Source organism: Antennarius striatus, chromosome 4 (assembly GCF_040054535.1).
Source record: "Antennarius striatus isolate MH-2024 chromosome 4, ASM4005453v1, whole genome shotgun sequence".
NCBI lineage: Eukaryota > Metazoa > Chordata > Actinopteri > Lophiiformes > Antennariidae > Antennarius > Antennarius striatus.
This window is the reverse complement of record NC_090779.1, coordinates 22,332,232-22,541,681: the sequence shown is the minus strand read 5'-3', so window position 1 is coordinate 22,541,681 and position 209,450 is coordinate 22,332,232. Positions and strand designations below refer to the sequence as shown.

General features: G+C 44.6%; 3 protein-coding genes and 19 non-coding genes across 23 annotated transcripts; 20 read left to right on the top strand and 2 right to left on the bottom strand.

Moving 5' to 3' along the window:
- The first annotated feature begins 1,410 nt into the window (after positions 1 to 1,410).
- appl2 (adaptor protein, phosphotyrosine interaction, PH domain and leucine zipper containing 2) lies at positions 1,411 to 11,291 on the top strand. The gene is made up of 21 exons (XM_068312404.1): positions 1,411 to 1,520; positions 3,298 to 3,396; positions 3,544 to 3,603; positions 4,325 to 4,396; positions 4,849 to 4,936; positions 5,319 to 5,360; positions 5,436 to 5,494; positions 5,664 to 5,810; positions 5,936 to 6,018; positions 6,102 to 6,254; positions 7,125 to 7,313; positions 7,396 to 7,438; positions 7,511 to 7,567; positions 7,877 to 7,971; positions 8,172 to 8,327; positions 8,406 to 8,458; positions 8,537 to 8,708; positions 8,792 to 8,828; positions 8,919 to 9,074; positions 9,162 to 9,209; positions 9,584 to 11,291. The coding sequence occupies exons 1-21, from the start codon at positions 1,464 to 1,466 to the stop codon at positions 9,713 to 9,715; spliced, it is 1,998 nt and encodes a 665-aa protein (XP_068168505.1). The 5' UTR covers positions 1,411 to 1,463; the 3' UTR covers positions 9,716 to 11,291.
- Positions 11,292 to 11,358: 67 nt separating this feature from the next.
- Positions 11,359 to 29,719, bottom strand: tubgcp6 (tubulin gamma complex component 6). Of its 2 annotated transcripts, XM_068312401.1 has the most exons (25): positions 29,439 to 29,719; positions 28,434 to 29,228; positions 28,166 to 28,329; positions 27,664 to 27,877; positions 26,513 to 26,671; positions 25,896 to 26,017; positions 25,322 to 25,385; positions 25,129 to 25,238; positions 24,956 to 25,047; positions 23,467 to 23,606; positions 22,054 to 22,203; positions 21,256 to 21,337; positions 20,871 to 20,959; positions 20,316 to 20,431; positions 19,528 to 19,666; positions 18,841 to 18,915; positions 16,728 to 18,741; positions 16,300 to 16,461; positions 14,877 to 15,045; positions 13,867 to 14,008; positions 13,474 to 13,668; positions 13,064 to 13,196; positions 12,521 to 12,734; positions 11,851 to 12,044; positions 11,359 to 11,639 (listed from the first exon to the last, which is right to left on the bottom strand). In XM_068312401.1, the coding sequence occupies exons 1-25, from the start codon at positions 29,439 to 29,441 to the stop codon at positions 11,548 to 11,550; spliced, it is 5,829 nt and encodes a 1,942-aa protein (XP_068168502.1). In that variant the 5' UTR covers positions 29,442 to 29,719; the 3' UTR covers positions 11,359 to 11,547. The 2 variants fall into 2 exon arrangements, with proteins under 2 accessions (XP_068168502.1, XP_068168503.1); XM_068312402.1 differs by lacking the exons at positions 11,359 to 11,639; positions 11,851 to 12,044; positions 12,521 to 12,734 and adding an exon at positions 12,746 to 12,937.
- Positions 29,720 to 33,414: 3,695 nt separating this feature from the next.
- plxnb2b (plexin b2b) lies at positions 33,415 to 144,956 on the bottom strand. Its single transcript, XM_068312349.1, has 38 exons — positions 144,618 to 144,956; positions 117,123 to 117,298; positions 92,056 to 92,133; positions 68,780 to 69,909; positions 68,302 to 68,490; positions 68,071 to 68,196; positions 67,212 to 67,312; positions 66,407 to 66,533; positions 66,010 to 66,169; positions 65,284 to 65,395; positions 64,618 to 64,726; positions 64,044 to 64,151; positions 62,874 to 62,969; positions 62,235 to 62,322; positions 60,841 to 61,025; positions 59,721 to 59,869; positions 57,912 to 58,023; positions 57,212 to 57,348; positions 56,628 to 56,810; positions 55,226 to 55,319; positions 51,984 to 52,181; positions 50,582 to 50,761; positions 49,677 to 49,813; positions 48,116 to 48,216; positions 47,604 to 47,833; positions 46,586 to 46,767; positions 44,826 to 44,892; positions 44,534 to 44,680; positions 42,574 to 42,730; positions 41,825 to 41,925; positions 40,024 to 40,108; positions 39,651 to 39,802; positions 39,347 to 39,507; positions 37,661 to 37,808; positions 37,514 to 37,578; positions 37,358 to 37,433; positions 37,033 to 37,107; positions 33,415 to 36,630 (listed from the first exon to the last, which is right to left on the bottom strand). Exons 4-38 carry the CDS (start codon positions 69,905 to 69,907, stop codon positions 36,532 to 36,534), a joined length of 5,565 nt encoding a protein of 1,854 aa, XP_068168450.1. The 5' UTR covers positions 69,908 to 69,909; positions 92,056 to 92,133; positions 117,123 to 117,298; positions 144,618 to 144,956; the 3' UTR covers positions 33,415 to 36,531.
- Positions 144,957 to 155,495: 10,539 nt separating this feature from the next.
- LOC137594656 (U4 spliceosomal RNA) lies at positions 155,496 to 155,636 on the top strand. Its single transcript, XR_011035313.1, has one exon. It is a non-coding gene; the product is annotated as a U4 spliceosomal RNA (small nuclear RNA).
- A 2,105-nt stretch (positions 155,637 to 157,741) lies between these two features.
- LOC137594651 (U4 spliceosomal RNA) lies at positions 157,742 to 157,882 on the top strand. Its single transcript, XR_011035308.1, has one exon. It is a non-coding gene; the product is annotated as a U4 spliceosomal RNA (small nuclear RNA).
- Positions 157,883 to 158,605: 723 nt separating this feature from the next.
- Positions 158,606 to 158,746, top strand: LOC137594650 (U4 spliceosomal RNA). Its single transcript, XR_011035307.1, has one exon. It is a non-coding gene; the product is annotated as a U4 spliceosomal RNA (small nuclear RNA).
- A 568-nt stretch (positions 158,747 to 159,314) lies between these two features.
- Positions 159,315 to 159,455, top strand: LOC137594649 (U4 spliceosomal RNA). The gene has a single exon (XR_011035306.1). It is a non-coding gene; the product is annotated as a U4 spliceosomal RNA (small nuclear RNA).
- A 568-nt stretch (positions 159,456 to 160,023) lies between these two features.
- On the top strand, positions 160,024 to 160,164 carry LOC137594655 (U4 spliceosomal RNA). The gene has a single exon (XR_011035312.1). It is a non-coding gene; the product is annotated as a U4 spliceosomal RNA (small nuclear RNA).
- Positions 160,165 to 160,732: 568 nt separating this feature from the next.
- On the top strand, positions 160,733 to 160,873 carry LOC137594648 (U4 spliceosomal RNA). The gene has a single exon (XR_011035305.1). It is a non-coding gene; the product is annotated as a U4 spliceosomal RNA (small nuclear RNA).
- Positions 160,874 to 161,596: 723 nt separating this feature from the next.
- Positions 161,597 to 161,737, top strand: LOC137594640 (U4 spliceosomal RNA). The gene has a single exon (XR_011035297.1). It is a non-coding gene; the product is annotated as a U4 spliceosomal RNA (small nuclear RNA).
- A 568-nt stretch (positions 161,738 to 162,305) lies between these two features.
- On the top strand, positions 162,306 to 162,446 carry LOC137594628 (U4 spliceosomal RNA). The gene has a single exon (XR_011035287.1). It is a non-coding gene; the product is annotated as a U4 spliceosomal RNA (small nuclear RNA).
- Positions 162,447 to 163,014: 568 nt separating this feature from the next.
- Positions 163,015 to 163,155, top strand: LOC137594654 (U4 spliceosomal RNA). Its single transcript, XR_011035311.1, has one exon. It is a non-coding gene; the product is annotated as a U4 spliceosomal RNA (small nuclear RNA).
- Positions 163,156 to 163,723: 568 nt separating this feature from the next.
- Positions 163,724 to 163,864, top strand: LOC137594664 (U4 spliceosomal RNA). Its single transcript, XR_011035320.1, has one exon. It is a non-coding gene; the product is annotated as a U4 spliceosomal RNA (small nuclear RNA).
- Positions 163,865 to 164,587: 723 nt separating this feature from the next.
- LOC137594692 (U4 spliceosomal RNA) lies at positions 164,588 to 164,728 on the top strand. Its single transcript, XR_011035344.1, has one exon. It is a non-coding gene; the product is annotated as a U4 spliceosomal RNA (small nuclear RNA).
- Positions 164,729 to 165,296: 568 nt separating this feature from the next.
- LOC137594680 (U4 spliceosomal RNA) lies at positions 165,297 to 165,437 on the top strand. Its single transcript, XR_011035333.1, has one exon. It is a non-coding gene; the product is annotated as a U4 spliceosomal RNA (small nuclear RNA).
- Positions 165,438 to 166,160: 723 nt separating this feature from the next.
- LOC137594661 (U4 spliceosomal RNA) lies at positions 166,161 to 166,301 on the top strand. Its single transcript, XR_011035317.1, has one exon. It is a non-coding gene; the product is annotated as a U4 spliceosomal RNA (small nuclear RNA).
- A 723-nt stretch (positions 166,302 to 167,024) lies between these two features.
- LOC137594660 (U4 spliceosomal RNA) lies at positions 167,025 to 167,165 on the top strand. The gene has a single exon (XR_011035316.1). It is a non-coding gene; the product is annotated as a U4 spliceosomal RNA (small nuclear RNA).
- A 569-nt stretch (positions 167,166 to 167,734) lies between these two features.
- LOC137594653 (U4 spliceosomal RNA) lies at positions 167,735 to 167,875 on the top strand. Its single transcript, XR_011035310.1, has one exon. It is a non-coding gene; the product is annotated as a U4 spliceosomal RNA (small nuclear RNA).
- A 718-nt stretch (positions 167,876 to 168,593) lies between these two features.
- On the top strand, positions 168,594 to 168,734 carry LOC137594652 (U4 spliceosomal RNA). Its single transcript, XR_011035309.1, has one exon. It is a non-coding gene; the product is annotated as a U4 spliceosomal RNA (small nuclear RNA).
- Positions 168,735 to 169,452: 718 nt separating this feature from the next.
- LOC137594663 (U4 spliceosomal RNA) lies at positions 169,453 to 169,593 on the top strand. The gene has a single exon (XR_011035319.1). It is a non-coding gene; the product is annotated as a U4 spliceosomal RNA (small nuclear RNA).
- A 718-nt stretch (positions 169,594 to 170,311) lies between these two features.
- LOC137594662 (U4 spliceosomal RNA) lies at positions 170,312 to 170,452 on the top strand. Its single transcript, XR_011035318.1, has one exon. It is a non-coding gene; the product is annotated as a U4 spliceosomal RNA (small nuclear RNA).
- A 718-nt stretch (positions 170,453 to 171,170) lies between these two features.
- Positions 171,171 to 171,311, top strand: LOC137594659 (U4 spliceosomal RNA). Its single transcript, XR_011035315.1, has one exon. It is a non-coding gene; the product is annotated as a U4 spliceosomal RNA (small nuclear RNA).
- The last annotated feature ends 38,139 nt before the right edge of the window (positions 171,312 to 209,450 follow it).

The following is a 209,450-nucleotide window of genomic DNA, read 5'->3' as shown; positions in this document are numbered from 1 at the left end:
TTTTTTTGTATTTAGTGACAGCAAACAAACAGTAGGGGGAAGGTTTTGGGTTCTTTCCCACCTGACAGATACAGACCTGCCATTCAGGACATCTCCCGCCCAATGAGGAGCTGGGATCAGGACCTTTCAACAACAGGAACAGGAACATTAGTTTAGTTTTTATCTGTATTTGTGCCATTTATTCCATTTTCAGTCTTTTAATTGTTAGTTTTTTTCAGGCTTCCTTGTATTTTCCTTTACCATACATTCACTTGTTTTGTATTTTGTTATCTCATGAGTTAAGGGTTAAAATTTGGGTTTACTGATGGTCCACACATTTTTGTTGTATTTTTGCAAATACATGGAAAAACTGCATTACTGTATAATTTATTTCGAGTTTTTACTTACCGTAAGTATCTACACCATAGTTAAAAGTAAACATCTTGCAGTGAAAGCATAGCTGTGAAAACGTGTCTTATAATCACTCAGAATGGTAAGCATACTTTGTGGTAAGATTTGTTTACACTGGTTTTAATCCGGGATGTGCTGGCGACGTGTCTGGGGACTAGCCAGTCTCTCACCCATAGCCAGCTGGGATAGGCTTCAGCAACACCCGTGACCCGTGATGATTACAGTACTGCAGTCTTGTCTTCAAGAGAATGGATGGGTGGCTGGTTTTAATCTTGATTTATTTGAATATACCATTCGGAATGTAGTTACTCCATTGTACTCTGAGGCAGCAGTAGCTCTCCATTACTTGCTTGTGGCCCTGTGACTGTGTGTGTGTGTGTGTGCGTGCGTGCGTGTGTGTGTGTGTGTGCGTGTGTGCGTGCATGTGTATGTGCTCCAGCTTGTATATGTTTTATATATATGTATATATATAAGAAGATTTGTCATATTTTTTCATGAGCATTCCCCCAGATACTTAGCTCTGCTGCTCACAACATAAATGTATTTTCCCTACAAGTGTGGCATAATTTTAAATGGGACTAAACAGATTTTCCAACTATATAAAACTTATTTGCAAATACATTGTTACAAAAAAGAATTAATCTACCACAAAACACGTTTCCTTACTTTTTCTGTTATGTTTATATTGAGTGTAAAACGAATTTCCCCACGGGGATAGTTTTTTATGAACCATGTAATTCTTCCCATGACCACATGGAGTCACTGTTGGTACGACAATGATAATAATAAACCTACAGTACTGTAGTCCAAATGCTAACAGCCCGTCGAGATTTTTTCCATCCAACAAATAAATCTTATGAGAAAATAAAAATAAGCTGAATATAAAACAGGGTAAATAACCGGTTGGAACGTAAAACCGAGCTGTTTTTGCTGGTCAAAGCTGCTCTTGAGGCTGAGTTCAGACCTACGCCCGCCTCCAACTCTACACCCGCGCAAAGAATTCTGGGAAACAGAGTCCACGCTCTAAATAATTCAAGCCCCGTTCTGCCTCAGTCTCTTCCACCGCTAACAACATGCCGGCCGTTCATCACAAACTGCTCCTGGAGGACGCCCTACAGGACAGCCCTCAGGTAGGCCTGTGTAGGTTTTACCCCATTAAGGACACGTTTAAAAGCGCTACGAAACACATACGTTAGCATACTAGCTACGTGTTGGTGTTGTTTTTACGGAGCTCGTCATTCAGCTCATCTGTCAGAGGTGCTAGCCTGCTGCACAACCAGCCTCAAACCTGTGCGACCACCACAGCTCAACCCCAACACATCCAGCGGGCTGTCGGTGATTACAAATGTCGTGTGGAGGTAGATTTCGGAACCAAAATATAAACTGGAGCCGAACCGGGCCTGATTGGCTGCCAAAGGGAGGGTTTCCATTATCGGACGAGCTCCTGACTGAGTAGTGATCAAACCCCGGAGCGACCACCGGGGTGTGCTCCCTGCTAGTAATAACAAATAATAGTAATAACGGTGTTTGTTATTACTGAACCCGTTTGTTATTCACAAGTAATACATGTTCTGCTGTCTGTTGCATCACCCTGTTCTCACACAGGGTTCTGATTTATTCATGGTTCTGCTGAAGTTCCTCCCACCCGGAGGTTCGCCCCCCCCCCCCCAATGCAATATGCAAAGTGCACCTTATCCCAACCACAGAGAAGAATAGCGTCTTCATTCGGGAAGCTGGTTTATTATTATTAGAGTGGAAACAGACTTCAGCCAATGGGCGTGTTCCTCTAACGCCTCTGCATTGCTGCACCTGTGGACAGACGCGCCTCCGTCCAGTTTGCATAGCCAGCCCGCCACAGGTGAAGCTCAGGCTCTACCTGTGTGGGTTGTTTTTCATAGGTCACGATTCAGGCCGGTTGCTCTTCAAGGAATGGCTGATCAGGCCTCGGCTGTTCCTCCTCCTGTTGATGGAAAGTCTGAGACAGTTTCTTCATCCTTCAGACATTCATTGAGTTTCACAACAAAAGATCTAAACAGGAAGGGGACTTGTTTACATAAAAAAATACCACAAGAGCAGCTCATAAAGTGTCCACATCTCCAGAGGTGACAGAATTTGATGAAAATTTTTTTAATTCTTCTTGAAGATGGAGTCTGTAGCCGCCAAGTTATCAGTGATAACATTCCTGATAAAACTACCTAATAATTCATTTGAATGTTTACTGAGGTTCAGAGGTGGAGAGATAATTACTGATCATTATGACCTGTTTCCTTTATAGTAGGTACTACATGAATGTGTCCACATGTGGGGGCAAAAAATATTTTCTTCAATTTGTCTGGAATATTTATCACACTGTTTTCATCATCATGAATGTCTAAAGCTAAATTCTTGGTTAGGAGGTAGTACTGGCCCAATACGAATATTGTAATACAGTTATTGCCTCAACTACCTTTATATTCATCTTTTAATCAATGTAATTTCCCCACGTATAACGAAATGGTTTATTTCTTTCTGTCTCAGCTGACATTATGTCAGGAGAAGAGTTGACAGCCTGCCAGTAGAATACAACACTGCCTCCTAGCTGTGGGAGGTTAAACAACACTAAAGCAGTCAGCCACAGTTCTACATCAGAATACAGAACGGCTTTAAACACAAACATTTGGTTGTCTTCTATTAATAAAAAAACCCATTGATGTTACAAGTCATCACAACACCCTGTTATCTGGATTCTCTGTCTTATTTGCTCGTTGTGTATTAACACGTCACGTAGTCCTACAGTGTAAATAACGGGGGTTGAAACATATCCTTAAATAGTTAATCAACATTTGATTAAGCAATCCAGTGATTCTCTCATCTGTCCATCCTGTGGTGATTTTTACTGTGAGCTCACGGTGACGTTCTGTACCACAGACTCGCTCTCTGCTCAGCGTGTTTGAGGAAGATGCTGGGATGCTCACCAACTACACCAACCAGCTGCACCAGTCGCTGCAGCGAGTGTTTGGAGCGCAGGTACCAAAAGCATCAGCGACGGCGATCAGTTAGACTATTTGTACTGCGTGTTTTAAACTGTTTTCACTCTGACATCTGACCTTTGGTGTCCATCGACCAGTTAGCCCCAAACGAACCCTTTCATTCTTTGCCTTTATCTGCCCACAGAGTGAGATGGGATTGGCCACTGAGCAGCTCTCACAGCAGCTCCTGGAGTACGAGAAGAAGGTTAGTAAAACCATCACAGTCATGGAAGAGGATGGTGGGATCCAGAATCGGCTGAAGCTAGCCAGTTAGCATCTACATTAATAGATCTCTGCACAAAAACAGACATTTTTGACATTTTTGTCTTCAGTCTGTTAATGATGGTTTGATATTTAGAATATTTTAATGCATGAATATGAAAAACAAGGAAAGTGAAGCGCTGCTCTTTGCAGTAAGAAAGATGGAAGTTATTCTGACCTCTTGAGTGTTGCTGCAGGTAAACAATTCCTGTAACTCTGCTGAAGGCTCCGATAGCAACAGTAAACAGAAGATCGTCGGGTCACACCCAGCAGGATTGGCCTTTTCTGACTGACTGAGAATCTTTGAATCATAACTGTCATTGGCTTCAGGTTCACATAGCAAAGAACCGCTAAAGAGAACCGGTAACTTTATTCAAACAGCAGCGTAATTAAAGGAGCAGTCCTCTCAAAAATCAAAGCTAAAAATGGAAGTTTTCATTGCAAACTAGCATTACTTCCTGCTAAACACCTGAGGAAGAAAGAGACTGGTTTTAAAGAACACATTGAAAGACTTCACACAGTAAAACCTCCAGAAAGTGAAAATGATTGTAAAAGACTTTATTTGTACACTTCTCAAGCAGAAGTCCTCGCTGTCATCTCAAAGCTAAAGCTGTTAGCTGAATCTACGTCTTCATTTAACTTCAATCTGTTTCCCTTCTCTCTAGAACTTCGCCCTTGGAAAAGGTGATGAAGAGGTCATCTCCACGCTGCAGAACTTTGCCAAAACTGTAGGAGAGGTGAGGCCCGCCTGTTTGCTGGTAATGATGATGAAGCTGAGTGTTTGAGCCTTCATCCTGTCATAAACCTTTGCTCCTCTGTGCTCCTGCTGGAACCAGCTGATGGTGTTGTAGCTCAGAGGTTAGCAGTGAGGTGGATATGATGTCACATGGAAGGATGGATGGAGGAGGGATGTGGGTAAAACACACATTGGGCTGTGGGGGTCCTGAAGGCAGTCGGGACTCAAAGACAGGACACGTGTGACTTTCATCAGAGAGGACGTCGTCCCTTGTGTAGACGCTGGTTAGCAGGAAGTGGGATTAGCTTGTGGTTGTAACATGAACTCCTGTTTTAGCAGCTTTGTATTTTCATGCTGGAGGAATCAGAGTAACAGGAACTTCAGAGCTGCTCTGTTTGTTTTCCTGTCTGTGACATTTTAGTGTGGTATAATTTGTTTGTCTGTTGTGTGCAGCTGAACTCGCTCCACTCTGAGCTGGCCAATCAGATGGCTGATAGCATGGTGTTCCCACTAATCCAGTTCAGAGAGAAAGACCTCACAGGTACAAACAAACACACACACCTGCACTACATTGGATTAAGTATCGAGAATAATCACAAAACAAGATGAGCTAACGTTAGCCGCAGCTTCCCTCGCAGTTAGCGGACAATCAGTACTTGGTGACTCCTAAAGAAGCTAAGCTAATGTTAGCGTGAGCAACTATCGGACACTATAGAAGTTAACTCTGGGTCAGTGAACATGTATACAACAGAACGTGCTTCTACATGCTAGCTAGAAGCTAACTGTTCTGCAGAGATCAGATCTTTTTAAATCCCTCTGTAATAAATCATTTGTCTGCTGTGACTGTTTATCTGTTATTTAACATGTTCTTCATCTACCTCTAGATGTTTTAACTTTTCTTCCTGGTGAATTGCTTGTTTCAGAGATCAGCACGCTGAAGGAAATACATGGCATCGCCACTGACGGTGAGAACTAAAGCCGACGCTTCAGAAACGAATGACTTCCTGCAGTTTTTCTGATCCTCCTGTCGCCTCCTGCAGAACACGAGGCGTCGATGGTGAAATACAGCCGTCTGCCGAAGAAGAAGGAGAACGAGAAGGTAGAGGGATGAAGAGCTTTTAGCTGGGCCATCATGGCCCCAAACAGTTGCTGCTCCTTTTTGTTTGTCTTAGGTTTACATAGGTGGGGCAGGAGTGTGTGTGTGTACAGCTTGTGTAGGACGTGTGTGTCGATGTGTATTTGCATGCTAACCCCTCCTGTGTGGACAGCTGAAGTCAGATTTGGTGAAGGAGGTGGCCTACACCCGCAGGAAGCAGCACCAGGCCTCGCTGCAGTACTACTGCGCCCTCAACGCCCTGCAGTACCGCAAGAGGATAGCCATGCTGGAGCCCATGCTAGGCTACACCCAGGCACAGGTGGGGGGGGGGCAAAAGCAGTTATTATTGGTGGATAAGAAGGGGGATTAACTGATGCTAAGAGTCCTGGTTGGCTGCAGTCATAAAGGTGCGACTGTCACAATAAAGACTGTTTCTGATCTCAGATCAGCTTCTTCAAGAAAGGCATCGAGTTGGTGTCAAAGAAGATGGATAACTTCCTGTCCTCCGTGTCCAACATGACACAAAAGTAAAGCCTCATCATGTAATATAAAACGCAACAGCTTTTATTGTGTGATGAACATTTTACTGATGGTTTCTCCTCCTGTCCAGCATCCAGGCCCAGCTGGACGCCGAGGCGGAGAGCATGCGTGTGTCCCAGAGGGAGCTCCTGTCGGTGGAGGACGCCGTCTACATGCCAGATAAAGACACGGAGCCCGTCAACCGCACGTTGATCCAGAAGGCGGGTTACCTGAACATCAGGAAGTAAGATTGATCACACCGTCACCCGAGACTGAAGGGACGATTCCTCTTCCTGTCGGCCTGACGCTCCTCAAGGCGCCATAGTTTAAGTAGAAATAAATTCTACAAGCGTTTCATCCGTCCTCATTCTACATACACGCGTGACATTTTAATGTTTTGTAGGGAAGTGAAGTCAATCAATGTCCAGCCGTTGCATCAGGACCGCCTGTCACAAAAACCAAACGGCGGAGGGAAAGCTTTCTGCTTGTCTTGCTGAAGTTGCTCAAAATGCGTGAAGATGCAGTAAACAAACCGGCTGTCGCAGCAGACGGGTGGGGGTCAGGTGATCCGCTGACGGCGCACCCCAGTCAGCGGATCACAGAGTGATGTATGAGACAGGAAGCTGCTTAATGGGAGGGGGGCGGGAGGGGAGCAGGGTGGTGGAACTGCAGCGCAACCTGGATGTGATTTAGTGAAATGTCAGCGCTGTCAGAGTCTCTGCCTCGTCTTCGTCAGATTGACGGATGTCTGAAGCGAAGAAAAGGTTTCGCCCAACAGCAGCCGACAGACGTCCAGACGGTCTGATCAATATTCAGATGAAACAATCTGTTTGACACAAACTACACGAGTCGCCAGGTGATCGGTTACAGATCGGAGATCAGTGGTGTAGAAGTTTTAAGGGAATCCAGATGAAAGGACTGAGTTTGGACAAATTTTCTTGACATTTGTGATTAATTATTAATTGAACTTCAGCCCCAAAACTGAAAAAAACCTGTAAAGGCAGATTAATCCCAGATCAAGATGAATGGGGTTTTTTTTCCCCCCTTTTTTTGTCTGTATTTTAACTAAACGCGATCAGAGCAGACGAGCTGACTCTCATCCTCTGTGCTCCAGTAAAACAGGCCTGGTGACCACAGCCTGGGACCGGCTGTACTTCTTCACCCAGGGAGGGAACCTCATGTGTCAGCCCCGAGGGGCGGTGGCGGGGGGGATGGTGCTGGACTTGGACAACAGCTCCGTCATGGCTGTGGAGTGTGAAGACAGACGCTACTGTTTCCAGATCACCTCCCCTTCAGGCAAAAAGTACGTACATATAACAAACACAACAACAACAACAATAATAATAAAAAGCTTGGCTGAGACGTTTGTCTGCTGACGCCTGCAGGTCGATGATCCTACAGGCTGAGAGCAGGAGGGAATATGAGGAGGTAAGAATCTTCCTCGTTGATCGTTTAGTCATGTCTGATGAGTTTTAACGTCCGTCTGCGTTTGTTCCTCAGTGGATCTGCACAGTGAACAACATCTCCAGACAGATCTACCTGACAGACAACCCTGAGGTAACACTGCTCCACACACAAGTCAGACACCATCGTGACGTCCTGATTGAAGCGGGGGCTGCGATCGGCGATTGATGACTGGATTCATCAAACCCGCTTCAGCAGAAATGCTGAATAAAGCAGATTTAACTTTATCTGCTGACTAAGATATTTCATCTGGGGGAAATCCAGAATGTTCAGCCTCTTAGTAAACAATATGCAAACTATATTTTGTAGTCAATCTTTTAATGCATACTTTAAATGTATATTTACTTTATGAATTATATTTTAATTCTGGTTTTATATTCGACTCACCTGCTGATGTTTCAGGCTGTGGCCATCCGACTGAACCAAACCGCCATCCAGGCCGTCACCCCCATCACCAGCTTCGAGAAGAGACCTGAGGGCTCGCCGGACCCCGACAGGTGAGTCGACAAGCAGGAAACACCAGGAGCAGCAGGGAGAAACCCCTCCCTCCACCATACTCCTGTGTTCTTCTTCTGGTCCCATAGACCCCCCACCTCTTATGTTGCCATCCTGAATTAGAACATAACTCCTAACCAGCTAGCTAGCTGAAGACCTCTAGGGTTCCGCTTTAAGCTGACAACTCGTAGTCTCTTCCCAGAGCGAAGCCAGGAGGCGTCCTCGCTGCCAGTGGAGGTTCCCAGAAGACTGGGGCCCCCTCAGAACCAGAGGACCTGATCGCCCCCGGGACACCCATCCAGTTTGACATAATGCTTCCTGCATCAGAGTTCCAGGACCAGAACCGGGCCGGTGGGAGGTGAGTGTCTGTAAACCGTCTCCTTTCTGTTCTTGATGTCTCACCGCCGTCGCCTCATTGTTTCCTGCTTCCTGTCAGACGAACCAATCCCTTCGGAGAGACAGACGACGACTGTTCGACAGAAAGCGACGGTAATCACCACCTTCTTCTTCTAAACAATCTTCCTCCGTATGTCGTCTCGTGTGACGCCAACGCGTTTGTGTCCCTAGACTCCCTCCTGCAACAGGTGTTCGTCGTGCGTTTCCTGGGCTCCATGGCGGTGCGATGCAACAATCAGGAGGTGATCTACGAGGCCATGAGGCAGGTCCTCGCCGCGCGGGCCATCCACAACATCTTCAAGACCACAGAGTCGCACCTCATGGTGACCAGCAGCAGCCTCAGGTCAGGTTCAACACTGATCAAGGGAGTGGCGTCTGGCGCGTCGAAGCGGCGACATAACAATAGTCTATGTTCTGTCTCCACAGGTTGATTGACCCTCAGACTCAAGTCACCAGAATAAGTGTGAGTTTGATGAGTCTTTTTAATCCTCTCTCCCACCATGTTTTTAAAAGCTTCATCCTCTCCTGCTCTCCTCCCTCATCGCTCCTCTAGTTCCAGCTGGAGGAGGTGTGCCAGTTCGCCGCCCACCAGGAAAACGGGAGGCTGATGGGGCTCGTGGTGGAGGCCAGAGACTGGAGCGACGGTGATGAGGAGGGAGAGTCATCGTTCAGCGCCTTCGTCTTCGAGAGCAACACGGAGGGAGAAAAGGTTTTTAACGCCACATGTTTGTTCACAGAGGAGATGAACCGAAGAAAGAATGAAAAAACTAAAAAGTCTTTTCATTTTCACCCTCAGATCTGTTACACCGTCAGTTTGGCCAAAGACATCACAGAAGCTAAGAAGGTACAGCAGAAATAAAATCAGCTGTTTCTCCATGTAAATAAACGCTTTGGATGTTGTGTCAGCAGTAAATCATCAGAGTAATACTGCAAAGCTTTCGTTGTGGTTACTTCATTCAGTAACTGCAGGTGGACAGACCCTTCAGCTGGTGGAGGACATCCAATAATAAGAAAGTACAGTCTGTACTTCTCCTTGCTCCACTTCACCATTTCCCTCATTTATAGATCTGTCTGGTCCATTTCTGTCAATGCTGCCACCAGTTTGACATTAGTTAGGTGATGTTGGTGTCAGAAGATGATGGGAACTATATAAAGAAACAACTACCGATGTAAAATCAAACAAATGATTTCTAACTTGTCTGGACTCTCCTCCTTCAGGATCCAGAGGCTCTGGCCCAGCTGATGAAGAACATGCCTCTAACCAACGACGGGAAATTCCTGCTGCTGGAGCCCGAGACGGGCGACACGCCCGACGGGTCAGGACAAGAAGACCTGGAGTCTGAGGCCTAGTCGGGACGGACTCTGAAGGAGGAGCGGGGCCAGAGGCGAGGAGGCGTCCTAACACCCAACGTACCCCTGATGATGGTACCACATTAGCCAGTAGCTCACCTGTCTGCCTGCGTTACGTACAGGGTGTTAGCGGGTACGTTAGCATGGACCAAAAGGCTCATCTGGTTCCAGATCAGCTCTTCTGACTGGATCTGGTTTTACAGTAAAAGGGACTCCATGTGGGTCCCGACTCTGTTTGTCTTCTAATATCTCAGCTTGCTAACAGGAAGTGGGACCATTTATTCTTTTATGTCGTTTCACATGTTAACCTGTACGTGAGTTTCTAATGTGACTGGGTTGGCATGGCGACAACAGAAGTTATTGCACTATGAGGTCAGTGACCACTTGATGGCAACAGAAGCACTAACAGATTTTAAATTGGCTGTTTGGAGAGAAGTGACTTTTTGTTTGTTTGTTTGTGTTTCCACTGTGAGCTAAATCCTGACTAAATGCCCTCCTGAAACCATTTATGATCACATTAAATATTATTCTCCGATGCACAGTGAACGTCATGTTGCTGGGAGGTTTCAGAATCCACAAAACATTCCTGGAGCCTCAATCACATCGTTCCAGTTTAGATCTTTAGAAGATGGAGACTAGATTAAAAAATGTCAACGTTAAATGACTCCGTGTAGTGAAAAAAAACACGACAGACTTTTCAGAAGCTTCAGAATCTCACTAGACTTGAAAAGATGTTAATTACACATTTTATGAAACTGAACTCTGCAGCATCTAAACATGGGTACTTGTTTAGCAGAGCGCCCTCTGATGGTCGCCAGAGGAATAGCATGCAAACATGTTTTGAAAAGTTTATCATCATTTCTCATGAACAGCTTACAAGGAAAAAAAATCAAGCAGCGTTTTAACCCACCAAAAAACAAGAAATGAGCTGATCCAGACCTACTGCAAAAATACAGAGCTGCTTTATGGGTCAAAAAACCACTAAGAAAAATCTGCATTTTTAAAATTGGGAAAATGAAACCATCTTATAATATTGATTATTAGACGATGATAAGGCTTTGTGAAGCTCCAGGAGTGTTTGTCCTGAAAAGCTTTAGACCTCTTATGAGTTTGAGTAGATAAAAGAATCGACCTGCATTTCTGGGTGAACTGTTCCTTTAAGACGGTCCACACTGTCGGCTTTGAGGTGTTCAAATATCCTTAAGTTAAAAGTAAGCAGCCCTGTGTGTTGAAGCTTGTGTAAATAGTGATGTTAAAGGAGAGTCGGCGCATGATTTAATGTCCTGAAACCTTGAGCTGTAAAATATGAACTGATCAGACATCCTGGGTGTTTTATGTTCAAATCTGTTTGCTCAAACATGGAACTGATCGGAGTGATTGTCCGTCAGTCCTGATCTCAGCTGATCTGGACTAACCAAATAAGCCAAGATGACCTGTTGAGTTAAACCCACTGACCCAAACCAGGAGGAAGTTCTCCTCTCTGTAAAAATATGCTTGGATCAATTACCCATGAGGCGTTGCACTTCATTTGTCCTTTTCAAACCACTGTTAACATGTAAACTTTAATAAATAACTTTTTTTTGGTGAAATGAACATTTATCTTTCTTCAGAGGATCCAGAAGGTGAACATTAGAGAAAACGGATTTATTCAAGACTTTTTACATTTAAATATAACATGTAAAACTGAGGCACAAACAGAGGCGTTTCTTACATGATTTTGCATTTTGTCGTCTACATGATGCGACAGAACACAGGTTAGATGTGTTGGGACTGAAGCGATTAAATACACTTGTGTACTGGGTACTTCACCAGTACTCACACCAGTACTCGGATCAGGAGTCTTTGTAGTAGTTGTTGAAGTTGATGCGGAGGAGGAAGTCTTCCAGGTGAGGCTGGTAGCCTCTGTTCACCAGCTTGGTCACCACTGAGAACAGAGAAGAACTGACTATTAAAATCATGTCAACAGGTTTTTTATTAAATATTTACTTCATATACTTTCAGTATGTGAGCTGATTAAAATGGTAAATCCCATAATGCATCACAGCGCTGAAAACAGCAACTACACGAAGAAGACTGGAAAAAGCAGCTCTCAGTAGAAACTAAATAAACTTCATTTAAATGAACAGCGTCCTCACCTTTGAACAGGAAGTGAGAGTAATACTTGAAGGTGTTGTAGGACTGCTGCATGGCGATGAAACTGGGGTGCACTGCCTCCCCCTGCTGGCTGTCCCAGGGCTGTGCAGTCAGCTGAGCCCGAAACTTGAGGATGAGGCTGAAGATGCTGTGGATGATGTTCATGACCGGGGCCGCCTTCTCCGTCAGCAGACTCCTGAGGGGGCGAAAGAGCAGGGGTCAAGAGGTGACATGGTGGAGTTTAGGAGGTGACAGGACGGAGTTTAGCAGACGAACTCTTGGATGACTTTTCAGCTGGGATGAGTTCGACACAGGGAAGTCTAATTCCGACATCTTGCCCTGATTAAATCATTCAGCAGGTTCAGGAGTCGCCTCAGATCCAGCTGGAATATTAATCAGCTGGTCGAAAGGAGGTCGCATGAATTTATTATGAGGACAATCATTTTAACATCCTGAGCAGAATCTAAAGGAGTAAATTCTAATGGTGGTAACTGATGTACTCAGCGATTGTATTTGGTTAACTCCAGACTAAAAGCTGCTAAAACTGATTTTACTTGAAGACCTGAAGTTAAAATGCCAGAAAAATCTTCTGAAATGTTTCCCAAGGTAAGAAAAAAAAAATTTGAGTGTTGTTTATGGAACTATCTGCGCACTAGCAGTTCCCATCCCCACCTGAAGATGGCTCTGTTGAGGTAGTCTGCGTGGGTGCGGTGGATGGCGTCCAGATCGCTGGCGGTGGCCAGCTTGGTGGTGAACTCGCTCCAGGACACCTGCAGGATCTGGTTGGCGATGTAACCTTGGATCACCTTCACGAAATGCTGCATCTCGTGTCGGTAGAGCTGCAGCTGACGGAACTGCACCGAGCGTCCGGCACCCCTCACCAGTGCTGGAATGATTATATATTATAGATCAGGTCTAAACCGGTACCTCCAACAGACTTGGGGTTCATACCAGGAATGATCAGAAAATGTGGACATGTGATCAGGATCCGCATTGCTCCTCCGGTTCGTTAATTCTATCCCGGATAGATTACAGTGTGAACAGGATCGATACGCCCTAACCCAGCAGTGCTCAGAGTCTATAATAATCCTGTATAAATAAATCATAAAAGAATTTCAGCATTCTCCTCTGTCAATATTTCATAAGGCGCTGAAGCGGGAAAGAATGTGAATGTTCCTCCTCAGAGGGGGCGGAGTCCAGATCAGACGTTCTCACCTGTTCTCTTGAGGTGGAACCAGACCTCACGGAGGCTCCACACCATGTGTTTGAGCTGCAGCAGGAAGGAGAACAGACGGTTGTACTTGTTCATGCAGCTGTCTGTGATGATGATGTTCAGTGGCCAGTCCACCTGGGAGACGATGCGGAGGGAACAGAAAGCAGGCGCGTGAACCAGGGCGAGAAGGTGTGAGGGCGGGTGTGAAAGATAGAGAACAGGTAAAGGGTGAGAATGAGGGGAGGTGAGAATGATGGAGGAGGTGAGTGATCGATGCAGTTACGAGAAACGAGACACTTGCAGCATCACCGCACACGTCGTCCAATCAGCTACAAGCTTCAACTTCTCACGACCTGACGGGTTAAAATTGTCAAACACGACAGCTAATCCCGTTCACACTGCCGTGCCTCACCTTGTAGCGCAGCTCCAGACAGTTGAGGGAGTCGGGGGCGTGGGGGTGGAAGGTCTCCGGCAGGAAGCGCAGGGCGAAGGTGAAGTTGGCAGCGAGGGGCGTGTCCCCATGCAAACTGTACTGCAGGGCCTTCATGAGGATGGAGTTGAGGACCAGAGGGGTGAGCAGCTCACCGGGGGTCTGGCCACTCACCATCTGGGGGTGGGGTGGGGGGTGGGGGGTAAAAAAAAGCATGACCTAATGAATCAGATTAGAGTTTCCATTAATTGATTATCAGTGTGACTCTGAAGGAAGAAAGGGATGTCATCATGAGAAATAAACACAAGCTATTATCTCAGCCACCAATAGGGGGCAGTGTCCTGACTCCACCTATCCAATTTGAAGGCGTTTCACCTTCTCAAACAGCAGGTCGCTGAGCGACTGAGCGAACTCGCCGTCCTCCATCAGCAGGAAGTGACGAAGCGCCTCGAAGTGCCCCTCCACCCCCAGCTCCACGAAGAAGTAGTCCACCACCGCCTTGTTCACCAGAGACACGCTGAGGAGAGAAGGTGGAGGACAAGATGATGGGTTGGAAATGTTGCTGACTTTTGGAGACGACCGACGGCTCAGGGAATCTACCGGCACTTCATCGACAATGACTAAATCCTATTACTTTAAATTACTCCTCAGCAAATCACATTTAAGTAAGGGTGGGATTTAGGGAATGTTTTCTTCAGCTGGGAGGAGATAAAAATAGAGTAAAAAACCTCTAGAAAACTCTACAGCATCGCCTGAGTAGTGGATGAAAATGTGTTGATACAATTTAGAGCTAAGCCAGCGTTAAAAATACAAAAGTGTGTGCAGAGAAACACTCTTCACACAAAGAGCTGCAGGAACACTGGAGGGGAAGAACAACACGGAAAGAAGGAGGAAGATGAAGATGACGGTAAGAAAAGTGACGTCAGGGAGAAGTTTGTCATTAGAAATTAATGGAGATGTCAGACATGTGACCTGCACACAAAATGACACCTAAGAGTTTTCATCATTAGCATCAGATTAGCTTCAGATTAGCATCAGTTCAGATAAAAATGTATTGATGATTGTCTGATTGTTTGTTTTGCTAGTTTGGGAATTTCAAATTAGTGGTAATGTATTCTGTGTTAGCAGCCCCTTAAAGAAAGTGGTCATGTGACCAAGGCAAGCATCTCGACAAGCATCAGGAGTGACTCAGACAGATGTGGAGGAGAGAATACACTCATTTAAAACAAAACATTGTTCAGAATCAGATCATTATTGAACGGAAATATTATAAGTTCTATATTCTTTCTGTGTGGCCTGGTACCGGTCCACTGCCTGGGGGTTGGGGACCACTTCTGTAAACAACAACAAAGTTGGTGTGTTGACTCCCCCGAACAGACACTCACTGGGTGATGATGGGGGTTGTGACGGAGTGTTTGATCAGGACCGGCAGGGAGACCATCTCGCTGAGCTGGACGGCGGTGGTGTCCGTGGCCCTGCGGAGCGTGGGCTCCGTCGGGGGGCCCCAGGGGCCCCGCGTCACCGGCTTCAGCAGCTGGCACTCCGGGGACGCATCTGTGAGATGAAAGGAAATGTTTTTACGGAGGTTAGAGGATGTGAAATTTTTAATGATTTCTTTAGGTGGGGCTGATAGTCAGCTGTTTTGGTTTTAGTTAAAAAGGCTAAAACTTTAAACTTCACTGCTTTTCTTCATCTTTCTGATGCCATTGACATTCAGAAAACACAGAAGATTTGATTTATTTCTTCACCTCCCATGAAGAATGACTGATGGACAGTATTTAAAGATCACTTCACTGATATTGATCGTTTGGCCAATGGGAACAGAAATATTTTCTGTGTGGAACACCAAGTTGTGAGCTGTTGCAGTATTTTGTCCTTTCTCTACGCTCCATAAATAAAGATAAAGCTCCGGACTGATCAGTATGTGGTAAAGACATTCACCTACTCCTGATTGATTTCATGGAGGAGCCCTCATGAATACCAGGAGCATGACTGAACACACAAAGATGATGCTTTCCACCCAAATACAAAGACTTATGAAATATCACCACGTTCCACTCAACCCTCGCCGGCTGCTGACGGAGGAAATTTTTAACATACTCTGGAAATCAATCACTCCTGAACGTGTTTTAATCTACATGAAATCAGCATTTGGTTGCGTTTTTACATTGTCGGCGTGTGACAGGATGTTGTTGTGTTTATTTTGTCGGGCTAAACCAAATCCTCCCCATTGATAAGTAAAACCAGAGGAGGGATACAGATCCTTTGGTGTAAATTCAGCATAAAAGGCAAAATAGTCTACTTTTATTGATTTAATTTGTGAATGAAAGAGTTTGAAAGATGATGAATGATGATTTAGATAAAGTTTAAACTTCATGAAGGGAAATCAAGTTTGATTTTTCTGGCTTCGGGAAATAAACACTGAAATGAGTGAAATAAACCAAATGACTGAATTTATGAAAAATGACTGAAACGATTACTCAATGATTATTAACGAACTAGTTTTTTCACGTCTTACATGAAAACTTTTTTTCTTTTAGTCACTGAATTGAAAGGGAAGTACAGTATATTAGAAAACATCTCCATGAAGGTTTTCATGTTCAGATTGGTGTTGGTTCAGGTTTGCAAGCATTAATTCATGGCGCTGTTGAATTCTATTATTTACCAAACTAATAGACAAAATTTAAAAAAATGAGTGGACAAATACTAGAAACACCGAAATAAATTTAAATCAGTTCATTTTGGAGAATGAATGAACCACCATTGTGTTTGAAATCAAAATGCACTTGGTAAATGTGTCCTACTGACCCATCAGGGTGTAGCAGTCCTCGTAGTGCTCCACCTGGTACTGGGCTGACAAAGACAACAGATACTCCCGCTCACATTTCTCTGTGGGGGACAAACTGAAATTCTCAGTCCAGGACGTGGCAATCTCCACCAGCTGCTCAGCAGAGGCGTGCGGCTGGAAGCCTGCAGAGAGACGGAAATACATTACATCCATCAGTAGGTTCACTGACGTCTTCATCCGTTTGGACCAATGATCGCCATCAACAGCAGAAACTAAACAGCTCTTAATATGGCAAACAGACCTTCAATGGAGTAACTGTAATGAAGGGAAGAAGAGAACAAACACAGCTCTCTTCTCTCCTCACATTTTAATAAAATATAAAAGATTTCTCTCTACAACAACTCATTTTATTAGATCATCTCCTGCAGGGAATGCTCTCCTACATTACCTTCAGTCGCCTGTTGATTTCCATCCACTATGCCCTTCACCACACACCCCACTCCAAGTGAAGAGTCTGACGAGTGGCCATGAGCGCTGCCTGGTAGGGTGGAGGCTGGTGGCTCCGCCCCTAGCACCACACAACCCACCCCCAGCGTGGAGTCTGAGGAGTGACCGTGGGCGCTGCCGGGTAAAGGAGGGTGTTGGGGTTCATTTCCTGAAACTACACAACCCACGCCCAACGTGGAGTCGGAGGAGTGACCGTAGGCGCTGCCGGGTAAAGGAGGGTGTTGGGGTTCATTTCCTGAAACTACACAACCCACCCCCAGTGTGGAGTCTGAGGAGTGACCGTGGGCGCTGCCGGGTAAAGGAGGGTGTTGGGGTTCATTTCCTGAAACTACACAACCCACGCCCAACGTGGAGTCGGAGGAGTGACCGTGGGCGCTGCCGGGTAAAGGAGGGTGTTGGGGTTCACTTCCTGAAACTACACAACCCACGCCCAACGTGGAGTCGGAGGAGTGACCGTAGGCGCTGCCGGGTAAAGGGGGGTGTTGGGGTTCATTTCCTGAAACTACACAACCCACCTCCAGTGTGGAGTCTGAGGAGTGACCGTGGGCGCTGCCGGGTAAAGGAGGGTGTTGGGGTTCATTTCCTGAAACTACACAACCCACGCCCAACGTGGAGTCGGAGGAGTGACCGTGAGCGCTGCCGGGTAAAGGAGGGTGTTGGGGTTCATTTCCTGAAACTACACAACCCACCTCCAGTGTGGAGTCAGAGGAGTGACCGTGGGCGCTGCCGGGTAAAGAAAGCAGTTTGGGTTCATCTCCTGAAACCACACAACCCACCCCCAGCGTGGAATCAGAGGAGTGACCGTGGGCGTTGCCAGGCAGCGCAGAGGAGGTGGGTTCAGTTCCAGACACGACACAGCCCGTCTGAAGGATGCAGTCGGAGGCGTGGCCGTGTTTACTCCAGCGAGGTTTCTCCTCAGGCGCGTCAGACACAAACTCGCCCACTTTAATGTTGGCGTCAGAAGAATGGCCGTGGAGTCCAGCAGGCGGAAGCGGCGCAACAACATTCCAGACATTCTCTCCGACTTTAATGTGGGCGTCTGAGGGGTGACCACAAACACTGGAGGAGGGCAGACGAGCAACACCGTCAGACACGTCCTCCCCAATCATGTGTGAATCCAAGGCGTGTGCGTGGAGGTTTGGGGCAGGAGAATCGTGAACGTGAGCACCAGAGGAGGGAAGAGGAGCCTCTGGGTTCTGGTCTCTGATCCCGACGGGTAAATCCAAGACATGACTCTGGACTTTAGGAGGCGTTTCCTCAGATTTAAACTGTCCCACATGTGAGTGGACATCAGAGGGATCTCCATGGATACCAGCTGAAGGTTTGACAGTCAGTGAAAATGAATCCCCGTCTTTCATTTCTGCACCAGAGACACACGACAAAGAAACACTTCCAACATGATTCTGATGATCTGAAGCCGATGGTTCAGTACCCCCCGATTCGTTTCCACCTGCATCCGACCGCTGTCCCCCCTCCTGCTTGTTGGTGATGAAGCTCCTCCCATCTGTGAGCTGCTCTGAACCAATCGGGCTTGATCTAAACATGTTCTGGGGTTCCTCTGAGGTGGACAGGCCCAGAGCAAAGCTGGAGTTGGAAGCTTGGCCGAAAGCGCTGGCTTTGGGAAGACTCCTCTGAACTTGAGGGACATTCTCTCCTATGGTGATGTGAGAGAAAGAGGGGTGGTCCTGGATCACATGTGGGCGGGCCTGGCCTGTGATACCCTCAAGTGGACTAAAGGGGGCACTGAAGTCATAGTCTACCGGTTGTACAGCAGAACGCCCTTCAGGTAGGTCAGACCCGGTCTCCTGCAGGGCCTCGTCCACCTGCTGGCTGTCAGGATTTGTGTTTTCAGGGAGAAAATCTTTGATGATGACATCCTGGGAGGTTAGAGGGTTGAGGGGGGGCGAGGATGCTCCAGGTTGTTGGGTCTCAGCCGGATGCTGAGTGGGAAACTCCTGTGAAGACAGGAAACTAATGAGGCAACACACACCTCATAACAGCCTGATTACTACAAAACAAACAGGAGTTTGTGTAGAAACAGCGTGTCGTCGTACCGGCGCTGGCGGGACGTAGGGCGGTCCTGCACGGGGGGGTCTCTGCTGGCCTAGAGGGTATTTCTCCATCATGTCCTGGAAAGGAGTCATGAGAACTGACATTAACTTCCCATGAGCGCCGTAATGACAGTTTTTCTTTCCCTCACTGGTTTCTGTAAATGCTTAAAATGAAAGGACAAATCACTAGATAAAGATGACTAGATAATAATAAAATCTCTTTAGTTCAACTTGAACCAGCCCCCTCCTCCAAGTTTCAAGAACACCACAATTGACAACGCTCTGGAAAGCTAAACAAGCTCAACAAAAATGAAAAGCTGGTTCCACCTGTTCTTTCTGGACGACTACCCACATTTAAGGAGTTCTTTCTGATCTGCGTCCCACCCCTCCACACAGGTTTTTTGTATTCATGGTCCATGTTCTATCCTGCCACCAAGTTTGACTGAAATCTGTCCAGCAGTTGTAGTAATAGGAAGGAAAGTCTGTTTGAAACGGTGTGAACAATACAAACCATATAAATATGACCCATTTCTTTCTGATGGAGCTGCTTTCACATCCTGAATCAGAAACGGATCTGACTGCAGCTGATGTCAACGGTCTGATCAGAATATTGCTGCTTCCTGTCTCTCACTGGTTTGTCACAGAATGACAGGATAAAATATAAAAGGATGGATGTTTAATTTGCTTCACCTCCGTCTGCTGTCGGTCACGCGTGAAGAATTCAGCCCTGGCTTCGTCGAGTCTCATTCGTTGCACCCGCCACATGGCCCGCCTCTCTCTGCGGGCCGCCTCCTCTGATAGGCGGCTGTACTGAGCAATCAGCTCCTTCCTATGAGTCACATGATTTAAAGTCATTCATGGAGGATTTTATGCTGGTAATTTTCAAAATAACTGATTATTAATGAGTCATCTGCTGTGAAAAATTGCAAATAGCAAAAAATGTCCTTTATTCTTCAAATACTTTGTTTTTCTCCAGTTATTTAGGGATGACATTAGACGGTAGTAAATATTAATCTGTTCTATTTCCTAAATAAAAATGATTAAAAACCACAAGTAAATTATCAAGATTGTGGCTGATTAATTTTGTGATCAATTCATTCGTAAATGTGTCGTTGCTAATTAATACGGTTCCATCAGGAAGCAGGAAAACAGAAATAATGACTATTCTTCCTGAATGATTTTAAAACAAAGGATTTTACAAATCCTTTGTTTTAAAATCATCTGCAATAAAACCAAACTAATCATTTCATTTTTATTGACTAATTATCTCATGTATTGATGATCAGTGTCTTTTGATCACTTGAGTTTCTTTCGTGGAAACTTTTTTGTGTTAACTGACTTTTTTAATCACCATTACAAATTTGAAACATTTTACTTCTGATCGGAGCTGAACGATATGGATGACAGAAACCGACATAGAGAAAACTTGGTTATTGATTTGGATCAGATACTACTGATTAATCAGAGATTGATCAGACCTCGCTCTCTGCTCCAGCTGCTCCTCCAGAGCCTGAAGCCTCTTTTCTCGGTCTCTCAGCTCCCGAGCGAAGCTGAAGTCATCATCCTCCAGCTGCTTCCTGGCCGCATTTCTCCACTGGAGCCGACCACACACACACACACACACGCGCACACGCGCGCGGGCACACACACACACACACACACACACACACACACACACACAGTAGGGTCAGTCTTTTCGAAGCTACAGAATATAAACATCTGTTCGATATCAACTCTAGAATCACTGAATCAAACACGATTCACAGCTTCATTCATTCATTCCATTCTCAGATACACAGATCTTGTTGCTCTAAAACACACATTTTTTTATTTAACTGATCATGTGCACAACTTACTACACATTTACCCCGGTTAAACGACGACGTGATGTTCGGTGACAAAAATCCTAAATCATCAGACATAAACATTTAATGACTTTCTCCTCCAAGCTGTGTGTGAATGGGTTTTATTGTTTTTGGCTGACCTTACTGAAGGCAAATCCCCCCGTTCACACACTCCTCCCTCCCTCCTACCTCTTGCTCCTGGTCCAGGTGGTGTTTCAGCTCCTCAAAGCGCTCCCTCTTCCTGGCCTCCTCGGCCAGACGCTGCGACACCTGACGCCCTGCAGGAGCCAGAGAGGAGACGGTGGGAGATTTCACCTCCATGTAAAAACAAGCACACAACTACATTTATACACACAGAGAGCATGAGGCCAGGTTTAGCACCGCCTTCCTGAAAGTGAACACACATGATCTGAAGTCAGATCAGATTCACAGGCTGTCCTACAGGAGGTGGTACACAGCGCTCCTCCTGAAGAGAGACAGTTTCTAACCCATTTCTTAAATGTGTGTGTATATGTGTGTGTGTGTGTGTGTGTGTGTGTGTGTGTGTGTGTGTGTGTGTGTGTAGGCCACGAACCACGGATGCTCTCCAGGGTTTTGGCAGCCGACTCTCGAACCTGATTGATCAACTCCTGGCGTGCTGCTTCCACTCTCTGAGCCTTACAATCCAAAAACAGGAAGCATCATTAACAGAGATGGTCCTGCCTCACACCCCCCGCCCCCATCCCCCACCAGTCAGCCAAATTAACCAGGTTAGCACTAAATCAAGTGAATCAAGCCTCACACTCAGGCAGCACCCTTTTTTTTACTGCTCATTGCTTAACTCCTCAGTCCTGGAGGGTCAGCACCTCCGTCATGACCCAAATTATGAACACAGAACGAGGAGAAGCCCCCCCCCCCCAGCTCCTTTGGCTACAGGTCAGATTCCCCTTAGAGACCCTGATGGATCTAAAGCTGCATCTTTATTGTTTCACAAGTCACTGTGTAATTGAGCAAACCTCTTCCACCTCATTAATTATGTCTAGTGAGGCGTGGGCACGTTTGACCTTGTGGACCACGTCAGACGGAGGCTTTTAGGTTGGAGGCTGTAATTAACATCTTTTCACTTAAGACTCAAATCACTCATGGTCTGGGGGCTTCTGGGGGGTTGGATCAGGTCAAACGGGACGCATGGAGTCATTAAATGGATCTAAAAACTGGTCTACATCTTTTCTTGTTTGGAGACATGTCTGGTGGGCTCAGAAACTTTCCACAGAGTGGGGGTTAAGTAAAAATGACTTCTCTTTTTGGGTGATCTGGTCCTTTATATTAGCCTCTAGAATGAAATGGGATAAAAAGAACTAAAGCACACATTCGGGAACTTGGGTGTCAGTACCTGCTGCTCCCTGCTGATGGCGCTGTGCTTAGCGACCCTCTCCAGGCGTCCGCGGTAAACGGCACAGTCTCTCTCGATCTCCTCCACCTCCTGCAGGGAGAAGGTCACGGCGATACGAGGCACCGGCAGCTCCGACCAGCAGATGTAGTGCTGAGGAGAGAAAAATCTTTCACTGAATCGGATTGAAATGGACATTTTCCTTTCTATTAATTGACTTGTTAACAGATTGCTTTGGTTCCAGTACCTAGATAGAAGTGAGCTAATATTTTCACAGTTCTACCTAAAAAAAGACTCAAGTGAAGCAGAATTTCCCCTCATAATACGCCACATTAAATAGAACATTAGCAACGATGCTTCACTTTAGCATCGTTCGATCCATAAAGTCACATATGTTCACGTCCCCTGCAGTTTGTCCAGGAATAACTGAGCACCAGATTAGCATGAGGAGAAACCCTAGCTGTCGGATTAGAGGCTCTGGCTGCAGGTTAGGCAGGTGGAGTCATAAAAATGCATTGTGTCTGGTGATGGGGGGGGGGTCACATAAGGGAGAGGACATTAATACTGTTAGATTACAAAGAAATGCTTCACTGGGACTTTCATTTGTCTGGAAAGCTAAGCTGACTGTCATCACTGCAAATGAGGCTCCATTCACAGAGATAAACGCAGTCAGAGCTGGGAAGCTAATTCATAATGAAGGAAAGGTTTAGTGCACAACATAAATGGCTTCAGCGTGAGGCCAGACCAGTCAAGAAAATGATTAAAAATTAACAGTTAAATGGTTGTAATTCCTAAAAATACAATTTCCGTTGATTGAATAATCCTTCAAGTCATTTTTAGGCACAAATGTCTCTTACAGGTCGTATTTCGCTGCAAAAATTCTCCACTTGTTTGATCTAAATTCAGCATTTTTTTCCCGAAAGACACCAGAGTTTCTATATGTATTATGATTTTGCGCTCAGGCGTTAACTTGAGTTTTGTGATGACCTCATCACCATTTGAAGGTGATGATTCATCGTTTCATTCTGTTGTCATCACGCTTGGGCCGTCACAACGGAGGAAAGAATTCTAAAATGGAAGCCTTTGTTTTCAAAGTGGGACTGAGATCTGAACTGCAGCACAGGAGAATTCATCACAATACTGAAGAATGGGTATTGATGACGGTTCCAGCCCCTATATGTCATAGTATTGATTATTTGTCCCATTCCCTTTGGCCAGTATAGATTTCCCAATGAATGGAATCACTGCTGTGGCAGGACGATCACTGTGGAGTGGATTTAGAGGCTGACCGGAGCATCTCTGAACGTGTTAACAAGACAAACAGATCAAAAGAGGAAAAGTAAGAACTCATCAGCATCTTCACAGAACCTTCAGAGACTTAAACCCCCACCCATAAGGACGTGTGAATGGAGGAACCTGAGGGCAGCAGATCTTCAGGAGGTTGATGGTCTTCCCACAGACATAGACGTCATTGGCGATGTGTCTCAGGAACAGCGGCACGCAGTCCTCCACGTCCTTAGAGATCAGAGTGTATCCTTGGACCCAGAAGTGTTTGTCTGCAAAACATTCATTCAGAATAGTTTTTTTTTTTTTTTACAAAACCAGTGAAACACTCTCAATTCAAGCCGTCCTGGAGGATCGCTCCGGCTGCACTCGGTCTTAAAACTTTTCCTTATTAGTATGACTTACGGGGCATGGCAGGAACCTGGCCGCTTGAATTAACACTTGGAAATTGTTAGCGCTTAGCTCAGTGATCCCGAGCAAAAAGCATAAGAGAACGGGAACGCTGTGAGCCTCCAGCCTGAGGCTTGGCAGGAGAGCTCCGCCGCTGATTGCCTCCCCGGCTGGAGGACTTCGAGGAGAACAATGACATTTGTGTGTCCTCCAAAAAGCAGGAGCGAGGAGGTTCACTGCAGGAGTTGATGAGGTGTAGCAGATGAACAAATGAACCTCTGAGCCAGACAGAGCCGAGGTGATGGGCTGACCTTGGGGTGTTGTATGACACACAACGTTTGGACAAGCTTTAGTGATTACTATATGACTGTATTTATAGAGGCCTGTCGTGAACACAGAGCTGGGTTCAACCATGGTTTTATTATCGCTCTTCATTCCAACGCTAACCTGAAATGTTCACATCATATCTGACAAAATCTAACTGAAATAGTCAAATCTCAAAGAGGCCAACTTCTACAAAGGAAGCTCAGCTTCCCTATGATGTCACCGCCCATGAAGCATCAATCCCCTGATAGGCTGACTTTCATCATGTGACTCCTGGACCATGAAATGGTGTGGCGGTTTCTTACAGAGTTATTCAGAAATGCAAGAGCTCAAAGTTTGCTTGGTCATGAATGTAAATAGTATCAGTGTTCATGACGTCATGGACTAATCTACATATCGGGAGATGATCAAGTAACCTCACTGATGGAGGAATCCTCTACTGGCACCGTCTGAGCTGCGACAGATGACAGCATCTTCAAATCAAACAGTAAATAATAAACTCTATTAAATCTGCGCTCCTTCAGGAGAACAGACGGGTCTATTTATCTGCTCTGAAATGGTCGTTTCCTGCCGAGTCAACTCCTCTCCTCTCCTTCAAGGGACACGTCTTTAATTGGACAATAAAAATTAACTTGGCTCGTCCGGGTTTGTCGAGGGCAATCACAGGAAGAGAGACTAATTAATTTCAGAAACAGTTTGGGCGACTGAGGAGAATAAAGTGAGGCTTTCTGTTTGTTTGTCCCTGTAGGTTACTGGGGTAGGCATCCAATAATTCCATGACACCAGTTATAGAAACAAGGACGTTTCCAACCAGGCATAAAAGGTTCTGCTCTGGGCCGGCGCTTCATCTTAAGAACCTGCTGACTGTAGCCAAATGTTTTATGTGATACCGTGCTGCTTCCCTCACCTCTGAATCCCAGATACTCCTCGTTGACCTGGATCATGAACTCTCCATAAACGTCTCGAAACACGCCGCTGTACACCCAGTCGGACACGAAGCTGAGAGGAGCAGGAACAGGTTAGTGAACGGAGGAAGAGCGAGTCCGGCATGTCGGTGAGGAGTTCAGGGGTTCAACTCACCGTGTGTACGGCTCACAGCTGCTCTTCAGCAGTGACAGCAGGACCGGATAATTCTCGTTGCTGCAGTTACTCTGGGCTTCGTTGTACAGGTAGGACAGCAGTTTAACGCCCTGAGGAGACACGCGGCATCCAGCTGACACGCCATCTGATAGGTAGAACACTGGATGACACGCTGGAGATAAAGAGAACTCACCACAGGGAAGGTCGCCTGGCCCGGACCTGAAGGCCCATCCACACAGCACAGCTCTGACAGGTACCTGAGACCAGGAGATAGGAGAGGCGAGGCAATCTGATGGATCTATTCAAAACGTGACGACTGGATGACGTTTGAACTCAAATGAAAGAATTTAAAGATGGTTTAACAACAAAACAACAATCACTCCGAACCTAAACGCTGCTCCTGGTTTGTCACACCTCTTCATCTTGCAGAACACTGCCATGCTATTTAGAACCACACACCGGAGCAGTATTCCGTCACGGGCGGTTCACTCCGTGAAAATGAACAACAGCAGGATGCTAATTTAGAATATCAGTGTGAAAAAGGACCAGTGTGCTAAAAAGCCTCTGCAGCTCAGACCAAACATGTGATTTACAAGCCGAATGGAAATCAGAGAGGTAGCCAGGGTACGTTAGCGTTCACGCTGAGTGGGCGGGGTCACATCTGAACAGAGATGTCCACTCTCAGACATTAAAACCAGGTTGAAGTAGAAACAGCACCAACAGACTCCCCCCATCACTGTTGTGACGATTAAAGGCTTTGACCTCACCTTAGCTGGCGGCCTACTTTACGAAAGAGGAAGCTGATGGTCAGCAGGCTGAGGTTGGGGGGAGTGGTGAGAACACAAGCTCTGTAGTAATGCAGGTACCTCCGGAGACCACCTGTAAACGCCTGCAAAAAATAAAAAGACACACAACAACTGATATCAACCTGGAACCATCCTCCAAACAACTTCATGACGTAATTTCAGTTTTCTGAGACAGTGTTCCTACAAAGATGCTGTTTGCAAACACACACTCCTAAAACAACGAACACACACTCCTGAAACACGAACACACACTCCTGAAACACAAACATATGTACAGTAGTACCTCAACATACGAGTCATTTCAGATACATCAGCTAAGACCAGATCTCATTCTTTGCCACGTGTTGGCGGATGGATACAACATCAGCTGAGACCGGATCTCGTTTTTCCCAAGTCTTGGCGGATGGATACAACAATACATCTTACATCTTCTAAACAACTTCATGACGTAATTTCAGTTTCCTGAGGAAGTGTTCCTTACAAGCTCAGTCACGGAGCAGATTAAACTCGTATCTCGAGGTTCTACTGTATCTGAAACCCGAACGAACACACGTACCAGGAATGACAAACACATGTACCTGAAACACGAGGCCTTTTTTGTTGGCGCTCTGCAGACTGAAGCGGCTCAGCCTTAGGTAGTGGGTTCCATACTGGGCCAGCTCCCCCAGGAGGCGGGACACACTCTCTGGAGATGCTCCTGACACACACACACCAGGCCTGACATCAAACTGAATGCTCTGAGGACACACACAGAAACAGATGGCAGAGAATATATACACAAAAGTACAAACTAATAACAGCCAATAAAACAGCCTGCAGCCAGGATCCTCTCTGTAAAGCTATGATATTGAATTTTTGTTGAGGTTTGGAGTCACCTCCACGGTGCTTCCTGAAGGGTGGGGGCGTTATTACATTAAAACCACAATATATTATTAGTTTTCCTTTATGTTGACCTTCCTGTTGTTGTTTTATGAGAACAGGATACAGAGCTCCAAACAGGACTCCCCTGGGGGCAGAAAACAGAGACTATTCTGCATCCAGCAGAGACAAACTCACTTTAATAAACACGTCAACCAGCTGCTGCAACATTTCAGCACTGGATTCATCTGATGCAGTAATAATGTATTAGATTACAATAAAGCAAGCAGGTTAGGAACTCCATCTATGTTGTGAATACTGATTTTCTTCTGGAAACAATAAAGCAACAGATGAAATATCCTAAGGGCTTATTTGCTGCAGTAAGTAGAGCATAAACTGACTGTGATTTATAACGTCTACTGTATATCATCTACAATTTGCCAAAACTCAGGATTCATTTTTATCCTCACAACCTGACTGCTCACATTTCTGTGTAAGACAGTCTCATCACTTCCTGTTGGCTAACTTGGCTATCAACAGTCAAGGGTCGGGTTCAGGTCAAGTAAGGGGGTTGGGTTTTTTTTTCTCTTGGCAGGAACCTCCTGTCTGGGTTATTAAAAAAGAGGTGTATAAACTCTCACAGGTTGGCAGGAAGACGAGGGACTAGTGGTTTATGGAGAATTGGAGCTAAGCTAGCAATGTTTCATAGTACAGATTGAACACTGTTGTCATGGCAATTTCAGAAGGTTTTCTCATGACTTCAGTTTGGGGAATAAATTCATAAGTATTGCCAAGTCGTGAGTCATGTCACGTCATTGGGACAGACCCACGAACAACACATCAGAACTCTACAGACTCTGCTGATGGGTACCTGGTTGAGAGGGAAGGTGGTGGACGCCACCCCAATCAGGACGTTCAGGAGGTCGGTCACCAGCTGAGTCTGGGAATCTTGGGGCAGCGGGAGGAGCGGGGAGGGGGTGCTGGTGCTGACAACCCTCAACTGACCCTCCCACAGACGATAGAGCTGGTCAAAAGCTTCCCGTCCCCCCTCCGTAAGATAGAGGGACTCCCTCTGTCCAGGTGGGCTAAGGAGAAAAAGTCATTTGTTGTTCAGAGTAAATAAATGACAACACAACAAACAGCAGACGTTTTTGAACACACCGATCTGGGTTAAATGATGTGAACTAGCAAACACAATCGCCTTTTCACTCGGAGAAACTTAACTTTGTGGTAAGCAGTTACAAAGTTCTTATTTATTTGGGCTTTCCTCTAAATCTGACTGATGTTCTACATGAAGTTATGTCTCAGTGTTTAAATACTCCTTTCAATACTTAAATCTTATTAAATCATTATCTGGAAAACAGTTTCCTTACCATCCAACAGACTCCCAGCAGCGTCGCCTCCCAGGTTCAAAGGTTTTGAGAGCCTCCCATATATCTACATCTGGAACGGGACTCGGCTCTGACTGAGAGTCTGGGGTTAAGTTGGAAGACGACTGGAAGCCTTCATCTTCTGACTGGTCTAAAAATGAAGGCACCTGCACAGACAACAGTCAAGCATTAAGATTCCTCTACATAACCAGGAAATAACTTAAACTGAACATACCTTAGATTAGATGCTAAACTAAGACTAGTTTCCTACCCTTAAAGCCAACCCGGTTACATCAATATTACTGGGAGCAGGCGGCATGTCCAGTCTTATGTCCATGTCTGAGGTCCGAGTGTGATGCAGCGCTCCAAACAGCGTCAGCCTGGTCTCTTTCTCAAATTTTTCTTTCAATTCCAGTTTAGCCCTCAGAGCCAGCATCCCTGTGCCTGGAGGGGCATCCATAAGCCTCCGAGTTCCACACAAGGTCTCAAAAGTCCCCCATTCTACTCCACACACCAGACCCCAGGCCCGGGCCTCAAGCCTCTGCAGCTCCTCGCTCTGGTAGCCCCAGGGTTGAGGCCGCCGCAGCACAGGCCTCTCCCGCCTCATGTAGTCCCCACTGAAGGATGTTACGGGAGGAGGTGCTGAGCCAGCCAGGTTCACCAGGAGCTCCAGTACAGCATCCAGCTCCTTCAGGCCCGAGGATGTTCCCTCCGGCAGCCTCCGCAATTGCTCCTCCAAATTCTCTGCTTCCTCTCTGCACCCTGCCACCCGCAAGTCAAAACATATCATCAGGACTTTGTTTCTGGGTGGGGTATTTGCTGTGGCGCTCGGTCCTGAAGCTGAACCTTTGGTGCCATCTTGAAACAGCTTTGACAGCAGGGCACCATAGGCACACTTCTTGAGAGCTTTGCGAAAGCCTTCCCTGGAGATTCCTCCTAGGGCACGACGCTTCCATGACACCCCGGACAGGCTGCAGTCACACAGGGCACCCAGTAGCTCAGGGATGCTGCTGCTGGTGCAGCTGGATTTCAGGGGCTTGTGAGGGTACATGACTGGAACTTCAGCCTGTATGAAAGGAACAAATTGGGATACATGTGATGCCGGAAGTGTGTAGCTACAGTTTTAGCCAATCAGACAGCATATAAAGGAAATCATAGGCAGCTAACGGTAACTAGCTAAACCAGCTTGTGGCTATGTCACCGTTACATGTATCACAACACAGATTGATTTAGCGCTAAATAGCGAACTAAAACCAACATTTTTAAAAAGACTAACCATGTCGTGGTGTGTTTTCTCTTGATTCAGTCGGTTTCAGCCCAAATGACTCCTGTCCGTGCATGCTAGCTAACGTTTGTTATTAGCAACTAGCCACCAAATACGGGCTTCCCCGGTTAGCTTCTATTCCAAAGCAGGCGTAACCCGACGGATGAGTCGTCTACACAGCCCCTAAAGGTGTCTGTTGTTCAGTAGGTTCCACTAGGTCCATTTTAGTTACAGAAAATAACCAGTGTTTTGGTTCCGGACAGCTAAAACCTTCAGTCATCTCCCGTCATCTGCCGCGGAGATACCAAAAAATTGGAACCTGCCCCCTTTGAATGTGATTGGAGGATAGTGAAGCCAGCCTGTGTTGATTGGATGAGACTGAAGCAAAGGCATTTCGCTGCATTCAGGAGCAATGGAAATTTAACGTTATGACCAATTGTGCTGTTTTTAACAGGGGTCATTGGAATAAACAATATTCATGTGCTTGAGACGAAAATATGTATTCATTTTAAAATCAAGTTAGAAACAATAATCAAAACAGTCACACCGATACTTAGTTTTGATTGACAAATGAATCATACGCAAATTTAGAGTGCAAAAATGAGCATATGACTCTCTAATTGTTGAACAATTTCGAAAATACAAAGTGTTATCATGTCGCGCATTCAACACGAACGCTATTTGGAGTGTATAATCCCATGACAGTGAATGCATCACATCAGGGCCGCATTGCGCACTCGCGGGCCAGACGAGTTATGAGACAGTCACGTGACGCACTCACCTGCCCACACAATATGCCCTGTGTCCTTCCGCTGATTGAATAAAACACCTGTCATTAGTCACAATGCAGACACAAAGAGAATTGAAGCAATCTAAGCATGTGTCAAAAAGTAATTTGTGTGATTTCACACTTCTTTGACTCATTCAATCAGAAGGGACAGGTATACAATTTCAAGTCTCTATGCTCATATGTGTCCAGATTCATTGGTAGCTGCTTCTCTGATGAGGCATTAAATCAGATTTGCATCGAATAAGTGAACATTTAAGATAAGATAATTCATGCAATATAAAGAGATTTATATTCCATGCTGCCTTTGGAAAATATTTCTAGACAAAAGGAATAATTGTTTTACTGTTTTTATGTTGACTTTTTGAATCATACAGTTTCGGCACTGTTTGGAGGAAGAGGCTTGGTGCTGGCCTTTAAAATCTTCATCTTCCTCAAGTGTTTGAAGAATATTGTTATGCTGTTTGCTACGAAAGTGTAAAACTGTTTTGTGGATTTAGAAACTTAAAAAACTTTCCAGAAGCGTGAACATGTTTCTAATAATAGAGTGCAGTGATTCTACATATTTAAATAAAATGTTAAATGGCAGCAGATTAATGGTAAAAAATTTTATTTTTTACTGCATTGATAGTAGTTTATCTTTAATCATAATGCCTGGATATCCATCCTTTTGACTACAATAATCTATACAGACTAATATTTAATGCTTTGTTTTGTTTTGGGGGCTTTTGGGGCTTCTTTGTCAGAAGACTTTTCCCCAGAAAAGTCAGAGTCCTCCAAGGCCAGCTGTTGAGAGACTGCAGCTGATCCAACCGCCTGACAGGATATTTTAATTTGTTCTCGGGTGATCACTGAGTTTAGCAGGCACTGGAATTTTTTTTAAATTATTCATTAGAACAACTGTTTGAAATAACATCATTGTTCTTATTTCACCAACTTCCCCTCCTTCATCTCCTTCTCCTCATCCTCCTCCTTTTCCCCGAGGGCAGCAGAAATCAAAGCCAAATCTCGTTAGAAGCCTTGAAACATGGAGGTGAAAAGCAACCTGCTGGTAAACATCTCCAGCTGAACACAGGCTGGCTGCTGCGAGAAGCATCTCAGACTCTACGGAAACCTACAGCATGCAGATTTTAACCCAGTTTCCTGTGAAGAAGAAAACTTCAAACATGTTTTAGTGTGTAGAATATTTCTGACACTGAAGGACATCAATATTTACCGATTCAACAGCCAAAGTATATTAGGTTTACTGGTAAACCTATTTATCAGTGGTAGTGAAATAAATCAAGACTTATTCTAACCCAAAAGGCTCAGAAAAGAGGCTCCAGCAGTTCAGAACCATATAAATCAGACCCAGAAGGTTTGAGAGGCTTTTCTGTGCAGCCACGAAAACAAAGTGGACCTATTGAGGCCTCTGGATCAGAGCTCTGCCTGGAGGAGGAAGAATGAGGCTGATGCTGAAGAGAACCCCTTCCTACAATGACGCATGGCCGGGGCTCATTATACCCTTTGCTTCCTGGTTCACTTGAAACCTGCAGCAGATGGATTCCATCAAGGATCAGGAGAAGAAAATGTCTCCATCTGTGAGGAAGATGAAGCTTCATTCCAAATGGACAACAATCCCAAAATGTCCACCAAGGCCTGGTTCCACATCGTGGATTATTTTAGAGGTCATCCCAGTCACCTGACTGGAATCCAAGGATAATTTCTGGTGGGAATTGAAGGAGGCGGCTGCAGAAGATAAACTTGGAATACTCCAAAACTGGATCCGTTATGTGTCTGGATCAGCAGCAGGTCAGCAGCGGGTCATAGCAGCTCCAGTGTTTCCACAAAGAACTGAAGACGCTGCTCATTAAGCGTTGGACCATTAGAGACTGCAGGCTGGGAAACACTTTGGTGTATTGATCTGCTTAAACTGCTTTTCCATAATGATGTGATGTTCTTGTCTTAATAGAGATGCTGTATAATCATCCCGTGCTGTTGCAGCATCACTACCTGCTGCCCGCTCAGACTTCTGTCTTTTAGATTTGCATCTCTGCTTCTGAGTTTGTGAAGCGTTATGAATCATTCTTAGCTGTCACCATTTAATTAATGTTTTCACAGCAATTTTTCAGCTTTCATTGCGGCTGACAGACACGCTCTGCAGCCATTTATATCATCAACCGCTTTCCTGACACCGGCCCGGCATCTCGTCTGGGTTCTGGGGGGTGGGGTGGGGGTGTGATGGGAAGCTGATGTGACATTTGGGAGAAAAGCATCAGTGAGTAGAGGTTTGCTTCACAAGAGCACTGATGCTACGGGGATGTGTCAAAGGTCAGAAAACTCTCATGGTGGATGATCTCGTCTTCAGCTCGGAGAAGCTCCCAGAACTCGGTATGTCTCCCCAGTTTATAGACATTTTTAGTTGATTTTATTCTTTCTGCTATCTGTTTTTTAAACCTTCTTTGGGGATCACACATAAATGACGTCAAAAACAAGGGTCCTCCTGGCACACATCTTCACATAGATGTCAAATCAGCTCAGTTATAACCTCTGACACCTTTCCTCCTTTGCTGCCGCCATTGGTTAAAAAACAAAACCATAAAAATATCTTGTTCTCTAGGGTGACTTTTCATTGTAAATAATGCAATAAAGTCCCTTTAAGATGAACAAAAGGTGGGAAACCAATCCAATAAGGTGCACTCAAAGGTGAAAATCTAATGCCATAAAGCTTAAGCACCACACTAGGAAGACTGAAATAATTAATAGTCTGTGTTTTTATTAGTGTAGCATTTAGGACATTTGACAATTATCAGGGAACAACTTATTTAATGAAGATTTAAATTTCTATGGCTCCATGATGTTGTAAAACAATTTTAAAAAAGTTTGTGATTTAAGACACTTTTTGAGGTTTGCCCCAGGGAATAAACTAACCCCAACCCTAAAACCTACACGGTAATCAGGTTCATGTCTACCCCGGCCTCTCAAACCGCCTGAGCCCACCACTGCTTTAAGGCTAATGTAATGAGTTGTATAAATATAAATGTAATGAGTTGTACAAACCCCCCCCAGCTTTACATCAACAAGAATTTGTCTACCCCCGGCAGGTTTTTAAGTCCAAGCCCCCTGGGCGATGCAAACTCATGCAAAATGCATGGGAGGTGAGTTGACTTGAAGCGAATCGATGCAGTAAAAGTGGAAGAAACACAGCAGATATGAAGGGCGTATTGGTCTCTGAGTTTATTCACGGAGGAGTGCATGATGAAACCTGTGGTAACCGCTCCGTCCACACACACACGCACGCACACACACACACGTACGCACGCACGCACGCATGGACGCACACACGCACACACACAACTTGGTAAAAGTCCATCCGGTAAAACCAGATCAGGTACAAGATGGAATCTTCTGAGCTGCCTCGGATGGGGAGGAAAACCTTCCTTTCATGGTTCCTGTACTGGAAACGCAGATTCTTTAACCATCACGGTACATTCACAAGTTTCAAAATGGAAAAAAATCTCGACAACTGCACACACAGTTTTTTTTCTCTTTTGCTTTTTTTTTTTTTGTCCCAGGACTCGATGCATAGGATTATACAATTAGAATACAGTATTTCAACATGTTTTACAAAGATTTATATGGTATAGGAAACAAGAAATAAAAATAACTGCACAGCAGTAAGAAAGATCATTTGTCGAGTATAGATTTATCGTACACAATGTGGAACAGCTTCGGGCAGGAAACAAAAAAAAACAACACACCAGTGGAACAATTTTGCTCTATATTCACTCTACATAAAGAACCCTTTGATTTATACTAATTCAGGAATGGTGATTATTTTCTTGGGAAATCCAAAAATCACATAGTTATACACATGTTACGCCTTTCATCTCAGCCACCGTTGTCCTACTAAGCACACGCCACAGACACCCAAAATGAAATGCACACGTCGAAAATGCAACCAGAAAGGAAATCATACTGAAATGTCTTCAGCCTATTGGCACGCGAACGGCTGCAGCGGGGCATCTATCATTTTAGACGACACACATAATATCACAAGTCCAAATACATTGCTGTGTCTATAGCACTAATCGTCATGGTGATCACCTAGCTCCATAATTTAGAAACCATATATATATATATATATATATATATATATATATATATATATATATATATCTCATCCTGTTCAATAAGGCACGTTTTCGGTTAAAGAAAGGCTCTGAAAGAAGCTTCTTGCATCGACTGTCAGCAAGGGAGGAGTAAACAGAGGAGAGGGATGGAGTCTGCAGTCGGTATGCAATTAAGATCAGAAGCCCCCCCCTGCTGTTTCCATTAAACGGAGAGCCAGTCTGAGCTGTGCCGGGTTGGGCGGTGCCAAGCGCCGTGGGTCGGGATGCCAGGGCGCCACGCTGGGATGGCAGGCAGGCTCTGAGCAAACATCCCTCCGGCTGCTCCGTCGGCAACACACACACCCGCCATCAGATACAGGACGCACAATTAAATCATCTGTCAGCGGCACCAGCTACACTTCAGAGACGGCAGCGCCTAATGGACCAATAAATATCAAACCCTCGTTCCCACCCTGTTGAAGCTTCAGCTCCTACGCCGCTCAGCTACTATAACAATTATGTACATGATTGATCCTGACCTCACTGACATCACACAAAAAGGCTAAAGCCACAGTTCAAACATACCATTTAACTGCATCTGGCAGGTAATTAACACCAGCAAAAAAAGGCTATTTCATAGCTTTATATAGGCAGGATGCTTGATGAGCGTTTGGGACATCACAAGGGGAACACTAAAAAATAAATGGCACTACAGATCCTGACCACGAACGATGCGTGAATCAATTTGGAAATATTGCTGAACTGCTACTGTATGCAAACACATTTAGAAGCTTACTGCAGTTTGTGGCTCGTGGTTTTATTGCAGGGCTAATATGAGGGACGCAGCTCGGTTAAAAAAAAAATCTGGACACATCCTTAAACTGGAGTGTCTTTAAAATTAACATCTGAAATGTCCTCCTGTGCTTTAGTTGGAGTGGAATGTATCATGGCACTGTACAATAAAGGGAGACAGACTGTGCTGTTATCAACGTCCACAAGCACAAATGGCGAAATTTAGCTTGAAGCTAATCTGAGTCGGAATTTTTTTTTTTTTTTTTAAGGAACAGTTTCGCCAGAAATAAAAAAATTCAGTAATGGTCTGCTCGGCCACATGTCGATGGAAAGTCAGACCGACTTTTCTGAGTCCTCAACACATTTCTGGATCTTCAGAGTCAAACGGCAGAGCAGCGAGGAGGACATGGGGACTACTTCTAAAATAACTTCTGGAGACTTGCGGACGAACTTGGTTTTCATCTGAAAAAAATTGTTTTAAAAAGCAAAATCAACTCAATCCGTTCGTCTCCAGAAGAGATCCAGAATGTTGATCCAGAATGACGTCAGAGCTGCATGGAAACAAGTGGCCATTTGCTTCCTGACTGTTTAACCGTGAAGCTCCAGAAACATTTCAGGCCTGAGAAGCGACACTTGACCTCCTATCGGCGCCAGGGTGAGGGGAGGGAGGGGTGGTCGGCAGATAATCCCTGAATGTTCCTGTTTGGGTGAACTACTCCTTTAACTCAAACCGAAGCCACACCAGCCTGTACCGTGCTAGGCTAACTAGCGTCCTTTGGTCTCTGTCAAAAAGCTCGACGAGAGCGCAGGCGGATTAAAATGACAGAAAGCAGGCGTCCCTTCGCCGCCACGCCTGACGATAGGCATCCTGTGTGTGCACACACACACTCACACACACACACACACACATACTCTTCACACAGGAATCTACGCACACACAGGCTAATAAAAACACAATCCGCACCACACGGTGATCCATTTAAAAAGATAGTTTCTCCTTATAAAGCTTTCCGCATAAAGACTGCACGATAAAAAAAATATATAATACAATTCTTAAAACCTTTTCTACACAGAAAGAAATTGAACATCTGATTATCTCCCGTGCCAGTGCGCTGCAGAGGGGCTTAATTCTCAGAGTCAGGTCTACCGCACTGCATTGTGGGAGCTATATTCAGTGAAGCATGAGTGAGAGAGCGCAGACCTTCGAGGTTTGGCAAGAGAGCTTTAAGGCGTACCTATGACAGGGTCATCTCCACCCCCCCACCCCCACCACTCACTCCTATCTTTCGTCCCTGTTACTCCACGGGACAGAAAATAGTCCCAGGGCTCAGACATCCCTTCTTGCCTTTCTCTAAAAGAAGAAAAAAGCCCCTGTAGTCACTGGCAGGATGCTACCGTTCCCCTCCATCCCTCCTTCCCGCCCTCCCTCGGTGGGTTAGAGATCAGTCACTTTGTTTTCCAGGGCGGCTGCTATCTGCTGGAGCCGCAGGGTCAGCTGTTTGCCAGATGAGTCCTCATCCAGGGATGCCATGATCTGAAAAGATGGGAGGAAGGTGAGAAAATGGAAAGGACGTAGGGAGGGAGGTAGGAGGGGGGGGGGATAGAGGGCGGCGTTATCTACAGTCTTGTCATAAAAGCTGTTATTGTTTGCGGGCCCCACTTAGGGGAGACTGACGGGCCCATTTGTTTATCCAACTTGTTCATTAGGTTTTGTTTATCCCCTTTTTGTGACCTCAAGTGGCGATGCACAATGGCCGCTTAAAAATCAATTCCCACAGCAATTTTCCAATTCACATCCCACAGAAATGCTTTCAATTAAAATTTCATACAATCACTCTTCTGGCATATCAAGAATGAAGAAAAAAAAAAAAAGCAATAATATAGAGGGCAGCGGTGCGTTCAGCAGAGGAGCCCCGATGGGAGGGAGGCCTCTTACCCCGTCGTAGTATTTGCTGGCGTACTGGTAGAGCTGATGCAGAGCCACCTGTGTGTTCAGCTTGTCTGTGTGAGACTGAGGAGCACACGACCATATAAGGTTAAACAGGAAGTACGCATCAGTGCTGACAATGTTGTTGATCTCATTAAAGTTAAACCTGGTATCATTTATTAATAAAACGGGTCAGAGCCCGACCCGCTGGTGCCTCTCTGATGACAGGGCTGCTCAAAGGAGTCTCTCGCCTAACTGGAGGTTGCCATGGTAACTGTTAGCATCACCAAAAATCCCTCATCCGTACAGATTTGAGCTTTAATGAGTTTCTCACCCGCGACACCTCGGCCAGGTGAGTGTTCATGTCCTGGTCGCTGACGGGAACCATCTGCCTGATGCCTTTATAGTAACTAAACACAGAGGAGACGACAAACTAAGTAACAATCCTTCAATGATGGAATAGATTACAGTAATAGATTACTAGACTCACTCGTCCACCATCTTCTTGTAAGTAGAGATCTCCTTTGCATAGAGTAGTTTGTTACTGGGAGAGTCCTGAGGACGAGAGCAGACACAGTGAAGACGGTGACCTTTAGTTTTGCTCTTCTTCATCACTTCCACGCCTCCGTCTGCTTACCCGGCTGAGTTTGTGCTCGCTCTTGGTGCAGGCGTCCATGAAGGTCTGGGCGATGACCGACAGCGAGGCGTCAACCACCTCGGACACGTGCACGTCGAAGATAAAGTGAGGATTCTTGAGGATGTTCACCCAGAAGCGAAGAGGAAGACTGCAAGAAAAAAAAAAGGCCATTTTTAATCCACTTTAGTACCTTAAAGTAGGAGCGACTCGACATACGAGTTATTTGAGATACGAGTCGTCGCTCTGTCCATTTCTGTTCAACATAAAAACGAATCTCCAAATTACGAGTTGTCCTTCATGACACCACCATTAGTTAGCAGATGGATACAACATCAGCTGAGACCGGATCTTGTTCTTGTGATTTTTGCGTTTCTTTTTACACTTATTCATTGTTTACGTAACTTATATATGACTAATTATACACAGGAAGAGCATGCATGTATATTGATTAACAAAAAAGTATTTTCTTTCATCATTTAGAGGGTTTTTGGATTTTTTTTTATTTACAAAGCTGGAATAGATTAAAATTATTTTAGTTATTTTCTTTGGGGAAAATTTACGTTGTTTGACTTACAAGCTCAGTCACGGAACGGATTAAACCCGTATCTCAAGGTGCTGCTGTCTTTGAGCTCCCAGGGCTCCTGGAGACTTGGGTACCGTCTCTTTAGTCAGTTCAGATTTATTTTTCAGCTGCTTGTAGCAGGTCATCTTTGACTTTAAGCCAACTCAAAGAACAAAACCAAAGTGGGGACTCGAGGTCTGGGACCCCCTTACCTACGAGCAGAAGTGAGATCTACACTAACATGTGAGCTACAAATCACTGAGCGGTGACGGTGAAGCCACTGCTGGTTTGTTTGGCACACAGAAACACAGACATCATGGATTTCTTTGTTAAAAGAATTTTAACAACCGAAGACACTCGATAAAATTTAATTCTTGGGTGCTTTCGTTAATTTCCCTTCTGAACCGGAGTGCCTGCTCTCTGAATACTTCTCATGCCGGCTCAGGAAGCCAAAAAGAAAAAAAACACAACTGTTTCCAAAAAAAAACAAAAAAACCCAAAGAACCCTCATCTGAGACACGAAATGCAGTTGGTGTAAAATTCACACTGGTTAGGCGACAGCTCCGGGGAACGCTGAAGCGCGAACACAATAGAGGCATAAAAATAGCGATGTAGCTGTAATCACAGTATTAAATTGACTTGGGACGTAATTACCATGTTTGTTTGTTGTGCCTCATGCACACATTCATATTTAATACATGGCCCTCAGTTGATTTGGTAAACAGAGCGGGTGGATGCAGGCCGGTGTGGAGTGAAGGAAGTAATTAAATCGCTCATCTCGTGTCCTTGTGTCGACGCTCTCTTGCCAGCCTCGTGTCAATCACTGGAATCTACATGCAACACAACGTCTAGAGCGCTCCAGCCTTCGCTGGTGTGACTTTAATTTATGCACTTAAATGTCACATGGGAGCGGAGGGATCCCGAATGTAAACGAAGCGAGCTGGAATCTGCATTTGCATTCCGCTGCATCTTGGATGAATGAGTTCGGTTTCTTGGAGAGCTCCTCTCTGTCAGGCGGCTGACCTTAGGAGGGCGACGGGGCAGCGAGCGGCGGGAAGGAAAGCACATTTGAGTGTCTGCACAGGCCCCCCCCCCACTTCTACTCAGGTGTTGGTTATGTTTACCTGTTAGTCTTCCAGATGTGGATGGTCTCCTCATCCACGTTGCTGTGTTTCAGCGCCTGCTCATCCAGGAAGTCAAAGAAATATTTGACGGCGGGCGGCACCACCGCCCCGGAGCACAAGACGCTTCGGAAGAAGTCGTCCACAAACTGCTGCAGAGTTCCCTGGAAAGAAGCCACAGATAAGGTGAAACACACGTCTGCAGGGCGTTCAGGCTCAATCAATCAAAGATCAATCAAACCGACCCCGAAAAGAAAAGTAAAGTAAACTAGCAAACAGGAGTCAGATTAAATAAGTGATTCGCTACCTTGACGGAGAGCAGACGCGTGAGATAGATCTCTGTGATTGCTTTGGTCATCGATTTGTCCTTTATGCTCCCCCGTTTGGACTTGATTTCGTCCAGCTCATCCGCCGGCCTCACCAGGTGGAACACCTTATCGTCCTCCAGCAGAGCGTTTCCTGTCAGGTGGGGGAAGATGGGGGCATTAAAGAGTTTCCTCTCACATCAGGCTGATCTAATAAAAGCTTCTTCAGATTTAGCATGTATTAGCATGTTAAATCAGAGCAGGGACGTTCACCAAATCCCTGTGGGAAACAAACAAACAATTGCTTTCGTGTGTGTGTGTGTGTGTGTGTGTGTGTGTGTGTGTGTGTGTGTGTGTGTGTGTGGAGACACGTACGTTCTTCATGGTTCTCCTGGTTCTGGTCATAGTTCTGCTGAGTGTGAAGAACTCTGGATAAGACTAACTTGGCATTATCTCGTACCTGGTTGAGAAACACCAACAAAAACCATAAATAATTACAATGACAACAACAATATAATCACTATTACTATTATCAATAACAATTTATTGATATTTAAAATATAAATTTTTTTTATTATTAATTATACATTGTATTAAACGATCAAGCTGCTAAATACAATAAAAGCAACAATAAAAGTTAGATTACACATATAAATTAAATTAGACTTGACTCAGGTCCACCTGATACACCTGAAACCATCAGCTTTCTGATGGTTCTGATGGCCAACCTTCATCATGTGACTCATGGATCATGATAATCTGCCCCTGGAATCTGGATCATGATGGCATCATTATTTGTCTGATAATTGTTCAATAAAAACTAGATTGCATTGATGGCTTTTTTCTTCAGGGTCCAGATCAGAACTTCAGAAGACAAACCCCTCTCTTCGACTGAGTCAGTTTCAGCTTCAATCTGATCTCAGGTCAGTCTGGATTGCTATTATTTGTCATCTCACAGCAGGGAATTCCACTGCAGATGTTATCCATGAAGTGAGAAGATAAAATCTAATTAAAAAGATTCTGGATCCAGATACGATCAGCTTACCACCAGCATCTAAGATGAAATAAAAATGCTGCTGTTTGAGTATTTTTATCATGATATTATTTTACTGTGATGCTCCAGCTCTTCCTGGCGCTGTCGTTGAACTCAGCTCTCCTCTCGTCTCCCACGTCTAACTGAGAGTGACTCTGGAGCAACAGCAGCTCTTTACTGGGGTATTTAAGGCGTTACATTTTCGCTGCCATCAAACCTTTAGTGATGCCACAAATACTGTGATTAGCACTTCTCTGACTCCACCGATCAATCCAATGAGGCCGTCCTCTGAGAACAACAGCAGGATAGCGGATGAAAGGTGCACCTTTGGAAGAGGGGGATTTAAGAGGCCAAAAAGAAGGACAAGAAGGGGATAGTGGCGAGTGACCTTTATTTGCAGAAAATCGATGCAATGCCAAGAAGATTTAGAGGCTTTCTGCCGCCATTGAGAGGCGACAGCAGCAAATCAAGATGGGGAACATGAGCTGCCTGGAAATGAGCAAAACTTCAAGAAAGCTGCAACTTCAAACCCAAAACGTTAGGATAAAATCTTAGAAATCAAGTCTACTTCGATTAACTGGAGTTAGAACGAATGTGTGAATGATTACTTGATATTTAACCCGTGTGTTTGAAGTTAAATGCAGGTTTTATTAGTGTTTCATAAACCTTTTCAATGTCAGGCTTTCATTGTATGATGCATCTGCTTTTTATTGTGCATATGGTAAATCTGCGTTCTCTTGTTTCCAGTCTTTGAGCAAAGATAATGAAGCTAACTCACTGTCATTTCATATTTAATCAACAAAAAATCTTATTTAAGGGCAGATTAGGAATTTCGGGCATCATCAGACGTATTTAAGGAACGTTAGAATGTTGCTATCTCCATAAAAATCAGTACTAGAGTTAGCCTGAAGCTCCTTTTTCATCCTGGGGAAACTTTTTCTTTCAATAAAGGTATAAAAATATGAATCAAAAGTCTAATGACATCTGTAGGAAACACACATTCCATTTTCCACATGACTGCAACTAGAATGTTGAGAAAATCGCCAACCTCATTCATAACCGGCCGCTCACATGCAGTGATTTACTTCCCCTTCACCTCCTCCATACCTGCTTTCACTCCTCATCTTATTCTCTGATACTCACATTGTAGTGCGCCAGAGTGTTGATGCGCTTCCACCTGCCCTCCTTCTGGGAAGTCAGGTCCAGATCTGACAGAATCTGCCCCGTTGATCCGGGACGCCACTCTGGGTTCAAAGCGGGATGAGAAGAGTCGATCAGAGGTGAACCTGATTTGATCGCAGCCACAGGAATTATCCCCCAGAGGTTATCGGGCTCATCCTGCCCGACACTCAAGGGCAACAGAAGATTTCAGAATAATTTCAAATCTAATTCTGAACTTCAAAATCTAACATTTTCAATTTATAAACATCCGACACCTCAGCAGAGTTGAGCTGCAACATTAACAAGCTCCGCCGAATGAGAAGTGGGTTATCTTCCCGATTCCAGTCAAAGGAGTCGGATCGGAGCTTATCTAAAATGTATAAGGGAATGAGACGGACGGCATGTGTGGGAATAAAAATGATCTGATGCTGGAAAACGTCTTTAGAGTTTCAGCCTTTCAAGTTATTCCCCGAGGCGCCTGTCAGCACCGGGGACCCAGAGACGAAGATGATGAGGGCTTTCGGTAACCATCTGACGCCGAGACTTTTAATTCCAAACAGATGAAATGACAAAAATCATTTTAAAATAATCTATTAAATGGAATAAATCATAAATTATTATTTCATTTGATTAAAAATGTTTCTCAGTGAAGGCAGGAGTAGCTCGACATCTCCGTCACTGGGAGCCTCTGCGTTCTGCTCGTCTTCCTCAGGCGACCTTTGTGGACTCACCCAGCGTGACGCTGTCCACCTTTGGCCTCTGGGAGTACGGCAGGTTTCGGTACACCTGCTCGATGATCTTCTCCTTCACCTGAGAGATGGTGTCGCAGTTCAGCACCTTGACGGATGTCTCGTCTGGACCTTCGTCCTGGACGAGAACCTGCAGTGTCTGAGGAACCAGAAACATTCAGTGTGTTGAAACCGGCGTTGTAGCATCCGAGCTACAAGCATTAGCATGTGCAAACTAAACCTATGGTGCTGGATGATTTGCAGAAAATTCAAGGTCAGGTTAAAAATCAGATCAGTTCTGGATCTCAGTGCTTCTGTAGGAGCTGCATGGAGCAACTTTGGGATGTTCTCGGTTGATTTAGTTCTATATTATCACAACTCTCATCTACAGCTGTCTAGGAACCAAACATGAAGGGTCTGCCTGATATCTTTAGTTTTATAATTTAAACATTCTTTTATATTTATTTATTATCCCATTGCACATACCTGTTTGTATTATACATATCTGTGTATTTCAGAGTTAGTATTTTCTGTCTGGTTTTCGCTCTTTGCACTCTCCATTTCCTTTCCGTGCACCAATTTTGCTGCTTTATGTGCCTTCAATTGCCTCCCGAGGACCAATAAAGTTTTTTGAATTGAACTGAATTGAAAACATAACTAATATAACTCACATTAACGTCTGTCCGTCAGTTCTATGTCTGTTTTTGTCTCCTACAGTCAGCCATCAAGAAACAATTTCACAACATAAAAGATTTTAAAATTAATTTCCGTTTATTTTTTCTTAAATAAGTGTTTTTTGGTCTGAAATAAAGTCTCCTCCTCACGGGTTGGATGATGCTGTGACTTGACTTGTGAATAAAACAATCATAATCAACATAATTAAATCCAGGAGATTGCATGCTATGAGCTAACACTTTTAGCTTCAAGGTCACGGTAAAGAATTCATTTTAATAACTGAGAAAATATCTTTTCACATAAATTTACTTAATGTCTCTGTATGATCTGAAAGTTAGTTTTTAAAAACTATTCCTCATCATCTCCAGTGTTTGTCAGAAACAAAAGCGAATCTCCAGAAATGTTTCGTAGACTCAGAAACTTCCCGTCGACGTGAGTCCGACTGGTTTTATGTTTTCATGTGAAGGTGGACCAGCGTGTGTGCTCACACACACACAAATGAGAAATATACAGTTATATCCAACCACGGGCCGGAGCCAGCCACCCGCACCCACACACACACACATGCTCTGTCCGGATGTTGTTGTCATGGCAACCAGACTACTGTAAGCACACACACACACACTTATGAAGGACTCCTCTCACCTTGACCAGCTAATGACGAAGACTCACCAGGAGCAAACCCTGACCCCCCTTCACCTCCCTCACTCTGTCAGAAATAACGAACCTGAAGGGGGGAAATCTGAAGGCGCTGGCGGCCCCCAGAAGCCCCGGCTGCGTTCAGACGAATGGCGGGAGCATGCTGTGAATTACAGCCAATCAGGAAACTCTACATCTGTCTGGTACATCTACCTCACCGCTCTTCCCTTCCGACTGTAATTCGATCGCAGACGGCGATCCATCGCGGTGGAGACGTGTAATTCAGGCTAATTTGATAATTGCCCTCGACGACGCCGTTAGCAACGGCTCCCTTAATTTGTGCCGACTAACAGAAAGCAGCTGCGAGCCTCCATTACCGAAACACGATAGCAGCAGAGGGGAGCGCCGGCTTCTCCCCTACCCCTGATGCAGGGCAGGTGGAAGCCTGGGGGGGGGGGGGTCTGCTTGCACTGTGTACTTGTACTGACTTGTCGTACTTCTTCTGAAGTAGAGCTGTGTTGGTACCAGACTCCTGGAATGAGAACACTGACACCGAGAATGGATGTCACGCAAAAGCGGACAGTCGCCGGTGGGGTTTTTGGTGGTTCCCATGGCAACTGCATCGTGTGTGTGTGTGTGAGTGACTCACCAGAACGGAGTACTCCACATCGTCACCCAGGAGGCCGGTGTCGTTGAGGGTGTACTTGGCTTTCTTCACTCTGGCGTCGACGGGACCTTTCTCGATCTGGTGCTTGATGGCCCGGAAGAGTTTATACAAAGGTTCACCAGCAGAGTCCTGGTACACACACACACACACACACACACACACACACACACACACACACACACACACATAATTGATGACGAACACTAATCACATCTTCTGAACAACAAACTTTAAAGACCATTAAATCCCCTCTAACATGAAAACAACACGTTACCTTCAGAAACTGGTAGAGGCAGATGGACATCCAGTTACACAGCATCCTCTCCACCACCGTCTCCGACCTGCAGGAACACATCACACCAGGTGAAACCCCTCACACCTAGAAGGATTTATACGTCGGCTGACTAAATATCAGCGACGTTCATCAACAGACGTTTGACCTCACAAAGTGTGATCATCAGTGCATGGGCATCGTAAAAAGAAGGCGTCATATCTAAGGAGTATAATGAGACTTAACACAGTCTGATTGTGGGATGCTAACCTAACATCCTAAAGTCTGAGGAGACTCTCAGTCATCCAAGTCATAATGGATCTTTGTTGAACCAAGTTGGCTGGACTTGCAGAAAAAGCTTGAAAACGTTTGCTTTTCATCCGACAGGATTCTTCAGTTCTAAAGTCAGCTTTAGCGTCGGTTTCTGCTGCTTGTCTAAATGTTGATAGTTGTGTGGTTGAAGCGATTCCTAAATCTGTTCAGCTAAATGTCTTTCTCCTTGTTTTAAATCACACAGGTCCATGTGGAAGGAAGAGGAGCAACGCAGAACCAAAGAGGTTCCTTCTGAGAATAAAGGAATAAAGTGACACTAACCTCACATCTGATGAGGAAAGACCGAAATTATGCTACATTAATATTTTCATGCCACTTAAAATTCAGAATTTTGACTCTTATGGAAAACAAATCAAAACACTGGGAAAAAAAAAGCATCTAAATCTCCAGCAGAGAAAAATCTCTTGAAGGCTTGGCAGCAGTGAATTTTTTAATTGTGAATGCTTGACGAGTCCCGATGTCAGATATCGACTGGTGGCTCCCGTTGTTAGCGGCAGCACGGCTAATTAGATATCTTGTATATAAGGGGCCGTGTTGTCGCAACGGCTAATCAGCATAATGAGCCTCTCCGCCGGGGGATAATTAAGATGTGTGCTTGCATAACAGCCAGTCACAGCGTGCACAGACAGATCACGTCATACTAGCCCCCCTCCCCAACAGTGATGAGCGACAGACCTGTCAAACACCCCAGTCCTGCTGAGGGTTTTAATGTAAAATTTTCATTTACAATTTTTGCAAAATTTGCCCCAAATGTTGAGCTGCTTCAGTGTTTCTGCTCATCTGTGACGTTCTAGCCGCTTTTTAATTACAATTTGTTTTTTAGTGCACAATAAATACTTTCAGGTTTTTCTTCTTTCACACCTTTACATGTTATAAAAACTCTTTTTGTACCTTTATCCAGATGCAAACTGAACTTTAACGGCTTTAATTCGCCAGGAAGGCTTTTTGTGATCCTGCAAACAACAAATAAACAAACCTTGTTGCCGGGGCAACAAGCACCAGTCAAGCAGGGAACGTCGGTAACCGGCACGGAGGGGGTGATAAAATGACTTTTGTGCTTTCATACAGGTAATTAGAAGCCTTTCTGATGATTATACAGATTAATGAGGACTTAATTAACACAATTGTGATCCGATGATGTAATAAAAGTGACTGATGACTCTGAAAGAGCAAATAAAAAAATAAACCCTGAACTTGTATTATCAATTCATGCAGCATAATAACTTGTTGTTTCACAAATTTAAAAAAAAGCAGCAAATAATTTTAACCAGGTTGATTAATCTCTAAAATTTTAATGCAAAGAACAATTTGCACAAGATAAACATTAACATTAATCACATGAAGAGAATAAAAAAACGGCGGTTGCTTCTCTGCAGCTGAGGGTGGGGAGACGAAGCTACTGGCGGATGAAACGTGCTGCCTAACCTCACCTGCGCAGCATCAGCTTGGGGTTCTTGCTGTGGACGTACTCCTCCATCAGCTCCAGCAGCAGCGTCCTCATGATGTCAGTGTAGTACTCCAGCTTCCCGTGCAGGGCCACCGTCAGCAGAGAGGCGAAGTACACTTTGGCCCGGGCGTTGAAGTCGTGACTGCGCTCCAGCGTTCGGATGAACTGCAGAGAAAGACAAATTAATTTATCCTCCACACTCCAGCCAGACGTGTTTTAGATTAACATAATAATAATTATTCAGGTAAAACACCGCGGCTTTACACGGACATCAATTAGAGGGAGGGGGATCTCACACTCGTTTACTGCCAACACCTCAGAGGTGCATCTGAGCCAGCGCGACGGGATTATTAGTGATCTTCACACGTTTGTGTTCACACTTCAAATACTCAAGTCAGCCTCACAGAGTCCTCCAATCAGAAACGGAGGTTAAAGCAGCTGTTGAAGCCAGCAGAGACCAAAGCGGGATGTGGCCCATCAGCGCCGCTGGAGGGCGGGAGTCTCTTAGAACCTAATATATTTGAACAGATCCTTTATGAGATCTGAGCCTCAGTCTTGGTATTTTAAAGCTAAACATGTGCCCTTCTATTCTGTTTATTTTTTTAAAACTGCGCATCAGGGTGAACTCGATGTGGAACGAGGGACGGGGTGGTGATGTTCAACAACGTAGATTGTGTTGACAGAACTGGAAAAACCAAAGGCAGCCAGTAGCAGTTAGTAACAAGTAGAAGTTATCAGCTAGTAGCTGAAACCTCCTAGTATTGTAGCTTTAGAAAACTCAAGGCCCGCGGGCCAAATGTGGCCCCCCATGTAATTTTATGTGGCCCGCGAGAGCACAATAGGTCAGAGTATTTGAAAATAAATATATTTTTTTGTGCAACTGTGATGTTAGGGACTTAGATTACATTGAGTTACATATAGTTGGTTTGTTTCAGTCGGGCAAACGTTTATAAAGGTCAGAAATGTCCCATCAGCCCTCAGATGAGAATTAAAATCATTACATTAATGAGGAAGGGCTTGGAGTTGAGCAGGTTGGAGAACTGGTTGAGAGCGTGGGTCACGATGGCTCGGCGAGCCAATGGGATGTCCAGCTTCCCGGTGATCATCACGTCATTGGCTCCGTCCTTGGAGGGCAGGAAGAAGACGCGGTCCGTGTAGGTTTTGTAGTCCAGGAAGGGGATTCGTCCTTCGCTCAAGTCGTTGGTGTGATCCTCCATCTCGATCATCAAGTCTGCAAGACGGAGACAAGAAAATAGTTCCTGTTGGAGAAACAGCTTTGTCTCCATGACTGAGCAGCGAACTCAGACGAGAGAACATTATGTCAGCTGTGAAATTTTTATTACTGTTATGACAAAATGGTTTCTTCTAATGATGATTACATGATGTTAAGCTGCAGAATTAGTTTAATTCTCTGCTGTGCAATTAAACAAATGTAATCAGAGCCATGAAACATTCTTCGGGAATATGGAGCCTTCGTGGGTTTTAATGATTTTAGTCTTTCTCGTTTCGGTACCTGTGAACTCCTTCTTGCAGCGGTCCCGAACGCTCTCCTCCAGATTCTCCAGCTGATGCTTCACCTTCTCGTACTCCCTCTCCGCCTGTTGACTCTTCCTCCTGCAGAGACGCCACAAACAACAGGTGATGAGGAAACAGGCTCCAGATCTAAGGCCAAAGGAGGTCCATAACTTTCACAGAAACTTCCCATTAGTGCTGAAATCGCTCCTCAGTGGGTTTTGCCCTTCCTGGATTTATAAATATTCATTCAACTAATTCATGATGCAACGCACAAATAAATCAGCAAATTACAGAAGCTTTAAGACGCCGGCTCTGAGCTGGTGAAAGTAAAACGAGGATGTTGAACTGCAAACATGAGTCTAGTGTAAGAGAAAAGCACAAACGTGATACTGCATACAGAATGAAGTCATTTATGTCATCATATTGGATCATTATAGATTATTACTAGACTAAAGTGGAGGGAGAAGCATTTGTTAGCGTGTGGCTATAGAAGCATAAAGCTCAACGTTAACGAGAAACACAGCAAAGTCCAATCTTTATTTATCAAGTGCAGGAGACTTTTACGATATTAGACCATTAAATCAGCTGCAAGCCGCTCTAATCAACAAAGCTCCGACAAATGGAAAACCTGAAGAAATATTATGTGGGGCAGGATCGTCATCGGGTTAACATCCTCCGAAGCTACACAGGAAGCCAGACGGGTCATTATGTTTCATCTGAAGACACGCGATTCTGCTGCTGTCCAACCAAAATACTGAGGAGAGGAGGAACATCTGAAACAAGTTTACCACTATCAACCCAAAAGCCATGGATGCTCTGGTGGATTCCAAGGAGAATAGGGGCCCACAGGGGCCCTCAAAGGGGCCTCATGGGGGCCTTAACACAAAGAGACCTCCAGTGTGTTCTTCTAGAAGATAAACATGATAAAATGACCTCTAGTGTGCCCCTGATGATAAACATGTTCAATCAACAACTGGCCACGCCCACCCCATGGAACGTTCTGATTGGTTTCTGTCATACAGTTTAACGCTGGTTTGTTCATTTAAGGTCAAACAGGAAGTGAGAGACATCTAATTAACTCAAATATCAGCCCCCATCATCTTAGGCGCACAATCAGGTTCTGGCACTTCAATAATCCAACATGTTTTAATAAGGTCAGAAGAAAAGGAGTCAAAGTGTTCCAGGAAACTTAAACTGATCTGAAATTCCTGTTATTTGTTCTTGAAACGAGGGAATGAAGTGAACCCTTTACCAGGTGATGTTGAACATCAGACTCTCTTGTAGGCAAAAACCTGTAGTAGAATATCTCTCGAATATTTGAGAGAATATTTAATAGAACTAGTCTCAATCAGTTTAAATCAGGTAAATATTCAGAGCTTACAGGTGCAGATCTTTCCGAGATTAAAATGTCATTGGATTTTTGAGCTGAGCGTCGCAGCCAAACAGCTGAAGATTCCTCTTGAATGACTGGTTGTAAGAAGCCCACAGGTTTGAAACTGATCTATAAAGTCCTGATTTAAATCGTTTTTCATATCCATGACCTTTAACCTTTGACCCACCTGTAGCAGTAGACTGAGATGGCGATGATGAGCAGCATCGGCACAATGACGGCAGGGATGATGATGTAGAGCGACAGGTCGTTCTTCTTCTCGTACTGCACCGAGCCGACCACCCACTCGCCTTTCCCAAACTTGATCTGCGGGTCAAAGGGCAGAGGGGGCGGGGCTTTAGAGACAGATGGACTCACATGGTAATGGTGAGATCATCTTCTGCTGAAGCAGCTGCAGGATTTCGAGCATCAACTGAACAAACATGAAGAGTTTAACGAACAAACAACACAGAAGGAGAGCTGGAAATTGACGAACGGCTACTTATATTTGTTATCATATGAATTTGGAATATTTAATGATTGAGTAAATCAAATAAAAACTATTCTTTTAAAACTTTTTTAAAAAAATATTTAAAAACATGACAGTAGGTCTTATTTAAATTTAATAAATGAAACATGATATAATTAGAGTTACAAACTTTGCTTAAAGGCACAGCGCACCTCAAAAGAAAACTCATTACGACGTGAATAATTTGCCTGATGTTGATGGAAAAATGTGACATTTCCTAGTCCTCAACAGCCAAAGCTGAGACACGACCTCATGTTTGCTGCTAACATGCTACATGTAGTTAACAGGTTATACTCAATTTATTTAGTCTGTAAGACATACGGATTTCATCTTGTAATTTATTTTGCTTTACATTAATTTGAAATCTCAAAATTAATGTTTATTTTGTTTAAAAAAAACTCATCATTTTCTTCAGTTTCTGAAACCTCCACTTGACAGTAAAGCATCAGAATCTCTCTCTGCCAAACAGAGGTTCTTGAGGTAATGACAGTAATTTTTATTTTTGGGTGAACTGCTCCTTTAAGGGCTCTTCATGCAGGACATGTATATGAAATGTCATATCTGACCATCAGATCCAGCAGCTCGGGCCGGGTGTCTCGGCGCTGGCGTCTGGAGCGGGCGCGGGGCGGTTTGGAGGGCGGGTCCAGGAACAGCTTGTCGTCCTGAAGCGTGTTGACCAGACAGGGAACGTCTCCCACGAAGGCTTGAGCCTCTTTAGCCGTCATGGCTTTGGAGAAGCCTCGACCCTGCAGGGGAAGATTGACGTTAGCGTTCCAAATGTCAGGACGAGGAAACAGGAAAAATAATTACTTGGTTTAAACACAATCTAGTCGACAAATCAGACGAGAATTAAAACATTTCTGGAGGCAGTTTCATTATTAATGGATGGAAAGTTTTACAGCTTTTGTCTAAGTGCCAGAATAATTAGAAAGATTAAGATTATATTCAGTGTAAGCGCAATAAGTCCTTCCTTAAGACACTGCAGGCACAGCTCCAGTCAAACCTACACTACTGGCAGAGCAACACACACTTTCACACACACTAATGTATCTGCAGACAGGCGCTCAATCATTCTAATGCAGTGTGGAGCAGAGGAAAGGTGAAAAGCAGAACATGCAATAAATGAAAAAGCCCTTTTCTCTCAGACGCCTTTCCTGACTAAATTAAAAGAATCCCAAAACCGACACAAAGATGAAAGACGACAAATCTGGAGACGAATCCCGAGATGAAAATCAACACCTCATTCTTTCTCCAGGTCCCTTCAGGAAATTTGATGGATTGTTTTGTCCCATTCTATAGATCAAAATAATAATAAATAGTGGAATAATGGTCGATGTATGGATAAAATAACAATTACTAAACCCATTTCCAGCAAACGTTATGAAAATGGCAGGAAAGATGACTTTAAATGTAGGTGCAGATCAGGAGGGAAGGAAAGGAGGATTGAGTGTTTAAATAAAGGTGCAGAAAAAGATGATCGTAATGTATTTATTTGGTTGTTTATATGATATGAGGAATGTATTCATAGGATTGTCCAGGATTGGTTCCACTGAATGAAAATCATAGTTATTATAGAGACGAAAGCCAAATACAAACTTTCTATTTTGAATGAAAATGAACTAAGACTTAAATTTACTGCTATTTCATATTTTCATCATTATACTGCAATTTTAACATACTGCAACTGACTCATTCAAAGTACTGAGAACCAAAACAAGGGATATGTATGAATAAATTTAAAACACCTTACAAGATACAACATTAGGAATTTCAACGGTCAATCAGAATTAAATGCTAAAAATTTAAAAGTGATGCTGTTAGTTTAACTTTAATTACACAAAGACATTATTTAAGATCAAAACTGCAGTCCAGCCTTTGTTTCTCAATTAAACCCCATCGATTTGAACTATTTCCCACATCTATGAAACGCTGAGTCTTCCAACCAGCATCCGAGGTGCTTGAACCCACCGTGACGATGATGATGCCAGCCTCAGTGATGACCTTGTTGAACAGCGTGTTGAAGATGGGGTCGGGGTGGTAGTCGAAAGGCTTCAGCTCCTTCTCCCAGTTGTCCAGTCGGATGAAGGTCTTTAGGTGCTGGTTCGGGGGGCCGGTGACCGTCGGGGACCGGAACTGGATGACGGTGTCGTTTTTCTCATGGGCTTCCTGAGCGAACCAGAAGAGAGTTTGAACGTCACTTAAATAGACATAAAAGAAACAAAAGGTGGACCTACATCAGCTTGAGACAAGTTTAAGAAACTATCTGAACATGTCACCATAGAAACGCAGCCTGAGGCCAATTACAGCAGGACGTTCCTCCTGCGGTTGTTTTTCTTTTGAATGACTAAGAGTTGTTCCTGCCACGCTGACTGCTGACAGGAAAACTTGAAGTCCAGCAGGGAAATATTTAAAAATTCTTTATCAGGGAAAAGGGACAAAGACGAAAGAAAATTCAACTGAATATGTTTTTGTCGTAAAAAGGAATAATTTAGCATTTAAAAGAGGAAGCACATAAAAACTGTGTTGGCTGTACCTGCTGGGCTATGACGTAATGACCGGTCTAAGTACTGGATCACATGATATCCAGTCCCCTTCGGACCCTTTGGGACGGGTTCACCCCCAGAACCAGAACCAAACAGGATGAAGCCGCATTTCATTTGAGGTCTGCTCTGACAGTCAGCTCATTTAAACCAGGTCTTAAAACGTCATCGTTTACTGAAGCCATCCCATAAATCCAAAATGCTGCTTATGCGCCTTTATTTATCTCTTCACTTAATGAGTTTATCTGCTCATCTTGGCATTTTGTGTTTATTTTCACTTTTATTGCATTCTAATGTCTCTCACGCTCTTTAATGTCTCCTTTTTAATTCCATCGACGCCTCTGTGAAGCACCTTGTGTTTAAATGATGCTATAAATTAAAGACGCCGTGCTTCATCACTCCGGTATTCATCAGCTAAGTACGCAGCATAGCAGAATGACTCAAAACAGCTAGGGAGCCACTCTGTAGCAAAATGGCTGCGAGCAGAAGGCGGGGTTTACCCTGGTCACGTGACCACTCAGGTCTCAGGTGGGTCTGAACCAGGACCTTCCTGCTGTGAGCCACGCTGCACCACCGTGCTCCATTCAGGAGCATTTAGAAACGGCTAATCTCTTCACAACGAGGCTTTTAGTCGCACAAACAGATGCAACCATCTCTTAAAGAGCTGCAGGGACTTCACATGAAAGAGGTAATTACCTGAGCCAAAATTAAATCAACATGTTTTTACCACAAGTAAGCACCAATATTGACTCTAAATATTTAGGTCTAGTTCAGTAGATAGACTGAGAGCGGCTTATGAAGCCGACCAGCCAGGCCTTTGAGATAACGCTTCATGTTTATAGCAGCAGGTCTTCAAATCTGCGTCCCTGGGTAGCAGGACCGGGGACCGGGCCAGGACTGATGGAGTGGCAAAGTCTCATAATCCTCTGCAACCTTAATGCTGGCATTAAATTTAGCCCTTTTAAATGAAATGAACAACATTCCCACTGCTTAACGCTGGCTGGTACACTGGAGGGCAGGCGACAGCAGGATAACTCAAGTCCACCCCACACACACACACACACACACACACACACACCCTCTAAAAATATTTTTTTAAAATCCAATCCGACTTGATAAATTCTGGAGAGGTGAAACAGAGGAGCTGTTATCTGTAATCCTGAAAGAGACGGGCCAAACAAGAGGAGAGGTGAAGTCACACCTGACTGGTGGACACATGGAGGATGAGAGGAGTGTGTTTGCTGCTCGGTCGGAATGAATCACCGCTGCGGACTAATGAGATGTGGAGATCAATAGACGGAGCTGCTCCTGTGAGGCAGGGAACAGATGGAAACTCTCCACAGCCAGGCTCAGACGGAGGGAGTCCTCAAATCCTGACTGATTTGAAAATCAGGCTGGAAATGCAGGTGAGGTATTCACAGTGTTTCTTCTCCACAGTCTCAAAGACACTCTCTCTACAAGAGGATAATGGTGCATCACAAACTACAGGATAATTAGGTGTGATGGAGGAAACGTCAGCTCACAGCAGAGACCGAACAACCAGCTCTGAAATGGAAAGGGATGAAAGCAAACTGGTTTAAAGAGCAAAGCTGAACCCTCTAAAGGGAATAAGTGCAGGTCCAACCCCCTATTAAGTTAACAGTGCTCCCCTTGGGGACACGGTTATAAACAGTGTCTAAATTATTAATGTTTGCCCAAACATTGACTGAACCATTAATTGCTGTTTGCTTTTCCCTTTACATCCAGTTGTGTCTCACCTGGAGCATTAATATTTCACCAGCATCACTGGTCTACCTGAGGAACGTGTATGTGGTCCCTGTTGGAACGCCTCCCAATCCTTTGTCCCAAAAACAGTCAGCGATTAACTGAAGAAGAGGAGGAGGAGGAAGAGGAAGAGGAGGAGAGCTGCCGCTCGTTCCTATTTGTGTAATAGATCTAGTAGTCGACTGATCCATCAGAAATTTCCTCATTCTGACTGAGCTAGGGAGGAAATAATCCATCATTAATGAGGAAAATATTGATGGCATCACCTGCAGGGAGTCCCCAGCAACAGAAACCAGAAGTACATCTCAGCTCTCTGACATTTACCCACAGTGCACAGCGGCTTAAATTCATCAATGATTTACATCTCAAACACGCCAACAAACACGGTTCTAATGTTAATGAAGGTTCTGTGTTCTTCTACACATGCAGAAGGTCCCGCAGTCAGTCCAGGTTCACGCGGTGAAACTGTCCAGGTTCACGCAGTGAAATTGTCCAGGTTCACGCAGTGAAATTGTCTAGGTTCACGCAGTGAAACGGTCCAGGTTCACAGAATGAAACGGTCCAGGTTCACAGAGTGAAAAAGTCCAGGTTCACAAAATGAAACAGTCCAGGTTCACAGAGTGAAATGGTCCAGGTTCACATAGTGAAACGGTCCAGGTTCACACAGTGAAACAATCCAGGTTCACAAAATGAAACAGTCCAGGTTCACAGAGTGAAATGGTCCAGGTTCACAGAATGAAACGGTCCAGGTTCACGCAGTGAAACGGTCCAGGTTCACACAGTGAAACGGTCCAGGTTCACACAGTGAAACAGTTTAGAGCAAAGCAGCCATCCTTCTGATAAACAAAGGATGACTGACACATGGAGAGGAATATAAATAAAGGGAATAAATATTGAACTACTCGCCTCAAAAGCTGTCTGGTTGTCTCTGTCGACCTTCATGATGGCTCTCTGGATCAGGTCGAAGCCCGAGCCGGTCACCACGATGTTCCTCCCTCCACTAAAACAGACAGTAAATCACACATAAGAGCATCTCTGGAAACACAAACAGCAAGCAGACAAACACAGCTCTAACATTACAAATCACTTTAGTCTGAAAGAGGCCTATCTGTTGTTCCAGCCTGTCCAATCACACCAGCACTATGCAGCCAACTGCACGGAAAAGAAAGATAACCGTCTGCAACCATTTTCAGCCATCAGCCACCAGCTTGGTGAAACATCAGAGGCGTTTGTATCCCTTCAGTCAGAATAAAACATTCTGCACCGAAGCACGGGAGCAGCTCTTCAAGGACAAATCATACTTTTAAAAACAGTCTTGGCATTAATAAGCTCTGCAAGACTACAGATAGCGACTAACAGGCCAGAGAACAGGATGTTCAGTTCTATGAGGTCCAACCTTCTAATCAATGCCAACTCAGCGCTTTATCTCTAAGTTGTTTATTTTAGTCTGAGGTAAACACTTCTTTTTTTTATACCTGTTCTATTCTTCTCCTTTCCCATGCTATCTGAGCACATGTCACCTATAAAGAGTCTGTTGAAGATGAGGAAGATTAAGAGATGATGCAGGAAAATTGTACAACAGAAGACAAGAGGAAAGAGACGATGGAAAGGCAAGACATAGAAGAAAGGACAGCAGCCAAAGAAGATGTAGAAGAAAAGGAGATGAAGATGACAATCAAAACCAAACTGCATGTAGAGAAAAGAAAAAGGTGAAAATGAAGACGAGAGTAATGATGAAGTCAAACCGGACAAAGAATATGTAGAAGAAGAAGAAAGACAAGACAAAGAATAAAAAGAGACAAAGGTGAGCAGAAGAAGAAAAGGCAATCAGAGAAAGAATTTTCAGGAAAGAAGAAAAACGTGAGGAGAGGAGATGAAGAGGATGAAGAAGAAATGAAACACGGAAGATGAACAAGAAAAAAAGAAGAAGAAAAAACAACAAGCAGACCAACAGAGCAGAAAACAAGATGACAAAGAAGACATAGAAGATCAGGATGAAGATTTAGGTTCTGATGCCAAGGGCTTCCTTTTGCTGCCCTTCTTCAGGCCTTCAGAAGCGTTCCACAGATTTCTTTTTCTGCCTGTTTTTCTGATTTCCTGCCTGTTTCCTGTTGTCAGATTCGTTTGGCTGCTGACCTCCTTTCCCGGTTTGGAAACAGGGCAGAAACAACCTACCTGTGGACCTCCTCATCAGCCTCCATCCATCAGCCTTTGGCTCCAGACCCCTCATGACATCATTGAACAAACTGATCAACAACCCGCCCCACACTTCACATTAAATACTAACTTGCCGCTAGCAGACACTAACCAGACGAAGCTTCCTTGGGGATAGTGATCCAGCACGATGGGGTTTTCCAGATACTGGAAGGCACTTGGGATGGTTGTTGTGGTCGTCTTCCCGTACTTGACAGTGACGGTGAGGGGGTCGGAGGGCACCTTATCAGCTCGGTATTCTCCCGTCCTGCAGGTGATCTCTGCTCCGAAGCGCTCCCTGCCAAAACAAGGACGTAACTCAACGCCAGAGGCCAGCATGGCAGCCGCCTGACAGCTTGTTAAATCCTGGCTCTGCTTGTTTCTGTACTTCATTATTTTCCCATCACCTGTGCCTTAAATGTCACCATTGGATGGGCTTTGACAGAAATCTCGCCAGTGAAGGCGAATGGTAATAGAAAAAAAAAAAAAAAAAGACAATCACGCTTGTGACACCAAAGTTAAGGTCGATTCCATTTTCATTGGCGACATAAGAAAAGAAAAAAAAATCAATTTATAGGCTTCAAAGTGTGGCTACTGTAGAATTAGCATAGGGGACAATGTCTGAATAACAAGTAGCTTATCAACGGAATTTAAATGGACTCTGTGAATAACAATGTGTGTGTGGGGGGGGTTCCTTACACGGAGCAGTCCACCCCTCCGATGGCGACCTGCACGTCTTCCTTGCTGCCGGTGTCCAGGAACAGTCCAGAAATGGTGATGAGGGTCCCGCCAGCTTTAGGGCCCCTGGAGGGTTTCACCGTCTCAGGGATTGGGTCCTAAAGAGGTGTGTGTGTGTGTGGGGGGGGGGGTGCAGGATGCAGCATGAATACACTCTCCTCCTCCCTTGTTGTGGATTTACATTCACTTCCACCCCCCCCTTCCCCGTCAGAAACCTTTACACACTCGTACAGTACGAGCGTTCACATCTGCTTCAATCTGCTGAGCAAACAGTTTGGCGGAGTGCTCCCCTGTGGGGGGGCTTTAGCAAAGCCTGAGATGAGAAGCCCGTTAAAAAGCTGCTGTTAGCGAGAAGCTGCATCTGTTTCCAGAGAGACGCAGTCGGCGCATCGTTCAGCGAGTTACCGACGGTATGACAGCATCTCAGCGCTTCATTTACCAACACATTAGGAGGCTGCATCTGTAAAACGACTGAAGCCACACGTCCTCGGTTTGAGCGGGAAAAAAAATCTGCAGCTAAGAAACAGAAACGTCTCACAGGAAGTAAAACAACTGCATCAGCTGGAGGTTTCAGGACATGGGTATTTACTGGGTCAAAAGGTGCACGCTTCAAAAGCTGGAAGGTGGAAGTGTGTGTGTGTGCGTGTGTGTGTGTGTTTACCCTGTAGGTGAAGTACATGGAGGAGGTTCCTCTCTTCCCTCCCTTCACCTCCACCTCCACCTGCCCCCAGTGTGGGGCTGAAAGGTCAATCGGGCTGATTTCACAAACCACACTGGATCGGATGAAGAAATAAAGACATGTTTTAGACGGGGGCAGAAACTAATAAATATTTCTATGTATTTTTTTTTACGCAAAAAGACACAAAAACAGGCAGGAAATCAGATTTAGACGGCTTCTATTGTCAAATCAGCAAATCTGGGTCAAAAAGACTGAATAAATGACTCAAACGTTCAATCTAAATACCAAAAACATTTAAAATCAAACATTACAACCTTTGTATAACAGCTGAAAACGGGGCCCCATGTGGAAGGAGATGCTAATCCTGTTTAAATAATGTTTTGATGAGCATCCAATGGTTTCTGATCATTCAAAATGTCTGGAGATACCTTCGAATTATGCAATAAACCAACCAGTGCTGAAGAGCCCACAGTCAAAACACAGCAGAAACATCACAATGAAGAACCTGTCTGGACTTGAACTAAGTCAATCAAGCATTCAGTGGAAAGTGAACGACAACCCACAGCGAGCTGACGGAGGCAGCAGGAGCGTTCGCATCAGAAGGGGGGATGATTTAGGGGTGAAAAACGTCCCATCTGCTCTCGTAAATCCCGTTTTATGCCTTGTGGTGCAGATGGCGGGGCAGGAATTATTCATAGAGGCGGATCAATCCTTCCAGGTGTCAGCAGTCGTGTCGTTGGGAAACTGGATGTTTTCCCTCTTAAAAGCTCTTTAGATGAAGGGAACACTTTAAACAGCTGTGGCATTTAGGAGGCGAAGTGCGACGAGGAAGAGGAGGATCTTTTAAAATATGATGGTTTCGGAGCAGAGGGATGAACTTACAGCTTTTTATTTGATGAGTCATAAAACACTGATAAACAGGATGTTTACAGGTCAGTAATTAGATCCCAGCAAAGCAGCGACATCATTAAAACGTACGTGAACAAAGAATATAGAAAAAAAAAAGAACATGGACGGAATCGTTGAAGAATGTTTTATTTTGAGTCATATATCAAACAAGTATTTAACTAATATTAATGTCAAAAAATGGCTAAATTAATTTCCTCTGGGAATGATGATGTCACAGCCCAGCTCGACATGTGCTAATTAGAGTTCTAAGCTAATTTACGAGTATGTACAGATGGAATGACGGAAAAAAGACAGGGAAGAAAAGGTGATTTTTAAATGTTATATCGCCACCTGCTGCGCTGGCATGTACACTGCATGTGAAAGGAGAAGGCTACCGTTTTAAAAAATGCTTTCAGCCTCATTCAGTCCAGCTCTTTGAACAGTTGAGGTGTTTTTCTGTGGTCCACCACAGACGTCCATTAGGTCACAACCCCGCAGAAGCACTCCTTCAGAGTAACACCACCGATATCAGTGTACATTTCCCTGATGATACATCTGTTCTTTGTCTGAAGAAAAATCAGATCTTGAATTTAAGGGCTTATTTTTACAGCTTGGTATTCACACTTGTTCTCAGCGACATTCACCTTTTAAAAGAGTGATACTCTTTCTAAATCAACCGACGTCTGGAGACCTTCAGATCGATACAGTGGAATAATGAGCTAAATAAATTATAGTAGCAGGTCACCTCCAGCAGAGCAGAGCAACCCTCAGCTGATTGCGTCCAAAAGTTTACAAAAAAAGTGTGTGTGTGTGTGTGGGTGTGTGTGTGTGTGTGTGTGTGTGTGTGTGTGTGTGTGTGTGTGTGTGTGTGTGTGTGTGTGTGTGTGTGTGTGTGTGTGTCACCTGGTGGAGACGGAGTACTTCTCAACTTGATGGATGCAGGGCTGCTTGACCACAGTGATGCTTTTGATGTCTTCTCCATGGATGCCAAGGTTGGAGCCGCGGATGGTGATGGAGATCCCTCCCTTCAGGGGTCCGAAACGAGGGATGATCTGCAGGGGGCGCCAGAGGGGTGAGGGTTTACAAACACTTTTTTTTTAGATTTGGCACTGATTTTCCAAAAACCCCGATATTCAATGTGTGGAAATTTGATTTTTTTCCATGAGAATGAAAGAAATAGTTGAAAGTCAGGAAAGAATTTCCAGGTTAATACTTTGAAGTCTGAGGAGATGCTATGCATTCTGGGAAATCTGAGTGCCGCTGAGGTTAGCACACTGCAGCAAAGTCGTTACAAGCAAAAAAAGTTTAGCATGAAGTTTAGCAACACCTCTGTGTGTTAGCAGGATTATAGAAAACTAAAAATGACGCATGGAACTTTATGGAAGCAGGAACATAAACTACTTGATTGATCACATTGAAACTGGATGGAAGAGTTGGACCTGCTTCTGGAACGGATCCAGATTAATGGACGGAGCCATAAAACTTTTCTCACTTCCTTTAAAGTCGCTGCTTCTTGGCAGCGGTTCGCCGTCTGCTGAGAGTCCTTTTAGTTAAATTAGCTTTAAGCTCAAAGTGCACCTGAGGTCAATGATGTCATCATTTTCAGGATGTGGTCATAAAACTACCCAACAGATTGAAATGACATCCTGTTGATGGTGCCGGATGAAAGTCATTCTGGGGCTATTTTATCATTGACAGAAAATCCAATAATGATCTATTAATAGTTATTGACCAATAACCATTAGACAAAACAGCGAACACACAGTTTATAATAATGTTTGCTCATGACCTCAGCAGACGTCAACACAACTCTTGATAGCCGTGTGTCGATGATAATGAGGCAGCGGCGATTAAGCCAGCAAAGACAGAATTGATCCATCTAGCGGCGCCTCAGATCAGCTGAAGTAGACTCCTCACAGGGCAGTCAGGTCTGATCAATAGTCCAATCAGCATCAGTGCCTCCTCACCGCTAAGCACAACACTTTAATGCACCTCTACGGTCGGCGGCGGTGGAAGTACTCACATCAGTGATCTGGGGGTCAGGGCACTCGATGCTGTAAGGATCCGCGGCCCCCAGCTGATCGACGTTACACAACTTCTCGTACACACACGCCTTCTGCTTGGGGCACCACACACACCTGTACTTGGTGTCAGCGTTTTTACAAAGGCTGCAGTCCTGCCTCCCCACAGAGCAGTTGTACAGGGTCACTGGAGGGACAAAAAGGTCACATCACTTCCCCTTATTTATCAAACATTGTCCTGATGAGTTAAAATCCACCTCATTTACAGGTAAATACTGGAGCAGGAAAAAATCAGTCTCCATGGCGACACGCTGACCTGCCCTACACTCTCTGATTACTTCAGCTATTGTGTTCTATTCACTGGTACGTCTGACCATTGTACAGTAGAACCTATTATTTCTGTCTGTTAGCAATCACATACATTAATGCATATGTTTGAAAGTACATTTAAATTCATATATGTAAATTCATTCAAAGCAATGTAAAATATTCTCTACTGTACACCAACTGGAGTGAGTTTTAAGACTTCAGAGATTCTTGGTACTTCAACATGTGCATTATTAGTATTACTGTCATTGCCAACATTATCATTATCAATATTATTATTCTACAGGAGTCTATTAACTTTCATCCAAAGTCATTTACAGAAAACAATTATTGAGCTGATCAATAATGAAAATGGGTTTTAACAGTCAAATAGTGCAACTCATACTCATAATAAATAACCAATACTTTAATTAGAACAAATGACTCAAATATTCTGCCTCAGCTAATTCCATTTATTCATCGTTTGACATTGAAGAAAGTTTTCATGTCAACATTTCTGAGCAAATCTAAACTCCACTTCCTGTAAACAAATAAACACGTAAAGAAGTTGTTAGAGGTACATGTTAATGGAAATACATGTTCATGCATTGCTCCCCTCTTGAACCGGCGCTGCCCTCTAGTCTTTAAATTGTGTGTGTGTGTATTTGTGTGGCCCGTTTTTATTGTTGTTTTATTAATGAGAACAGGTGAAAATAAGTAAAGGATTGAGTATCATGTCTGAAGTTAAACACAGTTTTAACTGAGATCGGTGTTTAATATAATATAATTAACAGTATTTGTATTTTTTGATTTATTTTCCTTAGTCTATTAAATACATCACAATACAGCAATTTTTATATTCGTGATGAATCTGCTTCTTGTGTGATTTAATTTGATTTGCATGATGAGATAAACATTATAATGAATCCTCCTCATTTGGTAAAAACGTGGCAGTATATTAATTTTCTGTTTATTTCCATTGGAGAGCAGCTGCCTCCCATGTGAAGGAGGCCCCCCCGCTGGGAGCTGTAGTGAACACATGGAGCATCACAAACAATCAAATCCCACAATAACAAGTGGGGGAGCGTACCATTCAGAGTACTGTCCATCTTCTTGCCTGAATCCTTGTGCTTCACGTAGAAAAGAACGTTGGTCTCTGGAGACTTGTCGTACGAAAACTAAAAAAAAACACAGGAGAAAATGAACGATTAATCCAGAATCCAGTGATTAATGGCTCTTAAGCTCCTCTCTGCTAACAGAGTGGGCTGCTGCCCCCCCCCCCCCCCCCCGCCAAGACAGGAGGAAAGGAGGGACTCCTTGTTTCCACTCATTCTGGAGGATACCCAGCTGAAGAACATCGCTGGAGGCGATGCACTGCTTGTCTCCTAATCTCTGAATCAGGTCCATTGAAGAGCATCTGTCCATTAGGGGGCACTAGACAACAAGGGGGGGGGGGTTCCACCGTTCTAATATAAATAATAGACCTGCATATTTCTAATATGTATTGTTTTCATGATTTTCTTTGAGGAAAAAACAAAAAGTCTTTTTGTTGACCTTAAAATAAACTTTAGGAGCTTTACGTCAGATTCCTCTCTGCTGTGCTGTGATTGGTTGAGCTTTCATCGCTAAGCACTAATTCTCAGTTGCTATGGGCAAAAGCTTCTCCTTAAATTACTGTAACGTTAAAGAAATATAACTTCTGGGGTGACAAATGCTGTGTGTGACTCACGTTGAAGCCGCTGAAGGTGTAAAAAGGCTCCTCCTCCAAGTTGACGTCTTCTTCCATGTTTCTCATCAGCTCGGTGCCGATGGTGAAACCTCGATTCTGGAGAGCAAACGAAAACCAGAAATGATGTTGGACAATCAGTCAGTAAATGTGAAGGAACAGCTCGTCTTAGCTTAGCATTAAGAGCTAAATCTCGAATTGGCATGTAGATCAGGAACCTAAGAGAAATCTGACTCCTGATTCAATCACTTTCAGCTTCAATCTAATCCCACGTCAGTCTGGATTTCTGTCCAGACCCTGTGAACATAGTCCAAGAAGTCAGATTACATTTTCTGGATCTTGATGAAGATTTGGATCTACACCTAAAACTTAAGTAAATCAAACTTTTAGGTAAATTAATTTAAATTTGATGCCCTCTGAGTATTTTAGATATCATATAATTCATTACTGGGATGCTCCGGCTCTACCTGGAGCTGTCGCTGAGCTCAGCTCTCTTGTCGTTTCCCAGATATAATTGATAAGCGATGTGAGCAGCAGCAGGTCTTTACTGGGGGGGGTTTAAGGCGTTACGTTACATAAAACCTTTAGCGATGCCACAAATACTGTGATTAGCACGTCTCTGACTCTTCCAATCACTCTACTGAGGTTGTCCTCTTGAGAACAGCATGATGACATGATGTCTGCAGAGTCAAGGTGTGACCCCCACCTCAAGGTCCTCCCTTGTCAGCTGTTAGCGCCGTTACCTGTAGCATCACCACCGAATGACTAGTTCAGCTGGAATGTAAATTGATTTTCTATACAGGGACAAAGCATCCGGAAGCCCTTAATGAGGACCGGCCCCCTAATGGCCCCCTGTTATCAGCCTGGTGATTAATGGGGGCCGGTCTGGCTGACTCACTCTTCCAGGTTTCGCTGTGAGTGTGGCGCAATGCAGGTCATGTGACCACCCACCTGCTCTCTCCTGATTGGAAGGCAGTTTGTGTTATTGCCTCTCGATGTGCGCCGGTCTGTAAATTATGCTGGACTTTTGTTAGCGTCGCTTTTTGTTAGCGTGTGAGCAATTTCTGTATGAGATGAGTATTGATTTCTGCTGTTGTTAAAATTGGAATCAATCCAGTTTACAGAGGTTTAAATAAATGAGCGAATCCCAGGAGCTCCGAGTCGCCTCCTCACCCGGTTTACGTTGATTCCCTCGAAGCTGATCCGAGTCTTGTAGCCCACCGGGATCAGCACAGGATCCGGATTCTCAAACCGAGGACACTTGGCTCCTTCGTTTGACCCCTGAGGAGACGCCACAATCCTTTGAATCACCTACAACACGACGACAAGAGAGCGGACACGCCGTCTCCCGAGACAGATAACAGTATCTCTGAAACATCTGCTGACTCGTCGAGTGACGTCCTCCACGCTGCTGTCTTTGTCTCACACGACTCGGCTGATTCTGGGATTTTAGTTTATTGTCAGGAGAGACTTTCATCTCTAAGGAATCTCAGACAGACGTTAAACACGTCGCTTCAAACTCCTGCAATATTTTCCAGGAACACTTTACATCCAAAAATAGCTACAGGGGTATTTAAAGCAGGATCATATGTATAATGATGGCTGCATGCATGCTAATATTAATGTAAGCTGCATCCTAATGCTAACCTTATAGGAGTGATGCCCAGATGCTGTCAGGCTACCAATCAGGATTCAAGATTTTTTTCCAGCTTTGACATGTGACCCAAAGGTTGCCCTGGAAACAAACCTGAACATGTTTGATGATGTCGGAGTCCTTCACCTCGTCGATGTCGCTGCAGGTGTGGTCTCTGGTGTTCCACTGGCAGCCCCATAGACTGGCCACACACGACATGCACCTGGAAACAGGAGAAACACACACACACACACACACACACACACACACACACACACACACACACACACACACACACACACACACACACACACACACACACACACACACACACACACAATGAGGCAGGAATGCATACACATACGAAAACATGCAAACTCATCAAAGATTGTCCGGCACGAAAATCCATGAAGCTGACAACAAAATGGATCTGAGCAAGTTCACATAAGCAAAGCTCGTTCATCACGCGTTCCTGAGTGTGAAAGGAATGAAGGAAAAAATAAGCAGGGTGGGAAAAACAAGTGAGATTGACTTTCATTTTTTGATTAATGAAAAGGAAACAGGCAATTTCCTTGGCTCGGTAATAAACGCTGGGGAGAAAATGCAAGAGGTGCATCTGAAACAGCCATGAATCACAATTTACAAACAGACTTGATCTCTCATCTGTTCTTGCAGGGTGATGCGTTCACATCAAGGCTGGCAGCTGATGCTGGGTTCAGTGTCGCTGTGTATTTTCGGTGGGCGGTAGAGCAGAACTGATGGATTAAGTGTCTGACTCACGGCGTGTTTTCTGATTTCCTCACGGTGGCGGCGCAGTTGTAGAACTTATAGTCCCGCGTGGCGAGCTCCACGGTCTCATTGACGAAGATTCTGACCGGCACGGCCACAAAGTCTGAGGACAGAGGAAGAGGAAGCCCGGTTATAATAATCAGAATGGCCTCTGACTACGCATCTTCTCAGTCAACCAGAGTTCTAATCTGTGTTGATTCAAGCTCAAAATGCCGATGCTAACATGCTGAAGGAGGAAAGGGAAATCGCTGGACGAATGCACAACTAAATAAATGGAGTCACAACTTGCTTGGAAAACTCCGAAGGTTGTAATTTATGATTGGTCAAGAAGAAAAGCCAAACAGATTCAGCATTCATTTTTAACATCATTAGAAATGATAGATTACATTTCAAAAACCAGACAAACACTCGGTAGAGCACAAACCTCCACCAGAGCCCAGCGGCCCCCCTTCAACTCCATCGAACCTCATCCACCCACTGCAAAGTCAGAAAACTCAGAGTTTCAACCCTCTAAATATGTTGGATTGCTTTTCATAAAAGATCCATTATTCCCTGAGAAATTAAAATGTCAAGAAATGACAGAGCAATGTTAAAAAATGCGGGAAAACAAATCCTGGCCCCTCTTCCACACCACACTTCATCATCATCATCATCATCATCACTCCTGGAGCTGGTCCAGACTGACATTCCAGAAACGTCCCTCCCCAGAGGCAGTACCTTGGTCCTCAGGTGTGGGTGGTATCTCTGAGGGGTTGGGCAGATGGCAGGTGATGTGACCCGGGTCAGACATGGCTCCCTCACTCTGGAAATCCCGGATAGCGCAGTGCAGACGGTCGGAAGGTCCGATGGCAGGAAGGGACGGGATGCCGATGGTCACCTGATCGGCAAACAAACAATCAAAGGAACAGTTTGAAGCTGAAAGGGTTAATAGTCGGAGCGACTGGAGTTTTCAGGATGGATCGATGAGGAGCGGGACGACCTCGAGTCCGGGGTCTCTGACTCGCAGGAATTGGTTATGACTCACATTCATGGATTTTAGCAGATGGAGCTCTGCAGGGTGAACAGAGGGATGGAATGAGTGAGGAGAGGAGGAAGAGGAGGAGCGGCGCTCTACCTTCTGGGTCTTTTTACAGGAGAGGTTGGAGGGGTGGAAGGAGCGGATGGTCACACACTCCTGCTTCGGGCTCCACACCCAGCCGTTCTTCTCCTCCGCCCGCCGGCACTCAGACCTCCTGGTGCACCTTGAGAGGAACACGAGCCGTTAGGTTTGGTGAGGCTTCATGTGATAAAAACATAACGCAGGCTGAGTAAATTAGTTTGAATCATTTTATTTTTACTCTTAACGGTCTTAATCCACCTCACAGCGGCTCTGCTGGGAGGAACAGCAGGGGACCAACAGGGAGGGGCCAAAAACACCTGTTTAATATTAATAGTATGCTAATATATTATTTACTGCAACCATAAGGTGTGACTGCGAGACAGCTGAAACCAGATCCTCCCACCTTTTAATACAGCACAGATTCTAAAAGTATGGTGAAACTTCCAAAAATTACGTATTAAATAAGACTTTTTAATTAAATTAGGTCTTTATTAATCAAATTTATCCCGACTGCTCTACGCTCTCCCTCGTAGGTACTAACATATATCTATAAATATTCCGTTTTCTGTTGATAAAAAGGAAAAAAAATCACTATGAAAAAACAAGTTGTGTATCCATGACTATAAAAATTTCATTAAGATATGCAGAAGTCACGTAATCTGTAGGAGCAAAGGATTCATAAATCACAAAAAAAATTTTCTTTAAACACCGAAACTCTTATTGAAATACAAAGCTGGAAGATCACCCAACAACCTGCTGTGTGTGTGTGCACACGCTTACAGGTGTGTGTGCACACGCTTACAGGTGTGTGCGTTCTCACCTGCCCTCCAGGACACACCAGCCGCAGTACGGGTCCCGCAGAGCCACGCATGATTGGCAGTCCGTCTTCTTGAGGCAAGTCTGAACCGGGACCTTGTGGATCTGCAGCGTGATGACATGAAACATCATCAACGGAGACCCGGTGAGCGGGGGGGGGGTCTGAAACCATGTGTGGATTATGGATTGGATTCGGACACCCAATGCTGATCTGATCTGCATTGTAGTCTGGATTGTAATCTGGATCCCATTCGGTAATCCAGACAGGTTATTGTATTTTCAGTGGTCCAGTTCTGTCACATATCTTTACGTCAGACCTTCAGTTTGGTCAACGGTTTTGCGAGCACCACTGTAAATCTCTCCCTGCTTGTTTTAGCGGCGACAGCGTCGGCGGGGGCGTTGTAGTCAAAACTGGGACTCTTTCTGCTCGTCATTCTCAGATCAAGATCCCTTTTCCTAATCAGATGAAAACTGCAGTTCACTGATAAAAAATAATGTCTCTGCCGGGTCACATAGCTAAAATCTTGTAACCCTACAAAACGACCCAACAAAAGGTGTTGCTAAGCAACCAGGGTACGAAAGTAGTGCAGAGTGGTTTCTATAATGAGCAAACAATTTCTAAGTATAAATATTCACATTTAGTATATTTATACATCTTGATTTATGATAAACTGACAGACGAGGGCTTTATTCATTATTTAAAAACAAGTCATTCTCAACCTGAGCCGATCCTGTGTACGCTCACAGAGCTCATGGGAACAAAAACCACTTGTGAGAACCTCGGTAGTTCCAGAGCAACAAAAGTGGTTTCTACGGAGTTGTTGGGTTCCTGTGGTCTGAAAACATTCTGCTGACACACCCACCTTCTTCTCTGTGGTGATGTAGATGTGGCTGCTGTTGAGGTCAAAGAAAAGGTTCTTGTTGATCTTCTCCCCAATTCCGTCCACCAGAGTCTTGCTGTAGATGTACGGCTCCTCATTCAGATGCACCTGAGCCCAAAAACACCGTCAAATACAATGTTTTTACTGTAAAACCCCCACCCTCTAATGCACCATGGGTAAAAACAAAACCAGTCAAGCACAGAAACCCCCCACCTTAAAGACTTCCCCCTGGTTGTTCCCCAAGAAAGCGATGGTGTGACCGTTCTCAACGGCCACGGCCACGGCGGTCAGGAGGTCCGACTGGGTCAGCACCGCATCCGCCTTCAGGGCGAATCTGGGCTTGCTGGCCAGAGGGGAAGGCAGGAAGTCGCCCCCACACTTAAAGTTCTCCAACGTGTCCTTCTGTTGAAGACAAAGGTAGAAGAAAGAGATTTCATTCAAAGGATGTGACAGAAGATATAGACAATCAACTTGAACCCTAACCCGCCAAACTCCCATCTTCAAGAACCTAATACAATGGGAACAGATGTGGAAGGAAGAGCAGCAGAATACAAAAGGATCTGCAGAAAGTAAACAGCAATGCGTCTATGCATTATTGATTTAGCAAAGGGAATCTGCAAAACACTTTGCACTCATTTATTTCACTCAGACTCCTTTAAAACTCCAAACAGCCAACAACAGAGGTACGTACTGCGATTCTCGATGTGCAGAATTCGTCAGTTTTGGACGAGTAGGGGATATCCACAGCGGGAAACCCGGATATCTTCCCTGAGTCGCTGTAGCAGGCGCTGATGATGTCCACCAGCCGCTCGTTGATGGCGTTGAGTGGATACATGCAGAGCGCCGAGTCGCTGTCGTCCTCGTCAGAACTCGCCACCGTGAACAGGACCTTCTGCCACGAGACCACCTTACCGAACATACCTGAATGGGTCATGATCTGTGCCAGCTCTTTCCCTGGCGCGGCCACGTACCCGGCTTGGACTTTGTTGTATCGGTTATTGGGGCCGCAGTTTAACTGGAGCTCCGTGTGGGAATAGTAGTGCTGGTCGTCTTCGCAAAGACGAGATATAAAGGTTAGGTTTTTATTATCCGAACCGTCAAGAGTCCGCGAGAAGAGGAAGTAAATAAAACCCTCCTCTTTGAAGGCAAGGCGGAAGTCGTGCAGGTACTTGGGAACGAAGGGCGTCGTCTGAACCGTCGACGCCTCGATGATGCTCTCGAACACCACCCAATCGCGGTAGTCCTGAAGGATTCGTGTGCTGATGAGTTTTGTGCTGTCCAGGCTTCCGTAGCCCTTCCCAACGAGAAAGACACTGAAGACGTTCCCATCTTTTGAGAAGGTGGACATGACGCCCACCACGTTCACGTTATCCTCTATGCTAGCCACGTAAGTCCTCTCTCCGTTGCTGTCGCTGTAGTAGAGCTGCTGCTCCACGTTGGTCAGGTTGAGGAGGGAGCAGATGCCCCGGTACCGGCTGCCGCACACTATGAGGCTCCCGTGGGACGGGTGGATCAACAGGAGTTTGTTGAGGTTGGGCATGAGCTTTGTGTCCTGGCACGCCGAAGCAGGAGGCGTACACATCCGAGCGTCCGCTTTGGGTCCCGTCTCGGCACGAGCCTGCAGGCGCAGCGACGGCCCCAGCTGATAGATGGCGTTGACGGCCCCCAGGTAGATGCGGCCCGTCTGGAGGTCCTGGACAACATTGTTAATGTAGGTCTCGGAGGTGAACTCCTGGATGGAATCGGCGCTGCTCTCCCGCTGGGCTCGTGAGACGGATTTACAGAGGAGGAAGAAGAGGAGGGAGATCCAGCTCGCCATATCTGGTGAGAACAAACAGAGAGTTTCATTATTAATGCACTTAAATGCAATTTGAAGTGTACATGAACCATTTGCATCACATGATGGCAGCCCGTTGGTCACATAGACGGCCAATCAGTTCAAAGAAACAGAACAGCTTTAACAGAAAGTCAATACTGATCTGAGATACAACGGAGATATCGATCCTCTCACCTTCATCTCTGCTCCTTTTTTAAAAGGCATTGTGTGTAGTCGGAGGAATGCAGGTAGCTTCTAGCCACTTCTAAAGCCACCACTTGAATTTCATTCATATTTATGTACAGATTTGAATAAAAGTTTGCAAGATGGACTAGATTGTCACAAAATAAAGGTGTCGTACAATTTTTTCCTGTCGTCTTGTTGGAGTCTGGGATGTTCTCAGATTAGCAGTACTGCTGCTTTTGCATCCACGCTACCAGTTTGTGCGAAAAACCTTCTGCTGCATGTTTTCCTGACTGGAAGCAATGTTCACATGAATTTCCTCAAAGCAGAATTAATTTCTTGTTGTTACAATTTTAAGATTGCTGAAACTTCATTTATGATTCCTGTTTCTAAATTGGACTAAATAATGAGCACTTAGTCCATTAACGTGATGCAAATAAACTGTAATTAACATTAACAAGGAAGCAAAATTTAGCATAGCAAGCGTGTGTCTCAGAAATCTTCACATTTCATTCCTTTTGTGATAAAAGCAGAGAAACATTTGAACATATCTGAACTTTTTATTTCTCACTTTCTAACATTGTCCAGGGTTGTGAAGAGACACATTTAAATTTAGTTTGATATGTGAAGTATTTTAGTTTCAAGGTTCATGCGTGGACTGTGACAGACACAGACAAACATCCCATAATAACACTCAACACAGTGATGCTCTCCCAACAAATGGGAGTCTATGCTGCGTTTTGACCTTGTTTTAATTATTTAAACTGCACAAATTCATTTCATTCACCCGACCAGATGAAACGATCCGGTGAGGAGACATTCATGTGGGTGACACTGATCCCACAGAGCGGCGCGTGAATCACATCGAGACGCAGATTCAGGTTATTGAGATTAAAATACGACTAAAAAAAAAAACGGCCTGGAGCTAACAAGCGGTTTGCGTGTGACTCAACTTGCTGCACCAGTTCCATAAAGGGTGACTTATTTTGGATTTAATTGACTTAATATCAGAAAAGATTAAGGCAGAGAGCTCGATGTCGAACCATAACACAATGAAATCCTCTTTAAAAGGTTTGGATCCGTTCCAGCTTCTTCTACTGATGCTCCCAGGAAGAACGACGTCTATGGAAAAATGATCCCACGGGATCCTGTGAAACACGTCCAGCCCGGCTGCTGTTTGAACCATCATTTTACGTGGCCCGCAACTGCATAAAAGGTCAGAGTGTCTAAAAATAAATACGTCCAGAGTGCGTTGACCAAAACTTAAATTTCCCACAATTTAATAATCAAGCCCATTTTTAATTTTGACAAAAACTTTTTGAAGAAAGTTAATGTTCTAACTTGTGTTTGATGTTATTTTTCTTTATTCTCTTGGATAGTTTGGTCCTTGATTGATGGAGTTTTGCTGGTTTCATAACCTGACAAATTAAAAGAAACAGACAGACATGTTTTTTTTCTGTGCAAATGTAATGTTTGTAACTTGAATAAGCAATAATTTAAGTTATTTAAAATTAAGGAATGATTACATTTATTTTACAGTACATTAAGTTGCATTTAGTTACATTTATTAGTTACATCTGGCCCTTCGATTACAGCCATTGTGCTGATGTGGCCCTCAGTGAAAACGAGTTGAACGCCCCTGTTCTATAGCGATTGTGTGACCATGATGTCATGTGGTTTCAGACCCCCCCCCTAGAAACACCCACGTGTGATAACCAGCTGCTGGATTTCTCAACCTGTTGTTCCTCACCGGACTAAACGGAGGGGGGATATTTATCCAGAAGGGGAACCTGTTCATTTTACCGGTGACTCCCATCTGATTTGAAGTGCCCACTACTCCCTTTTATTTTTATACGCATTAACCGCCTCGCCTCCACCCCCCCCACCCCCCACCCCAACCAATTTCACTGTGTAAATACTTTGTGCCCTTTTCCATCCCCAGCCTTAAATATTTCAATTAAATTTAAAACGATGCTATAAAATCTCTGCCTGTGCTTCTTCAGGACAGAAATATGAGCAGCTGGTTTTTATCGCTTAAATTCAGAGGAGGGGGCTGCCAGCGTTTAACTAACGGCTGGACGAAATACAACGGACGCCATGTGGATGAATAACTCAGCTTTTTAGCAACAAAACATCTAGAAATCTGTTTCCAAAAAAAAAAAAGTTAGGATGCTGGGTAAGATGTAAATAAAAACAGATTGTGGAAAACATTTCATCAACGATTACTAAAATGTTTAAAACAAGGATATTTATAATGTTTTGAAAATTAGACCCAGCTGAATTTGTGAGTTGTGATCGAGGCAACAAAAGAGCGTGATGATTGCTTCACGCTTAAAGTAAACCACCTGGTGGAACATCAGCGTTAACGACGTTACCTGGCAACAGGTAGGTCACGTGACTGGGTGTTAAAAGCATCCATCGGGGGTTCACAATAGACTCACTTTAAAGTTAGTGTGGTTTCACAGGAAGCATACTGTGTATCTGTATTGTACGGTGTCTCACTTTAATCTTTTATTATCCTCCATTTCCCCATTTCCTTCACTTTAATCCCTGATTTATGTTCCTGCAGGGCGATACAGTTCTACAAGCTCGTTTTATTCTAATTACGTCTCAATTTGTGTTCATCTAATTACATTTCAGGGACTAGACGTCAGCATATGGACGTTTTTCTCATGACCAGCTGCTGCTTGATGGGGGAAACGGTTTGGAGGTTGAGGTAGTTTGGCTCCTGACCCTTAATTTGAATCGTCTTCTGTTGGAAACACCTGGAGAATCAGGTGATTCTTTATCTTCATCAGTCTCTTCTATAAATGCGGGTAAACCCTTTGGCAAACTGTCACATCCACTCGCTCGACCCCACAGAGAGACGCTGGATTATGTCAACATCCTCTGTGACAGAAAATCACTCAATCCTTTGACTCCCAATCAAACGGCGTGACGAAGCAACTCTGCGTCTGCGGTGAACGACGTCTCAAGGCGCTCATTTAGGTTTCACAAACTCCCGTTCCACTTACATCCGTGACTTCAAAGAGGCCGTTTCCTATTCATGCAAATCCTATAGCTGCCCCCCCCCACCCCCGATCAGAGGAAACCAAGTTCCCCTCAGATGCTGCATAATGGGTCAGAGCAAACCGAAATTCTGAACACATTTCAAAGCAGCCTGTCCTCTCCCAGGATGTCTCCTCCTGTCGCTCCATCACTTTTCATCCTTTTTTCACAGGTTTAATCCTGAACGCTTGAATTAAAGAGGCTTCAAAGAGCCCGAAGAGAGGCAGACGTCTCCTGGGAGGGTTGTGGATGGGGATGGGGATGGGGTGGAGGGGGCACAGGTGGAAAATGAGCCCTGCTTCTCTACCTTCGTTTCTCCAACATGGTGACCGGGCTTTAGCGAATGCAACACGGCTAAATTTAGCATCTGCGTCAGCCTGAGGCTAATGAACCCCCCCCCCCGACAGCCAGGGATAAATTATAATGAGACGCATCATTTGCTAACGATGCCGAACACGCCAGCGAAGGAGTCGCAGAATTTAAAAGTTCCTGATTGGTGCAGTTTAAGCATCGACTAATGAGTTACAGGAAAAGTCAAACATGTTTTCACTTAGTCGAGTTTGTTAATGAGTTTTACCTCAGAGTCGAGACGGAACAAAAGCTTTTTGGATTGTAAACATCAACTACACCTTTAGATTAATATTTCACATTTATCTACAAAAACACATCCTTTTCTGAAGTGGGACGTTTGCAATGAATTATGGGAGAATTAAGGAAGAACCAGGGAACCAATGAGACACCTGAACTGTTTCCCATCTGCATTCAAGTGCAACTAAATGGAGGACCCAGAATCTCTTATGATGCATTCATAAACACTCATCATGCATTATAACAACAGTCCAGGAGCTTTAGAGACTTGACTTGTCAGGACTGCTTTTCTGGGATGTCTGAGGAACCGGTAATCTGATCCGATTCCACCAGGAGAGGAATGAACGATGACCTGATGATGTGTGATTATTACCAGAACAAAACCGATCCGACTGACGACGTGACGGGACGCGTACCCCATTCCGTGGATGGAGATTCTCAAACCGCCGCCCACTCGTGACTCAGAGCGCTGGAAGATGAGGTTGAAAAGAATTGGGACTGGGCCCTAATCTGCCTGACTTAAACCGATTTATCAGCTCACATCTTTAGCTTTCTGTTCCGATCAGATGGAGCTGCTGAGATGAAACACGCTTCAGCCTGCAAACTGAAAGGCGTATCCACACACACACACACACCCCCCCCACACACACACACACACTTCCCCTCCAAACGGGTCAGGATGTGTTTGGACAGGAGGAGAATCTCCTGGCGCGGGAGGAAGGAAGATAAACGCAGCGGTGAACAAACACACTCGGATGCAGCATCACAGCAGGAAGTGCTGACGGCGTAATACCCCCCCCATCACCAATCCCCTGAACCCCCACCACCACCACCAAAGGCTCCTCCAGGCCCCGCCATGTTGCTTTTTGACACCGGGCCACTAACGCCCGTGGTGGCGGTCCGAGCGCCGCGGCCACCTCCTCTAGGATGGCGCCACGCCGGGAGGAAGCGTGCCTCCACCGGGGGGAGCGGCGGATCAGGAAGGAGGAAATGATAACTGCTGACCCGGCGAGTTTAGGAGCGTCTCATTAAAACAAGAAACCGATATGATAAATAAAAAACAGACCCCCCCTCCACCCCCGCCACCGAACATAATAGGATCTCACCCCACGCCGCTATCACTCATATTCAGCAGTTTCTCTGCTCTGACACTGATGTGTGTGTGTGTGTGTGTGTGTGTTTGTGTGTGTGTGTTGGGTGGTGGTGGGGGGGTGGGGGTCCTCGATGCTGGGGCCCCTTCCTCTGCTACACCATGATAAAGGTAAATGGTTTTAAATGACCAGCGTCTCCCCAGAGGCCTGGGGGCTGGCGGGGAGGATGGCGAGGGGATGCATCTGCCGCGTCTAGGTGTGCTGTGTGGGCCCGATAGCGTCGGCGTGGGTCAGTCTGGACGAGGGGTGGATAATTTCCCAGCATCCATCAGGAGAAGGTGAACAGGAGACGGAATTGGAGGGAGGGTGGCGGGGTAGGAGGCACTCCAGTATCCACATGAACAATTACACCCAAGTCAAAGCTGGCAGTTCATTTATTTCAGTTTGACTGACGGGCAGAACCAGAGCAGTGGGTGCGGTCAGGTGGCGCCTGATTGGCCGGATGGGACCAATCAGACATGCTGAAGCCTTTAAATCTGGCCAACGACCCAATCGGTGAGAGAATCTCCCTCCCATGTGGAAATGTGTCCCGTGTCATGTGCGTTTGTCTTGATGTATGACCACGAGTCAAGGGGCGTGAGAGTAGCCCCGCCCCTTCCCCCCTGCCACAGCCCCCCCCCCTCATTAGGACGGGCGGGGCTGCGTTTGCCCGTCTGCAGCTCCATCGCCATTTTCAAGGTTCCTGTTATCTCCTCTCCGCCAGTTGGACACTTGAGCAGTGAAAAGCTCACAACCCAGATTTAACTGTGTGTGTGTGTGTGTGTGTGTGTGTGTGTGTGTGTGTGTGTGTGTGTGTGTGTGTGTAGGGATACACTTCTCCGTGTCTCTTGTAATCGCTCAATCTCTGTTTGTCTCAAACAAACACACAAATGTAACCTCTCTCTTTGGACGGCAGCCGCTTGGGCTGATCTCCCAGCGTTAACTGCCCCCCCCTCCTGCCCCCCCCCCAGCCCCCCTCCCACCTGGACGCTCTAGCCGACTGTTTGCAGTGTGGACACAGCTGGCGGATGAGGGGAACCTGATTAAACGACCCGGCCTGCAGGAGCCAGGAGCTCCTCCACTACCGACGCCACGTCCAGACGGTTTCTAATAGACTCAAACTGTAGCAGGCGACCAATCAGAGACGAGCTCGCCTAATCGACCCCAATCACTCACAGACCTGCAGCTGAGATCCAGAACCTGAGAGAAAGGCACCGCCACATCCAACGACTGCTTTCAGATCGATATAAATTACAAAAAATTGCACAAAAGGAGGTAATGTGTTTGTTTGTTTGTTTGTTTGTTTGTTTAAAACACACATCTTTGACACCTGAGAAGGCCGAAAAAGTTGTAATGCCTTCATGATGTCTTTAAATTAAATTTTGACCCGACCGGCTAGGTAAAAATTACATTTAGAAACTGAAAATCTTGACATTACAAACAGGAAGCATGATCGGCGATGTCCCCCGTCACTTCCTGTCCATCAACCAATCGCTTAACAGTTCAGGAAACCAACCTCTGGGCGACGCCTGGATGGATCTTGACCTCGGGGGTTGTTTCTCAGATCAGGTAACGATTCATCCTCTTGCTCAGGGGCACTTCAGCCCCGTCGGATCGCTCGCGGTTTTAAACTTCGACTTCCTGCGTATGGATGCGTATGGATGGAGGGCGGCGTCTCGCCTGAGCGCCGCCCCGGGGGCGCCGCTCGCTCCCGACTCTGCTTACATTCAGGAACCGCAATTAAGAAGTCAGGCAGACAGACTGACTGCTGGGAAAGAATCCATTACACACCTTATTGGCTGTAATGATTTCACTTCAGCAGAATAAATTCCAATGAGCCGCGAAGGCGTCTTTAATGTGGTTTAGTCTCAATGCCCAGTTTGAGTCTGGTTCCACTGGGAATTACGGTTTCATGCTTTCTATGAAGACCACATTCGTAATGCCTCCTAGAGACAATCACAGTGAGTTATTATGCATTCATAATGATCTATGAATACACTGCTTCTGAGGCACTACATAAACAGACATAAATCATTATAGATGTGGTCTATAATTAATTAGAAACGTCAGAGTCTTATAGAATCTGCTATTCATAGACTGGAGACTGGCTAACCCCCCCCTTAATACCGGACCTAAAACCTGGGCTTCCCCGGACCCCTGAAGGTCTGCTGGGGAATCTTCTTCAGATGGTAATCTGGTAGCAGGTTGGGTAATCCAGTTAGCTCACCTTTAACAGGTTAGAAATCAGATTACTTTCCCATTCCCAGCAGCTCTTCGGGTAATTCAGCCGCGGGTGGGAGAAGCTGACGTACGCCCAGCAGGGAAATGCCTTCACAAAGACTTCCTGTTAGTTCACAAACAGTAAAGCCCCGCCTCCGTGTCATGATGTCATTTCCTCCAGGATTTATTTTACTTCCTTTAACGTTGTAGGAGAATAGATAACAGCACAAACGTGCCAAGACTGAACGCCCACATGCTTTTGGAGGGGCGGGGCCAGACACAGGTAGGTCACACCTGTGCACTTAGATGATCAGATCAGGAGTCATCCTGCTGAAGCAGGAAATGACAACATCAGTCCAGAAAATAAATCTCCGGGGTGGAAGGAGGGACGAGAACGATGGGAGGCGCGCCTCAGGAGGTCTTTGTGATCGCTGACAGCCATCCGTCAGCTGACTCACAGTGTGGATGACTCAGTGTGTCACGGTGGAGATATTCAATCATTGCTAATGACGGATGGCAATCAAAAGATTATTCAGCTCCTCTCCGGCAGACGGAGGAAAGGTCAGCATCAGGTAACGGCTGAATTAGCAGCAGAACGACCTCATAAAATTAAATGGAGGTGAAGATCTCCCGCCGCTAGGCCGCTTTGGGATCGGCACGGCGGTGGCGACCAATCACAGGAAGGGAAACGTCTTCCTGTCTCCACACAAGACTAAATCTCCAAACGACTACCATGAATATTGGTTTGTACTTCCTCCTCCTCTTCCTCCTCCGTGTTTCGGCGCTCCTGCAGCCGGAGGGGGAGGAGCTGCTAAGCAAGGTCTGACTAATGGCTAAACAAACACCATTACGGGGCCTCAGCGGCCAAACGCTGAGCTCCAGGAGTGCCGGAGCAGCTGAGTCTCTTAAACACTTAATCCCTGCTGCCCGCTCCGCCAGCGGCTCCTCTAAACCCGGCTTGGAGCCCCGGCGCTGAATGCTCGCTAATGATGGAGCGGGAGTAGGAGGGAGGACGTGCAGACGGGTGGCGGGCGTGCGTCGGCACGCGTGCTAACATCACCGGCCGTAAAAAACGGCAACCGTAAAAAAGTCAGGAGCGAAGCCAAGCTTAACGGGTCCCTTGGAGGCCCCCTCCCCAAACATCATGAGGCCCCCGGTTCTCCACATGTTCACCAAGAGGATTGGGTACACGTCTGTGCATGTTTGTGTGTCGCCTGACCCAACCGGCTAATCGTTTGCTTAGGAATGGGCATTTATAGCTGCTTACGTCCAGCAGCTAAACCACACCCGTGATCACATTACACACACACACACACACACACACACACACACACACACACACACACACACACACACACACACACACACACACACACACACACACACACACACACACACTCACACAATCAACTAGGAATGAGTGGGCCAGCCACTCAATGAGAGTGGGTGATTAGGCCCCGTGAGAGCAGGCCTGACCTTTCCCTCCACCCAGTCCTCCATGTGTGTTTTTATGAGTCAGTGGCTCCGAGCTCTCGGCTCGCGCCACTTCACATCAAATGTCAGCGACCAGACGGACGGGAGGACAGACAGGCGGACGGGGAGGAGACGACGGGAGGAGAGTGGAGGCTGCGAGTAAGTACCAAAGGAAAAGAGAGAAGGATAAAGAAAGATTAAAAGACGGAGCGACTGGCTGTCAGAAATCAATCTCCCGCCTCGCTTCGCTCAGTTTCTGCAGAGAAAGGAAAAACCAAGGTGTTTCTGAAATCTTGGTCGATGGTGGGAATTGGGCACTGGCCCCCAGAGGGTTCAACCCCCCCCCCACCTCTCCCATCTCCTTAAAAAAATACATAAAACCCAACCACCCCATACACAGTAGAGATGGTTGAGTCAGCACTTCTTAGAGGGAGTCAGACAGTCTGAAACAAGACCCCCCCCCCCTACTAAACATTAACATATAACATATAAGATTGTTAAGTTATTTATTTACAACTGGGGTTGTTTGCCTCACAAAAGATCAGATTTTAATTTAAATTCAGTTGAGTCGGCGTTTGGAACATATGGACACAGGAAATTATTCTCACTGAGAATAAACTTTGACAGTTTAAATGTTAATACAAATAATAACGTACACAATTTGTTGAAAGCATGTGTTCCAGATAGTAGTAGTATTGTGTCTAATGTCTTTATAACTGTAGTATTGTTGGAGAGAACAACTCCAACAACAGTCCCTTTAAATGACATTAAGAACAAACTAAACACCATCCGACAAACTATAAAACTGAATGAAATTAAATCCATACAGTTCTATGAGTAGTTTATAAAAATTATGACAATATTTCTGTAAAAGTAAAATGAATGAGTGGCTCCACTGCTCCCATTATTCTTGTCTCCTCTCTGATAGCTAACTCAATACATCTGAATGTTTGTCATATTAAATCTGAAGATGTCATCATGGATTACGAAGATTCTTTTAGCAGGCAAATAATCGTGAATGATTAAATTTATCGAGGATAATGATGGAGGAAGTTCACTGTGGATAAAACAGGTTTCAGAAATCCAGCTAAGACGGCCCAGCTGTTAGAGTAAGAATCGAGGCCGGACATACTGGATTATCATCACTATAATTACCATCTAATGGCATGTCAAGGTGGGTGATGCCGGCGCTACGACTTCCCATCTGTCTCCTCTTCCTCCTCCCATCATCTCAGAGGAGATAGCGAATCGGCGCTCGCTGCTGACGGGACGGAGGACTCACGGCGTGACGGCCGGGTTAATTAAGTTTGAAATCACAGAGATGATCAGTGGCGCTGCCACTCAGGAGGCCACCCCCCACCCCCTCCATTCCCTGGTGGCGTCCGTGCTACGACCAAACACTGTCTGACAGGTGGAGGCGTTGGTGTCAGTCATGAGAGGAGCGATCACTTAGATAAAGATAGAGAAGAGAAAGAAAAGGATGCAAAGGGCGATTACAGAGGAGGAGTCGTTTATCAAAGAGACGGGAGGTGAAAGGTTCTCCTCCTGTCATGGGTTTTGTTATTGGGGGGACAGGAGGGTTCTTACCTCAAGAGAAGGGGTCACACGTGCTATATACAAGCCAACATTGGTTTTGGAACGCTTTAGACATCGAACAAATCGGAATTCGACCAAAAAATTCAGAAAACGCGTCGAAACGCGAAACAAACGCAGTAACATCCGTCCTCCTCCTCTTCCTCTCCAACGTTCAGGTACGCCAACTGCTCACCACCACAAAAGTATAAATTCTTAACTTTATTGTTCTGATGCTTTAACTGTAATCTGCTTTTTATTTTGGTTTATTCAATAATTTTTTCACTTAATTTGCGTTCCATTGCCTATGGTACCAGTTACCGTAAACTTCTGTCCAAAAGATGACGGTAACTCGTACCTCAGGCTAACCAGATTACGTCGATGGTTCTTTTTTCTTTCTTTCTTTCTTTCTTTCTTTCTTTCTTTCTTTCTAGTGTTTGCTTCTTTCTTTTACATTTCTTTGATATGTTCCATTACTATACAATTTGATATATAAATGACAACATTAAAGTAACATATTATTTTGAAAATAAAAGGTAGTTTTCTAGCATTTTGGAACGGATTAAGACAATTTACAGTATTTGTAATAGGAAAAATGTATTTGGAATTTGAACAAATCGCTATTCGAACGGCCTTCCGGAACGAATTGTGGTCGATAACCGAGGTTTGCCTGTCTGAGAACAGGAACTGACGTGTGGCTCAGACTCAGACAAAAGTCACTGCAGCTCATGTGTAAAGTCTGCAGGCAACGCAGTAGTTAATGTTAGCACATCTGCATGCAGCACCGTCGCTAACACACACACATACACACACACACACACACACACACACACACACACACACACACACACGTTATAATGCTATGTGCTGTACGATTGCTCTTGCTCTGTTTCCCAGGAGGTGGCTACAAGGAACTGGAGCAGCCCTGATTGTTGATGGACACCCGTTGGAATGAGAGGCACATAGCCCACGCTACCCCCACCCCCCCACCCTCAACCCCCATCTCTTCACCTGTAGTCCGTATTAGTGAGATGCGAAACCCATTTCACACCTTGACGCACACTAAAGCTAGCTGCGCTGCACTAAGAGGCAGAAGTAGATATGATTCCTGTGGCTCAGTAGCGACACAGCTGAGGTAACGAAATGACCAACGTCAACTCGAGTAAAGTTTTTAACCTTTTAAGGAGCAAAGCATTTTGGGTAGAACATGTTAGGATCATTGCACCTGTAGGAAAGCAGCCAAATATTATAAAAAAAATATCACTCCATACTTATTATAAATATAAAAGCATCGCATCAAAAGTTGTCCAAACCCTAAAGAAGATCTCTTTTATCCCTACAGGAGCAGGTTGTTGGTCTAAAGCGACTGGGCGGCGCAGGGATCAACCCGACCCCATCAGTCACACTCAAACACACAGTTTCTCACGGTGGATTAATCACCGCCGTCTTCACTTCACTGCAGGTTTGACTCCTGAAAATACGTGCATTTCTCCTCAACCGCTGCCGACACACACACACACACACACACACACACACACACACACGCACACACACACACACACACACACACATACAGTCACCTGAAGAACATCAAGATTACATGTGATTAATCTTTATTAACTGCTCAGTGATTCGGGCTTCCAATCAAAACGCAAAGGTCAGAGGGAATTAGCCCCCGCCACATAGGAATAAGCAGCTTATACCGGTTGCAGATGGCCTGATAAGCAGCGGGTCGCCCTGACGGGGGGCAGGGAGGGGGGGTTGGGGGTGCCGCTTGTTATAGCGATTGCATCTGTACCTCGTCTGTGTGTTTTCATGTCAGGTGAGTGCGCTGACATGGCGCCGCCTCCAGGCGTCAGATGTGGAGTCCGTGTTTACAGATCAGGAAGCGGACACGGGTCCACACACGAGCCAGCTACCAGTTCCGTTTGTGTGTGAGATTTGGCTCATGGTTTCCCGCTCTCTTTATCTCTGAGCCTTTGCTGATAATTACCGCCGTCCCTTCCCTTCCCTCGCACTCCCGCCAAAAAACTGCCCGTCTGCAGGAATTATCACCAGGGCCATCGCAAACTGGAGCGCGCCAAGGTCAGGCCCTGTGTTCAATTTCGCTTTTGACTCCGCCGCACCTTTCTTCTTCCTCGGCCACTTATCCACTTCACTCCCCACCACCACCCCACCGCCCCCCAACACGGCTGCTGCTGCAGGGCTAACCGCTGTTTCCAACAACCCGCAGCTTGACACTCATTCATTTCCAATCCTGCGGGCGGTCGCTTGAATGGCGGCGGACGATTCAATTTTTTGGAATGAAAGTCAAGAGTCCTTTCTGAAATTGACCCTCCCCCCTTCTTTTCCCGCTTGACAGCCCATTACTGCCGCCCCCCCCCCAACCCTTCACTGAGTGCAGCCGCCCTTAAAAGCGGGGCGAGGTGGCGGCCTCGCCGGTTCTCTCCGACGCTTTCACCTCTCGTCTCTAAACTGCCGGCGAGCACTTTAAACCGTCGGGTTTCCTCTCAGCGACGCTCCCAGCTGGATGCCGGGTGGCAATTTAAAAATGATCTATGCAAATGTAATTTCACTGCGTGTCATCCAACGCAGCCAATTAATGAGCGAGCTTCTCCAAAACCAACTATAAATTAACAAGGATAGATATAATAGCCAGATTAATGTGTTTTCCTGGCACTCGTCTAATTGCTAGAAGACTCCAGTGGGGGGCTGGAGCGAGCCGCCTCATTTCTACATGTGATGGAGCACGTTAAGACAGAGAAGAGGAGGGATAAACGCCGGCGTCAACACCATTCGTCATTTTTTTTAAATGAACTTTGTTGTCGCTCCTCGTGGTTTTTATTGAGGGGAATGCGATGGGGATGGGGAGATATCTCGCCCTCCGGGAACGTGTATCGACTTCTGCAGGAATTATTCCTATCAGCTGTCGAGTTCATTCAGACTTGAGAGGAGCAAATCCAGGAGTGGCGGACGGATGCACGGATGGTGGAGGGAGAAAGGAGGCAGAAAACAAGCTCCAGGTTCCCGACAAGGAGGTCTTTTGTTCCACACCTCTCCAGCGATTGTTCCCTCTGCCTGGGGTGGGAACCTTAATCCGCCTTGGAAAGAGGAGCTGGAAGGATTTACTCTAAGTATCCTTATTAGTGGGAATTCAGCGATACGAGTTGGGGAGGGAAAGGGGAGTAGGGGGCAAGGACAACGAGGAGGAGGAGGAGAGTTCTCTGTAGGTGGCGTTGGAATGAAAATACGGGGCTTAACGGGACGGGAGGAGAACGTCCATGAGGAAGACGCTCACCCAGGATCAAACCCGGGTTCAGTCCACCAGAGTCGGCGTCAAAAATAAACACCTGATGCTGGGAGGAGACCAGATAAAGGATCTTTCCAGGTGATAAATTTCTTAATGGCTTTTGTTAAACACACACCCTGCTGGAAGCTCGACCGCGGTACATCGTTTTAATTACACGCACAAGAGCCTAATTAGCTGGATCTGTTGTACCAGAGGCTAACGTGCACCCAATTAGACCCAAATCAAAAGGATGCTACGTTCATATAGGGGGGGGAGGCTCTTTGTTCTTCCACCGTATTCATCTAATAACAAAAGGCGAGTGAAGACGGCGCTTAACTTCCAGAGGTGCTGATGTCGTGAGCGCCATGCTATCTTTAAAACTAATTAAATACACTTTCTCCTGTGAGTGTCTGGGCGGCAGCTTCTTCGCTTGTCAGCGTCTCCATCTTTTTTGTCTCGGCTCGCTGATGATAATCGCTCAAGTGAGGAAGAAAAAAAAATAAAAATGGATGATGATGATAAAGGCGAAACAATGGAGCTCATTATTGTGGATTAACACATTCTTCAGAGTCAAATCCACCAGCTGCTTCCTCGCAGACGAATAAAAGAAAAGGTCGACTCCCTAAAAACGCACTAATGATACAACAAGCGCCGCTTCCGCGGCGACAACGGGATGCTCTTCAATGATATTTTTGCACTTTGATAACTGTTAAACAGGCCCTCAGAGGAGAACAGACGTAGCCTAGCGAGGAAGCTCAGAGCTAAATGTATTCATGAACATCTATAGATGATTTCCCTAATGATGCGACCAACAACAAAAACAGCAGCTCCACCACTTTGGAAAATACAAGCTCATCAAAGAGTTCTCGTCCCACCCCCCTGAAGAACGGCTGCTTCCCTCGGAGGGGCGGTACGATCCCGTGAGCCTTCGCATCAACCTCGCGAAAACTTTCACTTTCTGGCGCGGCACGCTTTTTTATCGCGTTTCGGGGGGGGGGGGGGGGGGGAGCACACAACGGCCTCCTGGGGTGGCGGCGTTTCAGAGCATGTAGCGTTTCATCTCGGTGTGTTCCCTTGTCAGCTGTTAACCGGCGTGGAAGCATGACTGTACGCCGCCTCGCGTTCCCGAGCGCGGGCAGAATTAGCTGTAGCTAAATGGAGTTCCTGTTGTGCTTCTCTGAAAACGAGCGTCGTGGCCCGAGGGCGAATCGTACCGGTGAGGTTACGTACATACAGACGCTGAATTATTCAACTCAAATGTAAGGTTCAGTGAAAACATCAAGAGCAAACAATATCGGCTTCAGTGGATCAACGCATTATTCCGACAAAAACAACGCCCGACGGCTTCACTTCCTGTTCCACCGAGAGCAGGGGTGTCAGTCATTTTCACCGGGGGCCACATCGGCATAACGGCTGTCCTCAAACGGCCAGACGTAACTAAATATAACTATGTAATGTGACTAAATGTAACCACTTCTTAATGTTAAGTACGTAATTGAATTTATTACTTATTCAGGTTAAAAATATTAGTCACACAGGAACAACATGTTTGTTTTTAATGTTAGAGCATAAATCCTTTATAATTTTTCAGGTTTTTAAACCCACAGAACTATCAGTCGAGGATCAAACTATCCAATGAATTATAACCCCCCTTCAAATTCAAGTTAGAACATTAACTTTGTTCAAACATTTCTGTCAGTTATGGGCTTAATTATTGCATTGTGGGAAATGTAGTTTTTGGCCAAAGCACCACTATTAAACTATCTATTTTTAGACACTGACTTTTTATGCTCTCGTGGGCCACGTCAAATGATGTGGCAGGCCACATTTGGCCCCCGGGCCATCTAGAAACAGGAAATCCTAGAACACACCTTCATCGGTGAGGAAGATGAAGCTTTGACATCACTGGATGTTTAAAGAAGGTGGCTGAAGAAGGAATATTCTACAACTGGAGGTATTTTTCTGTCAGGAACGGGTTGAGATTCCTCACGTGTCTGGACCTGCATCAGGTCAAAGCAGCTGAAGGGTCTCTAAGAAGAACCAGAGCCGCCGGTCCTTAAGAGTCGGCCTATTAGAGACACAAACATCCGTATTGATCTGTTTAAACTGATCTGATTCGTTGGTTTTAAACAGCTGATCCAGATTTTACCCAGAATCCCCAGAGAAGACGACGGCTGAGCTGATTTACTGTCTGCAGAAGAAACGCCTCTCCGACCCACTCGAGTGGAAATCTTAAGTCACATCTGAGCGTTGGAAGGGATGTGACAGCGGTGGTGGGATGCTGATTGTTACCATGACAACAATAGACCAAGGATCAGGAGGTGAAGTTGCCCCGCATGCAGCTCTTAACAGCAGTGTGACTCGTCACATGGAGATATTCCCATCGTTTATATACACCGGTGGGACACACACACACATGCCTACACAAGTGTGTGTGTGTGTGTGTGTGTGTGTGTGTGTGTGTTCCTCATCTGAGGCCTAAGCTTCCAACTGGCAGCAAAATCCTCAAATCCTACCTACCAGCTTTGTCATCAATGACAATCTTCTCTCACCGCTCCTCTGTGAGTTCCTGTGAATATTTATAAGTAGGAGCGATGTTGAAAGAGTGGAAACAGGTTGCTACGCTACGGCACAATAACCCAAAGCCACCAATGTTTTCCTTATCTCTGGATCAATAACTAGCATGTTACACAAGCATGCATCCCGGATCTAATCGATGCCAGTCTGTTTCAAAAAAATAAAAAATAAATAAATAAAAAATCCCCATCATCACTTTCACGGCGGCGTGCCACACCGAGTCATCAGCTCACACACTGAATTTTCATTAGCAGCCACTTAATAGAGACGGGGGCGTTTAGACTTCCTCTCTTGGGGGGGTGGGCTGTGTCGATTAGGCCTAGTTAATCTCCATCACAATAAATAATATTGATTACGAGCTCTGGAGTGTGAGGGGAGGGGCGGAGAAATCAAAGCACGGAAATAAATGTTGGAGAGAGGGCGTGGGAGCACGAGCCGCCGTTTCCCTCCGGGTGGAGGGGGTGGGGGGTCCTGATCCTGATTCCACTTCTTCCGATGGGACGTCCTCACCAAGCATTAACCTGACAAATCACGGCAAAACTGTAATGACAACCCCCCCTCCAGTGAAAATAATCTGAGCCGGATGAAGGAGCGTTTCCTCGGAGGAGGCGGTTCACCCACGGGTCACGGCGGCAGAGACGAATTGTTCTCGGCGAAATCCAATCCCGACTCATCGCCGTAACTTCCTGACAGCGAGGAAGGAAAGCGCCAGAATCGGGCTGTAGCTCTGGAAGACTGACGCGCCTGTCGTTGGTTTTGTTTAAAGCCGACTTCTGCGAGGGAGGCGGCGGGTGGTGGGGTGGTGGTGGGGGAGGACGTCTCTGTTCTTGAGGGTGATGACCTTGCAGGGCTTGATAGATCTTCGCCGCCTCGGTACGCCGCCCGGATTTGTTAACAACGTCGCATGCTCAACATCACAAATCAGGGATTGCGTGGCTGTTGTCGGGGGATTATCGGCCCGGTCGTCGAGTTTTTCATCAAACTGCTGCATCGCAAAAACAAATATAAAAAAAACTCCCATCAGCCTTTTGGCAGATGGGACCGTCCTGTTCACTCGTCGACGGGACGCGGTCCTATTTATGCTTTTTTAGAATTTTTATCTCAAATGCTGCACTTGCTCATGAATAAATAAACGGTCTGCTGGGCGACAGAGACACATTAGCTTTTGTGTTTGTCGGATGAGCGTCACTTTGATGGCGGAGGAGAGCATAAATCAAGAAGAAGAAAAAAATGCTTAGGAGAGCAGGCTGGACATCACGTCCAGCATCTGAAGCTGCAATGTGTTTAATATCTAAGCTCTTTATCCTATATGGGGCTGCAGCGCGACGCTGTCTGACACTGTCAGAGCGGAATCCTCTTACTTTCATCTTTATGAGGTCAGCGCTGGAAATGGACAGAGTTCAGACAGATGGGCCCCAGGGAACGAAGCAGGGAAGAGGGATGAAACAGGAAGAGACACTTGGTTCAGATGCTCTGCCGGCCAATCAGGTCGCTGCGAGAGTCTGTCTAGACTCAAATAATAAATGTAGTAAAGACTTAGTGACATACTTTCATGTAAAGTGTCAGCGCTGGCTCCTGGATAACTTATTAACGTTACGTGTTCGTGAATCGAGGATCTGTTCACAACACCGAGCTGAACGTCTCTGGACTCCATGCGACACAGATCAGTTGTTGTTGTTTTAGGGTGGTACAAACACAAAAATCACACCTCAGCCTGAGGGGGACAATGGAAATGACAAAGAGGAAAACACATTTGTGATTCCTGATAGGTAGCCGTGTTTCATCTTTTTTTTTTAATTTAAGTCAAATGTTTTCAATTTGGCAATTTTATTTGGCCTTCAGGGCTGCCGTACACCTGAGACACGTGAGACTCATCGATGGGTCACGATCACAATGAGCTTGATTATCAGCTGATGACATCACAGACGTAACAGGAACAGTCAACCGCTGACTCGTAGCAGGTAGCGTTAGCCGTTAACTCAAAGAAAACCAACATGATTAATGCAAAAGAGGCAAAAAAAACAAAACAAAAAACTGATGTAAATCTCACACTAACAGCAAAGTTTCAAGGTGGAAAATGAAGATCAGCGTCTGCCTGGTGGTGAAATATGTTCCCGGTCTCCTCCCCCCCTCCTGAGTGATGGTGGGCAATAACGGCCTGAAGAGCGTTTTTATGAAGTCACATCGACCTTTTCTGTTTTGGATAGAAAATGTCATCCTTTCATTTTATTCTCGAAAATATTTGTGAAATCCCTCACATTGAACATCAATTCTCCGGGTTTACGACCTAAATCGTGTCGTGTGAGGTCACAGCGACCTTTGACCTCCACATTCTCATCCGCTTGGGTGTGAGCGGATGCTTGTGCATGTGTAATAAATTCCCTCCCACGCTGAGGTACATCACGGCGTCCTTGACCTTTATATTAGGAATCAAAATCCAATCAGCTCCTCCTCCGGTTCGATTTGAATGATGCTAAATTCTGACTGATGAATGCCAACGACGGCGAACCAAATGAGACGAGCGCAAAAAGGAAATCAACGTCTGCCGGGAACGGATGGAGCGATGCTGCCACCCTGCTGAAGTGCAGTCGGCGTTTAATTAGCAGAGAAGAAGAACGTTCTGCTCGGCGGTCCTGATGCTGCCGTTCCTCTTCTGCATCACACACAGATTTCCCATCAGTCACAGCAGAACGGGAGTCCCACTCAACTGCACCGGACAACCAACAAATCTCCTCCAGTGCTGATTGACTGCACACCCCCCCCCCCTCCTGTTCCACTCGCCTGGCCCATTGACCCCCCCACCACCCATCCGCCGTGGGGTCGTCCATAAAAATGACCAGTCACCATCATCTGAAGAGGAGCTTAGATAAAAAGAGCTATTTTTCCCACTTCACCCCTGCTCCAAAAGCTGCACCTCCACCCCCCCCACACCCGCACCCTCCCCGCCCTCCCCCAGCTCCTCCAGAAATGAAGAAGCCTCCATCCTCGGGGCACAAACACAGCCTGACAACCATCTCCTCCCCGCGACAAGCAATCCTTCTCCGCCGCGCCGCCCAAAGAAAAGTGTTGATTCTAACAAAATGCATGACAGCCACTCGCTTATGTTAACAGGCCTCAACCCCCCCCCAATCCCTCTGTTTGAGTTTGGGTTTTTTTTCAACACCCCCCCCCCCCCTCTAACATCTGAACTCTGCAGCCTCAGGGGGGGAGGAGGATGGCTGACACAGAGCCAGACAGCTCCTCTCTGCCTGGAGTTTGAACTCTTTGTCCTGGATGAATCCAGGACGGGGCTGGAGGCGGGGGGGGGGGGGGTAGATGGTATGGGTTGGGGGGGGGGGAAGCAGAGGAGACTGGAGGAAAGGGCCCATCAATATCCTGTCATGACTGCCTGGGAGAGCTGCTGCTGGAGAAATGCTGAGATAACACAAGATGGACAAGTTTACTCCCAGTTTTTCCATTCCTGCTCAAAAACAACCGGAAAGTTTCCTCCGATTACGTTTGGAGACAGCAGAGGCTAAAACAAATGTTAGTGGGTTCAGACGCTCCGGTCCATCCCATCGGCATCAGGGTGAGGAGGAGACGACTGAATTCACCTGTGGGTGAAGCGCCATCTTTATTCATTTCCTCTGCAGACGGCAGCGAAGGAAACTCCCTTCCAGGGGCAAATAAATTCCCCCCGGCGGGCAGAAATGCACCGTCATGGAGCCTTCCACTTCAGCGCCGATGAAAGGAACGCACCGCAAATGAAAATCCATATTAATTACGCCCCCGTCTCCCGCGGCTCGTAAAGGGGAGGGGAGTTTTAAGGTAAAATGTCAGCTTTTAAGCCGATATAGTCAGATTTTTAACGCGTTACGAGCAGTTCCATGGTAACTTGGGACGCTTCGGAGGCGAGGGAGATTCATCCGCTGTCGTTTCTAAAGGCGATGACAAAAACATCTTTTATTTACTTCATTCAGCTTCTCGCTGAAAATTAAAAACAGCCGTTTTTGTCCTCCCTAATCTCTCCAACCAAACGCTACATCGACTCGTCTTCTCTTCCTGGAGAGCCTCCACCCCAGACTCCGCCAGCCGTGTCCTGCATCGCTATCTCGGAGACGGAGCATCACCACCAGGCGGCCGCGTGGGGCCTCTCCGCCATCCTCCAATCACACGCCTGCTGTTGTTTGTCCTCTCCGACGTGCCAAAAAAAAAACAAAAAAACAACAACTTCCCGCTTCGGATCGAACGCGTCGGAGCTTTTTTGAGAATGTCGATGGCGTCGCTTCCTGCTTCCTCGGAGACCGAGGCCTCTGACTAAAACATCACAGCACAAGCACACATGTCAATTGTGTTTTGATCAGCTCAAGCAGATGGCGGGCCGGCGCGCACGACGACGCATCACAAACCACACGGCCGCGTTTGTTTGATTTTTCTTGGACTCAGTTGTTTGCCTTTCGGAAAATGAAATCAAACATGGACGTCCTCCGTGTAGCGGCTAATTAAGCTCCACCGGCAGGGAGAGAAGACGTCAGATGCTGAAGAGGATGAACAACACAAGAAATACTGGAGGGTAAGCGAAAGGTTCGGCTTTTAAAAATCATACGGAGGAAAAAGAACATTATAACGTATGAAAAAAGCACTGATTCTGCAGATCTGATGGGAGAATCTTTAGCTTCAGAAAGACTTTAATTTACTGCTTTGAGGCGTTTTTTCACGGCTCTATCTGCAGTTTGGGTTCCTCTTTGCTTATTTCATGAATTATTGGATCTTTTTTTTTTTTTTTAAATCTCTTTAAGCGTCAAACTGTTAGCGAGGTTTTAACGAGTCATCACCATCTGAACTGATGAGGTTGTCGATATTCTCACCTCCGTCCCAACCCATACCTGAAACAAGACTCCACGGTGTGTGTACTCCACTAATGAGTGTTCTTATGTACAGTTAGTGTTTTTTTTCTCCTCCCCATGTTAAAGAACTTGTTAATTAAAAGTGGATTAAATGCGCAGAAGCTCAGACTGACACACATTACCCACCAGGAGAGCAAGATTAGCCAGAATAAATGGTAATTCTTAGAAATTATAGCAATTTGGGTGCCTGTGTTTAATGAGGAGACGGGAACAATAGTTGTGGGTAATTTTAGGAAATGGAATCACAGCGAGGGTACAGACGCGGTGAAGTCTGGGAAATACAGTTGACCTGCAGATTTCTAACCCTCGCACATGAATGGTCTTTTCAATCCATTCCAACCAATTACACTTAAAGGCAAAAGTGACAATCGCACAAAAGATAAAAACACAAAAGATGTTCCAGGGTCTGGTTTGGCTCTCTCAGAACGAAACGTCAGCGCCAGAAGGAGGATATTAAAATACACAAAGGAAGATGGAGTCGTGCTGGATGAGGAGGTCTCCCTTCAATCAGAGGCAGGTTTTAGACGCTAAGTGAACCTGACGATGACAGCGGACGAGACGGGACGGGGTTGAGAAGACGGTAGCTTTCAGCCGCTAACGGCAAAAGAAGATGATCAAGCGTCTCCCCATCATCGGTCTCTGAATTGACGTCAAAGGTTTCAGCGAAGACAAACAGGAGGTATGATGTCACTATTTAAAACAAAGCATCTCACGATGTCGTCAGCTTCAGTGTGTGACGTCATCGGGTACATCGAAACATGAGGGCGGAGAGGTTTTCCTCTTCTTCACTTCACTTTTGTCTCGTTGTGTCCGGACACGTTTGAGGCGCCTCGCTTGAGTCACAGCTGAATCACATTTCATTATTTCATCGGCATCATAAGTTCTCGCAAAACATTTGCAGAATTCATAGTTTCCATTTTCTTGTTTTGCTGCTTGACGCGTCGGTGAAACGTCACACAATCCGCTTCTTTGCCCATATTTGGCATCAACAACTCCTTCCAATCACTCAGACAAAACGAACCAGCGCTGACAAAAACACAACCTCCTTATTGAAGCTAACGGGTCTATCTCGCTCAGATCGGGCTGCATGCCCTTTTTTTTTTTTTTTTTTTATTGTCAGAATTGGGTCCAGGACCGATCCTGGTGCGGCGCTCACTTCACACAAATGGAGGAAAAAAAACAAACCATTTATCTTTGGCTGCGGTCCTTCTCCAGTGATGGATGCCGCTGAACCGAGCAGGTCGACTCCTCCGCTGAGGGTTCCTAAGAGAGAACCAGACACAAAGTGATTTCACCGGGGGTGTTAACGACGGACCTCTGACCCCCCCCACACCCCCATCTCTCTGAACTTTAACCAGGAACAATTTCAGATCATTGGGAATGTGTTCGCGTCTCTCCCCCCCGCCGTCTGAGGGAGAGTATTACATGTGTGTGTGTGTGTGTGTGTGTGTGTGTGTGTGTGTGTGTGTGTGTGTGTGGGTGGGGGGGATGACGAGATGGGCAGGCTCGCTCTGTTTTGGTCTCGTCAATCACCTTGGTGTACAGTAAATGATTTTTCAACAAGCTCCGGGGTGATGGATAATCAGGAGGGGAGGGTGGGCCGAGAGGCCCTCGAATCACCGCGCCCCTTGTTGTGCTGCGCACGTTTTTCCATTTGGGCACCAACGGTAACCGTGGCGCCCGGGGGCCAACTCTGTGATGGATTCCCTCTCCTGGCAGCTTTCTTTTGTTTCAAAAGAGCACTCAGGATGAGAGGGCGGCGGTGGATGGGTGGGTGGGAATGGCACTGGGGTGGGGTGGGGGGTGGGAGGGCATCTGGGGACAGAAGTCCCACGTTGAATGAGAAGCTGCCAAATGCATCCCCTTCCTTCAGGGCTGGTGGTCCTGGAGGGGGTATTGGTGCTTTTGGGGAGGTGGGGGGGTCACATCTGTGCAGCTACGCCAAACCCTCCGGCAAGTGGAGGCATTCGAGTCACCAGGAAGACTCCAGAGATGCAAAGAGGGGCTAAAATTCACCCCGCCCCCCCAGCATCCTCCATCCGGAGCTGCCAGACGGGCGCGAGGCTAAACCTCCAATCATGCAATCATCGCTCTGCCTCTCAGCGCCGCCGCTTCTGCTTTTATTCAGGTATAATTAAAGTTCTGTTTATACCGTTTAAAGTCCATTTAGGTGATTCACCGTCAGCATCCCTGTTTCCCTGGCGATTCCACGGAGGAGTTCATTCTGATGCAGCGGTTTGTACTTCCGTCTGCCCACAACTCTGGTTCCGTCACCGATGAAATGCCATAAAAAAAAAAAATTTGGCGCCGTGTTTTCCAGGCACCCCCGAATAAAAATGTACGAAACAAACTGGGAAAAAGAAGTTCCCACACTCGTTTGATGTTGATGGAATTTTGCATGTCAGAATTAAAGACAGAAACAGTTCAGGGCACAGAATTATAAATGTTTTCCATTTATTTGGTGGGAGTGGAGCTCGGCTGGTGCCAGAGCAAACAGAGGCCCGTCCAAACGTCCAGAACTTGCTTCTGGCAGTAAGGCTTTTAATCTTCAGGCAGCTGCAGCTAAGTCTGCTGAGACGCTCCATACGGTTGTTTCTGCATGACTGTGTTCCGCACAAACACAACTCGCTCCTTATGTGATGTCTGAATTATACTCGCGATGCTGCGCGGCGGGCTGGACCAGGTACCGCCCCACGACGGAACAATTCCTAATGAACTGGTCTCATTTGAAGGCACCCAAACGCACCGCTGGGCGTCTGCTGGGGTAAAAACTACTGCGTGGATGTGACAAGATGGAACCCAGGCCAGTCATTGGCTACAGAGTCCCCCTAATTCAGGAACGCCGCCTCTGATTGGCCAACAGTGGATGGCAGAAAATAATCGTTTTCAACGGAGAATAATAAACGAATAATCCTGGAGGATGTTAGATTTATGCATTTCCTTTAGGAGATTACAAGCGAATACGACGGCGCTGTCGCCTGATTGGACGAGAACTTTGGGTGGTATTTAACGTTGGTATGTGTTATATTTTTTTACTGATCTTAGCGTAGCTTAAGTTCTCTTTAGGACTCATCTAATCTTCATTGTCCAGAAGGTTTTTATTTCTTTATCCAGGAAACAAATGATCAGCAGATTTCTGCTCCTCGCTGAAAACCAGCAGACTTTGTGATTAAAAGGCTTCAATAATCTGAATGAAGCACTTGAACACTAAAAATCTGGGTCTGTACACTGATTGTTAGCGGATACATGAAGTCTGGGGCGAGAGGAAAACTGACTTCTAACTGAGATTGTTTAGACGAGACTTGGCGGCGGCGAAGAGGCGGGCCTGAGACGACGCTCCATCCATCCTCGGTTTTCCTGATTCCTCCCGGCTCTGAGAGTCGGCATCAACATTCACCGCCAGGTTCCACTCCGGATGGCACCGTATACAATTTGAGCCGACATCTCCCAATGCCAGCCAGCCTCATTCCGAGGAAAGCGGCTCCTGCATGCTGAACCTGCTTGTGTCCCTCTGTGGCCCCCCACCCCCCAAAACACCACCACATCCACAAGACTCTGATTTATTGGTGATTACTTAGAGACAGTTTTTGTTATTGCATCTCAAAACCACCAGTTTGGTTTCTCATAAATACAGGAATAATAAGACGGGACACATGATTACAGCCTGTTCGCCGCCGCAGGAACAACCTTTCCTATTATGTGCGGATGCGAGGCGGCATCGTAGGATTTGAAGTGCGGGGCTTTAACTTGGCAATCATGACCCTGCCCAGGATTTCCATTAAAGAATATCTGTCTCATTTGATTATAGAATGCAATCTGCACATGGCGAGATAAAAAAGTGGGAGCGGGTCACACTCAATATCTCATCATTATGTAACAAACTTGGGGAGGGGGAGGGCGACCATTGCATGCGTGCATATGCGCAACACGCCTGCAGATAACAGTCAAAACTGGCAGCGCTCTCATCAACTCACAGCTGCCACAGATAGCAGCTGGAATTTAGAGCGATAGCAAAAAGATCCGAATCCAGTAGGAGGTTTTTTTTTTCACTTTTCTACTTCCTGTCTGGCAGTTTGAACAACAAACAGCAGGATTTACAGCCACGAGGAGTAAATACGAGCAGGACCAAGAGGTCTTCCAGGCGTCATTCGGAGACATTCCTGCCTGCGCCGGAACTGCGGTTTCATTTTTAAACATTATAAGGGGCTGCTTCGAAGAACAGTAAAACAGCACTTAACGTCCCTCTCCATCCCAAGAGAGAAAAATGGATGCAAATGGATGATTTCTCATGCAATCCCCCCCACCCTCCCACCCCCCCCGCCGCCTCGAACGCTGCCCCGCAAAGCACTTAATGCGGCGGGGAAATGGGCATTTCGACTTCGCCTTACAGCGCCTCAGAGATGGAGTGGGAGATTGCTGCGGTGTAATTCCACTTCTTTCTCTGTGCCAGTAAACCCCCCCCCCATCCAATATTTCAGCAATGATTTAAGGATGTTTAAGAAAAAAAACAAGAAAAAAAACAAAACAAAAAAAACAAACCCCCTCCTTCTCACCCATTTGTGGGGAAATTATTTTTAGCTTTAGAAATCCATGAGAATGAAGGAGGTGGGGGTGGGGGTGGGGGGGTGGGATGCTCCTTACAATGCCAGTGGATTATTGGCAGCTTTTAAATCCCATCAGAAAGGATGGAGCGGAAACAGATCCCGGTGTTACATGGAGGAGTCAGAGCGGCGGCGTATTGTATCTCGTCCTCCTCTCTTCCCTCGGAGCGCCGGGACACTCCCAGGGAATTAACCCCGCCGTCATTACGCCGGTGGGGGTCAGCGGATCTGTGGCATGTGTGGAATCACCAGCAGGGCCCCACCTCGGGGCCTCTTCAAGCCCAAAAACTGAGCAGCAGAATACCCACAATGCTCGGCTGCTGTAATAGGGACAGCAAATAGTCCCTGCAGCACAAAAACAGGACGGATATTCAACCGCCTCTGAGTCCGAGCGGAGGGCCCGAGCGTCGGAATGCTAATCGCACCCACCGAGGTGACAAGGCTCGTTTTCAGCTCCAGCCTTCAGGGAGAAAGCGGCCGCGCCATCTCCTAAACCGACACCGCAGGTAGGACGGCGGCCCGAGTAACGAGCCTGATGAGAGGAGCGGCTGGAGGCGCCTGCATCACCACACGCCTGGTTGATGAAGGAGGAAGACGAGGAGAAGGAGGAGGAGGAGGAGGAGGAGGAGGAGGAGGAGGAGGGAACCCGAGCATCCAGACCTACCCGACATGAAAATGAAACACATGGAGGAATTTCAGCGACCCTTTGTGAAATGTCTTTCCATTCGGCGCCCTGCTCGGAGCAATTTACCCTCCTTCTCCTGCATCGACAAAGGTGGCGAGATGAGCAAAGAGACATTCGAGCGCACACTGCCCCCCCCCCCCCAGGGCATCATTATCCTAGACACAATAGACATAAGCGTTGCCACCAAAAGTAATGAAGCTGTGGGTCTACCTGGCTCAGGGCGGCCCCTATTTTCACGTATTGAAATGGAAAGAATGAGACAGAACGGAGTTTATTAAAGACGACAGAGAAGAAGAAGAGGAACGCTAGCGGTGTCTTTGCTACGGGCTGAGGAGAGCCAGCCAGGAGTCGGGGTAAGTCGTGTTTTTCCAAGTCGACTGGCGCTGGCTGGGTAAACGCTGGGTTGGGTCGGGATTTGGCTGCCAGATCCGAGAACACAAGGATCCTTTTTTTCTCCTGCCAATCACAACCAGATGTGCCCGGGCTTGTTTCAGGAATTCCAACTCGTGGTTCGGTTTGACTCTGTAACGGCGCAGACAGAAACACTCAAGAGGAGACCTGAAAAGAGCGGAACGGCCTCCGAAGACACGCTTTTCAACACTTCCCTTATTCCCCTCAGGTTAGGGATTCAATCTGACAGGTGACTGTAGGGGAACCTGTCCCGTCAACGCCGGGTCCAACCCATCCATTACGGATTTATTCCACTTATTCATCAGCAGTCCTAGAAAACGCAACACGAGCGACGGCTGCCGAGGCCTCCGCCTGTGGGTGTATCTTAATATTTGAATGTCGCTGCAATGTTTTTCCCTCCATCACAGCGTGAACACAAATCTGTGCCCTGCAGCTAAAAGCTAAGACACTAACAACAGAAACCTAAAGGCCTACAGAGACGACGATAGCAGCGGGCGCGCAGCTGCCGTTTTGAAAGATGCAGAGGAGGTCGTGCGTCAAGCGCCGAGGAAGTCGGGAGCCGCCGCCGCCGCCGCACAATTAGCTATTCATCACACAAAACTGATTAGGGGATTGTTCATCCATGCACGTTGTGTGAGGAAGTATTACACGCCGGCGTAACCTCTTCCCTCCTTCCTCCCGCTCTGTAACTCCTCCGCCACGGATCCACCTCCAGCAGCGATATCAGCCGGCACCATCTGTTCCCTGCAGCGGGTGTAAAAATTGAGCTGCTTGAGAGTTGTCCGATATCGATCGCAGCAGCATTAATTTCCTAACGCCACATGCGGCGTGTCGTCGCCGCTCGCAATCGCAATCACGGGATCTGTTCGCTGAGGTCATGCCCCAAAGATGCCACCGCTCATCATCAGAATTCAGCGCCAGAGCGACGCGTCGAATGTCAGCAGCGCCGCCCGATTGACGGCGTACAACATGTGTGGTTTTGGTTCATGCACTTAATAATAAAAAAGAATGATTTTTAAAAATTTATCGGCGAATATCAAAGCAATTAACAGAGTGACCTGACCCGGAGCTCAGTTTCAGGTCGTATCAACATGTCGCCGAGCAAGAAATCCAAATACAGATTAAATAACGGGGAGCAAATGAAAAAAAAAGACTCTTTTAAGACTTAAAGCACCAACAAAGATTAGCAGCAAACCATTCAGACGTATTTAATTAACAAGATAAATGTTAATGAAGTGGACAAAAAAAACCAAAAAAACAACTGCAACAAACCTTAAAGGTTTCTTTCCTGGCTTTTAATAATAATGGATTGGATTTATATTATAAGGCTTTTTCTGGGAGCTCAAAGCGCTTCACACTGAATCCAATATTCCACAGTCAGACCGGTGGCGGAAAAATACATCTGTGATCACGGATTACACAGAAACACGAGGGCTGATCCACGCTATCGGCCTCTTCCACAACATCAAACACACACATTCACATTCACACACCACTGTGAGACACGGGAGGCAAGTGAGTGAAGTGTTTTCACTCAAGGACACAACGTAGAAGGACTGGGATGGAGCGGAATTCAAACTGGCAACCTTCTGATTATCGCACGGCTCGCTTCACCTCTTGAGGGTCAGTCATTCATTATTAATCGGGTAATTGACAGTCAAAGAAATCCTGTCGTGTCAAAAAAAAAAAAGGAGGTTCATGTTTAAAAAAAAAAAAAAAAAGAGAATAAAATTCTTTATCTGCTTGAAAATTTAATGGCCTCTCCCGGGTTCATTCCCTGACCTCCTCCATGAAGGAGCAGCTCAGGTATCAGGAGGACTCCGACTCATCTGTGGTCATGAATTCACTCACATATCATTAATTTGCATATCAATAATTCATACACACAAATTAGCAGCAGGAGTGTTGAAGCCCAGACGTTTACATCATTTACATCCAATGGTTTTCAATTTATTTAGCTCGACTAAAGAATTGACGGTAAATCTGAACACCAGCTGAGCTGCATATGAGCGTTATTAACCGACAATAAATTAACTTTAGGCAAAATAAATACCTTTTCTTTACGGGCGTAGGAATATCTACCAATAACTAGAACCATTCCCAAGACTCCAACACAGAATAATGCAAAACGTTTCACTTCTGGACAACAAAATACTTTCATCACGCAGCGTCCAAACTGGTCACCAGCTCTTCTTCTTCTCCTTTCGGCTTTTCCCTTCAGGGGTCGCCACAGCGAATCAGTGTCCTCCATCTAACCCTGTCTTCTGAATCCTCTTCTCTCACACCAACTACCTTCATGTCCTCTTTCATTACATCCATAAACCTCCTCTTTGGTCTTCCTCTAGGCCTCCTGCCTGGCAGTTCAAAACTCAGCATCCTTCTACCAATATATTCACTATCTCTCCTCTGGACATGTCCAAACCATCTCAGTCTGGCCTCTCTGACTTTATCTCCAAACCCTCTAACATGTGCTGTCCCTCTGATGTACTCATTCCTGATCCTATCCTTCCTGGTCACTCCCAGAGAGAACCTCAGCATCTTCATCTCTGCTACCTCCAGCTCTGTCTCCTGTCTTTTCCTCAGTGACACTGTCTCAAGACCAAACAACATCGCTGGTCTCACCACAGTTTTGTACACCTTTCCCTTCATTTTAACTGAAACTCTTCTATCACACATCACACCTGACACTTTCCTCCACCCAATCCATCCTGCCTGAACACGCTTCTTCACCTCTTTTCCACACTCTCCATTGCTCTGGACTGTTGACGTTAAGCACTTAAAACTGGTCACCACCTATAGTGTCCAATATTTTTTTTTTTAAATTTTATATACTGGTTTGATCCCCGAAGGGAAATTAAGAAAGCACACTCTAGCTACTGATTACAAACGCATGCATACATATTTGTGAGTACAGGCCCCTGTATCACACACACACACAAAGGGGCCTGTAGGCATGCAGGGGAGGTAGAGTGGCAGGCAGCTCCTTCTTGGTGCGCCTCAAAATGAGCAATTTGTAAAGGGGACGGCACCTTGCTCAAGGGTGCCTCGGCAGTGCTCCGGAGATGAGCTGACACCTCCCACTGTTAGCTCACCTCCGGGTATTTTTGGGGGGGTGGGAGCGGGAATCGAACCGCCGATCTTAAATCATAGGACGACCCGCTCTACCGCCCGCTTTACCACTGAGCCACTGCCGCCCCTACAATATGTCTGACTTCTACTGTTAGCTGCTGCTAACGGTGATTAAATCATGCAAAACACTAAATTGTCCAGTGCGGTTAGCTTAGCTTAACTTCTCGATGACATCAAATCAAAATGTCTGATGACTAAAACTTTTTCAGGAGCTCAGCAGGAGTTACAGACAGGAAGTGGAGAAGAGGAAGTTTATAACCAGACACAGGGATGTAAGTCAGACTCCTGAGGAGGAAGTGAAACAGCTGAGGGTTGGAAAACAGGAAGTGGTGGGGAGTTGGTGAGATGCTACCATCACGTTCCTCTGCCGCGTCAGCATCTCAAGTCATCCTGGCGGATGAGAGTCCTTCTGTTGTTACGGCGACCAACTAAGAGGCTTCAACAGAAACCAGCACTGAAACAGTCAGTGGCAGGAAACGCTAGCAGAACATAAACAGAGAAGAAGAACCCGACTAATGAAGCAAACAGGAGAGATCTTTATCGGGTTCAGCAAATCCTGGAGGATCGCACCCGCGATGCGCTCAACATGTCATAACAACTCGAGTCGCGTCTGAAGGTGCCAAAGCGACACAGGCCGCGATCCCATCAGACGTGTCGGAGGTGTTTAAGTGGTTTCTTCACACTTCGTCTGGATGTACCAGAATGCACCAGTATACCTGCACGCACTGCGAGCCGCGTGAGTCCAACATGTAGGGAGGATAAACTGGGTGGGATCCAGAATCAAACTGGTTCCACTCATCCTGGAGTTTTTATTCTAAGCAAAAAGGAGTGGATGAACAAATGAAACGCACACAGACAGGAAGCGGATGGATCGCGGCCACGTGATGGAGTCGAGTCATCCGAGACTGGAAGAGACTTCAGGGCCACGTTAAATTTCTCCAGGGGGTTAAAGGGCGAGGGGCACCGCCTGTGGAGGTGGGGTGGGGGTCGCGCCCCTCCGGCTGCTCTCCGGGAGTCGGTCCATTGTGGTCGACTGTATGGATGGATGAGGTCAATAGATCATTAAAGCAATCCCAGTGCTCCTGGAATAACACAGGGATCAGAGGGGAGATAAGAGCCGGATCGATGCTGGATGGACGGAGGGGGGTGGAGGGGGTGTGGGGAGGGGTGGGGGAGTGGGTGCATTATGACGGTGAGGTTCTAGTTTTCCATTAGAACTTCATTCCTTCTGCTTCTTACAGGCTTGAAATTAGAATTATCACAATTTTCTTGATCAACACCGACGATCATTTGATCTATTTCATCGCCGCCTTTCAGGAACAGAATGACTCTGATAAGCTTTAATAAATATGGGGATTGTTTGTTGGGTATTTCTAAGGCTTCATTACATTCATCATTCTCGCATCCATCTTACATTTTTATTACTGCCTGCAGTTAATTTCTTTCTCATTTTTAGCTGTAGCAGCACAGGGGCATTCATCTTGATCAGGATTACTTCACTTAAGAGAAAAATGTTTTATCATATGAAAGAATTTCTGCGAATGTGACAAAAAGAAACAAATCCAATAAGGTTTTTATGATATTATATAAGAAACTGTGGGGAAAAAAAATAATGAGAAACATTCTCAAATTATTTTATTTTCGAGGTATTAAACGATCATATTCGGATTTTATTTTCATCCCATTGGAGGAAATGGGTTTTTTAAAATTTCCTGAAATAGGATTTAGTGCTTAGAATCAGTTTATTCCAGGTTATGGAGGCTGATGCGAGGCGGTGGAAAGGAAGAAGCGGCTATCGCGTCGGCTGGAAGTCGTTTCCTGTCTCTCCTCCGGGGATCAGCTCCGGATGACCGTGACCCTCCAGAGGATAAACCGTTATAGATAATAAAGGAGACATTTCCGACATGTTTGGCCTGATTTTAAATAATAGCACGTTTCTGTCTGCATGTTTTCCTCCATGCTGAAAAACTGACTCTTTTCTGATCCAGTCAAGTGTTTTTGTGTACCGGTTCAGGTCGCAAATCAGATTTAAATCCAATCTTGGATGATTTTTTTTTTGTCGGATTTAAGGAATAGAATCTTGTGTCAGATGAAAGCAGGAAAGAGTGTGGTGATGTCGGTCTCAGATACCATCAGTCCTGGGAGATTCTTCTACTTGTTTTAAAAACCCATCTTGAGTGAAATGTTCCTCTTCAGTTGGCAGATCATTTTTCTTATTTCTAGTATTTTTTTTCTTGCTGCTAAGTTTTGCAGCATCGACGTTGCAGACAGCTTTGTTTTTATCTTCCTCCACCCCAGAAGAGCAGAGGTGATAGCAGGATGAATACTAAAAAGGAGAGTAATAAAATACTTGTACCTTCTAATATAATGTTCCCCACTATGAGCTGGAGAGTCATGTGACCGCCAGACACGATCACTGTTATTTCTAATATTGGTAATAATATAAATCGTCTCATTCTGAATGATGGAAAGGTCATTTCTTGATTAAGAACGCAATCAGGATATAAAAATAAGTCGATTTAAAAGCAGTTTGGCTGCAGATAAAAATCAGACCAGATGATCCGTGACATCACAGCAGTCCTCCTAAAATACGCACGCTGTGAATTAAGCTGATTTAGCACTAATAGAGAGTTTGAATGATAAAATTCATGGGTGCAAAATGCAGTGGAGTGTTTCTGCAGACTTTAATTAGAGGATGAGCTAAAAAAGCAGCAGATAACCGGCTGGGTTTAACCTTTACTGATTCAGGGGTGAAAAATCACAGCAGACCAGATTAAAATCAGTGACCAGAACAGGTAGAATAATCCTGAAATCCCCTTCTAGAGATACAGCCCCCTCCTGAACGCTATAGGGACTACTTTTTTTGGGGGGAAAAAGGTGCACTGCTGTTGGATTTCTTAATGCAATTTTTCACTGCTGTGAGCAGCACAAACTATTTCCTTCACCTCCACAGCAGCACAGATCTCAGAGGTGGATATCTCCAAACCCGGACACACAAAATAAAAACTCATGGCTAGAAACCATGAAATGTAAGCGAGAAAGCGTTTTTAATCTCCATCCGGCGGCGGGGGTGTGGTGGGGGGTGGGGGGGGTCGGCCTCCGCTGCTCCGGAGGTCTGGGTGGGGAGGCGGTCAGTTGGAATCCTTCTCCTCTAAAGTCGTTTCATATCCACTAATAGAGACGGCCGTGTCTGGTTAACGCATGAACATCAGGAGTTATCAAGCAAACTGATTGACTGGCACATTATACCCCAACCCCTCCAGGCTAGCACTCCGCTAAATATGCCTTTCTATCAATGTAATTATAGAAAAACAACACTGTGTTCCTAATGCCCCCATAAAGGACCTCCTAATGCAGGCGAGATCAGCGTGAGCGCGTCGTTATGGCGCCGATCCATTTTAAAAGGTCAACACCTGCTGTTGCTCAGATTCCCTCACAAAGAGCGCCGAGCATCGATTCCGGATCGCAGCCGCTCCGGATTCCTTCAGCATCAATTCTGTGCCTCATAATAAATCAACAGGGAGGAAGAGGAGCCCCCCCCCACCCCCTTCCTCCTCATCAACCTCATCATCACATGGAAGCAGAGTTAATATTGAAATAAACAGAGCAGGGGGTAAAGCTGGGGAACCGGTGCTTCCTGTCTGAGCCCCCCCCCCACAGGGGAGGCAGAAGACGAGGAGGGGACAGGAAGATGTGCAGACGCCCCGCCCTGAAGAGGAAGAGCTGGTCTGCCCCGGCGGACATCTGCTCCACCAGGTGTGATTAAGAGCGGCGCTGCAGCGGGACGCCTAAACGGGGCTGGGGGTGCATGGGGGGCGTAAGGCGGGGGTGGGGTGGGGCTACTACACTGTTTCAGGGCAGATGGAGGCGAGGATGGGGGTTTGGAAGGAGGAAGAGGAGGAAAAGATATACAGATGGAAGCATTGATAGTTTTATTATTATCATTAGATATATGTAGATTTGACCACTGACAAGTTCAACATCCCATAATGTTCCCTCAGAGTAAAACTGCCCCCCCCCCTTCAGAGGAGCCTCCAGGATGGATGTGGGCAGCGGTTTTGGCACACCGGCTGTCACCTAAAAGTCCAACACACCTGCTGCCATGGCAACCAGGCGAAGGGATTGCTCTCCCTGACGCCAGCAGGCCGCTTCATGCTTTAATGTGAAGCGACAAGTCGCCGGAATTAATTTATGTGTTGTCAGACGCAAAAAAGAAAAAAGAAAAAAAAAAGAAATAAAAAGAAGAAAAAAAAAGTTCTCCAAACAGATTTAATTTAAAGAAATAAAATTTAAAAAAAATAAAGAAGAAGCAATTTTCTGTATTATTATTGGCTCCTCTTCACCACCGCTGCCACGCCGGAACTCTCCGCCGGCGCGTTTGGAGAACTCCAACTGATCTCTCTCCTGGAGGAGGCAGCGATGAGGAAACCTTTAACGAACAGGAAAGCATTTCCATTTCACACAGTGGTGAGGAAGAGGAAGAGGAAGAGGAAGAGGAAGAGGAGGAGGGGGGGCAGCAACCAGCTCCTAAAGGGAGTCTCGGATAAAAAAAAGCTGCTCACCCAGAGATATCTGGGAAAAGAGAGACAGACTTAACACCAAATCATCCCGCTGTACGACTCAGAAGCTTACCTACGCTGACAACTGACGGGACGAGTGTGGCGCCGTGTGTAGCTTATTAGCATCTGTGAACATCGCTTTGCTCGCACTCCTCAGAGCAGCTCCATCTTTACAGCAGACTGAGCTTAAGTAAAAAAATATTAATAAATGCACACACACCACCAACACATTGGGAGTGGCTTTGGCGCCCATCACACGTGTCAAACCTGTTGCTAATGGGCCCGAGGGAACGGTTCCCCTCAGCCGGGCGCTGATGATGGATTTGCGGCGGCGGCGGCGTTAATGTCGCCTTCTGCGATTCAGAGCAGCTGGAAATAAAACATGTTCCATTAGTCTGGTCTGGTTTTATATCACCGACCAGCACAGACCTGCTTCCATAATCCATCAGGTCACATGCTCCCATCTGCCAATGAGGCGATAGCAGACGTCCCCCCCCCCAACCACCATCAGCACTACCCGCTGTCAATCTGCTCTCGCCTCCTGTAGCCCAGCGAGGGGCACGACTTGACAGGAAAGTATATATTTGTATGTGCTAACATGGCGGCACAGAACGACGCGCCGGCGCCGCACAGATGGATCTGATGGGAGGCGGGAGATTAGAACAAGCCCTCCCAACCCCTCCAAAATGCCCCCCAGCTCTCTGAAACCCTACCATCTGATGGTGGAACTGGATCCAACCCGGGGGTTGGAGTCATTCACCAAAACCCTTCCTGGTGTTTGACCTCAAGACGTGAACGTCAATCTAGAGCTCTTCACTGGAGCGGTCGGCTGTTGATCGATCGGGTCTCCTCAGACGGGGGCTCGGCATCCTCCGCGTGCCCTGCTGACCTTTCCCGGGTCAAGCAGGAGGCGGGCGTGTCTTTTGCAAGTTTACACAGATGGTGGCGCTGGCGTGGAGGTGACGGATCCAGGCAGACCACGCCCTGCCCGACCTTGGCAACACCGCGCCGATGGTGGCGCCAGTTGTGGTCTAAAACAAAAACAGCCTCAAGAGTTTATTAACGGCTAAACGGGGGGAGGAAATGGGAGAGGGGAGGAAATAAATGAGAAAATGACAACGGACGGAAGATACAGGGGGGGGGGGGGGGTTGGCAGCCGTCCATGAAAAAGACAGCTGGCAGCGACATCCTTCACAAACCTGGCGATGCAAGCGGCATGATGGGAACAACCTCAAGAGACACGGGGGGAGGAGGAGGTCTGGGGGAGATAACGTGACTCTCGTCTTCAGATTTTGGTGCTAATTAACGCAGCTCCACCAACAAGCCCCCCCCCCCTCTTCCTCGAAACCTCAAAACTGGGCCCCCCCCTCCGGCGTTCAAGCGACGCCGAGGGAGGAAAGGTGAGGTGGCCTTGTGTGAAGGTGAGTCGACTCTCCTGCCAACCTGCAACCGGGTCGCTCCGCCGGAGAGAAGTAGGGCGAGGGGGGGGGTGAAGATGGATGAGCGCCGGGACGCTGATCAACGGCAGAGTCTCTCCCTCTCCGTCGTTCACCTCATCCAGAGAGAGGGAGGCGAGAGAGACGTGAGGCGGCCAATGAGGCGGCGCCGATCCAGTCACAACGCCACGGACACAAATCCTGGTTCTGTGCCATTAGCTCCAGACCGCCATAAATCAGGCCGCCGGCAGGACGGGGGGAGAAGGCCAAACAGAAGTCAGAAAGCCGGAGAGACGCCGCTCTGATCTGACAGCGAGGAGAACAAACAGCAACCTCTGTAAGGAGGAGGCATCCATAACGACGGGACAGGCTGGAGGCGGAGGGCGCGGCAGCCAATCAGAGCAGAGAGTCTGCAGCATCAACGACCAGACGTCACCACAAGATGCTAAAAACTAATTAAACTCCATTTACCCTCACTAACAAGGGCCACAAACTAGTTAAACTAGTTCAGTGTTGTAAAGAAAAACTGTTGAGATATTTAATTTTCCATATTGGCGGATGGATACGTCAGCTGAGACCGGATCTCCTTCTCATTGGTGAGGTGAAGACGTAGCTTGTGTGTTCTAGTGACTTTTGCGTTTCCCATCCTTCTTTATCATTGTTTACGTAACTTTTATGTAAATAATTATTCACAGGTAAAGCCTGCATGTTATTGGTTGAAAAAAAATGTTTATTTTTCATACCTTAGGGGGTCTGATGCTTTTTTAAAAGGCTGGAATGGATTAAAATGTTATTTTAAATGGAAAAAAAAATTAGTTTGAGTTTTGACTTAGGAGCTCCGTCACGAAGCTGATCAAACTCGTATCTGGAGGTTCTACTTTACTCACAGCTTCAGTTAACAAAAACTCAAAGTTTCACCAAGCAGTTCAGCAGGAGGGTATGTGGAGGTTTTCAGCTGACCTAGCCCAACGCATCGCTTCGAGCTTCAGCATAAACTTGAAGCTTTCAGTAGAGAAATTATCTTTTCAACACTGAGATGTCAGCACTTCCAGAGAACTGGATGACGCCGCCTGAGCTGATGGAGTCATTCGTGTTCGTTTTGCATCTCCATCTCCCTCCATTGTTTCAGAGGATGCTGAAAAGTTACTTTTCTGTGAATCTCCACAAACGACGTCTGACTTTGCATCAGTTTGTGGGGGGTGAAGAGGTCACCATTTTTTCCTGTATTGCCCCACTTAGCCACCGTAGCATCCTGAAGCTGTTTGTGAAACTAACGCAAATGTAAAACTTTACACGCACACAGAGAAGCATTTCATTCTCAGACATCTAAAAACAGAGATAAAAGCTGCTGTTAAAAGCTGTGACACAGAACGCGGCGGCGGCGGCGGCTCCCCGGCCCATAAAACACTGCGTTAACATTCGCGGCGTCCAGATTGTCCTGGTGCTGGCATAACTACACATTTACAAAATGAGATTTTCGTCATTGCAAACAGCGATGCTTGATGGGGAACATGTGGGTTTAGCATCTCCATTTGGTTCCACCATTAGCGGAGCAAAAAGCTTCATTAGCATGGCAGCGTGTAATAAGCTCGACCAGGGTATTTCCTAACCCACATTTGAGCCACGCCCCAGCACAGGCACGCCGCAGATAAACAACTCATCGGAAAGAACGTTCTTCCTGCATGAACACCGACAAAGAAAAGCGACTTGTCGGGAAAAGTAGTGTCTGTGATTCCATGGATGACGGCGTGTAGGAAGCGAAGCTCCTTTGGCACAAACTTCCAGAGAGTTCTGGCGAGCGTTCACACAGCAGCTCTCGGCACAGGGCTCCCACACTGAGAACCAATTAATTTCATCTCCGCACGCCACACATTTCCACACGCCAGGAGCGTAAAGGAAAAGAGGTGCGAAGAGGGGCGGAGGTGAGCGGGGATATGTCGGAGCAAGGCAGGTGGGGAAGGACGGGCCGGGTCGGTGGGGGGAATCTTCTCGTATCTCGCATTCGGAGTTTCTGCACAGAGAGGAGGGGAAAATGCAATTACACGTACCCTCTCAGCCTTTTCAGGCGAGGTGGCGCGCAGAAGCGAGGGGGCGGCGTAGGGGTTGGCGCCCTGAGGCGACCGGCGCTGCTCGCGCTCTATGCTAATAGACTCCAGCTCTGCATTCTAACTGGTATCTGAGCTGCGGAGCATCGGCGGGATGGAGGAGGAGGGCGGGTCCGTCACCTCGTGTCTGCAGAGATAGCGGCGGTAATGAAAACCTCTGCCGGGGACTTCAAACGGTAGCAGCTGGTCGATTCCTCTGCTGACGGCCGATACGCGACAACAGGGTGATGGGGGACAGGTGAGAGGTTCTGATGGGCGAGGGGTGGACAACCAGCAACCAGCTGACGAAGCTATTTAGAAGTAACTAGAACAAAAACAGTTGCCATAGAGACCGTTCAAACCTGTTAACATCCAGTCCCAACCGGACGGCGCCGTCGGTACAAATGGATTATAATTCACGCCTCGTGGTATAAACGGTACAATAAAGACAGGAAGCGGGGTCTATAATAGACAGCTAGCGACAGTTAGTCATGAGCCCACCTGTCAAACAGGTGCCCCCCCCCCCCCCCCCAGCCCCCACCTGGGTCCAGTCAGTCACGCATCCTCAACCAGAACTACTCATAACTTCAGTTATGATACCCCCACAGAGGGTTCTATCCCATACTGGGATTACTGGGAGAAATACCTGAAGACGACCCCCCGGGGTTGGAAGGGGGGGGGGTCAGATATTACTAACAGCTGCCTTCAAGAGATCGACTGTCGTGGGACTGAAAACAGACCCACACAATAAAAAAAAACCATGCGGTCCAAATTTTCATCCTCCTCACGGCCCCCAGAAGTGTCTCTTTAACCCCCCCCCCCCACCACCCCCACCTGAGGTTTCTTGACTCCTACTTTTCTTTTTCCAATTAAAAAAAAAAAAAAAATCACAAGAAGAATGAATTTTGTTCCTCATTATTATTGTCTCATTTTGTCTTCATGCCTCCTTCGCTTCCCCTCCCGTCTGATATCTGACATTTTTCCTCTGACTTTAATAAAAGAGCCGCTGATTTGTTTGTTCATTCATTGATGCATGAGAAATAAAACCTGTTTTTAGACTCGGATCAATTTTTATTTGGGTTATACGGTGAAATGAGAATCACTAAAATGATAAACAGAAGGTAAATAACACTGTTGGTGATAAAGTGTGTCTGGGTGGATCCTCCTCTCTGAACGTCAACCTGTCAGCCTCCTCTTGCGTCGGTCCCGTCTGAACCACGTACAGCAACACATGTTGGAGCAGGAAGAGAACCCCCCCCCCCTCCACGCCACCTGCACCCTACCCCATCATCTCATCAAGCTCTATTATGAAATCCAGGCTCCCTCTGATTGGCTGTCAGCTGCGTCCCCATCCAAGTATGTGCTAGCAGAAATCACTGAAGCACGCGTGAACAAAAACACATCTGGTTCCATTCAGCATGCCTGGGATTCTTTTCCTGCCTGGTTCAGGTTACTCGCTGAACACCCCCACCACCACCACCAACCCCCAACCCCCCCCCCGGACTGCTGGCAGAGCAGATTAACTCACTTATTCAGTACTTGAAGGGTGTCAGCTGACGGGACGAGAGGTGAGGCTGAGTTTACGGGACGGTTCTGGAGCAGACCGGACCCCTCCTGACTTTATATTCCCGTTCAGACACCCAATCCAGGTTCTGGTCCCGGATCCGGTCCCATCTTTCTACATCGGTTTGCAGAAGTCCATCCAGTTTCAGAATGACGTTTCAACGCTCCAGAAATGTTCTGCGGATGAGAAACTTCCTCCGGGCCTTCATCGGCAGATAAAGGCCGACTTTTCATTCTTGGGAGAACTGCTCCTGAAATGACCCCCCACCCCCCAGCTGCAGGGAAGGAGGGGCTCAGCTCTGCAGAGTGAGATCTCCAGGACGACTCAACTACACGCTGAACTCCCCGCCGTCTGCAGACCGGCCCAACTGAGATAAAGAGTCTTCGTTACGGTTTTCCTGTCGGACAGTTCGCTCCGTGCACCAGTCCGGCCATAAATCCTGACCTTTCCTTTACATTTCTGACCCAGTACCCCCCCCACCCCACCCCCACTCCCACCCCCACATTATCTCCCAGCTCTGACAGACTGATGTCTTCAGTTGAAATCACCTCGTCCGCTCCGGGTTCCCTGGGAGATGGAGCACCGCTGATGGAGACGATTCAATCAGCGAGAAGTGAAGGAGCAGATCGCAGACAATAAGCCATTACCCCGAGTCCTCGCTCGCCGTTAGCCGCGCTTAGCTCGGGCTCCCACCTAATGGGCCATAATATGATTTTACGCCATGTTCCAGCTCTTTATGCTAGCTCCAAACATAACTCTGTCGCCAAGGTACAATAAAAACAGATATATTTCTTTATTACTCCTCACAAAGCGTGTCAGCGGATCCGAGTCCCACTGCAAAGGAAGCTAATATCTACAGGAACCCGCCTCATTCAGAGCAGATACACATTTCGACCCCCTCCTCTCCCTTCACCATTCACCCCGATGTAATGGGTGTTTTATTATAATCTAATGAATACAATAACTTCACCGTAAATAACGCAGTGAAAAACCCATTTTCTCCGCTTTGCAATATGTTTAAATGTCCATCACGCCTCTGGCAACGAGGCGCCGCATGTTTAATTCAGCGCTGATGCAATTTGCATGTTGTGAGCTACTGTATGGAGCGGCTACCTCTTCCAGACGCCCTCTCCCGCTCACCCCACAGTCACCCCCGACTGCATGCCATTCGCCGGCGGGTTCATTACTTTATGTGACGGCGGGGTGGGGTGGAGGGCAGGTCATCCAGGGTCCCCTGCTCAGGCGCAAAAAAGTCTGGAGCTGAATATCAGAATAACCCTCAACCCGGGTTCCATACCCCATATTATACATATATACAGTATATATATATAAATATATAATCATCAGGTCCAATCAGGACATCTACACTACAGGGATCTGACACTGCGTGTGTGTGTGTGTGTGTGTGTGTGTGTGTGTGTGTGTGTGTGTGTGTGTGTGTGTGTGTGTGTGTGTGTGTGTGTGTGTGTGTCGTGGGAATCCAATCTCTCACACAGAGCAGCAGAGACAGGCAGGAAGATTCGCTCCGGGCCCAGAATAACCCGACAGCGGCGGGATTACAGGGAATTAGAAAACCTGCAGAGATGGTTGATAACGTAGTTTATGGAAGGCGTCACGCCACCAGCAGCCAAGAGGTCAAAGCGTCTGATTAATTAAACTAGGGGGGGGGGGGCGGGTTCTCCTGGAGGATCCCGTCCCGAGGGGACCCTCTCAGAGTCCGGCAGGTCCGACCCGGAGGAATCCAGCATCTGTTCCCTCTCAGACGAACTGACAGGCTTTAAAAAAATTAAGTTTGTTTTTAGACGAGTTCATAAACTTTTTTCCAAACCGAACTTTGTTAATATTGGATATTATTAACATTCTGTAAACTTCCCCTATAGGTGAAATACGACTTGCTTCTGTTCAACCCCAAACTGAAGCAAATTAATTGAATTTTAAACCCTGAATCTATTTCACATGAAGCAACAATCCGTCATTCATCACAGACTTTATGAATATTTGAGTTCATCCTCCAGACTCCGTTAATCAGACGCTGGTTTTTATTCAACGCATCCGTCATGATCATCAGTCGACTGACGGGAGGCTGATCCTCATCCTGGGGCGGTACCGGTCCCACCTGAATACGTCGGGGGTGGGGGTGGGGGGTACGTGCTTCCTGAGGTGAACAGATCTGGTAAAGGTCATCAATAACTACTCTCTTGTCTTGTTTGTGCTTTCTGCGTTCCTCTCTATTGTTCACTGTTTTGTCTTGTGGTGGTTTATTCATGTATAAAATGACCAGAATAAATATCCAATTGGTCACAAAACAAATCTGTGTTTTTTTTCCTCTGTAAACAGACAAACAAAACCAAATCCTCCATGGTGAAGTTAAAGATGACAGCCGTGCCCCGTTCGGGACAGTTGCCGTGGGATACGGGGGTAAGAGACGATCATGTTAGCACTGTTAGCGCTGGACGGACGTGGAGGTTTTGTCTTGATGGAACCTCTTTGACAGGAAGGTAAACTGATCCCTGCTATCCCCGGGATTGTTGTTAAGGCAACAACCCCCCAAAGACAACAGTAAATACCGGACTTGTTTCAGAGCCACCGTGCTGCAGCCTCCCTCGCTGACAGCTCGGTCCTAATTACCGAGAACCACCAATTACTGGCTCCGTTTCATTATTTATATTTACTCAGCAGACCCAAATAAAAGAGACTTCAGCGGCGGACATCTCTGGCAGCTGCAGACGCTTCCGGAGGACCTGCTGAATCATTGTCTGGTGGCTTTTTCCCGACAATACCCAGTCAGCATGCAAACGCGAAGCCGTTAGTGCAAAGAGTAGAAATAAGGCCAAGAGCTGCTTCCTCTTTGGCAGCCATAGGAAGTCATTCAGAGGCAGAGGAAGTGCATTATCATCTCTGCTCGTTTATGGGCCGGCGGGGCTGCAGCATCGATCCCGGACCGCCAGACCTGCAGCTCTCCGCCGCCGCCAGTTTGCGTGTTTCTGCATTTATGCTTCATTTTGCTCCAGATACATGTAGAATAAAAGTGACTGCCGTCGTCTCCAAGATGATCCAGAAATACAAAACAAACAAATGTGTTTATCTGGTATGCAATCAGTCTGTGAACCAACTCTATCTCAGATGTTTCCCATCAGCCTCTCCTGCCAAGCGGCGTCCGATGATGGTCGGATGGGGTGGGGGACGGGGGAGGAAGCAGGGGTGTGAAATTCTGCTATTCCTGCTCCGGTGAATTCAGCAGAAAACTTGGCAGATCATTGTGGAGATTTGTACGATAGAGGATTTGATGCGAGACTGTTTGAGAGGCTCGTCTGGAGCCCGTCTCTCAACACGCCGCCCCTGAAGCGGGCCTGGATGTGCGGCTTATTGTTCGCATAAAGCCTGACAGCCACATTTCTGAGGCCTCAAGGGTGCGGATGGATGATTAACACCTGAAAAAAAAACTAGACTTGTGAAGAAAAGCCCCCCAAATCCACAGAAATGATTTCTGATTAACACTTTATCTGTGATTTGATGAGTCGCAAAACCTCCTGCTCGCGCTCAGCTAGCTGCAAAGCTGCAAAGCTATCCTGTTACAAAAGGGCAAGCCGTCTCCAAAAAGCGATTAGGTGCAAACAAAAGGAATCTGTCGCTGTAATGCGAGGGGCTTTGCATTCAGATGGTTGCAGCGCGGGGCAGGCCTCGTTTGCAGGGGCCGAACCGGAGCGGTACATGTGGCCCCGAGGCCGGATCTGTTCCAACTGTGCCCTGGCAAGAAAAAGCTCATCCCCGTCAGCCTCGACAGCTTGGATATTCACAGGGGGCGGTGGAAAAACTGGAGGGCTGTAGGGCCGCAGTGGAAGTGGGGGAGTCGGAGGAGGAGGAGGGAGGTGGGAGGGGGGAAGTCAGGAGCGTTTTATTATTTTTGTGCCACAAGGACGTGGCATTTACCGAGTTTATTGAGCAAACCCATGATGAGGGTCTCACATCTGTGCTGGCCTGAGGTGACGATGATGATGATGATGATGATGGACTACATTATAATAGAAACTGTTTATCCTGTGTGGTTGGTGAGTAACGGCGATGTGCCTGATATACATGCATCAGGTTTCAGAACCCAGCGGTACCATTTATTAGAGGCTTGTCGACATTGTAGAAACACAACAAAGAGTCACAAGTTGTTGTTTTTTTTTACCAGCAGAGAAGGAATCTGTTCAGAGATCTGGGATCAGCTGGAGAAACTGACGATGAAATAAACAAAGAAATCTAAAAATAATAACTGACAGAAGGCTGAATTGTAACAACCAGTAGGGGGCAGCAGCATGCCACTGGACCAGCCAGTCTGCCTAATCCAGAGAAGAAGAAAACAGCCCCTCCGTCTCCACCTCATGTTATGTGAATTATTATAACAATTATTGAATAGTGTAATATTTCCTGTAAACAGCAAACAGTTCTTGTACTACTGGTTTTACTGGATTTATCCTCAGATTTCAGACACACAACAAATCCAAGATTGCTTTAGCTACTAAAAATGCTATGCTAATGTCGTCAAGTCAAAATAAACATAAATTAATTCAGCTGACCAATTACGTGACGCTGTTGACGCCTGACAACCCGAGTTACTTCCTTCACGAAGGATTAGATGCTGCTGTTAGCTACAGCTGCTGCGTGTATGCTAGAATTCATTACAGCCACTTTAATGAATCTGCAGTTGGTAGAATGAGTTTTATTAGTAGAAAGAGACGCTTTCAAAGGAAATAATAACCAACATTTTCATTAATTATACAAAAAAAATATCCAAACTATTCCCTATGAAGCTTATGGAGGGGCGGGGCTTAGCTCAGATAAGCTAAACGTGACGTGTAGGATTGGTGGACCTTGTCTGGTTTATTCTCTAGTCATTCTAGATTAAAGGTGACATTTTGTGATGATTGTCATCTGGATATGAAACAAGAGGTTTTGCGTATTTAACGTCACCCACAGTATTTTTTTCCACTACAAGCAACGATCATATGACGCGTCCTTCTCATCGACTGCATCTAAGATCATCACTATGATGCTTAGCGAATCGTGAATCCACTCCAGGCTCCACTCTGAAGACCACAGGAAGGATCTGTGATGTAGACGAAGCTGACCCGCATTTAGATGTGTCACTGTCGGAGACGGCGCCGTCAACAATATTCTAAACAAGCGTTGTTTTTCAAAAACTCTATCCTGTAAAGGCTTATTCTTTGAAATACTTTGTGTCAGACGGCTTCGGCGTCCATTAAACGCGCCTGTTTACCCGCGTCTACATCCTTCAAAGGAACACGTTGGGAAAGCAAACTCAGAGAGCATCTCAGGCAAAAAGGAAAAAAAAAAACGTTCAAAGCATCGAAAAAGAAAAAGGTCACGTGATGAGAAGAATCCACACAACCAGTCGGAAAAGAGGATGACAAATCGTTTGAACCTGCGCTCCTAATTCATTCATCCCCGAGTACCTGGTTACTCCTCCGGCGCAAATCCTCCCAGGACAAATGAGTGACACCTCCTAATCCTCCCAGACACCAGAAGCATGTGATTACCATGACATTTACTCCGTCTACCGAGACAAAAACGAGGCCGGGGACACAAACAAACAAACAAACAAACACGGGAGTGAATTGTAAATGCGCCATTATTTGGATCAGAAGCGGAGCTTCGGCATCTCTCCACCCAAGTCCCCTTTCAGTCGGTGCAGCCAGAAACAACCACCTGGGGTAGTCCACATTTCAAATGAGCCATATTTTGTTTATCTCCAGCCGCCGCCGGCTTGGCTGGGAGGCAGCGCCCGAGGACGCGATGGAAAATGGAGTGCAGGAGTTATGACCTCAGCAAACAGATTGTGGAGGAGATGAGTGAGGGCAGGAGCTGCCTGTCGGACGAAGACCTCCGCGGATCAGGAGCCGCTCAGGAGGAAGAGACGCTGTTCTTTACATCCCTCGAGTCGGACCAACTGGTTTTAAGAAGCTCTCACGACTGCCTGTGTAAAAGCCATTATTAAAGCAGCGTTAATTGTTGGGGACTAATGAGCACGAGAGCAAATTTAATTAGGCCTTAATAAGCAGGAATAAAGTTCTGACAGAACTTCCAACTGGAGACCGAGTCCTGACTTATAATTAGACCATTGTTTGCTGACTCACAGTGTTGACCACTTACCAAGCGGTTCCACTTCTATGAGCACAATAACAAAAAGCGCTTCCATTGGTAAAGCCGAGATACTTGGGGGCCGACCCTCGTCTTCTCCAACTCCCAGGTGAGGCGGCTGACTATCTGCTGCCTCCATCCATTCCTCTCCCGGGAGCTCGCCGTCCCTCCACTACCTCCACTATTGTACTGACAGCCAAACAATGGGAGCCAGGGCTGCCTTAACGAGCAGAAAGTGGAGGCTCGAATAATTAGAGGCAACCCCCCCACCACCACCACCACCACCACCACCAGCTCTCCACCACGCCATCGCCTCCAACCCCTCCTGTTAAGTCCGAACAGTGTGAGGCAGCTTGGCTGAGGCTGGGACTGTTGGGCCCACTGCGAGGGAAATCTGGGCTGGGAGTTATTTTTTGATGGGGGGGGGGAACTGTGGTAATTGCCTGAATTCCGACAGCGGCAGGTGAGGAAAACGACCGAGGGTGGCACAAGCTGAGAAAAGTGAGAAAGTGCCAGGACCAAGTGTGGGAATAAAAGTCCAACAATAAATAATGGAGCTCATCCTCCGCCAAGACCCAGCAGCCCTTTCACTTCAATCGAGCCCTCAAATCGAAACAGAGCCTGGACCATCATCCAGACGACAGACTAGGCCCTAAAAAATATATTTAGAGCTGACCTGCAAATTTAGAGCTCACATAACACATGAAAAACTGACTTAAATAGCATCTGGAAAGAGGAGGAATGAGTTAGCTGCTAGTTAGTAACAGACTAGCTTATATTTCCCTGTTGGTTTGGGTTGGGTTAGCAGGGAACTATAAGGGGTACAAGTTAAGATAGTGGCTTAAAGCTAATTTAAAGTCAACACTTCCTGCACCATTTTCATATTAAAACACCTTAGAGTGGACAGAAAGCATTTTTAATAAGGCTTTTATTGTGAAACAGATAAAATAAGGCGCACCTTCAATGAATGTCCTATTTTAAAACTTTTTTCTATATACGAGGCGCACTGGATTATACGGCGCTCTGCCGGTTTTTGAGAAAATTAAAGGCTTTTAGGTGCGCCTTATAGTGCGGAAAATACTGTAGTTTAAAAGCTAATGAGGATTTCATCTTTAAGACTTTCTTCTTTCCAAATCAGTTGGGGATCGGTTTGGGGCCCCTGGAGACTTGGATTATGCCACACAGTGAAGGGGGCCATTTATGCTTGTTTATTTAAAGCTCATCTTCCTCAGGTTCGTTTTACGGAACGCTCCAGAGACGTTTGTGGACTGAGAAAGTCCACCTTTCCTTCCATCTGTGATCGTGCGGATGATGTTTTTTTGGGTGACCTGTTCCTTTAATGGTTGATATGGGAAATAAAAATATGATGTGTCACAGTTGTGCCGCCACACACCCATTTATGGGCTCGGTGGGAGCGAATGAATAAGTGCTACTGTTGTAAAATTTGATTTAGCGACCCGGTCCGGTGTTTGACTTCATTTTAAACTGTGAGTTAAAATCTGACACCAGTTCAGCCCTGATGTTTATACGAAGAATAATGGAGCGACATAAAGGACGAGAGATTCACGGCGGCGGAATGAAAACCGGACAAAGTTATGGGAGCTAAAACAAAAATGACCTGAGCTGAGGCGCTACTCACTAGGGAGAGGCGGGCGGAGGCGCAGCGAGCCCGCTGGTCGTCGGGGTGGAACGGAGCGGCGTGCAGCGGCTGCACAGCGGGCCCTCGTCGGACTCTTCAATCAGCTGCAGCCCCGGGAAAACGTGGCCAATTAGCCGCCCACTGCCGCCGACCCCCGGCTTCATTAAGGGCCGACTCTGGAAGAGAGGAGAGGGAAGGGGTTAACATCAGAGGGTTTAAGAAGACACACGTTAGAGGTGAAGCTCAAGGTTGACCAGGCAGTCAAATTACACCCCCCCTCCCCCCTCCCAGCAAAGGTGGTACAGAGAGCCTGAGGCCTGGAGGGCATCGCTGCCTTCGTCCCAAACCCCGCCGCTCTGACAGCAACAGGTGTGGTGGTCGGTAGACACACTATTACCAGGATCAGAATCTGCTTTGTGTGGCAGAGACAAAAGCAGACCAGGAAGAAAAATCAAGAGCTGGAGGGGAGGGGGGAGTGGAGGTGAGAGAAGAGGGGGGGGAGGGGAAGGAAGATACAGAAAGTCCCTGGAGGGGCGAAAGAGAGAGAGAAAGGAGAGAAATTTCAATCCTGTCTTTTCATTGTAAATCCCTCGTCGGCAGAGGAGAGAAACCCGATCAGAAAGCAGCGGCGGTTGTGACAGAGCTGTTGTTCTGCAGCACAAACACACATTAACACAGTCAGGTGGTCAGGAGGAGACTCACACACACACACACACACACACACACACACACACACACACACACACACACACACACACACACACACACACGCGGGGCTGGTGGAGGTGCTTCAGAGCAGGTGGGGCCCCTGTTGTTGCATGCATGTGTTTGCAGCACACGCCTGTTCATCCTCCATCCACACGGGACCTTCTGCTTGCATCGGTCCTGTGATGGAAGCCCCGGTGGAGAGCCGGTGGAGGGGAGGGGAGGGGAGGGGAGGGGGAGGTAGCTTCATCCTCCTCATCCTCCCCTAGCCTTCCATCTCAGATTACGGCCGTTCGATCGGGCCGGGGTAATGTTTGCTGCCGCCGTAGCGTTAGCCGCTGTCAGGAGAGAGCACGCCCGGCTGGAGAGGAGATACAGGCCCTTTATTTAAAACAAGCCGAGGAGAGAAGATCAATGCCCCAATTCAGGGCCAGGAACTGGAGGGAAAAAGTTTGCAAACATAGCAGGAGATTATGAGGAGCAGATATATGTGAGAATCATGGGTTTGGGATGGGGGGGAGGGCATCCAGCTCATCTGGGCGCTAGTGCTTATTGATCGGTGGAGACGCAGCTCGGAGACATTCATCACAGGCCACTCAGGCCTTTAGATAGCGCTGCTGATAGCGGCCTGCTGCTCAGCAGCTGCAACCAGCCACATCCATTACCCTTCAGATTGAGGCCCCGGGATGGGAGCGGCATGGAGGGGCCGCTCAGGGACAAACCGGAGGGAGGGGGGGATAACAAAGCCTGTGTTCCATATTACACGCTAACATACTGAGTACTACAGTTTGTGCTGCGCAGTGCCTTCAACACGTGATTAAATATGCCATTAGCAGGAGGATATTAAGCGCCGTGCCTCCATGACGACTATAGATCACATCCCATCTCCGTCACACATCACATCATCCACCGGATAAAAATAACAAATGCAAATCAATAAACATCTCTAGTACACAAACTCGTCGATGTTATTTGAAGACACATTAAACTAATGTAAAGTCAAGAAAGAATTATCATGTCGGTCTCCATCGTTTCTTTGTGGACGGTATCTATGACGACAGCTGCAGACGTTTGAGTCTTATTGTCTAAATCTGTCGGCAACGCTTTTTAAAAAAAATTATTGGTTGGTTTGTTTGGGTTTTTTAAAATTTCTTTTTAAATTAACGAGTCAATCTGACTGTCAGGAGAAAAAGATGGTCATTTTTAGCAGCTGAAGTGAGAAATGCACTTGGCCTGATTGGTTTGCTCATGTGCTTGGTTTTTTTTTTTTGAATTTCATTTATAAAGCAAACTTAACCAATAAAAATGTGGATTTCAAATCTTCACTTCTTGGTGCATTCTATTGATTAGTCATGCACTACAATTTTGTAATGTCCTAGAATTCAAATTCTTTATTTGGGGGCCTTTTGCAGGTATGAGTTTTTAACTATTAAATTGCTACTTTGCAATATGTTATTCAAACTAATAGAACCACATCGTCTGCAAAGAGGGATTCACAGAGCTGCAGGAACTTTAGAAAAAGCAGCCTTTGCTTTGCATTATGGGTAACTTGAGCATGTGCATTAAAGCCCACACTTCACACTCAGACACCGTTGATAATATTGTTTATTTCTGTAACACAAACCTACAGACTGTCTCTGAAACGCTCCACATGCTGAATGTGACGTCATGCAGCGCCGGGCCCGTGGTTAGCAGACTGTGTCCGAGGCTCGTCCTACAAAGGCTGCAGCCGAGGCGGAAGGGTTTATGAAAAAGTGTGCTCTGACAGCCGGAGCATCGAGGAGAACCAGCTGGAGGGGAAAAAAAAGTGACAGAACTATTGTTTCCTTTTCTCGGCCAAACAGTATTAGCGAAGCTGTTTTAGAGCAGATAGTACACAAACCAGCCGAGCGACAGGCGGCTCTGAAAACTGCTGAGTGACTCTGTATGGAATTCCCAGATTGGGCAGGTGAGGATCAGCAATAATGAGCCATATAGGGAGAGAAGAAAAGGAAGAGGGGGAGTCAGAGTGAGGGTAAAAGAAAGAAGACGGGACAAGGCTACAAGAAAAGTGATGGAGACAGGCTGAGAGCCAAAGACGAGGCCCCAAAAGAGCAATTACAGGAGCTCCAGAGGAGGTGTAGGCCCGGCCCCCGGGCATCACCGTCACAAAGCGCTGCCAGACATGAACTCACAAGCGCAGGAGGAAAAACTTCTAAAGATGGAGGAGGAGAGAATCAGAGGAGGAAAAGAAGAATGAGGAAGGACAGTTTTAGACTCCAGAACCGCCGGGTCAACTAGAGCCCGTCCTTCAAGTCGACCGTTCGTCTGCTCAGTGCTTAACCAGCCTTGAAGGCCAGACAGCACCCCGGAACGGCACCCGTCACTAATACCAGTCCAGAATGGACCACGAACGCAACCACCACTTCAAAGAGGACGACAGGCAGGAAGAGTGATAGCAGAGAAAGAGAGGGAGATGTGCAAATGGATAAGAAGGAGAGGAAATTGAATTAAGAGAAAAGTTCTGGTGCACCGGTACGCACCATTGATTTCCTGCTCTCTTGGAAACATTTAATGAGCTTAAATAGGAGCCCCGTTTGACACCGCCACGGCGACTCGCAGGAGCCTCCCAGTGAGGAGAAATCGTTGACGGCTACCGGAGGGAGGGTGGGAGGAGACGGGAGGTTTTAATGCCAGAGGCAGGAGATGTGTACGAGACAGATGTTGGATTACTCGCTATACCTCTCGGTGAGGAAGACTGGAGGATGAAGGAGATTACTGGAGGAGAAAGCAGACGGCGGAGGAGGTGAAAGGTGGCGCGCATTCAACAAAGCTGCCTAGTTATGTAGGTGCTTACACTCTCAACAGGCGCTCGTTATAACCCAACAATGTCCAAACTGATTGACAGCCACGGCGCCGCTGCAGAGCTTCACCTCATTACTTCCTGGATGACCTCCCCATGAGCCGTCCAACAGATGCCTGCAGCTCAGTGGCCATTTTGGTTTTTCTTTTCCCTCCCCATCGTCGGGAGAACTATTGTCACTTCAGACAAGCGGTGTCCAGAGGCGCTTCATTGCCCTCCGCCGCTGATGAGGGCCCCACTGGGACCCATCGGCAGCGCCTTTATGAAGCCGTCTGACAGGCTGAATGGAGCCGCGGCTCGCCACCTTTTCCAGGCAATCATTATAATGGGGAGTGTGGAGCGGGGCAGAGACCTATACTCTTCACTGCAGGGGGGGCTCCTCCCACCGGCAGCCAGCTGAGGTTTGTTATGGCGGGAAATGGCACATATGTAACAACAAAAATCCAAAGTTGTGAAATTGGTAATATCTAAGGAGAACCAGGACCCCCCCACCACCCCCGAGAACCAGACAGAACCAAACAGCAAGCATCAAATACCCAGAATCCTTCAGTGCACATGGTTTAAAAGTCATTTAATGCATAGCACACAAAAATACAAACAAAACACTTACAATTCCAACATCAAAACATCTCCCAAATTCACCTTGTAACCACGGAAACAGAAAACACAACCACACACACACACACACACACACACACACGCAAAAAAAAAAAAGTTCCTGAACATTACAGAGCCGCGTGCAGAAAGTTCTGCTGAAACCCATGAGATCCACTCCGAGAGGCAGCCCAACCCCTCCGAGGAAGCTGTAACCATGGAAACGGGGGGGGGAGGAAATGACAGAAATCCCTAAATAGCGAAAGGCATCATTTCAGCAGTGACACGCAGAAACCACTGAGCACATCTTTATGATAAATATAAACTATATGGGTTTAGCATATTGGAAATATAGATGTAGGAAAAGTGAATGAATGTCAATCTGTGAACTTTTCTTCTCAGTTCAGCATCGAACACATTCCTGGACTTGTTAATTCTGTTAATTAATAATCAATCATCAGCATCTGACTGGACAGAACCTGGAACCTGGAATGAACGACAGCTCCGTTCTGAGTTTCCTTATTTGTTTATATTTATCTGCTCAGACAAACAAACAAACAAACAAACAAGCAGACAGATTAGTCAGAGGAGAAACACAAGTGTTCCAGATCTACGTGTGAAAAAAACCAAACGTCTGAGCTGCTTTCACATTCCTCTGGCGTCTGCGTCGGGTCAGACAGTTCAGTTCCTGACCTTAGTCCATACCTGACACACACACACACACACACACACACACACACACACACACACACACACAGGATGTGGGTGTTCGTTGATGATGTTTTTCTATATCTTGCAGAAAAAGTTGTGCTGAGGGTTTTTTTTAATTTATTTTTTTAAAGTTTATTTCAATGCTTCTGAAACAATCCTGCCATCCTCTGGTGATTAATTACTCTGTAAGAAAAACAGCCATTTCCTCGCCTTCAGCCTCCAGTGGATTTACATCAGCGTGGACCCCCCCCCCACACACACACACACACACCTGGGATGGACCTGGCAGTGGCGTGAAGATGACGACTCGGGGAGGGAGAAGCGTTGAAGCGCCCTGAGCCGCTTCCTCCAAACCGTCACCTCCGCAGAGGATCCTTCACCGCCAACCACAGCATCCACAGGCCGTCATCCACGCCAAGGTGCCGCCATTCCCTAAATCATTTACAGCGGTCACGCGGGGGCACGGAGTCGGTGGAGAAAAGGTCATTATTGGAACAAGAAAGCTATATTTCATAATTGCACCGCCTCGCTTCTTTCCCCTCAGTGAAATTGGCTCTCCAGAATATATTCTCCCTCATCTCTCTTTATCTGAGTCTCTTGTCTGTTAGAGAGGCCGGTTTTGACAGGCCGACTGTCTCTCCCGGCGCAATAACCACCCCTCCATTTGTATCTGAGGAGGGTGCATTAACGAGACAGCGTAATCAGTCCACGCAGGAAAAGGCGGCGCGCCTCGCAAACCGGCTGCTTTTACCACTCTTTGCTGAAACAGCTCGCCATTAGGCCACAATTAGCAGGCGCTCGCTCTGGAGGTTGGGAGGGAGGGTGGGTGGGTGGGTGGGGGTGGGCAGGAGTGGACACAAGAGAAAAGTAGGATCGTCTCGGGAGGACTCTGTCGCTCCACACTCTGGGATGTGGAGATCCGTTTATGATGGAGGCAGTCAGGAATTCGATGTCGCCGTGACGGGAAAGGCTCGCCGCCGACGCGTCGCCAAACGAACCCCATCGTTGGGGTGAGAGGGGGGGAGGGTCAAACAAGTCAGAGTTATCTCATGATTCTTCACATCTGACTTTGTTGTGCTGTGAACCCGTCTCCATGACAACGGTGTTTATTACAGGTGAGCTTTTAGCTCCGCCTGCTGCGCTTCTTCATGTTGTTTACTACATAATAGACGTAAGTCAGCTCTATTTAGGAGAAGTATTAGATCAGGACAACTAAGAGCTCCTCTCGGGTGTCGTGAGCTCCTCTAATTCCAGGCTTGTTGCTCCTTTATTTCTCCTTATTGTTAGAAAAAAAGAATCACGTCCGCATGAAAGGAGCAGCAGGACGGGACAGGCTGTTATGTGAGCTAATCCGAAATAGGTAGTAGCTCCCAACAGCGCACTCAAAGACGACAATGTGTTCCAAATGGAGGGGGTGGGGGTGGTGGTGGTGGTGGTGGTGGCGGGGGCAGCAGGAGATCCAGGAGCTCCTTATCCTCTGAGGAGGAGAGCAGGGAGCTCAAGGAGTCTTGACGCGAACACATGATGATGTCAAACGTCTGTCGACGTCCACCGGCCTTCTCTCCAACACCTACATGATAAATTGAGACTGGAGCTGTTGAAGCTGAGTGTTTTATCAAGCAGCTGTGTGATCATACAAGATGATTTTTAATTGGTAAAAACCATCACAAAGTCTTCTTTCTGATTGATTGAATCCACATCGGTATCATTAGCCGACTTGTGATGACGCACGGATGTCCACACATCACTTCCTTTCCCATCCGTGACTCTTTGCTTCGGCACAGGAAGTTAAAATCTTCTTTAACTGGTTGATGCGAATGGGCGGAGCTTATCATTGACTGTAAATGCTCTGATTCAAATATTATATTGCACATATCTGTTTATTGTGTATTTTAATGTTAAAGTTGATTTTCTGTGTATTGAAATTGGCTGCTTCATGTGCCTTCAATCGCCCCTCGGGGACAAATAAAGTTTTTTGAATTGAAAACAAAAAGCAGGGAGAAGATGTGAACCAAACCTTCGAGTCATGATATGTTTTGTGCGAAACGTTCCTCTATCGTGAGTGCGCGACCTTCCCGGAACATGGAGGCGAGTGCTGTAGGAGTTCCCTGCGGTGAAGCTGCTCTTCATCGGAGGATGCGGTTGTACAATCCTGCAAAGGTTAAGCTCAGCGGGGACAAAAACGGTCTCCTCAGGGGCTTCGGAACAATAAAAGAGAGGAGTGTGTCCCTGTGGTAATTTGTGGCATGCTGGCATTGGGCAGACACAGATAAGATTCCGGATCGGTGGAGGCTGACACGCTGTGATTATCTCCCACTGCTGGAATTGACCGTCCATCAATCCAGACGGCTGAAAAGACCGAGGGGCCGGCGGACTCGATTGTTGCCCGAGACGAGATTTTATGATTCAATGACCTCAGGGGGAAAAAAAAAAATGTTGTGGATTCGACGACACCCTTGAGCCTCAGAGGGCCAATCACCAGCGCATATGCTCCCACACACCCACCCAACTTCCCAGTGCTTCCAGTCTGCCTTGCTGGCGCTCTCACAACCCCCCCTCCCGCCCCTACCTCCACCTCCTGCTGTGCATTCTGGACCTGAAACCGTCCATACGCCAAGGAGAGCTGGGGGGGGGGGGAGCACACTCTCTCTGCTGAGCGCCATCTGGAAGTTGAGGTAGATAAACAATGACGTGAGGCGCATACCGTCTCCGAACAGACACGCGCTCGCCTCAATGCACGCCGCCGCCGCCACCAATCCGCAGCCGCGTGCCAAGCATTGTCAGGGATTGGGTCTTATCAATTGTTGGCCAGATACTGAGCAGAAGCGTGATGCAAACAAAGAGAAGGGGAGAGAACAAAAATGGACGCCGACAATGAGAAACACAAATGAGTCGATGGCTCGCCACCACTCCAACGTCCAACGCCGACTGGATCCAAACGGGCCAAGATTGCCCCCCCCCACCCACCCAAAAAAAATAAAATAAAAAAGCAATCTCAATCGGTGAGCCGCCGGAGGCAGGAGGAGTCAGACAGGAGTTCAAACTGGAAGGGGCATGATTGTGCTCGCCATACTATTACGCCTGCTTTATTTTTAAAAAAATAGTCCATTTGCATTCACCCAGCTTGTAAGAGGAACTCGGGGGGCGACGTTAGCTCCTGCTGCTGCTTTTAAATTCCTCACCATCGTCTTTTTTTAGGCCCTTCTGGCGTTGTAATAAATCACAGTAGTAGTAGAAATCTTTATTATCCCTTATGGGGGAATTGCCCTTGTAGTGAGTCAGAGATAATAATAAAAACAATATCCATACAATGCAGAAACAGAGAAGTTTAGACACGCTCAGCAGCAGCTGGAGGGGTGTTCCCTGAGTAGACGGGCCCCTCGTGGGGGCCCCAGACTGAGGCCTGAGTGAGACGTACAGAAAGGTCCCGGCGTGGGAAGACAACCACGATTCTGACAGCCGTCCCTCGGGCGCCGCCTGCGTCGCCTCCGCTCGGGTTCGGTTTGGTCGCCTCGGTAGACGAACATCAAGGGGGGGGGGGGGGGGATCAGGTGCCGAGGCCAGCAGGAAGGAGGGAGACCTGACAAATGAGTCTCGTCAGGTAAGATTCGCAGATGCGAAATGAAGAAGGTGGGTTCAGGGGGGGTGGGGGGGGTGGTGGCGTCTGTCAGCTCTCATTGGTTCATCAGTGGAAATCTCCCCATCCTGAGTAGAAGGCACCGCCGTCGAGAGATGGGGAGGACGGAGACGCTTGGCAGGAGGAGGCGTTTAGAGCGTTTGGCTCTGGAGGGGCACTTACTGATGATGATGGAGGAGACGAGGCGTCGCCTCGGCGTCTCCATCGGATACGAGCGGGAGGAGGGAAGCCCTGGAAGGATTCGTAGCCTGGAGGCCCGGGAGAGGAACCAGGGCAGTTACCTTTACAGAATCCCAGAACAAAATATGACCAGAAGAAATCATCACCAGTATTAAATTCGACTTCCCAGTCGTCTCCGAGTTACAGCCCAGTTTAGTTTCCATCCTGTTCGTGTTTCTGCGTCTGTGGTGAAGCACAATCTGCACAGACAGCTGCTAAAAAAGCGCTCTGACGTCCTGTCGTGTTGATGCTGAACATATTTAGCGTATGTACAGAGATCTATCAGCTCTCGGCAGCACAGGAAGAAAATCAATAAATACAAACACTTGATTCCTGCCGTCGAGCCGACATGAAAATGTATTTACCTCCAAGAGGAGGTTGTGTTTTCACCCGTGTCGGTCGGTTCGCTGGTTTGTGTGTTTTGTCGGCAGGATTACGCAAAAACGACTGAACGGATTCCCACTGATCTGGAGGGAGGACGATGTGGAACGCCGGTGTTGATCCAGTTTTCGTGTGTCCATACTGACGATCCGGTTCATTTCTGAGACCTGAAACGTCTGTGAAACGGCATCTCACACACAGATCATGTGATCAAGATCGATTAATAACCAATAGATCCATTGCTGTGCAGCAGAAGCTGATGTGCTTAAACATGTAAAAATATGAATAGACAACATTTCAACATATCTCCTTTTATTATTTCTCTTCTGAAACGGGATGTACATCAGATCCGGCCAGATGACGTCAACACGTTTTAAATTTGATTTTAAGTGTTTGTTGTTGTTGATTATGTGTTGTTATTTGGATGAAGCTTTTGTGTTGCAACACCTATCAATAAATAAGCTTTCCCTTGTGAACATTCAGCTGAATGCACCTGAAATCAGATGGAAAAAAAAGAAAAAAGAAAAAGTATTGATCGTTTGGGACAGCCTTAAAGTCACATGACACCAAGATAATGAAAGAGAGAAACGCCAAAGGGAGGAGGGGCGAAAGGAAGCCAAACTATGCACAGCAGAGAGGCTCGGTCTCAACGTGTCCCAGCATGCCGAGCGTTTTCTTCCTCTTCTTCACAAATGAAAAGAGATTGTTCTCCAAACAAACTCTGGTTCCTTCAGTCGGATTCAGACCTTGATAAACGTCTTAGCTGCTATTAAAACAGCAAAGACTGCCGGTCCCTGTGCCAGGCAAAACTAATTAAAGCCAAGCAGATGTGTCTGGACAGAGGTGTAACACACACACACACACACACACACACACACACACACACACACACACACACACACACACACACACACACACACACACTCTCTCTCTCTCACACCTCTAAAGAGGGCTGTTAACCATGTCCACAGTGCAATCAGTGCCAGCTGACGAGGCGCACGGCGCTAACTGAAGCAGGTGAGCTCATCCTCAGCTCCTAACTTTACTCCTGAAACTTTTTGCCCCCCCCCCCCCCCCCCCGACTCCTTATTATTCTCAGAAAAGCAGGTAACACCACCACCACCACCTGCCCACCCCCCTTACCTCCTCATCCTCCTCCACTTGCAGGTGACGACGAGTTAAAACTAACAGCAACCAATTAATCTTTCACGACGCACGTGTCGGGCGCTTTTGTTCGGCCCGCTCGGCGTAACTGTACGAGATCACAGCTGTAGAACGGAGGGCTGGCGACACTTTCATCCTCCTCCTCGCCACTTTTCATTCTCATACTGTGGGAGCAAACAGCTGGGGGTTTTTCTCTGGGAAAAAGCTATCATTACTGCAGCCTACAGGCATGAGAGCGGCTCTCTAAATAGCTGATGGAGGCCTATCTAGCCGAGTCAGGACTTGAGCTCGAGATTGCATTTGGGGATGTGAGTGCGGGAGGCGAAGGAGGGCCATTAGATGACGAACACACCTCTGCAAACAAAGTAGTAGGAGCTGTTTTATCATTTACGCTTCTTGTGTTCACTCAGATCTGAGGCCATGTGCGCCGGACGCGCAGCGGTGACTAACGGCCCATCTGGAGCGCCGTTTCCCAACATCTGATGCCCACAAATGTGGGCTAATGCCCTCCTCCATGGAGGCTTAAGCTGCATTATAGTCAAACGGACAGTTCCCACTGCAGAGGGAGGGTTCGTCTCATGACCCCGGCTCTATACAAGCGCGGACAGGCTGAGCACGCCGGTGACATCACCGATAAAGCTGATGCGCTCGGGCTAGCTGCTAGCGACTACGCGGCGCTGACAAGTCCGTACGTGAGCTCGATTTCAATCGCGGCTCCCCGAGTCAAGGGCACGGGAGAGGGCAGTGCCGGAACAGCAGGACTGGCCGTTTCAGCGCGACCAGGCTAGTTTGTGGAGGGAAAATCCTATGTGGATTACCCACAGGGCTTTGCTGCATCCCTCTCATTACGGAACACTAGCGAGTTAGCGGCAGTAGGTGCTGTAGCAGCAGGCTGGGGATGGGTTGATCCTCCGAACGGCGGGGAGAAGCAGAAGTTTTTGGTGTGATCCAGGTAAGTCTCCGAGTTGTGAGAGGTGCCAGGGCAGAAGGTGGGATAAGGCTGGATCAGAGTCAGGAGCCATTAGCGAGCGGCGTCTGACACAACAGGCGTTTTCTAAAGGCATGGAAGGACTTGAGCGGAGACTTGGTGAAAAGTGCTCTGCAGCTGTTTCATTCAGGCACTCTGATAACAACCCCTTGTCCAGATTGGATGCTGCGAACGGGGCAGAGGACGGCCAGGCAATACAAATCACCTCTCCCAGCTAAGCAGGAGCTCCTGTGCTGCTTTCTCTCATTCACTTCTCAGCCCGTCAAAACCTCCGGCTCCCTGCGAAGAATCCTAATGTACATTTAGATTAATGTGCGCGCTCACAAAAGAGCGCATGACAGTACGGTTAATAAGCAGAGAACACTCCAGCCATCAGCCGGAGCCAGCGGTACGAACTGACAAGGATCTGGCTAATGGCTCCGGCCGTATCATTTACCGCCGGGCCCCGAGCCCGAGGCCGGATCACACCGGCTCCTAAGACAGGGAAGAAGGGACACTTTCATTACTCAGGAGATAAGATCCTGAAAATACTTTCGGGAGGACGAGTCTGCTTTTCAAGCCCGGCTGTGAATCAGCAAACAACTGCAGCCAAAAAAGAGAACACACACGGGAAATTACCGCTGTCTTCACGCTAGACGATCGATTTAACAAACTATTTTGTTAGAATTTAAAGGATCTTTCACCACGAATAGAAATTTCGGTCATAATATGGTCATGGTGATGCTGATGGAAAGCTGAATCAAGCTTTTTTATTAGTTGGCGAAACATTTCTGGGGTTTCACAGTAAAGCAGAAAGATTTTGGGGAGATGTTTTAAAGAGCAAAGACCAACTAAAACGACTCCTTATGGTTGGTGCACAGCAATCAGAGTCTCCTGAAGGCATCGGGTCACTAATAGACAGGTACTTAACATCTAAGCTAAACACACCACCTGGATGAGGAAGGTCAACAAGCTAGAACTTGTGTTCATGAGTTGCTGGGTCAACGAACATCTGCAAACACACTCATAAAACAAAAACTGAACATTGACACAGGTATTTGGTGCAGCTAGTTCAAAGATCAAGTTCTCAGTGTCTTGCAAATGTAGGTTTATAAGCTAATATGTAGCTTCAAAGTCTACAAAGTTAAGCTAAATGAACCAGGCTGCGCCCGCTCTGTCGTCTGAATGCACAAGCCTCCGCCGCTAGGTGAGATTAGCTTCAGCTTCTCACCTGTGCAATACCAATCTCATCATCTCATGCTAATGCTTTTCAGCTTAGCAGGTTTCAGCACAATTATTGTCTTTTGAAATCCAATATCTGGTTTGCCTTTTGTCTGCGACCTCCATCTTGTTCGGGTGTTTAGCAGAATGCTGCTACGCTAATTTTCTGTGATCCTCCAGAAAGCTTGGGGCTCGGCGAGGCTTCCCTTGATTTCCCGTTCGCGTGGAGGCGAGCTTTTATTTTCGAGTCGACCGCTCCTTTGACGGCGTCCGGTTGCACTTTGACTCTGGCGTTGGAGCTGCGATGACTCAGCCGTATGTCGGAGATGCGCTCTGCTGACTCGCCGACCGCACGCTGACCAACGCCATCGCCGAACACAGCACGCCTTTACATCTGTGACTGTGTCTCAGTCCCATTAAAAACCAATCACACCCACTTCTGCTACGCTACACTTAGCGCGCACAAAACCCACCGCTATAATTGGCTCCACTGCACCCTTTAGCCGCTCTGTACGGGCCAACTGGCAAATCCCAACATCTCTGCAAGTAACTGGAAGAGAAACCGGTCGCGTCTGTGCGCCGATCAAGCACGACAAATGATTTCCAAAACATGTGGAAGAGAAAACAGAAAGAGACAGAACAGACGAAGAAGAGGAGCTGAAACTAAAGCGCTGTCCTGAGGGTGATGATGGCACACCTCCAGATGACAGCAAACACTCCATCACCCCACAAAAACAGACAGAAAGGTGCGGTTGAGGAGCAGATCTGTTTGCTTCTCGGCGACCACAGCCAAGACCACAACCATGTCATTAACCCGGCTGGTGGAGAGGCCCGGAATCCAGCGGGAGAAGAAGTAGAAGAGGACTTCTGAGCAACGCTGACAAAGTGGAGAAGTAACAGAAACAGACGCAGAGGGAGAACGAGTGTTAGAGGGAAAAAATGAAACTTCAGTTCTTATCTGTTCACCTACAGGCTGACGCAACGCGGAGGGAAGTTTATTCGTCTACCGACAGCGAGGAAAGCAGCATCGCAGGGTTTTCCTGGACATCTGAAGAAGATGGAGACGAGCTACAAGCCAGTCACCACATTTACTGTCAAATGTGTAAAGCTTGAACGCATGAATATGAGATCAGCGCTTGCTGACGCTCTTAGATCAGAGACGATTTCAGCTGCTACTTCTTTATGTAGTTCATGTTCTCTGCAGCCAGTTTTTCAAGTTTGGAAGGTCTCTATGGAGGGCGAGGAGCATCCATCGTCCATCAGGGCTCTCACAGGACCTTAAACACTAAAACTGGCCAAGCTGAACGAGTTGATACGCAGCGCAAGCCTGTCAAACGGACTCGTCTTAAAATAAAAGTGTTAAATCACCCTGTAGACGCTGCACCCAGTCATTCGCTTGTCTTCCTCGCTGTTTTCCTGCAAGACTCCAGAAACTGCACCTGACTTCCCATCGCCATGCGATGCGAGCGAGTAGATCATGATTGACTTCTTATTGTTGTGTCAACTATTCCATTAAAAAAGAGGAGTCTAATTTGAGCCGGCGCTGTGCAGAGATTGGTCGCTGAGCGAGGAGCATGTCTGGACTGGGATGAGGAGAGCAAACGCTTCGATCCCTGAAGGAAAACACGTCTCCGCCGAACGACTCAACCACCAACTTGTAATTTACAGCTTAAGGCCACTCATTAATGTAAAAAAAAAAAAAAAAAGCAAGTTGGGGCAATAGAGGGAAATTATTTCTGAAGAAAAGTGTGATTTCTAAGCAAAACATAACTAATTATCACCAGCGAGAGACAATAGAACCTTACAATCAGTCATAATTGTTTCTTGGTGTGACACGACTGCAGATAAAGGAAAGCTATAATTGATATTCTCAACTGTCGTTTGTTAATTAAAGCGCTGATTATTCTGCTAAACAGACTTCGACAAGCAGAAGTGCAGCGTTGCCCTTTAGGAAAGGCGCCGACCGAATCCCTCCGAGGGTTGGGGGTTTTTTTTGGCAGCGCGCCGCCGTCCGGGGGATCAGGACGCTCTATGATATGTAAACAAACACAAAATGCAAGAGTCTGCATACGAGACAATCCCTAAACTAAACATTTTTATTTGTTTTCTCCAATAAATGTCAGGATTTATTAATTGATTGAGCCCTGGGGGGGATGGGGGGGGTTGACGTTTGGACTGCTGTGATTTCATCCTTCTCTGCTCTCGAGGGGGAAGATGCCAAAAGCTGACGCACAAAAAAAAACTCTAAACAAACTAGATCTGGAGGAAAAGTGCCCCGTAATACGCCAGGAACTTTGTGGATTACAAAGGTCGGACAGTGAACAAAAGGGGACCTTGGATTACTTCAAACTGGGTCTGTTTGGAAGAAGGGGGGGACCGCTGAGGGCAGTATGCTAAATGGAAGTGACAGTCAGCAGATACTCCCCCCCCCCCCCCCCCCCTCTAAATACAATCGCTCCCTCGTCCTCCTCCAGCGTCCCAGGGAAAGAAAAGGAAAGTAAGAAAATAAAGAAAGCACCCCCCCCTCCCCATCAACAGATTACATACAATGCGCTCTAACATAGCGGGGGAGAGAAGAAGGAGGAGGCCGGGGGGGGGGGAGTGATGCCCGGGCCTACTTTCAGATAGCGTGGTTATCAGCAGGAGAAGCAGGAGACAGAGAAACAAAGAGGAAGTTTGCTGACGTTTAATCTGGAGGAGCTTTAAAGTGAGAGGGAGGAGAGGCGAGGAGTAGAACCTTCAGGAGGCTCCTCACACTTTGACCTCGGCTGGAAGTCGTCTGGAGGTCACGGTTGCTTGGTTTGATGGGAATCAGGAGCCGGGAATGAGTTCCTGATGGTGGGGCCCGGTGGTGCAGCGAGGGAGGCTGAGGAAACCGACCGGCAGATAAAACGCTCGGAGATAAAAACAGAACTGGAAGCGGTTCTGAGGCAGCGGGGCGAAGGGAGTCGGGTTGAATCCCTGTGATGACCTCCAGCCTGTCAGACGAGGCTGAGGGCTGCAGCTGAAGCCCGTCTGACGGATCCTGTTCAAGGAAGGACGGACTCCTTTATCAGGTCTCAACGTTCTCCAGAAGAACCACAATAAAAATTCCCATTAGCTGGAGCTGGAGAGTTGGCAGCACAGAGGCTATTTTTAATGGAAGTGATGGCTGCAGACATGCTAATGTTAGCTGCACACATGCTAATGCTTCTCTTTGAGGCTATGTAACACATCGACTTTTCATCTTTTGGACAGATTTCGGTTTGACCAGGTGTTTCCTCGGGTATTAAAAAGACGTGGTTTGTGAAAGGTGTAGCCATGGTAACACGCATGGTCTCTCAGGTACCAACAAATGAATGAATGCCTGAGAATGAGTACAGGAGATTAAGAAAGAAGTAGCCTTTAGCTGCTGGCTTAAAGAAAGCCTTCATCAATCGGTCCAGGAGCCGCTCCCCCTCAGAACGGGGGATGAGATCGACTCCTGTTAATAACAGGAAGAGCTAATGATTGTTACCACCATGTTTTATTGTTTTGAAGATCACTTCCTGAGGCGCTTGTGAAACCTCGCACTAGTTGCAGACGCCGTCGTGTTAGATGTCACACCTCTTTTGTTAAGAACGACAATCACGGTGTCGTGCTGTCATTAGTTTTTGAGGGAAAAAGTAGTAAAAAGACAAATGTGTGTGGACCGCCGAGGGATGAGTGGCGTGCTGATGAGGCGACGCCCCATCACCGCCGCTGCTACTGCTGCCCACACATGGGCCGACGAGGCTCACGAATCAGAACGCTACCGCTGACCCCTCCACAGGCTCTCCAGGTTTTAATGAGATCCACGCCTCTGATTGGTTGATCCGCCTGAAGGGAGACACACACAAGCTCCCAGCTGTAGACGACACACACACACACACACACACACACACACACATCACACACAGCTGTGGTCACAAAGACACAGGAGACGTCTGGAAATAACGAACGCTCTGTAATCCACAATGGCTGTCAGCCTTCATGTGTGCACAACTAACCAAAGCTACACTACAGAGGAGGACACAACACCCATATTGTGGGGGAGGCCGGAGGAGCCGTGGGGGGGGGGGGCAGGTGAGATTGGATCCAGACACGCCGGCTCACACAGAGAATTGAATTATTGATCAGCCAACAGATTGTGTTATGAGGAATTCATGGATCCATGCATGCGCTGTCCGGCCCCGCCAGGCTCAAGACACACGTCGTACACGTATGTGTTTGTGCATCCGTGTGAGCCGGCGGCGGCAGCGGTCAGCTCCAAATTCTTTTTCCTTGGCCCGGCGTGAGCCGGAGCTCAGTCAAGACAGAGCAAACAGAGAATCGATCAGGCTGGCTGGGGCGAGGAATACAGAGGGAAGGCTTTGCCCTCCCGCGCTCGGAGAGCTTTAACTGCTCACACACTGAGTGGCTTTTTCATTGGCAATCTGGCAACAGCGCCGTCCTGAGCTCTTAATGCCACCAATGGAAAGACAGGAAATGGGATTTTTATTTGTCTGAGCTCCTCGGGTGGTCCGCCGCTGCTAATAATGCCCTGAAATGCAGGGCCTCGCTTAGCTTCCGTTATTAACATCAAGGCAGCATGAGGTGCATGCCATTACTACAGGTGGGGCCGCGTTCCAACACCAGGCGGCGAAACCCCTCGACTCAGGAACCTCTCACCAGTTCCTCATCACCCGGGAAGCGAGCTCACGCTGGTCATGCCAAGAGATACGACGGGTCTCCGGTCACAAGCTTGTGATCAGATCTCACTTCCTCCCTCTAAACAGGAAATACTTCAACTGCTGAATTTACAAGACGGAGGAAATGAATAAGAGCGTTTTACTAAAGTTCATTCTGCCTCTCCTGAAGACGGGATGCAGGTGTTTTCATCCCAGCTGGTACTCTGGACCAGTCCAAATCTGTTAATCTGGTATAAATTAACATTAACGTCAGCAGTCTCTGGTTTTTTTTTCCTAACCATCTTTGTCGTTATTGGAAGTGAAAGGCATTCTGGGTGTTTTGCTTTACACAACACACACACACACAAAAAAGGGCACAACTTCACAAAATGCCCAATTTAGAAGTAATGACTTCGGATTTTCCACAAAGATTTCGCAAAGTTTCACTTGAGTCAACAACTCTTTTACAGAAGTCTGGAGATTCCACGGTTAGCATGTTATAAAAACAGCCGTCATGCCGTCACACGCCTGAGCTTCCTGCGCCGTGACTCGCCTCCCCAACCTCAGCCAGAGGAAAACAATCACAGCAGGAGTCCAGGAGGAGGGGGGTGAGAGAGAGAGAGGAATTCCATCCCATTCTAATCCCGACCTTTTAATCTGCTGGAATCACATCCTGACTAATAACGCTGCTTGGTTTTGGAAACTGGGATTTGTCTTGTTGACATCTTGTGTGCGGCAGAAATGTGTGGTTTGAGCACAAGGCTGGTGGAGGAGTGGAGGAAGGGGGTGGGGGTGATTTATTTTCTGAAGGTGGGGAGACGCGAGGAATCAGGAGTTCATGTTTTCCACCATGTGACTAATTAATCAACAGAGCCAGGAATGCGTGATGACATGCTGACGGCGAGACGAAAACAGGGACGGGAGGTGAAATAGAACAGAACCCGGTTAAATATAAAAGCAGGCTGAGGAGGAGGAGGTGGAGGAGGAGGAAGAGGAGGAGGTCTGACATGTGGCTGTACCGTAGATCAACAGGGAGGACTACTCAGATCTTAATGGAGGTCTGGGGCGGGAGATAAATGGCCGCTCAGGCCTGGTCGCGCCACCAGTAAACAACCAGCAGCCGCCGCTCCCACCTCCTCCACCTCCTCCACCCCACAGCGCCTCAATCTGCTCCTGCAGCGCTGCACACTTCTCCACATCAAACTGAAAGGAGATGGAAGGAGGAGCATCTCCTGGTGGTTCTGGTGTGTTTTGGGGATCCAGTCTGTTTAGCTTGTTATCAGACAGAGGGTTAGTGAGCGGCGGCAGGGGAAGACCGGAAGCCTCCTAATACAGCCAACTAACCCCACTTCCACTCAAGCTAATGAATGTAATTAAAGGGCTCAGATTCAAGGAGGCGTCGGTGACGCAGGATGGGCCCAGACAGGAGGCGGAGGAGACGACCACAGCACTGGGATCCAGGACCTACAGGCTGAACAAATGGGAATCTAGCATGTGTTACGAGGGCCCGTAAATATTTAGGCATTCTTACAAGGGCATGCGGCTGCGACGCTGATGTCATTTCTCCGAGGTCTGTCATTTGCTGAAGTTACAGGCCGCGTGCAACAACCGTAAAGGCAGATCTGTGGAAGAAGGGAAGCAGCGGAAAACAGTCAAGGACTGAAATAAACGGCGAGAACTTATCGAGGTGTTTGGCACGCAAAAGAGACGAGAGGCAGGAGAAACGAAAACATGTGCTCTGCAGACGGAGGCATAAAATATCTCCTGTTGAAGGAGTTCGAAACTGGGCAGCTGAGGCTGGGATGAGTCACGGAGGAATAATGCATGTCATCAGGCCGGCGTGAAAAGACAGGGAGGCTGGGGGGCAGAGCCAGACACCTAAGACACAGAGCTATGATGACACCTCCACAGATCTGCATTTCAGAAGACAGATCCGAGCCGCGGGCGGATCGCGAGCACCGGGATTAATATCCAGACTGCAGACGCAGGAAAGTTGGAAAACTAAAGATTCAACAGAAAAACACTCCCAAAAACAAGCTGATGAAGGGAAGCAGGGAGTAAAAGTCTTCAAGGCTGAGTGTGTTCACACCGGAGAAGATCCAGACACGCTCACCATTATTAGTGAAGCTTTACCGGCCACCCCCCAGGAGATCCCAAACTGACTTAACCTCAGGACTGAGAATATTGGCTTTTTATGAGCATTTAAAAGATTTTAAAAAGTTTTAAAAATTCGAGAAAGTTGACTTTTTCGTGTTCTGTTTCAATTCTGAACATTTGTGTCCATATTTGTGCCCGTAGAAAAGTACGAAATTGGGGCCTGTTTTAAAGACGTCCCATCTTCTTCTGGTGTTTTTAGGAGACACTGCATCATGAGGGTGAAGAAATGAAACATCCCTTTTTGGCTGAACTGCTCCTTTTAGCCGTATTAATTCTGCTCTCTCAACAGTAACACAACCAAATACGACAAATCTCTCCAATCTGCATCTGTTTTCTCTGGTTTATCACATATTTGCCGTTCGGGCCTATTTTACACTTTTATTGCAGGTTTTATTTGTGCTTGTATTCAACACGTTTTTTCCCAGATGGCTCAAGTTGATACCGCACTGAGTGACAAATCTTCCAATGGGGATCAATAAAATACCTCAGGTTATCTTAAAAAGTATTAACGTTACCTTAGAAACACCTCAGACATTTGCATCCACAAATGTGAGCGAGCAGCAGTCATAGCAAAATGTCAGTCTGTAAGGTTACGGCTGTATCTCTGGCAGTATTCCTGCCACCGCCACAGTAAAACGGTCCGTCGGTCCGCAGATGAGGAGCGACGGAGCCGCTGGCATTTAACTAGATCCTCGCTAACTTTAACGGTTGCTGTGTGAACACGTTTTAATGGTTCCCTCTTGGATCATAGGCTACTGAAAGGCCACCATGGTCACCTCATTGAGCACAGACAAGGACATGATGCTGACAAAGACATGATTTCATTTTCATAACATCCGCTCATTATGAAGTGTAATAAAGACGGGAGGCCTTGCTGACATCCAGCGTTATCGTCAGACAGTGTCCGCCAGCTAATCGATCCTTGATGACATCTTTCTCTCAGATGGGTTAAAAAAAAATACCTTCAAATGTCATCAAACGCACTTTGGTGGTTGTTAAAGGAGCCAAAGTAGAAAATTCAGTCATTTTATATGGAAAGAAATAACTGAAGAAAAGTCGAAGGGATTTTTATCCTACAAAAATAAATTCTGAAGCTCAGGTTTTCTCCTGAACAACTAAAGTCGACGGGGACTAGTTTTAAAACTTCAAACGCATGCAGCTTTTAGTTGTCATGGTTACACAACAACTCTTGGATGTATTTAAACTCTCTAAGTTTGATAAATAGAAAGAAAGTCTCATCATATATTCCATTACAGGGAATTTTCCGTCTACATTTTTATGAAATAACACACAAAAACAACCGCTGAACTGACATCGAAGCTGCTGTTTCGTTAATATACAAGGCAGCTAACACAAATAAAAAAAGGCATCAACCATGATCAGAGGTAAATAGTGTGTGCGTCACCTGTTAAGTGATGGATGTCTATTATTAGAACCATTTCATGTAAGAATTAATTTTTAAAATAACAGTCATCGCAATAAAAGACACGTTAGCTTCACGCTAACGGTCTCAGGTATTTAGGGAGATGATTTTCCTTACAGAAGTCTCCCTGACTTCTAGTATTGATTGAGACAGACACCCCCAGAGACAGATACCCAACCTCCAGCAGCGCTGCCATCCCCATGTCCACTTCCAGCTGCCAACACATTTCAACAGATGCCAGAGATAATAAGGACAGCATATGTTTCCTCCAGATCTAATGCTGCTATTCTTATTTTAGAGCACATTCTGCCTGCAGATTTACCTAACTGCACAGAAATGTTTTAATATTTCGACATCACATTGAAACACTAAATAAAAGAATCCCTTGATGACTAAATTTTTTTTTAATATAACTATTTGCATCCGCCAATAGGAATGCAGAACCGGCATAAAGTAGCCTGTGGTTGCTATAGCAACATCACTCGTCTGTAACATATAACAACAAATACGTGACTGACGTTTGTCTGTTTACTTCAAATGTCAAATCAAAAGCCTTTGTTTATATTTCTTACAGTTCAGCTGTTTATATTCAACAGAGGCTGACATCAGTTTAGCTCGCAATCGACCAATCAGCACGCACCGTACGTAGTCCAGAGATCCTCTTGTGCAAGAGAGGTTCCTGAACTCTGACCCACTGAACACAATGACTCTTAGACACACACACACACACACACACACACACACACGTGGCAATGGCATCTGCACTGACGAGGTGACACGCCGCCATGGAGACGTGATGCTACCTGCCCACTGGAGGCAGCTCACTTTTCTCAGCCCACTGGCCAGACTTCACACACAACCCAGCATCCAGCCTCCCCACCCCCACTCCAGAGGCAAGTTTCAGAGCCGACAAGAGTGAGGGGTCACCTTGATTCCTATCCGGGGAAAATCTTAATCAGACGCTTTCTTCTGGAGGTTTGCGCTGGCAGCAGAAGAGAGTGGGGAGGCTAATTTATTTCTTGCTTTGGTAATTGGGTCTGGCACACGTCGCTATCAAAATGCTATCAATTCTAACACTTCAGAGGGAAGATGGCATCAGTCGATGTGACGGCGATGTTTAGGCCAACCCCCCACCAACACCCTCCATTTATGATGAAAAGACGACTCAAAGATCTTTCAGGCGCTGACAAATCAAAGATGAGTCGAAGCTTCATTTCTGTGCAAATTGAAGGTGCCGGTGCCATTTGTCAGCTCGCCCATGCAGCTTTCTCATACAGATTTGGATTTGAAATGAACTTCAGCCAACAGTAGCTGAGGAATAATGGAAACTGTGCAGAGCCACTTAGTGCACCTGTAATGCGTTTTCACTGTACTTTTTGTTCCTGGATGAGATTGCTGCATGTCGAGCGCCATTTAATCCTAACGAAGGAGCCGGAGTGTGACTCATTCCACAGTTAATCCTCCAACTGACCAATTTAGTCCCGCCAAGATCATATTTAATTATCACCTCTACTTTACAATGTCCAGCTGCTTCTTGTTAATATGATAGTTGTCATCAAATATCGGTTGTCCTTTATTTTTTTTGAAAGCATGCTGGGCAATTAATTATGGAGTGAGAATGCTAGGCCAGCCAGGACCGGCTGGTGACAGATGCATGAAGGGTCAGCGAGCTGGCAGCAGCTGGAAATGAAGGTCACCCCTACCTGAGAGAGCAAAGGGGGAAGATTAGGAGGAAGACATGGAAGGATGAGCGCAGGTGAATCCACAGAACGCAGGAATGAGATTCAGCGACTGACTAATGCTGTTTGTTGTGATTTAAAACCAGGAGATTTTGCAAAGAGCCCCACGGCTGTTGAACCCATACCATACCGGTATCAGCGGTACCTCGTCTGATGCTTTAAGAAGAATGCTGCATAGTTTACTCAACGTGGAATTAGGGGACAAAACTGATGGAACGTCAGGACAGGACCGGGTTCAGAAAACGTAGAAATAATAAACAATAGAGGGCAACAAAAAGACAGGCACTCACTAGGCAGTCAGAGACTGCAACACCCTTGAATTCAAAATTCTACTTATTTAGGTCAGGGTTATTTAATAAAAGACCAATGATCCAATATGTAACTGGTGCATTTTATGTGTCGTGAGGTTTCAGAGATGTGTTCCTAAAAAAGTATAAAAGTGAAAATGTGACCTTGACCTAGTTTTTCAAGGTCAAGGTTGTGATCTGATTCTCATCCCCTTGCCTCTCTGAATATGACACTTTTTGTTTTCTTCTTTCTATCATATCCGGTTCCTATGATATGTGCAAAAATATCTCGGGATAGAAAATATCTCAGACCATAGATCAAAGCACTAGCTCTGATCTATGGTCTTACTCACAATGGCCTTCCCCCCATCTTTCCATCTCATCCGGTTCCTGAGTGTACAAAAGTTTAAATTTGACCTTAACCTACTTTTCTCAAGGTCAAGGTCATCATCTCATTTTCATCCCCTTTGCTGCCTGAGTAACGTGCTTTGTGTTTCATCTTTCTATCTGCAACGGTTGTGAAGATATTTGGTGGACTAACTAACAAACACACAAACACTGACAATTACATCACCGCTTTGAAGCGCGATGTAAAAATATCTAAGAGATGAAGAGAAGGTTTGATAGACTGAAAGCAACTTCAGCTAACATTAGTACACCCACAAGAGCTGTAGATAGCATTAGCATGTCTACAGCAGCTGGAGATAGCATTAGCTTGTCTGCAGCAGCTGGAGATAGCATTCGCCCACTGCAGTTAGCTGCATTTCCTGCAGACATGCTAACATGAGGAGCTGCTGACATGCTAACATGAGGTGCCGCTGCTGACATGCTAACATGAGGTGCCGCTGCTGACATGCTAACATGAGGTGCTGCCGCTGCTGACATGCTAACATGAGGTGCTGCTGCTGACATGCTAACATGAGGTGCTGCTGCTGACATGCTAACATGAGGTGCTGCTGACATGCTAACATGAGGTGCCGCTGCTGACATGCTAACATGAGGTGCTGCTGCTGCTGACATGCTAACATGAGGAGCTGCTGCTGCAGACATGCTAACATGAACTGCAGTTTCTGCAGACATGCTAACATGAGGTGCCGCTGCAGACATGCTAACATGAACTGCAGTTTCTGCAGACATGCTAACATCAGATGCCGCTGCTGACATGCTAACATCAGGGACCGCTGCAGACATGCTAACATCAGGTGCCGCTGCAGACATGCTAACATGAGGTGCTGCTGCAGACATGCTAACTTGAGGAGCTGCTGCTGCAGACATGCTAACTGAGGTGCAGCTGCAGACATGCTAACATGAGGTGCCGCTGCAGACATGCTAACATGAGGTGCTGCTGCTGCAGACATGCTAACATGAGGTGCAGCTGCAGACATGCTAACATGAGGTGCTGCTGCTGCAGACATGCTAACATGAGGTGCTGCTGCTGCAGACATGCTAACATGAGCTGCAGTTTCTGCAGACATGCTAACATGAGGAACTGCTGCTGCAGACATGCTAACATGAGGAGCTGCTTCTGCTAATGTTTCACTGCTTTCAGGCTATCAAACAGATTCGTGCTTCAGATAAACGTGGTTTTGGTCCGGGACGCTCCTCAGACTGGATGTCTTCAGTAGCCTTTCTAAAATCTGCCACATGTTTGAAAGAGGATCTATTATCAGCGTTCGGCTGCACAAAAACCCGAATGCTGTGATAATGGCCGTGTTGCTTTTACAAATATTGCTCTCAGTTGAGCAATTAAAGGCAGCTCCTTCTCTTCGTGAGTCATTTCATGTTTATTCATCGTGCTCCTCTTCCTCGGCGCTCAGAGTGGAGGGATGAGTCCCACAGATTCAAGGTGGAGAGGAGGCCAGAAGGAAAACCAGCATGAGCGTGGAGAGGAAAGTAAGCCACGGTGGGTTTGAGCGTGGTCAGCCAAGGATCCCAGATGAAAGACTGTGGGGTGGGAAAGTGACAGGGCTGTTTGAAAGCTAACCGTCGAAATGCTAAACGCTATCTACGGCAGAGGAGGCCTGCAGAGAGCAGGCAGTGAAGTTAATCTCCTCTACCACCCCTCCACATCACGTCCCTTTAGTAAAGAAGGACACATGTTGCTGCTGGAAACAAGGAGATCTTTTTTTTTTAACCCGAAATAAAAGAATTTCACAGCATGTTTAAAATTTGACCAAGGCCATTAGCATGTAGGATCACATCACTTGGTCACATGATCATGTGACCAAGCAGATTCTGAGATTATTTTAGGATGTTAGGATGATGCTTATGCAATACAAAACAGGTTAGCACCCTCATAAGAAGCCGTGTACAGTCACATTATTTCCAGATAGCTGATATTTACATTTTTTTTTGTGTGTGACAAAAATCTTACAGTCAAACCGAATGTCTTCTTGGCCTCTTTCAGCATCACCTACGTCGTTTTCAATGCTTTCAAAATCAACTTTAAAGTGTTTCTTTCATTCATGCAGAGTCAGAGCAGTTCAGACGATCTAGCTGTTTTAATTTGGGTGAGAAACTCTAGTCGTTTTTGGAATGGAAGATGTTTATAGCCTCTGGGCGAGGACTCCAGAGAAAGAGTGAGATCGCACCTAGCAGGTCTGTCATCCGTCGGCTCAAAGACATGTAAGAAGGGAAGAGGTGTCGAGGAAACGGTCTACAAATGAAACGAGGAACACCGTTGAAACTCAGGACGGACAAGACCGTGAAGCCCCAAGGTCAAAGGTCATCATTTGCAAAACCCAACCGAGTTAACATCAGAGATCTGTCTCTGCGTGACGTCCCCTCATCAGCGGATAATCCCCGGACATGAAAAGACAAGCTCGTCTTCAATCTGAAGGAAATCTCATGGCCCAGATTTTAATACCAAGCTGACACGCCTGTCATGCATCTGCCCACACTCCACTGAAGTCAGTGTGTACTCTAGATAAAGCAGCGCGGTAACGCACACGTACGGCTCCTCCTCGTGTTCGCCACACCTATGTAATGACCCAGAGTTTACAAAGTCCATCCCACAAGCAAGGGAACGCTGGCTGAGCCTTTAAAGCCAAAGTAGGTCTAAAAGATATGACAGCAATTCTAAGAAAAACGGATTAACTGGTCCTTTAAAACGAGTCTGTCACTGTTTCTGTGCCGTTTTCCTGCTTGCAAGCTGCAGACCAGAGGATTGCTTGTTGCGTATGAGGATTATGGTTTTACTTTCAGAATGAAAATGACAGAAGTCAGTAATCCAACGCAAAGGAAACCAAAGAGTTCAAATTCGTTTGACCTCAAAAAAAAATAAAATATTGCGGCGCAATCCTCAAAAAGGACAGGATGAACTTTAGCTCACCCAAAAATATACCAGCTCTAGAACCCAGGCTCTGCTTCTCAGTCGGTCAGATGCTATTTTACTGGATCCAAAAATAGTGGATCCCGCCGCAAAGTTTCATTTCCATTTCATTTTCATGGACACGCCTGCTTTGTTTATTTTCCCTACGTTACAACTCGAATCCCACTTTTTGAATTTTTTTTTTTTTTCACAAACACGACCGGAATGAAAAAAAAAGCGACTCTCCTGGCCTGAAAGGAGCATCTATGATGAAAAAGGCTTTTTCATCCTTGTGGGTAGCGGCAGAAAACATTTATCACCGCTCTCCTCTGGGCCGATAAGGTGTCTCTATTTATTCAGAGTGGAGGAGATAAACCCTGAATGAACCGCTGTGGGATGGAGGGAGAGAGGGATGTAGGAGAAGAAAGATGAGCCTCATGCTGGTGTGTGTCTGTGTGAGCAGATGGAGAGCTACCCCTGCTCAGTCAGGAGGCCGGACCCTCCATGACCCCCCCCCCCCTCTCCCGCCCACCCTTCTTGCTCCACGTGCCTCCAACTCGGGCTAATCCGGTCCCACCGTGAGACCGCTTCTATAATCCAGGAGGCTGGAGCATCCTATGTGCTGCAGGGGGGCCGAGCATCACGGGTTGGGGTGTGTGTGTGGGGGGGTTCATGAATGGTTCTTCTGTCTCCTCCAAACAAGAGGCGACTACTTCTGTCCTGTCAGCTGCTGATGGACCGTCCAGAGGTGGAACCGTTCTCACACCGTGCTGCTCATATGTGCTAGCTCATTAGCAATCTACACAGAGGACCGTTTCTGTCACCTTCTGCCAGTTTGTTTGATTGACAGGTTTTAATCAGAGCTGATACAGGATGACGACGATTTTATTCCATCCCCGACGCTTCAACATACATCAAATCATCTTGGATGAGGAAATCACATGACCTGAAGGTGGAAACTACACCAACGATTCCAAGGGAGGGGGGGGGGTTCTCATTGAAGACTTATTTTACATTTCAGGTAAGTTTAAGTCCGGTTGTAGTCTTGCCGTGTATGAGTTACCAAGAAGCTATAGCTCGCCACATGGCAACGGAATCCAGTGTTCAGGAAATAAAAGGCTAAAAAAACTTTCAAAAGACTTGATCTATTGAATGAAATGCAGGTAAATATTGGACCCCACCCACTTCCACTCATGTTCTACGACCAATTATACCTGGAGGAGCTCCCCTGTTCCACAGCACACGACGCTCCTCCATCTTTTCTTCAGATATCTGTGGATTCATTTGCTTTTTTTTTGCTTTTTTTTTTTTTACCTAAATGAGGATTGGTTGGTCTGATTGGTTGGGCTTCTTTGCGTGGCCCCCACCCACCCACCCACCCACTAGACTCTAGGATCGCCCCTGCCGTTTTTTAAAAAAAAACTGGTGATCCCGACCCGACTTTTCCCCCCCCAGCTTCCCCGGAACTCACCTTGGTGGAGCAGAAGCGGAGGGAGCACGGATGTATAGATGGAGCAGCCGACGAGAAAACAGCGAGAATAAAAGGTGGAATAGTCCGTCAGCAAGTTGGCATGTTCGGATCTCCACGTCCAGCTGAAGGCACTACTCCGATGTTCCACCGATCCGTCTCCAAACGCGCAACAAAAGGCTCTCAGGTTACAACACCGAGCACTTTCTCCACGCCCAGGTGCCGAGTCACATGGTCAGTTCCAGGTGTGTGTGTGTGTGTGTGTGAGTCTCCGCGAGCGCAGTTGGGAGCGTCACACCTGTGGGTTCCGCTCACGCTTTCTCTCCGACTGTCATCGCGACCGTGGAGCGGGATGAAGTGAGGGAGGAGAGGGAGGAACTGAGCGCGCAAGGAAACATTCCCCCTCCCACTCCACACACTCACCGCCGACGAGCCAGTGTGTGTGTGTGTGTGTGTGTGTGTGTGTGTGTGTGTGTGTGTGTGTGTGTGTGTGTGTGTGTGTGTGTGTGTGTGTGTGTGTGTGTGTGTGTGTGTGTGTGTGTGTGTGTGTGTGTGTGTGTGTGTGTTAGTGTTTGCGTGAGGAGGCAAAAAAAAAAGGAAAAAAAAGCGGGCAAGTCGAGGCTGAGGAAGAGACCAAGTTGCTCCGCGGCGGTGGAGCGCGGAGGCGGCAGCCCCCGTCCGTCCGTGGGTCCGAAAGTGTGGTCCGTAACCATGAGGGGGTCGTTCACAGGTCATCCCAGGATAAATAATACATTTTCACGAAGGAAAAAAACCAAAATGTCACGAACCTTCCCGCTCCCAGCAGACACGGATGCGTATTTCCCTGAAGCCGAAAAAGAGCGCATTTGGATCCGCGCGTTCACAGACAGTAAACCCCGTGGACATGCTGACGTTTTCATCCACATCCACGCGTTTTTATTCCCAGAGGAATAAAAACAACAAGTAGGAAACCTCACTAAGTCACATGGTTAGAGAAAATAATAGAAAGTAAGGGCGAGTCCGGACCCACCTCTGAATCTGAGTGGGGTCCGTTCTGGTCCAAGAGCTTCACTTTCCCTTCCTGCAACCAGAAGGACGTAAATCTGAGGTCACGTCCTCACTTTCCCTTCCTGAGGACGTGACCTCAGATTCAGTGAAAGTTACCACAACACAAGAGATGCCATTTGCAGACACCCTACAGCAGTAGTGTGTGTGTGTGGGGGGGGGGCGCAAAAATAAAAACAACCATCAGGAGAGAGGCTTAGAGTGCAGAACCACGGTTCCTCATTTTAAATCCATCTATTAGTGACCTGTGGTCCACTGGAGGTGCCCCCACCCCCACCCCCAGTCCAGACAGAAATACCCCCATATTCCCTGATCATCAGCCGACAGGGCAGCTCTGCTTTTAGGAAGTCGTTGTCAGAAGGTCAGAAGGTTTCAGTCCTCCCGTCAGCTGGACTTTTTCTGAAGTCATCTTCTGACCCTTTGAGCTCCAGTGATGTTCCATGCTGGGGGGGTGAAGGGGGGGGGGGAATAAAACATCTCACCCAGAGATATTTCTATCCTTGGTCAGCTGGGCCTTTTTTTTCATCTAAATAAACTTCACTTTTATTCTCCAGTGTTTGGATGATGCAACATATAAAGAGAATCATATTGAGATGTTGTTTTCCTCTACTTTTAAATTCATTTTAAATTGTGTTTATTATCTAAAAGCCCACATAGGGACAATAACTGTAAATTATCTGCCGCTATAAATTCCACATACGACACATCTGGTGTGATCGGCAGTATCCCTGTCAAATAAACAGCTAAATAAAACAAAAATAAAGCTTCGCTATTTCATGCAAATGAACACAGATTAGCGTGGGAAGGGAATTCGGGGACATCACTGGGTTTAAATATATATTGAGGAGCAACTCCTCCTCATTTATTTATATTTCTCTGGGTTCCTTTTGATGATGTCTTTACAAGAGCCATATTAGAAGTCGTTATGGTGCAAATTACTGGTGCGTGTGCTGCACCGCTGAACCGTTAATCACAGGAGATCCCATCCTGAAGTTACACAAACCTTTCATTCCCCTTGAGAAAACATTCAATCGGTCACATGTCGGTCGTTTTAGCCAGAAGTGGACTGATTTGTGACCCGTTCACGAGCCAGAAGCTGTTAGAGTTCAGATGTGTTCCATATGTCTGTGAGCCTGAACCCACGAGATTGAATGAAACCCTTACTTTCTACACATAACACTGTAATTTGCGTTGCCCTGTTGTGTATCTGGGTGTCAGTTTGTGTGAGCGATTTATCGGAATGCAAATGAGGCTGTCTGTTTGGGTAGATGTGCTGCCTTCGCCCAGAAGGCCCCTGGAGCTCTGGATGGAGGCAGAAGGGTGTGGGGGTGGGGGAAGTCGGTCCCTAACTGCTGACACAGAGCTGGCAGAGGTTCAGAGGAGGATGGCCTTCACAGGTCCTCACAGTGACTGATGGGATCAAGGAGAAAGTGGGGTGAGCCGGACGAGTGTCAGGCAAACGAACGCTTGGATCACGGATGGAGCGGGGGAAGGTGGAGGTGGAGTTTAGGGGCCCAAACCACAGAGTAATGACTGATGGGACCTGTGAGCCTGTGGGAGGTCAGAGCTCTATGACTGCACCAGGCAGTCTGACTGGCAGCTGGTGATCCATGCGTTTTTGTGCTGGTGAACAGAGATGATCGGTGATGTCATGCTGATGTCATACAGGACCGTCCGTCACGCAGTCGAGATTTCTGACTATCAACACTTTATGCAACCTAATTTATGACACAGCTTTTCAGTTGATGTAATGGTCACGATGTTGAAGGTTCACAGTTCAAAGTGTTTGTAATATGGATAGAGTGCCCTCTGTTGGTGGAGGCTGGTAACTACAGCCTGCCGGCAGACGATCTCTGACGTCATCAACCTGCTGAGGAAAACCACCAGGATTTTTAAACTTTCTCTTTTGCAATTCCTAAAAGGTTAAGATGTTATGTAAAGTGATTATCAATATAGAATGCAGTGATTTCTTTTTAAATTGAATTGAATAGAGACAAAATAATAAACTTTATTGTTTTTTTTATTAATATACACCCTTTGGGTCTCACTCCTTCTCTTTTAACACTCATTGTGTACAGTAATTCATGCTGTTTATCACAGCTTTCAGCCTCACTCTGTCTCAAGGAGCTTCTTCTTTAGCTTCAGGGTCATCTCCATCTAAAGCACATTTAAACTGTGTCACATCTGAAGGTTTTGCTCAAGCAACAGGTGAAAACAGGTGAAAGTGATTAAAAATAAATGTTCAGATGTTGTCTGTGTACTCTCACACCAAGGACTGGAATAGGAGAGGAAATATCTGAAGTCTTTTTTGAGTCACTGGCAAAATTTAGGTAAAGAAATTATTTTATTCATAACAATTTTAATAACAAGGATTTAATACCAGATTTTCCCCTGATTCTGTTCCTTGAGTCAGCAGAATTTCAGAGTTGTTTATTCTACAGACCAAACTGTTTAGCGTGTTATCATTTCCATGAGGTTTGTGTGCAGCGTTTGTTTCCAGAACTGATCAGATAACCTCTAATAAATCAGCAGGATGTTTGTTTTCCATTAGGAGACATTTTAAGGCATACATTCATCATCTTGTGATGCATCTTACATTTTCATCACTGCATGAGATTCATTTTTTTCTCTTAGCAAACCGGTCTCATTTCTAGCAGGAGGACAAGTACATTTATCTTCGTCAGGATTTCTTATTGTGAACACACGGTGGAATAGACAACATTCATCTGGTTGTTTGGAACTGGGTGTTCAATCCTATCACCTGGAGACAGAGATCAGAAATAAAAACCATTAAATAAGAGCCATCATATTATTTTCTCTTCTCAAGGTCTTTTTAAGAAGCCCGTTTCACATTGTTTGATTTATAAATGTCTATTAATATTCTAGGCATACAAATAATATTCACCTGCAATACTGCATAATTTTTTATTTAATGCAAACTTACCACTAACAACGAAGCATCCATTTTTTAAATTTTTTATCTGTGTCTGTATTTATCTGTATTTTTGACAATTGTATGTGATGCAGCTTATAACACATTATAACCACACTCACATACATAAGCTATACCAATCTATATAGGCATACCTTTATCACTTATAATGGTGTAGACATCCCATTAATCAAAATTCATTTAACAACTGGGAAATGTTACAATGGCTTATAAGCAGTTATAACCTCATATGAATGATCTGGACTGGTCAGAAACTACAGTCACTGTGAATGCATTGTAATCTCCTATGAAGCCTCCAGACAGAGAAATGTGTCATGAATGAAAAGCGTTCATGTTTTTACTGGTGTTTTGTTTATTTTGTACAGCTGACATAAGAGCTCCTCATGCTGTAATTCCTCTGTAATGAACTTGTAAATTCCATGTCATTTGGTGAAAGCAACATCATTGCATGGTTGCAGGTGGTGAACAGTGTGAATGTTAATGTCATGTTAGTCTAAACACCTGTTCCCGATAAAGCAGCGGTAAACGGCTCTTTTCATTCCACACATCCTGGTAAACGTCCTTCTGGTTGAGCTGCAGCGTCACGACCTTACGTCTGTCGCTCTTCTTATTATTACCACCAGATGAGGGTTGCCAGATATGCTGGAGTTGGGTGATAACAGATGGAGCTGTTCACAGACTGAAGGTGACATGGTGGTGACTGATAAAGGTGTGAAGAGCGCGCAGCAGGGTTGTCGGAGGAAGGAGGTTTAAAGTGGAAGGAGAGGCCTCCTGACCTCGCTAAATGCACACGCAGCTGTCAATGTGACTTTTAATTACAGGAAGGAGTGATGTGGGAGCGAGGTACGTAGGCATGTGCGACAAGGAGACATCAGGTTTGGCATGAAACGGACAGACCGGCTTATGGTGCCACCCTGACTCAGTCTGGGAATAACCACAAACTGGGAATAGCAGGCTGGCAGCAGTGTGTAGGCTGGTGTGAACAGCCTGCAAGCATGTGTGTGTCAGAGAGAAGGAAAGACACAATATCTAATGAGAAGACTTGGGTTTAACACTCATGTGGTGTTCTGGTTCTCTGGGAATCTTTTAAACAGATACAGTAAAAGGTGGTGCAGTGGCCAGCATAGTTGTCTCCCAGCATGAAGGTTCAGGATTTGATTACTTTCTGTATTTGGGTTCTCTCCAGGTTCTCCTTCTTCCTCCCACCTCCAAAAACATGCAGTGTTAATGGATTGGTCACACCAAATTGACTGTAGATGTGTGACTGCTTGGTTTTTGTTTTTTTTTGTTGCCCTGCCATGAGCTGGTGTCTTTTACGGGGTGTACCCTGCCTCTCACCCGTAATCATCTAGGATAGTCTCCAGCAGATCCGTGACCCGCAAGATGGAAAAGCAGCTGAAGATCATCAAACTTCCTGTCTGGCAGAAGATGGATTGGTGATCTCTGGACCCTACAAACCTCCTCCTGACATCTGGAATCATGTTTACCCATCGTTCATGAGGCATCAACAAAATCAGCTATTTTCAGAATGGTCTCTTTTATTTGTTTTGGTTTATTTATTTTTCTTTCCCTTCAAACACATGAAATCCACCTCACACCGACCCCTCTTCAAATGGTTTCTAATCTGGATTATAATCTGAATTATGCTATTGAAGGTCCAACATTGTCCATATTTGGGTATTTTTAATGACTAAAATGCCTGCAGAATTCAAATTAAAGACAAACCTGGGTGAATGTCACTGAACAGATTCTAGGGCTTTAATGGTCCAGGGTCACATGATGAGGGTCAGCCTATCTGGAGGCTGGTGGTTTTAGGTGCAGTGACATACTCTGAGCTGTCTAGTGTTCGGTTTGACAGTTATTCAACACAAACAATATTTCCCAAAGAAAATACGTCAAATTTGACTCCTAACTGAATCAGTTTCAGCTCCAATCTGATCTCAGGTCAGTCTGGACCCTCATATCTGTTATCTCTCAGGAGGGAATTTTCTATGATCCTATAAATTGAAACATTCTGGATCAGAAGACATGGGTGCATGCAGGCAGGTGTGTGTGTGTGTGTCTGTCAGTTTCCCAACACAGGAGTGGATGTAAGGAGCTGTTCTGTAATCTGAGCTGCTTCACATCAGCCTGGTTAAGGATGCTTCCTGATGCTGAGCCTCCCTCTGCTCCTCCTCGGAGTGGGGCCACCTGGACAATACAGGATGAGCTGGGAGAAGTGTGATTAGATTGTGTTATGAGACCAGACAGGAAAACAACAACATTTTTCTTGGGTAAAGTGACAGCTCAGCTGGCGCCAGGGCACATCAGATATGGGAAGACGAATGTCGCTCACGGTGCTTTTTAGGTCCTCCCTAAACTTCAAGGTCGAAGATTAATTTCAGCATTTTAGCTTCGGTCTCAATGCTATACAGAAGTACATGTAATACATAATGATATCTAGGTCCTTAATATAGATATCTGTGATCAGCAGCATCTTTAAGCCTTGGCGTGTGCATATCTGGTGACCCACAACATGTTTATATTGTTTTAAAAATAAAACAAGATAAACATCATGTATGCAATCTAAGTTTGTTCTTGTGACAAGATGCAAATCAAGACGTGGAATAAGTCAAGATTTGTCTATGATCCTGATGAATGATTAGCGCGTTCATGTTGGTTAGTTTGTCCACAATCCGGTTGATGTCGATTATATTCAGGAAGAACTGATAAAGTTTTCAGACAGATCCCGTTTTGGATTCTGGATCACGTTCTTCACCGAGAAAAGAGTCTGTTCTAAAGGAGCCTTGACACATGACGGCGCTGTAATTTCCCACGTCCGGCAAACGTGACCTGAAATCAATGAGTCGCAGAGCTCTGTTGAATCTGTGGCATTTCACTGCCCTCCTGTCTGTCTGTCTGTCTGTCTGTCTACCTGTCTACCTGTCTAACTGTCTAAGGTCAAATAAACTCAAATCATCAGTCATTGTGTAGATCTGAGTTCTAATAATTGATGCTCTTCATCATCAGTATTGATTATATATCTGAACCGTTAATGTCTGACTGATGGACTTCGTGTAGAGATCAAAAGCTGCCTTTGAGTCCTTATTGTCATATTTTCTATATGTTTGTGGTCTATGTGTGACCACAGCAGAAAGAGAGTCTTGAGTTGTATTCTTTGTGTTTACAAAACTTCTTTTCTGAGCTGGATTATTCAACCAAACCAGATTTCTGCTTTGAGCAGCGCTGCTGTGCCTGAACTCCTTCCAGGAGAGTGTAGCTTCCTCAACACTGTATGGGTTAGATTGCAGCCCAAGTGTGATATTGATTTTCTTCTCTCTTTTTTGTGATTGATGGTTCAGAGAGAAAATAGCTCCCAGCATGTTGAGGACTATGGGCTGCCCACTGAGCCTTTTTTGGATGGCATGGTAATATGTGGGCTGCCCAGCAGCCTGTGCTGAATGGCACAAACAGCTAAGCCATCTGTTACACTCTATTTTCATTTCTCTGCCTACCAGCGGGAAGAGCTGCAGTCCAAAGGGGCTTGGGCTGCTCTCAGAGTCCTGTTTGTTCAACAGGTCAGGTCTGAGCTTTGCACCAGATCTCATTTGAGGCCCCACAACCCCTAATATCGCTTCACTGGACAGAACTGCTGATAAAAGCAAGAATACTAATACAAAAAAAAGTAATGAGGTGCCTTGAGACTTTGAGGAGAGTAATGCCATCACAGCTGTTCAATAGCCAGAACTCCGTGTGTCCTTGATCACGCCTTAAACCAGATTTAAACTCAGTTTATATATTTTCTTGGGTTGTGAGAGGAAAAATGTGGTTTTTGCAGGTGAGAATGAAACAGAGGGCTGGCAGGATTCATTTGAGATTACTTGGCGCAAACATGGTGTAATCCCCTTATCTGCATACTTACCTGTCCCTGACAGTGATCCAAACCTACCTCATGAACCTCATTGGCCTGACATTCTGGCAGGAGAAAATCCCTGTCTAATGTGTCAGCCCAGGCAGCTTTAACACCTGGCACACCAATGCTTATCTGTCGAACACCCAGAAGCACCTGCATTATCCCACTGAAGCCTCACAACAAGTGAAAGGGCTTCTAATATCCACACAGAGAAGTTACAGCTCTTGTCAGAGCACAAACACAGTGTGCAAAGTGTAGAGAAGAGCTGAGGGCTTATGACCCCACCAGAGAACACGACAGTATCAGACATCTCCCATATTGGTGAACTGTGGATCCTATAGGGTTTTAGAAGAGATAAGATGGACAGTATACAGTATTTGAATGAGCAAATAGTTTGTCCTATTTCGATTCTTTGTTAATATATCCATCCTCAACCCATAACATTTTAGATCTGTTCAGTCATTTACTGAGCTGGGATGACCTTCTGTTTGTTCATGAGCTTTAAGAGTGTAATATAGGACAACCAACCAACCAACCAACCAATGCACAGAGGAAATATAATCTCCATGAGAGATATGATACTCAAACAAACATACAAGTTAATAAAAGTTTAGAACCATCTGTGAAACTATTCGTCCTACATGTTTCTGCAATTTTGAGTCACACGACATGGAATGAGTTCCGTCCGTCTGTTCATCACATTTTGTTTCTGGCGAATGATTCAAAAAGTGCCCAATATCTTTCCATAAACTTTGGAATCAATGCAGTGGAGATTTTTTAAATTTAGGAATTTCTTTTATCTATTTATTTTATTTTATTCTGAATTTCAATGGTTACAAGTTGCCTTTGGGCTCATTAAATGGGTGTTGTTGCAGATGAATGTTTCAAGCTATAACTCCTGTATGAACAAATCTCCTGTGCATTACAGAGGCATTGATAATTTGCCAGTTTTTTTCTTTTTATTTTCATGACTTTTTTTTTCAAGTTTCAGAAATTATTTTTTTACTCATAATATCCATGAACAAAAAATGAGATATCTAGGAACAACTAATTGATACTGCATTACAAGGTCTGGTGATGCAGAATCTGAAATATTTCTTGAGTTGAGGATAAGATTGTTCATGTCTTCAGTTTATGCTGATTAACTAGCAGGCACAAGCAGTCTTCAGCTGGTGGGCCACGCATGGCCCATTAAGGCTTGTAATCCCACCTGCCAAACTCGTTTAAGTTATATAATTAATTTCAGGAACTAAAAGTAGTTGTAAAATAATTTTTACAAGTACGCTTAGCTGCCTTTAAAGACCAATACCTTTTATTTAATGGATTTCACGTGTCATTTGCATTAGTACAAATAAACACTCCATCCATCTGCTCCTCAGCTGGCCTGCCTGTCCTGCCCCACCAGTCAAAAAGTTTGCCCACCCCTGAACTAGAAACTTTTTTTTCATGATAACATTTTCTTAAGGATATATTGATAAAAGCTAATAAACATTACAGCTATCACTACTTTACTCTTCCCTCAGTGATTGACGTTTAGCATTATTTTAATAAATGAAAAGAAATTAACAAATTATTGTGAAGTTATAGCTACTGTATTAATACAACATCACTGAAAAAAGGTTTTGTTAGAAGAAGTCAGCTCCGTGTGTGTGTGTGTGTGTATATACTATATATATATATATATATATATATATATATATATATATATATATATATATATATATATATACATACACATATATATATATATACACACATATATATATATACACACACACACACACACACACACACATATACTATATATATATATACACACACACACACACACACACTATATATATATGCATACTATATATATACTATATACACTGTACACTGTATATACAGTATATAGTATTTCACTAGACTCTGCCCTTCAACATCCGGGTCCGTTCTCTTTTGTATACAACTTCTGGCCAGCATCTTGAACAGGTAGATGATGACAGTCCCACCCAGACGCCCCTCTGTGGATTTATTGCTCTATATTCTGGATAAATTTACACCTTTATTTTTTCTTTTCTTTTACGTCTTCAGACTTTGGAATCATTAGCAGTAGTTAACAGGTAAGAAAAGTTCTACTGTGTAAGTGAACTGTGCTTTCATTTCAGCTGAAACGTTTTCACTTAAGCTAATTTTAAACGTGTTTTGATGGGGTTGTCGTGTTAATTTAACTGAGTGAAAACAACGTCAGGCGTTATGTGGCCATTTTGGTAACCAAATAGGTGTAAAGTTAGTATTTGTACGTAATAAACACACCGTGTCTGTTTTTATTGTTTTATATACGAACGTGAAAGTAGATAAACTTTTTGGAACAACGGAAACATTTAGCTAAATAAGAGCTAAACTGTACGTGTATGTAGTGCCACCTAGTGATGATTTAATAGTATAACCAGTGTGATAATGGGAATTCCACTTATCTTGGTTGAAACGCTGTGATGAAAAATGTATATTATATCGTTTTAGATGTTTATTGAGTATATATAGTTATGTAATAGTCTAATTCAGTCGGTACAACAATAGGAAACCCTCCGGAATCAGAAATTCGCGATTCGAAATACTGCCGCAGGGGACACCGTAGACTGCTGATACGCCAGCATCGTAAATATGAAGGATAAAACACGTTATTACATTGTTAAATCAGTAGCCACTGTGTAATTCGATATGTTTTTACTCGTTTGAATGCCGGAAGAAACACTGCTCTTGGGTTAAAACTATAAGTCATGAGAGACGGGAGATGTGTATCCCATGATGCATTGCGGGTTGGGGATAGTTTTCAACAAATTCGCAGTTATGTCACTAAAAGTCCCGAGATCGTATGATGGGTGGACGGCAATGTATTATCATGGCTGTGTTCAGATGATCGAGAGAGTGACTTGAATATAAGATTTTTAACCGCAGCTGAAAAATATGTGCTACAGATGCAATACCCAGCAGAGGTGCGAAAGACGTCAGCTTTGCGCAGTGGCAGTATCGTAGCCTATGAGGTTTATCCGAGGCGCGATTATTGCTAGTTGAAAACTTTACCCAATACCCCGCCTTGACGACTTGAAATATAGTCGGCAATGGCAATTTTTGACGGTCTCTAAGGAGACTGATTATTTGTGGAATATAAAAAGTAAATTACCCTCAGGGGTCGACACAGCGAATCAGTTGCCTCCATTTAACCGAGTTCAATGCATCCTCTTCTCTGACACCAACTACCTCCATTGTCCTCTTTAACTGCATCCATAAACTTCATCTTGGTCAAATATTAAACTACAATTGAAATGATAAATTATCCAGAAAAGTCTGGTGCAATTATTTTTAAACATCTGATATGCGTAACCCGCTACGGCGGATAAAGCGGCAGAAAATGAATGAGTCAAATTAAGTTGTTACGCAGGTGAACACACATACTTAATTGCTCCCATAACTTCATTTCATCGCCTGTCATTGTTTTCTATTGTAACGGATCGTTTGGTTCTAAACCCATCAATTCAATAACATATAAAACTAAACCGTATCAGGTTCCTCTTTTATTTCCTCTGCTGGTGTCATGGTCAAGTCAGAAATAACACAGACGGAACGTGTCAGTGTTTGTAGTTGGACGTAGTTCCGAGAGCCGAGGATGAGAATGCGTGGAGTTTGGACGTCATATCCGGTTTCGAGCTACTTTCGTTTTTTCTGAACATTGGCATTGATTTCATGCCACCAGTGACTTTTCATCTGGGCTTTTTCATTCAAGGCGTTATTAATACTGTTATATTCCCTCACGATTTGTTCACAAATTTAAAACAGAAACTTTGATGACGGCTGCTTATATAATGAAGCGCCAGGACAATGTTCTATTTACTTTTTTCCTTTATATTCCGTATCTATTTGAGTAACTATGAATTTCTTTTAGTGTTTTATGCAATGTCTGTTTTGTTTTTTTAGATTTGGACCTTGAATCCAATAGTTGTGACGTTATGAGTTAATATTTCAAACATTGTAATCGGTGATTAGTTTAACTATGACTAGTGTGTCATCTTGTGCTGATGTTGCTCGCTGTATGATTGAAGAATCGATATTACACTGACCGTATAGAGAAGCATATTTCTGTGGCATGTATGTGTTTTTACGTTTAAGTCGCATTTTCTACTGGACATGGAAAAAAACCTGTTCATGGTGCAGGTCACATGTACGAACAGCAGAGGGCGCTTTGAACCAGGACACCTGGTAGTGACCCAGAGGAATAGATGAAGTGCTAAGCATTCTTAGTTTGTTTTTAATGAATGTGTGTTTTGATATATATTCGACAAGGACATTTTTTGACGTCTCGAAGGAGAGTGATCATTAAGGCAGAACAATTATACTTAATAATCCCCATAGGGAAATTTTCCTCTCTCTATATTTCTCACATGTAGATATACAGGGCGTAGCGACACACACACACGCACGCACGCACGCACGCACGCACACACACACACACACACACACACACACACACACACACACACACACACACACACACACACACACACACACACACACACACACTAAGGTCCCCAGCCCAAGAGTAAGTAGACTAAGCTACTGCCGCCCCTAAAGTTAAGCATCATTCTATTAGTACTCATTGAAAGCTATAGCCAACACCCTGCCCTTTTGACTCGGAAGTGATGAGTGACTGTGATTCTAAGAAGGGTCATGAAGTGTTGGTAAATGAAGAGTCTGTTTGAGACACTACACGCAGTTTGAGTTTTAAGAAAACCTTCAAAGATGCTATTTTAGATGAGATGGTTTGTTTCCATACAGATTTTTTTTCTGTTTTCATGTCATGTCTGCGTGTATTTCGGTTATTCACTTCTTAAATTTGGAATTCAATATTTTCAAAATAGATCTGACGTTCATAATTGTTTTCGTCTGTTGCCATGACATTTTCTCGATTATTAAAATGCATCTGATATTTGGAAAAAGTTGGAAGTTACACCATAATGTTGTCACCTTTCTAGTTTGCTTTAGTTGTACTTTTCTAAGTTTTCCATTTGATCTTTACGTGTTGCACTCTCTTTAAACATGAACATTTTGATAGTCTGTAGAGGTACTGTGTGGCGCTGACCCTGTTTTTGGTTTTTCCCACACACTAAAGACTGGTAGCTGAGACCAGGGCCATTGTTGAAACCATAGCAAAGAGGAGTGTGAGTAGAGACATGATGCTGGTGGTCCAATCTCACCAACAGCTTTGCGCAGTGGCAGTATCGTAGCCTATGAGGTTTACCCGAGGCGCGATTATTGCTAGTTGAAAACTTTACCCAATACCCCGCCTTGACAATTTGAAATATAATTGCCAATGGCAATTTTTGATAGTCTCTAAGGAGACTCATTATCTGTCTAAAAGTAATATAAGTTCATTGATGAATAGATGGGACATTGCAAGACATTCTTGGATATGTCTAAAGACAGCGATCATTAAAGTAAAGTTTCATTTAATTCCTACTCATTGAAAGCTATAGCCAATACCCTGCCCTTTTGACTCGGAAGTGATGAGTGACTGTGATTCTAAGAAGGGTCATGAAGTGTTGGTAAATGAAGAGTCTGTTTGAGACACTACACGCAGTTTGAGTTTTAAGAAAACCTTCAAAGATGCTATTTTAGATGAGATGGTTTGTTTCCATACAGATTTTTTTTCTGTTTTCATGTCATGTCTGCGTGTATTTCGGTTATTCACTTCTTAAATTTGGAATTCAAAATTTTCTAAATAGATCTGACGTTCATAATTGTTATCGTCTGTTGCCATGACATTTTCTCGATTATTAAAATGTATCTGATATTTGGAAAAAGTTGGAAGTTACACCATAATGTTGTCACCTTTCTAGTTTGCTTTAGTTGTACTTTTCTAAGTTTTCCATTTGATCTTTACGTGTTGCACTCTCTTTAAACATGAACATTTTGATAGTCTGTAGAGGTACTGTGTGGCGCTGACCCTGTTTTTGGTTTTTCCCACACACTACAGACTGGTAGCTGAGACCAGGGCCATTGTTGAAACCATAGCAAAGAGGAGTGTGAGTAGAGACATGATGCTGGTGGTCCAATCTCACCAACAGCTTTGCGCAGTGGCAGTATCGTAGCCTATGAGGTTTACCCGAGGCGCGATTATTGCTAGTTGAAAACTTTACCCAATACCCCGCCTTGACAATTTGAAATATAATTGCCAATGGCAATTTTTGATAGTCTCTAAGGAGACTCATTATCTGTCTAAAACTAACATAAGTTCATTGATGAATAGATGGGACATTGCAAGGCATTCTTGGATATGTCTAAAGACAGTGATCATTAAAGTATCATTTAATTCCTACTCATTGAAAGCTATAGCCAATACCCCGCCCTTGTGACTCGGAAGTGATGAGTGACTGTGATTCTAAGAAGGGTCATGAAGTGTTGGTAAATGAAGAGTCTGTTTGAGACACTACACGCAGCTTGAGTTTTAAGAAAACCTTCAAAGATGCTATTTTAGATGAGATGGTTTGTTTCCATACAGATTTTTTTTCTGTTGGAAGTTACACCATAATGTTGTCACCTTTCTAGTTTGCTTTAGTTGTACTTTTCTAAGTTTTCCATTTGATCTTTACGTGTTGCACTCTCTTTAAACATGAACATTTTGATAGTCTGTAGAGGTACTGTGTGGCGCTGACCCTGTTTTTGGTTTTTCCCACACACTAAAGACTGGTAGCTGAGACCAGGGCCATTGTTGAAACCATAGCAAAGAGGAGTGTGAGTAGAGACATGATGCTGGTGGTCCAATCTCACCAACAGCTTTGCGCAGTGGCAGTATCGTAGCCTATGAGGTTTACCCGAGGCGCGATTATTGCTAGTTGAAAACTTTACCCAATACCCCGCCTTGACAATTTGAAATATAATTGCCAATGGCAATTTTTGATAGTCTCTAAGGAGACTCATTATCTGTCTAAAAGTAACATAAGTTCATTGATGAATAGATGGGACATTGCAAGGCATTCTTGGATATGTCTAAAGACAGTGATCATTAAAGTATCATTTAATTCCTACTCATTGAAAGCTATAGCAAATACCCCGCCCTTGTGACTCGGAAGTGATGAGTGACTGTGATTCTAAGAAGGGTCATGAAGTGTTGGTAAATGAAGAGTCTGTTTGAGACACTACACGCAGCTTGAGTTTTAAGAAAACCTTCAAAGATGCTATTTTAGATGAGATGGTTTGTTTCCATACAGATTTTTTTTCTGTTGGAAGTTACACCATAATGTTGTCACCTTTCTAGTTTGCTTTAGTTGTACTTTTCTAAGTTTTCCATTTGATCTTTACGTGTTGCACTCTCTTTAAACATGAACATTTTGATAGTCTGTAGAGGTACTGTGTGGCGCTGACCCTGTTTTTGGTTTTTCCCACACACTAAAGACTGGTAGCTGAGACCAGGGCCATTGTTGAAACCATAGCAAAGAGGAGTGTGAGTAGAGACATGATGCTGGTGGTCCAATCTCACCAACAGCTTTGCGCAGTGGCAGTATCGTAGCCTATGAGGTTTACCCGAGGCGCGATTATTGCTAGTTGAAAACTTTACCCAATACCCCGCCTTGATAATTTGAAATATAATTGCCAATGGCAATTTTTGATAGTCTCTAAGGAGACTCATTATCTGTCTAAAAGTAACATAAGTTCATTGATGAATAGATGGGACATTGCAAGGCATTCTTGGATATGTCTAAAGACAGTGATCATTAAAGTATCATTTAATTCCTACTCATTGAAAGCTATAGCAAATACCCCGCCCTTGTGACTCGGAAGTGATGAGTGACTGTGATTCTAAGAAGGGTCATGAAGTGTTGGTAAATGAAGAGTCTGTTTGAGACACTACACGCAGCTTGAGTTTTAAGAAAACCTTCAAAGATGCTATTTTAGATGAGATGGTTTGTTTCCATACAGATTTTTTTTCTGTTGGAAGTTACACCATAATGTTGTCACCTTTCTAGTTTGCTTTAGTTGTACTTTTCTAAGTTTTCCATTTGATCTTTACGTGTTGCACTCTCTTTAAACATGAACATTTTGATAGTCTGTAGAGGTACTGTGTGGCGCTGACCCTGTTTTTGGTTTTTCCCACACACTAAAGACTGGTAGCTGAGACCAGGGCCATTGTTGAAACCATAGCAAAGAGGAGTGTGAGTAGAGACATGATGCTGGTGGTCCAATCTCACCAACAGCTTTGCGCAGTGGCAGTATCGTAGCCTATGAGGTTTACCCGAGGCGCGATTATTGCTAGTTGAAAACTTTACCCAATACCCCGCCTTGACAATTTGAAATATAATTGCCAATGGCAATTTTTGATAGTCTCTAAGGAGACTCATTATCTGTCTAAAAGTAATATAAGTTCATTGATGAATAGATGGGACATTGCAAGACATTCTTGGATATGTCTAAAGACAGCGATCATTAAAGTAAAGTTTCATTTAATTCCTACTCATTGAAAGCTATAGCCAATACCCTGCCCTTTTGACTCGGAAGTGATGAGTGACTGTGATTCTAAGAAGGGTCATGAAGTGTTGGTAAATGAAGAGTCTGTTTGAGACACTACACGCAGTTTGAGTTTTAAGAAAACCTTCAAAGATGCTATTTTAGATGAGATGGTTTGTTTCCATACAGATTTTTTTTCTGTTTTCATGTCATGTCTGCGTGTATTTCGGTTATTCACTTCTTAAATTTGGAATTCAAAATTTTCTAAATAGATCTGACGTTCATAATTGTTATCGTCTGTTGCCATGACATTTTCTCGATTATTAAAATGCATCTGATATTTGGAAAAAGTTGGAAGTTACACCATAATGTTGTCACCTTTCTAGTTTGCTTTAGTTGTACTTTTCTAAGTTTTCCATTTGATCTTTACGTGTTGCACTCTCTTTAAACATGAACATTTTGATAGTCTGTAGAGGTACTGTGTGGCGCTGACCCTGTTTTTGGTTTTTCCCACACACTAAAGACTGGTAGCTGAGACCAGGGCCATTGTTGAAACCATAGCAAAGAGGAGTGTGAGTAGAGACATGATGCTGGTGGTCCAATCTCACCAACAGCTTTGCGCAGTGGCAGTATCGTAGCCTATGAGGTTTACCCGAGGCGCGATTATTGCTAGTTGAAAACTTTACCCAATACCCCGCCTTGACAATTTGAAATATAATTGCCAATGGCAATTTTTGATAGTCTCTAAGGAGACTCATTATCTGTCTAAAAGTAACATAAGTTCATTGATGAATAGATGGGACATTGCAAGACATTCTTGGATATGTCTAAAGACAGTGATCATCAAAGTATCATTTAATTCCTACTCATTGAAAGCTATAGCCAATACCCCGCCCTTGTGACTCGGAAGTGATGAGTGACTGTGATTCTAAGAAGGGTCATGAAGTGTTGGTAAATGAAGAGTCTGTTTGAGACACTACACGCAGCTTGAGTTTTAAGAAAACCTTCAAAGATGCTATTTTAGATGAGATGGTTTGTTTCCATACAGATTTTTTTTCTGTTGGAAGTTACACCATAATGTTGTCACCTTTCTAGTTTGCTTTAGTTGTACTTTTCTAAGTTTTCCATTTGATCTTTACGTGTTGCACTCTCTTTAAACATGAACATTTTGATAGTCTGTAGAGGTACTGTGTGGCGCTGACCCTGTTTTTGGTTTTTCCCACACACTAAAGACTGGTAGCTGAGACCAGGGCCATTGTTGAAACCATAGCAAAGAGGAGTGTGAGTAGAGACATGATGCTGGTGGTCCAATCTCACCAACAGCTTTGCGCAGTGGCAGTATCGTAGCCTATGAGGTTTACCCGAGGCGCGATTATTGCTAGTTGAAAACTTTACCCAATACCCCGCCTTGACAATTTGAAATATAATTGCCAATGGCAATTTTTGATAGTCTCTAAGGAGACTCATTATCTGTCTAAAAGTAACATAAGTTCATTGATGAATAGATGGGACATTGCAAGGCATTCTTGGATATGTCTAAAGACAGTGATCATTAAAGTATCATTTAATTCCTACTCATTGAAAGCTATAGCAAATACCCCGCCCTTGTGACTCGGAAGTGATGAGTGACTGTGATTCTAAGAAGGGTCATGAAGTGTTGGTAAATGAAGAGTCTGTTTGAGACACTACACGCAGCTTGAGTTTTAAGAAAACCTTCAAAGATGCTATTTTAGATGAGATGGTTTGTTTCCATACAGATTTTTTTTCTGTTGGAAGTTACACCATAATGTTGTCACCTTTCTAGTTTGCTTTAGTTGTACTTTTCTAAGTTTTCCATTTGATCTTTACGTGTTGCACTCTCTTTAAACATGAACATTTTGATAGTCTGTAGAGGTACTGTGTGGCGCTGACCCTGTTTTTGGTTTTTCCCACACACTAAAGACTGGTAGCTGAGACCAGGGCCATTGTTGAAACCATAGCAAAGAGGAGTGTGAGTAGAGACATGATGCTGGTGGTCCAATCTCACCAACAGCTTTGCGCAGTGGCAGTATCGTAGCCTATGAGGTTTACCCGAGGCGCGATTATTGCTAGTTGAAAACTTTACCCAATACCCCGCCTTGATAATTTGAAATATAATTGCCAATGGCAATTTTTGATAGTCTCTAAGGAGACTCATTATCTGTCTAAAAGTAACATAAGTTCATTGATGAATAGATGGGACATTGCAAGGCATTCTTGGATATGTCTAAAGACAGTGATCATTAAAGTATCATTTAATTCCTACTCATTGAAAGCTATAGCAAATACCCCGCCCTTGTGACTCGGAAGTGATGAGTGACTGTGATTCTAAGAAGGGTCATGAAGTGTTGGTAAATGAAGAGTCTGTTTGAGACACTACACGCAGCTTGAGTTTTAAGAAAACCTTCAAAGATGCTATTTTAGATGAGATGGTTTGTTTCCATACAGATTTTTTTTCTGTTGGAAGTTACACCATAATGTTGTCACCTTTCTAGTTTGCTTTAGTTGTACTTTTCTAAGTTTTCCATTTGATCTTTACGTGTTGCACTCTCTTTAAACATGAACATTTTGATAGTCTGTAGAGGTACTGTGTGGCGCTGACCCTGTTTTTGGTTTTTCCCACACACTAAAGACTGGTAGCTGAGACCAGGGCCATTGTTGAAACCATAGCAAAGAGGAGTGTGAGTAGAGACATGATGCTGGTGGTCCAATCTCACCAACAGCTTTGCGCAGTGGCAGTATCGTAGCCTATGAGGTTTACCCGAGGCGCCATTATTGCTAGTTGAAAACTTTACCCAATACCCCGCCTTGACAATTTGAAATATAATTGCCAATGGCAATTTTTGATAGTCTCTAAGGAGACTCATTATCTGTCTAAAAGTAATATAAGTTCATTGATGAATAGATGGGACATTGCAAGACATTCTTGGATATGTCTAAAGACAGCGATCATTAAAGTAAAGTTTCATTTAATTCCTACTCATTGAAAGCTATAGCCAATACCCTGCCCTTTTGACTCGGAAGTGATGAGTGACTGTGATTCTAAGAAGGGTCATGAAGTGTTGGTAAATGAAGAGTCTGTTTGAGACACTACACGCAGTTTGAGTTTTAAGAAAACCTTCAAAGATGCTATTTTAGATGAGATGGTTTGTTTCCATACAGATTTTTTTTCTGTTTTCATGTCATGTCTGCGTGTATTTCGGTTATTCACTTCTTAAATTTGGAATTCAAAATTTTCTAAATAGATCTGACGTTCATAATTGTTATCGTCTGTTGCCATGACATTTTCTCGATTATTAAAATGCATCTGATATTTGGAAAAAGTTGGAAGTTACACCATAATGTTGTCACCTTTCTAGTTTGCTTTAGTTGTACTTTTCTAAGTTTTCCATTTGATCTTTACGTGTTGCACTCTCTTTAAACATGAACATTTTGATAGTCTGTAGAGGTACTGTGTGGCGCTGACCCTGTTTTTGGTTTTTCCCACACACTAAAGACTGGTAGCTGAGACCAGGGCCATTGTTGAAACCATAGCAAAGAGGAGTGTGAGTAGAGACATGATGCTGGTGGTCCAATCTCACCAACAGCTTTGCGCAGTGGCAGTATCGTAGCCTATGAGGTTTACCCGAGGCGCGATTATTGCTAGTTGAAAACTTTACCCAATACCCCGCCTTGACAATTTGAAATATAATTGCCAATGGCAATTTTTGATAGTCTCTAAGGAGACTCATTATCTGTCTAAAAGTAACATAAGTTCATTGATGAATAGATGGGACATTGCAAGACATTCTTGGATATGTCTAAAGACAGTGATCATCAAAGTATCATTTAATTCCTACTCATTGAAAGCTATAGCCAATACCCCGCCCTTGTGACTCGGAAGTGATGAGTGACTGTGATTCTAAGAAGGGTCATGAAGTGTTGGTAAATGAAGAGTCTGTTTGAGACACTACACGCAGCTTGAGTTTTAAGAAAACCTTCAAAGATGCTATTTTAGATGAGATGGTTTGTTTCCATACAGATTTTTTTTCTGTTGGAAGTTACACCATAATGTTGTCACCTTTCTAGTTTGCTTTAGTTGTACTTTTCTAAGTTTTCCATTTGATCTTTACGTGTTGCACTCTCTTTAAACATGAACATTTTGATAGTCTGTAGAGGTACTGTGTGGCGCTGACCCTGTTTTTGGTTTTTCCCACACACTAAAGACTGGTAGCTGAGACCAGGGCCATTGTTGAAACCATAGCAAAGAGGAGTGTGAGTAGAGACATGATGCTGGTGGTCCAATCTCACCAACAGCTTTGCGCAGTGGCAGTATCGTAGCCTATGAGGTTTACCCGAGGCGCGATTATTGCTAGTTGAAAACTTTACCCAATACCCCGCCTTGACAATTTGAAATATAATTGCCAATGGCAATTTTTGATAGTCTCTAAGGAGACTCATTATCTGTCTAAAAGTAATATAAGTTCATTGATGAATAGATGGGACATTGCAAGACATTCTTGGATATGTCTAAAGACAGCGATCATTAAAGTAAAGTTTCATTTAATTCCTACTCATTGAAAGCTATAGCCAATACCCTGCCCTTTTGACTCGGAAGTGATGAGTGACTGTGATTCTAAGAAGGGTCATGAAGTGTTGGTAAATGAAGAGTCTGTTTGAGACACTACACGCAGTTTGAGTTTTAAGAAAACCTTCAAAGATGCTATTTTAGATGAGATGGTTTGTTTCCATACAGATTTTTTTTCTGTTTTCATGTCATGTCTGCGTGTATTTCGGTTATTCACTTCTTAAATTTGGAATTCAAAATTTTCTAAATAGATCTGACGTTCATAATTGTTATCGTCTGTTGCCATGACATTTTCTCGATTATTAAAATGCATCTGATATTTGGAAAAAGTTGGAAGTTACACCATAATGTTGTCACCTTTCTAGTTTGCTTTAGTTGTACTTTTCTAAGTTTTCCATTTGATCTTTACGTGTTGCACTCTCTTTAAACATGAACATTTTGATAGTCTGTAGAGGTACTGTGTGGCGCTGACCCTGTTTTTGGTTTTTCCCACACACTAAAGACTGGTAGCTGAGACCAGGGCCATTGTTGAAACCATAGCAAAGAGGAGTGTGAGTAGAGACATGATGCTGGTGGTCCAATCTTACCATCAGCTTTGCGCAGTGGCAGTATCGTAGCCTATGAGGTTTACCCGAGGCGCGATTATTGCTAGTTGAAAACTTTACCCAATACCCAGCCTTGACAATTTGAAATATAATTGCCAATGGCAATTTTTGATAGTCTCTAAGGAGACTCATTATCTGTCTAAAAGTAATATAAGTTCATTGATGAATAGATGGGACATTGCAAGACATTCTTGGATATGTCTAAAGACAGCGATCATTAAAGTAAAGTTTCATTTAATTCCTACTCATTGAAAGCTATAGCCAATACCCTGCCCTTTTGACTCGGAAGTGATGAGTGACTGTGATTCTAAGAAGGGTCATGAAGTGTTGGTAAATGAAGAGTCTGTTTGAGACACTACACGCAGTTTGAGTTTTAAGAAAACCTTCAAAGATGCTATTTTAGATGAGATGGTTTGTTTCCATACAGATTTTTTTTCTGTTTTCATGTCATGTCTGCGTGTATTTCGGTTATTCACTTCTTAAATTTGGAATTCAAAATTTTCTAAATAGATCTGACGTTCATAATTGTTATCGTCTGTTGCCATGACATTTTCTCGATTATTAAAATGCATCTGATATTTGGAAAAAGTTGGAAGTTACACCATAATGTTGTCACCTTTCTAGTTTGCTTTAGTTGTACTTTTCTAAGTTTTCCATTTGATCTTTACGTGTTGCACTCTCTTTAAACATGAACATTTTGATAGTCTGTAGAGGTACTGTGTGGCGCTGACCCTGTTTTTGGTTTTTCCCACACACTAAAGACTGGTAGCTGAGACCAGGGCCATTGTTGAAACCATAGCAAAGAGGAGTGTGAGTAGAGACATGATGCTGGTGGTCCAATCTTACCATCAGCTTTGCGCAGTGGCAGTATCGTAGCCTATGAGGTTTACCCGAGGCGCGATTATTGCTAGTTGAAAACTTTACCCAATACCCAGCCTTGACAATTTGAAATATAATTGCCAATGGCAATTTTTGATAGTCTCTAAGGAGACTCATTATCTGTCTAAAAGTAACATAAGTTCATTGATGAATAGATGGGACATTGCAAGGCATTCTTGGATATGTCTAAACACAGTGATCATTAAAGTATCATTTAATTCCTACTCATTGAAAGCTATAGCCAATACCCCGCCCTTGTGGCTCGGAAGTGATGAGTGACTGTGATTCTAAGAAGGGTCCTGAAGTGTTGGTAAATGAAGAGTCTGTTTGAGACACTACACGCAGTTTGAGTTTTAAGAAAACCTTCAAAGATGCTATTTTAGATGAGATGGTTTGTTTCCATACAGATTTTTTTTCTGTTGGAAGTTACACCATAATGTTGTCACCTTTCTAGTTTGCTTTAGTTGTACTTTTCTAAGTTTTCCATTTGATCTTTACGTGTTGCACTCTCTTTAAACATGAACATTTTGATAGTCTGTAGAGGTACTGTGTGGCGCTGACCCTGTTTTTGGTTTTTCCCACACACTAAAGACTGGTAGCTGAGACCAGGGCCATTGTTGAAACCATAGCAAAGAGGAGTGTGAGTAGAGAAATTGATGCTGGTGGTCCAATCTTACCATCAGCTTTGCGCAGTGGCAGTATCGTAGCCTATGAGGTCTACCCGAGGCGCGATTATTGCTAGTTGAAAACTTTACCCAATACCCCGCCTTGACAATTTGAAATATAATTGCCAATGGCAATTTTTGATAGTCTCTAAGGAGACTCATTATCTGTCTAAAAGTAACATAAGTTCATTGATGAATAGATGGGACATTGCAAGGCATTCTTGGATATGTCTAAAGACAGTGATCATTAAAGTATCATTTAATTCCTACTCATTGAAAGCTATAGCCGATACCCCGCCCTTGTGACTCGGAAGTGATGAGTGACTGTGATTCTAAGAAGGGTCATGAAGTGTTGGTAAATGAAGAGTCTGTTTGAGACACTACACGCAGCTTGAGTTTTAAGAAAACCTTCAAAGATGCTATTTTAGATGAGATGGTTTGTTTCCATACAGATTTTTTTTCTGTTTTCATGTCATGTCTGCGTGTATTTCGGTTATTCACTTCTTAAATTTGGAATTCAAAATTTTCAAAATAGATCTGACGTTCATAATTGTTTTCGTCTGTTGCCATGACATTTTCTCGATTATTAAAATGCATCTGATATTTGGAAAAAGTTGGAAGTTACACCATAATGTTGTCACCTTTCTAGTTTGCTTTAGTTGTACTTTTCTAAGTTTTCCATTTGATCTTTACGTGTTGCACTCTCTTTAAACATGAACATTTTGATAGTCTGTAGAGGTACTGTGTGGCGCTGACCCTGTTTTTGGTTTTTCTCACACACTAAAGACTGGTAGCTGAGACCAAGGCCATTGTTGAAACCATAGCAAAGAGGAGTGCGAGTAGAGACATGATGCTGGTGGTCCAATCTTACCATCAGCTTTGCGCAGTGGCAGTATCGTAGCCTATGAGGTCTACCCGAGGCGCGATTATTGCTAGTTGAAAACTTTACCCAATACCCCGCCTTGACAATTTGAAATATAATTGCCAATGGCAATTTTTGATAGTCTCTAAGGAGACTCATTATCTGTCTAAAAGTAACATAAGTTCATTGATGAATAGATGGGACATTGCAAGGCATTCTTGGATATGTCTAAAGACAGTGATCATTAAAGTATCATTTAATTCCTACTCATTGAAAGCTATAGCCGATACCCCGCCCTTGTGACTCGGAAGTGATGAGTGACTGTGATTCTAAGAAGGGTCATGAAGTGTTGGTAAATGAAGAGTCTGTTTGAGACACTACACGCAGCTTGAGTTTTAAGAAAACCTTCAAAGATGCTATTTTAGATGAGATGGTTTGTTTCCATACAGATTTTTTTTCTGTTTTCATGTCATGTCTGCGTGTATTTCGGTTATTCACTTCTTAAATTTGGAATTCAAAATTTTCAAAATAGATCTGACGTTCATAATTGTTTTCGTCTGTTGCCATGACATTTTCTCGATTATTAAAATGCATCTGATATTTGGAAAAAGTTGGAAGTTACACCATAATGTTGTCACCTTTCTAGTTTGCTTTAGTTGTACTTTTCTAAGTTTTCCATTTGATCTTTACGTGTTGCACTCTCTTTAAACATGAACATTTTGATAGTCTGTAGAGGTACTGTGTGGCGCTGACCCTGTTTTTGGTTTTTCTCACACACTAAAGACTGGTAGCTGAGACCAAGGCCATTGTTGAAACCATAGCAAAGAGGAGTGTGAGTAGAGACATGATGCTGGTGGTCCAATCTTACCATCAGTTTTGCGCAGTGGTAGTATCGTAGCCTATGAGGTCTACCCGAGGCGCGATTATTGCTAGTTGAAAACTTTACCCAATACCCCGCCTTGACAATTTGAAATATAATTGCCAATGGCAATTTTTGATAGTCTCTAAGGAGACTCATTATCTGTCTAAAAGTAACATAAGTTCATTGATGAATAGATGGGACATTGCAAGGCATTCTTGGATATGTCTAAAGACAGTGATCATTAAAGTATCATTTAATTCCTACTCATTGAAAGCTATAGCCGATACCCCGCCCTTGTGACTCGGAAGTGATGAGTGACTGTGATTCTAAGAAGGGTCATGAAGTGTTGGTAAATGAAGAGTCTGTTTGAGACACTACACGCAGCTTGAGTTTTAAGAAAACCTTCAAAGATGCTATTTTAGATGAGATGGTTTGTTTCCATACAGATTTTTTTTCTGTTTTCATGTCATGTCTGCGTGTATTTCGGTTATTCACTTCTTAAATTTGGAATTCAAAATTTTCAAAATAGATCTGACGTTCATAATTGTTTTCGTCTGTTGCCATGACATTTTCTCGATTATTAAAATGCATCTGATATTTGGAAAAAGTTGGAAGTTACACCATAATGTTGTCACCTTTCTAGTTTGCTTTAGTTGTACTTTTCTAAGTTTTCCATTTGATCTTTACGTGTTGCACTCTCTTTAAACATGAACATTTTGATAGTCTGTAGAGGTACTGTGTGGCGCTGACCCTGTTTTTGGTTTTTCTCACACACTAAAGACTGGTAGCTGAGACCAAGGCCATTGTTGAAACCATAGCAAAGAGGAGTGTGAGTAGAGACATGATGCTGGTGGTCCAATCTTACCATCAGTTTTGCGCAGTGGTAGTATCGTAGCCTATGAGGTTTACCCGAGGCGCGATTATTGCTAGTTGAAAACTTTACCCAATACCCCGCCTTGACAATTTGAAATATAATTGCCAATGGCAATTTTTGATAGTCTCTAAGGAGACTCATTATCTGTCTAAAAGTAACATAAGTTCATTGATGAATAGATGGGACATTGCAAGGCATTCTTGGATATGTCTAAAGACAGTGATCATTAAAGTATCATTTAATTCCTACTCATTGAAAGCTATAGCCAATACCCCGCCCTTGTGACTCGGAAGTGATGAGTGACTGTGATTCTAAGAAGGGTCATGAAGTGTTGGTAAATGAAGAGTCTGTTTGAGACACTACACGCAGCTTGAGTTTTAAGAAAACCTTCAAAGATGCTATTTTAGATGAGATGGTTTGTTTCCATACAGATTTTTTTTCTGTTTTCATGTCATGTCTGCGTGTATTTCGGTTATTCACTTCTTAAATTTGGAATTCAAAAGTTTCAAAATAGATCTGACGTTCATAATTGTTTTCATCTGTTGCCATGACATTTTCTCGATTATTAAAATGCATCTGATATTTGGAAAAAGTTGGAAGTTACACCATAATGTTGTCACCTTTCTAGTTTGCTTTAGTTGTACTTTTCTAAGTTTTCCATTTGATCTTTACGTGTTGCACTCTCTTTAAACATGAACATTTTGATAGTCTGTAGAGGTACTGTGTGGCGCTGACCCTGTTTTTGGTTTTTCCCACACACGAAAGACTGGTAGCTGAGACCAGGGCCATTGTTGAAACCATAGCAAAGAGGAGTGTGAGTAGAGACATGATGCTGGTGGTCCAATCTTACCATCAGCTTTGCGCAGTGGCAGTATCGTAGCCTATGAGGTTTACCCGAGGCGCGATTATTGCTAGTTGAAAACTTTACCCAATACCCCGCCTTGACAATTTGAAATATAATCGCCAATGGCAATTTTTGATAGTCTCTAAGGAGACTCATTATCTGTCTAAAAGTAACATAAGTTGATTGATGAATAGATGGGACATTGCAAGGCATTCTTGGATATGTCTAAAGACAGCGATCATTAAAGTAAAGTTTCATTTAATTCCTACTCATTGAAAGCTATCGCCAATACCCCGCCCTTGTGACTCGGAAGTGATGAGTGACTGTGATTCTAAGAAGGGTCATGAAGTGTTGGTAAATGAAGAGTCTGTTTGAGACACTACACGCAGCTTGAGTTTTAAGAAAACCTTCAAAGATGCTATTTTAGATGAGATGGTTTGTTTCCATACAGATTTTTTTTCTGTTTTCATGTCATGTCTTCGTGTATTTCGGTTATTCACTTCTTAAATTTGGAATTCAAAATTTTCAAAATAGATCTGACGTTCATAATTGTTTTCATCTGTTGCCATGACATTTTCTCGATTATTAAAATGCAGCTGTTGTTTGGAAGTTACTCGACTGTAAAAATGCAGCTGTTGTTTGGAAGTTACTGCGTAATGTTTCTAGTTTGTCTTAGTTGTACATATCCAAGTTTTCTATTTGATATTCTTCACGTGTTGCGTTCTGAAGAGATTTAAACATTATATACATGCCATTCATTATTTTGCTGGCTGCATATGTATTTTGTTTAAATATACAATAAACATTTCTGTCACTTTATCTCATAAGTTTCACACACACATACACACACACACACACAAACACACACACACACACACACACACACACACACACACAGGACATAGGCGGCGGTCTGAGTTCTCTAATCTCGAAAGCTGTTTAAGTCAATTCATTGGACGTTTAGAAAGTTCTTGAAGACGTTTCGTCTCTCATCCAAGAGACTTCTTCAGTTCTGAAGGTGGCTGGTCATGTCCCAACTTATTAACCCTGTGGGTGTGGTCATTGCTATTCACATTCCAACGACCATCGTTGAAACCCGTCTGCCTCTTCAACGATTGTTGATGGGGGTGTCAAAGGGGGGTTGTTCAAATGCGAGTTTCTCCTTTGTGTGCTAATGAGGGTCATTAGCATGGACATATCTTCCCTGTCCAAGATCTGAACATCGGTATCCTGAAATGAGTGTCCCTCTTCCTTGAGGTGAAGGAAGACTGCTGAGTCCTGTCCTGATGAGTTGGCTCTTCTGTGTTGAGCCATGCGCCTGTGTAGTGGTTATTTGGTTTCCCCTATGTAGACATTGGAGCATTCCTCGTTGCATTTATCTTGGATGGACCAGTTTTTGTCAGAGGGTGTTTCCCGGTTTAAACTACACAGGAACCTTGTATTTGTTAAAGATCCTCCTTAGCTTTTCAGACACTTTAAGGAGACTTATTATCTGTGTAATATTAAAATTGAAGAGCATTAACTTTTGAATTGATATTGCCTACTGAGCTTATTAAGACTATAATATGTTTTATCTGTAGATTCAATCAAAAACAGCAACCGTTGGATGAGCATGAGGCTCACTTAACACCATGAAGACTTGGAATTGTCAGATATAGAAAATTAATAATTTGTAAAATGAGTATAAGAATAACTAGCTGCTCTCCTCAACTTCCTCTCATGTCCTTGTCATTCATCGAGGTCATGGTTATTAAGGCATTAAGTCCAATCAACTGGTTGTGGGAAGTTCATTGAAGACATTTCATTCAAGAGGCTTCTTCTGTTGTCTTGACAACTTGAAAAATATTCAGCAATTGTAATTTTAATAGTCTCTATGGAGACTAGATGTTTTAGGTTATTGCTTCAAAAATCACATTCAGAGATTAGGTCAACTGTAATGATTGTAGTATAGTATTAAAATGTGTCACCTCTTGAATGTTTTTCTTATGTCTTTAGCATCAGTGCCGCTGTTGCCTTCTGTGTGAGTGAAGAATGGATATATTGCACTTAGGAGTGTGTGTGTCCTTGGTTGTCTGTCTTTGTGTGTGGCTCCGCGGTGCACTGCGTAGTGCCCGGAGTGTCCCCCGCCTCACGCCCTATGCCAGCTGGGATAGGCTCCAGCTTCCCGTGACCCACTGCGGTGGATGCAGCGGCAGAAAATGGATGGATGGCTGTATAGAGAAACATGTTTCTGTTACATGAAGGTGTTTTTAGTCATGTCTTGCACTGGATGTAAAAACGAACCTCCTGTTCACGGTGCAGCAGAGGGCGCTCTGAACCAGGACATGTGGTAGTGAACAAACGGAGAGGAACCTACATGAAGTAGAGGAAGTGTTGATGTTAAATATACTTTAATTTAAGTTTAAATAAATTAAAACTTAACAACAGAGATTTTTGTTATTCTGGTAAAAAAAAAATTAGTTATGTCTTCTCATTTTGCCTGGGGTTACGACTGCAATCACTCCTCTAGGTTTGGTTTAATAATGTGATTACTGTAATCCAGTTGCTCGTAACTTATCTTTCTTCTGAACCCAGTAATCGGATTTTAAGAAACTGATGGTGCTTTCAGCCAAATGGAGTTTGGTCGTCTCCTTCAGAGATGGAGCAGAGGCTTTTAAGATATTCATCTCTACATACATTACTGGATTTAATCATAGTGTAGTTTGACCCCTTTGCTTTTGCAACCCAACTCATGGTAAATAACGTGAGATGATAGCTTTTCATCTTTAGCGCCATGTTTTCTATCTCTCACTCTGACATTTTAGATTCTCCTGACTGCTGGAGTGGAACACTGACATACGGCTTTAGTCTATCGAAGTGACAACCAGAGATTTACCAAACATAAACAAATAAATCGCACAGCATCACAGGACTAGTTCCTAGGTAACCATGTGACAGGACCGACAATTGCTATGGAAACCAGCTTATCCTCTCTGTGTCTCTCAGGTCTTTGAGGAAATGTGTGAGAATATTCCCTTTTCTGTGAATCGATTTTTCTCTTCAGGTTTGACAGTTGTGGAGGAAGACATTGTCACGTCACACGAAGTATTTTCCCTGCTTGCGCTGTACAAACTGTAGAATAAATTCAGGCAGCCTGCTTTACAGGAATCATGGTTGATCATAAAATGCGGCTGGCAGTCCTCACAGAGCTTCCTGAAAGGCAATGAATAAATTGCAAATCATTCAGCACTAGATGAAATATGACATCCCACCTGATTGACTTTTTTTGGAATTGGTGTCTAGAACAGCCTTTAAAATGAGGTCAGAGCACATTTAGCTTTTTGTGACATCACCCTTTCTTTCTATTTATTGTTTAGGAACTTTTTACTGACTAAAGAACTTCAACAATCTCCTGTATGCATTTTGTGCTTCGTAACAGGTTCAGCAGCTAAATGAAAATACCAACATTTACAAGCATTGACTCATAAGTCCAGTCCAGTTCTGTCTAGTACGGCTTAGTCCAGACCAATTTTATCCAGTCCAGTATCTCGGAAATTGGACGCCACTCATGACCTCATCAGTAGGTAAGTTATGCTCTGGTTCAGATAATTATCAGACAGTAATGCATCACTCAGCATTCTAATTCCCACAGGAGTTTTTGATGTGGATTTCTTTAGTACTAGAATTCAGATTAGATTCCTGGTTTGCTCAGGCATCTCATGAAAACATAAAAGTATTCTACTTCAATACAAACCAAAAACTCTTGACAAATATATCCTTATTTACAGGATGGAGCAAAAGAAGAGGAGAAAATAACCTGCATGTAAAAATACATGACTATTGCTCAGAACTGCTTCAGAATATTATCAATTATACATCCAAATTAATATGATAGTCCTTAGAATTTTTTAAAACATTTTTTTTGAAGATAAATTACCTTTGGGTTCTTCTTTTTCCAGAATTGGAGCCATCTTTCATTTACATTGCTTCTGTTCGCAAAGCATTCTGGGATTTCCCCCCCACCATATTTCACTAGATAACCACTACCCCTCCAACCAATAATGGGACACATCATGTCAATATGAGCTCTAGAGATTTCCGAGCAGAGAATTGATGCTGCAGAGTTTTATTGAATGCTGTTAACTCGCAGGAAGACATGTGACACCCACCCTGGACTTGCTCTCAACTAATCAATATTCATGAGAAAGTCTTACATTACAGTGAAGTCATGTTTCACAAGCAGTGGTTGACATGTTTTACATCAGACTGGACTTCCTGAAAGGTGGAGGAACAAATCAGATTCCAGTCCTGATTGGGGGAACCTGGCGTCATGAGTGAAATCAAATGAAATCCAACAAATGGGGTGTAAGTCCGACCTTAAGCACACAAAATAATCGATCAAACAATATTCTGTATCTAATAGCTTGCTTTTATATGTAGTTTTTATTCAGGGTTGGTCAAAAAGGACTTTGTTTCTTATACAATATTTACATTGTAAGACCGACTTTTATTATAAACATTACTTTTGTACATAAGAATAATTAACAGCTCTGGTTTTACAGATTTGTTTCTTCTGACTCCCATAAAACATAAACTATAATTATCCTGAACGATATTACAACTGAAGGCGTTTTTCAGGATCAGAGTAAACAAGAACTCCTTTTAATAATTTTCTTTAGATCTTTTGTTCAGGAAGCTCATTTGCAATCTGCTTTGCAGCAACTTTTTTATTTAGTTTCTGTTCCAGTTTCAACTAAATGAAAAAGCCGGCCGCTCTTCAAAGACAGAGACATCACAGTCGTTTCTATTACAAAAAGCAGGTGCAAATCAAAAAGATGCTTTGATATGCAGCCAATTATGGACATCCCTGTTGCATCACCGTCAAGCGACGACTCTTCCTCTTTCCTCGTCAGACGACTCTGTCCGTTATCCTCAGTTTAGACATTCAGACATCACACCAGTGACATGAACCTCAATAGTGATCAAGTTATTCAGCACACCCAATTAAACTCCTTCCAATCCTCTAATGCTGTCTCCTGAGTAATCACTGCCTGGTGTTGGAGGGGTTGCCCCCAATTATCCGTCTCCGTGGACACCCTGATGCTAGGCTGAATTGTGATGGAGCTTCATTGTTGTCGTCTTTGAAATGCCTTCAAGCGAAGGCAGTCAGCTGTCTGCTCTCGCCGCTCCACTGTCTGTCCCAGTTTGGAATATAAGAGCCATAAACTCTAACAATTATTGTTTTGCTTGACATGCATGTGTTTTATATTCCTACTTAGCATTATGAGTTCACCGTGTGTGAGTTTCTGTGTTAAAGACCTCATCTTATGTGAAATGAATATCAGAAGCTTGCACGCATGATCATAATAACCCCTCTTCTTCCAACAAAACACACCCCAATTCTTGTTTTATATCAGAGCAAACACAACCCAGTGATTTTATCAACGATTGCCGGTCAAACATCAGATGGTGGGAAATGTGGAAATGTTGATGAATGGTTGTGTTTCACCACCTGTTTTTATAGAGGAATGTAAGACATTTGAAACATTATGAAAAATCAGATCATCTATCTGTAGAGATTTATGCACAAACACAAACAGTAAGCTTATTTTTTCTGTGAACAGTGAAGCCAATAGTTTGAACTGTCACAGTAGGAACACAAGCAGTTATAAACAGTAAAAAGGGCTCAGTTCCGTTCATTGTTCCGCTAATTGTGACCTCCTGTCAGTGCAATGCAGCTGTCAGTGACACACCTCTGAGTTTTCTGCTGCAGCTGTTCAGACTTGGGGTCAAGCAAGCCGCTGTGCACTCAGGATTACTTCATCATGTCCATTTCAGATGCTCGTCAAACCCATTGAGTTGTTCATTCTTTATTGTGGGCTAATCCCACTAATTAGCTCAGCAGCGAACAATGGATGTTCACTCTGCTTAATTACGATGCAACTGGGATGTCCTTAGCAGAAGTCTTTTATTTCGTTGGTAAAAGGCTTCTGCTGTGTGTTCAAGATGAAAAAACATCAATGAGTTTTCTACATATATTTTCTGAAATTGATTGTGTGGAAAAAATGAGCTGTTCAAAACTCATTATGTTTCTGCTGTTACAAAATATGTCGGTTGAGAGTTAATAAATATGTAGAAGATTATTAAAGAAAGGATGAAACTGAGCCAGCAGTAGTTCAGTCCACAAGGACTTGGCTTGGGAACTGGAGGGTGGCTGGTACCAAAGTGTGGCAAGGTGTCAGTTCATTAACTGAGCACTGCCAAGGTGCCCTTGTGCAAGACACCAAACCCCACAAGCTTGTTGCCCTGAGGGAACTGCCTTACATGTTCACAGTGCATTGGTTCTGGTAGCCCCACTAGCTCTTTTAGTCCTGGTGGCCCCAGTAGCCTGTGGCTCTCCGTAATAACTTTCTAAAAGGTCCAACTTGCCCTGTTTCCTGCTGATCCAAGTTCTTTTAAGGATTTTAGGATTTTGTTGACATGATCATGAAGTCTCAGGCCAGAATGATAGTTTTAACTAGGGCCTCTTCATCATCACTTAAGTCATAAGTAAATTTCACAACAATTCTTAATGTGACCAAACATTTACCCCTTTACACATTCATCCACCCCCACCAGTGGTGCAATTCTTTGTAATCCTTAATTATAATAAAGTCTACTGAGACTTCATGGAGTTGCATGTGATGAATGGTCGGACATACACAATTACTGGCCTCTATCACAGCATCTCAGGCTCAGCAGAATCATTTTACACAACCACCTCATAAGGAGATCAGTTAAAATCCCCAATGTATGGACAGAACAAAGCATTTATTCCCTGGGACCCACCGCCTCCGTGCTGTGACCTTCCTAAATGCATCTGACTTGAGGAAGATGAACTGGTGCTGAGGGCGGCGAGTTATCCCAGCCAGCCGTATAATCCCTCAGAAAATGTCTCTTTCAAAATCCTATTATAACAGCATAACAGGTCCAGGCATGGTCAAAGCAATTGGTCAGAGAAAATGTAGAACATTGTCCCGTTAAATGGACACATTAATTCATAAAGAGTGAGATTGTGTCACGCTAATTTAAATGTTTTATTGTTTAGTGAGTTTTTGTGAGAGACTATTTGGTGCCCATTAAAAGGCCGGCACCTCCACAAGGATGGTTATTGTGTATCCTTACTGCTATAATTCATTTTCAAATTGTGAAGTACAAAAATGGTCTACACGAGTGCAGCCAAGGTGAAAAGTCACAAAGCAAGTGAGTGTAAAGCAGGGTTGGAGAGAATTTCAGCTGCATTTGGCAGAAGTTTACCGTAATCTAAATCCCAGCAAGAATGTCTGCAGTCACATTGGCTGCCTTCAGGATTTCGTTAAAGCAGATCTACTCCAAAGTATTTTTGTTTCCCTTTTTGACTCATATTCCATGAAGTTTCACCAAAATCTGTGGAGTAGTTTGTTTGATAATTGATATTTTGATTGAAATTCCAGGCCTTGAGAAGAAGAGGTAAAAGAAAATCACAATCTGTCACCTAATCCAGACCTGGATTTGGACCGAATCATGATCGGATGGAAACAACATGTTTTTATTCTATCTATAGATAACCCACCTAATGGGTTTTGAGTAGGCCATGCAGTAAAGAATTAAACTGCAGAGTTGATCCAGCTTTAACAGTTTTTATCTGACTGTTTTTACAACTGATTAAACACCAGTGAAAAACATCTCCTCTTCAGCAGTGAATATGATCCAAAAATCACTTTCTAACCAAGCGTGGTAGGGAGGATCCCAGCATATCCTGGAGTGGATCTGGAATAATTCAATTAAATTCAAAAAACTTTATTTGTCCCCAAGGATAATAGTGGATTTAGGAATTTTCGGTCACTCAAAATGTATTTATGTGGCCGATTACAACAGCTCAAGAAGTGATCAGAGATTTTCAATAGAAACAGGAGAACAACTTACAAACAGTAAAATGAAATTGAGCCAGGTATAGAGACATAAAAATACACATCCACATTTATACATTCAAATAGAATGAAATGTCACAAAAATGCTAAATATAAAAAGAAAAGTTTTAAGTTTTGGTTGAAAACGACCCAGGTCAGTGATGATTATGATAATGAGAGGGGAGGTGTTTTCAGGGTTACGCTCTATTACCTCACCGGTGTTGATCCAGTTTGGTCCAGTAATGACAGTCACAGACAAACATGGTGGAAAAGGTTAATTAAGAGCATTAAACACATTTAAAGTTTAAATTATTATGAAACAGTTAAGAACAGGCAAAAAAATGCACCAGAAAAAAGCTAACATCACTAGTGTATCGGTTTTAAACAACGTAAGTAATTTCCCCCAGAAGTTTTATATGTACTGTAATGTGTGTTTTTTTTATTTTTTATTGAAGTAGTTTAAGTCAATATTTATTCAGTTTTTAATTAAAATAATGTGTTGTACCTTGACAGCGGTAGGGGCCCTTCCTGTTCTGTTATCGTATGTCACAAATATCATCAGTATTATTTTTTACACACTATTGTGAACCTCTTCATACTTTAATGAACTAACTGAATACATTTGTCTGGAAGCTTTTCTGAGGTTCAGCGTCTTCCAGCGGGAACTAACTAGTTTTGAAAATAGTGTGCTGATAATTCCACTTTTATTGAATAAAAAGGTTTTTTGTCCGATATGGCAGAGAAGCAGAGGAATCCTAGCAGGTTGTGATATTAAGAAAAGGATGTAGGAAAATCCGTTTGTCTGGAACCCTTGTCAGGTATGAATGATGCTTTTGGTTCTGGTGTTTGGACCTGGATGGTATTCAGTCAGTGCTGCCAAAAGGCACTAGAGTAACTGACTGATGGCTAAATGGGAAGTGAGACATGAAATGCTGTCCTCAGGGCTCAGCTGGGAAATTTTAACAACATACAGATTCTGACAGGATGTCAGGTGTGAGTTTATTAAGGTAGTACTTCATGTCATGCCCTCGTGCTGAGCGTCATCTGTTCTCATGTCACGGCTTATTAAAGCCAGCTAAAAATGGATTCTCTTCTAATTTAACACCAGACGGTTTTCAGGAGTTTTGAAGTAATCCCATTTTGATGTTATTCTTCTGCCAAATCCTGAAAATGTCAGGAATGAAAGAGGACTGAAGCTAGTTTTAACTTTAATACAGTTTAACTGACCTTAGCTGAGTATAAACAACATATCTAAACTTAGTGGTCTGTTTTAAGAGGTTTGACTGGTGGTGTTAATGGTGTTGGTTTTTAGCCAGCTTCCTCTAGAATGACAGGAATGCCTGAGAGCACCATCTGTGACGCCTCGCTGTAATTTACTTACTATCCTATTGGATAGGGAGGAACTGTTCCACAGGCAATGAGACCTCAATAAGTCCTTATCCAAAACCAGAATGCCCGGTCATAATCATGAAAAATGGCAGAATCAACAAGTTTGTTTAGAACCACAATATTTTCTTGTGTTCATGGGACGTCTGAGCGAACCAGGAATCTAATCCGATTTTCAACAGAAAAGATTTCCACAAGCGAACTGTTGTGGGAGTGAGAGACCTGACCGATGCATTAATTGTTTGTGATAAATATCATAACCATAACAGATAAAGATTTCAACAACTACCCCTCATAACCCTGCTGGCGGGGTAGGTCAAAATAGTGAGGCACTGGAAAATGAAGGGATTGGACTGATACCTGTATGTCATTCCCAAAGAGAACTTTTCCTCCCTCTATGCCGCTGAGATGATTTCACTTGGTGGTTAACACTCTGAAGTGCAGTCCAAAGATCCGTTTGATTTTTTCCCACCGGAAATAGATTCAAACACCACAGTCAAGAGGTCTGTACCAGTTGTGCATGCTGTCGATCTTCAGAGCGACACCGCACAATATTTGAAATGTTCAAGTATCACAATCTAAGGATGATGAAGAATTTGTAAAAAAAATTTTTTACGTCCGTCAATGAGAGTCAGTGGGGGATATGTGCTCCCCAGTGTGTCAGTTTTTGTCTGCAAAAACTTGTCCATGGATTTTGATGATTGTTGTTCCAAACAAAGATTTAGCAAATTTAAAATATGTTGTTAAAACATTTCTAAAGGGACCATCTAACAAATAATAATGATGATGATAATGATAATAGCAATAGTAATAATAATAACAATAATAATAATAATAATAATGTAAATATAGTACAATCAAAATCAAACACTCAAATATCCTCCACTATGTGTGGTAGATCCAGATCCAACTGGAGCTGTGAAAGAAATGTAGTGAAGGAGAAAGTAATTGATTTGTCTCTGAGGTGTAATGTACCAGAAATAAGAAGGAATGGAAATACTGTAGTTGTACTGATGTACAGTCCTTGAGTAAAGTGTTTTGTTCCATCCTTTATCGGTAGCTGTCCTGCTTGTTACGGGGTGGTTGAGGTATTTGTATTCTTACTTTATCCTGTGTTCATGTTGACACCTCTGTGTGGTTTATAAATGAGATTAGGATGACAAGCATTCTTTACACAGCATTTTTCCACTTCATTTAATTTGTGTTAATCTTGCCACTTAATCCACTTTAACATTTATATGTATGAATAATTCATTCCGAAGCAGAGTGTTTGGTTCAAACCTTCTCCACCGAAGCTGAGATGGTTGTCGACGGAAACATGATTACAGCCATCAGAAGGCCATCAGTTTAAATCTAATTCAGACAAAACAATTGTACATCTGTCCCCACTGGGTATGAAAAGAGTCTCCTCCAGGTAATCATATGTTTGTTTTGAGATCACCTGGTCACATGGTAGGGAGGCTTTTTACTGAGGCTGAGAGTGGAAACCTGAATGAGCTTGAGAGGTAGAGGTCAGATGGAGGTCTGGCGGAGGTTAAATGGGGGTCTGAAGGAGGTCAGGTGGAGGTTAGATAGAGGTCTGAAGGAGGTCAGATGGAGGTCTCTTGGAGGTGTGTCCTGTGGCTCAGGTCAGACTGGAGTGTAGTGTCTCTGGAGTGTCTCTTTATGAGCAGTGGACATTTAACCATTGTTGGTGACACAGATGGATAAGGTGTATTCATCTATAATGAATGAATCTGTCTTAGTTTTATAAAACATTAAACTAAATGTGTGTCTCAGCATTTAGAGGAGTTTATTTTATGACATTTTATATAAATGATTCATGACTAAATTTATAATAAGGCTGAGCCCAGTTTTAAAAAAGTAGAAGAAGAAAAAGCTGAATGTTATGGTGCCAGACCCAATAGGTTTGAAAAGCAGCAGCAGATGAAATTCAACCTCACGCGTGTGCAACAGAGTAAACCTGGCAGCTTACTCCGCCTTATGGATGGATCCTTCGACCTGTTCCTGTGAGACTGGTTATTATTTCCCAAACAGCGGGCCGATCGGGATCCACAGTACATTCAGTCCTGACAGGTCAGAAGTGCCCACGCTCGGGTTTGAGAGTGATGGAGCGTCAGCGCATGGTCAACATCCATGACAAATCTCCTGTCAGGCAGCTTTTCCTTCCACCGAGTAAACATGGAGGCCAAAGACTCCAGCGTCTAAAACAAACAGCCGAACAGGAGCCGAAAACACAGAAGAGAAATTTATTAGGAACAAAATCCTCCATACAAATGGCAATTATTCCAGCCTCCTGAAGACACTCTTTGATGCCGAGCTGAGCTGAGCAGCAAACCCATGTGAAAGCTTATGTAACAAGTGCTAGTGATGAGTAAAGCCTGTGGATGAAAGGCGACCCGTGCAGTTGGTAATAGTACGAGATGTGACAACACCATCTGGATGTAAGCCTGTTAATACTGTATATCACTGATGATGTATTCTCTTAAAGGGGTTCCTTGTATTTTTAATATACATTAAATTAACACATAGCATGAATCGTTTAATCACCTGCACTAAGGAATACTTTAAAGCAGTTTGTTTTTAGGTCATTTATTGTTTTAGATAATTTATTTCATTTAAAATTTATTTCATTTAAAATTTTCATTACTTACGTGAATGTCTCCCAGTTTCTAGAAATAATCCATAAATCAGTGAAAGAACATTTTGTTGTATAGCATAATGAGATCCCAATTTGATTCCAGGTCTGCTTGATGAAAACATGTACAGTATGTTTTATCCACTGTTATGATGTAATAAACCGAAACACACATCTACCAGCTGAGATGGTGGGTCTTAGAGTCTGCTCCTACGGTTCTAGAAATGTATTTAGATTACTTTCATTTATTTTACAAAGTTTGGTGGGGATCCAGGTTTGCTGGATGTAAAATATGTAGGACTTTTTCTATTGAATGCCATTCAAATCTTTAGAATAAATTTCATAAAACATATTGAATCAATTCAGTAACTGTTTTCTATTTAAGTTGTTAAAGATGTCCAGAGATATTTAATCGCTCCTCTTGTAGTGGAATAACTTCTGTTGTGTACCAGTAGCATTGCCACAGAGCTGGTTGTTGAGTTTAAAGAAGAATTAAATAGTTGTCATTATACACTGAAGCATCATCTCAGGGTGATTGAGTTGGAGCCGTGCTGCATCTTTAAGCTGAAGTTGGAGAAACAAGAGGAGCTGAATTTTGAAGTTTGCATGATGAGGTTTAGAAAACACATTGGTCACCCGCTCATCTGCTTAGCCTACACGATGAGGCAAAACCCCTCTGCTGAGACACCTGGAAATCCTTTCAGTAGTGTTTGTATAATTCAGGTTAAATTCTAAAAGCATCTTGTTTTTCTATCAGTATCTGTGCCAACAGACTATGGTTTCTGTCTTAATCCATTCCCTGTCCATCTAATGTTTTCAGTGGGAATCTGGCTGGTAGGTTTTTCACATGTGGGTGATCAGTCTCTGGTGGTGGTCTCCAGCTGTGCTGTGAAGTTAGTTTTAGGTTGGACATCACACACAACTGACTAACTTCACAGCAGCTATCATGTCATTGCTTACTGTATCCAGCTGTAAGATCACATGATCAGAATTAACATAATCAACATGCATGACTAGCATGTTAGTGTTGTCTCTAATAGCTTTAGCATATATCTGCTATTGATGCTATTAGATATTAAGTATTACAAAATGCACTTAAAGTACATCAGCATCCCCAGATTTAATGTAAAATTCAAATATATGCTGGAAAAACAATAAAGCTTTCTGTCTGAATGGCATTTCTTCTGGCCTGCTGTGCTCACTGTGTCTCTGTTTTCAGAAGCTTAACAGGAAGTCAGTCAATATCCCATAGAGCGCCGCGTGAGACCGAGAAAAAGCAATTTAAGCAGCCGGAGATGAATTGTTTTGTGTCTCACTGATATCAGTGAGGTAATTCTCGAAAAGTCGATATGCTGGTAAATGTGAGAGCAGCGAAAGGCTGGCAAAACTGCAGATCTTTAATATCTGATCCGGAGAATGGGAACAGGAGATTGGCTGTCAATGGAGACGTCAGCTCCTATTTGAAAGCTTCCTCCAAACAGCAACCAGACACCTGATCACAGATAGATGGGGAGGAAATGAGGAGTATAGGCCCATGCTGCGCAGCCCAGCTAATGTCACCGGGGACGATTAACGGCCTCCCCCAGAGACAAGCCGCTGAAGTGTTAAATTTAGAGACATCAGCACCCTGTAGGGACGCCCAGATGATCACTGGAACGTGTGATCACCTCAGCTCTCCAGGAACCATACGGGCAATTTTCCTCTGCTTTGTTGGAACTTTTGAGGGGAAACTTTTGTTTCTTTTCCAGTATTTTCACTCAAGCTGCATCTCATGTTGAAGGGCAGGCAGAAGATCTGATCTGCGTATAGTATTTTAGTTTGTAAAGGGAATTCTGCTTAATGTTGATGACTGATCTAATGAAGCTTTCTTAAGTCACTGCTTGATTACTATAAAAAAAAATACACACACACACATATGTGAGTATGTATACGGAGTGGGAAAGTTAAAAAAAAAAGTCTATTTTAAAACCAGTAAACTCCTCAGACTCAGAGAATATCCATGAACTAACTCCTCCATGTGATAAACAAATCCTCGACATTTTTCTCTTTTTCTGAAAACCCCTCAATTGTTTTGGCCGCCGTCCTCGCCGTCATCTGATGTCATCCGAGCCACCAGCTCCTCCACTCCGACCGAGGCCGACTCCCTGGTCTCCTGGTCTGAAATACGTAGCTTAGGCTGCCTGAAAAGGATGGATGAATAATGTAGGAGCCCCGTCCAGAGGTGTTTCATCTCCCCAGCCCCAGTGTGTGTGGAGCGTTCTTCTTTTTCCCTTTGACTCCCACATCTAGAGGCGGTGTTCCATTCAGCTCAGCAGAACAGAGCAGAAACGCTTGTTATGACATCAGATTAAGACTTTTTCCTATAACAGTTGAATAACTTTAATTGCACGGAACTGTGTGCGTTTGTGCTCGTGACAGTCCCTATGGGGTTACTTTATAAATCCAACAAACAATGAGCCCAGTTTGAATTAAAATACGGTTGTTGTGGACGAGGAAAATGTGCCAATAGCAGTTGCTAAGAAACTGGTGAGGCGCTGCTGTTGGACGGTGATAATTATACGACTGGAATGTGATCACTGGTGAATAATTTATCCAGTATAAGATGGAGAGACAGGGGCATGGTGAAAGCTACATCCCTCAAAATTATGAGAACCTGCAGGTGATGGTGACCCTGGGATGACTTCAGGCTCACCCGAATGAAAGACAAGTGTAAGATGGAGATCTTCAGATGGAGGAAAATACAGTGTAAATGTCAGCATTCAGAAGAACTGGCAGCAGGGAATACAGTATAACAGATGTTGCAGCAACAACTGGCTGCTTCATTTTGTTCGCAAACCAAATCCCCCTAGGTAAACATTCAGTCACTTCCACTCAGGTTCGTACATTCTGGCCTTTTTGCTTGACCATGACTTTTTTGTTGATGCCAACAACAGATGGATGGTGGAACTGTGATTCTGGTCCTGCAGAACCACTGCCTCCTACCCAAGGGGGCACTGTCAGAGTTTGAATCCAGGGTGGGAGGGGTCAGCGTCAACCTTTCCTGTCTGCTTCAGGGTCCAGGAGGGGTACAGGTCCTGGAGGGATGGCAGATTGCAGCCAATCACCTTCTCAGCAGAGCGGATGATGCTCCACAGTCAGTCTGTGTCTTTGGCAACAGCAGCAGCACACCAGCTGGTGATTGAGGAGGAGGGAATGGACTCAGTCATAATCTTTGGCAGGTTCTACTTCGCTTTTGGGGAACTGGTGTTTGGTTCCCACTGGGATAAGATGGTTCCCAGGTAGAAGGAGGTGATAGGCAGATGGGGTTGGGTTATTTCTGAAGACAACCACCTCTGCTGTCTTCACTATTGAGGACTTAGTTGTTCTGAATGACCAGCCAACGTGAGGCGGACTCATTCTCGAATGGGACGTCATCCATGAACTACAGGTATGTGGCAGACCTTTTGTACCCGTCATCATGAAATGTAACACAACTCAGAAACTGTTCCAAGGCTTTTTTTTTTGCTAAACTCACACATCAACTGCACGCCGGAGCAGAATGTTTTGATGTTTTGGATATTTTACAATTTTCACTTTCACATTTTTGTGCAGACAACCTGTTATTCCTGCCATTAGGGTGAGGTTTCTTATGAACTGTTCTTCTGTTGTTTAAACCAGGCATGATGTCAAATCCATCCTCTGCTGATGTTCAGTCATTTCTAACTTTTGCTTTTTCGTTCTTCTCCTCAAAAGAACACAAGGTTCATTTCCAGGTCATACACACCTTATTTAGCTATGTATTTGTCCTTTATTGAGGTTTGTACATTTGTGTTTTCATCGTTAACAATCAGTCACACACAACTTTTGGAGCTGTGGCACAAAACATTGTGTTCATGACTCACAGTTTGAAGGCGATTGAGAAACTGTCCAGGGCGTCCATTTGTCTTGATCAGCCAGCAGCAGGTTTGCTGTGCAGATTTGCACAGCAAACATGCACACAGGAGAGGAATGCTGCACACATTGTACAAAGAGCAATAGGAAACGAAGAGTTAATTGAGGCCAAACAATTATTTTTGGCCCTGCGGCCCCCTCACAGGTTAATCATTCCGTGCAGCCAATCCCTGCATGCCTAGTTTTTTAATGGTAAGAGTGTAGACATGGCTGCACATTCTATCTACTCACTGTCATCCTGTGTGGTTGGTTAGCATATTGTTTTTCTAGAGGCTGTTTTTGAGAAAGACATGAAATCAAAAGCAACATCCACCCAAAGCATTTTATTAAACCACTGCCTAGACATTATTCTTTTTTTAAAATCTGTGCTGCATTTAATTTTTAAACCATAGTGTTTTCAGGCTCAGCTTGGTACTGCAGTTACCAACTACTTGGAATCTCACCCAGAAACACCTGAACTGTGTTTGAACCCAGAAACCTTGCAAAGCCATTGGATGTCAAGCACCCCTGTTGTGTGTCAGAGCTGAGAACCTGCCATCAGAGCAGACAGGCTGCAGGCTGCAGAGAGTTCACCCATGTGACAAGCTGATGCCCACTGGCCTCTCTCCTCCACTGTCAGTCATCTTAGTTCTACTCATCTATTCTGAAATATGCCTCGAACCTCAGACCAATCAGAGCAGGGAAAATAGGATTTCACTTTCAAAGTGATGGCTTCGAAGGACGATCGTTTCACATGCATGAAAAACAAACCGGCGGTAGTCTGAGAAAAGGCGCGCAGCGTTTTCAGCATCAGGTTCTCATCAGAGGCTCATTTATCCTGCCTGGGTATTGATTTTAAAATGAGAACACCTGTGGCTGTGTCTTTATTCTGTTGGCTAAGAAAAAAAACTCCCTTTTTTCATTGGTTTTATTGTTCACTTGTGATGACCCCGCTGATTTCACCTCCTGGAGGATTTTCAAATGACGACATCTGACATTAAGCTGCATACTTTTCCTCCCTCAGACTTTTATTTTCGTAAAGGTCATGCATAACATTGGGATGAGTTTTGCAGACCTGTTGCAAGAAAAATATCCAACAAAGATTTTATTTACTCAAACATGAATTTGTCATCTGTTGCCTGTCAGAGTTAGGTGTCTTTTTATACATTTGAAAGTTTATCTCTAACATTCCATAGTGGATCAGAAAACATCTTGTAATTTTAATATGAGAATTTCATCATTCCAAGATCTTTTCAATAATGAAAGAAATCCTATATTTATAAGAAAAGATTTCATAATTATATGAAAATATCTAGCAATTTTGAGTTTAAATTTAGGTCTATTAGTTTAGATTTTGTAATTCTGAGAAAAGATCAAGATAATAGGCCTTTTCTCACAATTTATATTTCTCAATTGCTTTTTTCTCATACTTATGAGATTTTTTTTTTATTAAATATTTTGTCATGATCCCTTTCCTCGTATCTGTGCATGTTCTCAAGACAAGGTCCTGATCTCAGTTATGAAATATAGGGTCCAATTTTTTTGTCCTTGGTGAATGTAATGTCCTTAGGATTCATTCAAAGAGCAACATAAAACCTTGATATAATGACTGTTAAATTACACATTTGAGTACATATGTAAGAAAAATGAGTCATCAGAAACGGCTCAAACAAATGTAAAACTGAATATATGATTACGTCTGCATTATTTTAACAACAGAATTGTACGGGTAGAAGATAAATATTGTATAAAAACAGATTTTGGTTCATAAATGCCACCGGATTTTCTTCATACAGCATAGTGTGTATATTGAATGTACCGTACATCTGTCCACACGTATGTAAAGTCTTTATTCAGTCAGATGACAAAGGCGGTCTTTCAGAACACATTAAATCAACTGTTTTCTCAGTGAGTGACGTTCTCATCAATGATGGATGAGGATCAAAATGTCGTCCTTGAAATGCACACACACACACATCCATGTCGAATGCCTGTAGCCCCATCCAGGGGCTACAGGTCAGCCTCCGTCCATTTCTGCTCGCTGGAAGACAGGTCCATGATTACCGCAGACAGTAGTCAGCTGAGTGCAGCTCGTCGTAACTGGTTTAACCAACTTCACTTCACACCCACATTCAGTTCAGAAGAATAAAATGCACATCTCTGTTTTTTGCTGTGTTTTATCTGCTCTGCTCCAGTAAACCAACTTTGTTTTAACTTTGCAGACGATGCTATTCTGACAAAAAAGTACCCAGATGAAAACTAAAACATGGAGGCTATAAATCTATCATCTAGAGATGAAATTGGAGCTACCGTCTAAACCTGTCAGCATTACTCAGCTTATAAAAGTGTCTATTTTTATTTTGTAAAGCAGCTTAATAGGAACAGTCTCCTGGTGCCCAGTGGTCATAGATACTCTTAAATACTTCTCTGCCACATGCGTCTGTTACTTAGGATCATTTAGCAGCTGTAACTGAAGAGATTATTGCTTTTTAAAACTGGAGTCTATACATGTGATGAGGATTAGAATATGATCTGAAAACTTTTGCTTGTAATCTGGAGTTGTAATGTGTCTGTCGCAACAAATCAGCAAAAGTTTAACTGTGTAGTCTCACACTGGTCCCATAATTGACTAATTTTAGATTCAAATGTCAGGAATCTTCCAGTCCAAAGGTCAGTATTTACAATCAGACACAGAGGAGTGACTCTGCAGCAAACTTCTAATGGTACGTTATCTGTGACAGCAAGTGATAAGCATGTAGCAGACAGCTAGCTGTGTTAGCTCTGGGTTTGTCATTGTCCTGGCGGCTCACTCAAGATAATTAGCTGTGGGAAAGCAGGGCGTCTCATCCCTCTTCAGCCTCTTTGTTGATCAAATGAATTTGACAGAATCACTAATCCCTTCAGAGAGAGGAGCCGTGGCATCACAGCGTGGAGTGGAAGTTGACGCACCGACACAAAGCTCTATGAGATTTCTCTTTGTGAATTAGAATGGGTCTAATTCTGCTCCTTTAAATGAAGCTGCTGCTAAGTTCACCTTCCTCTTTGACTTTTGTACCATGGCTCTCATCCCTGCCAATCCCTTTACTTTTGAAAAAGACTCAATAATTTCATTAGCCAGGCTCTATAGTAACTCAAAGTACAGCGTAGTAGTAATACAGCTGATTCTCAATCTGCTACTGTTTTAAATTTAAATAAATTAGTCATTGCAGTCAGAAAATGTCCTTAAATCATTACTGTCTCAAAACAAGATTGTCTTGAAGATGATAATCAACTGTCAGAACAATTACAACGCCAGTATGAGTTTAAAAAGAAAGTCAAAATGACTTAATGTGTTAAAAGAATTACTGCTAGAGGTTGTCATTATTTTAAGAGATTAACTCGTTATCTATAGATATTAACTCTTGTTTGAATCAGAACGTTCAGCCTCTCGTCGTCCCTCAGGTGATAGATGTAGTCAGGGGCGAAGTGTTCTGACTGGTACGTTCAACTCATTCCTGTGAGTCTGATGCCTCCATTCTTCAAGGGGACGGGGAACCATGAAGGGTTTATACGCAGACAAATAAAGTGAGCTTTCACCAGTTAGCAGCTTTAGTTCCCACTTTTGTTCTTTTCTTCAACGTGTGAACATAAATCCTCTACAGCTCAACAGCCAACATCAGAAGCTCCTTTAGTCTTCGACGCCATCACCTCCCCTTTGTGCCTCCATCAGAGACTGTGGAGCTGACAACTTAAATGGGTGTCGAGGGGGACAACAGACACCATTTAGAATGGCAGCTTCACTTCTGCACCCGTAGAGACATCTAGTAAATTAACTGGACATGCTGCGGACCACAGCGGGGGTGTTCTGAGAGCAAGATCAACATTTCTGTTCAGTGAAGTCGTTCTCTGGCAAACGGCGTGAAGCACAAACTGTTACCATGTTGATTATTGCTAATATTAACAGCCTGAGGTTGTTCGGGATGATTTATAGCCCCCATCAAGCTGATGGTGTGTTCCCATGTGTGTTCACATATTTAGTAGTTCGCTGTAGAAACAGGTATTGATTGACATTCACAGTAGCCAATATTGATAACTGAGTTTACATTATGATGCTATTATCTATTGAACTACCTGCAGTAAACCATACACATAAAATAATAATTATAATTGTTTGTGCTTTAAATATTTTATTTCTCTGGAAGTGGATTTATTAAACATGAATGGTAATTAAAAGGACTTTGTCTTGACATCACCTAGAAACTGTTTTCTGATGTGTTAGCAGGGGTATCCCTTGTCTGTGCTGGAAACAGAAGACGTACTGTTGGCTGTCACTTAATTCCTGACCCGTCCTATACTGTTACACAGTGAACATGCACAACATCCAGATAGCTCAGCTCTTCTATTAATCTGACCATTCCTGGATTCCTTTTAATGGCTGCTTCCGGCGTTGGCGTGCTAATGAGGCCTGTTAGCGGCTGACAGAGTTCCGTTGTTGTTTCATCCGTATCTTGTCAGGACTGGCGTTGTGTCTCTCTGGACCAGATGTACTAATTGTTTTGTCAGCAAAGTAAATTGTCTGTGCTTCTGTCGAGGGTCCTGGTGAGTCCTTCAAACAGCACCATGCTAAAAATGAATGCAGTAAAGACACACCGGTCATTATTGGGCATTATTGGACACAGTGAGTAAGAGGCTCTGACAGCTCACTGCTTTAGCAAAGAAATGTTCCTGTGGGGAGCATTCCTCACCTCTGTCTGAAAACCTGACTTCTTCATGCTAATTATAGGCTACTGACACAGACGGGAGGGCGTCTCTGCTGGAGACCTGTGTGGGAACAAATACATTAAGCAGTGATCACACTGGTGCCGGTCCCATTAGCTGTTGGTTTAGGTCCAGTGAGGATACATAAATAAATGCCCTCCAGGTTGATGTACATTAAATAATAAAAGCTGAAAAGTTGTTTCTCCTCACTAACTCTGAGGTGTTTCTGTTTGTATGTCAGTTAAATACTAAAATACTCTACTACTGGATGGATTTCCACTGAACCTAGGGAAAGGACAAGACAGGGAGGTGGGGTCTGGATCAAAAGTATCCAGGTATGAGCTCACCAAAGGAGACCAACTCTGAAGGCTCTGAAGGTGCACGTCTCATAATCGTTTGTTTTCTCATGTGTGCATTTTTAGGTACAGTCGGACTACGTGTGTATCAGCCATATTGAGTGTAAATAAAAATACATGATCGGATTTAAATATGTATTTGAGGGGTTCTCCTCTTTTATCAGTTGTTAATGTATCTAGAAACCTGCACCAATGTGTAGTGGGGATAATGGAGGTCATGACAGAATGCTGACTCTGTAGGATGAGCGATGGACAGACATGGAGGACTCTTCAGTTTGTTCGGTCTCAGTGGAGGTTTGTCATTTTCTGAGGATCGTGTTACTAAGAGGAGACGATTTGCCAGCCATAGAGCGTTTGTTAGCTCGTTTCAGCAGCTCTATCTGTGATTACAGTCTAAACACCGGCGTCAGTAACCATGAGCTCTGACACAAACAGAGTACTCAAATAGCATTCCCATCGTGCCATAGCTGGTGTAAAGGCGCCTCGGTCCAGGATCCAGCTCTCTGGGATAAACTGATATTTCAATAACATCCCAGTCCCCAGAAATGTTTGCGTTCAAAAAAAAAGAAGAGCCTGAGGAGATGACATCATTTAAAGTTTCTGCCTCTGCCCAGCTGGTGTCAAATGGTAGCAGCCTTCATTGAAGTCCTCCTCACTCTTCATGAGTACAGACACCTGAATGCTGTCTGAGTCACAGCTTCTGAAGCGAATGAATGTCGACCAGGATGACTAACGGCAAAACCACAGAGCGCAAATATTTCGACACAACCTGCTCATGTTCACGCCATTCAGCCATGTGGTGGTCAGGACGACCAGAGTCAGGTGATCCTGACCAGATTATCTCTTTATAGTCTCTCTAGTTGTTAGGTTTTACTTACCTTTTAATGTTACAATGAATTTCAGAACCTTCTTCTTCTAAAAAAAAATATTTATGCTGTATGATGCTTAATTTTTCTATATTTCTATATTTTCTATATATCTTAACCTGCTTTCAAAGCTGATAAAATCTTTAGCAATTTCTGGAGCTGCAAATTTGGCAATTTTTTTTCCTCGATCATCCATTTATGGGGTATTCCAGACGCCCCCTCACCAGAAATGCTTTCTGGCTTTTCCTGGATGATGGTGAGTCATCCCAGCAGAGGTGGGATTTGTAATCCCTCCAGTGAATCCTTGGTGTGCACAGGATGCAACCCGACCAGAACCAGAACATCAAACCTGTTCTTAACAAATGATGTAAGAAAAACCGTCTTTGTTTTTCCCTGAACCTGACCTCAGGCAGCTGTAGGTCATGTGACTATAATAACAAAGGCCAAAGGTCACACATTTTCTTAATTCATTACTAGAGATGTGTTAAATAACACTAAAGCTTTAAACGACAGAGGATTATTAGCCCAGTCACATTTTATAAAAGCTGATCGTTAAATAAATAATCGTGTCTGCAAATCATCGCTTAACTAACTTTAAATTTAATCGAAGCTGAGTGACCTCATGGATACAGCTGTCCTGCTACCGTAGCAACAGTACAACAACAAGGTGCGTCAACTTTAACCTCACCTGACGCACAAATCCCAAACGGCAGACCGGTGAGCAAACAGAAGCAAACAGCTGTGACGTCCTGGTTCCGAGAAACGCAGCGACTCTGATGGAAATCAGCCTCCATCAGCTCCAGACCTCAGAGACGAAAACCTCTCCTCCTCTTCTGCTGCTCTGACCTGCTCCTCTCTGGCTGTCGGCCATCTCTACTGTTGGAATGAGAGATTTACACACACTCTCCTGCTCTTCTCACCTGGTTGGTTGTTCTACTTCTGCAGAGCAGAAAATCAGCAGTGATCGTTTCATCAGTTCAATACATGCATTAGATCAACCCAGCAGAAACAGACCATTGAAAGCTATTGTGACACGACATTAAAGGAACAGTTTCCCCCCCTCCTCAAAACAAATGCTTTGTCATCTACTCAGCTCCATCATTACCTCCAAGGCAAAAGCATCAGTGAACATACACCCATGAGTTTAGCTTTTTGCACCAATTGACACCATGAGAACCCAGAGAACTCTGATAACGTAGAGAACTCAGAGACCCTATAGAACCTAAAGAACCCAAGGAACCCAGAGGGCCGTCATATTTTACACACGTCTCTCTGAATATTTGAAGAGTGTTAATTGAATTAAAGCAGACTGCTGGAGGGGGATATGGGGGAAGGTAATGACTGCATGTTGTGTTTAGATGGTGATTGTTTAATTATTTAAGTCTTTTTTTCAGCTCTACCAGTCGGTGCGTTACCCTCTGCTGCTGGACTCAGGTTCAGTTGACATTAAACAACTTTATGAAATTCGGCCAGTTTGACACCAAAGGTCAATCCATTCATTTCTTCAGTGCAAAGCAGGACGGGATTGCCAGATATTAACATATGAATAATGATCTGCTCTGCATATAAATAGGCCTGGGTGGTAGCTTAATTCTCTCCCCAGCTAAAGGTCAGCCTCTCTGCAACTTCTCCAGGTAACAACAGAAAGAACGCAGCACTCCCACTTTCTGTGGAACATGTTTAACGCCGGTGTTCTTGAGGATTTTTGAGGTGAATTATTTGTGCTTGCTATATAATTACTAAATAATACTGTATTATGATTCTCCAGCATAACATTTAAGCTATCCTGAGCATCATTTATTTGCATGCCTGTGGCACTTTCACTGGTCTGTGCCTCTTAATGCGGCTCCTCCATGGAAGCCGAAGCATGAAATAAATATTACATGAGTCGAAGCTAATCCTCTGCAGGCTGATTAGGTTCTAAAAAGGGAGTAATTCACTTGATAATGAATACAGCTCAGAAAAAAAATGTTCTGCAGATGTCAATGATGACACATAATCCCTCAATAATTGTCAAATTTTTTTATCCTCATGTCCCCTTCATCGCTTTTAAGTCTCATCCCCGTATGCCAGAAAAAAGTTAAAGTAATGAATATGTCATTATTATATAGTACATATCTCCTATCAGTCTGACACAATGACAAGCTTACATTGTGAAGTGACAGAATAGGACCAGTTTCAAATTAAAATTATTGTGATCATTGCTAGAATCTTGTCTGGATTCCTAGATATTTATAAATGAGAACAAAAGACTTCGGACAAAGCACTTCACATACGTAATGTAAATGTGTCTTAAACATTTATGATACATAGATCTCTGAATTGATTTGAATATTCCACTGCCTCTGTGAACCAAAGACTTTAATAAAATAAGTAAAGCATCAAAACATTTTTACACAAGTGAAGCTGCAATGTCACAGGAGAATTCTTTTTGAGTGTTTGGGTTAAAGTATGCCGACATGAAGGCTGTCAGAAGGCTGCCACTGCTCTGTGATTTACAACAGACTTGGTTTTATTATAGGTTCGAACCTGGAGATCTGTAGAAACCCCCTGACAGTTAAAGAATTTGAGGAAGAGGAGGGACTCTCAGAGGGGAGGCTTCAGTCTTCCTTCATTGTCTGCTGACATTATACAACAGCTATTGTGAGTCAGTTCTGGGTTGTGTTCTTCATTATAGACCAGCATCCAGCAACGATGCTTAGCTGGCGTCCGCTCCCCGAACAGATGTGACATTTAACTAACCCTCCTAGCCCCCTCCTCTGAGCTGGACGGCAAGGCGATGGCACAGCCCCCAACCCCGGTCGGAAACGAAGACCAGTGACCTTTAACATTTCTATTTTTCACTCTCATTCATCACCAGCTTACCTTGATGAATTTCTCTGCCCTCCTCTGTCCACAATTTCTCGTGTCTGCTCTGCAGCTGGGAATCGATATTGAAATGTCGTCGGTGTAGATTCTGTGTTTCACTGCAGAGCTTCATGAGATGAGCGGAAGTTCAAAAGTATGACAAAGCATGACAAAGGTGGATCAGGTGGATTCACCAGGAATCAGGTTTCCTTCAGAGTGGAAGCCAGTGATGGAGGGTATGAGATCCCGACTGGTGGAGGTAGTTTGTGTTTGCGTTTTTGGGGAAAAATATGCACTAGGAGGACAGGAAAATTGTTAGTTTCTGTGGCAGAGCAGCTCCTTCCACCTCAGGGAGACTCCGAATCAGATTCTCGCAGTGTTATCAAGGAAGTCGAGCAGCTCATTATAGCATGAAGTGCATTTTAAAGGGGATTATAGACGTGAAAGAGGCTCAAATGCTAATCCTCTTCAACAGGTGCAGGCGTGTTGATTACGGGATGCTACAAGTGGTTGGGTTAGTGTTTCTTCACTGTTGCTACACATTCAAACAGTTCAGAGACCGAAAACATCCCCTGAGGCTGATCGTTCCCTCCAGAGGGTACCGCCTCCCCACCAGGTACAACAATGTTCACATCCAACACCTGTATTTAGATCCGACCTCCTGGCTCAGAATGTCCGCAGTACGTCTCACCTCTCAGGATTCTCCAAATGCTAAATAAAATCATGGAAACACCTCCATTCTGTATCTATTGCAGGATTTTTAAAAAAATCAGGGATCATGGAGGCACAAATGAAAGTGATGTTCATATTTAACCCTTAAAACAGATGATTATGTAAACCTTATATTCTCCTGGGAATGACTAAATATCATCTCCTCGTGATCCCAGCAGAAGCTTCCGACCAGCTTGAGCTCAGGCTCAACAAGGGCAATCCTCTCCACTTGCTGGTCGTCATGGTAACTTATTACACACTGGGACGAAGAGGAAGAATGCACACTTGTCGGTTTTATTGGCTTTTTCCTTCGATTGCACTTCATGTTTGTGGATGCATATTTTTATGCATCACATAATCTGCAGGAGGATTGTTTATTTCAGTGTGTGCTACGTTATGACGCTCATACAGTTAGAGATCCCAATCACACCTGCAGGGATGGACTCAGAAATAAGATTCAAAGCCTCCATACTGGTTCTGCATTAATGATCCTGCCGTTTCTCCAGGAGAACCATCAGAGCTCAGCGGGATGGAGGCTGCCTCTGTGATGGATTCAGGGGAATGTAGAGCAATCCAGATGTAGTGTATGAGGCATTAAATAAAGGAGCAAACTCCTGAGACCAAGTTGAAGAGTTCCTATGTATTATAGACTGTGCAATGCATCTGTGCAAACCTACTGCATTATTATGCTAAGCTAACTGAGGCCCAGGTGACGTCCGCCAGGTAAAGGCACACCTCCACCAGAACCGATGCTCCATCTAATCAGTGGGATCACGGGGAGAACTTCCAGACGCCTGCCTGCAATGTGGATAGCAATGTGGTTGTCATGGAAACATGCACAATAAGACTGAATAGTTTTATCATAACGACCCTCAGTGTTTCAAAGGAAGCAGGAGGACGATGTCGCTCCTCTGACAGTTTCTGACAGAACCGACACTTGGATCGTCTGACTGGTGTAACTTACATGACCTCTGAAACACGCCTGAGTAGTATGCTCCTGCGTTGTGCATTTGTTTATTGGCCTGTGGATGCTGAACGCAGCCTAAAAACATCTACAAGGCACATTGCTAGATTATTAGAAATACAAATACAGAGAAATGTTTTTTTACAACCATGAAATAAGGATTTGCACAGATGGCTCATATTTCCTCTCGCCTTTGAACTCCCAGTAAATCTAAACCCTTCTTCGCTCTTCTTCCTTTTACTTCTCTAAGTGGTAATGATTTGCAGTTTGAAGCACAGAATGGTTGAAATTACTGGAGCACACTAAAAATCCTCTTGGTCTCATCACAACATCTGAGTGAAAGCTTAAGAGCGTTCAAACGGCACCTTTAATCATCAGGTTAAGTACTCTGCCGCTTGTGCAATGTAGAATAAATAGTATAAAATGGAAACTTTATTTTCTGTAAAGAATTCAGAATGATATAAACTAGAATGGCTCTTAGGAGATCCCATACAGAAGCTCCACCACGGCCCAACGGTCCCTTTAATTCAGCTAAACTCAAAGTTATAGAAGACATATCAGAATGGTTCAAGCCTCACTGTTTCCAGATCCAAGCTGGTGCTGGTTTTCAGGTCTCAGGCTGTATTTGTTACCATCAAGCAGCTAAAAGGGCCCTCTGAGAACATATTTGAACGTGGAATATATACGGACTATGCCTGATCCTTTCCACCGAAAAGAAAGTGAAACTCCACAGCTTGTGTGTCCTCACCTCACAGCCCAGCATTTGATGAAATCAAATTTTTTTTGTTTATTCCTGCGAAAGACTAACAAACAAAGGATGTTTCACGCAGACTTTCACATGAAACCTCTTTGACTTCAACCAAGTGTTGGTGACAGCTGACATCCTCCATTAAAAACAGGGAGGCGCAGGTGTCTGTGTCCTCTCTGGCTCCTCCTGCTAATAATCTTCCCGACTTACTGCTATTTCCAGGCTAATTGATGTCTGAGAAGCAAATCCATCCTCATCCAAGAATAGATCCGACTTCCACCCACTCATCTCACAAGGAATCCAAAGTGGCATCCGTCCAGCGCTGCTGCAGGAACAACATATGACTCCAGTATAGTACCCTGGAATGAGTCACCGAGCCGTTTATTCAGCTCAAATCAGTCCCAACGGAGCAGAAATATAGAGGTTGTGTGGTGAAAGGCTTGTGAGGCCACATCTGACAGGAGGATGTGTGTATGCGAAAGCAGATGTTAAAGCAGCAAAGGTGAGCAGGATAACAGGAGTCTTCTTGACCCCCCACCACCACATGTCAGCCTCATGTTTCTCTTCCTCCCCATCCCAATTACAGCACTTAAAAACTCAGATTAGAGCTTCCAGGTGCTTACAGTAGTCATCAAATGTGTGTGGCCCTGCGTCTGCTTCAGCCCTGCCATGGCAACCAGGCTTCGCCGGTAAGTTTCTTCATCTTCAGATGTTTCTTTTCATAAAAATCAGAGCAAATTGTCCGTATCGATCCTGCTAATGGCGTTCTGTTGGTGTCTTAGGCAGCGATTGTTCAGACGGAGACTGACAAAAATGAACAACCAGTTTCCATTTACAGTGATGTATGTGCCGGTTAGTATAGATGCCTGCTGTGAATGATTGAAATGAAGTGTTAAAGCAGACCGTTGAAGTAGCAACAACAAAAAAACACTGATTGTAATAATGACAACAACATGAGGAGATTAATTTTTTAAATGGATGTAAGATAATCTGTGTTGGACGTCTCTTGATTATTTCTGCTTCCTTATCCTGGTGAGAATCAGCGTGTCGCCAATCTGCCTCTCTGGTTATTTAACCTGCAGTGATTACTTTTGGCCACTTGGGGCAACATGACACCGATGTACTCAGCAGTAAGAGCGGCACACTATTCAGTTAGTTTACAACAGATAAGTTTCATTTACTGGCCAACAAAGCCACGTTTAGAAGACAGGTTTTTTCCCCTGCTTGCTTACATGTTGGTGGAATATTAAGAAACAGCAGTCAAAGCTTTTGATGGAAAAGACAGGACAGAAGAAAATGCTTATTAAAGTAAAATATTACAGAAAAACTTCAGATTTTCAAATCAAACAGTGAGCAGACAGACACTACAGAGTTTTGTGAAACTGACAGGATAAATTTCCTTTCATTTTCATGCTCCAGCCAAAGGATGAGAGGCACATTTCCGTTTCTTCTTTAAACATAAAGCGTGAAGAGGTTCCCATCCCTGGATATAGGGGAGAAAAATTCTGATTGTAAAAGGAAAGAAGATTCAATTTGAACATTTCATCGTTGTTTTAACATTTAACATACTGTATTCTGGGTCCAGTTTTTTGCTTCATGTAATCTGACATTGTTGGAGTTGTGGGTTGTTCCCTCTGAGTTTGATCTATCCCAATTATAGCATTTAAAAAACTTTTTTTTTCCCCTGATGCTTTGAGTTTACAGTTTGGGACTTTGGGGGTGGTCCAAACTGACACTATAATAAATCACCGAAGAGACAAGGTTCAGACAAAATAGTGGAGGCTTACTGCAGTCTGTGCATATCATTAATCCCTGATCGATTCTGAAAGGTTTAGCCTCTCTACGTTCGCCAGGAGACCTGCTGTCTACACCTCTTCTTTTAAAACCTCATTAGAGGTGCGTTCCTCATCCGGACTCTGGTTTGGGTCTGGAGTGACACGAGACCAGGAGCTGCTGTCTCCAGTAACAAAATGTAAGTCCCAATTTTACATCTTCCTCTTCCTGTCATTAACACTAAATGGTGCAGTAAGTTTAAAGTGATAGATGGTACTGCAGAATGGTCTATTAATGCTGACAGGGGTGCTTTTATTGAAGTGTAAAAATTAGACCCACATACAGTATATTATATCAGGTTGAAAGTGATCAGTGACCAATAAGATTGATTTTATCCTTCCACCATTCCAGCCTGAACAATTTGTTCTCATACTGTTCAGACAGACTCCACCCATACGCAGAATAGAACCTACATAGAACCTACGTGTCTGCTATGGTTTTATCGACGTGGTGGTAAGAAACGGCTGAGACAGAGGCAGGACCCGAGCAGCATTTGGCCTTCCCAGCATGCAGCGGATACAGCTCTGCAGGCCTCGGCCTCACTGATTGGTCACAGCCTGAGTGTTCTGTCCGTCTTGTTGAGCTAATGTTTTGTGATTCATGACAAATCATATTTAAATCACCCCCTGTCTTTTCTGAGGGTTAAGAGAGGGGAAGGTCTTCCTCCCTTCTCTTCCTCCTTTAAGTCTTGCAAGAAAAAACAGACGAGTCTGAAGCTCCGACAGATGGAATCAAACAGAGATGAGACAACATGTCTGTCCAGGCCTTTCCTGAAGGACATCCCAAAAATAACACAGTACCTCTGCTTGCACTGGCTTTAGACTCACTGTGCTATGTTAACTAAAACAAAATAAAGTGATGAAAAGTCTCAAAACACAGGTTTTCTGATCACAACCACAATTTGAATTATGACCCGTAATAATCCTCTCAGATAGATTTATTGAATTTGTTGTATTTGTTCAAATCTGACTGACTAGCATCATGTAACTAAATACTGTAACTAAAGTTACTAAACACTATTATATTGGTATTGACTGGCTGTACTGATATCCCAATAGTTGATCCGTTGCCACTTTCAGGCATGACTTTATATTAGAAACGAAATAAGACATTTAAGTTAAAATCATTGTTGGCTAAATAAAAAGATACGTCTGGATCAGTGAACACCAGAGTCATAAATGTCTAATGTCCTTTCCTGGTCCACGTCCCGTCCTTCTCTCATCTCATAGACATCCATGCAGTCACAGTTGGGTTTCTCAGCCCTGCAGAGAACTCTGGATGGCCTGCCAGTGAATTAGGACCCTGTAGCTCAACCCGATTCACGTAAATATTGATTATTCCAAAACTGTTTGAGGAAAAAGAAGGATGGTATTAGCTCCAGGTTTTATCATGTCTCCTTCTCTGACATTCAGTTATAAATGAATGGCTGTAGATTTTGATCTGCTGGGGGCTCTAGTATCTTTATCCCTCATAAATCTCTTACCCGTCTGTCTTCCTTGAAGGGGGTCTCACAAATCCTGGATTCTTGGCTGTGATCAAGGGCAATTCACAAAACCAATGAAGTAAAAGAAAGGAGATTTAAATGAGCAGCATAAGACCAGCAACATCTTTTACTGCTCTGCAGGCTTAACACGACCTCCTGAACAGGGGGCAGCTCCAGCGATTCCTTTTTTGCTCTGTTGAATTACCATCACAATGTTTCAACCCTCCGTAATGAGTGTTTCCTGTTCCCTGTGTTCTCTCAAAGTTGATGATTCATAGTTGGAAGAGTTGACAACTTTGTCTGGAGCAGCCAAACCCAAACACTGGATGGAATAACAAAAGTTTTATGAGAGCAGCCTGCTTCTCTTTAATGCATGGTTTTAGGCTGACGACCAAGGACACCATCTTAAAGTTATTCTGGAAGGAGCTGGCAGGACAACTGGAGCGCCTCAAGGTTGGTCTTCTCCAAGTGTTTTTCTTTATGGCAGGTTTTGTGTTTTGGTCCAGCCTTTCTTGGGAATTATCTGGTTTCACTGGATGGTAGGACTTCCTCCCAACTGTTCATCAGCTTTGAGTTGAGTTGAGCTTTGAAGCTTTGGATAATCTGTCAGAATCGCTGCTTATTTACGATGTTAAATTCAAACCAATATGTGGAGCTCATGTTTCTGCTTCAGTTGACAATTTAGATAATATCAGCACAAAATTGTCTGAGAACAGGAACAGGAATTAGATATGTGTCTGTTTTAATAACAAAATGCGACTTTATACTAACCATGGTATTTAACTTGTACTCACGCATGCCAGAACGTCTTCCGCCACTGAACCTGTTTCCTGCATCTCAAAAAGGGAAACTCAGTTTGACCCACACTTAATGTGCCAGTTTCACCAGTGAGAATTAACTGGTAATGTAGCATGAAGTACAAGTACTGTTGCTATGGTTACCTGCAGTTTAACATACCCTGTGCAATGAATTAGAAGTGGGGATGTCAATGGTTAAGCTCCGAGAATATTTTTGATGGTTATGGATGTTGGCCTACATAGGAAACAAACATGGCGCTATCTTCACTACAGCAGTCAGCAGGAGCAAATAAAACATTAAGCTCAAACAGAAAAGGTTTCCTCCAGAATAGCAGCGAAGCCTTCAGGTCCTTCAAGACTCAACTTTGTCTGGAATACCATTAACAGGATTTTAGTCGTCAAGAAAACGACTGTATTTCATTAGACAAGGAGGCTGTTCGAAAGGAGAAAGAACTGTCAGAAGCATCCAAAGAGTTTAATTAATCCACTGGACTTTTAGAGCTAAACAACTTTCGGAAACCATGACCTGGATGAATGAATACCTTCCCGGATGTGAAAAGCATCTTTAATAACAACCTATAGAGGGCAGCAATATGCCAATTTCTACCTAATCCGAAGAAGAAGAAATCTAATGCTAGGAAACATTGTGAGCTAAAGCCAGGACAGAAAATAAAGTCCAAACATCTCCAACCTTTCCAGGTAGCTGAATATTTACAGAATGTCATCAAGTTTTTGATGCCTCACTTTAAGCTTAGATTTCCATGAAGGAGTGCAGCGCTGGCTGGAGATACGCTAACGTTAGCTTCAGATGTGCTAACATTAGCTGCAGCTGTGGCAGGAGACTTGACATTCAAACTTGGTGGACTCCTCAGTTTGTAGAGGCATTTAGGTTTGACCAGACGTTTCCTCTCATGATTTCGTCCTGATCTTCCCCCTTGGACCAATCAGGTCCAGGATATTGGTCGGTGCTGACATTTGACCTTCACAGATACCGGCTTCAGTTGTAGTCGAGGTGTGATCTGTCATGTCACCTGGGATCATGTGACACTGTCCATCATGACCTCCGTCACAACAAACTTTATATCCTGCAGTCTGAGCCCGTCTTTATGTCGGCCTGTTGAAAGCATAATTACTGAGATCTGACAGTCTAAAGAACGAAACGCTGTTTGATAGTTTTATTACCATTAGAAAGATTTTATTAATATGGCAAAAAGTTAAATGACTTTAATGCATGTTTGCGTTCCTGTAGATGACTTTGAAAGGTTATAATTCATCAAGAGGTGATGTAACAGTCATTACAGAACCTCATGCTTCATTCATCCAAGGTCTTTCCAGCCATCAGCATCACATGACCTTCTACGAGTCACTGAGACAGCGGTACACGACTAATGACGCTGGGAAATACGTGACTCGTATAGACCCATTCACACGTACCAAAAGAGAGATGGCATGTAGCATGAAGGCTTGAAGCTTGTCAATAGCACACGGATGGTGGAGTAAATCAATAGTTGTGGATCATTGTGATTATCTATGAATCCCATTCACCTCCAGGCCCTGCAGCTCAGAGTAAACTGGAGGATTGTCATGATGCAGTGCCTGAAAACACGGATCACTGATCTCATATCAGCCGTTATCCAGTCTGACTTTAGATTTCTCATTTTATATTTATTTCTGATAATTCTTATTAAACCAAAGCAAACAAAGAGCAGCTCAGCAGCTCCAGAAACTTTCTAATGCTTTTAAAAATAGACCAGAACCACAACATGACAGAACTGAGGAGATGTGAGCTTCAGATTCTCATGTCTTAACATTCAGCGCTGCAGCTGCATCTCCAAAGATTGAAGGTTGCTGCAATGCCATCACATACACTGAGGTCAGAGGTCAGCTCATCAGTCATGAGGAGCGTGGTTCTTCAGAGCACGCTCCTCTTCCTCAGGCGTTGCTGATTTAATGCAGCATCACACACACACACACACACACACACACACACACACACACACACACGCTAGCTCTTGTGCCTCAGTAACTGTCTAACAACCTTGAGCAATCACGGCCCAGTCGTTCCTCTGCTGATTGATAATTAAACTGCTGATCATTATTCCTTTTGTAATCAAGTGATGTTTCATAAAGAACTTTGCCACAGGTCTTCTCTCTGCTACTGGCCCTATTATAATTATGGAGAGTTCACATTCTCTTTATCTTCAGAACAAACAATATTAAAAAAGAGTTACTGCTCATTGCAAAGATTTGACCCTCACTCTTTCAAGTGCAAATGTTCTCATTTAGATGCAGGAATTTTCAACCACTTGCTGAGAGATTCATCAAAGGAAAAATATTCAAAGGTTAGGAACAGGTAATTAGTTAAATGTAACGTTATAGGATATTCTCACAGCTAGATTTAGCTTTTTACTTCCATAGTTAATGATTGAGGTAGCATACACTAGAAAACCAAGATGCTTGGTTTTGCAGCATGTGCTACAATCATAATTATCATGCTAACATTTGCAACATAAATTACAACAGACAGAATAAAACATTTATTTCAATTTTCAACATTAATTTCAATTCAAATTTCCCCTTGGGGACTAATAAAGTGTTTCGAATTTGAATTGCTCGCTTTGTCTTCCTGGGTTACAAACGAGTGCCATTCAGCAGCTATGCTACCACGAGGCGGAATTTAGCGAAGTCAATACATAGATCATTTTGATTGATCTGTATTTGTTGTGAAAGTCGCAGCTTTAGGAGGACCTGCTGCTTGTTGGACTAGAGGGTTGACAACAGGATGTGTTGGATGACAGCATTGTATTCAACTTTTTTACAGCTGCCTATAAAGCTGTCTGGGAAAGATGGAGTGATGAGAGCGTTGTACTTACAGAAGTTAGAGAGATAGCAGTGCTGTGGCGCCATGTCCTGAGACTTTAAAAAGTGACTCATTCTACTTTCCATCAGATGAACATGTCTCTGAAACCCTCGGACATAAACAGGACATAAATACTCGTTTACGGGGCTGAATGGCTTTGTGAGGACTTCCTTTGGAAGGCCTCGATGGACACCTACAGTATGTTTGTGGCAGAGAACTAAACACTTGATCAGTGCCAAGGTTCAAGCGTTCTACACATGGATCTGAAAACTGTCCAGTAAGTCAGATTCATCTGATTTATTTCTTCAGTTGTGGTAGAGGATAGATCTAAACACACCTATAGACATTATTGCCTTGAAGACGCTGTTCCTCACATCATGATTCAGTATTTCCTGAGGTCAAGGCTTCATGCTGATGAGACTTAATTTGTTTTTATGTAATGATTCGTGGCTAATTTGTCTTTCTATTTATAGTTAGAAAACATATTTGAAATTATTTATTCCTGTGTGAGTAAATAATAAAAAAATATCAGTGATTAAAAAATGAAAATTTATAATGACAGAGATGAAAAAGTCGTCATTTCTGTGAGACATTTTGTTAAGCTTTGATAACAGGATGGGGTGAATGATCATCACAGTGGGACACATCCCCTGAAGTCTAAACTTCTCCAGAGCACCGAGGCTCAGAGGTCATCAACAGAAACAGAAGATCAGACTTTCCAAGGTGGACGAAGCCTAATTGGATTTGTTGAATTGCAGGAAAGCGTTGAGGTCAGGGTTCATACTGAGTGTTGGACCTCCACCCTCCTATTGGAGCCCTTCTCAGCCCTGGATACACAGCAGGGTTGTCAACCCATTAAATGGGGGCTGCTTTGAACTCTGCAGACAAGCAGGATTAAAAACAAGCAGGATATTCAGATGAACACAGAAACATAGAGTCTCCCTAAAGACAGGGGGCACTCTACCCCAGATGGGAACACAACACAGCGGGTGAGCCCTCAAAGGCAGAGACTATTTTCATTGAATTGAAAAGTAAATGTTAAGAGAAACCAAATTGAAGACATTAAAGTGTGTATCCGGTGTGTGTCATTGGTTTCTGCTCCAGAATCCATTGCTGTGGTGAAAACCTGTTCAAGTGAGGTCATGTGATCACATGCTGGATCTGTTGCTGGTCTCAGATCACAGCGGGTTGAGCGGTTGGAAGCCGTGAATCACCGCCGGAGACACAACCAGCCAGACGACCATGTGTGTTGGATTGGACTCGGGCAGACGCAACAAAAGCCTTTCGCAGCAAAGATTTGCAGCTCAATGCTGCTGTTAAACATTTTTGCGTCGATGCCAGAATGAGTTGTATTTCAGTGTGTCATCTTGGATGTTCTCCCTAGCGCTCTGGTTTTAATTTGTTGTAGAAGCCGTCTGTAGGGTCGGTCCGGTCGGGTAGTCTGAGCCTGCTGAGGCTTAACAGAGGAGAAACTAAACGCTCCTGAGGAAAGTACTGGTAAAAGGTGACGGCGGAGCACATCAGGCCAAGTGTCACGTCTACTGAAGCAGCTAAATAAAGAACAGTGCTCACACAACTGATGGGAACGTGTCTGAACAATAAAGCTTTCTGGATTAGCCACTTGGTTCACATGAGACGCAAAGCGCAACGTTTGAGTTTAGTAGCTTTAGTAGTTTGTCTTCATCCAGCCAAGAGATTGAAACAACAACCACAGAGACCTGTCAGCAGAGCCAACACACAGCTTGTTCTAGAGGGTTTTTATGGTGTTATAATGAGAAAATAAAAACACAAAATGTTTTCAGAGAGGATTCATTTCTCCAAACACATTCAGGATGAAGGGTCAAACAGAACTAAATGGCCAGGAGGAATATTTATTTCTAAAGTGTGTTGCACATTATGTTGAACAAATAAATCTCATTCCAGGGGGAAATGTCTTTTTAATTGAGCCATTTGTATATGAAATGTTTGACATGACCGACAGTCAGTGCAGCATGAAGCGATCTGGAAATGTAGTTCGTACCTCAGTCAGTTGAAAATAAAAAGGAGAAAGAAAAAACTCAAATATAATGAAGCTTTTTGCTCCAAAGCGAATCACCAAAAAATAAATCACCTGTTATGTAAATAAATCTGTCATAGACGTTAAATTCTAATTGTGTGGGTTTAGAGAGAAAAATCTGTCACCAACAAACAACCAGTGGCGTCTTTATGTGGGTAACATTCTCGAAGCAACTGTCTCTCTCAAAACCGTAAAGCTGAATACAAAGATTCTCCCTGAGGGTCACCGTCACGGCCAAGACGCTGTTATTTACCTCCACAAAGCTGCAGAATTACTGCCGTGTTCGGTGAATAAAGACGACGCATTATTAGGACAACGATCCCCCCTGAGGTTAAGCCTCTCGCCCCCGGAGGGACGAGCGTCTGCAGTGATTGATGCCTTCACTGCTGATTCGGTGCATGATAATTAGTGAGAAACAAAGCTGGGGGTTCTAAGCGCTGAAATCAATTCTACTCTCTCTCTCTTTGTGTGTGTGTGTGAGTGTGTGTGTGTGCATGTGGTCTTTCTTTACAGCATTGATGACATAGTAAAGCTTCAGGACAGGTGGTAAAACAGAGTGATGAGTCACAGGGAGGTGAATTAGAAGTTTTTGGGGTCATGTGATATGACAGGAGGAAGCCATCGATAATGTGATTGATAAAAAAAAGGGACTAAAGGAGGGGAGGAACAGAAAATGAAGGATGACTTTATGTTCAGAGATGTTTTAGTAATGATGGTTTAATGATCATAAAGTATGGCTTGTGACATTTTCCAGTTATTGAAGATAAAACTGTCCCATTCAAGCCCTTTTTTTTAGATTTTTAATTAAATGGAGGCATGACAGTTTTTGACATTAAGTTACATAATAATCTTGTTCAGGAGGATTGGATTCTGTGTGTTGTTCTATCTTTACCTTGAGGATCCATATTATTTACACTAAAATCAAGACCATTAGAGTTCATGAATTGTAGATTTAGAAGTGCAGGAATCGTCCCTGGAGCCGAGACTGTTACTCGTCCACCTCTGCGTTCTTTGGTTTGTTGAACCACCACATGGTTTTTGTTGAAACTTGGCTACAAGGTCGCGCTCCGGCCCCTTGAAATTTAAATTTAATTTTTTTTTCACATTTTACCAAATTATGCAAAAAGGTTAGATCACATTTTATTGAAAGCTTCTGGGACGTTGAGATCTTGGATCTCAGAAGGCTCTATTAAATGTTGGTGTGGATCCAAATAAAAGGATTGATTCAGGATTTTTGTTTTGAATATTGCAAATTATCAATTTTTTCTTTAGCAGTTTCTCAGAGAATCATTTATGACTCTTGAGGAGGGAAATGTGGCAGATTTAGGTTTTGGAATGTGCAGATTGGTGTGGATCCAAATGAAAACCTGGATCCGCCAGATTTAAACGGCTGTTATCCAGCTCACAGGTTTCTTTTGGAGCAGTTTGAACTCATCCTCAGTGGAGGCATGTTCTATTGTAGCTCAACTGCCAGGGTATGAAGTACCAGACAGAACCTTTTTAACTGTCCCCCAGCCAAATATGGCTTTTTAATTGCACGGTCAGTTTAACTACAATAGTAACTAGTACTGTCAGACCCAGACATCACATGGAGACAGGATAAGGAAAATATGACAATTATGAAGACATTTTAGTGAGAAATTATACATTTAAGCATTTAAATGTTACTAAAATCTCACAGCGCTCAATCTCCTGGATCAGATCTTCCTCCTTCAGTGATAAAGATAAGATAAAGGTAAACAGTTTTTGGTGGACATGAAACATTCTGTCACATTTCTTACCTACATGTGATCTTTTCTCTTTCTTTTGACGTGAAGAAAAAAAAAAAGCAGAGACCCGCTTAATGGAACCAAAACAGAAATCGTTTCCAGGCTTCCAGAGAAGTGCTCTGATTGGTACAAAGTTGATTCTCAGATGATTTTTGAGACAGAAATGGAAACACACAACCTGACCATAAAGCTAGATGTGAAAGTCTGAAGTAGCTCAGAGCGGCTCTGAGAGCGGAGCTATTTCAGCACGATGCCAGGGCCCATTTGTCACTCCCGATACAGCGGGGGTGACGCTGATTAGATGTACGATTGATTCAGAGAAAACAGAACCTGTCAGAGAGCATTTCAACGCTGCTGTCAAAAAAGCTCAAAGGAAGATAAGCTGAGGCTTCACTCCAACATCAACTCATAAATTCCACCCAA

Excerpts from the sequence above, each read along its gene's own strand:
- tubgcp6 (XM_068312401.1), bottom strand. Across the intron at positions 18,916-19,527 it reads GTGACCGACAGCAGACGGAG|GACATGATGGAGAAATACCC; the intron begins GTGAAGCAAATT and ends ACTCCTTTCCAG. Across the intron at positions 12,735-13,063 it reads GTTCCACCTCAAGAGAACAG|CACTGGTGAGGGGTGCCGGA; the intron begins GTGAGAACGTCT and ends TAATCATTCCAG.
- appl2 (XM_068312404.1), top strand. The coding sequence starts at position 1,464 with ATGCCGGCCGTTCATCACAAACTGCTCCTGGAGGACGCCCTACAGGAC. Across the intron at positions 5,811-5,935 it reads TAGGCTACACCCAGGCACAG|ATCAGCTTCTTCAAGAAAGG; the intron begins GTGGGGGGGGGG and ends TTCTGATCTCAG. Across the intron at positions 9,210-9,583 it reads ACATCACAGAAGCTAAGAAG|GATCCAGAGGCTCTGGCCCA; the intron begins GTACAGCAGAAA and ends CTCCTCCTTCAG.
- plxnb2b (XM_068312349.1), bottom strand. The coding sequence starts at position 69,907 with ATGGCGAGCTGGATCTCCCTCCTCTTCTTCCTCCTCTGTAAATCCGTC. Across the intron at positions 66,534-67,211 it reads TGGTGTGTCCTGGAGGGCAG|GTGCACCAGGAGGTCTGAGT; the intron begins GTGAGAACGCAC and ends GTTCCTCTCAAG. Across the intron at positions 57,349-57,911 it reads CCATGTACTTCACCTACAGG|GACCCAATCCCTGAGACGGT; the intron begins GTAAACACACAC and ends ACACCTCTTTAG.